General features: G+C 49.1%; 2 protein-coding genes across 27 annotated transcripts in view; both read left to right on the forward strand.

Moving 5' to 3' along the window:
• The first annotated feature begins 1,607 nt into the window (after positions 1 to 1,607).
• Positions 1,608 to 122,399, forward strand: DLG5 (discs large MAGUK scaffold protein 5). 2 transcript variants are annotated; one of them, XM_060285987.1, is made up of 33 exons: positions 1,608 to 1,977; positions 47,497 to 47,565; positions 59,894 to 60,056; positions 61,876 to 62,019; positions 62,659 to 62,842; positions 81,280 to 81,539; positions 82,771 to 83,083; positions 86,968 to 87,152; positions 88,832 to 88,957; positions 91,338 to 91,470; positions 91,936 to 92,063; positions 93,061 to 93,236; positions 93,573 to 93,676; positions 95,329 to 95,421; positions 96,793 to 97,812; positions 98,620 to 98,743; positions 99,068 to 99,212; positions 100,514 to 100,626; positions 101,267 to 101,356; positions 101,607 to 101,757; positions 103,979 to 104,056; positions 104,693 to 104,855; positions 104,974 to 105,107; positions 105,800 to 105,946; positions 107,344 to 107,527; positions 108,117 to 108,265; positions 109,169 to 109,339; positions 110,248 to 110,444; positions 116,409 to 116,552; positions 116,815 to 116,942; positions 118,240 to 118,349; positions 119,059 to 119,168; positions 120,659 to 122,399. In XM_060285987.1, exons 1-33 carry the CDS (start codon positions 1,674 to 1,676, stop codon positions 120,760 to 120,762), a joined length of 5,844 nt encoding a protein of 1,947 aa, XP_060141970.1. In that variant the 5' UTR covers positions 1,608 to 1,673; the 3' UTR covers positions 120,763 to 122,399. The 2 variants fall into 2 exon arrangements, with proteins under 2 accessions (XP_060141970.1, XP_030718570.2); XM_030862710.2 differs by lacking the exon at positions 103,979 to 104,056.
• Positions 122,400 to 224,097: 101,698 nt separating this feature from the next.
• KCNMA1 (potassium calcium-activated channel subfamily M alpha 1) overlaps positions 224,098 to 285,431 on the forward strand; it is a 741,810-nt gene continuing 680,476 nt past the window's right edge. For 10 of the 25 annotated variants that reach the window (XM_060286610.1, XM_060286611.1, XM_060286615.1 and 7 more), the window contains exon 1: positions 224,110 to 224,688. In XM_060286610.1, the coding sequence (XP_060142593.1) occupies positions 224,320 to 224,688 (369 nt within the window). In that variant the 5' untranslated portion in view covers positions 224,110 to 224,319. Of the gene's footprint in view, positions 224,689 to 285,431 lie in introns of all 25 variants that reach the window. The other 15 variants (XM_060286602.1, XM_060286603.1, XM_070043919.1 and 12 more) reach the window with 4 other exon arrangements.

The following is a 285,431-nucleotide window of genomic DNA, read 5'->3' on the forward strand; positions in this document are numbered from 1 at the left end:
CAAGAAAACTTCTTTAGCGGGGAGGACTGGAAGTTGTGGGGTGGGAGTGACAGCAGAAAAGGCACCTGTGGTCCCCAGTGTTTGTAATTGAGCATCATTCAATGGAACGCAGGCATTTGCAATGGCCTTGGGATTTCCACTCTACACTGGTGAGGTGGGGTTATTGGGAGTCATCAGCTGGGATTCCAGCTTTTAAGGACCTCCTCCTGCAGTCAGGAGGTAAGTGGTTATGTGTCCACAAAGGGCTACAATGGAAGGCAGGAGGCATTCTTGGACTTGGAGCCCAACTGTAGATCCTCACTGAGGGTCTCAGGGGAGCAAGCCCATTGATTTACCTTCTCCTGAGACTAGAATGTGGGATGACATCTAGGGAGGACAGCACTTCTCTTGCCAAAAAAATGAACTGGCTCCACTGCAGACCCCACGGCTCTCTTCCTCCTCCAGTAACACATCCCCTCCCCCTCTCCCCAACATCCAAGCCTCTTTAGACACTGGGAACCAACCCATCTAAAATGGGGGTGAGGGGAAAGATCCTGATTAATCGAGTCTCGGGATTATACTGGGACATTTTCTATATAATAGCTCCTTGGAGTGGGGAAATCTCACAGATTTGGGGGAGGTCTAAATTTGGAGATGGCCAAGTTTAGGGGACGTCCTCTCTATTGTCTCCAGGCCTGATTTTGGAGTTCTCAGATTAGAAGACCCTGGATGGGGGCGGGGCAGGGTTTTGTTTGAGAGGGTCTCCAATAGCTCGGGGTCTGGCCGTGTGCCTGGCCGAGGGGGCTGGGGGTGCGGGCTGCTTCCCGCGAGGCCCCTGACTCCGAATCCCCCACCGCCGGTTCCGCCTGGGCCTGGGAGACCCGGAGAGCCAGCGCGCGCGATGTCCCCGCCTCCGAGGCGGGCCCGGGGCGGGGAGGTGGGGACCCCTCCCCTTCGCCCATCCCCTCGGGGCCGGCCGCCCGGGCGCTTGAAAGGCCGGCCGGGGGAAGGGAGGGGAGGGGACAGAGAGGAGAGGAGAAGAGGAGAGGAGAAGAGAAGAGGGCGGAGGGACAGACCGGCGGCGGCGACGCCGGGGCGCGGGCAAGGCGGAGCCGGCGGCGGCCGCGGGGCCCCAGTGAGCCGAGCCGGGGCGAGGCGGCTCCCGAGCCGTCGGGGGGCCTGGCGAAGACGGCCGGGCCACTTTCCTTTCCGAGTTGTAATCGTGTTCGGGGGGCGGCGCCGGGGCCGGCGTTTCGGGGAGAGTTTTCTCGAGGGGCGGGCGGGGGAGCGGCGCGCGCCGAGGGGGAGGGGAGGGGGAGCATGCCCGGCTGGAGCCGGGCCTCGGGGCGCGCCCCGGCCGCCGTCCCCACCTCCGCCTCCTCCTTCTCCTCCTCCGTCTCCTCCTCCTCCTCCTCTTCCAGTCCCGCCGCCGCCGCAACTAACATGGCTGCGCTACTGAGCCCGGGAAGCGGCCGCTGCTGAGCGCCGCTCGCCGCCCGGGCCCCCAGCCCGCCCAGGCCCCGGCCCATGGCCCCCGCGGCCTTGCGGCCCCCGGCGCTCTAGGGCTGCCGCCACCGCTCGCCGCCCCGAGGCGCCCGGGGCCCGTCGCCACCCGCCTGCCTGCCCGCCCGCCTGCGCGCCCGCCGGCCTCCGGGAGTCCGGTAGCCGTCCGGCGGGGCGGGGCGGCCGCCACCATGGAGCCCCAGCGCCGGGAGCTGCTCGCCCGGTGTCAGCAGAGCCTGGCCCAGGCCATGACAGAGGTGGAGGCGGTGCTCGGGCTGCTCGAGGCCGCAGGAGCGCTGAGCCCCGGCGAGCGGCGGCAGCTGGACGAGGAGGCGGGAGGCGCTAAGGCAGAGCTGCTGCTCAAGCTGCTCCTGGCCAAGGAGCGGGACCACTTCCAGGACCTGCGGGCGGCGCTGGAGAAGACGCAGCCTCACCTGCTGCCCATTCTCTACCTGAACGGCGTCGTCGGGCCGCCGCAGCCCGCCGAGGGCGCCGGTGAGTGTGAGACCCCCACCCGGCCTCTCGGATCCGCCTTCCACGACTTCTCTCTCCGGTTCTCCGAGGGGGAAGTCGCGAGGGCCATTCATCTACCTGGCGCCTGCCGCGAGGAGAACCTTCCTTCCTTCAGCCTGCCTGGGGAGGGGCCGGTGCGCGGACCCCCACTTCACACCTCCTCCCCCAATCCCACCCTTGCTGTGAACAATGCCCCGCACTGCAGGCCTTGATCCTCCAGGTACCGCGGCAGCGGGGCCCTCCCGAGACCGCCAGGTCTAGCCGCGGGGCGATCTCGGAGGGATGTTCGTCAGTCCCTTTTCTAAGACTCTTAACCATCCACCAGTCCTTTGAGAGCCTCTGCTAGCCTTCAACCAGTGATAAGGTCTAGAAGAATAGAACCTGGGCCAGGGCCGGTACTTCTGAATTTTGGTCCCTGGCACCCCGTTTCAGGACCACTGGTGCCTTTTCACTTTTTGATTTTCTCAGCTCCCTCTGCCCAAAGCTCAGTCTGTTTGTTCGCCCAGGCTTGTGGTTGATTATGCACAATGCCTGCTAGGTTTCTTTGGAAACTGTGGGCCGGGAAAAGTTGGGGAAGTTGCATTGCACCATGGGAAAATCCTGGTAGTAGCTGCTGGGGCTCAGTTCCCTCCCTAAGGGTGCCGAGCTGCCTGAGGAGGGAAGGCTGGTGACGGCTTCCCTTGGGTGGTGGTGATGGATTTGTGAGTATTCGTAGGCTTGATGTGGCCTGGTTGGGGAGTGTGGAAAGCCAGGCTTTTAGACAAGGAAGCTGAAGAAGAAGGCATAGCACTGAGGAAGGAAGAGCCAGCATTTATTGGGCACCTACTGTTGTGGCAGGCACTCTGCTATATCACGTTCGTTTACCACTCTCTGCGCTATTATTCCTACTTTGCCAGAGAGAAAACTCCAGCTTGGAGTGGTTAAATTGCTCAAAGTATTGGGCACCAGGAGTTTTCAATTATGACCCATTGTTTTATTTAACCCATTTGGAACCAGGAAGCAACAAGTGCTGCTTTTCTATGTCTTGTCCGTGTTTTAAAAGTGAACAGAGAGGGCTGATGAACTGCCTTTAACAACTTGTAGGCCACAGGCTGATGAAACGTGTTTATTTGGCCGTTAAAAGCCTCACTTATTAAGGAGATGATTTTATAAGCTCTTCCTGGTAACAGCTCCATTGGATATTGGCCACCTTTTTTTGGTAGTGAAGGCAACTGGCATACAGAGAGACTAAGCTGCTGGCCACACAGCATATCATTTCATTGATGGCCCTTCTGTCTCCACTTTGGGTTTCTGACTCTTCAGCATTTCTGTTCCTCAAACCTATGCTGTCCCCCAGTTATGATTGTATCTGAGTTGCTGGGCAGCCCAGTCCTCTCCTGGGATGATGCAAAGAGCTGTCAGATGTGGCCTTGAGGATAAGGTCAGAGGGAAATCTCTTCGGGGTAACTTTTTTTTCTTCTTAGTTGCCTTTTTGTCTACCTAGCTCTCTGTGCTTGAAGGAGGAGGTTGATCAAGGAAGCGCAGAAGTTGAGTGCAGACTTAAGTCTTCAATGGGATGTGTTTGAATCAGCACTAGCTTTAATCTCTGGAATAGATAGATGAATTGCCATTAATTAGGGCCCTCCCTTTTCCATGCTTGGTAGAGAAGGTGGGGCCTCACAGAGCTGAAGTTCTGGAAGCTGGTCCTGACATCTAAGGAAAAGATGAAATAGGGTTTGGATTTTATCCTCAAGGGCGGGATTTCAAATCCTAGTTTTACCACAATGCAGAGCTGTGTAGGTTTTCAAGGGAAGTTAAGTTCATTTTAGTTAATACTTTAGGAAAAAATTAGGATAGCATTTGGTCTGGCAAGATGCCATGTAGAGCTTCTGGGGATGAGGGGGTGACACGGTGTGCAAGGGAACCACAGAGCGTTGGGATGTTTTAAAGGATGAATTACTGTGCGGTGGTAGCCAGCTTTTTTTCTGTTAGCCAGGGAGCCCCTTTTATGGCACAAAGCTCAGTGACTAAAAGGACTGCTCAGGTTGAAGGAATGGAAGCACCCGTTTCATCCCTGAGGAGCCGAAGTCAGGGAAACTCAGCCCTGTGTCCTGGCCTTTGCTCTCCCAGCAGGTTCCACTCCGCACACAGGTGCACACCTCTGCCTGTAAGTCAGCCTTAGTGCAAGCGTCTTGTGGGAGCCCCAGAGAGGAACCGGTTGGCTTCCCAAGGATCCGTAGTCTCAAGGGGAGACCCCTTTGTCACTGTTTCTACATCGGAGGTGCTGCCATCGCCCAGTTAGGGGCTCCTTTGATGGATTCCACATCCCATGTGGGCCCCTGGTCTAGAATGCCCGTCCCATGGCTGGCACTTGTGTGCTGTGTGAGTTTGTTGTGCTGCACGCAGATGATGTCTGGCCGCTCCCCACGTGGGGCCTGGAACTGGGAGGAAACTGGCCTAGGTGGTACGGGGCAGTAAGCAAACCAAGCTCATCTGTTCTGCTCAGGCTCAGTTAGAGCCCCAGACGTGTATAACTCGCCATGCTCAGGCCTGGGGTATGAAGGTGAGTAAGAAGACACAGAGTTGTTTTATTTTGGGGGCAGGGGGACTTCTCTACCAGAATTGATAGTACATTGCTATTGAGCCTTTCTATCTTATTGCATACTTGAATATCTCACTTAGTTCTGCGGCACCTAGTGCCTTTTCTGCGTGACGCTGGGTTCCGTTCCCGCCATCTGTGAGCTCTGAGGACAGGCCAGGAGCTGCAGGGCAGAAAGGAGCTGGAGTCCGGCGAAGTGCAGTGCTCCTGATTCCATGTTGGGGGTGGTTTTTCCTGTTACCTGGTTGGGCCCTCCCATTACAGTTTTAGGCCGTTTCCTACATTGGGGAACTCGGGAATTTTGTAGCCTTTCCTTGTCCCAGTACGTGCATCTGTAGGGAAGGAGTGAGCCCCTTTGTCCCCACTGGTGGTAGAGAGAGGAGAGAACTGTTCTCCTCTGACTGGCTCAGGTCTCTCGAGTTTCTTCCATGGTAGTACCAGGATCTTGTTTGTTCACTCGGAACCCACGAGGTCCTTTGTTTTTTCTCTTTGATTCAGTTGCTGACATCTGGGTTTTCTCACTTGCAGCTCCTCAACCGCCTGCCCCTGGAGTGAGGGGCCCCTTCCTGGCGCTGAGCCTCAGCGTCCTCATCTGTGAGATGGGGCTGGGGGTGCTGCATGGCCTGTCTCAGCCACTGGGAGGCAAAATGAGATTGGGGAGGCCTGAGGTGCCTGGTCCTGTTCTTGGTGCACGTGGGGCCGGGGTGCGTAGGATGTAATTCCAGCCTGCAGCTGCCTAGTTGGGGGAATGGGACACTCAGGAGAGTGACATTATGAGACAGATCAATTGAGTGATACAAATACAAACAGGCTTTTTCCTCCTTTTGAAGCTCTACTACATGCTTTCCGCAAATACTCTCATCCACCCCAGTGGCTCTAAGTACCATCTAAGTGTGGAGGGCTCCCCAGACCATTTTCACAACAGGCCTCTCTCGTGGAGCAGAAGTGGCAGAACATGGTGACTGCTGGTGGCACTCTCTACTGCGTGCTCAGAGCTGAGTTTCTCCTCCTCGTCCCCTCTGTGCCTCCTCTTTAGTTTCCTGGAGAGCTGGCTGACTTGGCTTCGCTACAGTTAAGAGGATGGAGACAGTAGTGTTTGCTGGAGAAGCCAAGGAAGGCTTCGAGGAGGGACTGGGGCTTGAGCTGGGTGTTGAAGGGGTACTCTGAGTGTGCAGAGGAAAAGGAGGATGTTCTGGGTGGGAGATGCAAGAACAAACTGCTAGCTGTGAGAGGAGCAGTGTGTTTTCAGGTTGCAGAAATTAGACCAGCCTGAGTGAGCAGGGCATTGGCTCTGGGTGGGTGGAGATGCAGAGGCAATCTGAAGGACCATGATGGCTAGGCGGAGCAAGGGGTTTATACACCACCTGGGGCTGAACTTGTCAGAAGTTAAAGCTGGAGGAATTTTTAAAAAAGAATAACCCCAGGCGTTTCCGGTGGGATGAGTTCAGTTGGCTGCTGATCGTCAGGTGTGGATTATCTATTATTCATTAGAGGTTACCTGGGCCTTTTGTTCTCTCCCTGCTCTCTTCAGGTACCAGCCACCTTTTCTTCATCCACTCTGTCCTTGGTGGTCATAAGTAAAATCTTCAACCATGGTGGTTTTTCTTTTGGTTCTGTTAATTGTGTTGAGAAGGAAGCAGTGGAGGAACTTGAAAGTGATGGTTGAAAAGAGGTTTCTAAGAGAAAGGCAGATTTTATTTATCCCTCTGTGTATTAGTTCAGGCACCCTTATTGCAGGTGACAGAAACTTAGCTCAAACTGTATTAGTCAGAAAAGAGAAACTTATTGTATAATATTCCAAAACTTTGGGATGAATTGGAGTAACTGGCCTTGGGATGATTGATCCTGAATGCTGCGGGCTTTTCCCGTGGGCCTGGAACATGACCTCAGGCCCCTCTTGGCTTCATCTCCACAGCCCCTGACCAGAGAATAAAGGGAGCCGTATCCAGAAAACCAGGCCGAAGAATCTCATGGGAGGATTCTGATTGGCCTGACTAGGGTCACATGTCCGTGTGAGACCCAGTCACCGTGGCTGGGGCTAAAGGACTAAGATGGGCCCAGCAGTGGACCCAACCAATAGGGTAGGGTGATTGGCAGCTCGTACCAGTACCATGTGGTTCTTTAGAATGGGGAGAAGCAGTTCTCCAAAAAAAGAAGAGCAGAAAGGATGTCGTGCAGGTAAAGCAGCAGGTGAATGTCCAGGATGTGGTCTCATCTTGGTGTGATGATGCAGTTAGCAGATGAGGTCATTGCTGGAGTGGGGTGGTTGGAGGTTGTCAGATTTCACTAGGTTTTAGACCTTGAGCAAGGCATTTAACCTTTCTGAACTTATCTCCCTCTCTACAAAATAATGAAAACAGTAACTACTTCACTCTGCTATTTGACGATGCATGGTAGGAGAAAAGGAGCATTTATTAGTGTGGTGAGTAATGCAGCCTGGAACCAGCCTTAGGACCAGAAGCCTGGGATTCTCCTGGTCTGAGGGTTATGGGAGAGCTCCTGGTGAACTGTGCTGAACAGATGTCAGGGTTGCTTTTACTGTGGCTGTGGGTCATCAAGAGTAGAATGTAGTCTCCATGAGCCAAATTCGCTGTTGTATTCCCGATGCCTAGAATAGAGCCTGCCCCAACATGGGCGTTCAGTAAATTTCTTTTGGATGGATGACTAGTCAGCTGTGTGGCGAATGAGTGGTGTGTCCCTGCGTAAGTCCAGATTCTCTTCAGAAATAAGTGCAGATTCTTAAGTGGTGACTTCACAGTGACAGAAGGCTGTGGGAGTGCAGGAAGGCTAGGGTGAGTTCCAGCGGCACACACGGATGTCCCCACCCGCAGTATGTCTGTGATGGAAGCAGGTGGTGTCTGAAGTCTCCATGGTCACCCCTCAGGTACCAGCATTGTGAGACTGGCTGCCAGGAGCCACGCGGAGCGACCACACTGCCTGTGTAGGATTGGAGAGCCCTTCACTTTTTGCACTTAGAATTTGAAAGTCAGCTTGGTGTCCTCGAAAGAGTTTTGGATGGGGATCTGCTCCTAACTGTACAACATCTTGACCTTGGATGAGCCTCTTAACTACCTGGGGCTTGTTTTTTTCCAAGTAGAAGGCTGGAAGAAGTAAAGCTGGAAGAAGTGCAGTGTTGACTGAGGACTTCCTCAGTCCTGTAGGGTTCTCAGTACTTGCAGGGTGGCCTTAGGTCCAAGGAAGCTTGGTGATGGGGTTGGAGTAGATTTCTAAGACATTTCTTCCAGGTCTCTACCATGATTACTATTTTTTAAAATGAATTAACTAATTTATTTTGGGCTGCGTTGGGTCTTCGTTGCTACGTGTGGGCTTTCTCTAGTTGCGGCGAGCGGGGGCTACTCTTCGTTGCGGTGCGCGGGCTTCTCATTGCGGTGGCTTCTCTTGTTGCGGAGCATGGGCTCTAGGCACAAGGGCTCAGTAGTTGTGGCTCGTGGGCTCTAGAGTGCAGGCTCAGTAGTTGTGGCACACGGGTTTAGTTGCTCTGCGGCACGTGGGATCTTCCCAGAGCAGGGCTCGAACCCGTGTCCCCTGCATTGGTAGGCGGATTCTTAACCACGGCGCCACCAGGGAAGTCATGATTACTATTTTTTGATTTAGTGTTAAGTGATTTTCGTACTCTGGCTTTCAATTTCCTGAAAAAGTAAGCAACGTAGGAGTGTCTTAATTTTTTGTTCCACCTTATTCCAACCACCTATACATTCTGCAGGCCATTTCGAGGGGGTTCTTTATTCATTTCCTGTCGCCTTGGGAAGATGTGAGCCACGGAAGTAGTGGGCATAAAGCAAGAGGACTGAACTCCCTATCAGTCTGTGCAGTAGGGATGCCGAACATGTTCAGCAGAGAAGAATTTTAAACGGGATTGAGTTGGGGAGATACTGCATTTTTTTTTCACCTTTTCCCTGGGGCAGATTGCATATCTCTGAGTTGTGTGTGTCTGTTGATCTTTTTGAGACAGAGCTCCACGAAAGTGCTACGGAACTATTTTAAATTAAATAGATGTTTGGAGTGTTCCATGTTGGCCGTCCAGTTCTAAACCCTTGGTGGGTAATTGTGAGGTGACTGTTGACCTTGATGTTGCTTTTTTTAATACTGTGGTAAGATATACATAGCATAACATTTACCATTTGAACCATTTTTTTCTATTTTTTTAATTGTGGTAAAATATGCATAACATTACAATTACTATTTTATTTATTTTTAAGTGTACAGTTCAGTGGTATTAAGTACATTCACACTGTTGTGCAACCATCCCTACTATCCATCTCTAGAACTTTTTCTTTTCTTTTTTTTTTTTTTTTTGGCTACGCTGGGTCTTCGTTGCTGCACTCGGGCTTTCTCTAGTTGCGGTGAGCTGGGGCTACTCTTCGTTGCAGCGCACGGGCTTCTCATTGCAGTGGCCTCTACTGTTGGGGAGCACAGACCCCAGAGCGCACGGGCTTCAGTAGTTGTGGCTCGCAGGCTCTAGAGCTCAGGCTCGGTAGTTGTGGCGCACATGGGCTTAGTTGTCCTGTAGCATGTGGGATCTTCCCGGACCAGGGATCGAACCCGTGTCCCCTGCACTGGCAGGCGGATTCTTAACCACTGGACCACCAGGGAAGTCCCTCTAGAACTTTTTCATCTTTCGAACCTGAAACTCTACCAATTAAACAATAACTCTCCATTTTCCCCTCCCCCCACCCCCTAGCAACCACCTTTCTACTTTCTGTCTCTGTGAATTTGACTGCTCTAGGTATCGCATATAAAAATGGAGTCATATAGTATTTGTTATTTTGTGACTGGCTTGTCTTCACTCGGCATAATGTCTTTATGGTTCATCCATGTTATAGCATGTGTCAAAATTTCCTTCCTTTATTTAAAAATTTTTAATTGTAGTAAAGAACACAAAATATAAAATTCACCATCTTAACCATTTTAAGTGTACAGTTCAGTAGTGCTAAGTATATTCACATTGTTGTGTAAGAGATCTCCAGAGCTTTTTCATCTTGCAAAACCAAAACTCTGTCTCCATTAAACAATAACTCCTCATTCCTCCCTCCCCCACCTCTGGGAACCACCATTCTCCTTTCTGTTTCTATGAATTTGTTTACTTTAGATGTCCCGTATAAGTGGAATCACACAGTAGTTGTCTTCTTGTGACTGACTTATTTCACGTAGGGTAATGTGCTCAAGGTTTATCCGTGTTGTGGCATGTGACAGGATTTCTTTCCTTTTTAAGGCTGAATAATATTCCAGTGTATGTATGTACCACATTTTGTTTATCCACTCATCCACCAGTGTACTTTTGGGTTCCTTTCATCTCTTGGCTATTGTGAATAAAACTGCTATGAACATTGGTGCAGAAATATCTCTTTGAGGCCCTACTTTCAGTTCTTTTGATTATATATCCAGGAGTAGAATTACGGATCATGTGGTAATCCTGTGTTTATTTTCTGAGGAATTTCCATACTGTTTGCTTTGAGTTTTAATTAAGGAAATCCCTACTGTCCACAGCACCTTGACTCAGGGGTGAGTGGCCTGGCTGGAGTCCTAGTTCAACATTTTATTGTTTTCTTCTAAAAATTGTGTATTTTTCCCCCAGACTCATTTTGGAAAGCCTTAGCACAATTCCTTTGGACCAGAAATGAAGATTTTAGTTTCAGTAGTCATCTGTGGCTCTTTTGAGGGCAGAAGTTGTTGACCATGGAATCCCAGCAGCATTCATATCTGGCAGCCAGGGGGTGTTCACACATTTTCTTCGTGTTTGCAGTAGTACTAGTATCTCCATCCCCAAAGGCCTCCAAGTATGTTAGTTATTTCCGCTTTGTAGACACTCGCTCCTTACCCCATTCAGGGTTGGTTTGGTTACATAGACTTGAATCCAGGGTTAACTGGCTATCAAGATTTTCTTTAGAAAAACCTAGATCAGCATTTCCCAAGGAAATATCTTCTAAACAGTAGTTTGGTGGGATGTCAATGGTGTTATCTGTAAAAAGGTTCTCTGGTCAAGTACATTTGAGCAGTGTTGGTTTGAGCAGGTCACACAGGCTCCTTTACTGGGAGCCTCTCAAGCACCAGTAAGCCAGTGTGCTTTGGGACTTTACTGGAGGGGTTCACTATGCAGCGTTTCCCAAACTGATTTGACCACAAAACCCTTTTTCGCTGGGCATCTTGCAACATCAGGGTTCTGAGAGGTGTGCTCTTGGGAAACTTCAGCATTAGTGCAGGGAACTGGAACATCAATGTATACCATCGTTTCTCGAATTTTCCCCCAGCTCTTTCATTCAAGGAACCAAAACGTTAAACGTTGCCATTCTTTTGAATTCTGATACCAGCTGAAATGGGCATATGTGATTCTGGGGCTGGTAGATTTTTTTGGATGTGTTGACAATTCAGATGTGTAGTGGATTCTGGGACCAGTAGATGTTTTTGGTGTGTGATCTTGCACAAGATGTTTGACCTCTCTGGGCCTCAGTTTCCCCAGTGTGGCTTAACAAGAATGAAGTCTTGTTCGTGATGGTTATTCTTTGAGATGGTTAAACCTCTTGCGGTCTTCTCTAGAGCTGGGCTTTGGTCCACAGTTGGGGTTTCCAGGGGCACCTTGGAAGGATGTATAGAGACCTGTTCAGGGGTTTGGTGACTGCGGGTCCAGGACAGGTTAGCTCTTGGACAGATCTTTTCTGAGCCCTGGGGAGTTGTTGGGCTGGAGAGCTGGAAGATGGCCTGGAGAGTGATAAGTTATTTCTGGGAAGGTAGGTGATAACAGATGGACGACCCGGGTGGCCTGAGCATCATCGCTGTGTTTTGGAGCCCGGGAGTAAGGACACAGAGAGAGAGCTGAGTGTCATGAACCCAGACTTGGGGACCCCCACAACTTTAAATCTTGGCTCTTTAATCTTAGTCTGTGTGACTGTAACAAGGCACTTAACCTCTCTGGGTTTTCTTTTTCGTTATCTATAAAAGGGCTAATATTCTCCTCCTAGGGCTTTGGTGAGGATCGAGGTGATTAATGTGAGGCGAGGGCAAGCTGTTGCTACTGCTTCTGCTCTTGGGGGTAGCCTGCCCTTGAGTAGAGAGCCAATCCCCTTCTCGTCCTTGGAATCAGGAGGTGTCACAGGATACAGAGAGATGCTCAAGGGAGAGTCGAGAGTGTGCATGGACCAGGAAGCCCACATTCCTGAGGCTGCTCAGAACACACTTTCACAGTGCTCTGGTCCTGGAGCCTGCCATTAAGGAGGGCACCACCGTGAGCTGTGAGGAGTTCCGCTCCAAAAGGACCTTGGGAGGAGTTATTTTAAAGGAAAGGAGACTTAGAGGGGCTTGGATGCTTGTTTTCAGATGGACATGGGCAGGTGATGAGACCTGATTCTTTCTGACCCCAGAGAGATGACTGGTAGAAGATACTGGGAGGTAGAATTGAGCTCAAGATAAGGAAGAGGGCTTCCCTGGTGGCGCAGGGGTTAAGAATCCGCCTGCCACTGCAGGGGACACGGGTTCGAGCCCTAGTCTGGGAAATTCCCACCTGCCGCGGAGCAGCTAAGCCCGTGCACCACCACTACTGAGCCTGCGCTCTAGAGCCCGCGAGCCACAACTACCGAAGCCCGCACGCCTAGAGCCCGTGCTCCACAACAGGAGAGGCCACCGCAGTGAGAAGCCCGCGCACCGCAAGAGTAGCCCCCGCTCAATGCAACTAGAGAAAGCCGCGTGCAGCAACAAAGTCCCTACGCAGCCAAAAATAAATAATAAATAAATATATTTAAAAAAAGATAAGGAAGAACCGTTCTCCCTTCCTCCTTGCCTTAATTTTATACTATATATTATAAAAAATTTAAACATATGCAGAGATGGAGAGGATAATATAATGAATACCCAGCTCTCCTAATAACTTCTGTTTTCTGTAATTTTTTTTTAAAATTATTTGTTTATTTTTGGCTGCGTTGGGTCTTCGTTGCTGCACGAGCTTTCTCTAGTCGTGGCAAGCGGGACCTAGTCTTCGTTGCGGTGCACGGGCTTCTCATTGCGGTGGCTTCTCGTTGCGGAGCACGGGCTCTAGGCACACAGGCTTCAGCAGTTGTGGCACGCAGGCTCAGGAGTTGTGGCTCGCGGACTGTAGAGCGCAGGCTCAGTAGTTGTGGCGCACGGGCTTAGTTGCTCTGTGGCATGTGGGATCTTCCCGGACCACGGCTCGAACCCGTGTCCCCTGCGTTAGCAGGCAGATTCTTAACCACTGTGCCACCAGGGAAGTCCCATTTTCTGTAATATTTTGAAACAAATCCCAGACAGCCTATCACTTCCTCCATAAATACTTGAGGAGGTATCTCTAAGAGATAAGGCCTTTAGAAAAAAAATATAACCGGAAGACCAGTTTTACACCCAACAATCTTTTTTTTTTGAACATCTTTATTGGAGTATAATTGCTTTACAACGTTGTGTTACTTTCTGCTGTATAACAAAGTGAATCAGCTATACATATACATATATCCCCATATCCCCTCCCTCTTGCCTCTCCCTCCCACCCTTCCTATCCCAACAACCAACAATATTAATAATTTCTTAATGTCATCTCATATCCAGTTGATACTCAGTTTTCCTTGTTGCAGAAATGCCTCTTTATAGATGGTTTGTTCAAATCAGGATTTTCATAAGGTCCACACGTTGCCTTTAGTTGATGCTGCTTTCTGAGTCTCTTTTAGAATCCCCAGCAGCCCCCGCTTCCCTGGGCCTTTTGTTTAATGTAGAACTTGTTTTAATGGTCTGTGCTATCCAGCTATGGAGTGGACTGTTGTAGGTGGTGACGTCCCTTCCCCGAGAGTCCACATAGATGGTGGGTGAGCATGGGATGGTTACGTTAGAGAATGGGTTGTGGAGTCTGATCGTAAACCCCTTTAGCCTCAGTTTTCTCACAGGGCTGTTGGGAACGATTAAATGAAATAACATATGTGAAATGTAACTGTTCTTTATGAGTTAAATTTTTTTATTTTTGCCTTTTTTTTTTTTTTTTAAGCTGTGGGATTCTTTTCATTAACCGGACTCTTACATGAAAGCCAGATATATAAGATAGACATGTGCTGTGGTGAACAGGTATGGAGGCCTGGAGCTTGCCCTTTTCCCCATGGACTCCCTGCGGTGCCTCCGCACAGTTCCCTCGGGTTCTCCAGAGTTCTGTGGAACAGGGTTTGAAAACCAGTGTGCTTGGATGCTTTTGTTTTAAGATGCTCTCCATGAAGAGGGAGGTGAAGAGCTACCCAAAGCCTCACCTTCCTTTGCCTGAGCTGAGCTGGGTTGGTGAGTCACAGCTGGACCCAGAGGCTGCTGCCAGTGGCAGCTGTGCTTCCACCAGATACTCTTGTCTTTGTCTGCTTCCTCTGTTTACCTTTGTAGGTTTCCTTTCAGGATAAACCATGCTGTCAAAAATGACAAGTGACCACAGTGCAGCTAATAAAAAAACCATTCTCTGCTACAAAAGACAGTGATTGGGAAGGAGCAGAGTGAAATCCCATCAGATGGGGTCAGGTGGGAAGTGGTTACCTTTTCTGAAAACTTCTTCTATTTTTTTTTTTTTTTAATAATATCACTGACTGGCCCTACCCCTACATTGCATAAGAGAATTGTTAGTTGTTGTTGCATAGATAAGCCCCTTCCGATATGCAGCCTGCAGGTGGGATTTGTGGAGCTGCCTGTGTGGGAAGCCAGCAGAGATGATCCCTTGTGACTCTGAGCTGCAGCCTCGGTGGCCGTCTCAAGCCAGGGTGTGTTTTTTCTACCCACAGTGTTTTTCTAGGTATGGCCTGTCTCTCCCAGGTGGCTCTCAGGCCTCTTTCTGAGTCAACTTCAGGTTACTTGTCTGGATGGTAACCGTCAGACTCCTTAAGATGGCCTGGGACTCCCAAACGAATATTCTTGTATATCATTTTGACCACTGCAAATCTGCTGTCCAAATGTGGTGAAAAATCTGTCCAGCCAATAGTGAGTGATGGGATAACAAACACATGGGAAGAAACTTAATTGTATTTTTATTTTTATTTTTTTATTTTTTTTATTTTTTTCTTAATTGTATTTTTATATTCTGATGTAAGAAGTCATACTTTAAAGAAGTATAATGACCTTTTCAGTACTCACGATAACCTCTATTCGTCTTGCTCAGGGTAACCTCTCTTTCTTCTCATCTGGCCAGAATTTTCATTTCCTGTTTATGTTTCTTAAGCAGCTTAAGATTGTCGAGTATTGGGGCTGGAAGGGATCTGAGAGACCACTTTGCCCAGACTGCTGATTTTATAAATGAGAAATAGCAGAGTCCAAAGACACAAAGGGACTCCACCAGGCTCTCATAGCATGCCTCGGTGCAGCTGGACGCAGGATCCAGGTTTCTTCCCAGGCCGGGGCTCCTTCCAAGGCATCTACACCAGCCACAGACTGGGCGGGGAGTCTCAGGAGCCTTGACTGGTTTTTCCTGATCCAGGCCTGGCTTTGCAGGCACCAGCCTTTCCAGCATGTAACAGGGCATCGCAGTTCATGGAGTTGTGCTGTAGCTCTCCTTCCTGACCATTGAGAAAAAATCTTTTATCAGACCATGCAGTTGGTATTTATGTTCCACAAATGGGCAGAGTAGGCCAAGAGAGGTTTGTCACCTTGCTCAGGGCCTCCAGCTGCTGAGAGGCTGGGCAGGCTTTGGAGTCTTGGTCAGTTTCTTTACAGAATCTGCATTTGTTCTGTATTCTGGGCCATCCTGTGAAGGTCCCCAGTGACATTTCTGTGTCCTGAGCCTTGGACACCCCTCCTCTTCTTCGTGACAGGGTTCATTCATTGAGCAGACATGTTCTGAGCACCTGTCACACAGGGGGTACTCTCTGAATGCAAACATAGGACGTGACGTCTAAATTTAGTGCTGAGTCAGAGAATGGGTGTGATGTTGGCAGGAGGTACCTCCTTGTCTCATTCTTTTTATGACACAGCAAAAACTTCTAGGACTGACTGTGTGGTTTCTTATTGCTTAGTCACGGGACAGAGTTCAAAAAGCAAAATGACGCCACTGAGCCTCTTGCCCCAGAGGAAAAAACCTTTAATAAAGATAAGAGGGTAAAGGCCCTGTGGACACTGAGCCGGCCACCCCCATGGCCAGCCTCGGTGGGAACTGGATCCAGGAAAAAGCAAGAGAATAACAAACCGAAAATGTGCTCGCTCTGGGTCCTTCTCCTGGAAAAAATATAGCTGAACCTGAAGCAGCTTAGAATTTCGGGCCCGTGTGTGAGAGTTTATTATATACGACCGTCTCCTCCGTAAGATGTTAGGGAAAAACCCGAACGAGCTTTTTGGCCAATCCAACATTAAGACTTCCCATGTGAAAATTCAGCAGAGGTGGTCACTGTCTTCTTGCATGAGATCACTCAGCCTTTAGGGTGGAGACCAGGCTGAGTCGGGTCCAAGTTTTATCTGGCCAACTGCCTGTCCGTCTGCCCATCCATCATCCATCCAGTGTGAACCTGGTCAGTGCTCCGACCAGGCGCTGCTGAGTGCTGAGCACGCAGAGGTGAGAAAGACATTAGCCTCGCTCATGAACGACGCCACAGTCCCGTACTGGGCGCCCCGACTTGGGTTTGCTCTTTTAGATGGAAGGTATATCCTATTCTTCCTCAAAGGTTTTCAGTTTTGGTTGCGCTGCCTATTCTGGAGCTTTTAGAAATGCTGGAAGGTCATCAGCTTAGCTTATAGACTTGCTTCTCCTCACCTTCCATTTTGTGGTTTATAGCAGATGACAAGTGTATTTGCAGAAATCTGTAAGATTCTCAAAAGGGTGACAAAGAAGATGACTCCTGCCCACCAGGAGTTTATTGTCTCATTGGAAAGCCCAAGCCCGAGGGAGCAGGTGTCCAGCAGAACAGGTCATGCAGCACAGAGGAGGCCATCTAAAGATCAGTGCACTGTGAGCTGGGTGAGGGTGGGCGGCTGGCAGGCTGGGTGGGCGCTGGACGGGGACAAGGAGGAAGGCAGGCCTGATGAGACAGCGTGCAGAGCAGGGGCAGGAGGCTTGGGAGAAAATCCATTCTGTGAATAGTGGGTCTTCACAGGAATTTGGGGCTTCTGTTTAGGGCATGTACTCAGCAGGCCCTGGGAAAATAGGGTGAGGCCAGCCAGCCCCCGGAAGGCACAGGGCAAGCCTGGCTGTTGGCGTCCAGTCATTCTCCCTGCATCGGTTCTCTGTGAGGCTGCTTCAGCCCGAGCCTGCCTAGAGGAATAGGCGGGGTTGGCATGGGCTAGAGGGTGGTCGGTAGAATGTGGGAGAGGGCACTGTGGCCAGAGGAGGGTGGTGTAAGGGGGTGTAGACAGACTAGCCTTCTCGGAATCCCCAGAGGTGCCTCGTTGGCTTTCTGTGAGCCCTTAGATGGATTGGAAGGCCTTCTTTTTTCTCCTAAGTTTCAAGTCTGAGAATTACAGCTGGGGTGTTTAGAAATCAGGGTCCCTGAGTCCTCCAGGGAACTTGAAGCCCATTCCCATCTGCTGGCCTTCTCTTTGGGGAGGAGAAGGGAGCAGTTGAGGAGTGAGGTGGCTGAGGAGAAATAAGTGACCATTGCCCTCTAGCTGTGTCCCCGTGGCCACCTCACGTAGCCTCACCAAGCCTTATCCTTCTCTCTGTGATGGGACCTGTGACGCCACTGCCTTCCGAGCTGGCGTGAAAGTAGGTGGATGGTGCAGGGAGATGGTGCCATGCACGTAGATCGCTGTGCACTGTGCAGATGGTAGGTGTTTTTATTGCACAGGGTACTTTGTCTGTTACTTTTGTATTTCCTCATTTGACCTCAGCAACTCTTTGGGGGTCCTTACTCCACCTTACAGTGAGGGAACAGGTGGGGAGGGGTCAGGTCACTCAGGAATCCGCTTAGTCGAGGGGTTAAGAGCCTGCGTCCGAGTCAAGAACTGGGTTCAAATCTTGGATCTGCTACTTACTGTGACCGTGGGCAAGTCACTCTCCTTCTGTGCCTTGGTTTCCTCATCTGTGAAATGAGAATAATAGTAAGACCTTGTCTTGTAAGGGTTAAAGGAGTTACTAGTTTTGCAGTGTTGAGAGCAGCCCCTGGCACCCAGGGAGCACTGCGGGAGCATCGGCTAATATTCGTATCATCATTACAATGAAGCGCCACCTTACGCTGTGCCTTCCAGGGCAGGGTGGTTGGTTTGTTCCCCGCTCTGTCCCACACTCGGTGTGGTCTACAAACCAGCGCTGGTCTGCAGACTCTGGGCTCCTGATCCGTGATGAAGTTAGCACAGAGACTGGAATCAGCGTTTAGCAATCTTTAGAGCAATTTGACCTTGCTGGGACGCATTGAACAGGTAAAGACTGCTTCAGGTGCTGTCAGATCACATGGGGCGTCACATGTGGTATGAGCTTCGCATAATAGTCCTTGGTGGTGGCGCTGTGTGATTGCACATAAAGAAGCGAAGTCGGCTGAGAGCCCATCGCTGCCCATTCCTGAGCAGTCGGCTTCCTTGGGAGGCTCCTCCACTGACCACAGCAGGCGGGATCCAGGGCATTTTGCAAGGTGGTTCGTGGTGTTTGTGCTCTAGCAGTCTGTGACAGCTCCAGGGAGTGAGGTTTCCCAGTGGAGATTTTTATTAATGAGCAATTGTTTCCATCAGCGCTACTGACGCTTACTGTGGCAGATGCCTTTCTCGCTGCTCTCCTAGGAGGCATGGTTCTGGCAGGTTTGGTAAGAATCCACAGTGAACCCTCTCCTTTCCCACCTCCTAGGCTGGCAGAAACTAGAAAGCTAGATGATGTCCGTGGACAGCGGGGTGTGGGGATGTGGGAACTCACCCCTGCTGGTGCAGTCGTCCTGGAGCCTCTGGCAGGGCAGCCGCCAAGCCCTGACCCTGCAGCCCCTCTCCTGAGTGTGAATGCCCCAGGCTCCCTCACAAGTTCCCGGAGGGAGGTGAAGGTTCACTGCAGTGCTCCGTGGGTGGCATCCATCCCTGGGAGAGCTGACAGTGCAGTGGTTCCAAGTGACTGATGAGACACACACATGGCAATGGGATGGAGCTTAAAGCATGGTGCTCCTTGAAAAAGTAAGAAGTAGAGTGAGATGGATACTGCAGCGCTGTTATGTAAATTAACAATACAAAACAATGCCCATTTTTCAAGAACACACACAAAAAGATAGACAAAACAATGGTCGCCTAAGTGCCTGGGGGAGTAGAATTGGAAGGGAAATGGGAATAAAAGGGAATAAATAAGAGAGGGAGGAAAGAAGCATCACTTTTCTGTGGGCTGCTGTCCTTGAGGGAAGGGGCTTCTGCCTGCTCCCGATGGCCGGCTTCTGGTGGTGTGGCGTCTGTGTGTCTTGGCTGAGCTAGCAACCTCAGGCAGATTGCTCACCTGCCAAAAATGGTCTTGGTGAAGAGTTGCCCATGCTGTCGTGGGGCTGTCGCAGTCACCAGCGGGGGAGGGCCAGCTGTAGTGTGTGGAACAGCTGACTCAGTAGGGATGTTTGTAATACTCATCTAGGTGATTGTGGGGGGGTGACCAGCCCTCTGTTTAAACATGGCATTGGGAACACGCGTCAGCAGTGCCTGCCAAAACCCGCATTGACATCTTGGCTGTAGTGGGCAGATACGGGTAGTCACCCTTTAAGTCAGTTGATTAGAAAAATAGCTCTGTTCTGTGTATTTATTGAACTTTTGATGTCATGTGCTGCAAGAGAGATGGGGATTTTAGCTTCAGGAAGGTAGAGTCGTGCTCAGACTAAGGAGCAACTTTTTAATTGCCAGCAACCACTGCTTTAGGAAAGGAAATGAGCTCCTGACTGCTGGAAGTATTCAAGCAGAACCTCGGGCGTGGCAGGGAAGGTGTTCCTTCTGTCACGTTCATGGTTGAACTGGATGCCACCTGCAGTCCTTCCTCCTCCAGTTGAACTGGGCTTCATGCTTTAGATCTGATGCCAGTAATTAAAACAAAATGATTCCTTGGTTTTAACATGTAATTCACCATGCTTACGGTAGAGAGTTTAAAAAATGCAGGCGATCAAAAGAATAAGTTGCAGGTGCTTTTACTAACGGGCGGTAACTACTAGGAAGCGTTTTTTAAAAGAGTGAACAAAGGAATCACTTTTTATGGGTGTACAGTATTGCCATGTCAAGATGTATGTCACCGGTTCCCCTTGATTGGAGATTTAGAAATGTCCCACTTTTCAGTATAAGTCATGTCGCTGTGAGGATCTGTGTACTTCTTCATCTCCTCGGGATAAATACCTGGAAGTGGGGCTACTGGGTCAAAGGGTATGGACGATTTTAAGGCTGGTGTTACAAATTGGCAGGCAGATGGCTTTGATTCTGAGTCACTCCTAGGTCTCTCCAGGTGTAGTTTTTGGATCCTTGTCTTCAGAATCCCCTGGGAAGCTTCTGAAAAGTGAAGACTCCCCGCCCCCTCCCTAGGTCTCCTGAAACAGAACCTGGGTGTGGGCTGGTCTCATCTGCAGTTTTACCAGCAGCCGGAAGAGCCTTCGACTCGCTGCCTGGTGCTTCCTCAGGGTCCGAGCCTGCCCAGGGAAGGGAAGCAGAGGAGCTTGTGTGTTCTGTCTCACTTGAGGGAGAGCTGTGATGTACTTGCGGGTCAGGGGGGCAGCAGAGTGGGGAGAGCGCTGTTTAGGGACCTACCTCTAGGTGCCGTTTTCCTTGTCTGTGAAGTGGGAGTCTCAGTGGTGGTTTTTTTTTAGATTTATTTTTTGGCTGTGTTGGGTCTTCGTTGCTGCGCCTGGGCTTTCTCTAGTTGTGGCGAGCGGGGGCTACTCTTCATTGTGGTGTGCGGGCCCCCCATTGCGGTGGCTTCCCCCGTTGCGGAGCACGGGCTTCTAGGCACGCAGGCTTCAGTAGTTGCAGCACGTGGGCTTCAGTAGTTGTGGCTCACGGGCTCTAGAGCGCAGCCTCAGTAGTTGTGGCACATGGGCTTAGTTGCTCCGCGGCGTGTGGGATCTTCCCGGACCAGGGATTGAACCCGTGTCCTCTGCATCGGCAGGCGGATTCTTAACCACTGCGCCACCAGGGAAGCCCCGACTCAGTGGTTTGGATGAGCTGAAAGTCTTCTGTCTATGACTACGTATGTGAGTGTTTCTCTCACTGACGTCACAAGGTGAGAAGGAACTCGCAGGGCCGGGCCGGGTCTGGGAAGGGAGCTCTGGGAAAAGTGGGTCAGGACGGAGAGCTCATCTTTCCTTCTCTTCCCCACGGCGACCCAGGGCTGATAAACTGTTGGAGCGGGGTGCTGTTGGCCGAGGCCCCCTCCAGGCCCAGGCGTCTTTCTGTCCAGGTCAGCAAGAGGCGCTGCTTCTGCCCCTGGATTGCTGCTTCCTGTGTGTAGGAGTGAGCCCTGTGTGGGGCTCCCTGCCAGTGTGGGGGCGTGGAGAAGGCCCAGATGTCCCTCCTCAGCACTGTGGCTCCCAGAAGTCACCGATGCTGCCTTTTGCCACAGCTTCACCGTTTGGATGTGCTGCTTCCTAATGGTGGAGTTGGTAGTCCCGACGAACTTGCTCAGGTGTACCCACCCGAGGAGGAGCTCTTTGCCAGGTGTAACCTCCAGGAGGCTACTCTAGGTGGGCTGTTTACCACTTGTCCCTGCAAAGGTCAGGGCTCTGACTATCCTCTGTTTCCTGGTCTGTAAGTCTAGAAGGGACATCATTCATTCACGTATTCAAGCAAACACACTGAGCTGTGGTGGTATCAAGATGAGTGATGTACGTTAGCGAGCAGACAGCAGCGCTGCTGGCTTGGGGACTGGTAAGTCATGCTCTAATGTGGGTAGAGACAAAGTGCCTGGGAAGCACGTCCAAGGAAGGGATTGGTTTTGTCTCATGGAAGGGGGAGCTGGGCTGAGGGTTGGTCTCATGGAGGAGGAAACTTGAGGGCTTTGCGGGTTGAGTAGAAGTCGTCAGGTGATGGGTAGGTAAGTTCCAGGCAGGGGGAGAGAAGCCTGGGGAAGAGCAGCGAGGCAGGAGGCGAGCGTGCTGGGTGACTGTGGGCCCTGTGGTGGCTGGATGGTGGTGTGGTCAGGGAGGGACTGGAGCAGAAGAGCAGGAGAACGAAGCAGGAGCTGGGCCATGGACCTGGCCTCCAGGTCTGCTTTTGGTGCTTCTGAGCCACGTGGCTTAGGCGAGGCTTAATGTTTTGGAACCTCGCCTTCCTCCCCTGTGAGATGCAGTAATAAGACCAGCCTTAGAGGGAGTTTTTAAGAGGTGTAATACATATAAAGTATGTAGCCGAGACCTTGGCACAGAATCGGGTACACAGCAAGCGCTGAGTACCTGATTTCCTTCTTTTCAATGCTGGGGTGAGGCTTTTTGACTTGATCCTAATAGGCCGAAGGGAGCCATGGAAGGTTGTAGAGCATGGAATTGACAAGATTATATCTGTTTGCTCAGGTGTCTGTGTGTTTTTAAGGCAGCTTTGGTGATCTGGTGGGGATACTTTTGGGGGTCTGTGGTGGTGAGGCTAGAGACTTGGGCCAAGACTAGGAGGGGTGAGGAGAATCCTCCCTGTCATGGTCTGTTTCCTGCTGCATTTCTTGTGTGCTGGCTCCACCGGGCTGCTAGGATGGCCTGCCTGAGCTCTGGGCAGAGGTTTTGGGGGAGGGGCTAGGGTTTGAAATGTGTCCCCTGAGACAGCTACCCCTAAGGGAGGCTGTAGAACTGGACACTTGCCAAGCGCAAGTCTGGCCTTGAGAAAGTGGGCTGAGTGTCAGGAGAGGGACGGAGCCTGGGCCGGGACAGAGCTTGTGGAAACAGGCCTGCTACAGCAGTGTGGTAGATGGTAGGGATTGCAGATGTTTATTGGCCACTTACAGTGTGTGCCAGGGAGCTTACATGGGTGTCTCATGGGTCATCCCAGCAACCCGAAGGTGAGGGGTTTTTATTTTCCCCATTTTACAGATGAGGGGACTGAGGCCCAGAGAGGGCAAGCTACTTGCCCAGAGTCCCAGCTGATGAGTCAGGATTTCACTTCTGGTGGTTGGGATCCAGAGGGCACACACACTGAGCTGCGGTGGGAAATGGGAGCAGCCTTTGGGGCCGCTAGATTTGTGTGGCGTTTTGGCTGCCAGTTCCTGGTGGCAGATTTCAGTTGCCCACAAGGAAGAGCACTGCGCACGGAGAGCCGGTCCGCGATGGGACGGCTGCCTTAGGAGGTGGTGCGCCCGAGGCTGGGAGGGCCTGCAGGGGTACCTGTCAGGTGCTGCCGGAGCTGGAGGAGACGTGCTGTGTGCCACCCGGCCCTGCCGGCCTTGAGACTTCTTGGCTGGTGCCCAGCGCCCCACATCTTCTCCCCTCACACCCCCGGGAGCTGCGGTTTTGAACTGGGGCTGGAGGTGCGGATGGGATTTGGATGTTCGCAGAGGCAGGCGCCGATACAGCCCCTGGCGTGGAGGCGGGGACAAGCCCACTGCGTCTCAGAGAACGTTGCTTCTGTATCCTGGGTGACTGCAGGGGCCTCAGACATCAGCCCTGGAGGTGGGCACGTAACTGCAGGCTGGTCCACGCGTCGTCAGAGTGCGCGGCGTGGAGCAGGCCGGCGCTCACTTGCTCACTTGCCTCGCTCATCTGCCCAGCATGCTGTGCTTGCCCAGGGCCACAGAATTCCTCTCGCCCAGAATTCCAGGCAGCCTGCCACAGCCAGTTGAGCTGTTCCTGAGCTGCAAATCTCTTTGCCACATCTGGGTAGAAGGAAGATCCTAGGGTTGCTGCCTCTTCCTGGCATGATGCCAGCCTGCCCAGTGACTTGGGGCCAGTGACTTCCCTTCTCAGGTCTTTGCATTTGGTGATTCTGCCCGGCACGGCAGCTTTCTCCACGTCCTCAGCTGCTGCCTCGCCCTCCTAGGCGTGCGCTGGCCTGTCGGGAGCCAGGCCTCGGTGGGGCAGGGGCCTGCGCTTCCTGGGGATCACAGGGCAAGTCCCAGCCTGAAGGGACAGACCGGGGCCAGCCTCATGACTCGTGTGCCCTCAGAAGCTGCTCCTGTGCTGGTGCCAGATGGTGTCATCCGGGGGTTGGATTAAAAGGTAACTCTGTTGGCAGGAAGAGCGGCCCTTTCCTGGCTTTAGTAAGCAGGCCGGTGGTGGGCTCTGTGCAGGTCTCCTAGCCCCCGCTCTTGGGTGCCTCTGCCTCTCCTCTCGCTCCCCTCCGGTCCTCTTTCTCCCCCTGCCGGGACAGCCCTCCTCAGATGCGCCTGCACCTCTGTCTCCCTCACTTTGTCGCCAGCCTCCCCTCTCTGGACAGGTTTCAGGATCTTAACGAGCAATTCAGCAGGGTTTGCTTTGCCTTTTCTTCCCCGTCTCTGACAACAGGTCACTCCCTGGCGTGGAAGTGTGGTGGGGCAGGGGGAGATCAGGAGACCGAGCCCAGGCCTTTGGGGAGGTCAAGTGGATGTGGGGAGTGCAGGGCCACCTTGGCCGAAGCGTGGGGGCCGGCTGTGAGCCGTGTGTCTTTTAGAACTGATGGAGGGGCCGTTCTGGTGCCTCGAGGAGACACGAGTCCTGGGAAGAAGGTGCTGTTTTGAAGCTGGCGGGGTCATGGGTGTTTTGGGGGTTGGGGGTGGCAGTCCCACACTCCTGGACCTGCGTAGGCAATCACAGGACTTTTGAGGACCTCTGGGGAACCCCAGAGGGCTGTACTATCTGTGGGTAGTGGAGATGGTGGGAGAGCCCTGCCTGAAAGTTCTACCACCATCAGCTGACCCAGAGGCAAGGGGTTCAGAATATTTTGGTAGAATATTTCTCAGACTTCGTCCCCATGTCTCCCTATCTTCGGACAGGCCCTCGTTTTGGGAATCACATACTTAAAAAAGTTCCTTCTACTGTTAAGAAATGGTACAGTAGACTTTCTCCTTTATTATTCTTTATTTGCCTAAAGTATTAGTTTATTAAGAGACAAAAAATCCTTTTAGAGTATTTTCCCCCTTGGGTAGAATTACAGCATTATATATGCACACATACAGCATCACTCACCTATTTTTAAATCAGCAGCTAAACAGCAATCATTTAGAAAAATTATTTAGGCAGTGGGATTATGAGCCATTTTATCTTTCTTCAAGCTTTTCTGTTTTAAACAAATTTCAAATGGTACTATTTTTTTTTCTGATATTCTGTTTTGTAAATGTTCAGGTATACAAAAAAGTTGAAAGATTAGTACATTAAACATTTGTGTAGTCTTCACCTAGTTTCACCACTGAGTAACAGCCTGGCATGTTTGTTTTCTTTTCATTGTCACTCCATATTTAATTCACAAGATATTTTTCCTGATTCATTTGGAAAAAGTGGTGGATATCGGAGAACTTCACCCCTCAACACTGAAGCGTGCATCACCTGTGAACCAGAACATGCCCCTACATAACTCACCATCATTATCACACCCAGGAATTCAGTGCTGATACAGTAACATTATCTAAGAGGCAGTGCATTTCAGTCTCCCTGATTGTCCTACATATACTTTTTTTTTTTTTTTTTTTGCGGTACGCGGGCCTCTCACTGTTGTGGCCTCTCCCGTTGCGGAGCACAGGCTCCGGACGCGCAGGCTCGGCGGCCATGGCTCACGGTCCCAGCCGCTCTGCAGCATGTGGGATCTTCCCGGACCGGGGCATGAACCCGTGTCCCGTGCATCAGCAGGCGGATTCTCAACCACTGAGCCACCAGGGAAGCCCCTACATATACTTCTTATAGATTTTTAAATTCTAATAGACGTGTGTTTGGTTGTTATGCTCATGCTCTTTAAAAAAAAACTTGGATTATAAGCTTGATTATCAGCGACTGTCACACCTTTGTTAGAACACATTGTTATAATATAGACGAGTGTACACACACTATGATTGATATCCCTTAGGCAATCTTGGAGTTCTTTTATCTTGGGAGGGGCTTGGGAGATCTGTTCTTTTCTCTTTACAGAATCTGTGGTCTGAACAGTTGAGAGACCTTTCCAGTGTCCCAGTGTGGAGGTCTGCATATGTGTTCTGAAGTTCTTTGGTTTATGAAATCTGACACGTCCAAGTCTGGACATTTTAAACTGTCCTGCTAAATTCTTCTAAGTACCCAGGGCTCAAATGTACCGTTGCCTGGGGTGTTGTAGATAATTCGACATAAAACAGAAAAACCAGAGGCATCTTGTACAGAGCTCAAAACCCCCCGTGGGGTCACTGGCGTCCTCAGCTCTGGGCACCCTCAGAAGGTCTGACTGCTGCAGTGGGGCTGCTGAGGACCAAAGCCCAGCCAGCGGAGAGGAAGGAGGAGAGGTGTGAGCAGTGGGAGGCGAAGGGCAGGGGGAGGTGCCGCAGGGGCCAGTGCAGTTCTGCCCCGTGGAGCCAGGCCGCTCAGCTGGCCCTGGGGTCTGTTGGCTGAGGGCCTGCCTGTACCTCCCGTGGGAAGCAGCTCTGTATTGGGAATGAGCCCTGGAATGGAGCTGGTCAGATGGGCTTTCATCCAGCTGCAGGACTGGCTCATTACTTCCCGTCCCTGAACCCCTGGCCCACTCGTGGGGTTGGAGTGAGGAACCAAGAAGAGAGGTCTGGCGAGTGCTTTGAAATTGTAGAGCAAGCAGGTGGCCCAGCCCTCAAGGTCGTCCGTCTGGGGGGTTGGCAGGCTTCTCACCACTGGGACTGTCAGATTGGCACGAGGCAGGCTGGCTCTGGGGTGGGCAAGCTCCGGATGGGGAGGGTGAAAGGAAAGGTGATGTTCCCAAGGAGGAAGGTTGCAGTGTGGGCCCACAGGGAGGGCTTCTTGGACGAGGTCAGGCTTGAGTCCTACTGGATGGGCAGGGTGGAGAACAGGCATAGCACAGGTCAGGGAGCAGAAGAGTCTGGGGCCGCTCTGGCCAGTAGGGGTTCCCTGCCCCAAAGGGGATCTCCCATAACAGACCGGCAGTGAGAGGGCTGCTACAGTTCTGCGTGTTTGGAGGAAAGTGTGACTTAGGATACTGAGTTGTTCTTCCTACCTTATCTCAAAAAAACAAAAACAAAAACTTTATTCTTTGCTGATAGTAAAGCATGTACATTCATGTAGAATATTCAGTTAATGAAGAAGAAAAAAGAAAAGCACACAAAAAATCCCAGAGGCAACCCTGTTAACATTGTGCTGGGGGAAGATGGAGCTTTTATTGTATGCCAAGTATCGTGCCAGATGTTATCTCATTTCATCCTCACAAAAACCCTGGGAGGTGGGTACTGTTATTATCGTTCTTTTATGGGTGAGGCAAGCAAGGCACAGAGAGGTTAAGGAAGGTGCCCTGAGTCACACAGAATGTGTATGAGCTCGGATTCCCAGCAGGCAGGCGGGCTCCAGAGCTCATACGGGTAACGCCTCTGGGATACTGATCGCCCTCGCAGATATCTGACGCGTCTGTATGCACACAGAGGCTAGGATTCAGCCTCTGAGTGGGAGATAGAGACCCCAGCCGCCATGCAGTTGGTACGGATAGACATGGCGGTCCTGCACATCTTCTTCCCCAGAGCTCCCTGTATGAAAGCCGCAGTCAGTGGCCTCGGGTTTAGAAACAGGTTTTGTCTACTTGCTCTGGTTACCTGAGGAATAGAGAGGTCAGCCCATCTGTGGGAGGGACCCAAGATAGCCATGTTGGGAAGAGGAGACAGTGGGGAGTGGAGGACGGGATGTCCCAGCTCAGGTCCAGGGGGGCAGGTGGGGCCTGAAACTGCCCTCCCGCTCCCTCCATCTGCCGTTAACCATGTTTCCTCCAGGGAGAATCGGAAAACTAGGTAATGGTGTCTGTAGTGACTTCTAGGCCATAGGCTATGGGTATTTTTTTGGTTATTTCTTACTTGGTCATCTGGGCTGCCTTGGACTTCTGTCCAAGGCATGCAACAGTCTACAGCTGATGCTTCCCTGTGGCATCCAGGGACTGGCTGTGGACTTAGCAGGTCACAGACAGGAGTTGCTGCCCAGCTAGATATGGGATTGGCGGGGGTTGCTGTCTGAGGGGCAGGCACTCCTGGAACCCTTTCTTGCCCCCGCCCTGGCCCGGGGCAGTTATCAGAGCCCTAGCGAGCACCTGGGTTTTCAGGGGGCACTGCAAGAGCTGGCACGGCCTCTCGGGACCTTGTTTTCCCATCCGTACAGCGGGGTTGATGGTGTCTGTTCTCGCTGGGGAGAATAAGTGTTAGGGTTAGGGGAGAATAAGTGGGCTGGTGGCTGAGGGAGATGTGGGTTATTGGGGATCTCTGTTCCACTCGTGTGTTGTATTCAGTCCCTTCTTGCTCAGATACTGGCAGGTAGGCAAGGTGAGATTTCTTTGTTCTCCAGCTGATAAGGGCAGAAACCGAGGTTCAGAGAGGGCAGCTCCTGTGGTCACGTGGCCTGCACGCCTGTGTCAGAGGCAGGGCTGAAAACAGTTCTGACCCCCAGGCCGGTATCCTAGCCTGGCAGCGTACAGCATACGGGTCTTGCCATTCTCGTGTTCCTTCACTCAGTTATGCAGCACCGACTGCATTCACTCTGAGAAAAGAGCAGGAAGGTGGCGACACAGGAAGCCAGGGCTCCAGATTCAGCTTTGTTTGCCCTGACTGTGTGGCTTCAGGATGTCTCTGTGGGTCTTTTGTTTGTTCAGCAGTTGTTTATTGAGTACGTATGGTTGCCAGGCCCTGTGAGAGATGCTGGAATTACAGAGGTGGAAGAGGTAACACCGTGGTCTCAGGGAACTTACAGTGGGGTGTGGGAGGTGGCTTGTGAACAGCTAGTGCTAATACAGTGCACAGGTGCAGTGTCCAAGTGGAGCATGGTGGGGCTCTACGAGCTCAGAGGTAGGCAGTCCTGACCCTGCTGGAGCCTCAGTTTCCTCATCTGTCAAATGGGTGTGTTGGATTACTTGATCTTTGGGCTTCCCTTGTGTCTTTTTTTTTTTTTTTAATTGAAGTATAGTTGATTTACAGTGTTGTTAGTTTCTGGTGTACAGCAGTGATTCGGTTATACATATATATATTTTTCATGTTCTTTTTCATTATAGGTTAATACAAGATACTGAATATAGTTCCCTGTGTTATATAGTAGCACCTTATTGTTTATCTGCCTTCTGTCTTTTACATTCTGTGATTCTTCATGAAAACAGTGTTATCTTGAGGGCTAAAACACACCTAGCGTCAACCGAAATTTTATGTTTAAAGTGGTCCCGGGTCAGACGGAGAGGGAGGAGTCTGTTGTGTTCTGTATCTGTCTTTTCACAAATGATTATTCGTTCTCTGATGTGTCAGATACGTTTGTATGGCCCGGGAGTGCTTTTCGCACAAGCTGGCTTGGCTTATGGCTGTGTGCCAGTGCCAGCAGGCTTCTTATGGGTCACGGGGTAGGGGGTGGATTGAGGGCACGTGTCAGATGTGCTCCTGCAGATCTGAGCCAGTACTGAGTGTGAGTCCATTAGCTTGGCGGGGGTGGGGTGGGGTGTGTCCCTTCCCTGAGGAAGTGGCTGCCATCCCTGTTCCCTAAGGCCACGTCTGGCCTGCGGGTGTGTCTGGTGTCTTCCTGAGTCTGTTGCTTGTGGGCACCACAAATACGGACTGTGAGAGCGGGGTAAAGTGGTCACCGCGGGGCCCTAGCCACCCAGCCAGGCTGCAGAAAGGGGCGGGGCTGGAGCCAGGTCTGAAGGAGGGGCAGGGAGGGGGTGGGGAAGGCTGGAGAGGGCCTGTCCACAAGTCCCCCTTTCCGGGCCTCATGGGCAAGGTTGTACAGGCAGTGAGTGGCAGAGCCGGGATGACTCGTGAATCAGTGTCCTGCATCTTAAAGCTCTGCAGGGAGTGAGCTGTTCAGCAAACCCGTGTGTCATTAAGATGCTGCATTTTAAGGACTTTTTTCATGGTGTCCTGTGGAGTGCTGTGTAGTGGGGACGGGAGGGGAGTGTGGGTGTTGGGCATGATCTGAGGTGGATTGCAGCTCCGTGCTCTGTCCTGTGTGTGAGCGTGGTGGTGGTGGGGAAGGAGGGAAGGGAGAAAGGTGAGCCCCTCACATATGGACGAATGGCCCGAGGTGGCAGACACCCCTAGACTCTCACCTCCTTTCCTCCTCCTGTGAGTCCGTGCTGTGTAACAGGCCCCACTGCGCACTGCTGCAGGGAATGCAGAGATAAATAAAAGCCTCTTCCTTGGGGAGTTCTCAGCAGGACTGGATACTTCATGTGCAGCCCAGTGCACAGTGAAAATGCAGGACCCCTGGCTCGTAAATCATTAACAGATTTAAGACGACAACAGCAGAGCATGAAGCCACGCTCAGGGCCTTGTGACTGTGCAAACCACGCACCTGTGATGGCCAGCCCTGGGCCCCAGTCTCACAGGTACAGCCAGGCCTGCTAGATGTTGGTTAGAACCATAAGGAGGTATAAGCAGGCTGATAGCAGAACAGGTAGTTTCCAGGTGGAGGGATCTGGGAAGGCTCCTTGGAGAGGTCCCACTTAAAGCTGGGCCTGGAGAGATGGCTAGGACCTTGGTACAGGTGGTGGTGATGGTGGAAGTGGGAATGTGTGGGCATAGGCAGGGAGTGATGAGCACATGGCCCATTAGCCTGGCCAGAGGCCTGCATGGTGGGGAGAGCAATGGGAGGGGGGTGCAGACAGGCTGGGCCTAGCCCTTGAGAAACACCCTTGAATGCCAGCCTCAAGGCAGGCTTTCTTCTGTAGCCAGGGATTCCTGGGAGCTTGGAGATGGTGCAGAGCTGGGCCCTGGGAAACGCTCTCGGGAGGTGGTGCTCGCTGGTTTTCCAGTAGCTCGGAATGACTCTGATGTTAAGACACTTGACATTTGTTATTCACTTAATCCTCCCGAACCATTGTGGGTGAGGAAGCGAGGTACAGAGAGGTATCATGTACCTCCTCCATAGTGGCAGGTGGCAGAGCTGGGACCCTGGAGACTCGAGGTGAGTCGGGAGGTGGAAGAAGCAGTTGAGCTGGGAGAGGTGTCCCCAGGATGGTGGCAGTAGCAAGAAGTGACTGGTGAGGGGTTGTGGAGGTAGGTCAGGTGGACGTGGGCACCTGAGTGGGTCTCATAGTCAAGAGTGTCCACCAGCCGAAGACATCTGTAGTCTTGGTGGGTGGCCATCCTGCTGCAGCTAAGTGTCAGCAGTGATGGGAGCACCCCACTCTTAAGAAGCTGCTTGCCTTTTCTATGGGTAAATCCAGCCACTTTGTACCTTTTGGTGTTTTGGCCTTAAACGGTCTCTGAGTTTTCCCTTTTTCTCATCATCACCGTTTGGCCACGTAAAGATGGTAGTCTGTTCCTCCAGACCTTGTACTGCTTCCTTCTTGCAACTCTTGGTTCTTTCCCACCTCCCTCATTTGTTGTGGTTTTCTGCCAAATACCGTGGTTCAGGTATGGTTAGAACAGCCAAGATAGATGGAACCGACTTTCAGCGTGTCTAGTGGATGCTATTGGGTTTTGGATTTTCCTGCACTTTTAAGATGTTCGTTATCTTTGGCCCCCACCCAGTGGCGGTCAGTAGTGCCCCTCCCCATCGTATGTCCACTGAACCATGTTCCCAGATTTACAAATACCTCCTTGGAGGGCTGTCTTCCTGTATCCTGTGCTCTAAGACCTCATGTGACAAGTTCTAAATTCCTTGTGACCACCTTTCTTCTCCCGCCCCCCACCCCCCGGGGTCAGAGGAAACAATGCTTAGTTTCTGTCCCTCCATTTTTCTAGAGGGACAGAAACGGAGATGAATTAGGCTGCAGCTGACCCTGCCTGACCCCTTCCTGGGTCTGCAAGCCGAATCCTACAGTCTCCCAGCCTGGTAGATGACCTGCCAGAACTTGGTAACTCAACACTACCTTGCTAATTGTCTGCTGAGGTCAGAGCAGCCCTTGTCATCACCCATCCACCAGAACCACAGTCCGCGACTGGGCCAACTGGTTGAGCCACTGTTCTGGGCACTCATGGGAAACAAGTGGCCTTTGTGGTGAGCCAGTGGACAGAGTGGCCATCAGTGTGGGGGAGGTGGCTGCACACGCAGGCTACAGGGCTGGGCGGGGCCCTGAGCTGGGAGGCCTACAACAGGCTCCAGTTCTCTTTTTTCTTTTTCTTTTTCTTTTTGCAGTACGCGGGCCTCTCACTGTTGTGGCCTCTCCCGTTGCGGAGCACAGGCTCAGCGGCCATGGCTCTCGGGCCCAGAAGCTCCGCGGCATGGGGGATCTTCCCGGACCGGGGCACGAACCCGTGTCCCCTGCATCAGCAGGCGGACTCTAAACCACTGCGCCATCAGGGAAGCCCGACTCCAGTTTTCTTGATGGTGCAGGGGGCGGAGTTGCAGGGACTGCTTCTCTCCCTTTCTGGTTGCTGTTAAAGGCAGTGTTTCCTGGTGTTTTTATCGTGCCTGTATCAAGAGCCTTCACTGATTCTTCTGCCTGGCCTAGGCCCAGGCCCAGGAGGTCATGATCCTTGAGGGGTTGTGATCCTTCTTCTTGGCTAGGTTTTCATCCTGTCTCCTTGAGATGCAAACACAGAGGGGAAACGAGACTTTGGAAGATTGAAATATTTCAATTTTGGCAATTCTTCCTCAGTTATCTTGAGGGAATCTCTCCAGCACTCCCCACCAAACACAAACCCCAAACACACATCTCAGAGGAACTTGGTCAGTATTAGGTGACTTGGTTTAATGAGGTTTAGTGCATCAAACTTGAGAGGAAGATGATTTAGTAACAGGGGCTGGAATGGTTCTTACAGATGTCCTCGCCTCAGAATTTCATCTGCTTGAAGCACACCGATGGTGTAAAGGTGGATTTGGGCACAAGCCTGTCGTTTGAGAGTATTTAAGGAGGCTCCAGTGAATGATCTCAGAATGAAAAAGCTACTGGCTCTTTAAAGTCGTTCCAGAAGAATCGTTAACTAAAACTGTGTCCAACAGCTTTGCCCATGAGTATTAGTAATACTTTTAACCCACTCATCTGATCCTATTCATATGGGAATATGGGAATTGTGCTTTCACTGTTGGCATAGGGGCCCTCCACTGCACATTTTTTTTTTTCTTTTGCATATTCTGTCATGTCATTTCCCTCTCCACGACCTTGTAGATCATCTGGAGGGAAACTGCTAACGCTGACTGGGGCATCTACGCAGGAGCTGCAGAAGGGGGGAGCGCTCTTCCCACGTGGACCCAGCCCTGTCATTTGTCTGTGATTGACAGCCAGGGGCAGAGCGAAGAGGCTCTTGCTGCATTTCACCTGCTGGTAATGCAGTTGGCTCTTCCTGCACTTTGTATGTGCTCTGTTATCTGGTGCCCCCGACAGCCCTCCCCACCCGCCTCGCTCATCTTTGATGTTGTTGCCATGGACCAAAAGCTTGGAAAATGAAAGAACAGGTTGTAGACCCAGAATGTTTGCCCCCAAGGAAAGCGCATGTTTGCACAAAATCCTGTCTGACAGTTTCCATTTAAACTAAGAAGTTGGGGGCCCAGCAGGCCCTTGGAAATATGAAAATTGGCACTTTGTTGGGCTGCACGCTGATGGTAGCTCCGTATCTGAGCTCCATCTGTCACTGGAGATTCGCATTTTTCAGATGAAGATCGCTGGCTGGCCACAGGCGACCTCGCCGCTGCTGTAAGCGTGCGTGCTGCGTGTCGCTTCGGAGCCTGCTTGTCTGCCCCTCAAGGTCTCCTCTTTGTTTTTCTGAAATGTGATGAAACGGAACATGCCTTTAAAAATAGATGTTTTCTGGAGATGGCCTGACTGGGATATTGGCCGTGGCGGTCTTATTTCTGCCCCATGAGTCCCTTATCTCATCTTGGCTGATGGGACGCTGGCAAGGGCTGCTTGCATTTTTTTTTTTTCTTTTTATTCTTAATTGTGTTTCCAAAGATATCCCTTTTGATCATTCATTTATTTGTGCACAGGCAAATGAATTCTATAGAATTCATTAACTTAACTTTTAAAGAATTTTTTTTCTGAGTATCAAAGCAGTACGCATTTAAAAAAGAAAAAGAAAGAAAAGATTCCAAAAGTATTCATGGTAGAAAGTGGAGTTCCCTTAAGTATCTGCTGGAGGCCTGAGGGTGGGGAGGAAGGCGGTGGTCTCACACAGTGGTCCTCCGGAGGGGCAGGGACACTCGGGTCATACTGGGGCTGCTGAGTGGGTGGGGGACAGGCAGAGGGAACAGGGTTCGGCTTAGAGGCAGCTCAGGGGTAGTTAAAGGTCTCAGAGGGCTCAGAGGTCGGTACATCTGGTTCCAAGTCTGGCTGAATAATCTAGGGCGAGTTCCTTCATCTTTCTGAGCTTCAGGGTCCTTGTCTGTAAATTGAGACTGGTAGCAGTACCTCTTTCCTGGAGTGCTGTGAATTTTAAGTAGGATAGCATATTCATTTGACGGTTTTCCACGGCTCTCACTGTGGATGATGTCTGTATTGGAAAGGGCTGTACAGAGCCTGGCACGGTAGCAACTGGATTAGTGTGGTAGGGCTGCCGTAACGAAGTACCACAGACTGGGGGGCTCAACTGACAGCCATCTATTGTCTCACAGTCCTGGAGGCTAGAAGTCCCTGATCAAGGTGTCGGCAGGGTTGGTTTCTCCTGAGACCTGTCTCTCTCCTTGGTTTGTAGATGGCTGTCTTCTCTGTGTGTCCTCACAGGGTCTCTGTGTGTGTGTGCCTGTCTGTGTCCAAATTGGCTCTTCTTAGAAGGATTAGGGCCCACCCTACTGACCTCGTATTAATTTATTAATTACCTCTTTGAAGACCCTTTCTCCAAATACAGTCACATGCTGAGATTCTGGGGGGTTGGGACTTCGACATGTGAATTTTGGAGAGGACACGGTTCAGCCCTTCACAGCAATTATCTCTATTATGCACGGTTCTGTAGTGATGAGGGGCCCTGAAGCTGGCCTTGGCACTGTCTTCAGCTTGCCACGTGACCTGGCTCGGCGTGTCTCCTCTGGACATCTGCAGAACATCAAGGCTGGGCGGTATAGGGGCCCCGTAAGCTCTGAGGAGTCTGGAGTGTAACTGAAAACGGGGATCCAGTACTTACTCTTCAAGCTTTAACTAAGCACGGGCCTTGTGCACGGCAGGTACAGTGATACCGGTGCCGGGGTTTCCTGTGGACGGGAGGACACTGGGCGTGTGCGCTGTCAGGGCTACCTGCAGATGGCCAGTGCTCCAGGAGCTGGTGCGCTTTGCTTTCGTTTGCTACACTCTGTGATTAGGGATGTGGATTTTATTTTTTTTTTCTCCTTGAACAAAATAGTGAACTATCTTCTCTTGTTATCAAGATCAACTTTCTCTCCTGAGGAATGCCTGTGTGTGAAAGATAGCCCGCATTTGTGCATTTGAAATACTTCTCTGATCGTCTCCCGCATTTCCCGGGGCTGAGTGGGGACAATTTGAAGACAGTGTGTGACCAGATTTTGCCTGAGATGGGGTGTGAGGGAGAGCTCTTCTTTCTGCATTTGAGGAAAGAGTGGCCGTGGGCCCGTTTTCTGAGCGGTGGAGTAGACGACTGGTTATGCACTCAAGCTTAAGGTAAGTGTGAGCACTGGATTTGCTGAAAGAATAGGTGTGAAACTGAAACATGGTGGACGGCTCTGTTGTGGGGGGTTTAGCGAGAAGGATGCTGGCGATGTTTCGTCTTTATCTGGTGGGGTAGGGTGGCTGGCAAAAGGAACACTCACTGCTTGAGTGTGTTGGTGCAGTGGGTCTGTTGCCCAAGGCCCTCCCTCGTGCTCTGGGTGTGATAGCATTTGATACCTGAGTGGATTTCTGCAGGTGAGTGCGTGCAGCTGTCCTTTCTGTAAAACACTGTAAAAGGTGCCTGTGATTTCAGGAATGGACTCTTTTTCACCGGCTTCTGAAGGTCACCTTTTCAAAATCCACAAAAGCATTGTGTAAATAAGGTTGAACCCTTCTGGTGATGTCACCTTATCCAAGAGGAAGGGTGCATAAAAGTGTCCCAGGGCTCTTCTTGGTTGGGAAAATTATCTGCTTGGGGCTGGGCCTCTGAGAGCCTCCCTGAAGGGCCAAACTCTTCTTTACACTGTCTTTCTCAGGGCCTCAGAAGAAGAATAGATGGGAAGAGATCACTGTCTTTTTATTTTTCGTGAGGGCCCTTCTGGTCCTGCCTGTTTAAAGAATGTTAGAGAAACCGGTTGGGTTTTAGAGTTAGTTCTGATCAGTAATCAGTTACAGTAAGCTTGCCAAGGGCTGGGCGCCGTGAAATAGTGCTTCTGTCGGTGGGCTGGCCCTCAGGAGCCACCCAGACCAGGAGTGATGCATGCCTCCTCGTCTTGCCCTCGGCACACATCGCTGGTCCATCCTGGGCTCCCTTCCTGGTGAGCACAGGTGTGGCCTCACACTCCTTAAACACAGCAGGCAGTTGTCACTAGACATAGCAGTCCATTCATGCTGAACCTCTTTCCTTTCCTGGTCTAATCCAAGCCCTGCAATTCTGGTGGAGAAATGACAGCCAATCAATGGCCTTACTTAATTAGCAGAGCATCACTGACTTTTGCCTTCTGTGTCCTGTTGCAGCATTTGGTGTGGCAGAACAGCCCCTCTGACCACTCTCTACCCCATTGCCTTCTAGAAGACTTAATTCTCTTATTCCTCCTGTCTCCCTGAGTGGGCTTTGTGTGTCTCTTGCTGAAATTCGTATTCCTTCTCCTGTCCTCACAGGTCGCACGTCCTAGGATTTTATCCTGTATATGCTTAGAGCAATACTTACTGCGTGGGTGCTGTTCAGGAAGTCCTAGATCTGGCCCTCCCCTTCCCCTCACCTTTTTCTTACCCATGGGCTTCACATTGCCAGTGAGCCGCTCTGGGCTTGTCACTCACATCCTCCAGGCTCTGTGGGGTGAAGTCCCAAGTGGACTGGGTTAGCCTGAACCTTGCTCCCTAGCTCCAGACTCCAGTTTCCGACCGTCAGCAGGCCACCTGCCCAGAGATATCCTTTAGCACCTTCAGCCTGAGCCTCAGCAGTGTCTCCTAATTTCTCTTCAGCAGCCTTCTTCAGTTCTGCACCTCCTTAACTGCAGTACCTTCCGCACACCCCAACCCAGCATCCTCCTCCCGTCCTCCCCACCCCTGCTGTCTCTTGTGTCACCGCTCAGCTTGCACCCCTGACCACTGGTTCAGGGGAGCCCTTGTGGGAGCATCCCAACTGTTTTCTTTACTTCCAGGTCTTCCCTCTTTCCACCTTTCCTATTCACATGCTGGAGACAGTTCCCTGAAGCTCATGCCTGCTCTCTTATTCCTGTGCTCAAAAATCCCAGGCATTTCTGAGTCCCAGGGCTCAGGAGCTGGGGCTTTACGTGATCAAAGTCGTTGTAGGATTGTGTGAAGCTCGGTGAGGTTTGGATCACTCTGAAGGCCCAAAGATTTTGGATTACTTTAATGGCAAGAGGGAGGGAGATAAAGCCCTTGCCTCTCCTCCCACTGCCCCACTGTTGGGTATTTTTTTCCCTCCCAATTGTTTTTTGTGGTAAAATAAACATAAAATTTACCATCTTAACCTTTTTTTTTTTAGTCCTGCCACATGGTTTGTGGGATCTTAGTTCCCCGACCAGGGATCGAACCCGGGATCTGGCAGTGAAAAAGCTGAGTCCTAACCACTGGACCACCAGGGAAGTCCCAGTCTTAACCATTTTGAGTATACAGTTCAGTGGTTTTAAAAACATTCATAGTGTGCTACCATCACCAGCATCCATCTCCAGAACTCTTTTCATCTTGCAAAACTGAAACTATACCCATTAAATGGTAACTCCCCATCTCCCCTCCCCACTCCAGCTTCTGGCAACCACTCTTCTACTTTCTCTCTCTAGGATTTTGTCTGCTCTAAGTACGTCATGTAAATGGAATCAAACAGTTTTTGTGTCTCTGTGACTGGCTTATTTCACTTAACATAATGTCTTCAAAATTCATCCACGTTATAGATACATGTCCAAATTTCCTACCGTTTTAAGGCTGAATAATATTTTATTGTATGTAGATATCACATTTTGCTTATCTTTTCATCTATCAGTGGACAGCTGTGTTACTTGTACATTTTAGATATTGTGAATGATGCTGCTAAGAACATGGGTATAGGATTATCTCTTTGAGACCCTCCTTTCAGTTTCTTGGGGTATATGCCCAGAAGTGGATGTATTGGATCGTATAGTAATGCTGTTTTTGATTTTTTGAGAAACTGCTGTACTAGTTTCCACGGTGGCTGTACCATTTTACATTCCCACCAGTAGTGCCCAAGGGTTCCAATTTTTCCACGTCCTCACCAACACTTAACTATTTTCTGGCTTTTTGACAGTAGCCATCCTGAGTGGTATGAGGTAGCATCTTGTGGGTTTTTTTAAATTTAATTTATTTATTTTATTTATTTTATTTTTGGCTGCATTGGGTCTTCATTGCTGTGTGTGGGCTTTCTCTAGTTGTGGAGAGCAGGGGGCTACTTTTTGTTGTGGTGCACGGGCTTCTCATTGCAGTGGCTTCTCTTGTTGTGGAGCATGGGCTCAGTAGTTGGGGCACATGGGCTCAGTAGTTGTGGCTCATGGGCTCTAGAGCACAGGCACAAGGGCTTAGTTGCTCTGTGGCATGTGGGATCTTCCCGGACCAGGGCTCGAACCCGTGTTCCCTGCATTGGCAGGCGGATTCTTAACCACTGCGCCACCAGGGAAGCCCCTTATTGTGGTTTTGATTTGTATTTCCCTAATGACTAGTGATATTGAGCATCTTTTCAGGTGCTTATTGGCTCTTTGTATCTCTTCTCTGGAGAAGCCTCTCAAGTCATGCCTATTTGTGAATCAGGTTTTTTTCCTTGTTGAGTTTTAGGAGTTCTCTATACTGATGTTAATTTCTTATCAGATACGCGATTTGCAAATATTATCTGATTCTGTGGGTTGCCTTTTTACTCTGTTGACAGTGTCTTTCCGTGCACAAATTTAACAATTTTCATGAAGTCCAGTATGTCTGTTTTTTTCTTTGGTTGCTGTGTCTCTGATGTCATATCCAAGAAGTCATTGCCAAATTCAATGTCGAAACTTTGCTCTGTATTTTCTTCTAAGAGTTCTATAGTTTTATTTTTTAAATTAATTAATTCATTCATTTTGGGCTGCGTTGGGTCTTCGTTGCTGCGCGCCGGCTTTCTCTGGTTGCGGCGCGCGGGCTTCTCATTGCGGTGGCTTCTCTTGTTGCGGAGCACAGGCTCTAGGCGCGCAGGCTTCAGTTGTTGTGGCTCGCAGGCTCTAGAGAGCAGGCTTAGTAGCTGTGGTGCACGGGCTTAGTTGCTCTGTGGCATGCGGAATCTTCCCGGACCAGGGATCGAACCTGTGTCCCCTGCATTGGCAGGCGGATTCTTAACCACTGTGCCACCAGGGAAGTCCAGTTCTGTAGTTATAGCTTTTATCTTTAAGACTTTGATTCCTTTTGAGTTAATTTTTGTATGTGGTGTTAGATAAGTGTCCAAATACATCCTTTTGCATGGGGATATCTGCTTTTCCTAGCACAATTTCTTGAAAAGACTGTTCTTTCCTCATTGGATAGTCTTAGCACCTGTCAAAAATTATTTGGCCATTATGCAAAGGTTTGTTTCTGGGCTCTCTGTTCTGTTCCTTTGGTCTTATGTCTGCCTTTAAGCCAGTACCACACTGTTTTGATTAGTGCAGCTTTGTCACCAGTCAGGAAGTATGAGTCCTCCAGCTTTATTCTTCTTTTCCAAGATTGTTTTGGCTATTTGGAGTTCCTTAGTATGTGGCCAGACGAGGGAGAGCCCAGGCCCATCCAGTTTCTGATCCCGTGCCCTTTCACTGTACAGTCACTTTGTACCTCCCACCCCTTGGCAGGGGTCTTAGTAGGTTTAAACTCGGCACGGATATTGGGGCGGGGGAGGTAAGCGGTTCTCTGTGACCTCAGAGTCCTGGGGACACAGACTGAGTTGCCTTGGTGGTGAGTAATAGTCAAGACACCACACGGACCATGTAAGGGGGCGGTGCTGCTGCTGTTGAGGGAAGAGGGGGCAGAACAGCAGCATATTGCTGATGAAGGCAAGACCTCTCCTTTGCAGTGGCCCTCTTTGGCCTTTGTGGACTGGATGTCCCCGTCCTGTCCAGCCTGGGGTGTCACGTCCTCACCTACTTTCCAGTCTGACCCCGGGGCCTTTGCACTTGCTGTTCTTCTGCCTGGAACAGTCCTCCTCCAGCACTTTGCTTCCTCCAGACTCCTTCAGGTCTCTCTTCAGATGTGGCCTACCAGAGAGACCTCCCCTGGCCCTTGTAGCACAGTAGCCACCTCTCCACCCCGCCCCACTCACCCTGCATTTTACTCGGCTGTAGTGTTCTTCACAGCACTTACTACCTGATGCATTTTGCATTTGTGTATTGGTTTATTTCTCTCCCACCTGCACTCCTCTGAGCTCCATGAGGGCAGGGACTCTGTCTTGTTCTCTGCTGCATCCCTAGTTTGTTCACTAAGCATTTGGTGGCGGAATGGGCTTTGTGTTCCCAGGGCAGACGTGCCTACCAAGGGGTGGTGTCTTGTGCAGAGCGCTGTCAACTTCATCTTTCTTGAAGGGCTGACCCATGCCCATGTTATGTGCAGGTGGCGGTGAGGGTCATGAGAGGGTTGGGTCGTGGCCTGGTGTTATCCCAGCACACAGTGAGCACTCTGGCTTGTTCTGTTTGAATCAGAGAACAAGAGACCCGGAAGAGAGGTGGGCTGGGTTGGAATTGGCCGTGGCCAGGCAGAATGGTGGAAGGGGAGGGGAGGCCTCCCTATCCTGAGTGGAAGAAAACAAAGGCATAGCAAGGCTGGATTCAGGTATTGGGCAGGGACACTCATGGTTGAGGGTCAGATAACAAGAACAAGAGCTAGCGTTTATGGAGCGCTTGTCCGTGTGCCTGGCTCGGTCCTCATTCAGTCCTCATAGCCCACCCTTCCTATTTCATAGACCAGGAAATGAGGCGCAGAAAGTGGAAGCAACTTGCTCAAGGTCACGCAGCTGTTGGTGGCAGGCCTGAGCCCGGGTGGTGTGGCCCAGAGCCTGCACTGGTACCAACACCTGTGATGGTGGAGGGCAGCACATGCTGCTTGGTCACAGTCCGTGCAGGAGGAGGTAGCCTTTTCTCCCTTTACTGAGTCGTGGAGAGGGAGTCCAGATGGAGAGCAGGAGGGAGCCGGTCTGCTGTGACTCCTGGTGCTGGTCAGAAGTTTGTTCCAGGGCACATGCGCCCACCGGGGGATGTCTGGCTGCAGGATTAATGGAAGCGTGGCTGCCTGTGCTGCGCTGTTTCTGTCCCATCTCGGTGTGTCCTCTTTGCTGCTGTGCTTGCGTCATGAGCTCTCGTGAGGGTAGCAGGGCAGTGACACTGCGGCCGGTCCCTCCTGCACTGTCATCTGTTTTGGGGGTGCCTGTCAGGTGTGGCTGTGTTCATTGATGATGAACATGCCCCCCTACATCATTGCATATTAGTAGGAGACTCTTGAAGTCTGTCCCAGTCTCCTCCCCACCCTCTAGGGCATACATGATGGCCGCCCAGCCTCCCTCCCGTGGAGCCCTACAGACCCTGCTTCGGGCTACCTCCTGGGCCTTCTAGGGCAGGTGACAACTGTCCCCCAGCCTGGCCAGGAGGCATCAGCCTCCCTGTGCATGTCAGGGGGAGGATGCTTTCCCACCCTGAGGTGGGCGTGTCAGCTGCTTGAAGCAGGCCTTTCTCGACTGACGCAGCAGGCTTCGTGGCTGCTCCATTCCAGGGCCACGGAATTTCACCCCTTGCTTCCTGAGTATCGGGGGGCTTGTCAGCTTCCAACTGTGGGTCTCAGTGTCCACAGTCTGGGGCCATGTTGTTAAAGGGGAGGAAGCTGAGGCCCTAGGGAGGGGCCTGGCTGCACTGAACCGTGATTCTGTAAGAGGGCTTCCCAGCAGCCAAAGGAGCCACCCTCCCAGCACCTCCCGAGATCCGCAGAAGCCGGGGAGGTGAGCTCAGCACATAGCACTTTCCACCCTCTTGCCTCCTTCTCATGTCTGTGGCTCACGGAGTCGAGTGCCTCTGTACCCAGCACGGTCATGGGCGTTGGGGTGGGCAGGAAGTAGCAGCATGTGTCAGGGCCATAACGCCATGGCTCACACCTCTTTCTTTCTTCCCACTTCTAGTCCCCAAGCCCCACTCAGCTCACAGCGTCGGTTGAGTGTCTCGGTGTGGGGAGGAGCACGGGGAGGGGGAAAGCCTATGCTGGGGGCTCCAGGTTGGGAGGCTCTGGGCAGGGGTGGCCCTGCTCTAATACTTCTCACTTGCACAGGTGGATGGGTTCTGCCTACATCTCCTCCAGGCTGATCTGGCTTCTTGGTGCTTGTCCAAGTCCACCATCCTCCAGGGCCAGCTCCAGGCCCCTTCCTCCGTGAAGTCCCCCCGGACTGCTAGACCTTTAGAGCTGGGCAGCAGTGTTGTGTATAGGGTTCAGGAGCACAGGCTTTGGGCTAGACTGCCTGGGTTTGTATCCTGTTCGCCCCCTTAGTGGCTCTACCATGACCTTAAGCAAGTTACTTGATTTTTCTAACCCTTAGTTTCCTCCTCTGCACAACCGGCGTAATGACAACCTCAGGGTTGGTGTGGGAATTAACTGAGACAACATATGCAGAGTCTAGTACATCCTGGCACTTAGTAGGGCTCAGTGCCTATCAGCTGCTGCTATTATTATTTCTGGTATTGTTGTTGTTAGTGCCATACGGTCTAGCAGTTTGTCATTGTGGACTATGCAGCCTCGTCATTCTGGTGGACAGCTTTCTGAAAGACAGCTTTCAATTTGGGTAACCAAAGGATTGAGGACGGCAGTGTTGGAAGGTCTGGTTTGACTGTAGGAGCAGCAGCTAACACTTTGAGCACTGGCCGTGTCAGGTGCTGTGTCAAGCCCTTTTCGTATTAACTCAGTTGATCCTCCGTGGGGTTAGTACTCCTGTTGTCCCATTTTGCAGATAAGCATATGGAGGCAGGGAGAGGCTGAGTGACTCACCCGAGGGTACACAGCTGCTAAGTGGCAGAGTTGAGAGTTGAACCCAGGCAGGCTGGCAACCTGTTAGTATTCTAGTCACTGCTGCCTCGATTTGCAGACGAGGGCCTTGGGCTCAGAGAGGGGAAGGGACGTCCACAGAGTCTCACAGCAGGTCAGTAGCCTCCTGAGCCCCTGGCTTGTCTTCTTTATACAGCTCGCACGGCTCAGCCACGTGCCAGGACCCCGATGGACACGTGTGGGTGCTAGAGTGACTGGGCACCCTCAGCCGTCCGAGGGTGGTCAGCTGTGAGCTGGAGGATGGTTCCAGGGTGGGACAGGTGGCCTGGTGGTGACTGCTCGCCCCCCCCCCCCCACTGCCCAGGCAGCACCTCCCTGCCCAGTCTCACAGCCCCCACTGCCCAGGCAGCACCTCCCTGCCCAGTCTCACAGCCCCCACTGCCCAGGCAGCACCTCCCTGCCCAGTCTCACAGCCCCCACTGCCCAGGCAGCACCTCCCTGCCCAGTCTCACAGCCCCCAGGGAAGAGTGGCTTGCTTCTCCCTCCTTCCCCGGTGCTCGCGGGAGGTGCATGTCCTCCCAGCGCCCAGAGCTGTCTCAGGGCAGCGCCACGGGCTGGAGCACAGAGAGGACTCTGCGTGCTGGCTGGAGGCTGGAACAAGCCCCTTGAGCGTCGCGGTTTCATGGGGAGGAAGTGTGAGTCACTGGGGCCTTTACAAGCCCAGGTGAATGGAGGGGTGTGTTAGGGGCCCTGCAGCCGCGGGAGGGGGCCTTGGAGGGCTGGGCGTTCTGTTATCGCCTGGGTGATTTTACTGGAAGTTCTTTGAAGTGGTCTCCATGACCCAGTGGGGCTGAGTCACCGAGTAAACACAATTAGCAGGGGGCAGCCTTTTGGGAACAACACAGACAATGCTTGTGGCCCAGGCCAGTCCCAGAGAGTCTGCCAGCTCTCTCCCAGGGCTTCTGCCATGACTTCCATGTACATGCCACCTGCTGGCTCGGGTCAGCCTTGGTACCTTGCTTTCAGTCCCTGCTGTGGGCTTGTTGGAAATGCGGAGTCTCAGGCCCCACCCTAATCTGCCTAGTCAGAACCTGCACCTTGACCGGGGCCTCAGGTTATTGCTATGGTGGAGAAGCCCCTGTATCATCACTCTGCTTCACATGGCCATGAAAACCGGGGCTCCTGCTCTGCTCTCTTTTTCTTTTTCTTTTTTTTTTTTTTTTTTAATATTTATTTATTTGGCTGCGCTGGGTCTTAGTTGCAGCGTGCGGGATCTTTTTGTTGAGGCATGCGGGACCTAGTTCCCTGACCAGGGATCGAACCCGGGCCCCTTGCATCAGGAATGTGGAGTCTTAACCACTGGACCACCAGGGAAGTGCCTCTGCCCTCATTTTCTGGAAACGTTTCCCAATCATATGACTTTCTCTGGGTCCTCTCTGGACCTCTGCACAGGCTTGTCTGAGTTTGTGGTGACGGTCCTGAGTGGCAGTGCCCTGCTGCCCTGTGGGGCTTGGGGGGAGGCAGTGGGAGCAGAGGAGGTCGGCCCTCGTTCACCCAGGCCTCTGTGTGTGTGATGTGCAGGGTGCGCATTAGGGCCCGGGTCGGGGTGCAGGTGCCTTCAGGGGAGCTCCCACATGGTCAAGGGTGAGGGGCTGTGCGGGGCAGGAGAGCGTGCGCAGTGAGATGGGACCTCTGTCAGGCTCCAGATTGGATTGTGAAATCCCAGGGGTAGATGACGACCGTCCCACCTCTCAGAAGCCATCGCTTTGAAAGGATACTGCGTGACTTCGGAGGAAAGCGACTCCTTTTGCCTTTTCCCGACAGTCCTGACCACACAGGCTTTTTAAGACAACAATAGCTGCAGAGACAAAGCATAACCAAGACAGCGTCGTCTTCGGGGCTTTTTTTCCCCCGAATGACGTCTAAGGCCCTGGGAACATCGTAGAAACTGGGCCTTGTCCAATTTTAACCGTTCCCTGGCACCGCTTCCCCCCCTGGCTCCCAGGAGCCCTGCCAGCCGACTCGGGGGAGGTGATGCCCAGAGATGCCGATAGAGATGTCACACCGCCCCCGGGTCAGGCCCAGAGCCCTGTCAGGATGTGGGGGACAGGGAAGGGGACCAGCACGTGTCAGTTGGCCAGTTGACTCCTCCCAGCCAGCGGGGAGGTGGGAGGAGAGAGAGAAGGGTGTCTGCCAAGTTTAATTAACAGTGGAAACTTGCCATGGGGGAGGAGAGAGATGATTTGAAGGGGAGGGGCGGCTTACTGGAAGATGGGGCGCTGCTGATGCCAGTAGCGAGAAAGAGGCGAGGCGTGCAGGGAGCATCCGCCAGAGTGCTGGCTGTGGTGTCGCCAGCAGGGCTGGGCTGAGCTCACATCTCAGAGGTGTGAGTGGGACAGTGTATTTGTGCCCGCTTTCAAAAACAATCCACCGACACACCAGCCGGCTAGTCTTCCTTGCCCTCACATAACAACAATGAAAAATTATTAAGAAAATGGCTGCTGAGTTTAGAACATAGGCATCGTGTTACATTCTTGTGTTTTGGAGATACCGATGGATTGGCTGAATTGCACCTGACTTTATTTCATGGATCTTTATGCAGTGCTTAATGTTCATGATACGGGAAGAGAGATGCTTTGAGAAGTTTGTGATGCTCACGGTTGAGACAAAAACACAGAGATGTGGAAGGGGCAGCAGGATGAGTAGCGTGGGTTGACCTTAAACACAGGCGATATCGCACTGAACACTGCCTGCTTGTTTCTTAGTAGGATCAAGGACTTTAAGGGCTGCACGGGGTTTTCTGGTGCCGTCTCTTTTCAGGTGATGTGCAGGTGCCACCTCTGATATCTCTGCCAGGTGTGCGTGGAGTGAATGCATATGTCGTGGGAGACCCCGCCACCCAGGTCTTCTCAGACCAAGGCAGCACTGACCCTTAGGCCCCCTTCCTGACCTGCACCCACCAGCTGTGTCTGGGCTGCTGCCGTAGGCCAGTCGAACAAGTTGCATCCCTTTGGACGGTCCTGCCCACTCCCCGAGCCTTCCTCTTCCATCCACGCCAGACACCCAGAGGTTCTTGGAAAATGTGATAATGAGGCCACTGGCCATTCCTGGCCACTGTCCCACTTCTTGCCATTACCAAAGTCCCTTTTTCTGGTTTTCTTTTTTCTCCTCTCACCTTTCATCTCTCTGCCTGTCTGGTGGGTACACCAGCTAGCTCCCCTGCATGCCGACCCTTATGCCAGGGCTGTGTGTTTCCCTCACCTCTGTGTGGTCTTCATCTTTCCCCCGACACCTTCCCCTTCCCTTCGGGGTCTCCCCTGTCCCCTGGTGCACTGCTCCCTCCCTCCCGTCCATGAGTTTCCCTCCTCCTTTCCCTCTCCCCTGCTTACCCCGTCTCTTTATCTCTTTTCTTTCTTTTTTTCCTTCTGAGGGTGTGCAGGTGTAGGGTAGCTAGTCAAGAGTTGACATCGGAGAGAGCCCCTTAAATTTGACCCCGCATTTCTGGTCCTGGAGCCCAAGGTCTCATTAGTTCTCGGCTGCTTTCTGACAGCAAAGCCCTAAGTCTCATTCAAAGGCTTTATTGCAAAAATCTCATCTCTGGCTCACTCACTCTGCCCAGTACACACACACCTTCATTGTACAGTTCTTTCGGTTCTAAGAGCAAAACATTGCCTTCTTCCCATTGTCTTGTTTTATTTGACCCACCATCTCTGCATGTTGTGCTTTTTTCGACTCCCATTCAGCCTCTGGGTTGGGGTTCGCCTGCCCTCTTAACTTTTGTGTCATCTGTAGTCTTGATAAGCAAAGCACAGCTTTGTTTCCATTAATCATGGAAAATGTCATCTTTGAAATGGGACAGGGGAAAGGACCTTGTGAGCCATCTGGTTGAACCCCTTCATGTTACAGACTGAGAAACAGAGATCCAGAAAACTGAGGCCACTGGCCAGCTACTCGCACGTGGACGAGAACTGCACTCAGAGCTGGGTTTCTTGACCCAGAGGTTTTTCCTGATGCCGGGAAGGAAACATCCTGGCTTTGAAGATATTTGAATGCAAACCAAACCGTGGTGGTTGTGTGGCTGCCACCAGGAGTTAATAACGAGTGTCAACACCTCCCCCCCCAAAACAAAACAAAACGAAACATAGGGCTTCCCTGGTGGCGCAGTGGTTAAGAATCCTCCTGCCAATGCAGGGAACACGGGTTTGATCCCTGGTCCGGGAAGATCCCACATGCCACGGAGCAACAAAGCCTGCACGCCATTACTACTGGAGACCGCTCACCTAGAGCCCGTGCTCTGCAACAAGAGAAGCCACCGCAATGAGAAGCCCACACACCATAACGAAGAGTAGCCCCCACTGGCTGCAACTAGAGAAAGCCTGCACACAGCAATGAAGACCCAACGCAGCCAAAAATAAATAAATATTTAAAAACGAAAAACAAAACATGTTACTCCCTAGCTTTGGTGACAGTGTGATTGCTTATAATTCTATCAGTAACTTTTAATAAGGGAGCAGCCACTGACTAAATTATTAAGGACTGAGCTTGAATACAGTTAGAACCTAAGAGCAGAACAGCTAGGCACAAGGAACGAAGAGTTCACAGATGTTTAACTTAGGCTCTGTTACCCTCTATATGAAAGCCAGAATCACACTGATACAAATCTGTAGGAAATCCCCAGACCCCTTGTTGCCCTGGGGCATGTTGCTCCCTTGCTGAGCCCTTCCCCAGATGTCCCGATAAGAAGCCAGCTGGCTGACTCCAAGCTCCCCTCTGCCCGTGCGTAGCTCAGTCGGAGGGGGGCCGAAGGTGAGGCGGAAGCACCAAAGACCAGGCCCTGCTGACAGCACCTCCCCTGCCCAGCCTGTGGTTGTGAGGTCTGGTACCCCAGGTGGTGCTGCTTCTCAGCCTGGCGCCGACTGAAGTCATTTGGTCTCACAGTGGTTTGGGGCATAAGATGAGAAATCCCTTTGGGGTTAGTAACAAATGGCCTCTCTTTCTGTCTCCAGGCTCCACGTACAGTGTCTTGTCCATCATGCCCTCAGACTCGGAGAGCAGCAGCTCCCTCAGCAGTGTGGGTGAGTACCACCTTCCTGGGCACCCCTCCTTCCTGGAGGACACCGGCCGCTCGGGGGTCTGGGTATGAGCTGGGGTGGCGCTGGGTGCATGGGGTGGGAGAGTTGGACCACACCTGTCAGATCATTCATGGAGTCATCTTCTGTTGGTTCCGTTCACATTTCCTCTCATCAGCACGTCCTCTTAATGGAGGAGGGCAGAACGCTGTTCCTGGTGTTAGGAGGGAGGTGCATGACACAGAGGCAGCTGTGTCACCATGTTTTCACTTTGTCAGGGCACAGCGCTTCTCAGAGAGCCCTTTGCCTCCGACCCCCAGGCCTCGTAGTACACAGTGACCACTATCCAAAAGACTGGCCCCTTTGGGGGCTGTTGTTTGTGAGCAGGACTGGCCCACTGGGAGTGTTGTCTGGGGCGCAGGAGTGGCCAGTCCATGCCGAATTCGGTGTGTCTCTGGATGTGGGTCCCAGGAGCCCATAGAGGGAGGCTGGCCCTGCTGTCACTTCACTGAAGACGTCCCAGAGGAAGGTTGTCATAGTCTCCCAGTCTTCCCGCGCCTCTGTGGCCCGTCTTGTGTCACATTCCCTCTATTTAATGCCCTAGCGTAGCTCTGTGTCCTGGTTTGACCTTGATGGATGGGTACACCTTCAGTGGTGTGGTGAGTCCTGGAGTTTTTGAGTTGGAAGGGCTCACAGAGGTCATCTGGTCCAATTCTTCCTGTTTCCTCCAGTAGACAGGTGGGGAAATGGACACTCAGAGAAGTTAAGTCTCGTGCCTGAGCTTCTAGAACCTGCCTGGGGCAGGCCTCTTATGTGTTAAGTTGACTCATACGGAACACCTCCAGAGGGCTAGAAGTGGGCTTGCGATATAGCGGTGAATAGGCAGACCTGGTCCCTGTGCTCCTGGATCTTAGGGTCTCCTGGGGAGACAGTCAGATGAGTAGATACAGTAAGTGAGGTCAGAGTGGTGAGAGGGGTACCAGTAGGGGACACTGTATTTGTTTGCTAGGGCTGCCCTAGCAAAGTGCCGTAAACTGAGTGACTTACGCAGTAGAGGTTTATTCTCTCACAGCTCTGGAGGCCAGAGTCTAGAGTCTAAGATCATTGTGCCCTGAAGGCAGCCAGGAGCGGGTCTTTTCCAGGCCTCTTCTCCTGGTTGTGTGCTGGCAACCTCTGACGTTCCTCGGCTTGTAGGTGCATCACCCCAGTCTCTGCCTTCACTTTCACATGGTGTTCTCTCTGTGTGTGTCTCCAAATTCCCTTTTTTAAACAGGACACCATTCACATTGGTTTAGGGGCCCGCCCTACTCCAGTATGACCTCATCTTAACTTGATCATCTCTAAAGACCGAATTTCCAAATAAGGTCACATTCACATTTACTGGGGATTAGGACTTCATCGTCTGTTTTGTGGGGCACAATTCAGCCCCTCGCAGGTCCCCTCGTCCCGTCTAGGGTTCAGGGAGGACTCTGATGGGACCACAGTTCACTTTGTCCTGCCTGCTTGGGTTGGTGAAACACAGGGATTGAATGATGGGGCTGCTGGGATTTTGAACACGGGGCTGGCTTTCAGGAAGTGCATGAGCCGGGCAGGCAGTCAGGATGTGTGGAACGGTAATGTGGGGTTTTGTAAAACGGAGCTGGTTGAGCTCTGAGGGCACCTACCTGTATTGGCCTCACCCTTTTCCGGCTCCATATTCCGCTTGGGAGCGAGGTACAATGATCTGATATCTGACAAACTCATTCACATTGACCCTTCAAGGCTTAAAGTGTTACCTTTCCTAGGAGCATTTGCATTTTAAAAGGAGATTCTAGAGAAAGAAAATTGTTTAAACCACAGCAAGTATTGTTAATGGTGGAATTGCAGGCCTGAGTAAGAAGGTATTTTTTTGTGCAGCTGGACCTTCGTATACTTTGGAAGAGCATCCTGTCAGTGACCCACCCTTTGGCCCTTGGGATGGAGGGGTCACCAGTGTCCCCGGATACTTGTTGGCAGGCAGGCTGCGAGCAGAGCTCTACTGTACTTCACTGTCTGGGCCCCTATCTGGGATGCTCAAAGACCTGGTTGCATCCCTTCAGGTCAAAACCTCTCCAGTTCACCGGTAGCCAAGTTTTCCTTCTCTTGCTTTTCTGTGTAGAGTTGACGTTGACCTTGGGGTGAGTAGCCCCATTTTTCTGCAGGCTGACTTGAATGTCCCCGTGGCTGTATTGGCCAGAAGGCCTTTGGCTGCAGCAGTAGGGAATACCTACTCATACTGCCTTAGATAACAGAGGAATGTGTGATCTCACATGGTAACTGTGCTGAGGGTGGGCTGAGTACATCGGGTGTGGCTTTGTGGGCCTCTGTGTGGTGTCTTCCCTTGGGCTGATGGCAGGGGTCAGCCATCACATCTAGACCTGACAGTGTCCAGGGCTACAGTGTTCGTGGTGGGAGCCTCTAGCCACACGTGGCTATTTAAATTCCAGTGAATTAACGTGAAATAAAATCTAAATCACTAGTTTCAGTAGTTACACTAGCCACATTTCAAGTGTTCTGTAGCAGGGGTTCCCAACACCCAGGCCACGGACCAGTACCAGTACCAGTCCGCGGCCTGTTAGGAACCGGGCCACACAGCAGGAGGTGAGCAGTGGGCAAGTGAAGCTTCATCTGTATTTACAGCTACTCCACATTGCTTGCATTACCGCCTGAGCTCCGTCTTCTGTCAGATCAGCGGTGGCATTAGATTCTCATAGGAGCGCGAACTCTACTGTGAACTGCGCATGTGCGGGATCCAGGTTGTGCGCTCCTTATGAGAATCTAATGCCTGATGATCTGAAATGGAGCTGAGGCGGTGATGCTAGTGCTGGGGAGCGGCTGCAAATACAGAGTATCGTTAGCAGAGAGGTTTGACTGCACAGAGACCATAATAAATCAATTGCTTGCAGACTCATATCAAAACCCTAGGGCTTCCCTGGTGGCGCAGTGGTTGAGAGTCCGCCTGCCGATGCAGCGGACACGGGTTCATGCCCCAGTCCGGGAAGATCCCACATGCCGCGGAGCGGCTGGGCCCGTGAGCCATGGCCGCTGAGCCTGCGCGTCCGGAGCCTGTGCTCCGCAGCGGGAGAGGCCACAACGGTGAGAGGCCCGCGTATCGCAAAAAAAATAAATAAATAAAAATAAAAAAATAAAACCCTATCAGTGGGTCTTCCCTGGTGGCGCAGTGGTTAAGAATCCGCCTGCCAGTGCAGGGTACAGGGGTTCGAGCCCTGGTCCGGGAAGATCCCACATGCCATGGAGCAACTAAGCCCGTGTGCCACAACTACCTAGTCTGTGCAACACAACTACTGAAGCCTGCGCACCTAGAACCCGTGCTCCGCAACAAGAGAAGAAGCCTGCGCACCACAACGAAGAGTAGCCCCCGCTTGCCGCAACTAGAGAAAGCCCACGCACAGCAACAAACACCCAACACAGCCATAAATAAATAAAGAAAACAAAAAAACCTCTCAGTGAGTGGCAAGTGAAAACAGGTTCAGGGCTCCCACTAATTCTGCATTATGGTGAGTTGTATAATTACTTCATTATATATTACAGTGTAATAATAATAGAAATAAAGTGCACAATAAATGTAATGAGCTTGAATCATCCCCGAAACCATCTCCCGCCCCCTCCCGCCACCGGTCCGTGGAAAAATTGTCCTCCACTAAGCCGGTCCCTGGTGCCAAAAAGGTTGGGGACCACGGTTCTGTAGCACCTGTGGCTAGTGGCTACCATATTGGACAGATCAGATAAAAGAACATCTCCATCATCACAAATGGTCCAGAGGATGAAGGAGGCTGTCTCCTCTCGTGTCTCCTGATGAGCAAAGAAGCCTTCTCCAGCAGGTCCTCAGCACAGTCCCCAGTCCCCTGTCACTTGTCTGTGCCCAAACCATGGCTCATGCAGTGCGGTCCCTGGACCAGCAGCACCCAGGTACTTGATAGAGATGTAGGTTTCCAGGCTCCAGAAGCTCTGAGGATGGGGCCCAGCATCCATTTTAACAGCCTTCCTGGTTGGAGGTGAGTTGACGTAACCTAGGCCCCGGCAAAAGCACTGGAATGTCTGTGGCTGGCTTGGACCAGCCCCTTGGAGTGGAATGAATGGAGGGTCGTCCATGGCCCACTGCAGCACCTCCTGGAGGAATCCCTCCTGGCTCAGCCTCACCTAATCACGGGCAGAACACTTCTTTTCCTGGCCATCTCAGGCACACCCCCCGACCGAGGGGCTGATGAGTCAGATGGAGACTGGCTGTTTCTGTTTGTTAGGTCTTTCTCCATGAACCTAAGGAAAGGCAAGGTCTTATAATAAAAACATCACCTCCACTTTCCCACTTATGTCTCCCTAACCAAGAACGTTTGGGCAAAGAACAGCAAGTTATATTTAGCATAAGAGAAAATTGGTAGGTGGAGCCTTGGGTATGGTATTTTCTCTGCAACAGCTGGTACCTGGTTGCCCCTCCCCTCTTCCCGGCTGGCATTAGGTCCTCAGGTGGTCTGCCCATTTCACCTCTTCAGCCTGACCCTCCTAACAACAGACCGACAGCCTTAAAGTTTGCTGTGTCTTTCCAGGCAATTTTCATCAGCCAAGCACGTGTGGCTTCTTTGAGGCTTGCCCCCACCCCGTGTGGCCTGTTATTTGAGTAACCTGCCTGTGGGTAGGCCCCGTGGATCTGCCCAGGGGAGGCACACTCATTTCAGGCAATCGATGTTTTTTTCCTCCCCCGTTCATCCTGATCTAATTGCTCAGGTACCTTTTTTTCCCCTCAACTTGGATAACTGGGGAAGTTTTAAGAAGAGGAGACATTCTTGGGCAGCATTTATAAAATGAGCCTTAAATTTCATGCAGATTGAAGTAACAGGAGAGCTTTCTTATTAAGGAGAGAGATCTGGTTTTGTTAGCAGAAGGATCTGGAGGGCTTCCTTCCTATCCCAGCAAAGATTCCTTGAAGGTGCAGCTTCTAGTTGATAGAGGATGGTGGGGTGAATGAGCATGGAGGCAAGGCTGCACCCTGACCCCTTGCCGTCTGACCCTTCCTTCTCTGATCCTTTTGGATCCGGGGCCTGTTTTCTCTTAGTGCATCAGATGGACGGGAGCACCTTGTCCTCTTGGAGCCCGTGCTCGGCACTCGTAGGGATCACGGGGGGCCTGGCTCCAGGCCTTACAGGCTAACCAGGTGTCTTAGTCTGTCCAGGCTGCTATCACAGAACACCACAGACTTGGCAGTTCAGAAACAACACACATTTATTTCTCACGGTTCTGGAAGCTTGGAATTCCAAGATCAAGGCAGCGTCGGTGTCTTGGGGGGCCCGCTTCCTGGTTCATAGATGGTGCCTTCCCGTTGTAACCTCACATGGCAGGAGGGGGAAGAGCTCTCTAGGGTCCCTGTTAGAAGGCCACTGATCCCATTCACGTGGGCTCCACCTTCATGACCTGATCACCTCCCAGAGGCCCCACCTCCTAATTCCACACGGGGTTGGGGGGGTAGGACCTCAACATAGGAATTTGGTGGGGTATACCAACATTCAGACCAGAGCACCAGAGAGAGAAGCGACTGGCCGTTTTGCCTTGTGTAAAACAAGGAGACAGAGGGGAAGGAGCAGCTTTTTCTAACGAGGGGTGTCCAGGAAGCTTCAGGGAGGAGGTGGCCCTCAAGTGGGGTCTTCCAGGAATGGCGCTCTGGATGTAGGAGCAGCTTGGAAGCGACAGGCCATCGTCACCTGTCTTGGTTTGGGTTTCGGCAAACTGACCCTGAGTCAAGGATTCGAGAGCAAGTAGCTTATCTGGAAGGAGATCTGGGAGCTGGGCAAGGCTGCAGCTGCTGCGCTGGAGTCTAACCTCCTTCCAGTCCAAGTCCAGGAGGAGCCCCGCTGCAGTCCTGTGCTGACCAAGTAGGGCATCCCCTGGGCATCAGTGGGCGATGCTTTTAAATGTAGTGGGTATTGGACAGCCGAAAAAACAAGGGATTGATAAGCCACTCTGGCCAGACAGTGCGACTTTGGTCCAGACCAGAGGTTCTCAAACTTTATCAGGCATCAGACTCACCTGGAGGGGAGTGCTGGCTTCTCCCCCAGGGTTCCTGATTCGGTAGGTCTGAGTGGGGCGTGACCTGTGCATTTCCAGTGAAGCTAAGGTGCTTTTGGAAGCACTGGTTCAGGACGTGGGATTGTGTCTCCCCCCGATGGCTCTGGCTCTCCTGGGCTGGAGGCGAGGATGGCTTGGTTTTGCTTGCTGCGGCCTGTGATGACCATGTTCTGCTGTTTTGCTTCTCTCCTGACAGCCAGGGCCTGGAGGAGGCCAGGAAGTTTACCTGGGCATCCCTGCTCCACCCACCTGCCCACTTTGGGCCAGTGCCCATTTTCTCCTTGGCCTCTGGTACCACGGGCCCACAGGGCTCTGAAGCAGAGCTGTGACCTCTCTAGCTGTAAATAAGACTTGGTGGGGGAGTGGCCTTCAGGGTCAGCTGGAGTGTGGTGTGACAAGGGGGCTAAGGACAAAGGGCCTTAGAGCCAAGAAGACTGCCAAGCTGCCGGGCTCTGGCTGAGCCTCAGTGGTCTACAGGAAGGCTGCACTTGCATCGGCCAGGGTGTCCGGGAGGAGGAGCCAGGACTCGTGATGGCGAAGGGGCTCTGCTCCCCTTGGCTGCAGTTTTCCTCTTACACCAAGGCCCAGAGGAGTGAGAGCTCTTTGTCCAAACTCCAGGGCCTGTGCCGGCTCTCCTGGCATCTTCCAGCACTCATTTTGGGGCCATTTTAGTCCAGTCCAAATCCCTTAACCCTGGAATCCCATCCTGAACATAAAAATGAAAAAAAAGAAAATCTTTCTTTTGTTAAGTTTTTCTTTTTATTAACTAATTTATTTATTTATCTATTTATTTATTTATGGCTGTGCTGCATGGCTTGTGGGATTTCAGTTCCTCAACCAGGGATTGAACCCAGGCCACAGCAGTGAAAGTGCTGAATCCTAACCACTGGACCACCAGGGAACTCCCCTGCCTTCTTTTCAAGTGGGTTCCAGATTTGGGAAGGGGAAGGAGTGAAGTGGGGGAGAGTGGAACTCCCCTGCCTTCTTTTCAAGTGGGTTCCAGATTTGGGAAGGGGAAGGAGTGAAGTGGGGGGAGAGTGGACAGTTTTGCATTTGAGTCCCAAAGAACAACTGCACGAAGATAGAATCTGAGGCTTCTGTGGACAACTCACTTGACGTTAGTTTTGATTTTGCTTGTTCTTGAAAAGGTTTACTATAAACACAGTGACTGGTCGGGGGTGACAAGCCACACCTCTTCGTTGGTCACACCTGTCCTGGGATGGTCACTTCAGTTTAGGGCACCACAGTGTTGTTGTTTTTTATTTTTTTTAACTTCAGAATTTTTTAAAAGTCATGTTCCGTGAGGTACGAATTACGTACAGTAACATTTATCCTTTTTGGTGTATAGTTCGATGAGTTTTGATGAGCACATTGGTTATTTAACCACTTCCACAATTAAGGTATAGAGCAAATCCTCCACCCTGAAGAATTCCCGTCTGTGACTTTCTTCCCTCCACCCACAGGCCCTGGCAACCACGGATCTGTCTTCTGCCTCTGTAGTTTTGCCTTTTCCCAAATGTCGTGTAAATGGAAACATATGGCATGTGGCCTTTTGAGTCTGGTTTCTTGCACTCAGCATAGTGCATTCGCGAGTCCCTGTTCCCCTTGCCCTCGTGTGTACCAGTAGTTTGTATGATAGTGCCTTTTTGTTGCTGAGAAGTATTCCGTTGTATGAATATAACACTGTCGTTTATCCATTCAACAGCTGCTATAAACAGTTGTGTGCTAGCTTTTGTGTGAACGTAAATTTTCATTTCTTTTGTGTAAATATCCAGGAGTGGGATTACTGGGTAGTATGGTAAGTGCATGTTTAACTTTATAAAAGACTGTCAAAGTGTTTTCTGCAGTGGCTGTATGATTTCATATTCCCACCAGTAGTGTTTGAGAATTCCAGTTTCTCTGCATCCTTGCCAGCATTTGGTGTTGTCACTTTTTTTTTACTTTAGGTCTTCTGGTAGTGATAAAGGGACTTGGCAGTTGTCTTCAAATACTTGCATGTCTGTTGTTTAGAAGAAGAATTACAGGTGTACCTTGTGGCCTTTGTTTTTTTTTTGTTGTTTTTTTTTTTTGGGCTGCGTCGGGTCTTCGTTGCTGCGCTTGGGCTTTCTCTAGTTGTAGTGAGCGGGGGCTACTCTTCGTTGCAGTGTGTGGGCTTCTCATTGCGGTGGCTTCTCATTGTGGATCACGGGCTCTAGGCACGTGGGCTTCACTAGTTGCAGCACGTGGGCTCAGTAGTTGTGGCTCGCAGGCTCAGTAGTTGTGGTGCACGGGCTTAGTTGCTCTGCGGCCTGTGGGATGTTCTGGGATCAGGGATTGAACCTGTGTCCCCTGCTTCGGCAGGCGGATTCTCAACCACTGCACCACCAGGGAAGTCCCTACCTCATGGTCTTGGGTGGGTAGATAGATCTAGGGTCAGTGGGAGAAATACAGATTTTAACTCAGTACGTAGAATAATTACCTGGGGAGAGATGAGATGGGCTCTGCTGTGGAGTAGTGAGCTCCCTCCCTGTGCAGGAGTTCAGACCATCTTGGTAGCTGTTGAGGGGATTCTGGCAACCATTTTCTTGGAAGGACTGCATCATCTTCAAAATGTTTTTCAACCCTGAGATGCAAGGGAAACTTTATTTTTAATTGAATGGGTATGGAAAGGGTTTTCTGCAACACTTGCTGTTATTTTGGAACTTCCTGGCTTAGCACATCTTGGGATTTTTCTTGAGGCCCCCTGTGGCCCTCCTCTGCCCTCTGCCCTCTGCCCTCCTTATTGTGAAAGGACAGGGGTATCCAGGCAGCAGTTTCCCTAAGTCAACCTGCTATTTCATGGATTCACAGGCCTGGACGGCCTCACTTTTTCTGAGTTTCGTGTATGCTCAAGCCTTTGGGGCAGGGGAAGGGAAACAGGAGGCCACTCCCGTCGGGAGGCCGTGCAGGGTAGTGGACGAGGCCCTGGGTCTGGAGGTGAAGCGGGATTTGCGTGGGTATCCTCCGGTTTCCCAGCTGTGCAGTTTTGCTAGACGTCAGTTTCTCACTCGGTGATCACAGCACGTATCTGGGAGGGTACTGTGGGTATTGATGAAGTGAGAACCCAGGTGCGTTTAGCACAGAACCCAGCGCGTAGGCTGTGCTCAGCAAATGACAGCGCTCACGTCCCTGTGTGTGTGATTGGCTGCCCCCAGGTCCTACCAGCTGCAGAGCCAGTGGCCTCATCCTGCTGGAGACAGACAGGGGGCGGTGGCTGTATGTGGTGACAGGTCTGATGACCCCTACTTCTGTCCTGCTGCTGCTTCTCTCTCCAGCCTCCGCAAAAGCCAAGGGCTACATCTTTCTGTTGCTTCATTTTTAAAATGGGGTGGAAATTCTTTATCTCCCTGGAGGCAGATTGCTGGGCCTGGTGGTGCTTTTCAGTTCTGAAATTGAGATCCGATGTTTCTCTGATACTTATTGAACTTGACCGCAGGTCAAGTCGTTCTCAAAGCATGGTCTGGTGTCCCTGAGGTCCTTTCATGGAGCCAGTGAGGTCAGAACTGTTTTCATAATGATCCTGAGGTGACACTTGCTTTTTGCACTCTCGTCCTCACACAGACTCGGCTGTAGAGTGGAGTTTCCTACAGGTTCCATCCACGGTGTGTGATGTTGCTCGGATGTGAGACTCTGGCTGTCTTTATTAAGCCCGATGTCAAACAGCATTACGCAGATGCAAAGCCATGCCATTCTTCTCGCTGTGTTTTCTGTTTTGCGGTAGAGAGTGTAGTTAATTTTTCATGAAAAGCCTTAATGTGAATATGTAACGGGTTTGGTTGTTTTAAAATCAGTAAATATTTTAAAATACCTTTTTAGTTTTAATTTCTCATCTGGTAGATATTGTTAGATATAACCCCTATAAGCAAAAGCTCTTTGGAGTCCTCAGTCCTTTTTAAGAGTGTAAAGAGGCCCTAAAATCAAACCATTTGAGAACTTTTAGGTTGAGGCCTCGGGCACGTGGGGTCAGGCAGAAGGCACTCCATACGCCATGGTGTCATTTACTGGCTTGGTGACCTGGACCCATTATTTAAGCTTGATAAGGTTTTGTTTGCTGATCTGTAAAATGGGGATAGCAGCAGTATCTTCCTTAAGGGGATGGAATGGGATAATGTATGAAAAGCATCTCGTAAACCGCCAGGCATGGAGTGAGTGCTACTCATGGTTGTCTTTGGGAGGCCGCAAGGCACAGCAGCAGAGAGCACGTGCTCCGAATCCGGGTGCCTGGGCTCTCGTCCAGGGCGCCACTTGCTGTCTGTGGAAGTTTAAGTTGATTCCTTAAGCTTGCTGCGCCTCAGTTTTCTCACCTGTAAAATGGAGATGATAATATTCTTACCACCTGTGGGATCGTTGGGAAGGTTAAATTAATGCCTGGGGCATCTGTGTTGTGTGCTGTTGTGTGGTTGGTTGCGACGTTTACATTGAAATCCTTCTTTTCCGGGTGCTTGTTGGGTCTGTTCATGCCACTGTCTTGGGTTTGTCAGTCCTCCACAGATCGTGTCCCCCCCACCGGGCCCCCCAGGGGCTGGTTAGATGCCGAGTTTTAGTTGTAGGCCTCTCCAGAAGGGGGTGTCAGGCACGTGTCCAGAGGAGGCCCCACATGTCAGACAGCCAGGTAAGTGAGTGCAAATCAGATGGCCGTCGTCGAACTAGAGCTCATAGAAGTGCCTTCATTTGCCAAAGAGGAAGACGTTACACAGCCGCACAGAGCTGTAACCAGCCTGTTTTCCAGAACTCCTGGGGGCAGGGGTAAGGATCCAGGGTCTTCGGGGAAGGGCGAGGGAAGGCTTCTCAGGCTGTGGACTAGAACCCATGGACGGAGGGAGATGCTCAGGGGAAATGGTGATCCTGGGCCTCACCTTAAAGAACATTTTGGCCGCAGAGGTCTGGCCTGAGCATAAGAATCCTGGCTGTTATGGAGGTGCTGGCTTTAAAATAACATGTGTTTCGAGGGGTACTGGATTCAGTGGTTGGCATACCGACATTGGATAACACTGAGCTGGGAGCTCGAGTCTCCTGCCTCAGACCATGGTCTAGCTTGTCACCCACAGTGTCGAATTCTCCATCCTCCCTGCCACTCCTGGAAGATGCAAGGCCACACCTGAGTGCCTGTCTTGGGGGACACTCGGTTTGCACAAGAAAATCAGCCAACAGCGGTCTGCTGGGGGGCAGCGGTCAGGATGACACAGAGTCAGAAGACATTCGTCTTGCCTTTTACACGTTACAGGGCTACTGGGGAGACAGATACTGTGTCCCTGGGGTGAGTCCGCCTCTGGATCACATCCATAAACTGGGATGACTTCTGTGGGTTACTCGGACCCCACTGAGGATCTCTGAGGCTTAGAGGGCTCAGGGGAGCACATGGACGGAGTTAACTATAAAAGCACCATGGATCTGTCTCTTTTTCTGGGACATTTGAGTGAGGTGCATACTTCCTAGAAGCAGATTGGGATCTCGTCAGAGGTGCTGGTGGTGGCCACTGTTCCTTGGTAATAGCATAAGGCATGCGATTCCCTTCAGGACATGTCTAGTCCTAGGGACAAGTGACGAGGGCCTGGTGTGGGCTGGGCAGTCAGAGGTCCTGGGACTTACCTGCACCCCGTCCCACTTACCTTGGCCATGGGCGGCTCTCCCTGTAGCTCCTCCAAGCTGCACACCTGGGCTGGTTGAGCAGGTGCTTTAGGCAGTCGGGCGGCGTGGAGGAGGGAACTGTGTCCAGCCCTGATCAGGGGAAGGCAGGACACGGCCCTTGGGCCCGGCTTTGGAGCTGGCTCCCTCTGTCCTCTGCCAGCTTCTCTGGGAAGCTGTAACTGTGTCTTCCTCTTCGGGCCGTGCCTTCCACCTTGCTCAGGCTGGCCTCTCTGTGCCCAGGGGTGGGTGACAGCTGGTGTTAGCAGAGCAGGCAAGGATGCAAAGATCAGGGCCAAAAACAGTTCCATCCTGGAGGTGCCAAAGCTAGGTTGGAGGGAGAGAGGGGGACCTCGCTCAGGGTCCTCAGCCAGGGCCCAGGTAGTGGATGCTGGAGCCAGACCGCCTGGGCTCTGGTCCCAGCTGTGCCTCTTACACTCTGACTTGGCGGTGTCCTCTGGGAAAGGGGGATGTAACAGGACCCACCGGTAGGGTGGTCGTGAGGAGCGAATGCAAGCTGAAAGCCCAGAACAGCGCCCGGCTGCTGGTGGGAGCCGTGTGAACACGAGTTCTCTTTGTCACCGTCCTCCTGCAGGCACCACTGGGAAGGCGCCGTCCCCACCGCCGCTGCTCACTGACCGGCAAGTGAATGAGAAAGTGGAGAACCTCTCCATTCAGCTGCGGCTGATGACCCGGGAGAGGAATGAGCTGCGGAAGCGCCTGGCCTTCGCCACCCACGGGACCACCTTCGACAAGAGGTGGCGACCGTGCCCCTCCCCCGCCGGCCCGATGGACAGGGTCACCACCCTGATGCCATGGCACCCCCTGCCCCGAGGCGTACCCTTAGCTCCTGAGAGCCCTGCTGCCTGCCCGAGTGTCCTTCCCGCCACCCGCCCGTGTAGGCCTGGATGCGGGGAGCGGGGCGGAGGCTTGTTATGCTTCCTCCAGTTCAAAATCGGAGTCTGTGGCCTGAATCACACAACTTGGGGATTGAGAAGTGTGCGTGGGTGTGTCCATCCTACACTTGGCTCCTGGCACTGGTGTGCTCTTGCTTGCATGTGTGTGCACGCGTGTGTGTGTGGACCGGCCTCACTGCCTTTCTACTGGCCTTGCCGATGGTCATTTGGTGGGTGGTCTGGGCAGCAGCTGGAGGCTCCTGGTCCCACTTGGGTGCCTCCTCGCTGGTTGGTTGGATGGCCCTGACCTTGTCACCAGCCCTTTCCTAGGCCTCTCTGCCTTCCAGCCCTGGAGACAATATGCTTCTCTCTCTGTCCCCTGTTTGCTGCTGTGTGCAGCCCCTGCCCTAATAGAGATAGTCAGTCACCCTGTTGCTGAGCCTTTGACTGGTCTGTCCGTGGGCAAGGGCACTGCTGTCTCCTGGATACCCCGGCCCACTTCATTGCTGAGTGGATCTTTATGTGGTTTGTAAACACGTTAGTTGTTTCCTGCCACGTGTTTGTTTTAGAAAGGGTTGGTCCCACCTGGCTTTTTTGTTATTTTGAAGAAAACCTTTGACCACTTCTTTTGTTGGGATTGAGAGGTAGACGCCAGGGAAGGGTTGGGGCGGTGCTGGCAGGGGTTCCGAGGGGAGCAGCAGCAGGGCTGGTTTAAGCTTTCCTTCAGGAGCATGGGGGGTGTGCGCCTCATCCTGGGGAGGATTTTTCTGGGGTGATGTCGGGGCTCCAAGCCTGCTCCTAGAGGTTGCTTTTATGAGGATGTGTCTCTCAGACAGACAGCTTGAGGGCAGGGCAAGTGAAGACAGTGTGCGAGTGTGTGCCGTCCACATCTGCTTTCATGCCACCGAGGCAGAGTAGTGGCTGCACAGAGATTGGCCCTTTACAGGGAAAGGTTTCTGATGCCTGCTCTAGGGCAGGGGTTCCCAGGCTTGAGCTCGCACCAGGGTCACCTGCAGGGCTTGTTAGAGCACAGATGGCTGGCCATTCCTCCCTCCCTCCTGCGTGTCCGATTTCGGAGGTTGGGGGCTGGCCTGAGAATTTGCATTTCTAACAAGTTCCCAGGTGACTACGGTGCTGCAGGTCTGGGGACTCCTGGTCCTGGCCACTTTTCTCAATCTTGGCTGCACGTTGGAATCCCTTGGGGAGCTGAAAAATCCCCATGTCTGAGTCCTACCCTGAGGGATGCTGACGTAATTGGTCTGGGCCTTGTCTATTCGTTATGTACCCAAGATTGAGACTCACCGCTCTCAGGAGAGGAGGAGCTTCATCCCAGGGACTGCTGGGCCCCCTGTGCGTGCAGGCCTGGCGTGTGGCCTCCGGGGGGCTCCCAGAGCACAGGAGCACCTTCCCAGCTCTCCCGGCCCACGCAGGGAGTTCAGCAATCAAGGCCCCCCGTCCTGGGGATTCGGATTCTGTTGGTCTGGCTGCGGCCAGGACACCCGGGCTTAGCAGGCACTTGTTGGGGGGCGGAGGGGGGCGTTGGTGTTGGTGGTATGCAGGAGACCAGTGTTCGGGAACTGCTGGGCTGGAGTGACCTAGGACGTGGCTTCCCAGGGAAAGACATTCTTGTCATTGTGATCCCGGGGCCAGTGTTCACTGGGCTGTTTGCCGTCTGGGCCAGGCCCTACCACAGGCTGAATCCGGACTACGAGAGGTTGAAGATCCAGTGTGTGCGGGCCATGTCAGACCTGCAGAGCCTGCAGAACCAGCACACCAACGCCCTGAAGAGGTGCGAGGAGGTGGCCAAGGAGACCGACTTCTACCAGTGAGTGGGGCCTGCCTGGCCAGGGTTCCCAGCGTACAAGGAACTGCTGCCTCTTGCCAGTCTTCAGTTGTGGACCTGGAGCCTGGGGTTCTGGTCCCATCCTGCCTCTGCCACATAGCAAGCGGTGGGCCTTAAGCACGTGCGTTTGTGGCTTTGGGCCTCAGTTTTCCATACCATCCATTGCCAGCTTCAGAAGCACGGTTGGTAGGAAAGTGGTCGAATGTGTGAGACAGTAGGCCAGGCAGATCACTGTGGACCTCTGGGTCCCTGCTGGGGCTCTACTGCCACAGGAGAGGCAGATGGGGCATGTTCCCCTTTGGTCTCCTGGTGCCCCTCTGAGGGCATTTGCCTGCCCACCTGCTGACATTTGCCAGGCCTCAGCACTTGGAGGTGCCAGGTCCATGCCAGGTAGGGGCTTATCTCCTTTCCTTGGCCTTCACATGTGTGCCATTGTGGTGTCAGGCTCTTAAAAAAATAGTTTAGGTCTTTCTGGCTTGTGGCTGACAGCAGGCTTTGGCCTGCCTCTGCACGCTGCTGACCTGTCTGGTGTGTTGGGGGTACTAGGACCTGGAGGGGGTGCTGGTGCCTCGGGTGGGAGTTGGAGGCTGGCTGGGCTCACTGTGCCGTGTGGGATTTCAGCACGCTCCACAGCCGGCTCCTGAGCGACCAGACCCAGCTGAAGGATGATGTGGACATGCTGAGGCGGGAGAACGGACAGCTGCTACGGGAACGTAACCTGCTCCAGCAGTCGTGGGAGGACATGAAGCGGCTCCACGAGGAGGACCAGAAGGAGATCGGTGACCTCCGGGCCCAGCAGCAGCAGGTAGAACCGCGCTGGGCGGTGGGGGGCGGACCAGACCCAGGTCAGGCGTTCACCCACTCACCATCCATTTACCAACCCCCCGCCCCCCCCCAACACACACCTACCATCTCATCTACCCACCCACCCACCCACCTACCCACTCAACTACCTACCTACCTACCTACCGTCTACCTGCCTACCACCCGCCATCCATCCATGCATCTCTCCCCTTATCCACCTACTCATCTGCCACCCATCCATTCCCCCACCCACTGTCCGTCTACCTGCTGACCTACGCACACCCATATTATCCACCCACCCGTGTGTCCATGTGATTACTTAGCAAGTATTTTTGGTGTCAGCCTCCTGTGAGGCATCGGGCCATCTGTGAGCAAACACTCAACCCTTGTTTTCCTGGACTCTGCAATCCAAGGGGGGATACAGATGTTAATCAAATAACCACACACATTTTGTATTGTTATGAATATCACAAGGGCTACCAAGGAGGAGGTTCTATGTGGTATGTGTGCTGTGTCACAGGAATTCGACTTAGTCTGGGAGCTTTGGGCATCTGTAGCTTCTTTCCTTTGTATGGATTGTGTGAGATTACAGATGGAAAGAAACTTGCAAATATTAAAATTCTGTGCAAATACAAGATGGTAACAGTTACCATCGTTATTTTGGGGTGAGAGTACGTCCTGCTGCCCTTGCTCCTCTCTGCGTTCGAAGTTAGTTTCTTCACTTTGCTCAGCTCCTGTTTCACATTGACAGTAGTGCATGAGGAGCAGGCCATTCAGAACACCGCTTCCTGTGAATGATGTAGGCCAGTGCCTCTTCTCTCGTAGCTTATGGTCTGGAACTGCCTGGGCTGCCCAGGGACGTGGCAGGGACTGATGATGCTCTGTGTCCACAGATGGTTGGACGTTTGGGGTTGGAAGACAGTCCCAGGCAGAGGCAGAGTGTCCTGCTAGCATTGCAGCATGGGTCCGATTAAGCAGAGCCCCTTCCCCATCAGAAACATTTATGGTTCCCCAGTTAAAGCAGGACCGTTGGGGCTTGATTGACACAAAGCCAGTATATAACAATCTGAACTCATCTGGTAATTTAGGATGACGTTGCCTTTGTTGCTTTTGTTTTCATTTACAGTTAAAATTTTTTAAATTGTGAGATTATTGCAAACTTACAGAAGAGTTGCAAATACAGTACAAAGAATTTTTCTCCTGTATCACTCAAGAATAAGTTGCCAACCTGGTGCCTCGTCACCCCTGAACATGTAAATGTGTACTTCTTGCAAACAGGGATATTCTCCTGTATAACAGTGACAGTGACACATCAGGAATTAAGGTTGACATGTACTACTGTCTAATCGTCAGACCCGGGTCAGGTTTTGTCAGTTGTCTCAATAATGTCTTTAATAGGAAAAGGATCCCATTCAGAATAACGCACTGCATTTAGTTGTCCAGTCTCTTTGGTCTCCTTCAGTCTGGAACAGTTCCTCAGGCTGTGACCTGCATGACCTTGACGTTTTGGAAGATTACAGGCTAGTTATTTTCTAGGTTGTCCCTCAACCTGGATTTGTTGGATCCCCATGGTTGGGTGAGTTTTTGCATCTTAGGCAGGAATGTCACAGAAGTGATGCTGCCTTTTTCTCATTGCATCCCGTTGATTGAGACTTGGCTGGATACGACTTATTACTAATGATGTTCACTTTGATCATTTGACTAAGGTGGTGTCTCTAGGCTTCTTCTCCAGTGTAGTGATACTTGTTTTCCCTGTATACACCCCCACACATACACACACACTCATGGTTTCCTGTTTCACTCAGTGGGTTGTATACCACTGTGGCCACGGGGAGCCCCTTCAAGCTTGCTTGTCTGTCTTTTTGACATGTCCCCTCATTCTTTGAGCACTTTCTTGATTTCTGGCACAAGAAGATGTTCCAGGTTCATTTGCTAACTTCCCTGCCCTAGTCCTGGAAATCAAACATTTCTCCTAGGAGTCCTCATTCCTTTTAGTGGAAAATGGTATTTAGAAGCATGATCTGAGTGCTGGGTGTAGTTGATGTGCTCATTGCTCCTGGGTGTAATCGCTCCAGGCCCTCTCAGTGGACAGAATAAGGAATATCTGAGTATACCGCCGCCCCCCCCAGCCCCCCCCCACCACACACACTCACTCATACCTGTTTCCATGTGTCTCTCTCCCTCTTCCTAGTATATTTATACCTTCAATATGTAATATGTATATTGGAAACCATGAGTTCACACTGACATTTCCGGTTCCAGTCCAGTACTACAATATAACAGGGTTCGTTCTTGTTTTCTTCCTTTCCATTTTTGTAACTGCATTTCCTGGTAGTGAGAAACCTGGTTCTGATTATTCTTAATCTCTTTACTTGGTCGGTCTCCCGGGAGTACCTGCCTGCCTTTCCCTCTGCCACCTCCCTCCCACGCCATCCCCGCTTCTGACCCGTTGTGGGACCCCCATGCGCCTATGCAGGGCCCCTCCTCATCCCATGCAGGCTCTGATGGCCACTCTGGGGCACCCCTTGCCCAGTGGAGCCTCCTGCCCTACTCTGCCTTACCAAATGGCTGTAAGGTTAAATAGTTCAAAACGGGGAAGGGCAGCGCTTTCTTCATGTTTTTATACTATTTTTTAAATTGCAAAATTAATATGCATTTTGTGAAAATGGTGGAGTAGAAGGATGTGCTCTCACTCCGTCTTGCGAGAACACCAGAATCACAACTAACTGCTGAACAGTCATCCACAGGAAGATACTGGAACTCACCAAAAAAGATACCCCACATCCAAAGACAAAGGAGAAGCCACAGTGAGACCGTAGGAGGGGCGCAGTCACAATAAAATCAAATCCCGTAACTGCTGGGTGGGTGACTCACAAACTGGAGAACACTTACAGCACAGAAGTCCACCCACTGGAGTGAAGGTTCTGAGCCCCACATCAGGCTTCCGAACCTGGGGGTATGGCAACGGGAGGAGGAATTCCTAGAGAATCAGACTTTGAAGGCTAGCGGGATTTGATTGCAGCAGTTTGACAGGACTGGGGGAAACAGAGACTCCGCTCTCGGAGGTCACACACAAAGTAGTGTGTGCATCGGGACCCAGGGGAAGGGGCAGTGACCCCAGGGGAGACTGAACCAGACCTACCTGCTAGTGTTGGAGGGTCTCCTGCAGAGGCGGGGGGGGGGGGGATGGCTCTGTCTCACCATGAGGACAAGGACACTGGCAGCAGAACTTCTGGGAAGTTCTCCTTGGCCTGAGCCCTCCCAGAGTCCGCCATTAGCCCCCCCAAAGAGCCCACGTAGGCGCCAGTGTTGGGTCGCCTCAGGCCAAACAACCAACAGGGAGGGAACCCAGCCCCACCCATCAGCAGTCAAGGAGATTAAAGTTTTACTGAGCTCTGTCCACTAGAGCCACACCCAGCTCTACCCACCACCAGTCCCTCCCATCAAACCTCTTAGATAGCCTCATCCACCAGAGGGAAGACAGCAGAAGCAAGAGGAGCTACAATCCTGCAGCCCGTGGAACACAAACCACATTCACAGAAAGATAGACAAGATGAAAAGGCAGAGGGCTATGTACCAGATGAAGGAACAAGATAAAACCCCAGAAAAACAACTGAATGAAGTGGAGATAGGCAAACCTTCCAGAAAAAAGAATTCAGAATAATGCTAGTGAAGATGATCCAGGACCTCGGAAAAAGAATGGAGGCAAAGATCGAGAAGATGCAAGAAATGTTTAGCAGGGCTTCCCTGGCGGCGCAGTGGTTGAGAGTCCGCCTACTGATGCACGGGACACGGGTTCATGCCCCGGTCCGGGAAGATCACACATGCCACGGAGCGGCTGGGCCCATGAGCCATGGCCGCTGAACCTGTGCGTCCGGAGCCTGTGCTCCACAACGGGACAGGCCACAGAGGTGAGAGGCCCGTGTAGGGCAAAAAAAAAAAAAAAGAAAAAAAAAAAGAAATGTTTAACAAAGGCCTAGAAGAATTAAAGAACAAACAAACAGAGATGAACAATACAATAACTGAAATGAAAACTACACTAGAAGGAATCAATAGCAGAATAATTGAGGCAGAAGAACATATAAGTGACCTGGAAGACAGAATGGTGGAATTCACTGCTGCGGAACAGAATAAAGAAAAAAGAATGAAGAGAAATGAAGACAGCCTAAGAGACCTCTGGGACAACATTAATTGCACCAACATTCGCATTATAGGGGTCCCAGCAGGAGAAGAGAGAGAGAAAGGACCCGAGAAAATATTTGAAGAGATTATAGTCGAAAACTTCCCTAACATGGGAAAGGAAATTGCCACCCAAGTCCAGGAAGCACAGAGTCCCATACAGGATAAACCCAAGGAGAAACACACCGAGACACATAGTAATCAAATTGGCAAAAGTTAAAGACAAAAATTATTGAAAGCAGCAAGGGAGAAACGGTAAATAACATACAAGGGAACTCCTATAAGGTTAACAGCTGATTTCTCAGCAGAAACTGTACAAGCCAGAAGGGAGTGGCACCATATACTTAAAGTGATGAAAGGGAAGAACCTACAACCAAGATTACTCTACCTGGCAAGGATCTCATTCAGATTCGATGGAGAAATCAAAAGCTTTACAGACAAGCAAAAGCTAAGAGAATTCAGCACCACCAGACTAGCTCTACAACAAATGCTAAAGGAACTTCTCTAAGGGGGAAACACAAGAGAAGAAAAGGACCTACGAAAACAAACCCAAAACAATTAAGAAAATGGTCATAGGAACATAACATGTCAATAATTACCTTAAACGTGAATGGATTGAATGCTCCAACCAAAAGACATAGGCTCGCTGAATGGATACAAAAACAAGACCCATATATATGCTGTCTACAAGAGACCCACTTCAGACCTAGGGACACATACAGACTGAAAGTGAGGGGATGGAAAAAGATATTCCATGCAAATGGAAATCAGAAGAAAGCTGAAGTAGCAGTACTCGTATCAGATAAAATAGACTTTAAAATAAAGACTGTTACAAGAGACAAGGAAGGACACTACAATAATGATCAAGGGATCAATCCAAGAAGAAGATATAACAATTATAAGTATATATGCACCCAACATAGGAGCACCTCAATACATAAGGCAAGAGCTAACAGCTATAAAAGAGGAAATCGACAGCAACACAGTAATAGTGGGGGACTTTTAACACCTCACATACACCAATGGACAGATCACCCAAACAGAAAATTAATAAGGAAACACAAGCTTTAAATGACACAATAGACCAGATAGATTTAATTGATATTTATAGGATATTCCATCCAAAAACAGCAGATTACACTTTCTTCTCAAGTGCCCAGGGAACATTCTCCAGGATAGATCACATCTTGGGTCACAAATCAAGCCTGAGTAAATTTAAGAAAATTGAAATCATATCAAGCATCTTTTCTGACCACAATGCTATGGGATTAGAAATGAATTACAGGGGGAAAAAACCGTAAAGAAACACAAACACATGGAGGCGAAACAATACATTACTAAATAAACAATAGATCACTGAAGAAAGCAAAGAGGAAATCAAAAAATACATAGAGACAAATGACAAAACACGACGATCCAAAACTTATGGGATGCAGCAAAAGCAGTTCTAAGAGGGAAGTTTATAGCTATACAAGCCTACCTCAAGAAACAAGAAAAATCTCAAACAATCTAAGCTTACACCTAAAGGAACTAGAGAAAGAAAAACAAACAAAACCCAAAGTTAGCAGAAGGAAAGAAATCATAAAGATCAGAGCAGAAATAAATGAAACAGAAACAAAGAAAGCAGTAGCAAAGATCAATAAAACTAAAAGCTCGTTCTGTGAGAAGGTAAACAAAATTGATAAATCATTAGCCAGACTCGTCAAGAAAAAGAGGGAGAGGACTCAAATCAATAAAATTAGAAATGAAAAAAAAGTTATAGCAGACACTGCAGAAATACAGAGCATCCTAAGAGACTACTACAAGCAACTCTATGCCAATAAAATGGACAACCTGGAAGAAATGGACAAATTCTTAGGAAGGTATAACCTTCCACGACTGAACCAGGAAGAAATAGAAAATATGAACAGACCAATCACAAGTAATGAAATTGAAACTGTGATTAAAAATCTTCCAAGAAACAAAAGTCCAGGACCAGGTGGCTTCACAGGTGAATTCTATCAAACATTCAGAGAAGAGCTAACACCCATCCTTCTCAAACTCTTCCAAAGAATTGCAGAGGAAGGAGCACTCCCAAACTCATTCTATGAGGCCACCATCACCCTGATACCAAAACAAGACAAAGATACTACAAAAAAAGAAAATTACAGACCAATATCATTGATGAATATAGATGCAAAAATCCTCAACAAACTATTAGCAAACAGAATCCTACAACACATTAAAAGGATCATACACCATGATGAAGTGGGATTTACCCCAGGGATGCAAGGATTCTTCAGTATATGCAAATCAATCAATGTGATACACCATATTAACAAACTGAAGGATAAGAACCATATGATCATCTCAATAGATGCAGAAAAAGCTTTTGACAAAATTCAACACCCATTTTATGATAAAAACTCTCCAGAAAGGGGGCACAGAGGGAACCTACCTTAACATAATAAAGGCCATATATGACAAACCCACAGCCAACGTTGTCGTCAGTGGTGAAAAACTGAAACAATTTCCTCTAAGATCAGGAACAAGAGAAGGATGTCCACTCTCGCCACTATTATTCAACATAGTTTTGGAAGTCCTAGCCATGGCACTCAGAGAAGAAGAAAAAGAAATAAAAGTGATACAAATGGGAAAAGAAGAAGTAAAACTGTTTGCAGATGACATGATACTATACATACAGAATCCTAAAGATGCTACCAGAAAACTACTACAGCTAATCAATGAATTTGGTAAAATTGCAGGATACAAAATTAATGCACAGAAATCTCTTGCATTCCTGTATACAAAATGATGAAAAATCTGTAAGCGAAATTAAGGAAACACTCCCATTTACCATTGCAACAAAAAGAATAAAATACCTAGGAATAAACCTACTTAGGCAGGTAAAAGACCTTTATGCAGAAAACTCTGAGACACTGATGGAAGAAATTAAAGATGATACCAACAGATGGAGAGATACACTGTGTTCTTGGATTGGAAGAATCAATATTGTGCAAATGACTATACTACCCAAAGCAATCTACAGATTCAGTGCAATCTCTATCAAATTACCAATGAAATTTTTGACAGAACTAGAACAAAAAATCTTAAAATTTGTATGGAGACACAAAAGACCCCGAATAGCCAAAGCAGTCTTGAGGGAAAAAAGCAGAGTGGGAGGAATCAGACTCCCTGACTTCAGACTATACTACAAAGCTACAGTAATCAAGACGGTGTGGTTCTGGCACAAAAACAGAAATACAGATCAATGAAACAGGATAGAAAGCCCACAGGTAAACCCAGGCACCTATGGTCAACTAATCTATTGACAAAGGAGGCAAAGATATACAATGGAGAAAAGGCAGCCTCTTCAGTAAGTGATGCTGGGAAAACTGGACAGCTACATGTAAAAGAATGGAATTAGAACACTCCCTAACACCATACACAGAAATAAATGCAAAATGGATTAGAGACCTAAATGTAAGACCGGGCACTATAAAAAAAAACTCTTAGAGGAAAACATAGGAAGAACACCCTTTGACATAAATCACAGCAATATCTTTTTTGATCCACCTCCTAGAGTAATGGAAATAATAACAAAAATAAACAAATGGGACCAAATGAAACTTAAAAGCTTTTGCACAGCAAAGGAAACGAAAAGACGAAAAGACACCCCTCAGAATGGGGGAAACTATTTGCAAACGAATCAATGGACAAGGGATTAATCTCCAAAATATAAACAGCTCTTGCAGCTCAATTTTAAAAAAACCAAACAACCCAATCCAAAAATGGGCAGAAGACCTAAATAGACATTTCTCCAAAGAAGACATACACATGGCCAAGAAACACATGAAAAGCTGCTCAACATCACTAATTATTAGAGAAATGCAAATCAAAACTACAATGAGGTATCACCTCACATGGATCAGAATGGCCATCATCAAAAAATCTACAAACAACAAACGCTGGAGAGGGTGTGGAGAAAAGGCAACCCTCTTGTACTGTTGGTGGGAATGTAAATTGATACAGCCCCTATGGAGAACAGTATGGAGGTTCCTTAAAAAACTAAAAGTAGAATTTCCATATGACCCAGCAATCCCACTACTGGGCATATATCTGGAGAAAACCATAATTCAAAAGGACACATGCACCCCATTGTTCATTGCAGCACTGTTTACAATAGCCAGGTCATGGAAGCAACCTAAATGCCCATCAACAGACCAATGGATAAAGAAGATATGGTACATATATACAATGGAATATTACTCAGCCATAAAAAGGAACGGAATTGGGTCATTTGTAGAGACGTGGATGGATCTAGAGACTGTCATACAGAGTGAAGTAAGTCAGAAAGAGCAAAACAAATGTCGTATATTAACGCATATATGTGGAACCTAGAAAAATGGTACAGATGAACCGGTTCATCACGGTGTTTGGCAGAAATTGAGACACAGATGTAGAGAACAAACATATGGACATCAAGGGGGGAAAGCGGCAGCAGGTGGGGGTGGTGGAATGATGAATTGGGCGATTGGGATTGACATGTATACACTGATGTGTATAAAATGGCTGACTAAGAACGTGCTGTATAAAGAAATAAATAAAATTCAAAAATTCTATAAAATTATGCATTTTGTAACACAATAAAAGAATCAAACAATAGAGACATTTAAAAAATAAAAGAATATTCGTGTAGTCTCACTCCACGGAAATAACTAACCATAGCTATGTTACTTTGAAAAGTTTGAGATTTATACCTGTACACATAGAATCCTTTATATCTTGTTAACATATTTGAGAAAATAGAATCACACCGTTCCTTTTGTTGCTAACATTGTTTTTTTGCTGAATATGTCACATCTTTCTATTTCAATACAGATTCTCCTTCCTTGTTTTTAACGGCTGCAGAGTATTGAGTTACATAGGAGCATCATCATTGATTTAACCAGTCTCCTATTGACTGACCCTTGGACTAGTTTCAGTATTTTCCCATTATAAACTATGTTCTGTTGAAAAATGTGTTTCTGTGCCTTATTTTGTTTCTCTGATATTTGTTGAAGCCTTATGTGGAGTACACAGTCCAGGCTCCGTGCAGGCCGCTAAACTGGATATACTTGGAGATAGCTGGCGTCTTGTCCAGGAGCCCTCTGAGTAGGGGGTTTGGTTGTGTGTGGGAAGTCTGGTGGTGGGCGTGGGTAGGCCTGGCCCAGCGGTGGTAACGGGAAGGTTCCTGGAAGGGGAGGTGAGTGCAGGCCAGGGCAGCAGGAGTCCAGCTGGGGCAGAAAGCCCCGCAGCACAGCAGGGGCGTCCGCAGCCCACCTGCTGCACCATCTCAGAGAAGCAACTCTCACTCCCACCTTCCTCTCCTCCGCCCTTTAACCTTCCGGCCCTGGAGGGGGCGGGGCGGGGCGGGGCGGTGCTCTGGGAGCGTTGCTTGAAGGATGAAGTGAGGCACCAAGGAGAAAGTGCTGGACCCACGTTTCTTCTGGGGGTGGTGGGAATGTTCTGCGGTTAGACAGTGGCAGTTACCGCACAGCTTTGTGGATTCACGACCTTGTGAATATTCCAAAACACATAGAATTGTGCACTTTAAAGGGTGAATTATATGGTATGTGATTTATATCTCAAAATAAAAGGCTCCAGTTACCACTTGGTCATAAAAAACCGAAAACCTGCCCTCTTGAGGCATGATGTTTTATTGCCTCCCATTCTCTGACTTCCCTCAGGACCCAAACAGCTCGTATGCGCATCCAGGCCAAGTTGATGGCCTCCTGTCCCCCGCTTCCTGTCCCCCGACAAGTGACCTGGGAAGGCTTTCTCCCCGATGCTTCCATCTCACATCACTCCTCTTCTCCTTTTCCTATAGCGCTGACCCTTGGCGGGGGGTAGTTGATTACAGTAGTCAGTGACTTTCCCCGGTTCTCTTCAGCTGGACCAGTGCCCCTTAGCAAGTGGCCTGCGGGCCACCTCAGGGCCCCCCCGCCCAGGAGAGGAGGGCCCAGTGCCTCGGGTGGGTGTGAGGGGTGAGGGGTGTGTCTGAGCTGCCAGGCCACCTGCTCTCCCCAGCCAGCGCCGTAGCATTTTCACCAGGTCTAGGACGGGTGCTGGGCTGTGAAAAGCTCAGGTCTTGGATAGGCCAACAGCCGAGAAAGCAGGGCACATGGGGGTGGCCACAGGTCTCCTCCCTGCAGGCCCTGGGGCCAAAGGTTGACCTCACTGGACAAGGCTGGTTTTGTTGCCTGGTTCCTCCCACGCCTTGTTAACTTGAAGAGGCCCTTGCAGGGGTAAATGGTGCTGTTTGACTTGCATGTTTGCTTGAGGGATTTGTGGGCTCCCAGCCTTCTACATGATTTATCTCAGAGGAAATGAGGCAGCTGTGTGGGAGGGCACCATGGGCCTGGGGCCTGGGACCTCTCCCTCTCCAGAGCAGCAGACAGGTGGTTTTTCTCATGTGTTTGCATGTGTGCGAGCATGCGTGCGTGCGTGCATGTGTGTGTGTGTGTGTGGCCAGGGGGAGCACGGTATGGCAGTTCCATCTCCAGGGGACCGCAGTCAGAATGCACCATCTGGATGCCCAAGTGTTCCGGGGCAGAGATGGCCAAGCCTTGGTCGGGGAGCAATGTAGAGGGTAGTTTTGCATCTCCTTTCTTTACAATAATGCATATTCTTTGGTTAAAAAACAACTTCAAAGACAGTGAAGTCACCCACCCCCACCTCAGCCCTGGTGTCACTTCCTGGAGGTGACTGACCTCTCTGAACCACTTGGGATATTTCCTTGTGGACATTTGCTATGTCATACTTAACACACAAAGTTTTGTTTTTATTTTCTGCCACCTGCCTTTTTTTTTTTTTTAACTGTGCAGTATATCATGGGTCTCCTTGTATTTTCTGTAAATTTGGAGCATACAACAAGATATTTCATAGTTTAGTTGTCAGTAATTTATTAACCCCATTCTGTGTGTGTTGGGAACCTTGGTAGTCTGCACTTTTTCCCGTTACAAATTACTTTTTGATGGGCACCCTTACATATGTCCTTATGTTCCTTTGTGCATGTTTCTCTGAAGTTTGTTTCTTAAAAGGTACAATTGTCAGGTTCAGAGCAGTGCTTTTCTTTTTTTAAAAAAATAGGTTCTGCCAATTTATTGGGGAAACTTAAGGCTCCAGGAAAGTTCCCTCTCCTCCTTCTGGCCTTGTCAGGTGACAAAAAGAGTAAATATACTCTTTTCTTTGGTGATTCATTTCTTTGGTGATTCATGAAAGTTAACTTCTTTTCTCAGATAACCCAAGAAAGGGGTTTCTTAGTCTTCAAAGAGCTTGGCTCTCAGAGAAGCCCAGAGTGTTTCTGACCAGTGTGGAGCAGGATATAAGGACAGCTGTGTTCTTGGCCTCCCTGAGGGGAGCAGCTCAGGCTGTGGCTGTCTTGGTGTGTGGATGGGACCAAACCCTGGGTTTGTGCCTCCCCTGCGTCACTTTCACCCCCTCCTCACAGGCCGGAGGAAAGTCATCTCTAAAGACTGCTGCCTGCATGAGCTGAGAAGTGTATCACCTTTTTCATTTTAGAATTCTGAGCCAGATTTAACTATTCTGTCTCTCAGAGTACTGTTAGCCTCAGCTGGGAAGCTGAACATTTGACTGTTAGTGTGTGTGCGCCTAACTGTCTACCAAGAACATAATCGTGTAATAGTAAAAAGGAAAAATTGTAGACTGATAGGGGAGTTTTTCAAATCCTCTGGAGTTAACTGTGACTGCGGTTTTCCCAGATTTCTTCAGAGGCTTTTGATTACATTAGCACAGGCATGATTCTCAGCCCCGCTTGTAGAGAAAAGTTGAGAAGTGTTAGGGGCCCCATGAGCCTCTGAATATCCGGGTGCTGTCGTATGGGAAAGAGACTGTTCTTGTGACTCCAGGGCTACGACGAGAGGTTAGGAGTTGAGGAAAATGGGTAGCTCATAAAAAGCGAGGCCTTCTCATGCAGAGCTTTCACCTGTGGAATGGGCAGCTGAGACAGCACAGGGTATCAGTCTGATCTCCCTAGGGTCGCCTCTCCTGATCCCGGATCCTACTGCGTTAGCAGGGCTGGGTTGGGCATCAGAAAGGATCCCAACCTTTCTGATTTTGTTTCTGGGTTTGTTCTGGGATTTTCTCTGATTGACCCTGTCTCACTGGAAAATTGTGACCCATCCTGGCAGCAGATTCACTCTGCCCTCAGTTGCCTCTGGATTGTCATACAGACCCCATCCAAGCACCTCACGGTTGGGGCATTTGGGGGCTACTTCCCAGTGAAGAGAGGCCAAACTGCAGTGTTGACTGTTGTGGACCAGTGCATGTGGGCTCTGCTGGGCCAGTGCCCAGAACAGGGTTTTTCTTTGCATTGTTTCAAGGCAGTCTTTAAAATTAGGTTTTATTTTATTAATATGTGGGGTGATATTTAATTTATATTTTATTAAATTTTTTTAAAAATTGAAGTATAACTGACATGTAACATTGTATTAGTTTCAGGTGTACTATATTACGATTTGATATTTGTATACATTGTGAAATGATCACCACAGTAAGTCCAGTTAATATACATCAACTTATATAGTTACACATTTGTTTTCTTGTGATGAGAACTAATTTGTTTCTTGTTCTTCTTTTTTCTTCTTCTTTTTTTAAATATTTATTTATTTATTTGGCTGCGCCGGGCCGGGTTTTAGTTGCGGCATGCGAGATCAAACCCAGGCCCCCCTGAACTGGGAGCATGGAGTCTTAACCCCTGGACCACCAGGGAAGTCCCAGAGCTAGTTTGTTCCTTGAATGAAGCTTGGAAGGCTGGACAACTGTGGGAGTGCATTTGGCTGTCTACTCAGGCCTGCCACCTTGTGGGAAACTCTGGGAATGGCAGCAGTGCTTTTGTTCTGTAGTAAACCACAGGGGGCTCTTTTGGAGCCTTGAGCTTCTCACCTGGCTTGGAGATGTTTAGAGAATAAAACATTTGGAGTGATTTTTAATTGGAATGTTTGAGGTACTGCCCACAAGACAGGGCAGTCTGGTCTAGAAGCTGGTTCTTTTCCAGATGTGACCCTGAAGGCAGGAGAGCTCTCCACTGGCGCTCTGTGTCCTGGGCATGTGTGGGCACGTCCTTGTGGGATGCCCTTCTCATCTCTCAGTGGTGGGCACTGTGTCAGCTGATGTCCTTGCTGTCCTCCAACCCTCATTGTCTGCACCTGGACAAATTCAGTGGTCCTCAGTTTGTACTGCACTTGGGGACCCAGTTCTCCTTTGTCTAGTAATTTATGGAAAAGAATAATGTTGTATCTCTATCTTGCAACATATACAAAAATATATTCCAGTAGTTTAAATAAATAGTTTAAAGATTTAAATGTGAAAAGTAAAACTAACACTTTTTAAGAAAACTAATGAGAGAGAGTATCCTCATGATCTCAAGGTAGGAAGGAAAGAATTTCTTAAGTAAAACAACCAAACCACAAACCGTAAAGGAAATGATTGATAGATTTTACCACATTAAAACGTGAAATTTTAGTAACAAAGGGCACTCAAGAAGATTTAAAAGCCACATACTGGGAAAAGATATTTGTAATGAATATAACTGGAAAAGGATCAGTACCTGGAATTTAGAAATAAGTTCTGCAGAAAGAAAGGAAGGGAGAGGAAGGGGGAGGGGGGAGGAAGGGGCAGGTGGGGAAGGAAGGAGGAAAGGAAAATAAAGGATATGGACAGGCAATTCATAGAAGAGAAAGTGTGTGTAGTCAGTAAACATAAGGAGAGTTGCTCTGTCTTTCTAGTAATCAGGAAAAGCAAGTTTTTAAAAAAAGAGATCTTATTTTTTGTCCGTGAGATTGGCAGTACTTAAAAAAGAAGTCTGATTGTTTCACGATAGCCAAGAGGTGGAAACATCCCAAGTATCCTTTGACGAATGAACGGATAAGCAAAATGCAGTACATATAAACAATGGAATATTTTTCATCTTTAAGAAGGAAGGAAATTCTGTCACATACTGCAGCCTGGATGAACCTTGAGGACATTATGCTAAATGAAGTCAGTCAGTCACAAAAAGATAAATACTGTAGGATTCCTTTTATATGATTCTATTTATAAATACTGTATATACCTCTAGATTAGTTGGATTCATAGAAAACAAAGTAGGAGGCTGGCTGCCAGGGGCTGGGGGAGGGGGAACAGCTAATTGTTTAGTGGGGACAGAGTTTCAGTTTTGCAAGATGAAAAAGTTCTGGAAGTTGGTTGCACAACAATGTGAATACACATAACGCTACAGAAATGTATACTTTAGAGGTTGAAGAAGGCTAAGACGGTTATGTGTATTTTATCACAAGTAAAAACTAAAAGAAGAACCTGACCGTATGAAACCTTGGTGAGGATGTGTTGATGACAGTAACTTTCAGAATTGCTGCCCACAGGTGGTGGGATATAAATTGGGATAGCCACCCTGGAGAGCAATTTGCTATCGTCCAATCAGTGGGGAAAAGTCCGTATTCTGATCCTTAGCTCTACTTCAAGGTGTCCACCCTAGAGGAGAATCTCACCGGTGTGGGAGAGGAGACATGTACAGGGTTCACAAGAGTGTCATTTATAACAGCAAAAAAAATGGAGATGAGGTAAACATCTATCCATCAGACTGAGAATGTGTGATGCAGGCATAGAGAACAGACTTGGGGCTGCTAAGGGGGAGGGGGGTGTGGGAGGGGTGGATTGGGAGTTTGGGACTAGCAGATGCAAACTATTACATATAGAATGGATAAACAACAAGGTCCTACTGTATAGCACAGGGAACTATATTCAATATCCTGTGATAAACCATAAAGGAAAACAATGTAAAAAAGAATATATATGTATGGCTGAATCACTCTGTATAGCAGAAATTAACAGAATGTTGTAAATCAACTAGACTTCAATTTAAAAAGATCTATCCACAATACAAAATAGATAACCAACAACGATCTACTGTATAGCACAGGGAACTATACTCAATATCTTATAATAACCTATAATGGGAAATAATCTAAAAAAGATATATATATATATGTAAAACTGAATCACTTTGCTGTACACCTGAAACTAACACAACATTGTAAATCAAATATATTTCAATAAAATTTTTTTAAAAATCTAAAAAAAAAAACCCATGTGATGTACTCCTACAGTGAAGCACTACCTGCACCACTGACTACACCTCAAAAGCAGCATTGACTAGAAGGAAGCACATGGAACACCATTAGGAACTTTCATGAGTACAGAAGTAGTATAGGTAGAATATTGTGCATGGTGATGGTTGACAGCAAATTTAGGAGAGCAATTCTGGAGGGGAGGAGAGGGGTACTAGATAAGAGAAGGGTGTACTGGGGGCTTTGGCTAAGCACTTGTACTATTTTATATCTTTGGAAAGCAATTTGAGACATGCGACAAGGTAGAGTCGGCCCTCTATATCCGTGGGTTCCACATCTGAGGATTCAACCAACCAGGAATTGGGGAAAAAAAAAATCCCAGAAAGTTTGAAAGAGCAAACCTTGAATTTGCCTTGCTGACAGCTATATTTACATAGAGTTTTTGTTGTGTTGGGTATTATAAGTAATCTAGAGATGATTTAATGTATAGGAGGATGTGCGTAGTTCGTATGTAAATACTACACCATGTTATATGAGGGATGTGAGCATTCATGGATTTTGGTATCCGTGGGGCGTCCTGGAACCAGTCCTTAAGATGAGAGCTAAGTGGTGGGTACTTAAAATTCTGTTACCTTATTTGCTGTGCTTTGCTGTATGTTTGGAAGATACTGCATTGTGTCTTTAAGAAGACTTTAAATGATCGAGTGAGGCTAAGTCAGTGGTTTTCTGACTATTTCTCAGCATGCAGTCCTGATCTGCAACAGTGACGCATTTTTATAAAATGGTGAAGATTTTAACCGCCCGAGGAAGCTGTGTACCTATTTTTAAAGTGAGTTTTGTAGTTTGGTGTCCTCGTAAGATTTCCTTTGAAGGAAGGAGTTTTGCTTTAAAAATAAAAAAAAGAAAAGGAAAAAGACTAAAAGCCCTGAATGAGCTGATTTCTGAGATTCCCTTTTTCCCCATTAATCTGTAGTCCTAGGAGCTAATGTCTCAGAGGAATGAACTCACTTTCCTTGCCTCTAAAAGATTCTGACATTTGAATTAGCTCTTTCCTGTTAATCGTATTTATTGAGGGCTCACCCTCCCTCCACAGGGAATATTCAGTAGTTCCAGGTTCTGGTTCTCTGGGCTGCAAAGATCTTCTGATAACTCAGGGTCCATGTTGGATGAGCCAGGTGATTCCTGGACTGTTGGACCTGGAACGGTTAAGCAAGCCTTTCTGGCTCAGTCGTGTCATGGGGTGGGGGGGCTGCGGGGGTGCTCCGGAGATATGAGCCCTCAGCCCAAGGGCTCACTCAGATCCCCTGAGGTGCTTAGCAGAAGTCAGCCGGCCCTGACCACCTCTTAACACATCTTGGATTTTGTTCTGTAGAGCAGCACCCTGGGTGAGCATTAGTACCCCCTGTAATTCAGAGTAGAAAGCTCTCTTGCTTAAACCCTCCCATGGTTCACATCTCACTCAGGATACAGTCTTTGCTGTGAGCCTTGAAACTGTGCCGACTTCTCTGGCCTTTTTATTTTATTTTTTTTAAATCTGCACTCTTAACCTTATACTTTTTTTTTTTTTTTTTTTTTCCCGGTACGCGGGCCTCTCACTGTTGTGGCCTCTCCCGTTGCGGAGCACAAGCTCCGGACGCACAGGCTCAGCGGCCATGGCTCACGGGCCCAGCCGCTCCGCGGCACGTGGGATCTTCCCGGACCGGGGCACGAACCCGTGTCCCATGCATCGGCAGGCGGACTCTCAACCACTGCACCACCAGGGAAGCCCTAACCTTATACTTTTTAAAAAGTATATATTTATTTATTAATTTGGTTGTGCCAGGTCTTAGTTGCGGCAGGCGGGCTCCTTAGTTGCGGCATGCATGTGGGATCTAATTCCCTGACCAGCGATTGAACCCGGGCCCCCTGCATTGGGAGCGCGGAGCCTTAACCACTGCCTTCTGGCCATTTTTTTGAATCCACTTCTCCTTGTTCACTGGGTTCCAGTCACTCCTCCCTGCCCTCCTGTTTGTGCCTAGGACATGGCTGGTGATTCCTGCCTCAGGGCCTTTGCACTTTCTCACTCTCTGCCTCATGTGCTCTTGGCTGCTGGTCTTCATTTGCACCCAGGCTCGGAAGTCACCTTCTTAGAAAGACCTCCTCAGGCTGTGGACTCTCTCACAAGCTACTCTGCTGCCCAGAAGTCTCTCTCCAGCTCGTTATCCTGTTTTATTTTTTATTTCCTCGACAGCCCTTATTATGCTCTCAAGTTATTTTATTTGAGAACTGATCTCTGTCTACCGATCTCGGTCTCTGTGTGTTTGTATCGGCCCATCAGGATAAGCGGTCCACAGGCCACCGTCACTGTGTCTGTTCGGCATCACCAGCATTTAGAACAGGGCTAGAAGGTATTAGGTACTTGTGTCAGGGATCCTCAGCATCGCCCTCAGGTTTGGTGATTTGCTAGAAGAACTCACAGGACGTAGCGTATAATCCTACTCACAGCTAAAATCTATTTCAGCCAAAGGGCACAAAGCAAAATCAGCAAAGGGAAGAGGTGCATGGTGTGAAGTCCAGAGGCAATCAGGTGCTAGGTTCCAAGAGTCCTCCCGCTGTGGAGTCTCACAGGACAGACTTAGTTCCCCCAGTACCGAATCGTGACAACACGTGTGAAATGTAGCCAGGGAAGCCCATGAGATGCTCTCTGCCCGGGGCTTTTACCGGGAGCTGGCCACGTAGGAACCCCCTGCTTAGCGTGCTCTGAAATTTCAGACTCCCAGAAGAAAGCAGGAGCTGAGCCGGAAGCACACTGTTCGTCCAGTCCAGGCATGGGGAGCCCTTCCTGTCACTCGGGAAAGTTTTGTATCAGTCCAGGGAACTGCTTACTGTCCACGTTCCCAGACGCCAGCTAAGGGTCAACTTGCAAGCAGGCCTTTCTAAGGATGGGCGTCTCAGGCCTGCTCTGGTGGCTCTCTCCTGTACACTACTTAAGAAACGTTTGTGAACGAATGAATCAACTCAGCGGGGCCTGTGGAATCAGACCTCAAGACCCCTGAAAGCCAGAGGGTGTGACCTCCCCTCCCTTGTCAACAATCCTTCCCCCAGACAGACGGAGGCGAGTTTGTCCTTCCTCCTGCCCTCAGACCTTTGGTAATCGTGGCTCTGTGGTCCCCAGGTGTTGAAGCACAACGGGTCATCAGAAATTCTCAACAAGCTGTATGACACGGCCATGGACAAGCTGGAGGTGGTTAAGAAGGACTATGACGCCCTGCGGAAGAGGTATAGCGAGAAAGTCGCCGTCCACAGCTCGGACCTGAGCCGCCTGGAGCAGCTAGAGGAGGAGAACCAGCGCCTTCTGAAGCAGACGGAGATGCTGACCCAGCAGAGGGACACGGCCATCCAGCTGCAGCACCAGTGCGCCCTCTCCCTGAGGAGGTAGGAGCCTGGGCCGTCAAGGAGGGGAGCGAGCGAGCTGGCCTGTCTCTTGCACTCAGAGAATGGCCAGAGGGCCGAAGCATCCTCTCTGCCGGGGGCCACTCTCCTCTGTGGGCTTGTGGTTACCTATCTGCAAGGCTCTCCGCCACTTTCTGGGGGGGTAAAAAAAAAGCAATTGAACTTTTTCAATCAAAAATTACTTACGTCCAGGAAACATTTTCCTGACACTGTCTTGGCACTTGTGCTCCTTCCTTTCTTCTTCATCTGAGCGGCTCGGGCGTGTTCTGACCGTCCTGTGTCTCAGGTCACCCCACAAGCCTCTCCCCTCTGTGTCAGTCACCCACCTGGCAGATAGGAAAGTTAATTGTCCTAGGCATTGTTCTTCTAAAGTTGCACTTTCTGTTAAGGTAGATAATCTGTAGGGATGTGACCCCTGCCCTGCAACAATGTTTCTTAAGGTACGTTCCTGCAGAATACCTGTTCTCTGGGGTGCTTATCAGGTTTATATGAAAAGCGTTCTCTGGCTTTAAAAGGGTTTGGGAATTGCCGGGTTGCACACAAACAGGTGTCTGTGCTGCAGGACTTCTCAGAACCTTTACTCCGATACTGTGCGCTAGAATCTCCCAAGAGGGAACAGAATGCAGTGTTTTTCCCAAACGTCAGTCATCAGAGAGCACACTTTTTTTAAATGGAGCTCTGTGCAGGATTGGTTTCTAAGGAACCTACACTCAGAAATGCTGCTCTAGAGCTGCAGGCTGTAATTTGCAGGGCCGCCTGCATGGCAGGTGCTTCCTGGCCTGGAAGGACCGAGCGGTGCTCTCACGCTAACCTGGAGGCGTTGGGCCAGGCACCTGTGTCTCGAGGCCTTATCCCCTGTATCTGTAAAATGAGGTGCTCAGACTCAACAATTGTTCAGGCCACTTTTGTCTTTCATAGGCTGTGATTCTAGCTTTGTTTTGTTCTTATTTTTAAAGGTAACGTAGCCTGACTGTGGAAGAAATAACACTGTTATTTCCAGTAGAGCAGAGGGCATGAAATTCTCAGTCCATCTTCCAGTATTTGTAAAAGGCTGAGAAAAATTCCCGGTCCAGGGGTCCTGGTCCTTCATCACTTTTCTCCCTTGGGGGTGTGGAGAATGACCGCGTTCAAAACTTCACGCTCGACTGTCCGGCGCGGCAGAGCTGGCTGGGCAGGTCCCCACGCCCTCGTCCTGGCTGCCTCTCTCCGCCAGGTTCGAGGCCATCCACCACGAGCTGAACAAGGCCACGGCCCAGAACAAGGACCTGCAGTGGGAGATGGAGCTGCTGCAGTCGGAGCTGACGGAGTTGAGGACCACACAGGCGAAAACCGCCAAAGAGTCAGAGAAGTACAAGGAGGAGCGGGATGCAGTGTACAGCGAGTACAAGCTCATCATGAGCGAGCGCGACCAGGTCATCTCCGAGCTGGACAAGCTGCAGACCGAGGTGGAGCTGGCCGAGTCCAAGCTCAAGAGCAGCACGTCTGAGAAGCAGGCGGCCAGCGAGGAGATGGAGGCGCTGCGACAGGTAGGAAGGTGGCGAGGGAAAGAGGGCTGTGACGCCCAGGTGTCCAGAGGAGCAGGGAGCAGCCTTCAGCCTGCTGCTGCCTGGGCTATTGGATGCCTCCTGGGTAACTGCTGAGCTCACACTCGGTGCACAGCTCTATTCGGGCTGCAGGGGACACAGGTGAGGTTCAGCTGTGGTCCTGGGTGTCCGGAGCTGACGGCTGATGTGATGGTAGATCAGTCTTTTGCTGGAAGTCAGCTCAAGGGCTTGCTCCTTAAGAAGCAAGATCCCAGGGCCACGTTCCCAAAGCCATAGGTACCTTTGGCCTTGTGAGTCCAGAAGGGCACACTCAGTGTTCCTTCACCCCAACATCTGAGGAGTCTGCTCTTTAGAGGGGTGGTCTGGGCTCCTGGGAAGCTGTTCTACTAGGTTGAGCCCAGTACTCTTCTCAAGCCTTGCTCCCTGCGGGGGGGCATGCCTCCAGGGTCAGGGGAGTGGCGCTCAGCAGCATCGGAATTGAGGCACTGAGCTTGACTCCCGAGTGATCAGTGGGGATTCTCTGCATCTTTCCTACCTGACCAGCCAGGCCTCATCAGTGACGCTGCTTACCCCCAAGACCAGGTGCGCCCTGCTGGGGCTTGGACAGGCCTGTGGACTCCCCTCTTTGAGACTGCCTTCCCATTCGGTTAGTTTGTGTGTGGCTCTGTTTCGAGCTGCTGAACTTGATCAGAGCAGACTTTCTTCCCGTCGGAATAGTTCTCTGTTCATACCTCTCCGTTCTACTTGGTGCAGGTCAGTTAGAATGAAGGCTTTAAAACTGGCCTGTGAGAAGTGAAAAGCAAGGTGTTAAAGGTCCGGCAGCTTAGTAAGGGACGGTGTGTGTGTGGATTGTTGAAGCTAGGGCCCTCTGGACCGAGCATGAGGCAGGGCTGATGCCCGAGGGGCGGCCAGGGCCTCGTGGGCCTCTCTGCGGACTGTGATGCTGCCTGATGCCCAGGCCGTGCTGGGGACTGTGTTTGGAGTGTGGACCTCCTCAGCCATGTGACCTCTTACCTCTCCTAGCTCTCTGGGCCTCAGTCTCCTTACCTACAAACTGGAAATGATGACAGCATCTGCTTCACAGTGTGGTCATGATGATCAGATGGTTTAACATTGAAAACACACTTAGGATAATATCTGCATAAAGTAGGAATGATTTGAGTCTTTATTATTAGGATTATTTTTATGCCCATCTGAACCTTACTACCCTGTTAGGATTAGGGTGCATCCTATAAGATTGTTTTCATAGGCAAAAATGGGCCAAACAGCAATAATTTCATACGAAGGGAGTGAGACTTCTCCAGACCATCAAGGTGAAAGCCATTGTGAAAAGGAATATTTTCTTTGATGCAATTTTTAAAAGACTGGAATGAAGAAATTCTTAATGAGCAAATATAATGCGTTAGGACTTGGTAATTGCCCTGGAGAAAATGTCACCTCACGTTCACATTCTGGTTTGAGAGCTTAATTGTTGGGGAAAATGTTGATACCAAATAACGAAAACAAAATGATGAAGAATAAAACATTAAAAATGCCTGAGTCGGTCAGTAAGCTAAAAAGTCGAGGACAGTGTGTTAAACCCGTAGAAGGTGGTGAGCCTGTGATAGGCCAGCAGCCCCCTGGAGGGGGCTGAGATGATGGATGCCCCCCAGGGAGCAAGGGGGGCAAAGAGCAGTTGTGCTCTTTGTAGGAATGTGGAAGCACAGAGGAGGAGGAAGACCCCCGACTGCCCCGTGGTGCCAGATCTGGTGGCCTGTGTCACCCCCCTCATGTGACATGTGTGCCTCCCGCCTGGAGCCTGGTTCCCGGGCCTCGGCAGGAGTGCCCTGGCAGCGTGTGAAGTCTGCCTGTCAGCTGAGGCAGGAGTCTTCTCTGGGCACCCATCCCAGTCAGCAGGCAAGAGAGGACAGCCCCAGCCCCCCACCCCTGCAGCTTCCAGAACTGAAACCCTCGGCTCCTTCTTTTTTTTTTTTTTTCCCCCAATTTTTTATTTCTAGAGGAAACTCTACCAACATCAAACCACCTCTGGCCAATATCATCTGCTGATATCATCAGCAAATCGTACTAATATAATTCCTGAATTCCAAGATGTACTTTCTCCGCCAATGCACACACATTTCAACATTTCTGAAACCGGTTGATACCTTCTATCTGACGGGTACATTCCATGTGGTCGCTCTTTTTCCTTTTTTTCCTCGGCTCCTTCTTGAGTTTATCTGGCTTCTGGGGCACGACCACTCCCCGCCTGGCCGGAGTAGGCCAGGCCTGTGACCTGGGCCATCCTGGCTCTGAGGTGTGGGCAGGAGGGTCTGATCTCCCCGTGGCCTGCGAGACCCCTGGGGATTGATCCCACCCCTCTCCAGCAGCCACTTCTTGGTGGTGGTGGCGGGGGGGGGAGGGGTTGGCTGAGGTGGTCCTTCAGCCAGGCTAGCTTCCTGGTCTCAGAACTGTCCTCGTTCCGCTCAGCCGGGGCGGTGGTTCTTTTTCCCTCTGACCCGTGGTGGCTTCCTACACTGTCCTCCCTTCTCTCTGTACCTCGCTCTTTATTTACCCTCTTTTCTCTGCCACTGCCCTCCCTCTCCCTGCTTCTCCAGAGTGGGTTGTGCAAAGAGGGGGCAGTCAGGGGGGCCTCTCAGGGTCTTTGCCTCACTCTGGACACCAGGTCAGCTCTGACCCCTCTCTTCCCTGCTTCCCACCTTTCCAAGTGGGCACATCTAGGGGCTTCCTTCACAAGGGCCAGTGTCCAGACTCTGACCACGGGCAGGCCAAGTCCACTGAAGGTTCGCCGGCGTCAGGAGGACGTGGTTACCGTCCGGGGCGGCTGGTCCCCCACAGGGAAGCTGTGGGGCGCTGCTGCGTGTCACGGAGGTCCTTCCAGATACCAGGTCGCTTCCCAAGACAGACCCTCTGACAGAGCCGCTGTCCCCTAGAAAGCCCAGCTTGGTCACTTGGACGGGCCGGTCTTTCTGCTGCCCCTGAATGCACTTGTATCTCCTATGCCCAGTCCTGCTTGGGGAGCTGAATTTGCTAGAAAGTGGGGGAGCTCTGTGCGAGGGAGGAAGTACTGCGAGAGGTGGAGGCTGAGCAGAGGCGCGTTCTCGTGTTGCCTGTATTTTGCTTCTTCAGGAAGCCTTTGAGCCGGACCAGGAGTTACTCTTGCAGTAGATGCTCACTTTGTCATTTGTCACATTCTTCATTTTTCTGAGGATTATAGAGGCACAGAGGGAGCTTTCTGTATGAGTGCTTCAAAGAGTTTGATTTGAAATTTTAATGGAGCGTGTAACGCTTTGGGGGGGGTCCAGGTGCAAATCCTTTAGATCTCAGCTTTTTAAAGGAACTGAAACACATAGGACTTCACCAGCAAACGTAGTGGTGTGTTTTCAGATTGAGAAATAACTCCATATGCTGGAGTGTAAAAACTGTATTGTAGACGCAGCGGGTGGGGAGCATGGTGACCAGTGCTGCACCCTTCACTGCAGTGGGGCCTCATGTCACGTTTGTCACGAGAGCTCTTTAGGGAGAGGTAGTGGGCTCTCGGCAAAACGTATACCACGTGAGTGGCAGGGCAGGGTCTGGCAGGAGCCCTCCAGGGGCATTCCACCTGGGCCCCTGGTCCTGGCTCTGTGTGGCGCTGTGAGAGTTTGGGCGGACCCTAATATAGCATCGCTAGGGGTCTGAACGTGGCTGTGGAACACGTAGTCATGGGGGGCGGGGGCCGGTGTCGGAACGGGCTCTGGCTGAGACCCTAGTGTTTCCCTCCGTCCAGCTCCCGAGAGTCCAGCCCCAGCTCCTATACCAGTTGGAGGGCACTTCTGGGCCAGAAGGCCTGGTAACCTTCCCCTCTGCCTGCCCCTCACCCCCGCCAGATCAAAGACACGGTGACAATGGACGTGGGGAGAGCCAACAAGGAGGCTGAAATCCTTCGAAAGCAGTGCAAGGCTCTGTGCCAGGAGCTGAAGGAAGCCCTCCAGGAGGCGGATGTGGCCAAGTGCCGGCGGGACTGGGCCTTCCAGGAGCGGGACAAGATCGTGGCGGAGCGGGACAGCATCCGGTATGGGGCGCCCCGGGGCCACATGGGCTCGGCTCTCCCCGTGGTGCCCTGGGTCTGTGGGAGGGTCGGAGTCATACCACTTCCTTCCAGGTAAGGTGGGCGTGACCTGGGTCGTCCCTCCTCACCCTAGGTGATGCCCCAGCCTCGCCTCATAGTGAGAGTTTTAGCATTTTCCATCATGTCTCGACTTCCCATTTCCCTTCACCCTAGAAGTCCGAGCACATGCTGTGTCCACAGCATGGACCCCCGTGAAGTGGTATGAGGCCAGGCTTTTTTCTTAGGGGGTTTCTGTTGCAACTGACATTTCAAAAATGTGTTCTTTCAGCCAGTATTCATTGGTCACCTACTGTGTGCCAGGATCTTAGGTCCCTTGAGCAAGGAGACCCTGGGAGAGAAACAACCTTTGAGGCTCCTGGGCACGTGTGATGCCCGTGAGGGGCCGGCACCGCGGGGGCTACAGGCAGCTTCGTGGGACAGGGTGGTCGGGGGGAGGGAGGTGCGTGAACAGTGAATTCGTGGGGGCATGAAGGGAACTGGGGGACGGGTAGGGAGGTCTCCCCAGAAAGCATGGCGTTCATGCTAGAACTAAAGCTCGAGTGGCACTTTTCCAGGTGGAGAAGGGGGGATGGGTGTTGCAGCCTGAGGGACCATCATGAACAAAGGTGTATGGTGAGCTCAGGGCAGAGCTGGGACTGGTTGTGGCATGAGTGGGGTGCGCACTTGGTGAGTCACAGGAGAAGCGGCTGGCAGGGCTCCTGAGGGCAGGTGGTGAGGGCCTGTGAAGGGGAGCCCTGGAGTGTAGACTTGGCCCTTGGCCTGGAATAAAGCCAGGAGAGGCCCTGCTGGTGGTGGTGGTGGTGATGATGATGATGATGATGGCGATAAGTGAGGACTTGGTCATTGAGAGTTTCTGCAAGATCCCTTGTGGTTGTTTGGAGAGACTGATGTCCACCTGGGCTGGTCAGGAGATGAAGGTTCCGGATTGGAGGAGGTTTGGGGCCATGGAGAAGTGGGGACCAGCCCTCAGGGTCCATCGAGTGGCAGGGTGCCGTTCTGCCGGTGGCACAGAGCACAGCACAGACTCTCCTGCTACCTGGTCACCTGTCCCCACCACCACTCTGAGTGACTGAGCTGATCCTGGGAGCCCAGAGGCCACACGTCTGTTACTAGAGAGCTGTTAAGCCTGCACCCCACCTGCACAGGGCTCCGGGCTGCAGAGATGCCTAGGACATGATTTCTGTCCAGGTGGGGGCTCAGTCTAGTTGTGGGGTGGAGGGCATCTCTAGAAAAGCCTGCACGTGGGTAGTGGTGCAGTGTCTGGTCGGTGCTGGGGCACAGGGGCTTGCCAGGTGGGCTGTGCGGGTGGGAGCGTGGTCGTTGACCCCAGACACACTGAGGCTGAACCTGTGGGATGAACACTGTACGTTCAGAAGCGGATGCTCGTTGCCTGGTAACCGTGGGGGTGTCTCCTCTGCCAGGTCCCCAGTGTCCTCTCTGTCCCTGTGTGGGATTGGCCTGGGTGGCCTTGCCTCCAAACTCTCAAGCGCTCCATCTGTGCATCTGGGAGTGAGGCAAGCACCTGGGGTGTTCGGGAGCATGGGCTGCAGGCCTCACTGCAAGCCGTGAGTCCTCTGTCCCCTGCCCCTCACAGTGACCTAGCCCTCTGCCCCCTCTGCCAGGACGCTCTGTGACAACCTGAGGCGGGAGCGGGACCGGGCGGTGAGCGAACTGGCTGAGGCCCTGCGCAGCCTGGATGACACTCGCAAACAGAAGAACGACGTCAGCCGGGAGCTGAAGGAGCTCAAGTACGCTGGGGTGGGCGCCTGCTGGGAGAGCTGGCGCCCGGGAGCGTGGTGTCCGCTTCCGTCAGGTCAGGGCAGCCCCATGAGCAGGGCCTGCAGTCTGTCCCTTCACTCTGCCTTACTCGGTCAGTCCGTAAAATGTGTCCGAGTGTGGCCTCTCTGTTGAGAGTTAATTAGAAATCCTTAGATCAGCACAGAGTGTGGCAGCAGACCTTTGGTGAGCGAGTCGGGGTGGGCAGGCACTGCGTGCCAAGGCTCATCGGAAGGAAGGTCCCTGCCCCGGGCGGTCCACTGGGGGACAGGTAGGCATGTGTCGTCCATTCATTCCCTCCCTCCCTCCCTCCCTCATTCATTCGGCAACTCCACAAGGATTTGCCAGGTGCCTGCTGCGTGGGGGCCAGGCCCCGGGGGAGGCACAAGCCGCCGGGTCCCTGCCCTGTGGGGCTCATAATACACGGAGACAGACCAAAGGCAGGGCCATCCGAGAGACCAGCACGCAGTCGAACAGAATGATGACAGGTTCTGATGCAGCATTTTTGAAGGCGGTTGTGACTACCGCTCAGCGGTCTGTGCTGTTTGGGGTGTCAGACAGCGTCCCCTCAGTTACAGCGCTGCTCCCAGGGGTGTTACTTCAGACTTGGTGGCCCCTAGCAGTGTACTGAAAATACAGGGATCCAAGCTGAAGAAGAGAAATCGGCAGATGCCAATTGGCAGTGCAGTCCAGAGCCAGACCGGGTAGTTGAGAAGCAGCGGCCATCCGCTTGCTCGTGAGGCTTCCTGAACCGATAGGGTGGTTGGAAGCTGGTGAGCGTGCAAGCCTCGCACACTCGGGGGACGCCTTCCGGAAGTGGGTGACAGCTTCCCCTTCTTCCCCGTTCAACAGAACCTCCTAACGTAAGGCAAAGAGCTTCATTGACTCCGTGAAAACCCAGAAGCCCTGGGGCTTGAGCACTCTAAGAAAATCCCGGGGGTTAAGCGGCAGAGGGACAGCTTCTCTCCAGGCACCCAGTTAGGGTCTGGCAGGTGGTGGAATCAAATTAAGGCAAAGCCTGGCGCCTTGGGGGCTTGAGCACGGGAGGAGGTTTTGCACGTTAATTGAGCTGGAGTTGCCTGGAACTTCTAAGAAATGTCAAGTTCCGTTTGTTTGTTCATTCAGCATGTTTGTATTTGCACCTTCTCTGAGCTAAGTTCTCTAACCAGTGGGATGCAGGGGAGGGAGTCCTTGCCGCTGCCCGGGAAGCCCCCCGTCTGCAGAAGCAACAGATGTATGTGCCTAGTGGGTGAGAGGTGAGCCGCGTGCGGTGAGCATGAAGTGCAGAGCTGCTTCTCTGTCGGGGAAGAAAGCTTGGAGAAGGACTACCCGTGGGCTGCGTGGCCTCCTAGAGCTGGCCACACATTCTTGAGCACGGTTCAGGCAAAGGTGTGGACATGGGAGCGCGTCCAGTCGAGCAGGAAACAACAGTAGTGAGGAGTGTGGCAGGAACCCACTGGGCAGTGCTGAGGAATTGGAGAGGTCATCTGGGCCCAGGTTCTAGGAAGAAGGATGTTACTGGGGCATGTTAACAGGTTTCTGAGTCTTTTTTCGTCTTCCTCACTGGGTCTTTCTGAGAACTAAAGCTTTTTATTTTGATCGAATCCGATTTGCTGATTTTTATTTTTTTACTTTTAATGGATTGTGTTATGTCTAAGAACCCTTAATCCAGTCCTAGATCTCAAAGATTTTTCTCCTATACTTGCCTTCTAGAAGTTTTTTAGTTTTATATTTAAATCTGTGATAGGTCTTGTGTTAATTTTTATATAAGGTATGGGGTTTAGGTTGAGAGTCTGTTGCCAGGATGTCCTCTTGCTCCAGCATCATTCGTTGAAGACCATCCTTCCTCTACTGAACCACTTCTGCACCTTTTGTACTTTGTGGGGCTATTCTGGGTCCTCTGCTCTGTTCCGTTGATCCATGTGTCTGTCTTCCTGGCAGTTCCACATGGTCCTGATTTCTGTAGCCGTATAATAAGTCTTGAAATCAAGTAGAATGATTCCTCCCATTTTATTCTTCATTTTCAAAATGGGTTTCGCTGTTCTAATTCCTTTGCCTTTCTGTGTATATTTTAGAATAGTCTTATCCCTGTCTACAGAAAGTCTTGCTGGCATTTCTGTAAGAATTGCATTAAACCCCTAGATAAATTAGGGGCAATTTTCTGAGACTTAAAAAAAACAAAAACAAAAAAACTATGAAAACTCACTGGTACCCAAGAAGCCTTGGGTTTATGAGGCAGCTGGTGTGAAGTATGAGGGGGGAGGGGAATGGTCCACCTCATTTCCGAGTGGACTTTGGTGGGATGCTTTGCCTCCCAGAGGGCCGTTGCCATGGCTCTCTCTTTGTTCACAGGGAGCAGATGGAATCCCAGTTGGAAAAGGAGGCCCGGTTCCGGCAGCTGATGGCCCATAGCTCCCACGACTCGGCCATTGACACAGACTCCATGGAGTGGGAAACAGAAGTCGTGGAGTTTGAAAGGGAGACGGTAAACCGCCCTTGTGTCTTCTCTTCCCAGCTCTCCTCAACGTGACGGCTTTGGATGGGGGAGGGAAAGGATGGCCCTCTTGCAGGGCCCCCAACTTCATAGCTGCTAGTTGGGAGGTCAGCTTTTTCTCCCAGGGTGTGGATGCATCCTTTCCCTGCACTTGTCCAAGCCCCATGCAGTAGCAGCTTGGTCTCCTGTGTTACCCGGCGGATGCTTGCAGTGCATGGAAAGCAGAGGCAAGAGCAGAGCGCCAGGGGGCTGAGAGAGAGAGAGAGAGAGAGTGTGTGTTTCCAGTGGTGGAAAGGGGATCACAGCCGCTCAGAGGTTTTATCTTGGGGACCACGTGTCCCGTCGGGGTGAAGGGACAGCACCCGCCTCGGAGTGAGTGTCTTGGGGGCGGGTGTAAGAGCCAAATGTTTCTCATCACTGCTGTAAAGTGAGCTGTTGCCACTCTTCTTTTGCCAGGAGGATATTGACTTGAAGGCACTTGGTTTCGATATGGCAGAGGGTGTGAATGAGCCTTGTTTGCCGGGGGACTGTGGCATATTTGTCACTAAAGTGGACAAAGGAAGCATCGCTGATGGCCGCTTACGGTGAGTGTAGTGGGCTCCAGGCTTTGGAGGGAAGGTGGCAGTTTCCCTCTGACCTAATGCAGAGGGCCTGGAGAGCCAGGTGGCGTTTAAATGAACGCATCCCAGGACCTGGGGGCCTCACAGAGGCTGTTGAGGCTTTCAGGCTTAACTGCTAACATTGTTCTTAAAGGCTGCTTGGACTCCGAATCGCCTCTGAATCTGATCTTTCTCCCATCACCAGGTGCTGCCTTTTGCTTCTCTGTGTAGTAAGGGGCTCAGGTGAAGTGTGTGAGAGTCTGGAATGTGCATTGCCTGCTCATCCCATGAAATAGTGATGATAATAATTAGCACCTACATAGTGCTTGGTATTTGCTAAGTTTAAGTACTTCATGTAATTCATTAATCTTTACAATCCCATGAGGTAGGTGCTTCTGTTGCCCCCATTTTACAAATGAGGGCACTGAGGCCCAGAGGGACTACGTCATGCCGCTAGTAAGTGGTAGAGCTAGGGTTTGAAACCAGGCTCCAACCCTTGCCAGCTTAACCACTCCACCTTCCTAGAAGAGGAAACCTTTCTCTTTTCTTTCTTTCTTTCTTTTTTTTAAAAAATAAATTTATTTATTTGTTTGTTTTTATTTTTGGCTGTGCTGGGTCTTCGTTGCTGCGCGCGGGCTTTCTCTAGTTGCCGTGAGCGGGGGCTACTCTTCGTTGCGGAGCACGGGCTCTAGGCGCGCGGGCTTCAGCAGTTGTGGCACGTGGGCTCAGTAGTTGTGGCGCACGGGCTTAGTTGCTCCGCGGCATGTGGGATCTTCCCGGACCAGGGCTCGAACCCGTGTCCCCTGCATTGGCAGGCGGATTCGTAACCACCGTGTACCAGGGAAGCCCCGAGGAAACCTTTCTGAATGTGTTTGTGGGGTACCTGCTTTCTGGTGTTCTGCTCCCCGAATGGGAGCAACAGGGGCCGGCCCCCTGGTCCCAAGGCCTCCACTGGCAGTGACCTGGCTGTCCCCCTCCTCAGGGTCAATGACTGGCTGTTGAGAATCAACGACGTGGACCTCATCAATAAGGACAAGAAGCAGGCCATGAAGGCGCTCCTCAACGGGGAGGGGGCCATCAACATGGTCGTGCGTCGGAGGAAGTCCCTGGGCGGGAAGGTGGTCACACCGCTGCACATCAACCTGAGTGGGCATAAAGGTAGGGGCTGGGGAGGTGGGCAGGGCACCCTTTTCTCGTACAGAGAGATCGCATGTGTTTTCGGGCAGAACTAGGCGTTGATGTGGTTTCAGTGCAGCCCATGTGCTTCACGCTACGGGGCCGTCTGGGTCCTGGGTCTTGCTTGTCTCTGATTGTTTGATTCGCCAGACCAGACCTGACCCGGTCCCTGGGTGGTGTGACCTGGGCGGGGTGCTGGGATGGACAGGTTGCAGTCTGCCAACATCCTTTTTAAAAGTTTATCTCGTAAAGACAAGATGAGACAACCAGAGGGCCATGCAACCGGGCAGGGGTTAACCGGGGACCTCTGGTTTGCAGACAGCGGCATCAGCCTGGAGAATGGAGTGTATGCTGCCGCCGTGGTGCCTGGAAGCCCGGCTGCCAAAGAGGGGTCCCTCGCCGTGGGAGACAGGATTGTGGCTGTAAGTCTCAGGGAACCCTTCCTCTGGTTCTAGACTCCCCATCTCCCAGTTCCCATCCTAAGGGCAACTACTTTTAACAGTTCATTGTGTTTTCTCCCCCAAACGTTCAAAACTTATATCTCCCACTTTTTTTTTCTTTTTTAAACTTAGATGTGATCATAGTATACTGTGCTGCTGCTAACCTTGCTTTCTGTTTTTAACAGCGTGCCTTGAGATTCTTCCAGATTCACATCTTTAGATCTGTCTCAGTCATTTCAGTAACTGCATGTTCCTTAGTGGCCTTTGGGCCGGTCTCCTGATGGACAGTCAGGACTTTTTTTGCCATTGTAATAGTGCTTCATGGCCACTGCTGTGTCCCGCCATGGGATAGAGTCCCGGGTGGGGGAATTGCTGGATCAGAGGGCATAAGCATTCAACACGTGATGTGATGTCCCTCCTTGTGCTTCAGAGAAGTCCCACCTGCTGTGTTTGGGGGAGCTCATTACTTCACATCTTTGCCAGTGTTTTTCAGATTTGGGGGCGAGCTGCAGTTTGAAAGCAATATGGCCAATACGAAAAACTCTTAAGATATGGGGAAGTTATAAAGAAAAACAAAACCAACCAAATTAATCTACCACCCCAAGATAATCACTCTGAATATATATATATTTTTAACTTTCAATTTTGAAATAATTATAGAAATAATTATAATTCAGTTATAATGTTAAACAATATTAAAAAGTGAAGTGGCAAAGATAGTACAGAAAGGTCCTACGTACCCATCATCCAGTTAACATCTAATGGTTACATCTTACGTAACTATGAAATCTGTTATCACATTTTAGGATAAAAAACAGGGCTGTCCACCACCACAAAGATCTCCCTCGTGTCACCCCTGTCTGTTGACCCCCGCAGTCCTAAGCATGCCCCCTCCCTGCCGTCATAAGCCCTGGCAGCTACTTTGTTCCCCAGCTCTGTAATTCTGTCGTTTGGAGGATATTGTATGAGTAGAGTCTAGTACTTGCCCGTTTGAGATGGCCTTTTCCACCTGGCTTCGTGCTGTGAGCTCCATCACGTGGTTGGATGTGCTGATGCTGTGGTCCTTCTCGAAGCCGGGTAGGACTCCATGGTATGGGTGCACCCCAGCCTCACCGTTCACCTATTGCACATACACTTTTAAAAAGCACTGGAACGTGTCTGAGAGGGGTGCGGACAGAGACTCAGGCGTGAGGGGCTGTAGGAGTCTTTGCGATGATACTTCATGTCACGTGGGTCCAGCCTCCCACATCATGATCTTGTTTTCAGTCTCCTCGCGCCCCTGGGGGGGCGTCCGTGTCTGTTTTCCTTTTTGCTCTTGAAGGAGTTCTGAGCCGTGGTCCAGCATCACGCAGCAGGAAGCGGCGGGTCCGGGATGTCCCTCTGGGACCCGTGGTGTTCTGGTCCCAGTCAGTCAAAGTCACTTCCCCAGAGTGCTTTCAAGGCTGTGTGTTTCATTTGCCTCAGAAGCCCCATAACTGGACTTTGAGGGCCTTAACTGGGGAGGGGCTTTCTCTCCTTTGCCAGCTCCAGACGGGGGCACCTTACAGAACAAGGCCCACTGTCCAGCGTGGGTCAGCAGCTAGGCAGAACCCCTATCCTGGTGGTGGGCCTGACGGGCTCTCTGTTGGCCCTAGATCAATGGCATTGCACTGGACAACAAGTCTCTGAATGAGTGTGAATCTCTGCTGCGGAGCTGCCAGGACTCCCTGACCCTCTCCCTCCTGAAGGTAAGGGCCCCCGCCCTTCACTGGCTCTGCTCTCGCCCTCTTTGGGGCAGGCAGAACCCCAGCTCCTTGTACGCAAGCCACTTCTCCACATCACTGGGATCCTTGGAAAAAAGGTCTTGATTTATAAGTGCAAGGTATGCGTGAACCCTGACTGGATCCTGGTTTCAAAACCAAAACCGAAACCAAAAACCCAGAAACAAAAAAACCTAGCTATGAAGGACATTTTGGAGGTGGGGGGTACATTTGGATCTGGACTGGATAATGAGATGATCTTAGGGAATTGTTACTTTTCCTGGGTATAATGATGGTATTGGGGTCATACAGGAGAATGGCCTTATTTGGGAGAAGTGTGTGCTAAAGCTGTTCGGGTGAAATGTCATATTTGTAACTTATTTTCGAATGATCTGCAGTATAAGTAGATACAGACAATTGGGCAAAATATTGTTGAATCTAAATGGGTTTAAGGGCGTTTATTGTACTTCTTATCAGCTTTTCTAAGAAGGTTGGAAAAAGGCTCATCTACTTCATTAAGAGATATTTTAAAAAATTATTTTAAAATTAATAGCCTTTTTGGGGAACAGATTTAGGTTTACAGAAAAGTTGAGTTAGTACAGAGAGTTCTCATATCTTCCGCTCTGTGATATCGATGAGCCAATATTAATACATTAGTATTAACTAAAGTCTGTAGTTAACGTGAGGATCCACTCTTGGGGTTGTACATTCTACGGGTTTAGACAAATGTATAATGACACGTATCCGCCGTTACAGTATCCTGCAGAGTGATTTCAGTGCCCTGAAGAGCCTCTGGGCTTCACCTGTTCATCCCTTCCTCCCCCTCAACCCCCGGCAAACGCTGATCTTTTGACTATCTCTGTAGTTTTGCCTTTTCCAGAACGTCATATAGCTGGACTCACATAGCATGCAGCCTTTTCAGATTGGCTTCTTTCACTTAGTCCTGTGCATTTAAGGTTCCTGCATGTCTTTTCATGGCTTGATAGGTTGTTTCTTTTTATCACTGAATAATATTCCATTGTCTAGGTGTACTGTAAGATGCCTTTAATAGTGAATTTTTTATATTTACATTTAATAATTTTAAAAAATAGGCAGGACACAGTGCAGGTGATTTCAGAAAATGCTCAAAGTCAAGGGAACTTTGTGTCTTTCCTGTGGGTTCCCAGTGGCCTGGCTGTGAGCAAGCGTCACCTGTTGGCGAGGTGTACATGCCTGCACGTCTGTCCATCTGTCCAACTTTGGGGTGTGTGTGGCCCATTCCTGACCATCGCTCTACCTCCAGGGGTGGTTTTTGGTGGCAGCTCCAGGTCGTGCGGTCTCACCGGCTCTCTTCCTCCCTCCTCTGCAACCCCTACTTAGGTGTTCCCTCAGAGCGCGTCGTGGAGCGGCCAGAACATCTTTGAAAACATCAAGGACTCTGATAAGATGCTGAGCTTCCGAGCCCACGGCCCGGAGGTCCAGGCTCAGAATAAACGGAATTTGATGCAGCACAACAACTCCACGCAGACGGACATCTTCTACGCCGACAGGCTGGAGGACAGGAAGGAGTCTGGCCCCCCAGGAGGCAGCAGCTCCTTCCTGCACAAGCCATTCCCCGGGGGAACCTTCCCCGGCTCCCCCCAGGCCTGTCCCAGCGCCTCCGAGCGTAGCCTGAGCCCCTTCCGCTCGGACGCCTCAGGGGAGCGTGGCTCTGGGCCGGTGGACGTGCGTAGCCGGCGGCCACTGCTGCCCTTCGAGACTGAGGTGGGCCCCTGTGGGGAGGCAGAGGCCCGCCTGGACAAGGCAGAGCCCGAGAATGCCAACAGCGGCGGGACCTGGCCCAAGGCTGTGCTCAGCTCCGCGGCAGGACCCGAGAAGCTCTCCGTTTACAAGAAGCCAAAGCAAAGAAAGTCTATCTTTGACCCAAACACTTTCAAACGCCCCCAGACGCCCCCCAAAATAGACTACCTGCTCCCAGGCCCTGGGCCTGCTTACTCCCCCCTGCCCTCCAAGAGGGTGGGACCTCTGACGCCCCCAAAACCTCCCAGGAGGGGTGACTCTATTAAGTTCCAGCACAAACTGGAAACCAGTTCTGAGTCAGAGGCCACTCTAGTGGGCAGCTCCCCATCCACCAGCCCCCCGAGCGCCCTGCCCCCCGACATGGACCCCGGGGAGCCCATGCACGCCTCGCCCCCTCGCAAGGCCAGGGTCCGCATTGCTTCCAGCTACTACCCTGAAGGGGACGGGGACTCCTCCTACCTGCCGGCCAAGAAGTCCTGTGACGAGGACCTCACCTCCCAGAAGATGGACGAGCTGGGGCAGAAGCGCCGCCGGCCAAAGTCTGCTCCCAGCTTTCGGCCCAAGCTCGCTCCAGTAGTGATCTCTGCTCAGTTCCTGGAGGTAGAGCTCAGCCCTGGAGTGGGTCAGGGGGAGGTGGAGGTGGGGCGGGCCACACAGGGACCTGCGCCCGCCCGCACTGGCATCCCCCAGCTCAGGCTTAGCCCTGGCTCCTTTGCCTCTGCTCTCAGCACCTGCCCGGGAGAAGGGGAGGGGATGGCAGGTGAGTGCCCGCAGGAAGCAGTCTCCCTTTAGGAGATTAGAAAGCAGCGTGATAGCGGTAATACGACACCAAGAGGGCAACGCTTCCTTGGGTCTGGGGTTTGATTTGCTTATTGAGCAAGAAGCTTTTGAACTTGTATTGCAATAAACCCAAGTGGCAAGGACCCACCTCAAAGGATTTAGGGAGTCAAGATAGCACGTGTGAATCTGTTAGCCGGCAGCAGGACAGGCTGGCTTGTTTTTGTGGGTGCTGTGGTCATTTCCAGAAGGGAGAGATTGCTGTGAGCAGAACAAATCCCTGCTACTTTCAGCAGACACGGAGCTTCACACGGCTGGGCAGGTTGTGTGGAGTTGCTGCATACGTGTGCCCGATGCACCCATGTGTTCCACCCTCTCTACACACAAAAGCTGTTTATTCGAAAGAACAGATTCTTGCTGTGTGGTTTTCTTCCAAAGTATTTTTGAAGGAAGTTCTTCTCTTCCAGATGTGTAAGGCAACGTGAATGAATAAACGAGTTAACGATCTCTCCCAAATGTCACGTCATGTGTCTGAGTGGGAGAAGCTAGGGCGTAAGGGATAGAAATCGCTTGCAAATGCCTGTGTGTTTCCCTGTTTCCAGCCACTGCCTCTTGCCTTTGGTTCTGCAGGAGCAGAAGAGCGTCCCGGCCAGTGGAGAGCTCTCCCCAGATCTCCAGGAGTGGTCCCCTTACTCGCCAGGGCATTCCAGCCGGCACAGCAACCCCCCCTTCTACCCCAGCAGGGCGTCTGTGGGTGAGCTGGCAGGGCAGGGCCGGGGAGGAGGGTCGATGCGGGCTCCCAGGGCCGCCCAGTCCCAGGGAGAGTGGAGACTGTCATTGCAGGGAGCTGCTGTGTGTCCTCAAAGATCTAGCCACTACTGACCTGTCTGGAGTGTTCAGTCTTCTATCAGTGACATTTTTTAGCTTTTCAGAGTGCTTTCTCCCCATAGCAACCTGGGAAATGGGAAGCACTGAAGAGGGTTCTCCTGCCTTACAGGTGGAGCAGGGCCAGAAGCTTGCATAGATCTGGGGCTGGCTGGATGCTTTGGGGCCACTGTCTCACCCTGCCCATTTGCAGGCACTGTTCCCCGCAGTATGACCCCGAGCACCACTGTGAGCTCCGTCCTGAGGAACCCCATCTACACCGTGCGCAGCCACAGGGTCGGCCCTTGCAGCTCTCCGCCTGTCCCCAGAGAGGCTGGCCCCCAGGGTTTGCATCCCAGGTATGTGAAGCCACCTGTGCTTCCCTGTACCCCAGCCATCCAAGCCCACCTGGGCATAAGGCCACTGTGTATAGAGGGGTTCCCTTGCCTAGCTGGGAAGAGGCCGGGTAGAGCAGCGCTGGGGCCCCGGGGAAAGGAAACTTTAAGGTCGCTCTCTTTATTTACCAGCGTGGAGCTTGAAAAGGTATTTGTAGGACGATGGTAGAGAAGGCAGCTGATAGCTGAGCGCTCACATGCCAGGTACTGTCCTCAGACCTTTATAAGCGTCATCTCACTTGGTCACCAGAGCCACCCTACTATTACTGTCTCTGGTTGATAGATGAGGAACTGAGCCTTAAGAAAATGAATGGATTGGCTCAAGGTCACTCATTCATTCGATTATTTGACAGGTTTTAATAGAGCACAGACTACATGCCGTGGACTGCTATAGTTCTAGAGGGCTACAGTGAAAAATTAAGTAGACAGACTTCATCTCCTGTGGCATTTGTGTTCAAGTGGCCGGGGCCGAGGTGGGGAGTGGGGAACGACCAAAAAAGAGAACAGAGTGATACCAGATGGTGCTGAATGGCCCTAAAGACCCTAAAGTGTTGACAAGCTAGGCTGTGACTTGGAAGAGGGTGGCAAGTTATATTGGGCGGTGGAGAGGGCCCCGTGCAGGGGGATGCTGCCGTGACTAGAAGGCTGAGAAGAGGCCAGTTGTACGACTTGGGGAGGAGCCTCCAGGAAGGAGGGCTGTAGGTGCTGCAGCCCGGGCATCTGAGAATGGTGCAGTGGGCTCCAGGGAGAGAGTAGGGGAGCTTGGCAAAGAGACGGTGAGTCAGGAGGAAGGCCCACGTCATAGGGCACAAACCCAGAGTTTGGGTTTTATTTTGAGTACAGTGAAGACCCCTGGAAGGCCCTAAGCAGGCAAGAGATGTAGTCTCACAGCTAGAAGAGGTCATCGTCGGGCCTGAATGCGGGCCAGCCCGACGTGGGCAACGCGGGCTCCCCGCCCTCAGCTCTCCCGTTTCCAGGGACGGGCTCCTCTAGGGAGAGCCTCGGTGCCGTCCTGCCCCTCCGTGCCCGCCCAGGAGGCAGAGCCTCTGTGCGTCCCTGCAGAAAGCCCTCTGTCCCAGTGAGCTTGGTCCTGGCCTGGCGCTTGCAGAGCCCTCTGAGCGTGGCTGCAGGCAGTCGCCGTCCTCGGCCGACTGGGAGCCGCTTCTGGGCCTCCCTGAGCTGGCAGAGGGCCTCAGGGTGGCCAGCCACTTGTTATCCTGACCTGGTCCTTCTCCCGAGCCCCTCACTTGTCTGCTTTTCGACAGTGTCCAGCACCAGGGCCGCCTGAGCCTGGATCTGAGCCCCAGGGCCTGCAGCGACTGCTCTGAGATGAGAGCCTCCCACGGGTGCAACTCCCTGCCCTCCAGCGCCCGCCTCGGTAACTGAGCCACTGGCGCCTTCTCGCCAGAGCAGGCAGCAGTCTTTCTTCATCTCTACCCGCATCCTCGTGCCCAGACCTCCTGGCGGCCCACACACACAGCCCCTCTCCCGAGGCCGGCTCCACGCTGCAGCCAGAGCCCTTTCCTGTGGCCTTCCTGCAGCTTCCCACGGTGGCCGTATAGTTGTTCTGGTGACCCCTGGCCCAGGAGCCTTGCTCCCTGACCCTGAGGTCATTCTGGGGGATGTCATGTTGCCGATCACTTACGGAAAACGCACCCCAGAGTCGAGGCTAGCAGTTGTCTCAAAGAGACTCTGGTGGAGCTGCTTCCGGCGTTGTGGACACAAGGCCGGCAGTCGCGCCTGTCGCGTGGGGTGCTGTCTCTGTTCGGGGCTGGAAGCGAGACTTGTGGGATGCTGTTCTGAAGCAGCCTAGCCCTGCACGGTTTATTCACGTACTGGGGCTAGGCCTCTGCTTTCCCTGACTGTTCCACGTTGAGACCCCCTTGGGGATAAATGGCAGGGCCCACTTTCATTCTGTCATAACCGTGTATGTTTCCTGACTGCTAGGATGGTGGTGAGGGAGTGAGGGGTGCTGTTTAATTGCAGGCCTAAAGTTTTGTCCCCTTGTGGAACCACAGGGTCTTCGAGCAACTTGCAGTTTAAGGCAGAACGCATTAAAATCCCATCAACGCCAAGATATCCGCGGTCTGTCATGGGCTCTGACAGAGGTGAGAACTTCTCAGTGGCCCTTCCCCGTGCTGACACCCTCCGTCCTCAGGGTGGGGTGTCTGGGCACCGCTCACAGTTCACTCCCGGTCTCAGCCATCAGTTATGCTGGCAGGGCCAGGACCCGGGCCCTGGCGGGAGATGCAGGGGGGAGTGTGAGGCACGAGGCACAAGGCACCCGCACGCATGGCCGTGCGTCCGGGCTGCGGGAGCGGAGGTGCAGGCCCGGCCCTCACCCACCCCTCTCGGCAGGCTCGCTGTCCCACTCGGAGTGCAGCACTCCCCCGCAGTCTCCTCTGAATGTCGAAGGCCTGTCCTCCTGTAGCCCATCCCAGACCTCAGCCGCCACATTGCCCAGGATTGCCATCAACCCCGCGGCCCTCGGGGAGCGCAGAAAGGACAGGTGAGTGGGCACAGGGGAGGATGGCGCGCTGCTGTAGCGGGCCAGCGCTCGGCCGCGCCCTCGGCCCCGGGCGTGGTGCGGTTTGGGGAGTTCCGACAGAGTTGACCTCCGGCGAGGCTGCAGGCGTTTGGGTCGCCTAGCATCCCCTGGTGTCTTGCTCCAGGACGTCACGAGGAAGTCCTGTGGACACGTGATGCAGGAGGAGGGGCGCACGTGGATGGCCAGTTGGAGGAGCAGGGTGAGCTCCTTCCACTGAGTGCCCACGGGAGGAGGGGGGCTCCAGCACGTGATGCTGGGGACGACCTGACAGTGACCGTGATGGAGTGATGCCGTTCACTGCTCCCCAGGCCCTTGCTTAAGCACGTTCCACGTAATAAGTCGTGAAGTCCTCACATAACCCTGTGATCAGCGGCATCGTCATCGGCCCCATTTTAAAGATGAGGAAACTGAGGCCAGAAAGTTGGAGTGGTCTGTCTGTGGTCACATGGTTAGTGACTGGCCTATACTAATTAGAATCAGGACTCTTTTTTTTTTGAACTTTTGACTGTACCACGCAACATGCGGGATCTTAGTTCCCCAACCAGGAATCAAACCCCTGCCCCCTGCAGTGGAAGAGTGGAGTCTTAACCACTGGACCACCAGGGAAGTCCCAGGACTCCTTCTTACCCTTTTCTTTTTGGCCCCAGAACACAGCTGTATCGCTTGCTCCCTCCCCCCGCCCCCCAAGCTTTTTATTGTGAGATAAAATACACATAGGAAGAGAGTGTGTGAAGCATACATGTACAGCTTAGCCATTTATTGGTTCATTTTGAAATGCAGGCCGATCTCAGCTGTCAGTCCAGACGTGCCTCCTCTCAGGGCTGGTCCCTTCCTGCACAAGCTCTGCACGTTCCTCATCCACCTCTGGTGTTCTTCAGAGTGGGATTTACCAGATCGTATCTATCTATTTAAAGGGTTCTGTCTAGATCCTAGTGGGAGATTGGATTAAACTTGAACTTACCTGTATCTAGTCACTTAGGATCTAGGACTAGACCTACTCTCCTCCACTTACATCCAGAAAGCTGAGGACCCTTGTAGCTGCAAGCCATGGGAGAGACGCTGCTGGGTGGGCCCATAGTTAAGAAAATCTCATTTACGATCTGAACCTGTAAGACAGCATACCTGGCAAGTGTAAACTGGAGAACAGAGCGTACCCATAACCGCCAAGGCGCCTGGGCCCCCAGGGGAGTCAGCACAGTTCGCGTGGACGTGTTCATGATGGCCTCACCTGCATCGTGCAGACAGGAGCACAAACCGGCCCTGGGGGTGTGAGGTTTTACCGAACCCCCAGCTCAGGTCACTGAGAGAACAAGACTTTCCCCCCACTGAAGGGGGCTCCTTAGAAGCAGAAGGGGCCTTATCACATGCGGTTCAGACATCCCCTTAGCTTTCTCCGCGGTGCACAGAGAACCGGTGTGTGTGTGTGAGCGAGTGTGTGCGTCAGTGTCGGTGATTCCTGCCTTCACAGCGCTTAGGTGACATAAATTTTAACGTGTGTGACCTGACTGAAGAATGGGTTACTTACTAAAAATAGTCCCTCTTTTGCTCAGTCTCAAGTTAACTATCGTTATAGAAAACTGGGAAACTAGAAAAGTAGAAAGGAAAAAAGTCACATAATCTCATCAACCCGAGATTCAGTTGCTGTTACTTCACCTTCTGAGGTGTGTGTGTATGTATATATACAGTTTAAATACATGCTTTATTTATGTTGTTTTACATACATAAACTTCCTCCTTAATGTTATGTTTTAAGCTGTTTGTAGTGTTAAGTATACTTTATGAACTTCTTTTACAAAGCAGCCTTATTGTTCTGACAAAACTCTTGTGCATATTATAAAAATTTTAAATCATTCGGGGGATTAAAAAGTAAGGATTCCCTCCCAAAGGGCCCCCCTCTGCCTGCCTGCCCTTCAGCACGTGGACCACCCCCCCACCCCCCCACCCCTCCCTGACATGTGCTCTGGAGGAGGGAGCCCTCGGGGGTGGCGCTCTGCTTGTCCCCTCCCCTGGCCTTTGGCTGCAGTCTTGTCCTGAGGAGGAGCTCGGGCAGCATGCAGCGGGGGTCCTGGCGGCTCGGGGTCACTTAACTGTCTGTCTGTCTGTCTGTCACGTTCCAGGCGTCTGTGGTTGTCTTCCTCCTCCGATCACCCCCGCTCTGCTTTCTAACCTTTTGCACCTTCCAGATGCCTCCACCACCACAGATCCCTCCTGAGACTGCCTGTGGCTGCCAGGCCCAGGTCCTCCTCCCTGAGGAGCGTGAGGTTGGCCCGACAGGAGGTCCCCACCCCAGCCCCCCCTGCGCCCCTTATCCCCCGCGGTGCGGTGGGCGGCTCCCCGGGGCCAGTGGGTGCATGGTGCCGCCTTGCTCCCAGCCTCCCCGCTCCCTTTTTAGTGCCTCCGGTTTGCAGCAGCTTAATCTCATGATCATTTTGCATCCTCCTGTGTCCTGGTAAATATAAAAACTGATATTTAATGTTGCCCCTTCTTGGGTGAATATCACCCCAGAAAGCAGTCCTTTTGCCCCAAGGGCGTCTTGAGACCCCATTGGAGGTTTGTACGTTGCACATTGTGAGGCCACTCCTCTCCTGTTAGGGAAACCTGCGTGCCTTTTCCCCACGCATATCAGTGTTTATAGTTCACACAGACCCTTCTTGGTGTCTTTGGGACTGGGTGCTTCTGTGTCCATCCGCGGGTGGGGGGTCGTGTCTGTATTGCATGGGGTTGTGTATCACCGTCGTACAAAGGTGGACTTCATCGTGTTCCCATCCAGCTGTGTCATCATAGGAGCGTCTGTGCCCCCTGGCCCTTTCTGCGTAGTGATTGCATGCCTGACCTCAGATCTTCCCCAGACCTTTCCTTTGAGCCTGAGTCCCCAAAACTGTTGGCTCTCTTCCAAGGCCCTACGTGGAGGAGCCACGCCATGTGAAGCTGCAGAAGGGCTCGGAGCCGCTGGGCATCTCCATCGTGAGCGGGGAGAAGGGCGGTGTCTACGTCTCCAAGGTGACCGGGGGGAGCATCGCTCACCAGGCCGGCCTTGAGTACGGGGACCAGTTACTTGAGGTGAGCGGGAGCTGCCGTCCTCTCCCTCCTCTCCTCTCCTCTCCTCCCTTCCTGAGTCCCCAGGCCCTCCTCCACGCCCTCCTCTGCCATCACTGAGCCCGCTCCTGGTGTCTCCTAGTTCAATGGCATAAACCTGCGGAGCGCCACGGAGCAGCAGGCCCGGCTCATCATCGGGCAGCAGTGCGACACCATCACCATCCTGGCCCAGTACAACCCACACATGCACCAGCTGAGCGGCCACTCCCGGTCCAGGTGAGGCCCTGGCCTCCTAGGGGGCATGGGGGCCGCAGGAAGAGAGACGGGTGCGGCAGGTGCGTGGCTCGCTGTGGGGAGACCTACGTGCCAGCTGCAAGTTCTGGGGATTCTGCTGCCATGAGAGAGGAGTTGACCAGCCCTGGGTTTTGGAGAAGGGACATATGGAGGGATGGTTTTCCCTCCTGAAATAGGGTGTGGAAACGGGTGGCTGGGTCCCGCGTGCAGCAGGAAGCCCCGGCATGGGTATGTGGAGCAGGCAGGAGCTGCGGCCCCGGGCGGATGCTCCCACAGAGTGGTCTGGCCCCACTCCACGAGCAGACACTGGACACCTGCCCCCGTCTGCCTCTGTGCTGTGGGTGGCAGGACAGGTGAGGAAAGGGTGAGACGTGCCCCTGCCATGCAGCGCCTGTGAAGGGAAGGGCTGAAATGCACATGCAGAGGAAAAGAGAACAGTGAATTCACGGGTCGCCAGGCTGACCCCTTTGCAGAGGATCCCCGAGTTGAGGACAGGCAGATCCTGCAGCTGGGTGACCGAGTCCAGGCTCCTGAGGCGCCTGCTCTCCTCAGGGTTCGGGTCACAGAGCTGCGTGACCTGGTCCTTGTTCACGTCCCAGACCTGGTCGCCACCAGAGATGGGGTGGCTCCGGCCGGCTGCATGCTACTCCTCACTCTTCCTGTCCTGTCCCCAGCTCCCACCTGGACCCTGTCAGTCCCCACTCCACTCTCCAGGGCAGCAGTGCCACCACCCCGGAGCATCCCTCTGTCATTGACCCACTGATGGAGCAGGACGAGGGCCCTGGCACACCCCCGGCCAAGCAGAGCACCCCCGGCTCCAGGTCAGCAGATGCATGCCACAAGCCTTCCATCCGTGCACTTGGCTGAGCGGGGTGGGTCCGGGGGGCCATTGTTGGGGCCCAAGCACATCCTCTGGGGGACGTGGGTCCCAGCGCCGCCCTGCGCTGCAGACGGCACACCGGCTTGTCAGAATTTGGGGTGGGGAGCACGCCAGTCCTTTTTTCCTCCCTCCGTCCTGCCCTCTCTCCCTTTTTTTCTCTTCGTTTTCTCACTTGACTTATTCTTAGTTCTGCCTTTTTTCTTTCTCTCCTCCTTTTCTCACTCACTTGTTTTCTGGTTCTGTCCTTAGACAGAATCCCACGGTCATCCCCCAGCCAGGCCCCGGGCTCTGGCCATCAACAGCGGTGTTGCCCCCAAGGAGCTCTAGGTTTGAGGGTGGCAGACCAGTGTCCAGGCATGTGCAGCACGGCCGGAGTGCTGGGAGGGGCGCCAGGGGCCGCAATGGAACAGTCATGAGGAGCATGGCAGGGCAGTGACAGCTAAGTCACAGCTCATCACGGGATGAGCAGGGGTTAGCCGTGCAAAGGGCGGGCGTGAAGAGATGTCCGGAGGAGGGAGCGGCATTAGTGTGGGCAGGAGCTGGCGGGGAGGTGGGGGAGGGTCACACAGGCTGGGTCCTGAGGCAGTCACTCTTCAGTCTTGGACAGAGCCCTTTCTCGGGTTCGACTTTAATGAACTGTTCACAGAAGTTTGAGGCTGGAAGCTGGGACATCTTCAGGGCTTTCCTACTTGTGACCGTTCACTGTGCCCATTATGGCTACACTTACCTGCAGCAAAATTTTCGTCACCAGCTGGCTCCCCCGCTGAGGTCCTGCTCATTCGGTTCTGTTGCTGTCCCGTCTCCTTCACTCAGTTTGTTTGCCAGCCTTTCAGTGTCCCTGTGCTGTGAGTTCCTTGAGGCAAGGGGCCCTGCTTCTTGGTTTAGTGCCATCTGGGCCATAGAAGCTGCTCAGTAAACATTTGCTGGATGAGTTGTGCCCTGGCTGGTGAGCCTGGCTCTGCAGTTCTCTGCAGAAGAATAGAGTTAGGAAAACAAGTGCAGTCCAGGTGGGCAAGACATAGCCCATGGTGTGTGATGGACAGCTGGGCTGGAAAGCAGGGGTGTTGATGTCCACTCTGTTCCCAAGTGGCTTTGTGACCCGGGGTCACGTGTTCACCTCTACCAAACCTCAGCATCCTGCCTACAAACCGGGTCACTAGAACTAGAGGCTGTGTCGGCCCGCCTCCCGGCTCCTGTGGTTCTGAGAGCTCGTGAGACCGTGGCGGGGTTGGGGGGGGGGCAGCAGAAAACGGTTAGGGCGTCACCACTGTTTCATCTTTCTCATGTCTTCCTCCCTCCCTGTGCACAATTGAAGAGCTTCATTTTCCTCCCCATAAGGATGGTGGGAGATGCCACCAAGAAGACCCCAGAACCACGAGTTGTTTTCATCAAGAAGTCCCAGCTGGAGCTTGGCGTGCACTTATGTGGTGGGAACCTGCATGGGGTGTTCGTGGCCGAGGTGGAGGACGACAGTCCTGCCAAGGGCCCCGACGGCCTAGTGCCTGGGGACCTCGTCCTTGAGGTGAGTTCTGCGCCCTCTGAGCAGCAGCCGGGCTGCTCTCCGCCCGCACGTCGGGCTTGCCGCCGTCTCAGTTGGCACAGGAGGTGGAGGAGCACAGCCTCTGCTGGCGACCGCTGTGTGTGGGTGTTGGATGCTGCCCAGACCCCTACTGGGTAGATCATGGGGAAGCGGGCAGGGGGGCCCCGGCTTGGGCACTGGTGTCCGAAGGGGAGATGCTCTTCTGTTGTCAGTGGGAGGACTCAGGACTGGTCTGATGGCGAGGGCCATCTCCCGCTCATTGGGTCTCCTGTTGGGTGGGGGAGGTGGGTCGTAGGTACTCAAAGATAGCAAGGAGCATAAGCAAGGTGAAGGGCTGTGTTTCCAATAAGCCTTACTTGCGAGGGGACTAGAACAGGGTTTCTCCTGGGAGCAGCTGTTGAGGGTAGAGCAGACACTCAACAGAGGACTCAGCCTTACCTGCGGAGGTGGGGCAGATGGATGCCCAGTGAACGGGATGCTGAGTCTCACCCTTACCCTACACCTGGCCTCTCGCGGGTGCCCAAGATGCCCAGCTTCTGCCCTCTGACCCCAGTCCTCCGTCTCTGGGTAGTACGGTAGTCTGGACGTGCGCAACAAGACAGTGGAGGAGGTCTATGTGGAGATGCTGAAGCCCAAGGACAGTGTCCGCCTGAAGGTGCAGTACCGCCCTGAGGAGTTCACCAAGGTCAAGGGCCTGCCTGGCGACAGCTTCTATATCAGGTACCAGTGGCCAGGGTTGCCGGGGACTTGGGGCTAGGGGAGGGGCTTTTGGTGAAGGCTGTTCCCTGTGAATGTCCCCATGTTTCTTGCCCCCAAAGGGTGGGGCCGTGAGCATTATTACTTGGGCCCCAAATTGGAAGCTCACGACGAGATGCTTATGACTTAGAAAAACCCTCGAAAGCTCCCAGGGCCAGATGGGCTCCCTCTTTAGGGTTTAGGGCCTGGTGGGGAAGTTTGAGACCACAGAGCCTCACTTTCCTGTGGGCTAGGCTCCTCTCCCGGTCTCCTCTGACCCAGGTCTGCAGATCCCTCTGCAGCGTGTGTGGGTGTCAAGGCATCCACGGTACCCCGAAGTACTATATGTAGTGTGTGTCTGAGGCAGGCTTCGGGCGTTTTCCGGGAGGTGCTCAGCTTTCTTCATGTCCCCTAAGATCTGAGGCCACACGAGAATGGAAAGCACTGATCGACCGTGTACCGTGAGGTGGGGTGGGGGTCCCTGTCTCTAGGGAACCCCTCCTCAGTTGAGGATGGCATGTTTCCCTTCCGGGAAGTTTCTAGTCTGTAGGAACCGTCAGCCTTGCCTCAGGGGAGGGACGCCAATGGGAAAGGCCCATCTGGAATGGAGATAATGGCCTTGGTCCTTGGCAAGAAGTCTTTTATGTGATGGGCATGAGGCAGCCCTTGTCTCCAGGGAGCCTGGTCTCAGGGGAGGAAAGGGCAGTCTCTGTCCTGTCATGTAGAGCCTGGGCTCCCCTCTTTGGGAACCACTGCTAGGCTGGGGCGAGGCTGGACCTGATCAGCCTCTGGGGTCTGGGGAAAGTTCAGAGCAGGAGAGCGGCTCTAGGAGAATGGCTGTAAAGGGCAGCCAGCGGCCTGACCTGCCCTCTCCACTGCCCGGTCCAGGGCCCTCTATGAGCGGCTGGCAGAGGTGGAGCATGAGCTGAGCTTTAAGAAAGATGACATCCTCTACGTGGATGACACCTTGCCCCAGGGCTCATTTGGGTCCTGGATGGCCTGGCAGCTGGATGAGAATGCCCAGAAGATCCAGCGCGGGCAGATCCCCAGCAAATACGTGTGAGTGTTCTCGAGTCTGGGCCTGGGGCTGGGGCGGGCGGCACCTGCGGGGATGCCCATGGGATGCGGGCTGGGGCTCATGGGGGTTTATACTGATGCTCGTATCAGCTTCTGGTCTGTACGTTTTGCCACGATTGCTTGTCCAAAAAGCAATTTTGGTCCTAGTGTAGGTCAGTGCTGTACTTAAGTCAGTGCTATACGGAAGCACAGGGGCAACTTAGGAGACAGCACTTTTTTGTTTTTAACAGGTTTGTTGAGACATGATTCACATACCATACAATTTACCCAGAGTGTACAGTTCACTGGCTTTTAGTATTTTCACAGATGTGCAACCATCACCGTAGTCGATTTGAGAACATTTTCGTCACCTCAGGAAGAAGACCCGTTAGCTGCCCCGCCTTGTCTTTCTGTCTGCCCTGCCCCCTCCTGTCAACCCTGAGCGACCACTGATCGTTCTGTCTCTGTAGACTTCCCTGTCTGGACTTTCACGTGAATGGAGTCATATAGCACGTGGTCTTTTGTGACTGGCTCCTTATCCTTGGCGTGATGTTTTTCAAGGTTTTTCCTGTGTTACAGTGTCTATCTGTGCTTCGTTCCTCTTGGTGGCAGGAGGCATAACTTGTAGCGGTCATGCGTGAAGGCTGTCTTAGCAGCTCCTTCTGACCCTCGTCTGACTCTAGGAGGTGGCCCTGTATTCTGAGAGCTTGCCCAGCACTGGTGTGTGTGTATCACCCTCACAGCAGTGGCACCATGGCGTCCTCAGTAGCGTGGGTGGTGAAGCGGCCAGGAAACCTGTAGAGAATGTGGGAGGAGCCTGGAGCCCCAGCTCTGGCTCTCCTCGCGGCTGGGCATGTGGGGAGGTGATGGTCCCTGGGCCCTCCGCAGCGCTGCTGTACTCTTGTCCACAGGATGGACCAAGAATTCTCCCGGAGGCTCAGCATGTCTGAAGTCAAGGATGACAACACCACCGCAAAGACGCTCTCGGCGGCTGCACGCAGGTCCTTCTTTCGAAGGAAACATAAGCATAAACGCAGCGGGTCCAAAGATGGGAGAGACCTCCTTGCCTTGGACACCTTTTCCAACGACTCCATTCCACTCTTTGAAGGCAAGTGGCTGGGCTGGCTTTCTCCAGCAGGCTCGCAGGATGAGGTGTGCTGTTGACCACAGGAGCCTCACCACAGTGACTTAAACAAGATAGAAGTTTGCTTTGCTTTCACACATAACTGATCCAGGGATGTGTGTCTGGGTTGGGATGGCGGTGCTACTGTCTTCAGAGTGTCTACCACCTGTAGGATGTGGCTTCCATCCTCAAGGTCTTCCCATGGTCATTGCAGCTTCTGCCATCACGTCCACGTTCAGGCAGCAGGGAGGAGGAAGGGGCACGGCAAAAGTGTGCCTCTTTAAACAGCTTACCTGGAAACCCCACCCTTGGTCTCCCACTTATTCCTCATTGGCCGCTCAGTCTGCGAGGGAGGCTGAGAAGGCAGGACTTTCACTGGTGACCTGCTGGCTTCAGTAATGCAGGTTCTGTTAGTAAGGAATAAAGGAAAGATGGGTATTGGGTGCGCAAAATGCAGTGTCTGCCCAGTGCATTGCTTCCAGTTTGTTTTGGGGTTATTACTGGCTGCTTGCTGGTGACCAAGGGCCACTGTGCAGATCTTTGGCCGTGTTTGGCCTTACTCCTGTGTGTGTCCATTCTTTTTTTCTTATTTTTTTGGCCGTGTTGGGTCTTCATTGCGGCGCACGGGCTTTCTCTAGTTGCAGCGCACGGACTTCTCACGGCGGTGGCTTCTCTTGTTGCGGAGCACAGGCTCTAGGCGTGTGGGCTTCAGTAGTTGTGGTGCGTGGGCTCAGTAGTTGTGGCTTACGGGCTCTTGAGCACAGGCTTGGTAGTTGTGGCGCACGGGCTTAGTTGCTCCGTGGCATGTGGGACCTTCCTGGTCCAGGGATCCGACCCGCGTCCCCTGCATTGGCAGGCAGATACTTAACCACGGCGCCACCAGGGAAGTCCCCTCCTGTGTCCATTCTTCCAAGATCCTCCCAGGGCCAGGTGCTGACCCAGTCCTGGAGTTGCGTATTAGGCAGCATCAGACATCCTTCGGCAGATTGCCCCGTGGAAGGGTTCATTTGTCCTGTGAAGCAGGAGCCTCCTGTGAATGCTGCTCCGAGGACCCCCGTGTGTGTCCACTGTCCCAGAAGGTGTGCCTTCCCTGCTGGCAGGGTGTGGAGGTGGCAGAGGGTCTCAGAAGGTGGGACATCTGGTTTCCTCCTCCTCTCTTTCCTTATTTAGTGTTTCAGTTAGGGCCTTAGTCACAGTGAGTTGAGTGAGTCCCACCTTTGTTCATGGCCCACAGGTCACTGTCAGTGAGGACAGGGGTTGGCAAGCCATAGCCTGTGGGTCAAGTCTGGCTGTTTTTATATGGCCTTTGAGCTAAGAGTAGGTTTTTACATTTTTAAATGTAAAATACACTCTTCACCTTTTGGCAGTAATAGTTGCTTGATTCTCCCTTCCCTTTTCTTCCGTAGACACCATCTCTTGTGTATTTGGTGTATGTCTAGTGGATGTCTTTGGAAAACAGCCATATGTCTAGTCTTCCTTTCAGTTCTTCAGTGGGTTGTTTTTTTTTTTTTTTTCTTTCATTATGTATTTTGAAGTGGTCTTTAAATTGTTATTTCTAAATTGTTATATCGTACTGTTAAATTGACTCATCATTATGTCCTTCTTTATGTCTAGAAATGTTTCTGGCCTTAAAGTCTATTTTGTTTAAGTATTATTAACACATCAGCTTTCTTTTGGTTAGTGTTTGCATAGTTTGCCTTTTTCCATCCTTTTATACTTTTCTGTAGATTTATATTTACGTGGCTCTGCAGGCAGCATGTAGGGTTTTTTCAACCCACTGTGATACTTCATCTTTTTTCATTTTATTGAGATATAAATATGTATAGAAAAGCGCACATACATCTACAGAAAAGTGTACATCCCGAGGCGTTTTCACAACTTGAACACACCTGTGACAATCTTTCTCGTTTAATCAGAGTATTTAATCACTGATTAAATCATGACTGATATATTTACCGTCTTCCAGTTTTTTTTCTGTTGTCCTGCCTGTTTTATGTTCCCTTCACTTCCTTTTCTTCCTTTTGGATTAATCAAGCATTTTTATTATTCTGTCCCCCCATTTGTTAGTTTTTAGGTAATCATTTTGTTTTACTGTGTGGTGGTGGCGGGGGGGTAGATTCCAGCAACCCTCATGATATATATCTCTGACCTACTGCTAACATGAATCATTGCTTTGACCGCTTCTCTATTAATTCTAAAACATCAGAGCACTGTGACGACTTCTTTACCTCCCCCCCACCTTTTGCATTATCATTTTCATTTTACATATATTTTAAATCCAACAGTGTTACTGATTTGCATGTCAGTTATTCACTTATATTTATCCTCTCCATTATTCTTCATTCCTTCCTGCAATTCTCTTTCCTTCTGATCTTTTGTTTCAGCTGAACACTCCCTTCAGCATTTCTTTTTTTTCCATCTTAATTGAGATATAACTGGCACATAATATTGTGCGAGTTTAAGGTGTACAGGATGATAATTTGATAGGTGTATATGTTGCAAATGGTTTACCACAATAAGGTTAGTTTAACACATCCTTTACCTCATGTAACTACCATTTTCTCGATGTTATGGTGACCTTCAGCATTTCTTGTAATGCAGGTTTGTTGGTGACAAATTCTCTATTTTTTTGTTTTTTTGGTCTATTTTCCCATCATTTTGGAGATTTTTCACTGGATATAGAATTTTAGATTGGTAGATGTTTTACTTACGCATTTTAAAGATATAATTCATTGTCTTCTGGCTTTCATTGTGTATCTGTTTCCTGGGGCTGCTGTAACAAATGTCACAAGCTTTGTGGTCAGCGCAGCATACATTTATTCTCTCACAGTTCTGGAAGCCAGAAGTCCAAAATCAGTACCACTGGGCCAAGATCAAGGTGCTGGCAGGTCCACACTCCCGTGGAGGCTCTAGGGGGGAATCCGTCAGGTCCGTTGGTCTGTAGTGTTGTTCAAATGCTGTTTCCTTATTGATCTTCTGTCTGGTTGTACTATCCATAACTGAAAGTGGGGTATTGAAGTCCCCTGCTAATACTGTGTTGGTGTCTGTTTCTCCCTTCAGTTTCATCAGTGTTCACTTCACTTATCTGGGAAGTCTGATGTTGGGTGCATATATGTTTATGATCGTTGTATCTGTCTGGAGAAGTGACCCTTTTATCATGCTATAATGTGCTTCTTTGTCTCTTGTGGCAGTTTTTGTCTTAAAATCTATTTTGTCTGATACAGCTGTGGTCACCCCTGCTCTCTTTAGGTGCCCGTTTGCATGAATTATTTTTTTTCCTATCCTTTCACTTTTAGCCTATGAATGACCTTAGAGCTTAGGTGAGTCTCTTGTAGACAGCATATAATTGGATCTTTTTTATTTATGCATTCAGCCAATCTACGTCATTTAATTGGGGCATTTAATCCATTTATATTTAAAGTAATTACTGATATGGAAGGACTTACTATTGCCATTTTGTTAGTTGTTTTCTGTATGTCTTGTTGCTTTTTTGTCTATCTTTTCCTCCTTGGCTGCTGCCTTCTGTATTTCATTGATTTTTAAAAAATTTTTATAGTGACATGTTTTGATTCCCTTCTCGTTTCCCTTTGTGTATATTTTATAGATACTTTATTTTTGGTTACCACTGCAGTTACATAAAACATCTTAAGGTTATAACAATTCATTGTAAACTGATGGTAGCTTAATTTCAATCCTGTATAAAAACTCTACTTTACATCTCTGGGATCCTGACCCCCCACCCCCTTTATGTTATGGATGATACCAATTACATCCTTTTTACATTATGTGAACATTAGCGTAGTTTTATTATTACCTTTATGCTTTTGGTTTTAATATCTATACCAGTTTTAAAAGCAGTTTTCATAACTACATTAGGTTACTTCCAGATTGTCTATTTGTCTGTGTATTTACCCTTCCCAGGGAGTTTTTTATTTTCTCTGGACCTCTGACTCTTGTTGGATTTAGTGCTTGCGAGATGCTCTGTAGCCCCCCTATGATTCTGTAACTATGAGGACTTCCGACAGAGCAGATTATTCGGGGAGGAAAAGGAATCTTCTAAATTGGTGCCCCTCAGTGTGGAATGTTAATAATCATTAGGGGAGGAGATGATTCTGTTCAAGTTAAGTTGAAGACATAGTGACTTAGTGTCCGTACACAGGGAAATGGATAAATAGGTGCAGGGCATCCATCCCGTAGGGTGTTCAGAAGGAGTTAGGGAGATCAATGTGCATCACCAGGGACGCGGTTCGGAAGCATAAGACTGAGTAGAAGAGGGAGTTGCGGAATGTTGCACGTGTCCTGTATTTTTGCATGTATCATGATACAAAAATGTATCTTGTCATTTTTGTTGAGCACGTGGACGTACATAAACATAGTTTCTAGGTGTTTTGAGCCTGTAAAAGTCAACATGTGAGAATGACACCTGGAAGAGGATGTACTTTATATCCTTATAACCAACTGTGACGGTGGTTATGAGGAAACTGTTGATGACCAGGACTGGAGAAGAGGTGTTGGAGAGGATGCCTGGCTTTATCTGTAATGTTCAAAGTTTTAAAAGAGGGGGTGTTTTTATCTCTTCCTGGAGGAAGTTCTTTGCCCTGGGACTCCACAGAGCCTTCAGTCACAAGTATGCGGGGGTCTTGGACAGTGAATGTGATCACCAAACCCTCCCCCTGCTTTAATAACGGATCACCTGGTCACCAGGTTGAGAAATGCTGTATAGGAAGCGATATAGACGTGCCTGGATAATCATCAGACCAAAAAAATGTGTGCGCTTCTGCCTGTGAGCTCGGCGTTTGTGGAGCCGAGCACCGCCCTGTGTGTTCACCTCTAAAGCTCTGCCATCTGGTCCGTCTTCCTTCATCTCCTAGTCACGGGCCTTCCGGGCCGGACCTCTCGTTGACCCTTCCTCACAAGCCCACCTCAGGCGACCCTCCCCTCAGCTCTGCCCCTCCTCATCGCCACTCCCACCCCCCGAGGGTGAGGCTTCTTGTCCCGCTGCCTGGAGCTGGCAGGCAACTCTTGTATGGTTGTCTTGTTTCTTACCTGTTGCCGTCGGTGAGCCTGGTTAGAGCATGAGCTCTGCAGTGGCAGGGACTGTGCTTTCTACTCTTTTTAAAAGTGCTTCCGAGATGCCGGCATAGCGATTGGTTCAGGGGAGGTGCCAAGAAGATATTTGCTTGCTGGTTTTTAGGAGGTCACTTCCTGCAAGGATTTTTTTATTCATTTGGTGGAAGGGGAGGTTTTTACTACGTGTATCAACTAGGATATTGGTTTGACTGCTGTAACTGAGACCAGACAACAATGGCTGAAGTGTGATAAGAAGCTTATTTCCCTGCCACATAAAAGTCTGAGCTGGTGGGGGGAATCCCTGGGAGGCAGCTCTGTTTTGGGGATCATAAGGGAGCCAGGACCCTTCTGTCCTGTGGTTCTGTCATTTCCTGAGGGTTGTTCTCATCTGCAGGATCAGAGCTGGCTCACTGCACCCGGTCCTGTCCATTTCAGCTCACGGGAAGGGGGAGAGTTTGCTCACCCCACGGGGCAGGCCTGGGTCACATGACCACGCCTACCTCAGGGGAGGTTGCCTCTCTAGAGAGCAGAGAATATATACTAGGGGTGAGGGGAGGGCGCATTGGACACACACGGAAGCATTTGAGTGGGATGAAGTGCTGCAGTGTCTTGGGTGTCCGTGGAGCAGGGACACTCTGCTGGACTCCAGGAGCGGCCGGGCCCCGGTGTGCCTGGGGTATGGGACTCTCAGTGCTACAACTGGGCAAGTCCCAGACAAACCAGGGTGAGCTGGGTAGCTGGCTCCGGATTTGTGGAGTGAAGGAGGTGGGCCTCCCTGGGGTAAAAGCAAGGTCAGGGGAGCCGTGGGTCCCCAGCCCCTCCCCTTCCTCCCTCTGCTCCCGGTGGGTGTCCGTGACACTGCTCCCCTCTCTCCCTCAGATTCGGTGAGCCTTGCCTATCAGCGGGTCCAGAAGGTGGACTGCACCTCCCTGAGGCCCGTCTTGATCCTGGGGCCTTTACTGGATGTGGTGAAAGAAATGCTCGTGAACGAGGTGCCCGGCAAGTTCTGCAGATGCCCCCTTGGTAAGGGATGCCCGTGTGCCTGCTGGGCTGTGTCTGTCCCTGTGTTTGTGTTCCTCCCCCTGTTCCCGGGCATGGATCCCAGGATGTTTCAGTGTCCCCTGGACTTGGCTCAGATCAGTGTGCAGCCTCTGGTTCTTTGTCCGGGAGCGAGGACAGCAGGGCTGGGTTCCTAAAGTCTCTTCTGCGCAGCGTTCTTCCTGGCACGTGCAGTGACGGCTCATGGTACCAGGGCATTCCTGATTCCTGTGTCTGTGCTTTGCAGAGGTGATGAAGGCCTCCCAGCAGGCCATCGAGCGGGGCGTCAAAGACTGCCTGTTTGTCGACTATAAGCGGAGGAGTGGCCACTTCGATGTGACCACAGTGGCTTCCATAAAGGAGATCACAGAAAAGGTACCTGTTGCTTCAGACCAAGGGATGGGAGCGCCTCTCTGAGTCCGGGGTTTGGACCCCAGTGCGTGTCCGGGCTCTGTACCTTTGCACATCTGCCCTGCATGTCTCTCGGACCTTCATGAGCTCGCCTGTGTCCCGTTAGTCTGAGTTAACCTACAGGGGGCTGGCCCCCGTTGCTTCTTGTGCTTCCGCTTTCGTGAGTAGGAAGCTAGTCCTGGGCAGAAGTCGCCCTGTGCGTGTGTCACCTCTCCCTCTCTGAGGGGCTCTGACGAGAGCTTTGAACTCTAGGAAAGGCCCCTCGCAGGGGTTTCTACAACAGGGTCCCAGAATGCCTCTGCTGAGCTTGTGTGCTGAGCTGATGTGCCTCATTCTAGGGACAGGGGCACGGCTTCCATCAGGGCCACGACCCTGCAAGGATAAGAGCCGTTGCCACGTGCCTTTAGGCTTGTGAACACGCTGGGGTCTGTTTGCCAGGTAGTATGAGGGGAAGTGGGGAAATCTTTTGGAAAAGCGTCCCTCACAAGCCTGAGGATGTGGGCGCTTTCTGGGCTGCATCCTTCCTGGGTGGTCAGTTTACCCCGCCAGGCTTTGGATCCCTCCTGTTACGTGAGGGAGTTGACTTCTTACAGCTGTCAGTGCAGACTGCCCAGTTAAAGTGGACGAGCCCCAGTCAGGGGTGCCCCGGGACGTCAGGAAGCCTGCCAAAGGGTGGACCCCCTCAGTGGAGCTTTCGGGGTGCCCGTGGCCTGCCTTTGGCTCGTACTCTGCCTGGAGGCTCGTACTCTGCCTGGAGGCTCAGGGGATTCATGGGATGCATTTCAGTCACAGCCATGCAAAGACCCACACTCCCCTCCCCTGCTTCAGCCCCCCGCCGAGTCTCCGCATCTTCTTTTGCCTGGACTGGCGGAAGTAAGGTTTCTGGGGCCAGGTGGGGTAGCGCTTTAGGAAGCGCTTTCCTATATCTGGGTGAAGGCAGGAAAGGGAGTTTGGAGTAGGGTCGTCCAGACCCCGCTTGGCCCTGGTTCCCAGCCTGGACCATCATCACAGCTGACGGCTTGTGGGGAGAGATTTTCCCAGATGAGGTTTCCCCTCCATGTATCATGTGTGGTCTTAACGAAAGACTGGTTTTGCTGCCTCGTTCGTTGGTAGAACCTTGTATGTTCACTTACAGGGCAAGGCAGGGCAGTGTCAGGGGAGGGGTGGGGCCCATCGGTGGCAGAGGAAGGCTGGAGTGTCCAGTGCTCCCGAGGCCCCGGCCACGCACCTGCCCAGGTGTTCACTCTCTCCCTCCCCCCAGAACCGGCACTGTCTCCTGGACGTCGCCCCCCACGCCATTGAGCGGCTGCACCACATGCACATCTACCCCATCGTCATCTTCATCCACTACAAGAGCGCCAAACACATCAAGTAGGTGACAGGCTCCTCGGGGGCTTGGCTTGGGGCCTTGCTGGGGAGGTGCTGCTGGCTCAAAGCCGTGGGGTGGGGGGCCCCTTGGCCTTGAAATAGGCATCCCATGTCGGAGCGGCCTTCCCCCTCGAGCCCCCATCTCACACTGAGCCAGGCATGTGAACCCAGCACAGCCCTCCCTCCACACCACTCTCCGTGCTTTTTGGATGCTGCCGCCGCTCCCTGAGTAGGTCCAGCTTTTCTGTCTCCCCTCCTGACTCCCAGCCCCTTTCCCCTTCTCCTGCCTCTCAGCTGGGCACTCACAACAGCACAGGAACTGGGTGGCCTGGCCTGGGTCCAGCCCTGCCAGGAGCTGCCTCGTGATGTGGATGGGGCTCTGCTCCCACTGGGCTTGAGTTTCTGTGCAGGTTGGGCTAACGGCTTGCCAAGGTCCTCTTCCACTTTGCCTTCCTGTGCTTCCGGGCTTCTGATACCTGCACTCGGGCGCCAGCTGAGGGGTCTGGTCTCTGTGTGCATACACTGGGGTTCCCACCTTGCCCCTCTCTGCCCGGAGCTCCCCGTGGAGCCTGCAGGCTGTGCTTTACCAGGGGGATCCCATGGGGGCCCTGTGGTGGTGGAGACCCCTGTTACTCTGGGCAGAGAAGCAAAGAGGTGGGAGGGCCGGGGGGGAGGTGAGAAGCTCAGCCTGGTTCCCTGGATGTCCCAACAGGGAGCAGAGAGACCCCATCTACCTGAAGGACAAGGTGACTCAGAGGCATTCCAAAGAGCAGTTTGAGACGGCTCAGAAGATTGAGCAGGAGTACAGCAGGTTCTTCACAGGTAGGTGTGCGTCAGGCCTGCAGAGGAGGAGCAGGCGGCGGGGACGGATGCAGGCTTCCCAAGGACGTCCTTCCTAGAAGTGGTAACAGCCCGCACTTCCGGGGTGCCCGGTGGATGCTGTCACAGTGAGCACTTTCATCACAGCTGGTCTGATGGCAGGCCCAGGGCAGCTTCAGGAAGTTGCAGGTCCAAAGGTAGAGTCCACTAATTCTGGCCTTGGGTCACAGTCTGGCCCTGTGTGGCGGCTGCACAGGCGCCCTGTAGCACAGCTCCAGCGTTCCCTGGGCGGGTAGCACGGCGGTGGTGGCCGTGACCATCTGTCCCCAGCGCCTTCCAGGTCAGGCCAGTTTTGCGGTGAAGTTTGAAGATAAGCTGCACCTTCACTATCTCTGGTCTTTGAAGCAAAGCAAACCAGGAGAAGCAGGGTTCCAGTTGACCAACTGCCATTTCACTTTGTGACTTTCAACCTCTTCCATGAAATCAGTCATTTGTAGGGGGCATAATAACACCGTGGCCACAGAGGGGTGGAGACAGTGATTTTAATTAACTTGTGGAGAGTGTTGTGATCTAGTTCGGTGCTTCTCATGCAACATTTGGCCTCAAAACCCAGCCTCGGTGCTTCTGTCTACGTATGCGTCATGTGTGTTTGTGTTTTAATTTCCAGTCCATTACAGACCAGTATTTCAGTCAGATACATTAACAAGTACTAGAGAAGAGAACATTAAAAACTCCAAAACTTAACAAAATAAAAGCCTTGACTTTTTGTAAGATTCAACAGATGTAAAATTACTCTGTCACATTTCCATAGCAGTTTCTAAACCCTCGCTGTCCATTTCTGTGGCAAGCAGCCAGCGCTCGGCGCTGTTCCGTGGATCCCGCAGAGAGCCCTGGTCTAGTGTCTGCCGGGCTGTGGTGCTGAAAGCCTGCAGAGCAGGCCTGAGCCAGAGCTGGAGACATTCCATCATCTTTGCTGGGAATCTTCTCTGGGCCATGGGATGCCCAGCTTCCGAGACCCAACCTTGTCACCTGTAGAATCCTGCTGCCGATCGGACCATCACAACACAGCCCAGACTGCCTTCCAGTGTGCTGGGACTCCCCATTGCATGACTAGGCAAAGCAGCCCAGAGCATCATTGCAGTGGGGCCTGGCCATTCACGTGTGTGGTCAGATCCTGTCATCCCTGTTACAGGGACCAGGGCAGCCTGGCAAAATGGGACACCAGCCTTCATTTGAGTGTAAAATTTTAACATCCTATGGAACAGTTGCCGAGAGGGATAGGTAAAAAGCCGAAGTGATTTGCACTCAACTCTTTATTTTTTCTTTTCCCATTTCTCACTGATGGAAGAGAGTGAGAGGCGGGCGTGGGGCAGGAGGGCCAGGTAGCTCAAAACAGGCAGAACGCCAGGAAGAGTAAAAGATGTGTTTATTTGCCTTCACCCTGGGGTCTTCCTCTGGGCCAATGACGTGTGTGTTTGGGGGCTCTCTTGCAGGGGTCGTCCAGGGAGGAGCCCTGTCGAGCATTTGCGCTCAGATCTTGGCAATGGTCAATCAAGAGCAGAATAAAGTCCTGTGGATCCCAGCCAGCCCTCTCTAGGACTCGGTGCTGGGGACGGCTGCAGCTTGGCCGCCGGCGTGACTGCCGGGCTCAGCTCTCTTTAGCGACTAAAGATAGACGCCTCTGTATATAAACGCGAAGGGGAAGGATCCATGAAGCAGGACTCCAGAAGCACCTCCTTTGTAGACAGAGGGCCGCAGACTCTATTCCTCTCACTCGTGCGCTGTAAGACAGAAGACTCTGTAGAGGGGCTCGACACCAACCTTTCTCGTAGCCAGCTCATCAGAGATGCTGCAAAGAGAACCTTTCAGATCACAAGTTTACAAGCCTTTTCTAAGTATTCGGTTGTTTATGTTTACTTGAACGGCTCCATGTTGTCGCTGCCCAGCCCCTGCCCTCTTCCTCACTGTCGCTTTGGTGTTGGTTTTGTGCCTGTTTTCAGCGAGAAGACTCTGGAGCCTCGCTGGGGGCCGCTTTGCTTTGGGAGGTTCTTGTCAGTGGGACCAGAGCTTTGACAGACTTCATGCTCCTTGGTGGTACCTCTCCTGGAAGGACCTGCGAGTGCGGATGCTTCGACCGTCGGCGGGCGCGGAACCAGTGCCTTTGTGGGGCAGACTCTCCGGCGGCAGTGTATTCCCCTCCTGCACAGAGGAGGGCGACTTGGGCCCGTCTCGCGGACGCGCCCCTCAGACTTCGTGTCCGGCCCTCTGCGTCCTCTTCTCGTCCACCTGCATCCATGATTCCAGCGTTCTCTCTGGCCCTCGGAGCTTCACGGGTTCACTGTGACACAGCCGGTTCCAGGCAGGGTGTTAGGCTGGGGCTGATGCATGCCACTGGGTCCTCTTTAGGTTGTGTGAACAGTGACAGCCTTTACCAGTGCAGATTTTGCAGGGTAATTCCTAAGCGCTCTGGAGTGGGGCGGGCACATCAGCTCTACTTGATATAAAAACATTCGTGTTTCAGACTTTGAGCAGAGAACCCTTACGGAAGCTTAAGAATTAGTGCAGTCACTGTCAAAACTCAAAAAAAGAGGAACCGGGATCTATCTAGTTTTGGCTCCAGCGCTTACAGCATGAGCAGTGCTCCACGGGGATGGCTTTGTTTGGGGTTTGTGTGGGTTTTTTTTTTTTTTTTTTTCCTACCGCTTCTGACGCTGGATGTTTCTGGCTGAAGGTTTGATCTGGTTCCTCCTTAAACTGTGCGTCCTCTTAATAATAGGTACTGTACGGGGCTCCGGGTAAGTGTCACTGGGGTAGGACCTCTATTTTAATACTGTTCCTAACATTTCATTTTACTAGCAAGAAATCGCTGATTTCATTTTATTCTTTGTAATTCTAGACACTAGATTATAGTTTAGCCATAGTGACGTTTTTTTAAAAAAGGGATATATTTTCTTGCACAGTTGTTCGAAAAGAGACACGTTTCAGTCCTCAGTGCTGCCCTTCGTTTCACAGGTACACGCGTTCTGGCTCAGACAACTGGGACCCCCTGCAGGCTGTCGAGGGGTCTCACTGGCGCCCTGCGGGGCTGCTGCTCTGGGCGGCGGGGGTGGGACGGTGATGGTACAGTGTGCACAGGTACTGTTCGGACAGACTGGGATTTTCTGTACTAAAACCTTCCTTTGTATCAAAAGTTAAACAGACTTTAGTACAATAAATAAAGGTCAATTTCTGTAACTTGTTGTGGTGAGGAGACCTGCATTCATTGAGTTTCCACCTTTCCCGCCTCCTGCCCTCTCTCTGTTGCTAAGTTTGAGGCCGCCTTCCTCCCCTGCGGCAGGTGGCTGGAATCGCCGCCACGTGAGGTTCTCGCCAGCTCTCACGATGGCCAGGAGCCCCTCTTAGCTGTGGCCTCAGCCCCTCTGACTCCCTCCTTCCCTCCCATGTATCCCTCTGTCCAGCAGAGCTGTGGGTAGTGCGTGCGGCCAGGCAGCTGATTTGTGCAAGATTCAGATCCTGCCCTGGGGGCTCCCATTCAGATATGCAGGTTTGGGCTGGGCCGAGAAAAGCAAAGGGGGTTTGAAGGACGCCAGTGTCCCCTCGTGTTCTCAGTCAAGTCCCTGTCTGCCAGGGGGTGAGGCCCAGACCGGGCCCCCGGGGTGAAGAAGGCCGAGCCTGGCCCAGGGGCTATAGTGCGAGACCACCCACGGCTCTCCTGGGTAGCCACTCTGGGCCTGAAAGTCTGTTCCAGGGTGGCAGGAAGGCTGGGAGAAGTGGCCAGGAGGCCCAGGTCAGAGCAGAGCCCTCCTCCTCTGCTCTGTTTGCTCGGAGGAGCTTGAGGGCAGACTCTCCTGGAAAAGCCTCAGGCCGCGCCAGAGGCTGGGCCAGCAGGGGCCGACTCGGCGCCAGTGCCTCCCTGGTCATGGCCCACGGGTGCAGCTCCACTGTGGACCCTGCAGTTCTCACCTGCTGGTCCCTCTGGCCTTGCCTGCAGCCACAGGAGTCGCCGAGCTGCGTCGGACTGTGGCCGTGGAGAGGAGGGGAGGGCCTGTGCAGCCGGCCGGGTCCCAAGCCCGCCGCTCCTCGGCCTGCGTGAAGCCAGCCATAGGGTCGCCTACATCTTCTTGACAAACTCAGCACTGACCTTGGGGGAGGAGGGCGTGCGCCACGGCCTGGATCCTGTGACCCACCCAACAAATGCTCGTTTGAGGACATGGTTTCTTTTAAAAGAGGTCCATGAGGATGCCAAAGCCACGGCAGCCCACACTTGTTGCGTTATGAGTGATTTTTATTTTCTTCTTTAGACTTTTCTGTACTTTCCAAGTTTTCTGCGGGAAACGTGGTTTTCTTTTACAATTGCAGGGTAAAACCGCTACGCCTCTTCAAACAGAGGGCAGTTAGGTCGCTGAGCTCATAGACTGCTCGTTTCTGGATGCACTGAGGCCTTGCAGGGCTGCCCCTGGGACACCGCTGAGTGGCACTGGGTTGGGCGGGTGTGCAGTTGTGTTTGTCTCTAAACCGTGCAGAGCCCAGGCAGGGGCTGGAGGTGCGCAGCCTTTGCCCCCAGTTGGTGTCTGTCGTACACAGGCTCAGATCCTTCTGGAAAGGCACAGCTGACTTTCATCTCCAGCCTTGAGGCCTTGGACAGATCTCGCCTGGGCCTCCAAAGACAGTGCAGACGAGATGACCTCTGAGGCCCCCTCCCATGCTGACACCTGAGTTATGGGCGCGGAGTGGGACTTCCCTCCTGGCCTTGCAGAGCCTGAGCAAAACCCCAGCTCTGGGAGCCTCGGCACACGTGACTTTCTGAGACTGGAGGAGTCCTTGACGCCTAATGTGCAGGAGCAGAAGCCGAAGGGGTCTGGACCGGGAGCCAAACACTGGCCCAAAGTCCTGGGCCTCTCTGGCCGGAACAAGGCTCTGAGGCTGACCAAAGTGGCTGGACAACTGGAGTTTGGGGCTGGGAAGCTGAGCTGCCGCCCCTCTCGGGGTTGACAGGGCAGAGGGCCACCCGGGTCACGGATGCCAAGGACGGACGGAGAGAAATAATGAGGAATTGCCGGGTGGGGTGCAGAGCAAGCATGATCTCACAGCTGGGAGTGTGGCTGGCATGGAGGCGACCATCTTCTTGCAGGGGATGGGGCTCCGAGGCCCGAGCCTGGACAGCCGGGCCTTCTCCCCTGCACCCTTCTGCTGCTCTTCTCCCTGTGGCTTTCCTGGACCTTATTTCAATCATGCATGCTCTTTTTTTCATGTGCTCATACCTTCCAGAATGTAGTCTCTGGCTTCTTGATGGTTTTCCCCTTCAGTTCTCCTTGCTATTATGAGTTTATATCATTTTTTTCAACCGTGAAATGTGTCATACATACGGAAGAGCATATACAGTATAAATATACGGTCTAAAGAATAATAAAATGGACAGTGCGTCCACTGTTAAGGAACACTACCACTACTGTAGAAGCCATCTTAACACCCAACAGTAGCTGAATTCTCCACCTTTTCCCCCAAAGTGAGCACTGTACTGACTTGTGGTTTAACGATTTCCTTGCTTTTTTCTATTTTCACCCCCAGTGGAGGTGTTTTGAAACAATGTCGTGTGTGGTTTTGAAAACACTGGGCCTCAAGCACACACTGAGCTGTGAGGGCACAGGGCAGCACTGCCACTGTTTGATGACATTCGCCAGACAATATAATGGGCTCTCCGGGGCAGGGCGAGCCTCCGCTTCCCTGGGAACTTTGAAGAGCCCTTTCCCCTTGGGGAAGTCAGTGAGCAGGGACTTGAATGAGTCCTGGGGCGTGTGGCCGTGCCGTGTCTGGCAGAAATATGGTCAGAGGGCGTGGACCGCTGACTGCAGTTTTCAGGCTCACCACAGCCATCCTCTGGATTTCAGCAGTAAGCCAAAGCTGAGCACGTCTGTGGGAGGAAATGCTGGTTCCTCTTGCTGATCTGGAGAGCAGGAAGGTCTCCAGCGCATGTCGATAAAAGCCTAGGAGAAACAAGACCCGGGGCCGGCATCACCTTAACGTTCTGTTCTTAGCCGAGCCCTATGAAACGAGCAGAGGCTTTGGTGCTAACAGCTCGGGACGTTTCTGTCTTGAGTCCCTGCTCCAGACCAGACTTCTTGTCCTTTTGGTCTGGTGCCAGCCCTCGTCCTGGTACCTCCTCTACTTTCCTGAGAATTTCCTGGGAGTTTGCTTGATTTCTTTCTTTGACTTTCCTCTCCTCTCTTTTGATGGATCGCCTGTTTCTTGTGCTGCTTGTGAGGAGAAAGGATTAACCCCTGATCCGAATTCTTTCTTCAGAGGAAGATGACTCCATTTACCTTCTCTTAGGAGTGTTTTCTAGAGAAGTTCTGGATTAAGAAAAAGGCAAGGTCTGTATCCACCATGGTGGATGGTCTGCTGATCGGTGCATCTGGGTTGGGAGGCCTGAGGGTCAAAGTAAACTAACAGATAAACTTGCTGTCGGGTTTCCCCCTCGTCCCCCCTCCTTTCTGGAGCTTCCGTTATTTATATGTTGCACACCCTGGACAGAGTCCCTCAATTTCTGACCTCCTATTGGCATCATTTCGTCATTTTGCTCTTTTTTGGAGGGGATTCACTCAGCTGTATCTTTCGAGCCTTTCTGTTGAGTTGTTCAGCTTTTGCTATCCGGTTTTTGATTTCCAAGAACTCTTTCTGAATGTCATTTTTTTATATCATTCTATGCTTGTTTCTTGGATATAATATCTTCTCACACCTGAAGACAGATATTTTTTCTTCTCACGTAATTCTAATTCCTCCAAGGTTTAAGGTTTTTTTATTTGCTGGTAGCTTATTTATTTATTTATTTATTTATTTTGTGGTCTGGGGGAGACCAGGACTGGGGATACCTTGTCTTGTATATTAGCGCTTTAACCTCAGGTATCAGGTAATCCTTTTGTGTCAGCTAATGATTAATCATGGGCATTTAATTTAATGGTCCAGAACAAATGGGGAGGTGTGTAGTCTGAGTTTCTCTAGAGTGGCCTGGTTGGGCTGCTCACCGGGGAATCCTAGTGATGGTCTCCTTAGGTCTGCCTTCCGATTCCCCACAGGAGTCCTTCCACTCCTGATGGGATGGGTCGGCCTGGCAGCATCCCTGAGCCCACTGGGGAAGAAGGCGGGGTGACTCTTTGCATTCAGGATTCAGTACGGCAGCATCCAGTCCCTTAGTCCTTTTCTCTTCAGTATGGTATCAGTTCTCTGATCTGTGCCTGGTGTCCCTAGTCCAGGAATCCTCTCTTACATTCTCCAGGCAAAAAAAACTCCCGGCTTCTTCAGCGTTGAGGGCAGTGCGGTAGCCCTGTAGCTTGGATTGAATCATGCCTGCCCAGATTATCCAGGGTGCTCCCTTACTCTCTTCTTTTAAATTTATTTATTTTTTGGCTGTGTTGAGTCTTCGTTGCTGTGCACACAGGCTTTCTCTAGTTGTGGTGAGCGGGGCTACTCTTCATTGCGGTGCGCAGGCTTTTCATTGCGGTGGCTTCTCTTGTTGCGGAGCACGGGCTGTAGGCACACGGGCTTCAGTAGTTGTGGCACGCGGGCTCAGTAGTTGTGGCTCGTGGGCTCTAGAGCGCAAGCTCAGTAGTTGTGGCACACAGGCTTAGTTGCTCCACGGCATGTGGGATCTTCCCGGACCAGGGCTCCAACCCATGTCCCTTGCATTGCCAGGTGGCTTCTTTTTTTTTTTTTTTAAAGAAGGTGTTGGGCGTAGAGTTTATTAATTAATTAATTAATTTTTGCTGTGTTGGGTCTTCGTTTCTGTGCGAGGGCTTTCTCTAGTTGTGGCAAGCGGGGGCCACTCTTCATCGCGGTGCACAGGCCTCTCACTGTCGCGGCCTTTCTTGCTGCGGAGCACAGGCTCCAGACGCGCAGGCTCAGTAGTTGTGGCTTACGGGCCCAGTTGCTCCGCGGCATGTGGGATCCTCCCAGGCCAGGGCTCGAACCCGTGTCCCCTGCATTGGCAGGCAGATTCTCAACCATTGCGCCACCAGGGAAGCCCCCAGGCGGATTCTTAATCACTGCGCCACCAGGGAAGCCCAGCCCTTACTCTTAATGTTGACTGATCGGGGCTTTAATCACATCTGCAAAATGCCTTCACGGTAACACACAGCTCAGTGTTTAACTGAATAACAGGACTGTGGCCTTGTCAAACTGACACACCAAAAGAACTGTCCCAGTGGGTTTACCAATAACTTACCTAACCAGTTCCCAACAAATGGGCGTTCAGATTAAGTTTACTGTTGTTGTGTTTGTGTATAGACTCACTTAACTTGATAGAAGCTTCTCTGTTGGGTTTATGGCTTACAGATAGGACATCAAGGCTTTGGGCAGGTTATAGGCGATTGCCCCAGCCCTTTCTTTTTGCCACGTTGCCTTTGGGATAAAAGCAGACTTGTGCTTAGTTTGGAGATGATCTTAGCTTCTCACAGATGCTTACCTGCTCTGAGGAAGTTAACCATCTAAGAAGCTGCTTTATGCCTACTTGTCAAAGATGGACAGAGATGCCCTGAGGACTAAGCGACTGTGGGACTAAGAAGAGGGGCTGGCCGGCCCAGATGCCCACATGCAGACTCGACTGGAGGGTTCTGTGGGGCCAGGCTGCCCCCGAGCACGTCATGGGGTGTGCATCTCAGGACACACAATGATAATGAACAGAATCAAACAAAACCTGCTTTGAGCCCAGCAACGGTGTGTGCTGGTGTTGGTTCTGCATGGAAATAAAAATGATAAATCTAAACTTGCAAGACGTTTTGCTAGAAATGACAGTGGCTATTTTTGACCAACAGCTTATTTTTATTAAGATGATCTGCTCATAATTAGAGTGAAGCTAATATATGTTTAATTTGGGCATTTTACAAGTTTACATTTTCCTTGAAGTACAGTAAGTTGTTTTTACATTTTTGTGTTTGAAATACGTTAAATACTTCTGATAACATTTTATGATTTCTAAACAACTCCCTTGTTCCTAAAAACCAGCGTATTTTTTAAAGTTAGCTTTTGTGACATCCTGTGTCATCTCTTGTTTCTGTGTGTTGCAGGGTCTAGACTAAGCGAGTGACTCTCTAGGATGCTACTGCTTGAGGTCATCTTCATTTATGGGAAGTACAATTGATTAAAACCAAAAATCTCAGAGTTGAATCTGAAAGGCGTGTGTCTGTACACGAAGGTCCTTGTTTCAGGTCACAGCCCAGGTAATTGGCCCTTAAAAATGCAGAACATGGGATGGAAGCCCATCAGAAGAGCTTCTCTGGGTCCCTCGCAGGCTGCACACTCGTTTCCCCAACAGTCCAAGGTTGAGGGCCCAGGGATTGGGGAACTCTAGACTATTGGCCTCCGTGCCAGAGCAGGGCTTCATCCTTCAGTCCTGTAATAGCAGGCTTGACCTCCTGTGGGTTATATGGGTTATATGACGCTCTTGACGCTGCTGGTATCCCCAAGAGGTCAGGCATTACTGCTTACTATCCGACGACCCAGTCAGCAAGAGGCGGAGCGACAGCCTTAGTGTCTCATGCCCGTCTCTGGGGTCCGCGCTTTTAGCCGCGGCTCGCGCCCATCTCTGGAGCTCCTTTAAGCAGCGCTCTTAATCCCCTCCCCGCGCACCAGGAAACAAAGAGGGAAGAAAAAGTCTCTTGCTTCTTCGGCAGGTCCAGACTTTTCCCCGGACTCCTTCCCAGCCAGCCGTGGCGCACTAACCCCCTGCAGCCTGTGTTCACGCGGCCAACCCCAGTCCTCTCCTTGCGCTCCGACCGAAGCCGGAGCCTCAACTCCCAGCCCCGCCCACCCCGGCGGGGCAGCAGACAAGCCTCTCAGGCTGGTGAGTGCCGGTCGGCCCTGATCCTCTGTGCTGGAATCTCTCCGCTTTGCCCTCCGCACCCCTGTTGCTGTGCTCTCCTCCGCGGCTGCGAAGCTCCCTCCTTCCGCCACCCGCAGTCTCCGCCCGCGAAGGGGCTTCCTAGTGTGTGGACACTTTTCCTCCTTCACAGCTCCCTCCCGCTGGTGCAGGTCCCGTCCCTATCCTTTTGTCTCTGTTTATTCTTTTTTCTTTTGCTCTACCCAGGTACGTGGGGAGTGTCTTGCCTTTTGGGAGGTCTGAGGTCTTCTGCCAGCGTTCAGTAGGTGTTCTGTAGGAGTTGTTCCACGTGTAGATGTATTTCTGGTGTATCTGTGGGGAAGAAGGTGATCCCCGCGTCTTACTCTTCCGCCATCTTCCCGGAAGTTCCTGTGCTCCTTTTGAGGCCAGGTGCGGGCTCCCTATCCCTTGTCAGCCTTTCCACCCCGAGACAGAAATAAGTGTAGGAGAGGTGAGATCCTTGGTAAGGGCAAGTGAGCCTCTCTGATCTCTAGGTATCCAGTCAGAAGCTCTCCTAGTTGTACGGCACAGCCATGGGCAACTAGATGGATGAAGAGCTAAGATGTCCTGAGGAAGCAGTAATAGTAGCAATGAAGGCAGTTATGTGGGCCTTATCATGTGCCAGGTACTTCCCTAAGTAGTTCATATGTATTCACCTCCAACCCTATTTGGTAGATACTATTATCCCCATTTACAGATGAGGAAACTGAGGAACACAGAAGCTGAGAAACTTGCTTAACTGACCAGTGGCAATGCCAGAGTCTGTGTTCTTAACTTCTCTTTTGGAACACCTGCCAGGCAATTGAGAAGGTGGTCATTCCCAACCCAGACCCGGGTGCCTGGGCCAGGCCCGGGAGGAGGTCCCGAGAAGTAGGTGGTTGTGCTAATCCAGCAAAGGACAAAGCTTGGCCAAGGGAAGTGGGAACCGGAGGAAACAGCAACCAAGCAGGAGCGGGAGGCTATCCTCAAACTCAGCTGGTCCTGCTCCAGAGTCATGCTTGACTGTGGGGCATGTGATCCCCCGGGGCAGTTCTCTGCTGGCTGGCTGATGCCATGGCTGGAGGCCTGAGATAGCCAGCCTTGCCAACGTCCACCTCCAACATGGAAGCAGGCCCGGCATTGGTCATTAGGGAAGGGCCAGAGAGGCTGTGACCCCATGCCCTGGTCATTGTGGCCCAATCTGCGGACAGAAGTATCTGTTCAGTTAGGACAGTGACACCAGTACTTAAAATGTCATCTCACGAGAGGACCTCAGCTTTTGAAACTTGCCAAGCTTGATGGCCTCTTCCCTCCCACTCCTCTGGCCCTCGCCCCCCGTGGACAATTACGAAGTAGAGATGATCCATTTCCAGAGTGGACACCATTGACTGTGAAAGAGGTAGGCTCCTTAAAAATCCTTTTAAGGAATTATTTTCAAGAAATTCTTTTTTTAAGAATTTAACTAGAAGGGACTGCTAGAAATATACCGTCAGTTGCCTAGTGGAGTATATGTATTTTTCAAATGTCTTATCAACAAAGCTGCAATTTTCAGGTGACCTGCTACTGCTGTGTGTAGGTAGGAGCTCAAGTTAGGACCTTTGCTTGGGGGAAAACCTCCCAAGAAGCCCCTCTTAGCTGTGTCCATGTGAGATCAGTGGCAGCCTTGCCTCTGTGTGTATAAAAGGTCTCGAACAAAACTTCCAGGCTTCCAGGGACCAGGTGCTTCAATGTGCATTCCTCTGGGGAGGCAAGTTACTTGGATTTGCCCTTAGGCTTAAGCCTCTGCAGCAGAAAGTCACTGTGAAGAAAGGCTCTCCAGGGAGATGATGTCATGATGAGGGCTCTGGCTGGCCCCAAGGACAAGCTGAGGACACGACAGAGCCGCTGAGGGTACATGGGATCTTGGTATCTGCTTGTGACCTTGGTGGAGATCTGAAGCGTCAGGAACACCATCTTATTTGTGGGCAAGAGTGTGTTACTGTTAGGGGTCAGTGGTCAGAGGCAACAGTGTATAGAAGCAGCAGAAGTCATGCAAGCTAAAAATGGCAGCTGATTCCTGATTCTCGCCCCCAGGAGGCTGGGGAAAACAGGCTGAGCAACCTCGGGATTCTTGGGCAACTTTAGGGTGGTAGTTGGAAGAGATCCTGGGCAGGCCTACTAATCTGGAAAGCAAAAGGTCAGGCGTAGGTCTACATAAAAATGCTCCAATAAAATGTACTGCCACCCTGATTTCATAGAGCAAGCCAAATGCTCACACAGAGGTAAGAGATAGGTTCCCCGAGTCCCTGGGCTATCCTCTGAAGACTTTGCACGGTTCAGCCCTACAGCAAACCCTGATGATGAATCCTAAGACTTTTTAGGGAGACATGATGCTGGGCTTCAAACATCTGAAGGACCATTAGAACCGGGCCCAAGGAGAGAAGTTCCCAGAGGGAGAGGAGATTTCTGCTCAGCGTGGGGAAGAGCTTCCCGGCCACCGCGCCTGTTTCATGGTGCAGCGCAGCGCTGAGACCCCAGGCCGGGTGATGGCTGGCCTGTGAATCAGCTAGGCCACGTGCTCCCAATACTGCCGGCCTCACCCTGGGCCCATTCCTGGCTGGGTTTTCAGGTTGCCACTCCCAACCTATACACAAAAGTAGTCTGGGGAATCACAACAGCTCCAGACCCCATTCCCCAGATGTTCCTCCATGACTCCTTTCAGGTGGAAGGACCCCATGTCCAGGATGACATGGGACCCTTCTGTCTGCTCTCTGGGCTCCCCAGTCCCCAGGGCAGGACTGCTTCCATCAAAGGAAACCCAAGATGAGGCAGACTTCAAATTCTCTCCTGCATTGACTCTTGGGAATGCATGTTTGGGTCCCTGAAGATAAACCCTGTTGGGAGAGGCTGAGAACACAGCCTAGGATGACCAGTTAGTGCCTACTTCTTAAAAATGACTTAATGAAGTCTTAATGACACTCCTTGGAAGTAAGAGAAAAGCAGCAAAGAGGATTGTTGGTATGTTTCCACCCAAGGCTACCTTCTAGAGAGAAACTCAAAGAATGACTGACACCTGCTGTCCTGGCTTCCTTAATAAGCCTGACTAAACTACTCGTATGAAATTAGTGGGAATTCTGACGTAGCTAAAGGTATGTATATTGAGTAAATCATTTGAATTTTCTCTTTTGTATGAAGCATTGAAATATTGCTGAAAACAGACATCCCTCGTAGATGCCAGAACTTACTCTTTCTTTCAAGCCAAGGGAGTTGGTGTTAAAAAGGGTTCTGCCTCTGAATCACTGTGACCTTGATAAAGTCACCCCAGTTCTTTGGGTCTCGGTTTTCCCATCTGTAAAAATAGAGTTTGGGGAAAGGGAACATGGAAGACTCCCCCTAAGTGAGCAGTCAGCCTCGTGAGGAGTCCTTGACGATGTGGAGTCTGGGGAGGAGCCCGTCGCCAAACTGATGCCGATTGCCCACCGGCTCAGGGGCTGCTCGCCCTTCGGATAGGGTGGCTGGCACTCTGTGTGATGGTAGTGATGCCTGTTGGCCTGGACTGAGATGGGTTGAGTTGGGGTCATGGAGAAAGTCGTTCGGGGTTGAGCTGGGTCTCAGAATAGGGTCTGCCTGTAGCAGCTGCACTCTGACTAGGGCTGGGCCTCCCTCCTGCATCCCCTGTGCTTGGCTCCAGAGCCTTAGAGCAGAGCTGGCACTCCGCTCTCTCCCTTCCCAAGGCCTTATTGCAGTAGGGGCGAGTCTTCCACTTCACTGGCTAATTTCCTCCTAAGGTCCAGTGGGCTGAATGAGAGTCTGATTATGACTCCTACACTTTTTCACGACTTAAGACACAATTTTGTGAAAATAAAAGCACTTCCCTGCCCAAGTTATACTGACTGGCAAAAAATTATTTCTGATCCATGATACATTTTGAATTAAACATTACCCCTCTGAACTTATAACAATATGGCCTGAGTGAGCTTCAATTTCTGATTCTTTTTGAAATTGGATTTTTTTTTTTAAATCACAGAGATAATATATGCTTACTGTGGAGCATTCAAATAACACAAAAGAGTATAGTGTGAAGAAGCAAAGTCTCCCTTTGTTTCCAGAACCTTCCAGGACGGCTAGGCCCGTGAGCCATGGCCGCTGAGCCTGCGCGTCCGGAGCCTGTGCTCCGCAACGGGAGAGGCTGCAACGGTGAGAGGCCCGCGTACTGCAAAAAAAAAAAAAAAGCTTTTATCAGAACGCCGATATAAAAATTATATGTGCCTCTGATATAGAAAAAAGGAGAAATTGTCATTTAATGGGGTTTTTGCGACATTGCCATTCCATGTCCTAAAGCGCTATGTGATATTCTTACCATCCCTCTTGATGTCTCCTCTGTACGCCCTGCTGGTTAAGTGCAGAGCCTCCAGGTCTCATTCTCTGATGGCCCGGACCCCGCTTGGAACACCTGTCCCTTCACACTGTTTCCAGAGCACCTCACCCGTTATCTCTGTGATGGCTAGTGATGGTTCAGATCTGTTTGAATTTTTTTATACCATTACTTTAATTTAAAAAAAAGCTTAGGATCCCTAGTTTATATCATAGTTGAGAATATTTAACAACACCTCATCTGTATAAAGATTCTTTTACCTAGCAACCTCAGTTGTCTGAAACAGTCAAAAAAAGGAAAAGGAAAAAAGCAGTGAAAACAGATGCCAAAAGCCCATGCAGTAAACTTCATGACACTGCATTAAAAAATCCCAAACCCTTTCAGGCAGAAGTGTGTTTGAAATAGGCCTTGACCTATGGGCATAGCATCTAGTAAAATGACAGGAAATGAGAAGAAGTATCTGGGGGTGACTATCAGAAGCTCAGCTCTCTCTGTTCCATCTCTTAGACAGCCTGTCTTCACACTGGGCTGGGTGGACCGGGTTGTTATTTATCGCCTAAATCCGCATTGCCTCTTCCATCCAGAGACCCACTCAGCCCTGGTTGATGGTGCAGATTTGGATTAGAGAATCCTTCCTTGTCATGTCCCACCCTCCCTGGTTCCTAACTGGCCCTTCCAAGTGCCAGTCATTGCTCTTATTCATTGAAGACCTGCATGTGCTGGGCACAGGGGAACAAAGGTGAATAAGACATGGTCCCTGTCCCGAGGAGCTCGCAGCCTCGTGGGGAGAGAGGCCTGCCACGCAGCTATGCGTGGATGCCTGAGTGCCGTGGTAGAGCTCTGTTGAGGATTGTTCCCATTCAGGGATTTTCTAGCTGTCCTGTTTATGCTGGATATGGGACAAGGGCGGGCCCTAGGGCCACGATGGCTCCTACAGGCAGGATCCCTGAGTGCTTCTGGGCAGAGGTTCTGTCACAAGACGAGTGATAAGCAGGAGATGGGGTGGGCAGCTCCTGGAACCAAGGGCCTGTGAGGCAGTGGGCAAGTGTTGTAGCCCATCTCTGCAGAGAGAGCCCCTCCTTGCCAGCATTATTTGAGGTGCTGGGGGCCATGGTAGTTGAAAGAATACAGAAATGGGGCAAGATGATGGATTGCTTGTCTGGGGAAAGGGATTCCTGTGAGTTGGGTGAGTTTTGGTCAAATATAATGAGCCATTAAGAATAGTAAGAACTCGAGATGAAGAGCCCAAGGGCCCATGCTTAACCCCAACAGACATTCTCTACAGAAAGATGAGATCAACTTTCTCGCTCAAAAATGTGCCCGTGCACTTTGGCAGAGATTGGCTGTGGGGTTTGGAGCACATAGCCACATGCATACCACCCCTACAAAGCAGGAAGGTAGTTTAGATGCCAGCATTTGGGGTTGACTCTTGGGTTTTTGTTTTCGTTTTTTTTTGGTTGGCAAACAATATTCTTTTTTTTTTTTGGCTGCGTTGGGTCTTCGTTGCTGCGCGCGGGCTTTCTGTAGTTGGGGCGAGCGCGGGCTACTCTTCATTGCGGTGCGTGGGCTTCTCATTGCGGTGGCTTCTCTTGTTGCGGAGCATGGGCTCTAGGCATGCGGGCTCCAGTAGTTGTGGCGTGTGGGCTCAGCAGTGGTGGCTTGCGGGTTCTAGAGCGCAGGCTCAGTAGTTGTGGAGCACGGGCTTAGTTGCTCTGCGGCATCTTCCTGGACCATGGCTTGAACCTTTGTCCCCTGCATCGGCAGGTGGGTTCTTAACCACTGCGCCACCAGGTAAGGCTGGCAAACAATATTCTAAGGACAAAGAATTGGAATGGCTGTAAGGAAAGGTTTTCTAATAGAAATGTTTGAAAATGGTGCAGGATTCCTTGAGAGGTACTGAGCTTTCTATCCCTGTAGGGATTTAGGTGTAGTCAAACAGTGGATGGGAAGAGTAGGGCAATTAATAAGTTTGAGCTTCCCCACCAAACTTAGATCTAAAATTAAAATCCTATATACAGCCTTGAGAGGATACTCTAATTTACCTACTGTTAGAAAGGATTCCTTTTCAGGATTAAGCATGGGAAGCAAACACATTGTTGAGATAATAAAGGATTCTCTACCTGACATGCAGGAGACTTCTTGTTCTAGGAGTTACTTCCTAAAATAACCAACTTGGAATATTTGTTCATCTAGTAAAGTATTATCCTTATCAAATAGTATTTATAAATAAAAAGTGCTGTGCTTGCTGTTACATAGAAAGGAATATCTGCCTTCTAGAAGCTTGTGTTTTAAAGCAAACTTTTTTGAAGACTGGAAATGTTTTCTTTTTTTTTTCAAGTTCAAATGTGTACCAGAAGGCTACTTTTGGACTTGGGCTTCTGAAAGATTGAGCACGTGGCTCAAACCCCGGTGAGGGTTCTCTCTTCTCCTTCTCCTACCTGCCTGCTTTGAACGTGGACTTACAGAGCTGGGAAACTGAAGGTTATACTGGGCTGGGGGAGCGGGTGTCACTCCACTGCTTCTGGATGGACCTTTCTGTGTTGCCTGGGTAACGCAGCATCCAGCTGACATTTTGATGGAGCACCGACTATGCCAGCCTCTCTTCCGAGTACTCAGGAGGCAAGGGCCCTGGCTTTACGATCCTGGAAGCTATCTGAGGCTGGTGATGCCAGAGGGTCCATCACCATACACAGAGTCGTGGTGGACACTCAGCCAATCCATGGCATTTTTCTCTTGAGGTTGGGGAAGAGTATCTTCAGATAAAACTTCAGTTTAGGTTGCCTAATCAGGAGATTAGGAGGAGTGCAGAAGACAACTAGATGCCTAGCTGAATGCATCTGCTTTTCTCCTCTAGGTCTGAGACATGTATCAGGAGCTGAATAGGGCCTCAACCCAGATCTAAGTCTTGGGGCAGGATATGGAGCTACTGACATTTGTATAAAAGGACCTGAGATCCAATCTGGGCAAGACCCATCGAAGAGAAGGAGAAATTGTAAGGGAAAGGGGGTTGTCTTTTGAGAGTGGAGTTCAGATATCCCTGGCAATGCCCCTGCACCCTAAAGAGTGAGTGGAATAGCATCAGCCAGCAGAGGTCTGGGTACCATCGTGAACAGCAACGTCTGTGAGACTGAAATCCATGGAGAGGGGAAGGAGAATTTAAGATGGGTAGATGGGACGTCTTCGGGCAGAGGGGGCTTTTAGCTTTCTTTTGCTTTGTACAAGAAGGTCACTTGAGGCACTCAATGAACCTTCACTGAGGGGAGTCGAGGCAACTGGCTTTGTGCTCGGGTGGAAGGAGCTAGGATACAAAGATGAACAAGGCGTAGTCTCTGCCCGAGCCCTTTGGTGAGGCAGGCATTACAAAACATGGGAAAATGGCTACACTCGAGCCCTGTGAGAGAGAAACTTGCAGAGAAAGCCTAGCAAAGCCTCACATTTAAGCTCAAACTTAAACACAGTCAAATTGGCCAGGCAGAGTGGGGATGGGCCAGTGGAACAGCTGGTACACAGATCTGTTCTCATGGAGGAGCAAGGTGCCTTGAAGAATTATGTCTAGAGAGCTGGAACCAAGGGCCCAGGAGAGAGGGGAAGAGAGGGGTAGACATAGGGACAAGATTTGGAAGTGCATTCCATAGGCTATCATTTGGAAAACTATTGCAGTTTTAAAATGAGCATGGCAGGATTAGATTTTTTTTTGGGGGGGGGTGTCTTCCCAATGGATTAGAGATGAGTTACGCTGGGTCAGAGGGAGGAACCAGTTAGGAAGCTACTGGTAAGACAAGAATAAATTGAGTGTTCCTAATGATGACACCTCGGTGATGAATCTATTTAGAAATGCAATATCTTATGGATTCGGGGTGGCTGGCAAACTTTTTCTTCCTTCCCTGTGGTTTCCTGGCAGTTCTTCCTTTCTGACCTTTTTTCTTCCCTTATTTTCTCTTAGTTTTCCCTGATACATAAGCATTAAAAACAAAGATTTTCGGGCTTCCCTGGTGGCGCAGTGGTTGGGGGTCCGCCTGCCAAGGCGGGGGGCACGGGTTCATGCCCCGGTCCGGGGGGATCCTGCGTGCCACGGGGCGGCTGGCCCCGTGGGCCGTGGCCGCTGGGCCTGTGCGTCCGGAGCCTGTGTTCTGCGGTGGGAGAGGCCACGGTGGTGAGAGGCCTGCGTACCGCAAAGGAAAGGAAAAAAAAAAAAAAAGGGGGGAAAGAAACCCCAAAAAACCAAAGAATTTTCCTCTGAGAAATCCTGCTTTCAACCCATTTAAATATATAGTGATTCTACTCTCAGAATAGTTGCTCATTATAGTCTTGATTTTGTTTGCTGCTTGAGAAGAGACTTTTAGACTTCTGTTTTCTTGTCATGTATCTTGTTTTAGTGTTGTTGAGACTTCATTTATTTATGACTAGGTCTGTAATTATAGCCTCAAAAGATTGTTGCATTTTGGAATTTGCAATTTTCTGTGGTCTGATACTTAGTTCTTGAGTCCTTTTTAACAGTATTGCGTGCATATGGTCAAAACCCAAACATTCTGAAGAACATCCAGTTCAGATATGCCTCCCTTGCTCACTCTTGGGACTCAGCCCCCAGTCCTGTCCCCTTCCCCAGAGGCCGCCATGTCTCAATGAGAACTGCTTATGTTTCCAGGGAATTCTTCAAGAGAGAGTACATGCAAGTAGCAACAAGCAGATGTGTGCCCGAATTCCTTGGTTACCTAACTGGCGTTTTTGTTTGTTTCAGTTGCTGATGTCTATCCTGCCTTCACACCTGAGTGGGCCCTCTGGGCCCCGGGCTCCAGGAGGTCAGACAAAGGCAAACTCCTTCCTGGGAGATAGGAAGTGGTGGTTGGAAGAGGTCAGGTAGACTTCCCAGCTAAAGTATGTTTGAAATAGGCCTTGACCTGTGGGCATAGCATCTAGTAAAATGACAGGAAATGAGAAGAAGTATCTGGGGGTGACTATCAGAAGCTCAGCTCTCTCTGTTCCATCTCTTAGACAGCCTGTCTTCACACTGGGCTGGGTGGACCGGGTTGTTATTTATCGCCTAAATCCGCATTGCCTCTTCCATCCAGAGACCCACTCAGCCCTGGTTGATGGTGCAGATTTGGATTAGAGAATCCTTCCTTGTCATGTCCCACCCTCCCTGGTTCCTAACTGGCCCTTCCAAGTGCCAGTCATTGCTCTTATTCATTGAAGACCTGCATGTGCTGGGCACAGGGGAACAAAGGTGAATAAGACATGGTCCCTGTCCCGAGGAGCTCGCAGCCTCGTGGGGAGAGAGGCCTGCCACGCAGCTATGCGTGGATGCCTGAGTGCCGTGGTAGAGCTCTGTTGAGGATTGTTCCCATTCAGGGATTTTCTAGCTGTCCTGTTTATGCTGGATATGGGACAAGGGCGGGCCCTAGGGCCACGATGGCTCCTACAGGCAGGATCCCTGAGTGCTTCTGGGCAGAGGTTCTGTCACAAGACGAGTGACAACCAGGAGATAGGCAGTGGGCAAGTGTTGTAGCCCATCTCTGTAGAGAGAGTCCCTCCTTGCCAGCATTATTTGAGCTGGTGGGGGCCATGGTAGTTCAAAGAAGGTAGAAATGGGGCAAGGTGGTGAATTGCTTGTCTGGGGAAAGGGATTCCTGTGAGTTGAGTGAATTTTGGTCAAAGACACCCCTTTGAGACAGGTAATTCTGCTGTGATGCCCTAGTCGGTGCGGGGGGTGGGGGGTGTCTCCCAAGGGCTCACCGGCCTTATTGGTTTGTGTCTTTTCTTCTCTTTTTAAAAGTCACTTTTGGGACCCCAAAGGACAAGGACCATCAAAAGGGGACACTGACTGTGATGACAGAAAATTACTTCCATCTGACTGAGCCAGTTTTAGAAGTTTTCACAGGGAAGCTAAAACTTCCTGGATGACAAATGAGACAAGTGAGAAGGGTTTGCTGCACCAACAGTGAGGCTGGGTGGGAGGGGTAGTGAGGGGAGGGCAGTGCAGGTAGAAAGGCCAGGAGGGCCAGGGCGTTGATGGGGTCAGGAAGGAGCCCAGCTTTAAGGATGGTGGGACAAAAGCATGTAGAAGGGAGAAGGTGGGATAATTAACGGTGACAGACAGAAATGTGGCATTTTCCCTAGGAGTCGAAGAATTTCACGGCGATGGGTGAGGGGACTTATACAATCACATTTGTGTTTCAGAAAAGCTCATGCCAGGTTAGAGCTAATGTTTGTCTATTTCAGAACTCAAAATGCTCCTTCCTGGAACTCCCTGCTTCCTCCCTTCTCTTCCTGGCCTCCATATCTGTAAACATTGTTTTGAAAGGCTACGCACAGTGTGCTGTTTGGGCTCAAGGGGCCAAGTCCAGCGGCAGGAGGAACATCACTTCAGAGACTCCACAGGAGACAAGGTATGATAATAACAGAAGAGACGGGGTCTGTGGTGCCCCTTCAAGGTTGGGGTGGCAGCCGGGCAGGCACTCTGCCATTAGCATTTGGAGTGGGAAGAGGCCTTGAACCCGAGCTGATACCGCCTAGCTGCATTTCAACTCCTTCAGGCTGTCACTTTCTAGAGGCCCTGTGCTCTGGGCTTAGCTCTCCGAGCACATAGCATCATCAGCTCAGTCATGGCAAAAACCTTCATGGAAACCACAGTGGATCAGGGTGGGAAAAGGCTGCATGGGAAAAACAGTTGGTATCATAGGGTAACTTGTAGCTGACAAGTGTGGGGAGAAAACATAAGCCAAGGGGTGGGGACCTGTGAGCCCTGAGAAGGGGTGCTGCCATCAGTGCCATGCCCATTTCGGGGTCTCGGTGGCTGTGGGTAGAGGGTTCAGAGCCTGCCCCGTCTCAGGGCTCTCTCTTCTCCTCCTCCCACATGGCTGCCTTGAACGTGGACTTGCAGAGTCGGGGATTTGTAGGTTATGCTGGGCCGGGGGAGCGGCTGTCACTCCATTGCCTCTGGACGGACCCTGCTGTGTTGTCGCCAAGGTCATACATCCTCCAGTTGGCTTTCTGATGGAGCACTGACAGTGTGCCAGGGTCTTTTCTAAGAGCTGAAGATACAAGGGCCCATGAATCAGACACGAGCCTGCCCTTGAGTTGCTGACAGCTCCCTGATGATCCCGGTGCTAGGAGGGTTCATCACCCTCACACAGAGAGTCATGGGGAGCGCTCAGCCTCTGTCGAGACCGGAATGTGCACTTCATTTAGAGATGAGCTCCCAGCAAAAACAGGCCTTTTCCAGAGCATCACTGTCATCTTCTGTAAGCTTGAGATCGCAGACAAATGTATATGTTATTTATGGAATCGCTCAGTGTAGTTTAAAATGATGCATGGGAATTAGCAGGGATTTAGTGGTTACTCTCAGGGAGGGAGGGACTAGACTAGGGGAGGGGCGCACAGTTCTTAATTCTGCTGCATAACAGGAGCAGTGGGTACCCCACAGCAGGGGCATCTTGTAGCTGAAAAAAGTGGGGGAAGGTATAAGCCAAGGGGTAGATTGTTCCTTTCAGTGTATCACCGCCTGGGCTTGAGCTCATCTTTAACAGGGCTTTATCTGTGGGATCCTTGTGAGGCCTAGCTTGTGGGTGGGTCCTGTACAGAGAGATTTCATTTGCTTCTGCCGGGTAACCTAGGGACATCATCGGCTCAGTGTCAATTTTTTGAGTTCCCCAAATATGAGGGGAGTGTGTATTTCAACTCCAAAGTCTGAGTCCTAGACCTTGGTTAAGAATTCTCTGGGGACTGTCTTCCCGTGTGAACTTTTCTAATTTCCCCTTTATCTGAGAGTAAGTATTGCTTTTAGAGAGTCCCAATTTTCTGTGTCTGTGTGAGGAGGGTCTTGGTCCCAGCACGCCCTGGCAAGGCCAGAGGCTCTGTCTCCTCTCCCTGCATGGGCACTGAAGGTCAAGCTTCCTAAAACATAGCCCTTCCTACCACATTCTCCCACCTTAGGCAGCTACATACGGCAGCTGCTCATGGTCAGCGCTCTGGAATTCTGTTCCCTTGGTGCTCCAGCCCCTGGGGGTGTTTCCCTTACCTTCTTGCAAGCTCAGCTATGCATTAAAATTAAGTTTTCTAAATTACACCCAACATTTTCTAGGTGTTTTGTTACAGAAAGCTCTTCTGGTTATCGTGTTTGCCCTCACGCCAGAATAGAAGCCTCATGGGCACCGGCATCTTACTTTAAAAAAAAAAAAAAAAGATCTGAACCATAAGAGTAAAATAGTTGGGTCTGCTAGAGTTAGGTAGGGGTGTGTGGGCATTCATACTCAGTATTTTTCAGTTTGTTAAAACATTTCCTACTCAGTAAACAAAGGGATCCTACTTCATATCGAAGGCCCCTTTCTGTTTCCAATTAGGAAGAGCTTTAAGTCTGTGAGCAAGCTTCCCCCTGCAGCAGGAACGGTAGGATTCTTTGGTGTGAGCAGTGTTTCAAGGCTCAGGACAAGAAGCTTGGCTTTGTGGATACAGGGCAATAGAAGTTACAGGCAAAGTCACCGGGACCTTAGCCCCTTATCTCTGGCTGAAGGCGTGGGAGCTGATTCAGCACGCATCACCGGGTATACATTCAACTGTCCAAGAAGTAACCAGCTCTTCTTGTCATATGGGCCATCTCTCCATCAATATGGGGTGTGACCATTTGGGGAAATGACGGCAAACCCTCATCCTACTCGCAGCTTCAGCATCAGAGTGTACCCTGGTGGCCAGGTGGGAATAAGTGGCAGAATTAATTTGATTGCTACTTCCTTCCTTCTTCTGATCCCTCCTGTCTTCACTTTATTCAGGGCAGGTAAATAAAACTCCTAAAGAGACTAAAGGCATCCAAGGAGACACAGAGTCAGGATAGTTAGATGTGGCATCTCTGGGAATACTACCATCTCTCAGGTATGTTTGGGAGGTCTGCAGGGAATCATCTTTTTTCTTAAAACTGTGAGGACACACTGCTTGACTAGCAATTAAGAGGAAAATCAAGCCCTGTTGATTTCAGATTGCCCTCTAAGTGGCTGCTTTTAAATGCATGTGTTATACACATTCCCATAAAAAGTTCAGGAAAGGGTATCATGAACAAGGGAAATTGAAACACATACTTCAGTGATAGAAGTTAAAAAAAAAACATGCAGGAGATCATTTCTATTCATTTTAAATGACTGCAAAAACAGCTCTGGTGAGCTCACTGCTAAGAAAACGTCTTCAAGGTTGAATTTGGGAGTTTCAATTCACTTAAATATCTTGGAATTGTTGCCCATTTCTCCCGGGACCTTGTTGCTCCTGTCTGCCCACCTCTGGTCCTCGTTTCCCCTTCTTCGTTTCCCATGTTTTCTTCTTGGTGAAGCCTTTCCAGACAGAGGGAGCAGCATGTGGAAAGTCAGGAGAGCTTCCCCGTGGTCTCACATCACCTTCCTAGGGGACGTCTTCTGTGTTTTAACACAGCTGCCATTGGGAAGACTGTTTCCTCCCCCTAGTGGCTGAGGTTTTGGGGTTGAAGACGATTTCCCAAATATCAGGTTGCTTTCTAGCAGATGGCAATTGGCACTTATCTCGTAGGGCCAGGTCTGCCCTCCCCCTCCTTCCATTCCACTGAAGCCAGCCCCTCAATCACTTAGGACTCAGATCCAGTCCGACCTTCTCCAGGGTCCAGGAGCATTGCCCCCAGCTGTGCCTCCTCTCATAGGGATTTCACCGTTCTGAGAAGTGGCATCGCTTTTATTGTCTGCACCACTCATTTTACTCAAGGGACCCTTGACCGGAGGACAGTTGTGGCCTCTGGGAACACTGTTCTCTTCAGACAAGTCTGCCATTTGGGGAGGAACATGAGTGGAGTGGAGGAGAAGTAAGGGGATATCCACATGACAGCGAGTCACTCGAGCAGAATACTTTCTAGAGAACAACACAGTGACAAATGTCACAGCCAGCCCCCCACCCGCACCTCCGGGTTGCTCATTTGTAGACACAACAGACCCTGCCTTACTCAACTAGTTTCACCTCTGTCTCTTCTCTCTTGAGATCCTAAATTTAATTCTTCAGAGGGAGGGAACACTTTCATCTTTTACATTCCTTTGACACCTAACACAGCGTTGGGTGTGCCAGAGGTTACCAACAATGCATCCTGAATGAATGAATGAATGAATGAGAGCTCTGTGTACCAATGAAGACCTGTATTCCTCAATTCCCAGGCATCAGGTGACCATCTCAACATCCATAGTTTTTTTTTTAATCACCTCAAATCCAGGATGTCTCAAATTCTCCTCTTCTGTTTTTCTCCTTCGAATCTGCCCTCCTTCCTGACTTTCCCAGAAGAACCCTCAATCATTTTGGAATCCTTCCTCTCTTGGTACCTAAATCACCAAAGCGCATCGAGTTGATTATTTTCTTTTGCTTCCATACAGCCACAGCCTAGGTTCAGGCTCTTATCACCCAAGCCCGGACTCTTGTAAAAAGGTTTCTGTTTCATTGCCTTGTACAATTCAACTGGGCTGATCTTCCTAAAACATTTCTTTATGCAAGTCACTCAACCACATTTAAAAAATAAAAACATTGACGGCTCCCATAACCAGCGAAATGCCATTCAGATGCCTAAGCCTGCACTCAAGGCCTCCCCAGTCTGACTAGCTGGTTCCTAGCGTCTCTCTCTCTACCTTTACTTTGCAAAAGTTCCTGTCTGGCTGCACTGGTTTGCTCACTGGCTCCCCCAGCAGGTCTCTGGCATTCTTACATCTCTTTCTTACATCTCATCCTGCCACACCGCCCTTTTTGTTGGGTCTTTCCAAAGGCTGCCCGGGTCAAGGCTCAGCAAGTTCAGGTCCCATCTCTTTAACCCCTTTAGCGCCAGCCACTTGCAAAGACCACAGGCTATTTACCCTTGAAGTTTTTGAAGCTTAACCTTCAGGACCCCACACTCCCAAGCTCTGGGCCTTATTTTATATTTGTAATCTTACGTTTTCTTAGAGAAGATCTCCCAATTTTATAAACTTCCAGCCTCCACCAAACCCACACCCATCTCTGCTCCTGACCATGGGAAACTCATTTGCTGTGTAACTGATCACAGCAAATGAGGAACTGTGGGGCTGAGTTTGCTTACAAGTGTCTTATTACAATAGGACTGGAACTTCTGGAAGCTCAGAGCTCACAGTCTCCTATTTCTTTTACTTCCCTTTGGATCAAAGCCCCAAGAGTGTGTTGACATATATTTTGTGCAAAATTTAAGAGCTCCTGGATGGAGCAGAGACATGGACGATTTTGCCCTTGGCAACAAGGGACATATTGTTGGGAAGATTAAGTACACATGATTATGAAAGGAGGAGGGAAGGTAAGTACCATAAGAGAACTACACATAGTGCACTCCCGGGCCTGGTGTTGTACCCGCAGTATCCTCACACCCCAGCAGGGCATCCTGGATATGCTGGGAGGGGGCAGATCAGCAGCCAGGCCTCAAGACTGACAGTAAGGTAGTTGGGGGAGGCTGAGCTACTTCCTGGTGCTGGGCCCACCACCCTCCAACCCTGGACCCCTCCACAGTAGCTCATGAGGTCCTGTGTCCCTGGCCTTGCCAGCCAGCTCCTTCCTGGCTTCCCCAGCAACTCGTGGTCGAGGTCAAAGTGTTTCCCAGGCTAACTTGCCAACGTGCCGGGCTTTTAGGAGAGCACTTACTGCTTTTGCTTTTGTTTCTCAATCACGTTCTGTGCCCATGCATCGATTTGGGTTTGTAAAATCAGTGAAACCAAAACACCAAATCTCTACAGTTTTCGTTGGACAGACAGAAAAAGGGGAGAGAACTTGGGGAGAGGCCCTATGTGTGTGGGGTTTTGAAGTTAAGCTTCATTAGCTTCAAGGCTGTAGCCTCTAGTCAACCTCGTTCTTCCTCCTGAGCTAAACTGTTCCTCTTTTTCCTTGATTTGAAACCCCTCACTATCATCTCTTTGAAGAGTTCCCTTTGCTACAGATGCTGAATCCCCATTTCAAGTGGAAAGAAATATAAGGAGAAGCTGTGGCTTGCTGTCTTGCTTGGGAGTCAGGAAATCAGTTTCCTTTCCTGAAAAATTGGTGCTTATGCTGCCTTCTACTAGGGAAGTGGAAGAGTCTGATGTCACCCATCAGCTCCTTTCTCTGCTTGCACTGCCAAGAAGCTCAGAGCTGCATTTTGTGCGCAGTTAGTTAACTCCAGTCCCCTGAGGCTAATTCTTTGGGATTTTACTTCTCTACTCCCTCTCTACCACCTGGCTCCCCCGGCACTGCCCCCCCCCCACTTTGTGTTAACAGGCTTTGGTTCTGTTATATTTTAATAGGTTTATATAGGTCAGTTTGAAGCTTTTGCTGAATCCTTATTTCACCATTCCCCATGCCTTTTCATATACTCCCTTTATGAGAAACCTGGGCCCACCCCCAGCTGGGGACCCATGGTGGCATAGCTTTCTTCCCTTCAGGACTGAGGAGGGTTTTCTCCTCGGCAGTGGCTTCTCGTGGTGGCTCCTTCCATGCCTGACAGCAGCTCTGAGGCCTTCTTCCGACCCAGCTTCTGTAAAACAGCTTTAGGAGGCTTTTGCGTTTGTAGGACCCATGTTAGGCCCTGGCTCCCTAAACCCTTGAAAGGACTGCCTGTTTCCCTTTCTCCCCATCTCCCAGCCTCTTTCCTGCCTTGAGGGGGAGAAGAGCACCGTGAGGGCTTCTTTGTAAGCCCTTCTTCCTTGCCTTCCTGTCTCTACTGGTGACTTGGGCCTGGGAGGCGGGGCCAGTCTCAGCAGGCCTGGTTACCCTGGCAACCTGGGTGGGGCTAAAGCCTACCAATGGTTGAGAGTTATTCAAAAACTTTCAGTTGGTCCGCACCGGTTAGAAAGGTTGCCAGGGCAGCAACTCTAACTGCATTTCACAGATGAGGGGCGTGGCTTGATCAGAGTCATTCAAGCTGGGATTAAAATGAAGAGAGTGTATCACACTATCTGCCATGATAGCTCCAGTATCACCTCCTGCTGTAAATTGGAAATGCCAGGCCTGAGTAAATCTCAGATTTGCACTTACCAGATGGCCAAACATGGCCTTATTCTGATCCAGGAGAAAAATCTAATGCCACAGTCCACTTAGGACAAGTCTTCCAAAGTGTGGACTTGAGGTTGCCTGAGTCAGAATTATCTAGAATGCTTGTTTCAAATGTCAAGTCCCAGGCCCCCTACCTACTCCTGGGGATGGGCCTGGGAAGATGAGTTTTTAAACAATCCTCCCAGGTGACTGCTGTTTTGAGGACCACAGATTTGGGGGATGATATATCTGCATATATAGATATGCAGGGATGAGCAGAAGATTATAATATTTACAGTTACTTTTTAAAGATCAATTTTATTGAGGTCTGATTTACATACAATAAAATATGACTATTTAAAATGTACAGTTTGAAGGGCTTTGACAGATGTTTCCACTTTTGTAACCAGCATCACAATCCAGGTAGAGGACTTTTCCCTCGTTCAGTCATTCCCCACCATTCACCCCCAGCCCTAGACCCACTGATCTGCTCTCCGGTCCAACGAATTAGCTTTACCCTTTCTAGAGCTTCCTATAAGTAGAATTATGCAGTGTGTCCTCTTTTGTGTCTGACTTCTTTTTTTTTTTTTTTTTTTTTTGCGGTACGCGGGCCTCTCACTGCCGTGGCCCCTCCCATTGCGGAGCACAGGCTCCGGACGCGCAGGCTCAGCAGCCATGGCTCATGGGCCCAGCCGCTCCGCGGCATGTGGGATCTTCCCAGACCAGGGCACGAACCCGCGTCCCCTGCATCGGCAGGCAGACTCTCAACCACTGCGCCACCAGGGAAGCCCGTGTCTAACTTCTTTGCTTAGCATGATGTTTTTGAGATTCATTCTTGTTGTTGAATTTGGCAATAGTTTGTTCCTTTTTATGGCTGAGTGATAGTCCATTGTTTGGATATACAAGACTCTGTTTATACATTCACTTGATTTGGTTTGGGTTGTTTCCAAATATTGGCTATTATGAATAAAGTTGTTATAACCATTCTGCAGTCCATCCAAAGTCAATTTTTGTGTATGGTATGAGGAAAGGATTGAGTTTCCCTTTTTTTCCCCTCAACTAGTAAAGGTGTATAGTTGTTCCTGCACCATTTATTGAAAACACTCTCCTTTCCCCCATTGAAAGTCAATTGACCATATTTGAATGGAGTCCATTTCTGAACTTTATGTTCTGTCAATCACATGACTTACCCTTAAGCCAATCCCCCACATTGTTTTGTATTTTTTTAAATAATTTACTTATTTTTGGCTGCGTTGGGTCTTGGTTGCTGCGCGCGTGCTTTCTCTTGTTGCGGCGAGCGGGGGCAACTCTTCGTTGTGGTGCGCGGGCTTCTCATGACGGTGGTTTCTCTTGTTGCGGAGCACGGGCTCTAGGCGCACGCGCTGGCTCAGTAGTTGTGGCACGTGGGCTCAGTTGCTCCGCAGCACGTGGGATCTTCCCGGACCAGGGCTTGAACCTGTGTTCCCTGCATTGGCAGGCGGATTCTTAACCACTGCGCCACCAGGGAAGTCCACCCCCCACCCCCACCCCCACCCCCACATTGTTGATTATGTAGCTTTATAATAAAACTTAAAATCAGGTACTGTGAGTCCTTCAAATTCTATTTTAGATTTTTTGCATTTCCATGTAAATTTTAGAGTCAGTTTATCAGTTTCTACAAAAAGGCTGCTGAGATGTTGATAGGGATTACATTGAATCTGTAGATCAATTTGGGGAAAATTGACATTTGGTAATATCAAGTCTTTTAATCCATAAATATGGTATATCTATTTATTCAAGTCTTTTTAAATTTTAGGATTGCTTTGTAGGTTTTCAATGTGCAAATCTTGCGTATATAGTTTTGGCTGTTCTTATATCATTTTCCAGTTGTTTGTTGCTGGTATTAGTATATGGAAATACTATTGATTTTTGTTTATTGACCTTGTATCCTGCGACCTTGCTAAACCCTTATTAATTCCAGTAGCTTTGTGATATTTTGAGACCAATGAAATATCTCCTTTTTTTCATACTTTTAGCATCCATTGAAAGGTTTTGCCAGCAATAATTATTACCATGGTATTTCCCAAATGATTTTCTATTTTCATTTCTTCTACATGTATAAATTGGAATTTTACTGAAAGGAAGAGCTAGCCCTTCTCCTTCATGTATTCATTATAACAGTGTGGACTCATGGATATTTATTTCATTCTATGGGTTATAATCCATTATTACTATTATATTTTGTTATTTAAAATATCCCTGACCTGACCTTTGGGTGCTCCTTTAATTTGCCTCCTGACAACTTGACATGCTCCCATCATATATGTGATTTGGATTTTTCTTTTCACTAACTGATTTTCCCCCTGGTTATGGGTAGCACTTTCTTTCTTCTTCATATGCCTAATTTTTTATTGCGTATGGCATTTTAAATCTTGTGTTTAGTAGTACTTTATTTTGTTGCATTACTTTAAAGAGTGTTTGGTTTTGTTGTAACAGGCAGTTAAGATGGTTCATATCAATCCTTTTCAAGCTTATTCTTTAAGTTTTAAAGGGCAGGTCTAGATTTTCCTGTACTGTAGGGTTATTTTAGCCACACTATTAGGACATGACACTTATGTGATTTCTACTAAATCCCCTATGTATTCAAGAAAGTTCCTCCACCTATTGTAGGAGTTAAAATGATTCCCAGCCTTGTGTGAGGTCTGAGAATTGTTTGGCTTAGAGCTCCCTGGAAAATTGTCTTTCCTTGTTAGTTGTTTTCTACCAACCTCATTGAGTTTTACCCTATGCATGCTCAGATTTGTACTCAGCCAAAGATTTAGACTCCTCTGCAGATTTTTGGAGCTCTTTCTCTGCAAAGCTCTCTCCTCTCCAGGACTCTGCCTTGCAAATTCTAACTGCTTCAGCCTCTCCATGTAGTAAAAGCTCATAATGGTCTTCATTTGCATTTCTTTGATGGCTAATGATGTCCAACATCTTTTTATGTGCTTATTTGTCATCTTTATATGTTCTTTGCTGCAACATTTCTTCATGTCTTTTGCCAATTTTCTAATGGGATTATTTGGCTTTTTTATTGTTGAACTTTGAGCATTCTTTATATATTTAGAGATGAGTCCTTTGTCAGATATGTGATTTACAAAAGTTTCTCCCAGTCTATAGCTTATCTTTTCATCCCTTTATCAAAAGTTTTTCATTTTGTTAAGTCCTGTTTATGATTTTTTTTCTTTTGTGAATTGTCATGTCTAAGGACTCTTTTTTGGTGTTATGTCTAAGAAGTCTTCACCAAGCTCCAAGTGCTGAAGATTTTCTTCTGTTTTCTTCTAGAAGTCTTATAGTCTTACATTTAAATCTATGACCCATTTTGAGTTACTTTGCACATAAGATGTGAGGTTTAGGTCAAGGTTCATTTTTTTTTTTTTCCTATGGGTGTCTTTTAGGTGCTCCAGCACCATTTGTTGAAAAGACCATCCTTCCTGCATTAGATTGCTTTGACATTGAAAAAAAGCATTTGGCTGTACTTGTATGGAGTTATTTCTGGGAGCTCTATTCTGTTCCATTGATTTTTGTGTCTGTTACTCCAACAATATCACACAGTCCTGATTACTGAGCTATGTAATCAGTCTTGAAATTGGACAGAGTTATTTCTCCCACTTTATTCATCATTTCCAAAACTGTTTTAGCCATTCTAATTCCTTGGCCTTTCCATATACATTTTAGAATAACTTGTCTATATCTGAAAAAAATCTTCCTGAGATCTGGATAGGAATTTCTCTCTATCTATCTTATCTATCTGTCTCAACACTGTGTTGAGTGTACTAATCCATGAACATGCTATGTCTATTTATTTAGAACATTCTTAATTTTTTTATCAGCATTTTCTGTTTTATATTCAGTCCTGTATGTTTGTTATATTTACACTCAAGTATTTAATTTTTTTTTTTTTTTTTTTTTTTTTGCGGTACGCGGGCCTCTCACTGTTGTGGCCTCTCCCGCTGCGGAGCACAGGCTCCGGACGCGCAGGCTCAGCGGCCATGGCTCACGGGCTCAGCCGCTCCGCGGCATGTGGGATCTTCCCGGACCGGGGCACGAACCCGTGTCCCCTGCATCGGCAGGCGGACTCTCAACCACTGCGCCACCAGGGAAGCCCTACAATTGATTTTTATAAGTTGAACTTGTATCTTACAGTCTTACTATTAGCTCTAGGAGATGGGCGTTGTTTTTTGTTGGTTTTGCTTTGGTATCTTGCCTAGGTTTTCTATGTAGATTATTATGTCATCTGCAGATGTTCTGTTTTTCACCTTTATTACAGTATAATCTCAAATTAAAATTGTATATATTTAAAGTGCATGATGTGATGATTTGACATACTTATACTTTGTGAAATGGTTACCACAATCAAGTCAACACAACCATTACCTCATATGGTTACCTTTGTTGCTGTTGTGAGAATGCTAAAAGTTTACTCTCTTAGCAGATTTTAAGTACACAACGTAGTGTTGTTAAATGTATTCACCATGCTGTACCATGCTCAGATCCCTAGAGTTTATTCATCGTATAATGGCAGGCTTGTATCCTTTGACCAGCATCTTTCCATCTGCCCCTGGTAACCACTATTCTACTCTGTTTTTATGAGTGCAACTTTTTTTTGAAGTTTTCATGTATAAGAGAAATCATATGGTATTTGTCTTTCTCTGTCTTACTTATTTCACTTAGCATAGTGCCATTGAGGTTCATCCATGTTGCCACAAATGGCAATATTTCATTCCTTTTTTATGGATGAGTAATTTTCCGTGGTATATGTTATACCACAATTTCTTTATTCACTTATCCATCGATGGACACTTAGGTTGTTTGCATGTCTTGGCTATTGTAAATAATGCTGCAAAGAACATGGGACACGTACATGTTTTCAAGTTAGTGTTTTTTTCTCTTTGGATAAATACCCAGAAGTGGAATTGCTGGATTATATGGTGGTAGTTTTGAGAAAACTTCGTACTATGTTTCATAGTGGCTGCAGCAGTTTACCTTCCCACCAACAATACTCAAGGTTCCCTTTTCTCCACATCCTCACCAACACTTATTTCATGTCTTTTTGATGATAACCATTCTGACAGGGGTGAGGTGTTATCTCATTGTGGTTTTGATTTCCCTCATGATTAATGTTGTTGAGCATCTTTTCATGTATTTGTTGGCCATCTGTGTCTTTTTTGGAAGAAAGTCTATTCGGATCTTCTGCCCATTTTAAAATCAGATTGTTTGTTTTTTACGACTGAATTGTATGAGTTCTTTATATATTTTAGATATTAGCTTCGTATCAGATATATGATTTGCAAATATCTTCTCCCATTCAGTAGGTTGCCTTTTCATTGTATTGATGGTTTCCTTTGCTGTGAAGAAGCATTTTAGCTTGATGTAGTCCTACTTGTTTATTTTTGCTTTTATTGCTCATGCTTTTGGTGTGACATCCAAAATATCATTGCCAAGACCATTGTCAAGGAGCTTTGTCCTTACGTTTTCTTCTAGGAGTTTTGTGGTTTCAGTATTATGTTTAAATCTTTAATCCATTTTGAATTAATTCTTGTGAGTAATGTAAGATAGGGGTCCAATTTTATTCTTTGGCATGTGGTTATCCAATTTTCCCAATGTCATTTATTGAAGAGCTTCTCCTTTCCCCATTGAGTATTCTTGGCTCTCTTGTCAAATATTAGTTGACTATATATGTAAGGGTTTATTTCTGAGCTCTTGATTTTGTTCCATTTGTCTTTGTATCTATTGTGATGCCAGTGCCACACTGTTTTGATTACTATAGCTTTGTAATATAGTTTGAAATTAGAAAGTGTGTTGTTCTTTTTCCTCAAGATATTTTGGTTATTTGTGGTCTTTTGTGATTCCACACAAATTTTTGGATTTTTTTCCATTTCTGTGAAAAATGCCATTGAAATTTTGTTAGGGGTTACATAAATCTATAGATGGCTTTAGGTAGTAGGGAAATTTTAACAATATTAATTCTTCTGATTAATGAACATGGGATATCTTTCCATTTGTTTGTGTCTTCAATTTCTTTCACCAAAGTCTTGTTGTTTTCAGTGTACAGATCTTTTACCTCCTTGGTTGAATTTATTCCTATCTTATTGCTTTTGATATGACTATGAATGGGATTGCTTTCTTTATTTCTTTCTCAGATATTTCATTGTTAGTGTACAGAAATGAAACTGATTTCTGTATGTTGATTTTGTATCCTGCAGCTTTACTGGATTTGTGTATTCTTTGTCTTTTTTGGTGGGGTCTTTAGGGTTTTTTATAAATAAGATCATATCACCTGCAAACAGAGACAGTTTTACCCCCTTCTTTCTGATTTGGATACATTTTATTTCTTTTTCTTGCCTAATTGTTCTGACTAGGACTTCCAGTACTATGTTGACGCGAAGTGGTGATAGTGGGCATCCTTGTCTTGTTCCTGATCTTGGAGGAAAATCTTTCAACTTTTTGCCATTGAGTGTGATGTTAGCTGTGGACTTGTGATATATGGCCTTTATTATGTTGAGGTATGTTCCTTCCATACCCAATTTGTTGAGGGTTTTTATAATGGAAGGGTATTGAATATTGTCAGATGCTTTTTCTGCATCTATTGAGATGATTTTACATATTTTATTAGTTGGTGTATCACATTTATTGATTTGCATGTGTTGAGCCATCCTTGCATCCCAGGGATAAATCCAGCTTGATCATGGCATATGATCCTTTTAATGTGCTATTGAATTTGATTTGTCAATATTTTGTTGAGAACTTTTGTACCTATATTTATCAGGGATGTTGGTCTCTAGTTTTCTTTTTTCCTTGTAGTATCCTTATATGGCTTGGTATCAGATTTCATTCTGGCTTCATAAAATGAGTTTGGGAGTGTTCCCTTCTGTTCAGTTTTCTTGGAAGAGTTTGAGAAGCATTGGCATTAATTTTTCTTCAAACGTTTGGTAGAATTTGCCAGTGAAACCATCTGGTCCTGGGCTTTTCTTTGTTGGGAGGTTTGTGATTACTGATTAGATCTTCTAACTCATTATTGGTCTGTTCATATATTCTGTTTCTTCATTATTCACCCTTAGAAGGTTGCATATTTCTGGAAAGTATTCCACCTTTCTAGGTTTTCCAATTCATTGGTATATAATTGTTCATAGTAGTCTTAGGATCATTAGTATTTCCATGGTACCAGTTGTAATGTCTCCTGTTTCATTTCTGATTTTATTTATGTGCATCTTTTCTCTCTTTTTTCTTAGTCTAGCTAAAGGTTTGTTAATTTTATCATTTCCAAAAAACAAGCAGCACCCCAGTTCTTTATTAAGAAGTTCCCCTTGGACTTCTCTGGCGCTCCAGTGGTTAAGACTCCCGTGCAGGGGGCACGGGTTCAATCCCTGGTTGGGGAACTAAGATCCTACATGCTGCAGGGCATGGCCAGAAAAAAAAGAAAGGGCTCAATAAATGTTAGCTGTTACTATTTTTTTAAAAAACAAAGTTCCGGGCTTCCCTGGTGGCGCAGTGGTTGAGAGTCTGCCTGCCGATGCAGGGGACGCGGGTTCGTGCCCCGGTCCAGGAAGATCCCACATGCCGTGGAGTAGCTAGGCCCGTGAGCCATGGCTGCTGAGCCTGCGCGTCCAGAGCCTGTGCTCCGCAACGGGAGAGGCCACAACAGTGAGAGGCCCGCGTACTGCAGAAAAAAAAAAAAAAAAATGTTCCCCTCTATTCTTAGTATTCTGAGAGTTTTTATCATGAATGAGTATTGAATTTTGTCAAATGCTTTTTCTGCACCAGTAGATCTGATCATATAGTTTTTCTTCTTTAGCCTGTCAGTATGGTGGATTGCGTTGACTTTCAAATATTGAGCCAGCTTTGTATCCCTGGAATAAACCCTATTTGGTCATGGTGTATAATTTTTTTAACATATTATTGAATTCCCTTTGTTCATATTTTGTTAAGGATTTTTGAAGGATATTGATCTTTTTTTTGGCAATGTGTTTGTTTTGTTTTGGCATCAGAATAATACTAACTTGATAAAATGAAGTTGGATCTTGAAGAATTATATGCACCCCTCTATTCATTGTAGTATTATTTACAATAGCCAAGATATGGAAACAAACTAAATGTCCATTGTTGGATGAATGGATAAAAAAAATATATTTATATATACAATGGAATATTATTCAGCTATAAAAAAGAAATCCTGCCATTTGCAACAACGTGGATCAGCCTGGAGGATGTTATGCTAAATGAAATCATCCAGACACAAAAAGACAAATATTGCATCATCTCATTTATATGTGGATTTTAAGAAAGTAGAACTAATAGAAGCAGAACGTAGAATGATAGTTGCCAGGGACTGGGGGCTTAAGGAAATGGGGAGATGTTGGTCAGACGATACAAACTTTCAGTTATGAGATGAAATAAGTTCTGAGGATCTAATGTACAGCACGGTGACCACAGTTAACAATACTCTGAAATATGCTATAAGAGTAGACCTTAAGTGTTCTTACCCACACACACACCAAAGGTAACTATGTAAGGTGATGGGTGTGTTAATTAAATTGGTTGTGGTAATCATTTCACTGTGTATGCATGTATCAAATTATCATGTTGTACACTTTGAATATATACAATTTTTATTTGTCAATTATACCTTAGTAAAGCTGGAAAAAATGAATTGGCAAGTTTTCTCATCTTCTCTTTTCTGGAAGAGATTGTGTAGAACTGGTGTTAATTCTTAAGTGTTTGGCGGAATTCAGTGGTGAAGCCATCTGTGCCTGGAAATTTGTTTTTGGGAGTTTTAAAATTATGAGTTCGAGTTCCTTAATAGTTACAGGGCTATTCAAATTATCTGTACTGTATTGGGTGACTTGTGGTAGTTTGTGCTTTTCAAGGAATTGGTCCATTTCACCTGAGTTGTCAAATTCATGTGTGTGGAGTTGTTTGTAGTATTTCCTTATTATTTTTTGATGTCTGCTGAGTCTGTAGTGATATCGTCTGTTTCATTCCTGATGTGGATAATATATGTCTTCTCTCTTTTTTTCTTTGTCAGTATTGCTAGATGTTTGTTGATTTTTATTGAGCTTTTCAAAGAGCCAGGTTTTGTGTCATTGATTTTCTATGTTTTTTGTTTTCAATTTCATTTATTTCTGCTATTATTATTATTATTTTCTTCCTTCTGCTTGCGTTTGGTTTACTTTGCTCTTCTATTTTTAGTTTCTTGTTATGGGACATTAAACTATTGATTTGAGGCTTTTCCTAAACGTAGACATTTTATTTAGTGCTGTAAATTTTTCTATCAGCACCAGTTTAGCTGCATCATACAAATTTGGGTTATATTGTATTTCCACTGTCATTCAGTCTAGTGTTCATCCTTTGGGCCAAGGGTCAGTAAACCTCAGTATAGGGACAGATAGTAAATACCTTAGGGTTTGTGGGACTATGATCTATGTCACTCCTACTCGTCTTTTTCTTTTCCTTATAACATTTAAAAAACATAAACTTATTTTTTAGAGCAGTTTTAGGCTCACAGCAAAGTTGAGAGAAGGGTACAGAGATTTCCCATATACCTCCTGCCCCCACATTATCAACATCCCTGACCAGAGTGGTACGTTTGCTACAATTGGTGGGCCTACACTGACACATCATTATCATCCAGAGTTCATAGTTTACAGGAGGGTTCAGTCTTGGCTTTGTATATTCTATGGGCTTGGACAAATGTATAATGACGTGTGTTATAGTATTAAACAGAGTAGTTTCACTGCCCTAAAAATCCCCTGTGCTCTGCCTACTCTTCACTCCCTCCCCTCAACCCTGGCAACCATGAATACTTTTATTGTCTCCATAGCATTGCTTCTTCCAGAATGTCATACAGTTAGAATCATATAGTACGTTGCCTTTTCAGATTGGCTTCTTTCACTTGGTAATTAATATATGTTTAAGATACGTCCTTGTCTTTTCGCAGCTTGATAGTCCATTTCTTTTTGGCTGAGTGACATTCAGTTTTCAGATATACCAGGCAGTTTATTTGTCCAGGTACTCAGGGGCAACTTGGTTGCTTCCAGGTTTTAGCAATTATGAATAACGTTTCTATAAACATCTGTGTGCAGGTTTTTGTGTGGACACAAGTATTCAGTTCCTTTCAGTAGGAACATAATTGCTGGATCATGTGGTAAAGTATAATTAGTTTTGTTAGGAACTGCCAAACTGTCTTCCAAGGTGTCTGTCTCATCATTCTACGTTCCCAGCAGCAGTGAATGAGAGTTCCTGTTGCTCCACATCCTCACCAATGTTTGGTGTTGTCAGTGTTCTTGATTTTGGCCATTCTAATAAGTGTATAACGTTTTAAAACTGTAAAACAATTCTTAGCTTGCACACTATACAAAAACTGGCTTGTGGAGCTATAGTTTGCCAGCCTCTGCTTTAGACCCGTTTCCCACCATTCACTTCCTGAGTATGTCTATAGCCTAGAATGCTACATGTCCTGGCTGCGCTTTTTTTTACTACTACTACTACTACTACTACTACTACTACACACACACACACACACACACACACACACACAGAGTTAATGCCTTACTTCTTCCAATTTCTCTACAGCTTTCTCTTTTTCCAGGACTCATTTCAATTCTTACCACGACTTTCATGAAATTTGTTCTGTCTGATTCATTCTACACCTGACTCTCTTTCAGAAAACTTACTGCATATAATTTTCCTAACATTATTTTATGCTCAGTGCATACTGCCATGATTTAGCACGTTACTGTTCCAGGTATCTTAATTTATTCCTGCAACTAGATTGTAGGTCCCTGGAGAGCTAAGATTTGTCCTAGCAACTGCAATGATAACAATGCTTTGTTTTAAGACAACCCTTTCTGGTTTATAAAGTGTTCTTGTGGCCTTTTTCTTTTTAGTTCATCAGGAGAACCTTAGGAAGCAGTCTGGGCAAGGACTTTTATCTCTAGTTGACAAATGAAGAAACTAAGGCTCCGACAGTTGACATTGTCCAAGGCTCATGACTGGTAAATGACAGATGTAGAGTCCAGTGTCGGCCACTTGCTGCGCCAGCACCCTGACACCCAGCAGTGGACGGGCACCCGAGTACCCTTGGCCCAGCCTGTTGAACGAATGCCTGATGCTGAGAGTCTTTGCCCATTTCCCTGGCGGTGTCATCGAGTCCCCCACATCCATACCTCTACTTCCTCCGCGCTTCCCCTGCTCTGTTTTCTGCTACTATTATTTTACAGAGAATTTGGGCTGTCACCCTCTAGGAAGAGATTCTCAAAGTAGGAACCTCGATCCTTTCATGTTTGGAAAATTTTTCTCCAGAGAAAGAGGATTCAGCCTGAAGCGTGCTCATTACTGGGAACTGTTCTTGGCTAGAAGAAGGCCACATTCCAGGGGAAGCCTTATGCCCCCGGGATGTTTTACAGCTGCCCCGAGGAGAGACCTTCCCCACTGTCACCATGTCCTCCATGGGAGCCTACAGAGGGTGGGGGGCTGGGCCTGTTGGGGTCTGGCACAGGAAACTGCCTCTTTCATAGTGTGGTCTCTGCATTAACAGAGGAGATGTTGGTGGAAAAACTAGGGATGGGGTTTTCACAGCGTCAGCAAGCAATTTGGCCAACACGGGAGTGAAGGCAGGCCTGATCACCTCTGCTCTGCAGCAAACACCCTGTACCTGTCCCCACAGTGAGCCCAAATGCCTTACACTTAGAGGAAGGTCTTCAGCTTGCGCCTGGGGTTTCAGAATGACCATTTTCCCTCTGGACGCCCTAAGCCCAGGCCTGGACCTGCCTGGAGAGGGGGCAGTGGCCTTGCTCTTTCCATGCAGGCGTGGCTCCCATAGGCTTGCCCACCTCCACCCCAACCCCGGAGCCAGAGGACAGCCTGGGCAAGATAACCGGCCCTGCTGGCCATAAGTCCAGCTCCCAAAGGTAGGACTTTAAAAGGAGAAGCTTGGGGAGTTCCCTGATGGTCCAGTGGTTAGGACTCGGCACTTTCACTGCCATGGCCCTGGATTCAGTCCCCTGTTGGGGAACTAAGATCCCACAAGCTGCGTGGCGTGGCCAAAAAAAATAAAAGGAGAAGCTTGTCTGGACTCAGGCAAGGAGGCTCCCTGGAGCACATGACAGACATACTCAGGTCCTGGGGGGCCCTTTCTTTGGGGCTCAGCTGTTATATATATATATATATATTTTTTTAATTTAATTTAATTTTTATTTTTGGCTGCATTGGGTCTTCATTGCTGCGTGTGGTCTTTCTCTAGTGGCGAGTGGGGGCTACTCTTCCTTGCGGTGCGAGGGCTTCTCCCTGCGGTGGCTTCTCTTGCTGCAGAGCACGGACTCTAGGTGCACGGGCTTCAGTAGTTGTGGCACGTGGGCTCAGTAGTTGTGGCTCACGGGCTCTAGAGCACAGGCTCAGTATTTGTGGTGCAGGGGCTTCGTTGCTCTGCGGCATGTGGGATCTTCCCGGAGCAGGGCTCGAACCCATGTCCCCTGCATTGGCAGGTGGACTCCCAACCACTGTGCCACCAGGGAAGTCCTCAGCAGTTATATTAATTCAAAGAGAACACAGCGTCCTGCCTGGAGAAACTCATTTTCCTTTAAGGTCTCTTCCTTTGTTCAATCCTCTACAATCCATTGTTTCACTCATTCGAGTCTTCCTGACTACCTCCTCCTGGAAGTCTCTGAGGGCTGAAGACTTCGGGGGGAATAAATAATAAACGACGCTACTGAGTGCTGAGTGCAGGCGACACCGTTCTAGGTGCCTACCTCGCATTAACTCAACCCTCACGACAACATCCTGAGGCAGACACTCCACTTAATCTGGATTTTCGGAGGAGCGCTGCCTGCCTACCAAAGCACGCAGTAGGGCAGGAGCCTGGAGTGGAGCTCAGGCCTGTGCTCCTGACCCCCACCTTCTACTGTGCCTCCAATTTGTACGTCAGTCGGGGAGATTAGGTGCACACAGAGAAACCAAGCCTGGCTGGGATAATCATCAAATGGATTTCTGAAGGCTAAGGGGGGCTCGTGAAATCTCTGAGAGGGTGGGCTCTGGCTGGATCTGATCCCATTTCTGCCCCTAAGCGCTCGGGAAGACAATGTTTCTCAGCCCACCTTTCAGTTAGGCCAGTGGAAGATGGCGGGAAATGATGTACAGCACTTCCAGGCCTGGTCCTAAAAGTTCTCGCCAGATCTTTGGCTTTCACTCTCCTGTGAGAGGGAGTCTGGGACAGGGAGCCACACTGTAGAAGCAGCTGGGCCCTGAGTCACCGCTGGGTCAAGTGCTGCCCCGTGAGCTGCCCAGCCTGCATGGACCTGCGTGTGATTGGGAAATAAACTCATTGCGTGAGCTGCTGAGAGGTCAGGGTTTGTTTTCTGGAATGACCTAGCCTATTCTGACCAATAAAGCTAGAAGACTAGGCTTGGGGCCTTCATACTCAGACACAATGCCCTAAATCATATTCCAAAGCTGCTGCCGTGGAGATATCAATGCTACCGCTGCCGGCGTAGATAGACTGACTTACATGACCGTCACTGGGACACCAACCAGTGGACACTGTGGATGGTGCCTCTGCTGGGCCGCGTCTGGAGAGCGGGGGCTGCCCCCCACCTGCTCGAGTAGTGGAGTCTGCACAGCCTAGATGATTATGATGTGGTAGTCCTGCCCTCAAAGGGCTAACTGTCCAGTTGGAGGAGTGAGAACTCATAAAAGGCCACTGTAACAGAAAAGGAGGTGGTGAGTCTGTGAGAGAAGAGAGATGCTGGACTCTGATTCCTGCAAAGAGAGAAGCTTTTAGGTCAGGATGAGTGACATATGTGCTCTTGGGTTTCTGGGATATTGTCTAAATCTGTGTCAAATTAAGTCACTATCTTCTGTAATTTAAGAACCTAAGGAAAAATATTGAAGATAAAAATGGGCACAGGAATTATATTTATTAACAACAGAAAGTCCCTACAACCCCAAACTCAGTGTATGTATAGATATGGATGTACGCACTTCACCCTGCTCTCTAAGTTCATCGTTAACTTCCTCCCCTTCCGGACAGCCTTATTTGGCAGAGTGAAGTGAAAGGCAACTTTATTTGTTGTTGTGACTCATTGCATTTTTTCAGGTCTTTTATTAATGAACCCAAAGTGCTACTCTTTTTCTATCAGTACTTTCATTAATGACACAATAACAACAACATCATCAGTGGCTCTACTACTATTCTTGATCGTCACTTATTGCGTTCAGTGTCTGTTAAGAGTTCTGGAAAAAAAAATTCCATGTTGTTAAAATGCTCTTTCAGACAGGTTTAATGGCTAAGACGGAGGGCTGTTAACATTGACTTCCCCACACACATTCTTGTTTTTTTGTACTCACTAATCATTCATTCTGAGGTCTATTTCCCTGGTTAATAACATAAAACATTGCATTCATTAGTAACCATTTAAAATATAATCCCTGACACAATTATCACCATATTAATTTCATACTTTTGTAATATGCTTGTGTTCCCAAATCTTCCTGGGTCCCTTGAAGGTTGCTATTCTGCAGATCTTAAGAAAGCACAGCAAAAGGTTGGAAACCAGTTTTATGGAGCCTAAATAAATTATGGTACATCTCCCAGTGGAATACTACATATTTGTAGAAAATAGTGAGGGGATGGTTCATGTTCTGATAAGGAATGATCTCCAAGATATATTAAGAAAGAGCCAAGCACAGAACAGAGTACAGAGAATGCTCCCATTTCTGGTGTAAAGGAGGTGTTAGAACATGTGTTAGCTTGCAAAAGCATGAAATACCTCTGGGTGGATGCATACAAGAATGAGGAAACATTTATTGCCTGTTGGGGCAGGGGGAACTTGTGTGGCTGAGAGGCTGGGTTGAGGGGGAGAATTTTCAAAGTATCTGCTTTATTTTTACACCCTAAATACTTCAGTGTGTATTTGCTAAGTGTGAGACCTTCTCTTACGTAACCACCATGCAATGATAAAAATCTGGAAATTTAGCATGAATGTACTATCATCCAATCCACAGTCCATATTTTCGTAATTTCAGCTGTCTCAATAATGACTTAATAGCCATTTTTTTCCCCGAGTCTAAGACTCAACTCAGGAGCATATGTTGCATTTAATGTCCTTTAATGTGTATTTTAGTTTCCTTTAATTTGGAGGGCTTCCTATGCCATTCTTTTTTGTCAACAGCGGCAGTGGTTAAGCCTCTTTAAGCAGCTTCTCAGGAATGCTGAGACATTGCCTAGATGGAGGCAAGTCGGAGCTAGAATAGCAGAGCCTGAGGGATGGCTGTCAGCTTCAGCCTAGTTTGTGGCCTAATATGTGGAACCCTTTTGAGGACTCCTTGGAATAGTGGAGTTGTTCTGGAGAGGGTGAGAATATGCTCCTGGTGCACAGGGATGGGTGAGTGGGCTTCAGTCCTCATAAATTGGGTCTAAGTGGAAATTTCACCTTGTTCTGAGGGCACAGGCTGGTGAGGCTAGGTGGCATTCAGATTACATTCTTAGGCACGTTTATAAGGGGAGGCTGTCTATACTTCTCATTAGAATATTTTTTAGGCTTTTTATTATGTGACATTTTAAACACATATAAAAGCAGAGAAAACAGCTTAATGAACCCCCACGTACGTACTCATCACCTGGCTTCGACAATTATCCTTCTTCCATTGAGCTCTCCTTCTCCTTTTTTCCCATGAAAAATTTTAAGTAACATCCCCCATACGTCTTATCTTTTTACCTTCAAATACTTCAGAATATATTTCCAACAGATAAAGGATTTTTTCAAAACAGGACATGCTACCACTTCAATATCACATCTAGTGAATTAATAATATTGTCTTAATAAAATCTAGTATCAATGCACATTCCATTTACAGTCTCTCATGAATGTCTTTTTGCAGTTGGTTTATTTGTACTGAGATCTGAATAAGAAGCCATTCTGATGTGGTCCTACAGGACAGCAGTGGAGGAAAATACTCCCACTGGGTAGAACTTCACCCAGTGCAACTGGCTCCTCATTTGCCTGAAATTAGAGGTGACCAGAAGTATGGATCTACTCTGATTCATGGGTAGTGGCTAATGGTTTGGCTGGCTGGTCAGGGACTTGGAAAGGACACAGTTAAATCATCACAGTGGGGAGGTTCTGGGGAAAAGGTGTGTGAATAGATATCTTTGAATGACCACAGAATGTGAAGGTCTGTGTCCCCATAGTCGCCTAAGAGTAATTATACAAGAGAAATACTTTGATAATCAGGTGGATAAAATCATCTGTTCTCCGGATGTTAGTTAGTTTCTTTCCCCAGCAACCTCTGTCCTTACAAAGGCCTCATGATCAAAGTGGCCAAGGCAGCAGTGATGGAGACTGTGCATAGGCTCCACAACATGCACTGTCCCCCTCCTAAAGTCTCTGTCTACAGTCACTGCTGAGAGGCCAACCCGCCAACAGCAAAGACCAACACTGAGCCCCCAACATAGCACCATTCTCCGGGAGAATCAGTGAGCAACCTCGTCCATGTAAGGGGTGGTATTTTAATCTCATTGACACAGACACCTACTTTTTTTTTTTTTTTTTTTTGCGGTACGCGGGCCTCTCACTGTTGTGGCCTCTCCCGTTGCGGAGCACAGGCTCCGGACGCGCAGGCTCAGCGGCCATGGCTCACGGGCCCAGCCGCTCCGCGGCATGTGGGATCTTCCCGGACCGGGGCACGAACCCGCGTCCCCCGCATCGGCAGGCGGACTCTCAACCACTGCGCCACCAGGGAAGCCCCAGACACCTACTTTTGATATAGATTTGCTTTTCCTGCCTGCAATATTTTTTTCCCAAACTGGTATCCATGCACTGACAAAATACCTTATTCACCAAGATGTTATTCCACCTTGCATTACTTGTGACCGAGGAACACATTTTACAGCCGATGAAGTACAGCACTGAGCTCGTGTTCATGGAAGTCACTGGTCTACCGCATCGTCTTGATTACCGTAGCTTTATAGGAAGACTTGAAAATCTAGGAAGACTTGAAAATCAGGTAGTGTAAGTCGTCCTACTTTGTTCTTCCCTTAAATAGTTTTCTGGCTATTCTAGATTCTTTGCATTTTCTTATAACTTTTAAAATAAACTTGTCAATTTCTACCCAAAAAAACCCTGCTGGGATTTGAATGGGATTATGTTGAATCTGTAGGTGAATTTTGAGCGAACCGACATCTTAACAATACTGAGTCTTCCAACCCATGCACAGGGCATAGCCCTCTATTTATTTGTCGTCTTTACTTTCTCTTAGCAATGTATTGCAGTTTTTTGGTATACAAGGTCTTGTGCACCCATTCTGTTAAATTCATTCCTAATTATTGTATGGTTTGTGATGCTACTGTGGCTTCGGGCTGGGCTTCCAGAAGGGCTATGACTTCTACTTGGACTGATGCTGGGGCTGCTTTGACTCTGGCTCCTGGCCGACTGCCGCTGTGTCCAGGCTCTTTTGCTTCCTCCATCACTTTATTGTTCGGTTCCTTAGACAAGTTTCCTCTTCTCTTACAGATATGTTACTTTCGCCATCGCCTTCAATATAGTCTGGTTCAATAGTAGTTTCATCAGTTTCTCTAGTTAAGTCGGAGGAAGGTCAAGAGGAGTGGCTTAGCTGGGGTTAGGCTGGATAGCATTCCTGCCAATTTGCCCGTTACTCTGCACATTTTCAATCTGTGTCTGGTGGGTTAAGAATATGTTTTATGTAATGTACTGCTACTTGATTCTTTGTCGTTCCTTGCTTCCAAGATGTGCTTCTCATGATCCTTATGAGGATTTTTATCTACAGATTTTGTCTCTTCACTTGAGCATTTAGTGCCATAAGTGGCTTGTGATCATAAATTTTTAAATTTTTATTTATTTTTTTTTGTTTGCGGTACGCGGGCCTCTCACTGCTGTGGCCTCTCCTGTTGCGGAGCACAGGCTCCGGACGCGCAGGCTCAGCAGCCATGGCTCACGGGCCCAGCCGCTCCACGGCATGTGGGATCTTCCTGGACCGGGGCACGAACCTGTGTCCCCTGCATCGGCAGGCGGACTCTCAACCACTGCACCACCAGGGAAGCCTGTGATCATGAATCTTTTTTTGTCTCCTGTGGGAATAGAAATACTTTTTGGGGGAATGTTCTATTCTTTTTTAGGCAACTCTTTCTCCTCCCTCAGCTTATTTTTCTGTTGACATGCAGGAGCTATAGGGTTTTGTTCTTTTTTTAATAGATTGAGAAAGTTTCCTTCTATTCCAATATTTTGCTGAGAGTGTTTTTTTAAATCATAAACAGTTGTTTAATTTTGTTAAGTTTTGTTCATGTCTCTGTTGGTATCATGATTTTTGTCTTTTATTCTGTTAATTTCTCTTTTATTCTGTTAAATTCTGTTAATTTTTCTCTTTCCTTCTGTTTTTCTCCTTTATTCTGTTATTCTGTTTTATTCTGTTAATTACACTGATTTTTTTTCAGATGTTAAGCCAACTCTGGATTCCTGGGATAAACCCCACTAAGTCACATGTAGTATCCTTGTTATATTTTGCTGGATTCAATTTGCTAATGTTTTGTTAAGGATTTATTGTCATGAGAGATATTAACCTGGAGTTTACTTTTCTTATAATAACTTTTTTTCTTATCAGGATAATGTTGGCATCATAAAATGGATGTGGGAAGTATACCCTTCACCTCTTTTATGAAAGTGATAGTGTAAGATTGGTGTTATTTCCTTAAATGTTTGATAGATTTCACCAGGGAAGCCATCTGGGCTATTTTTTTCTTTTCCTTTTTCAAAAGAATTCAATTTTTTCGTAGACATAGTATCATTTAGATGATCTCTCTTAAGTCAGTTTTTATAATTTGCCCCTTTGAAGGAATTAGGTAATTTCATTATGTTGATGAATTTGGGGGCATAAATTTGTTTATATTATTCATTTTTATCATGCTAATGTTTGTAGGACCTGTAGTTTTGATTCCTCTTTAACTTCTGATTTTGGGTTTTTCCTTGGTAAGTCTAGAGGTTTATGAATTTTATCACTTTTTTTTTTTTTTTTGCGGTACGCGGGCCTCTCACTGTTGTGGTCTCTCCCGCTGCGGAGCGCAGGCTCCGGACGTGCAGGCTCAGCAGCCGTGGCTTACGGGCCCAGCCGCTCCGCAGTATGTGGGATCCTCCCGGACCGGGGCAGAAACCCGTGTCCCCTGCATAGACAGGCGGACTCTCAACCACTGCGCCACCAGGGAAGCCCTATCACGTTTTTTAAAGACCGCTTTTGGTTTAATTGGTTTATGCTACTGATTGTGAATTTTCTATTTCATTATTCTTATTCTTGCCTTCATTTTCTACTTTATTTATTTTGGGCTTAAGCTGCTCTTTTCTTTCTACTCCCTTGCTATGGAAGCCTAGATGGTTGCTTTTAGACCTTCTTCCTTCTAAGCACGGCTTCACCTATTCTACAATTTCTTTTTCTTTTACAGTCCTACTTGTGTCTGTTCCTGGGAGGGCACTGAGGAATTTGAAAACCTGAGCAGCTGTAGCCCCCTCCATTGTGTCTCTTCATCAGATGTTTAAAAGGGTTTTGTGACCATAAAGTTTTGGACTATTTAAAACCAATTAAGTGTGGATTTTTAGGTAATTTCTTACTGAATCTACCAATTGTATCCTTCTCCATAATAAGAGCTCGAGCAGTTGACAGTGTTCTGGAGGAAGAAGCTTTGTGTTTCAGATTTTGTCTTCTCTCTCCTGCATCAGAAAAGTTGTTGCTCAAAAGGGCCTCTCATGTCAGCCTCCTTTTTCTCTTCTAGTTTTCTTCATGTGAAATAGCATAAGCTCTAGCTGTATCCAAGTTTTTCTGGTGTGCATTAAGGAAACTATCTCTTCATACTCATCAGTTTTGTTAGAGAAGTGGGCTTCTGGATTTGGTTCCAATTCAGCAGGATTAAGAAGTGGAAATATATTGAAATGAGGATAAAGGGCATTTAAAATGATATCAGAAATCCTATTTGGTGAAATAAGGGCAAATTAGTTTCTTCACCATTTCCCCCACATCCCATTTTAAAACAGGTGGCCTTTTAAAGACACATGTTTTTGTGGCAATGGGCACTTGATACATTAGCCTTCCTGGACTTTCTCAGCCGGGATACAAACCCCGCCAAGTGACCTGGGGGTGTTTCCCCTGAGTCAATTTAGCAATTAAATATGGAGAGGAGATGGATAATCTTATAGTCTACAGATGTCAGAGGCTTCCTTCTCACCCTTTCTCTCTGTATTTTCAGTTTATAAGTCTTTTTGAAAAACGTTTGGGCTTCCATTTCCAGGATATAGAAATTTGCAAGAGATCATTACTGTCTTTGTGACAATGCAAGTAATCTGGATGAACTGCAAAATCTTAGTTGTTAAAAATCCACCAGAATTTAAAATGAACTAAACTCCAGAGTGGAAAGAGCCCTTGCTGGGAGAGTGAGACATGAGACTGCTTTCGTCAAAGCGGTATGACGGATAGAAGAGCAGACCCACCATAGACAGGGGATTTTTGAATGTGCATTGAGAAACTAGCTGAACAAGCTAAAATTTCCATGAGCTGGCATGATGTATTAAAATCCCATCCCCAAACTTAGATGCTAAATGGCATCTATCTGCCAATCCTTATCTGTAGGGCTTCACTAACTGCATGACCGTGGCCTGGTGAAGGTGAAGGACAGGAAATGAGGGTGGACAGAGATTTCTTTTGGAGCACTCACCTATTGTCTCCTTCTAAGTCTTCACTGAGTACAAAACAGCAGGGACAGGAAGGAAGATAGGGGGAGAACCCCTCAAGGCACACATGCCCACCAATTCTTTACCAGTGAGCACACAGTCGAAGGTAGAAGACATGTGAAAAAGCAGGAAGATGTGACCCATAATCAAGAGGAAAGAATAGCCAATTGCAACAGAACCAGGAATGACCCAGATGTTGGAATCAGCAGACAAAACCTTTAAGTATTGTAACTGTGTTGAAGTATTTACTGGAAAAGATGGGCAAAATGAATGAAAAAATGGGAAGTTTCCACAGAGAATCTGAAGCCCTATAAAAGAATGAAATGGAAATTCTAGAACCGAAATGAAAATTTTAATTGAAGGTCTTACCAGCAGACTAGATACAGCAGAAGAAAAGATCAGAAACTTGAAGACAGGTTAATAAAATTTATCCAAACTAATGCATAAGGAGAGAAAAAGTAAATTGAATTTAAATTAAATTTTAAGTTATAGTAGAGTTTCAGAGAACAGTAGGACAACATAAAACACGATAGTATATACATATTTGGAGTCCTTCAAAGAGAGAAGAGAGAAAACGGGGCAGAGGGAATATCTGAAGGGATTGTGCTTGAGAATTTCTAAAAATTAATGAGAAATACTAATATATTAATTTGCAGATTTTAGAAGCCCATGAAAACCTAAGTAGAATAAATATAAGGAGGGACTTCCCCGGTGGCTCAGTGGTTAAGAATCTGCCTGCCAATGCTGGGGACACGGGTTTGAGCCCTGGTCCAGGAAGATCCCACATGCCGCGGAGCAACTAAGCCTGTGCACCACAAATACTGAGCCTGCGCACTAGAGCCCCCAAGCCACAGCTACTGAGTACACACGCCTATAGCCTGTGCTTCACAACAAGAGAAGCCACCGCAAGGAGAAGCCCGTGCATGGCAACGAAGAGCAGCCCCCGCTCAGCCGCAACTAGAGAAAGCCCACATGCAGCAACAAAGACCCGACGCAGCCAAAAATAAAATTAATTAATTAAAAAAAACAATAAGTATAAGGAAAACCACACCAAGGCTCATCATAGTCAAACTGCTGAAAACCAAAATTAAAGAGAATATCTTAAGTACAGAGAAATAGGACACATACATTTAAGAATACAATAATAATCATGGCTGACATCTAATAAAAAAAGCAGTAGAATCCAGAAGACATTGGAATAGCTTCTTTAAAATGCTGAAAGAAAAAAATCATTCAAAACACATACTTCAGAAATGAAAAAACAGGGCTTCCCTGGTGGCGCAGTGTTGAGAGTCTGCCTGCCGATGCAGGGGACACGGGTTCGTGCTCCGGTCCGGGAAGATCCCACATGCCGCGGAGCGGCTGGGCCCATGAGCCATGGCCACTGAGCCTGCGTGCCCGGAGCCTGTGCTCCGCAACGGGAGAGGCCACAGCAGTGAGAGTCCTGCGTACGGCAAAAAAAAAAAAAAAAAGAAAAAAAATGAAAAAACAGTTAAAGACATTTTCCCACATAAAAAAGCTGAGAGAACTTGGCTGTAGTAGACTTTTATTACAAGAAATCATGAAGTTCTCAGGCTAAAGGGAAATGATTTTTACAGGAAACACAATTTTTCCTCATTATTATAGTATGATTGGCATCTTTGCATATACTTATTTGTCTGGACTGCTGAATATTTTCCTAGGATTTATACTCTAAAGTGGAATTACTAAGGACAAAGAATATGATTAGAAATGTTATGTTACAACAACAGGAGCTACTAGTAAGCTGATCTATCTCTTTGCCAATTTTTCCTCAGTACAGTCAGGGCTAATGTCAGTCTGAACTCACTGTGAGTTATAAGTTTAAGGAAGCTTATAATTGCAAATAAAGTGTATCAGTCTTATTTCCTTTACCACTTCAGAAAAGTCTTCAACTGAGTAGGCAGGTACAGACAACACTTTAAGACAATGGTCCTCAACTCCCTTTGCACATTACCATCTCCTGTTTCATAGGAGTATTATTAATTCTTAATACATGAATGTTTTAATGTGAATTAATATGAGTTCAGTTTAATATGAATCCTCAGGGACAGTCATGGGCATCTATATATCTATATTTTAAAAAATTCTCAGCTGGGCTTCCCTGGTGGCGCAGTGGTTGAGAGTTCGCCTGCCGATGCAGGGGACGCGGGTTCGTGCCCCGGTCCGGGAAGATCCCACATGCTGCGGAGCAGCTGGGCCCGTGAGCCATGGCCGCTGAGCCTGCGTGTCCGGAGCCTGTGCTCCGCAACGGGAGAGGCCACAACAGTGAGAGGCCCGCGTACCGCAAAAAAAAAAAAAAAAAATTGTCAGCTAATTCCAATGTGTAGCCAGGCTTAAAGGACCACTGTTTTAAAATTTTAAAATGTTTGGTCAGTGTCTAGTAGCCAAATGAATTTTAACTGTTGACCTGTTAAGTACCTTTGATCTTTGCTTTCTTAGGACTTGGATTTACTTCTGATCATGGTTATACTTCAAAACTAAGGTTGACGGATAAAATATAAGATGCTCAGTTCAATTTGAATTTCAGATTAAACAGCCAATAATTTTTTAGAGAAAGTAAGTCCCTTGTATTGCAGGTGGCATGCTTATCCTAAAAATTACTGGTTGTTTATCTGAAATTCAAATTTAACTGGATATTTTGTATTTTTATTTGCTAAATCTGGCTGCGCTTATCATAGTTTTACTTCAGGATAAAACCTGATTTTCTGTGGCATTCCCCTGCTCTTATCAAGGACTGGTGTTGGGACTCTCTGTTTTCTGAAGAGGTTTGTGTTTATAATAAGTTTCAGCTTCAGATTCTCTCTGCCCAGGACAGAAAACTACATTCATCAGCCTTCTGAAATCAGTCCACAGAGAAACTTTCCACACACTCCATGAGGTCTTGGTGGCCCCTTGGCTTGGCCTAATGTCTGTGTGGGAAGCTTTTACTTGGTGGAGGAGAAGGTTCCTAATGGCCATTAGGTATGCAATCCCCTCTTTAGACATAGAGAAAGAATCTTCTAGCACTTCTGCCTGCCAGTGAACAGAACATGTGCTATGGAGTAGGCTTTTGTTCAGACAGCAGTCCCCGGAACCCGTTAGCTATGAGTAGGTAAGGGGAGCTGATGCCCATTACCCCAGGAAAAGGGTACAACAGGGCATGTTGTTTGTTTTGCTTTGTTTTTGAGTGTGTGTGTGCGTGTTTAGAAAATGCTTCTTTTCCCTCTAGTAGTAAATCGCAGAGGGGGTAGACCAAATTGTACGAGCTGCCCCGGGGTAGGCGGGAGGTGGTGGGGCTCCTGTGTGTAGGGTATTTAGACCTTAAGTTCAGTGGCTCCCTGAAACTTGAAGGTAGGGGGACCTGGTGAGGTCAAATGACACGGCCCTGCCCACAGCATTCTGGTAGGGAGGAACCCCAAGGGATCCAAAAAGAGACCAGCCAGAAAGGAAAGGGGAGTCTGGAAGCCCTGTTGGATTCAGAGGCCCCCACCCCCAGAGTGATTTGATGAATGATAGCTAAGTGCGTGGATGAGAACTACAGAAGTGAAGTCTCAGAGCCAGTAAGAGCATCATGCCACCAGCAGACCCAACCTTGTAGGATTGACTTTCAATAGCGACACCTTGTGGCGGCCTCTAGCAATGGCAGCAGAGAGCTGAGCTTTTTTCCTTGTCCACCGAGTGCCAGGAAGCAGCACCCAAGGAGTAGGATTCTTAGTGCAGGGGAGGAGGGAGGGCTCCAGAAGGAGAGCCTGGACTTCCGGTAGAGAAGGGTAGGCGGATGCTTAGGCAGTTATGGCAGGTGGTATACTGGGTCCACATCCTAGTTCTGCCTCTGTGAGGAGTTGGCCAGTTACTGCATCTCTTTCTGCCACAGTTTCTTTATCTGCAGAACGAGGATAATAGTACCTATCTCCTGAGGTTGCTGTGAGGGTTAAATGAGTTAATGCATTTAACTAATGCTAGAATAGTGCCTGGCACATAGTGAGTGCTCAGGAAATTGTGCGGGCTGATGATATTGTTGTTAGGAGAGATACAAAGAGATGAGATGAAACTGGTGCCCAGGTGAGCTGACGCCATAACAAGCTCAGAGGCAGAAGCCTTGATTCTCACTTCACAGATGATGCAGCTGACGTTCAGAGAACGAAAGTGACTTACTTGTTGAAGAGGCTGTCGCATGATTTGATGGACATGATTTGAACTCTGGTCCTCTGATCTGACCTGTGTTTCCTGAAAGCTTGAAATTACCTACCCTAAACACCAGGTCTCTGCGATTCTTCAGGCGTGATTGGAGTCAGATCCAAAGCTATTTTAATGGCAAATGAACCTGAAGCTGAAGTGAACCACACAGAAGAAAAAAAGCCCCATTTATATCACCTCTGATTTTTTTCCCCTTGATCCATTGTTTCTATTCCATCTTCAGTGCTTCTGCCTTAGTGTAACCCTCATCTCTCACCTGGACGCTGTAGTCATCTCCTAACTGGTTTTCCTCCTCCTGGCCCTTCTCCCCTCCACACATCTAGAAGGGTGGTCTTTCTAAACTGTACCCGCCTCTCGAGGCTTCCAGTGTCTGCACACCTCCTCTGAGACTGTCCAGACTGTTGAACTGTGTGCAATCAAACCCCAGTCTCCTCAGCTTCTTTTCCTGCTACTGTCGCAAGAGCAGGTTCTCTTTCTTTCTGTAACCAAAGCATTTGGACCCTTCTACAGTACCACTCACTGTGTTATATTTTCACTGTTGTTTGCGCTCAGTGGTTCCAGGAGACTGTGAATTCATTGATGGCAGAGATCATATCTTATCTGCTGGTGTCCCTCAGTGGCGGGCACGGCACCAGGTTAGGAAGTGTTGATGAACGGGACACGTCACCCTTGGGCTCATTTAGGATACAGAGGTGGCCCCTCCTTGAGTTTAGGGTCAAACGCAGCTCTTCAGTGCATCATGAGTAGTATGAAAGGGATGGGAAGAAAATAAGTGACCCTTATATACTATATTGATGTGCCAATTCTATATATTTTAAGAAACCTAAAACATTGCAGTTTGGTCTATATAAGAGCTCTCTAGTCAACAAGCAAAACAAACAAAAAATCTATCATTGCCAGAATTTACTGAGGTACTTGGTGGTGATATCAGCAACAGTTCAAGTTGGAAAGCTTAGGCAGGTCCCAAATGGCAGTGAGAAGCCAGAACCCTGGGGTACCCTGAGGGTTTCTCTGGGCATGCTGGGGTGCCCGTAGCAACCCAGCCAGTCTGCTAACCAGACTACCTGGCTTCAATCCAAGCTTAGTTGCACCGGCTGTGTGACTTTGGACAACGTCCTCAGCCTCTCTGTGACAATTTACTTGGCTATAAAATGGGGATGATAATAGCACCCCTCTTAGCGTTATTGTGAGGTGTTAATATCTACAAAGTTCTCAGAACAATGTCTGGCAAGTAGTAAGCGCTACACACATGTTAGCTCTTATTACTGCCAACCCGGGAAGCTCAGTGCTGTTTTTCTGAAAACTGGGTATCGTAAGATCAGACCTGTCCCCCGAGTAGACTAGTTCATGAGTAAATGTGCCCCCTTTTCTCGGTCTGTCCCTTGCCTCACCACCTTTGCTTCTCGTGGTGTAGCTGAGAGTGCTTTGGGTTTTAAGACAGGAGGGGACCCTGGTTGTCGCCTATCAACTGTGTGAACTTGAGCAGTTCTTTCGTCTCTTGGGGCCCAGGGTCTTCTGCTAAATGAGATGGTTGGACTCAGGTGATTGCTAAGGATTTCCAGCTTGGGATTCTTTGATGCTTCAGCTCTTCCCTCCACTGCTGCCTCAGAGCTGACCATTCATCAACCCCTTAAAGAGAGCGGGAGGGGGACCCCCCCATCTGCTGCGGCCGAGGGACCCTCAAGAGTGCCAGGCTCCACATCACACCGTAGAGATGTGATCCCAGATGCTCAGCCTGTGCGTCCTGCCTCCCAGTCTGGGTTCTGCTGGTGCAGAGGATCCAAGGGTTCCTAATGCGTTAGGTGATGATCACTCCTCAGGTGTCCAGTGTGGGATTGGGGGATCTCGTCCAGTTGCCAGCTAAGCAACATTTCAGCAAGACTAATGTTGCTTAACTGGTAACTGATGGCAGCCCGTACGGGACTGAGACTGGCCTCTTGCTTGATGTGCGCTCCTCAGATGTATAGCACAGGGCTGGGTGCACTGTAAATGTTCACTAAATATTTTTGAGTAATGGTAATAAGCCAGAGGTAGGATGTGGCTGCTGCGAAACCTAATGTCCTCTCAGGCCGCATTAATAGAAGCATGTTAAGTAGAATGAGGGAGGTGATAACCTCACTGTTGCATGCTGTAGAGACCTTATCTGTCGAGCTAAGTTTCGTTTTGATTACCCACTAAGGCTGCGTGAGAGCTGGTGCTTGCCTTTTTTGCTACTGTGTTGCCAATAAGAACATTGCACCTGTCAGATACCAGGCTTGCAATAAATCTGTTGCCGGCCGGACAGGGGGACATCTTGTTCTCCTTCAGGATTGCAAGGAGGGTTGCCGGCCTCATGAAGCGCAGCAGAAGTAATTCGTGGGTATCTAACCCACCTACACAGCAAACCCTGAGAATCTTCCCCAAATATCCGAATAATGCACATCTGTGTTTTCTCCTGCCTAGCTAACATCCATTCCCCCTTTTAGTCACAGTATCCTGACTTTATTTGGGGAATCCCATTGAGGACAATCCTGTGGGACTAGTTGATTCCGTTGAGTACAGCCTTGGTGGGACCATTTCTCAAGGAGCCCTGGGCTCCCCGTCTCAGAGTGACACACAACTCGGGCTAGGTTTTTCCAGAGCGGTGGCTCTCACAGCATGGATTCCGGGCCAGCAGCACCAGCCCTGCTTAGGAGCTTATTAGACATGCAAAATTCTGGAGTCCTACCTCAGAATCAGACACTTTGGGTGTAGAGCCCAGCAACCTGTGTTTTAGCAAGCCCTGCAGGGCGTTCTGATGTTAAAGTGGGTCTTATCGTTATCTGAGGGTTGACTCTTGATTCCACCCAAACGCTGAAATCAGTTGGCACCACGTTTTCCACCGGTGGGGAGCGGGGTGTAGGGGCTTGGGGGTGTGTGACCCTCAAGACACTGCCCAAAGGCAGAAATAGAGACCCAGATGTGGAGGACAAACGTATGGACACCAAGAAGGGAAAGCGGCGGGGGATGGTGGTGGTGGGATGAACTGGGAGATTGGGATTGACATACATACACTGATGTGGATAAAATGGATGACTAATAAGAACCTGCTGTATAAAAGATAAATTTAAAAAAAGACACTGCCCAGGGGTTTTTGCTCCTAAGATCTCTGGAACCTGTCCTGTCAGGGACCCAAGTCTTCAGATTTTCTTCAATTCTATGAGCTTCCCCATCACCAAATAAGTTCTTTAATTTCTTTCTTTTTTAACAAAAATGTGCTTCTAGTTAGCTAGAGTCAATTTCTGTTTCTTAGAATCAAAGAGCCCACTGACACTGGATGGGAAAGATTTGGTCAGATGACTCATGGGTCCCTTCCAGCCTGGCACATGCTGAATGAATGAGTCAATAAATGACGGATTGATGGAATTGAACCAGATCTCCTCTAGTCTGAGCTCCAAGAGAAAGTAAAATTAGGGCAGGGGAAAAAAAAAAAAAAAGAAGGTGAAGAGTGTGACTCGGTACAGATTCCAGCCAGAATCAGAAGTGTCTTGCCTAGACCAGGATTTTCGAAAAAGCACTGGGAAACCTGCCCCACCGAGAGCTTGTTTGTTGACTGGCCAGTGACCTTAGGAAAGTCGTGTAACCTCCCTAGGTCCCATTTTTCTCTCTTTGAAGGAGAGGATTATTCTGTGCTCTTTGCTCATCCCTCTTCTGTAGCTAAATTAAAATGCCTGTGTGACTAAGAGCAGCCTTGGGGAGGCCCACGTGGATGCTGCCTGTTGGGCTGTGAGCGATTTGACGAAGCAGCCTCCATCTTGGTAACCAGGGCCAGATGCTTCAGTGCAGACCCTGCTGACTCATGAACAGCCCTACCTTCCCGAGGGCTGGGCTGGGGTCAGCTCTGAGCCAGTACCATCTGCCTTCCCAGAAGCGCCCTGCTGGGGTGGTGCGGTGGAGTGTAGGCAGGAGGAATAGATATTTAGGGAGAGCACACAGGGGTTCTGAAGGATGGGGAGTTTTTGTAGCTGGTGTGAAAATTTATTGGAAGTGAGACTTTTCTAAGGAGAAATTGGATAAATGAGTGTCTACACATGGAATTCAGAAGGGTTGCGAAACTCACAGACATTTGGAACAGGAAGTGTTCAAAAGCGCCAGTTCACGATGTTTTCATGGCTGTTTGGGGGCCGTCTGGGGGCTGGAGAACCAACCAAAGTCAGGAACCTGACAGCACTGGGGTTTGGAAGGATGGGCTAACAGCTCTCCTATCTTTGTGCCCTTTGGTGCTCCGTCCGCCTCTCTCACCTTCTCTTTGCCTCTCTGTCATTCTTCCTGGCCTCCCAGCCTTCCGGTTTCAGCTTCTTATTTCTGCGTGCTGCCTTCTCTGCAAGAACCCATTTTGGTTGCGAATGACTGACACCCAATCATAACAACTTGGGGACCCAGAGAGGCTTTATTGGCTCTTGGAATCAAGTCCTAAATTTGAACAACCAAATCTTCCAAAGGGGAGGATGCAGCTAGACTTCAGGAATGGCTGGAACCAGGGCTTGAATCTGCTGGCAGTCTCATCGTTGCTTTTCTCTGTGTGATGGTTTCACTGTCTCTCGGCACTGACTAGCTTCTGCCATGTTGTGCATGGGAGATATGGCTGCCAGCAGGGCCCTTGGCTCCTCTTTTGCAGGTCCCACTACTGGAGAGGGGCAACTTTTACTTTCTGGATCCCAAGTTGAATTAAATAGGAAACTCAACTGACTAAAAATCATAGCTTAAAATCATGACTGTCCTAGCTCTGCCAGTGACCGCTGTGTGACCTTGCAAAATTTACTTTGCCTCTCTGAACAGCAGTTTTCTTATCTGAGGAATGGGGATGAACACAGTTCCCAGATCAGAGGCAGTTATCGCCTAGTAGTTGGGAGTAGAGAGGCTCTGGGGCCAGACTGCCCTGCTCCAATCCTAGTTTTCCTACTTAGAAGCAGTGTGACCTTGGGCTGGTCCCTCAACCTCTGGGTGCCCTAGCTTCCTCATCTCTAAATAGGGACAAAAATAGCACTTACTCGTGGGGATGTTTGAGGATTAAATGAGTTCGTGCACCTAAAGAATGTGGAGTAACGAGTGCATCTCCCAAGCCGTCAGTGCTGCCATCTGTTCCTTGCTGCCTCCCTCCCTAGCTCCTGATGACATTTTTCAGGGTCTTTCCATGGCTGCTGCTTAAGTGGAATAGACGGTGACTGGTGAGCCATCCTCTCCTCCGCTGGTTGCCACTCTACTCCTCTCTCTGCTACTCAAGAACATGAGTAAGAACCAAGATGTTCTTACAGAAATAAATTTGAATCTTCTAATTTACATTTTAAAAGTAATCATTCTTGAGCCTTGGTTCCCTACTATTTTTATTTATTTATTTTTTTGCGGTATGCGGGCCTCTCACTGTTGTGGCCTCTCCTGTTACGGAGCACAGGTTCCGGACACGCAGGCTCAGCAGCCATGGTTCACGGGCCCAGCCGCTCCGCGGTATGTGGGATCTTCCCGGACCGGGGCACGAACCCGTGTGCCCTGCATCGGCAGGCGGACTCTCAACCACTGCGCCCCCAGGGAAGCCCTCCCTATTATTAACGGATTGCTTTTAAGGATGGATTCTGAGCACTGTGTCAAGTGCTCCACATCCATTATTTAATTTAATTGTCACAACAACACAGCAAGGCAGGTGTTCTTAACCCTCTTTTACAGATTCAGAAAATGCACCTCAGAGAAGAACAGTAACTTGCTAGGGGTCACACGTCTGGCTTAACGGAGAAGCTGAGATTCAAACCTCCTTGTCCAGCTCCAAAGCCCATGTGTATGCTCAGCTCCTGTCTTAGACGCACCTTCTGCTGGAGGCTGAGCCAGGCCCTCCCATCTGCCTGTCTCTCCTCTCTACTCTGAGTCGCAGTCCTTGTTTGCACATAAGCTGATCCTCTGCTGGCTGGGGCTTCGTCTTGTTCACCTTTGCCCTCCTTTGGCCTGACAGCTTTCCCCAACTAGATGATAGACGTTGTGTGCCGTACGTTGTGCCTTCAATCTCCATCCCCCTCACATCCCTCCCAGAGGTCAGGGGGCATGGCAAGGGCTCTGAAAAAGCCCCCTGACTCTGGAGACTTGGGTGGAGGAGGCAGATGAAAAGGAGCGTGTCAGTCCCGCTCCCCTCCAGGCGATGGCGCCAGTCTGCAGGCCAGGCCTGGTCCCGGAGCCGCTGTCCCTGGCTTGGAGCGGGCAGCACAGCCCCAAGCCTCCTCAGGGCCCCCATCTGGAGAAGCACCAGTTATTGGCATTATCCGTGGGATGAGCGGCAAGGAGAGAGACCCAGGGGAACAGCAAGACAGTAGCATGGAGTGCGACCCTTCGTGAGCCCCACCCTGAAGTGCAGCGAGGGCTCAGGGCTCCTGCTTTCTTGGGGACAGCCAGGATGGCTGTGCAGCCCCAGCCCTGCCGTACTCGGGGAGCTGGGCCACTCTGGCCTGGGCGTCAGGACTTTTCTAAGCCTGAGATGCTCTGAGCACAGCCTGCACCCTGAACGCAGATAGTAAGAAACAATAACTGAGGCCTATCCCAGCCCGGGGCTGGGGATGTGCAGAGGGTGGGATGGGGGGAGGACCCTTGGACCCAGGCCCCCAATCACAAAGGGCCACAGATTAGGCTTGAGACATAACCTCCAAATCGGAGCATGTGTGCGATGAGGGAGCTCCCCTGACAGGGTACATGACAGGCCAAAACAAGTCCAGTTGTTAAATATGAACACTTACGATGGACCATCATTTTTGTAAGGCAGTTATCACATGTCTTCATGTTTGTGCATGCCAGAGGCCTCAGAATGGAAGAGGCCTGGGCCTCCACCCGCCTCTCAAAGCCCAGGGCGCTCAGTGTCCCCTCCCCCGCCTTCGTTCTGCACAGGCAAACCTGAGGCCCTGGGCCCTTGCCCGATTGGTCTTCCCTCACATGGCAGGAGGGAACTATGTAACTCCAAGGTCCCCTGTATCTCTATTTCCTTAAAAAATAAAATGCAGAACCCTTCTCAGAGATGTGGAGCTTCTGAGAGTCACCTAAGTTAGGACTACTATTCATCCATTCACTCATTCGGGAATGACTGGTCACTGCCATGTGCCAGGCCCCCTGTCAGGGGCTGAACCCGACAGATACTGCTTCAGTGAGATCTGAGGTTTAGTGGGGGAAACAGACAATTGAGAAGGCAATCGCCACACGGTATGAGAAGTGCTCCAATGGGGGAAGTACACATGGAATATCAAGGAGAGCTTCCTGGAGGAGGAGGCACCTAAGGTGAGGGGAAATTAGCCAGGCTTGAGAAGTGAGGGGTGGAGTTGGACAGAGGACTTCAGAGCCTCCTTGTTTAGCTGGGGCAAGGCCTGCCTCTTTCTCCTCCCTTCTTGGCCACTCTCATTGCAGGGACCCATGACCTGGGACGGCAGGAAGTCTGTTTCCATCTGTCCATGTCACTGCAGTGTCTTGTGCAGAAGGGTCAAGAATCTTATAAAAGCTGTCGGCCCTCTCCACAGGAAAAATATATCCCTATGAGTCCACCCCCAACTCGGCGCGCACTGCAGGGGTCCGCGGTGCACACGCTATGAAGGTAGGAGATAGTAATAGCTACCAGTAATAACAATAGCTACCAGTAATAGCGATAGCTGCTGCTTATCAACGCTTGCCATGCCAGCTTGGACTTTCCATACATGAACCATGCACGTGGGTTATATGTGTGAGCCTTTGTGAGCCATCTACATATGGAAGAGCACGTGGCTACTGAGGGGAGGGGACGAATGCTGTCATGGGCTCCCCAGACCTAGCTGAGCCCCAAAGCAACCTCAGGCCTCCTGTGCAAACCTGGACTGAGTTCATGTCCTCTCTGGTCCTCAGTGTTTGTCAGTGAGGAGGCTGGGCCAGACCACCCCTAAGGGTCCATCCAGCGAAACAGTCTGCAGAGATGCAGAGGGCAGAGAAAAAAAGGAGGAGAGCAAGGTTAGTGATGACGGGGGAAGATGGGGACCTGGTCCAAGATCTGACTCCCTAAGGGACCCAAATCCCACTAATCCTCTTCAGCAATGATTCTCAGCCCCAAGGAGAGTGTGGTCCTTAGTGGCAGTGACTCAAAATCACTGAGGGCCTTTTGCAAACGAGCACACTCTCCGCCACTCAATGGTAGGGATGCTCCTTCTTGGGGGGTCAGCCACAGGTATCACAAACAATAAAGGTGGACTCCAGCCCCAGGCTCTGTGAAATCCTGGAAGGACCCTTAAATCTAATCGAAAACCTTACTGAACACCTTGCCTGCCCAAACCTAGGTCTGGTGACCATTGTTCACTGTTTGCAATGTTATTAATATTCACAAAATGCCCCGCAATCCTCCCCACCCACAATTTCATCTTCCTTCCCTTTGCAATATTTCCCATCTCCTGCCCTTCTCCCCAACCCAAGGCAAGGAAAAATTTAACGAGCACCCACTGTGCGCCAGGCACTGTGTTAAGTGCGCATCGTCTCATTGAAGGGCTCTGTGAGGCTGTGTCATCATCATCACAGTAATCTGAGACACAGGAAGTTTAGGTAGCTGGTCTGAGGTCACACTTAAGGAGTGGCAGAGCCCAGATGCAAAGCCAGGGCTGTGAGACTCTACTGGAGAGATTTCTTTTGGTTTTTACTGTCCCTTGTGTTGATCTGACATCGCTAGTGTTCTGCTTCTGACTTAAGCTTGGTGGTGATGTCTTCCCCAGGAGACTGGACGGTCCACATTTTGTTCCTCTTGCGCTTGCCCTTCTGCCTAATAAAGCTGGGGGAGCCCAAACATCCCCAAGAGAACCACAGGCAAGTCAACTGCTTGTAGCCTCCACCTTTGGCTCAGGGCCAGCCCCTCCCAGGCACAGCAGGACTCAGACGTTGGGATGAAGGAGACTGAGAACAGTGGGTGGAAATGGACGTGTTTCTTCCTGTTGGCATCGTTCCCTGGGTGTGGGGAGGACTGAGGAGGAAAGGTAGGAGAGGAAGGAGTGTGTCCTCCGAGCATCAGACTAGCTCAGCGAGCTTGTCTGTGTCTTCTCCAGGCCCATAATGATGGCCCTGTACTGTCAGACAAGAGAGAGGCCCAGCGACACCCAGGGAGCAGGTGTTCCTGGGGCCATGGAGTCCTTACCTTCCTTTTGGGGAGCCTTCCTATCTTGATCAAGACTCGCTCTCCCTGTCTTTTAGGAAGGGAGTGATAACCCATTCACGACACAGAACAAGTGGTAGTCAATGCCTAACAGCTCGCTGCTCCCCAGGGGTGCGGAGGGGCAAGGGGGAGTTGCATTTCAACTCTAAAGTTAAGGGAATGGCCTCCACGGGTGGAATATCAAGTGTCAGTGAGTGGCTTGGGGGAGCGTTATCCTGCGGCTGAACGCTCTTGCTGCTGATGTTCTCAAAATATGTTTATTTAGGGCTTCCCTGGTGGCACAGTGGTTGAGAGTCCGCCTGCTGATGCAGGGGACGTGGGTTCGTGCCCTGGTCCGGGAAGGTCCCACATGCCGCAGAGCGGCTGGGCCCGTGAGCCATGGCTGCTGAGCCTGCGCGTCCGGAACCTGTGCTCTGCAACGGGAGAGGCCACAACAGTGAGAGGCCCGTGTACCGCAAAAAAAAAAAAAAAAAAAAAAAAGTGTGTGTGTGTGTGTGTGTGTGTTTATTTAGCTTTTAGGTTTAATTTACAAATGCCTACCTTCAGGCCCGTACTCAATGGATTCTCACCAGACTCTCCCAATCTCCTTGATCACTGACTTCTGGTATCCCTGTGCTCTGGAAACCCCTCCCTGGCTCCTCCACGGGTGTCTCCATTAGCGAGTAAGATCCCCATCCAAATCTCCATTGTTGGGGGCTTGGTTCTGGGGGCCACCCAGTCCGAGATCCCAGGCCCAACAGGGACAGAGGGGTGTGACTTGGGGAGACCACGACCACTGCCCTTTTCTGATGTCAGCCCCAAAGCCTTGGTTTCATCCTTAGTATGTTGTCTGTAGTATGGACCACACCTCCAGGTCATCAGAACACCTTCTGCTTGGCAATCCACACAGGCAGTGTGCTCCAGTGGAAAGAGCACTGAACTCAGAGTAAGGAAACCTGGGTTTGAGTCTCATCCCTGTCCACCATCTTTCTATCATGTGACCTTGAGCAAGTTCTTACACATTTTGGGCTCTCAATTTCTGCTCTTGACCCACTTTGAGAGAATCAAAGGAGATAATAAAAGTAAAAGTACTTTCAAACTGAATAGGGCTTATGTTGGCTAGGATGCTTTCACTGACCAAGTAAAAGAAAGCAAAATTCAAACTGGCTTACATAATAAAGGAGATATATTGGCTCCTATAATTGGGAAGTCCAAAGACTGGGCGGGTGTTGGCACCATGGCTTCTCTGTGCTTCTCTCAGCTCTGTCCTCCCCCTGGTGCTGGCTTCATCCCGAGGCTCGGACTGAGGTGGCTGCAGGAAGCCTTGTTCTCACTACAGCCACAGATAAAGAGATCCTTGAGGAGGGAGAAGTTTCCCCAAGTCATCCACCACCTGCCCTTGTAGATCCCAGGTCTGAATGGGGTCATGTGCCTGTCATGGTCTCTGGGGAGGCCCCCCCAGCAAGTAGCACTCCTTATCTCCATCTGAGTCATTCAAATTTTGATATATAAAACAAAAGAGTGGGACTTCCCTGGTGGCGCAGTGGTTAAGAATCCGCCTGCCAATGCAGGGGACACGGGTTCGAGCCCTGGCCCAGGAAGATCCCACATGCTGCGGAGCAGCTAAGTGCATGCGCCACAACTACTGAGCCTGCGCTTAGAGCCCGTGAGCCACAACTATTGAGCATATGTGCCACAACTACTTAAGCCCACACGCCTAGAGCCCTGCTCTGTAATGAGAAGCCAATGCAATGAGAAACCCGAGCACTGCAATGAAGAGTAGCCCCTGCTCGACATAACTAGAAAAAGCCCGCGCGCAACAATGAAGTCCCAACACAGCCATAAATAAATAAACAAATAAATAAAATAAATCATCCTTCTTAAAAAAAAAGAACAAACAAAAAAACCAAAAGAGTAAAATGCTACCTTTAGTCCTGTATTCTTGGAGGCTATAACCTAGTGTAAGAGCATAGCGGACCTGCTTCCGGAAAGCTGCTGTGCCCTTCCCTGGGATTCCCAGGTCATGGCTGAAGCTCCAGTAGCCATATTGTGGCCTTGAGGGTAGAAGCCACCTTCCAAGGATGGCAGAACAGAAGGACTGAAGGAGCCTGAGCCTCTGATCATTTCAAGGAACTGCCACACCAGCTTGAGCTGTCTGTCTCTGACTTCTTTTATGTAGAAGAATAAAACATTAGTCTATTTAAGCCACTGGGCTTAAAAAACTACGTACCCCTGGGCACATTTTTAAGTTGACATCCAGAATTTTTGATACGTTTAAATAGTTGCAAAGGATGTAATTCTGACTTATTGAAACTGTTAACATTCTAAAACTGTCACATCACTTTAAAATGTATTTAAAGACATTAAATTTCATAGTAATCTGATATCATCATCTATTTAAAAATACATGAACAAACTCTATGTATCTTACAGAATTTCTTTCTAACATTTTTTATGCTTGAAAGTCTTATAGATTACATCTTGTGTCTCTGCAATAAAATTAGACACACACACGAATTAAAATATTTTTTATTTCTTGTGATCATATATCTCCAAAGATTGAATATGTGACCTGGATTGAGCCATATTATAAATTTTTAAATTAATTAATTTATGGATGCATTGGGTCTTCATTGCTTCGCGCGGGCTTTCTCTACCTGCGGCGAGCGGGGGGCTACTCATCGTTGCGGAGCGTGGGCGTCTCATTGCGGTGGCTTCTCTTGTTGCAGAGCACGGACTCTAGGCATGCGGGCTTCAGTAGTTGTTATTACAATTTTAATGAATATACAATTGAGCAAAACAATATTAGTGGGACTTCCCTGGTGGCACAGTGGTTAAGAATCCGCCTGCCGACGCAAGGGACACGGGTTTGATCCCTGGTCTGGGAAGCTCCCACATGCTGTGGAGCAACTAAGCCCGCGCGCCACACTACTGAGCTTGCGTGCCTCAACTAGAGAGCCTGTGTGCCACAAACTGCAGAGCCCATGCGCCCTGAAGCCTGCACGCCACAACCAGAGAAAACCCGCACACCACAACTAGAGAGAAGCCCACGTGTTGCAAGAAAGATCCCGCATGCCTCAACAAAAATCCCACATGCCGCAAGTAAGACCTGATGCAGCCAAAAGTAAATAAGTTAAATAAATAAATAATAAATAAATCTTAAAAAAAAGAGGTAAGCACTAGGAAGCTTTGCTCACATAAGCAAGTAAACAGGAATGGACATATTTTATTATAAAGTTGTCATATATATAATTCTTTGAACTTTTTATGAGTTACATGCTTAAAAATCACTTGATATATCATCAAAAACCATTTTTAACATTACGTCAGCTAATAGTTTGACTAAGTCCTCAAGTTTTGTTGAAAGCGAAGAATTAGGAATCATTGATTTGCAAAGGATTTGCAACCCAATCATTAGAGTAATTCATGTTCTCAATTCCTGGGAATTATATCAAAAAGGCTATGTACCAAGACCTATCAAATGACTATAAATTACCGTCTCATTCCTTTACAGAGGGACATTTGTTTAAACTGATATTCACAAAAAGAGCTGGGAAATATCCAAACATAAATTTCAGTTTACCTTTATCATCATAATATTTTTGATGAAATGCTTTTGTCTCAGTGAAAGCTTTAAACATATTTTCATCTAAACCTTGGAAAAGGTTCATCAGATATCCTAGGTGGCAAAGCTAGTTCTCACTGCCAAACCAATTAACCAAGTCAAGTTTACTTATTTTGAAATATGACACACATTCAGAGAAGTTCACTACGTAAAACTTTATGGGTCAATAAACAGCAAACACACGTAATTATTGCTCTTTGCCATCATCCTGGAAGCCCACTTCATGCTTCTTCCGACTTACACTGCCCTTCCTTTGTCCTAGTGGATTCCACTATCCTGACTTTATGGTAACCATGCTTTTCTTTTTTATAATTTTTCCATGTACATACTCACCCTTGAACAATACAGTATTGCTTAATTCTGATTTTTTATAAATAGACCCTTACTGTATGTTTTTTAAAAATTTGTGTCTTAACATTATGTTTGAGAAATTCATGCATATAATTATATGCAATGGTGGTCTGCTACATTTTCATTTTGGTATAGTTGTCCATTGTACGAAGTTATCACAATATATTTATCCATTCTGCTGTTAATGAACATTTGAGTAATTTCCATTTGGGGATTACAAGAATCATGTTTCTATGAATAGGCATTTTGTTCCACCTAGGAATAGAATTGCTGAGTTCTAGCGTATGCCTATCTTCAATTACAGTATGTAGTGCCAACCTGTTTTCCAAAGTGGTCGCACCAGAATTATACCCCTGCTCTCATTATGAGAGTTCCTGTTGCTTCACATCCTCACCCACACTTGGATTCATCAGTTCAAGCCGTACACATTCGTACATTTTTGTATCTCTTGTATATTTGTCATTCTTTGTACTTTTGCACTTCTTGTACATTCTGTTGGGTATATAGTGATGTCGCACAGTGATTTTAATTTGCATCTCTCTGATATTGAATGGGGCTGAGCTCCTGTGAATTTCTTGTTCAAGACTCTTGCCATTTTTCTACTGGAATGTTTGTTTCTTGCCGTTTTGTAGGAGTTCTTTTTGTATTTTGGATATGATCCCATCATCAGTTGTATGTGTTGCAAAGATCTTCTCCCTCTCGGTGGTTTGCCTTTCCAACTTTTTTTTTTTTTTTTTTTTTTTTTGCGGTACGCGGCCCTCTCACTGTTGTGGCCTCTTCCATTGCGGAGCAGAGGCTCCGGACGCGCAGGCTCAGCGGCCATGGCTCACGGGCCCAGCCGCTCCGCGGCACGTGGGATCTTCCCGGACCGGGGCACGAACCTGTGTCCCCTGAATCGGCAGGCGGACTCTCAATCATTGTGCCACTAGGGAAGCCCCTTTCCAACTTTTAAATGGTTGTTTTTGGTGAAAATGTTCTTAATTTAACGGGGTCTGAATAGCGATCTTTCCCTTATTTGTTACTGCTTTTCGTGTCCCGATAAGGAAATTTTCTCCTACACTGGATCCATGAAGACAGTCTCCCATATTATCTTCTAGAAGCTTTATTGTTTTCTTTTACATTCAGGTATAGAATACACCTGGAGTTGATTTTTGTATGAGGTGTGAAGTAAGTGTTGTTTAACAACCCCCTCCTGTACAGATATCCAATATTCCAGTTTTATTTATCAAAATATTGTCCCTTTCCCACTCTTTTATAGAGCCACATTTGTTAAATTGTGTGTGTGTGTCTCTGTGTGTATGTGTGTGTGTGTGTGTGCACATTGCAAGGTATATGGATTCTCTGTTCTATTCTTTGGATCTATTTGTTCAAACCTGTGTCAAAACACTGTTTTAATTACGGTGCTTTTATAACAAATCTTGATGTTAAGTAGAGTGTGTTCCCCCAACTTCTTCTTGAACACCTTGGCTATTGTGTTAATTTAGGTTCTCCAAGAAGGTATTAAAAATTAATAAATAACTTTTATTAAGGGAAATGTTTATATGAGAGAAAATAGGGAGGGAGCTTGCTAAGGCTAGGAGAACTGTCAGACTATGACACAAGTCTGATTCCAAGTAAAGCGAAGAGAAGATTGGCAGGAATCTTTCTAGGCTACTGTGCAGTCAAAGAAAGTCTTGACCAGATTATTGGGGATTCCTAGAGCCAAAGGTGTGCCTTAGAAGGGTCCTGTGTCTCCCAAGAATAGGTCTGCTTTGGTATCCCTGAATGCATTCACTGATTGGCTGGGACAAGCCCACGAGAGGTGTGGCCTCAGCACAGACTTGGTGATGAATCTCCAAACAGTAGCTGGGGCCTTTGGTCAATTACTCTCCCTATAGTTGGAGGTCTCTAAGATACAGTCATGACTAATACAGTCTACCCTTGTGGTGGGCAGATCTACTTCTCCAGACGGGTTTAGAAAACAGCTCCTATAAGTTTCTCTATTAAGATTTGATCAAGATTACATTAAATCTGTGGATCAGTTTGGGAAGAATTATCTTTCAAATATAGGTCTCCCAATTCATGAACCTGGTATACAGCTTTGTTGATTTGCATCTTCTTATATTTATCTTCGTAGTGTTTCATCGTGTTCTGCAAGGTCTTTTAGTTTGTTAGATTAATTCCTAGATATTTGATTTTTTCCCCTATTTGTTGCCGTTATATACAAATGCAATTGATTCTTGTATATTGATCTTTTATTGAGCAACTTTGCTAACAACTCATTATTAATTCTGACCATTTATTTGCACATTATTTTGGATTTTCTCTGTATACAATCAAATAATCTGTTCCTGTTTTTTTTTATCTCTTCTCTTTTAATCATTATGCCTCTTATTTCTTCTTCTTGCCTTATTGCACTGGCTACTTCCTGTACAGTGTTGAATAGAAATGGACATATTTGTCTTGTTCCGAATCTCAAAAGGCCAACTTTCCACATTTTACTAGTAAATTACATTATGTTGTATACTTTTTGTTTACTTCCCCAGATTCATTCTCCACACTTTTCCCTCTGCATTGTGCCCTGGGAGGCAACTTACAGAGAATCAATGGTCTCCATTGCCCTTTCGCTTTAGACTGGTTGTGGCCAATCTAAAGACACTGATGTGAGATAGGGTAGGGAGGGAGGAGAACTGAATTGTGGTATTTATACCCGATACTACCTCACTTCCATGTCATGTAGATTAGGTGTGTCCTACCAAAGGCCACAGATTATATCATGTAGCCTTCTCCCTACAGCCACTTTTTCCATTTTATTTATTTATTTATTTTTGCAATACGTGGGCCTCTCACTGTTGTGGCCTCTCCCGTTGCGGAGCACAGGCTCCAGATGTGCAGGCTCAGCGGCCATGGCTCACGGGCCCAGCCGCTCCGCGGCATGTGGGATCTTTCCAGACCAGGGCACGAACCCATGTCCCCTGAATCAGCAGGCGGACTCTCAACCACTGCGCCACCAGGGAAGCCCCCACTTTTTCCATTTTATAGTAATTGCTCTTTTCTCTTCCCTCTTCAGGTCCTTTCACCCATTTACTAGCCCGGGATGATACATTATCCATTGTTAGTTTGTTTAAATTCTATGCCACCTATGTAAACAGTTACTGTATAAAACACTCTTCAGGACTTCCCTGGCGGTCCAGTGGTTAAGATTCTGTGTTTCTGCTGCAGGGTACACGGGTTCAGTCCCTGGTCGGGGAACTGAGATCCTGCATGCCTCGAGGTGTGGCCAAAAAAAAAAAAAAAAAAGGCAACTCTTCAAGTCACCCTATCCGAGGGTGCCGTTTGCTTTCTGCTGGGTGTCCAGAGCAATTGAAGTTTACTGTACATTGTTATGTAGGTTGCCTTTATCAGATAAGGGAGTTTCCTTCTATTTCTTTTTGGCTGAGGTTTTTTTTTATAATGTGTGAATCGATGTTGGATCTTCTCAAATGCTTCTTGTGAATCTATTGAGATGATAAGAAGATTTTTATCCTTTTTTTTCTTAATGTAGTATATGGCACAATATTAAATCATCTTCATATTCTTGGAATAAACTCAATGTGGTCATGGTATATTATCCTTTTTTATATACTGTTGAAATTAACTTGCTAATATTTTATTAATGAATGTTGCATTAATATAATATTCAATCTCAAGAACAAGATTTGGCCTGTAGTTTTCCTTTCTCATACTGTTTTTTGGTCAGTTTTGATATCAATATTTTATAGGCTTCATAATATGAGTTAGATTATGTTTCTTTTTTTCTAATATCTGGAGAAATGTGTAAAGATCAGTGTTATTTCTTTCTTTTTAAAAAATTTTATTTTGTTGTTGTTGTTTATTTATTTATTTATTGGCCATGCCATGCAGCTTGTGGGATCTTAGTTCCCTGATCAGGGATGGAACCTGGGCCCTCGGCAGTGAAAGCACGGAGTCGTAACCACTGGACCACCAGGGAATTCCCCAGCATTATTTCTTTTTAAATCGTTAGTTAAACTCTACGTGGAAGGCAAATGAACCAGAAAACTAAGCAGTTCAAATTTATTTGCACTTAATAACATAGCCTCAGATAAATAAGTTAAAAATTGACAAAAAGGGAAAAAATGACAAAGACATTACTGTATTTCTCTAATAGATATGGACTTTTAAAGAAAAGCATAGCTGTGAAATCATCATACCCAGCTATACTAACACTAGTTCCTTATTGTCATCTACTACCTTGTCCAATTTAAGCTAATTGTGGTTTGTCTTGGTTTTATCATCATCTGCCTGAACTTTTCACTTGGTTGTTGAACTAAGTAAGAAGGGGCTACAGTGGGTGCAAACGACCCCTAAGGCTCCATCTTAATACCAGTTGCCTAAATTGGCTAAGGTTACCCTTCACATGCTGGTCTCAGCCCCTTTTCTTGCCTCTAGACCCTTCACGTGAGTGACACTCCCCCGCAAATGACAACTCTCCTCAGACATAGTAATTCTCACCTGGGGAAGACAGGCACAGCCCAGCAGGGGTGGGGGAGGAAGAGGACCGGGGAGGATCAGCGGATCTCTCTGCTAGAGACGGGGACCTCCCTCCACCCCCGCCCCACCCCTGGGAAATCACTGCTCGACGCAGCCTTTCCCAGAGTGTGGACTGAGTGACACAGGTGGTACACAAGATGGTTCTAGATGGGACACAGGCATGGCCCTGATAATAGCGTCTCACAGCGCGAGACAGTTATTCCCCTTTCCACTCTCCTCAGTACTTCTGAACACAGTAAGAAGAAAGTCTCATTTGGTGTTTATAAGTTTTCAAAACTGCTCTAACCTTTGTTCATCTCTGTCTCTGGCAAAGAGAAAACTGGTCTTCAGCCAGGCAGTGTCTGGTTAATAATATTTAATAAATTGTTTGATTTTCTTTGTGCTTGTTTTTCCAGTTATCTCCTAAGTAGCAGCTAACACCAACTTACAAGCATTGTTGTGAATTGATCCTCACCAACAACCCTATGAGAGAGGTTCTAGGCCCCCATTTTTCAGTTACAGAAACTGCAGTTCGGAGAATTTTAGTAAATACCCAGAGAGTCACAGGGAGGAAAGGGCCGAGCTTGAATTCAATCCAGAACCCATGTTCTTAGCAGCTACTCCATACCATCTCCTTTGGGACAGTGATGCTGTTCCCTTTAAAAACTCTTCAAGTTAAAGTGAACCAATTTAAATATTAATTCTTAAGTAAAGAGTTAAAAAGTACTAGTTGAATAGGGCAAAAATTGAGACAGAAGTCCTGGGAAGATCCAAGTTTGGAAAACACCAGCTTAGCCCAGGCTCCACCATCCTGTCCCAAGGGCTACAAGTCTCTGGCTCTGGTCTGGGTCACAGCCAGGACTCAGTGCAGAGCTGGCTGGGCTGCAGGGAGAAAGCAGGGGCCCATTCTGGTCCCCATTTAAAAGCTGTTGCAGGGTAGCCCCTCCTGGATATGGGCTGACATATCCTTTTATCTCTTTTGTATTTTTCACCATGAAATTGAATAATATGATGGGATATGATGTGACATTATGTGATAATATAATACAATAACATAAACCAGGGCTTTTCCTAGCAAACCTAGCCTAACGGTGATTGTGAGACTGAATGAGTTAATACATGTCAAGCATTTAGAACAGGGCCTGGCACTACATATGTGCACTTAGAAGGATGTTTGGCGGGAGGATGGTGAAAGGAGGATGAGAATGGGCTGAGGGCTGGGGACTAGGGGCTCTCTGGGTCCCAGAGGAAGCAAATCCTTAATGAGCTCCTACCGGTGGCAGCTCCACAATTGATCTGTCTGATGTGTTTCAGGACTTGCTTGGTTTCAGGTGGTTGCACAGACCTGCAAGGGCCAGCTGGGGAAATGCCGAAACAGTCTGCCCTGGCGCCTGAAGAAGCAGCGTCTGATGGGGCTGCCACGCACCACCAGAGGCAGGATTCCACCTCCAGAGGAGTGGAACATGAATGGGTTCCTGTATCAACATTCATCAGATGCCTATCCTGTGTTGAGAGCTGCACTAAGCTGGCTGCCCAATCAAGGAGTATGTGTCGTTTCTAGAGATGGGTACCATCCGGCAGAAGTGGTCTCTTAAAGCTGGAAGAGGGACTTCCCTGGTGGCACAGTGGTTAAGAATCTGCCTGGCAATGCAGGGTTCAATCCCTGGTCCGGGAAGATCCCACATGCCACAGAGCAACTAAGCCCGTGCGCCACAACTACTAAGCCTGGGCTCTAGAGCTGCGCGCCACAACTATTGAGCCCATGAGCCACAACTACTGAGCCCGTGAGCTACAACTACTGAGCCCACGTGCCACAACTACTGAAGCCCGTGCACCTAGAGCCTGTGCTCCGCAACAAGAGAAGCCACTGCAATGAAAAGCCCACGCACCGTGACGAAGAGTAGCCCCCGCTCGCCGCAACTAAAGAAAGCCCGCGTGCAGCAACGAAGACCCAACACAACCAAAAATAAAAAGGAAATTAAAAAAAAAAAAAAAGGCAGGAAGAGATGGATTCTTCTATACCTCTGAATGAGTCAGCCTAAGACCAAGAGGACGGAATTAGGCAGGAGCCCCGGCTGCCCAGTAAGACCAGGTGCTGGGAGGTGGGATGTGTTTCCATTCACCTGCTGGGCCCTTATCTTCTGCAGAGCTCTGCAGGGTGCCCACAGACCTGCCAGTGGTTCAAGAGCAAGGCCTTGCATAGAATGAACATGGGCATGGCACTTACTAGTTATCTGACTCTGCACAAATCATTTATCCCTCTGGGCCTCAGCTTCCCCATCTGTAAAATGCAGTTTGTTATAGTACCTCCCTTCCAGGGTGGCTGTGTGGACCAAATTAGATAAGGCAGGAAGTGCCTGGCACTGAGCAGGTGATCAGTCAGTGACAGAGTCATCTGTTATCAGATCACTGCTATCAGCAGTGTCATCTCCGCTGTACTGAGGGCAGCTGGGCTCTAGAGCTTATTGGACAGGTTACCCCAGGACACAGGCTGCTAAAGGACAGAGCCCTTTTCAAGCCCCAGTGCCCCCTACACTAGGTACTATGTTCCAGGGATGAGGTGATGTCCAGCCTAGGGGTCCTCTGAACTGACCACAAAATGAGACAAAGAAGTTCAGGACCCAGAGGGTAGCCTGGGACCCCTGTATGCTCAGATAGACAAGGATTTGTTTTGTTTGTTTTATGTCACCCCTATGGACAAAAATGTGGCCAAAGCATTCATTTGGGCGTGGGCAGGGGATTAGTAAACTGATGAAGAGGGACTTTGCACCTTCGTGGCTAAAGGTAATCATATAGGTTTTAAATGAGATGTTCCTTGAATTTCCATATGTGTGTTAGATGCACAGAGGCTCAGGAAAGTCTTTTATAGGGTGAGACCTACACTGACGGTTCAGCATGAGGCTCTGGAATCGCACTGCCTGGGTTCAAATCCTGGCTCCACCACCTACGAGCCAAGCTGGGTGGCTTTCTGGCAGGCGTCAGCCTCCTCGTGTGTAAGACGGTGATGATAGCGGCGTCTGTTTCACAAGCCTCTTCAATCCAGACGAGGCTTAATTGAGGCTGTGCTGTATAATGCGCTCAGCACAGGGGCTGGCAAACAGGAGCTGCTCCATAACGATCGCTATGACCATATTTAAGACACAGAGTCTCACTTAAACTCATAAGGTATTATCTTTGCAGGCCAGATATCAACAACTCGTTCTCTCCGGTTGTGGACGTGACTGATAGCTCAGTCTGGAGCCCTGGTGTCTAAGCTCCTAGATGCCTATTACCTTCTAGAACCCAGCCCCTGCCTCTGTGTGTCTTTATATCCCCCAGTCTCTACCCCCTCCCATCCTGCCCCAGGCCCAGTGCTTAGCACAGTGGGGGTCTCCATAATGCCTGCTCTCTAGAGCAGAGTATGCCATCCATCAACTGGGGGAGGTGTCCCAGAGGACCAGCACAGTGACAATGCCTGAGTCTGGGGCCAAGGAAAATGAAGCCAAGGAGGACCCTGTCAGACACCTGGCTGTGACTTCAGCAGTGCCCTTTGCTGATTAAAAGTGGTGCTTTCAGGGAACTTACCAGGCACATCCCATAATTGATGGCATGCGAATAGCACACAGGAAGACTTAATACAGCTGACATGGGTAGGTCATTCAGTCCCTTCTGACTCAATTCTCATCTCAAAAAAATAAGAATAAAAAATACCCGCCCCTTTAAGGTTTTGTAAAGACTCTCTCTCTGTCTCTCTCTCTCTCTGTCTCTCTCTGTTTCTCTCTCTGTCTCTGTTTCTCTCTCTCTCTCTGTCTCTGTTTTTCTCTGTCTCTCTCTCTCTGTCTCTCTCTGTCTTTGTTTCTTTCTCTCTATCTCTCTCTCTCTGTCTCTCTCTGTTTCTCTCTCTGTCTCTGTCTCTCTCTGTCTCTCTCTGTTTCTCTCTCTGTCTCTGTTTCTCTCTGTCTCTGTTTTTCTCTCTCTCTCTCTGTTTCTCTCTCTCTCTGTGTCTCTCTCTGTTTCTCTGTCTCTCTCTCTGTCTCTCTGTCTCTCTCTGTCTGTCTCTCATGCGCGCACGTGTGCACACGGTTTACTAGCGATGAATTTTCCATCTTCCATCCTGACAGGCTGGTGGGAAGATAGGAGAGCCCAGAAGTCCCTTTTCCCTATGTTAATTAGATCCTGTAAAGCTCCCCTCTTGACCGCAGCCTCCAGAAAGAAGGGGTCGGCATGCTGCTTGCTGGGCGAAAGGAGATGGCTCATTAAGTATGGTGGTGATGATCCTAGTGATGTCAGGAACGTGGGAGATTCATGAGCTAAAGGTAATCCCTCTCTAAGGGCAGACACCTCAGAGGCAAATGCAGAACGCAGCTCAGGTGCTTGCTGTGAGAAAGAAGGGCCTGCTCATGACTCCATCCTCCCACTCCTGTGGGGTCTGGACAGCTCTAGCTCGGCTCTGATTCGTCAGGACTCTGCTGTCCTCTGGGCTTCTGGCCCTAGCCAAACTCCAGTTTCTAACCTTGTCATTTACAGAGCTGTGTCACAGGGACTTCCCTGGTGGCGCAGTGGATAAGACTCTGCGCTCTCAATGCAGGGGGCCCGGGTTTGATCCCTGGTCAGGGAACTAGATCCCACATGCATGCCTCAACTAAGGAGCCTGCGAGTTGCCAGGATGGAATGAAAGACTCTCTGTGTGAAACCGCGTTTACATGTTTAAAGTGTCAGAATGGACTGGAATATTGTCATTGTTAGACCAGAGTTTGTCCCCTTCAGAAAGAAGTTTGTCCTCTCGAAGTTGGGCCTTCAGCATCTCTGGCATCTTGCGGAGACTCCCGGAGCTTTTCCATCTTCCAGATCTGCCCTTACCCCCAGCTCTAAGGCTTTTCTCTCCCTCTGCGATGTGAGGGAAGTGAAACTACACCTCAGAATGGGGAGATTCAGAACTTTCTGCCCTTGGTCGTCTCGCTGCTCTGTGTGACCTTGGGTGAGTCCCTTACCCATTCTGTCCAAAAACACCTTTGTCTCTGATGTGAAGGTCGCCCTGCCCTGCCGGCCACAGGGCTGGGAGGATCTGGGAGAGCCTATGTGTCACAGAACCTGATTCAGTCACCGGATGTCAGGAGCTCTGCAGCCACAGTGACTGACGACAGCACAGACGCAGAACAATTTCCTTCACTGAGAATGTTCTGTTGGACAGCACTGCTTCCGAGTTTAATATTTGTTTACAGTTATTATTCTTTTGAGTTAAAACTTGCATACATTGAATCTTATCACTCCAGAACGTTCCCTCGTGTCCCATCCCAGTTACTCCACCCCCAACCCCAGAGGTAACTGCTGTTTTTTTTTTAAAATTAATTTTGTTTTTGGCTGCATTGGGTTTTCATTGCTGTGCGTGGGCTTTCTGTAGTTGCAGCAAGCAGGGGCTACTCTTTGTTGCGGTGCATGGACTTCTCATTGCAGTGGCTTGTCTTGTTGCGGAGCACAGGTTCTAGGCATGCAGGCTTCAGTAGTTGTGACTCGCGGGCTCTAGAGCGCAAGCTCAGTAGTTGTGGTGCATGGGCTTAGTTGCTCCGTGGCATATGGGATCTTCCTGGATCAGGGCTCGAACCCGTGTCCCCTGCATTGGCAGGCGGATTCTTAACCACTGCGCCACCAGGGATGCCCTCAATTCTCTTTTTCTTTCTAAAGTTTTTCAGTTTAATTGGATATATAATCATATCATCTGCATATCATATTATATCTGCTTCCTCCTTTCTCATATATGTGCCTCTTATTTTTCTCCTTATGTAAGTGCACTGGCTTGTACTTCTGGGACGACGTTCAACAATGATATTGTTGGCAAGAATCTGCCAACCAATAGGAGGGGGTCTTTCGTCCTCCCTTGGCTGCCATCAGACTCTCTCAGGGGAAGGGAGTTGGCAGTGGGAGGCGTCTGCGGACAGGCAGTTCTGCTGCAAAGGCCCTCCCTGACCACGCCCTACACACCAGTAACCCCACCCTCCTCAGCTCCCTAAGCCCCACCTGCTCCACCCCTCATAGCCCTGCTCGCATGGCATAGGACATATTCACTGTGTCTCTCCTCCAAGAGAATGGAGGCTCTTCCAGGGCAGAAACAGGTCCTTTGTTTTCCTCCAGCCTAGTGCCCTGCCTGTCACATAGGAAGCACATAATCTGTACGTGGAAGGCAGATAGCCTTAGGCTGTCTCCTGTAAAAAAATGTCCTTCCAAACAACCACCCCTCCCATTTTTTACAGCCCTTTCTGGTAACAAAGCCCTTTCATATACATTATCTTGCTTTAGCCTCTCACTGAAAACCCTGCCAATTTTTCCTTCTTAATTCTCTTTTTTGCAGATATGGAAAAAGAGGCTCAGAGAAGTTAAGCGACTGGCTCAAGGTTGCTCAGCCAATACATGGCAGAGCAGGATCCTGTCATAGCCTTCTGGTTCTTTCCATTGAGCTGTTCTGCTGCTTAGTTGACCGTCCCTTGGGAAGCAGCTCTGGAGATCTTCCGTCTTGATAATGAAACGTGACTTTTAAAAAAGCTGTCAGCACAGGGGGAAGAAGGGAGTGAGTGAGGGAAGTTGTGCCCCCCCGCCAGAAGTTGCTGCTGATTTTGCCCCTGCCAGCAAAGGGTAGGTTGTGTGGGTGTCTGGGAATGTGGGGTAGGGCTGGGGGTGGTGAGGCTGGTGGGTGAGAGGGGTGGCAGCCTGGGCAGTTCTCAACTCATTACCCAGATGAGCTGCCATGTCTTGGAGCCCGGAGAGCGATGCTACGTTGGCCCCTTGGGTTGGTGGTTCTATGGAGGGTAATGCAGACCTCTGGGTGCTGGCCACCAGCCCACCCTGCACACACAGTCCTGTTCTAGCCCCGCTGGGATGGCGCAGAGGAGAGAGGAAGTGCACCCAGTTCTTACTCTCAGGCGCCCATGTTCTGAAGAGAGAGAAATAACGTAGCGCCTACTATGTGCCCGGCCAGAGGCGGGCCACCTCACCTCCACCACATTTCACTTAGTCCTCGCCGCAAATCAGGAGTGAGCTGTAAGGATGTCCATGAACAGAGTCTCAGGGAGTGAGGGTTACAAGTTCCCCCCGCACACCAGTGTCAGAGCTGGAATTCCAGCCCTGGGTCTGCAGCGCCCGTGCTCTTTCGTGGCACCTTGCTGAGTTCGCTAATGCAGACAGAGAAATCCACGGTGGCAGCGCTGGGTCCCACCGGGGGACGGAATCAGGGAGGTTTGTCCGGAAGGCGAACTGGAGGAGCATGCATGGCCTTGGGGAAAGGCAGAAAGGAGGCTGCAGCAGGCTCTGAGCAGGATGGGTAAACAGTTTGGTCTGGCAGGAAAGGAGAGCTGAGAGGGATTAAGCCCAGGCTCTGTGTTAGAGGGTGATTTCTGAGTCAGCAATCCTGAAGGCCACGTTCCCTGAATGCCGACCTTGGCAAAATGGTTAATTAGCTACTTTTTCATCCCCTTCCTGGGCCCAGACTGGCTTCGGATCCCATGAGGCCTTTGTCCTGCCCCGGTGCTGACTTGGAGACAGCGCTGCTGGTGGCTTTTTCCTTCCCTGGCCTGGTACAAGGCCTCCTGGTGTCATTGACTCCCCTCTAACCGCGCAAAGTAGAGCAGCGATCCCGAGTGGTGGCCCGCCTTTGGGTGACTCGATTTCACTATCAGGATGGAAAATCTTCAGGCGTTATTATTTTCCAAAGGGCTGGCCACCTCCCGCCCCCATCTCCATTAGTGGCTCCCTAAACGCCATCCAATATCCTGGTGAAGATTGCTTTGAAACCAAATCTGGTGTCCCCCCGCCTCGCCTTAATCCCTGTAAGCCTCCTGCCCATCGCTGAGAGCTGACCCAGCACTGGCCCCCTGCGGCTAGATCCTAAAATGACTTGGCTTGGGAGGTGGGGCAGAATGAAAGTGGAGGCTCACACTTATGGGATGAACAAAGAGGGATGAAATCTGAGGCTACTGCCCTTAGGGATTTGGCTCTCCTTAAGCTGTACGGAACAAGTGATCCCCAACTATGGACGCCCTCAGCAAGCATGACGAGCACCCCGTCAAGGGTGAAACTGATACAGAAGAGTCCTGCCGAATTGGAAGATGGGGTTCTAAGCTATAAAACAAGATTGCAGGAGCCAGTTCCCCTTAAGCTTTCCTGAGGGCAAGGGCCTCATTAGCTTCCTAGCCCCTGTCCGTTTTACCCCCAACTCTTTAATCTACCCCAGAGAACTAGGACACCAGAGTAGCGCCATGGAGACCTGTCGCGTTTCTCATCAAGATTTACACACGCGTCCTCCTCTCTCTCTCTCATCCCTTCTCTTTCCCTCTGCTCACAGAAGACCATCCTCCCTGCTTCTACCCCCTGCCTGACCCATTCCTCTAGGCTAAACCCAATGTCTACTTCTCCCCTAGGTCTCCCCCAATGCACTCTCCCTTCTGTTCTCAGAACGCCAGGGACATTTGGAATATGATTTTACCCTCCTGCTCTCCTGCTGCTGCCACTCTTTTTGCTCCTTGTTCTGTGGGCACTGAGCATTTCTCTCTAACTCAATTACAAACTCCATGAGGACGTGTGTTCTCCTTCTCTGTTATCCCCCTGTGCCTACGTCAGGCTTGGCACTTGATTGAGAATTTTGAACACTTGATTGAGAATACTTGGTACACTGAATACTTGATTGAGAATTTTGGTTTCCTATCTCAAGAAATCATTCCTAGTTGCTTAAAAAAAAACAAACAAACCCAAAGAAGGCGAAATAGAAGGAATGTAATCAGGAAGCGTTTAGATATTTTTCACAAGATGTTCTAAGAGTGCCTGCCTCTGTGTACGTGTGGGCGTGCTTGCCCTCAAAGATATACGTGCGGTTCTCTGGATCCAAGGCAAAATTAGGCTCATTAAGAAGACGCTTGCTGACCACCTGCCTACGGATGCACCCTCACAGTCCTGAAACTGTCCTCGCTTGAGATGCTTTTCTTTGCATGTGTAACAAGCTCACAGTAACGACAGGGGGCTGAGGCTGGAATGCGTAATGAGCTGAGGATTAAGAAATGATGTGATAGCATCTCGCAGATTGTAATGAACGCAGGGCCTCTATTATGTCCTATCAGAGCCTAGTCTTCTTGCTGACAAGTAATTCCCCCAAATAATCACTTGTCTTTCAACATCGTGATGCGAGGACTAATTGTGAAGAACTGTCACCTAGAAAGGCTACTGGAGCAATTTAGGGGCAATTACATGGTGCCCATGGCTGCTGGGCACAATTACCTGGACTTGAATATGTGGTGAGTGAGACCAAGCAAGGGGAATGAGGCCTTGGCCAGGCATTAAGATGGCATCTTCCCAAAGCTGCTGGCTTCCTAGTGGGTTTTCTCAGAATTAACGTGATGGCCTAGAGTAGAAGAATCAGGCTCTCATCAGGAGGATTTGAAAGGACTTGAATCATTTTTTTTTTCTTAGATGATAGTAGTCTGTAGAAAAATTAGAAAATATAGATAAACAACAAAACCACTACCAACATCTTGGTTAGTGTACTCATCATCATCACTAGTACCACCACCACCATCATCTTCATTGTCATCAAAGTTGTTACCATTTTAAAAAAAAAAAAGGGCTTCCCTGGTGGCGCAGTGGTTGAGAGTCCGCCTGCCGATGCAGGGGACACAGGTTCATGCCCCGGTCCGGGAAGATCCCAAATGCCGCGGAGCGGCTAGGCCCGTGAGCCATGGCCGCTGAGCCTGCGTGTCCGGAGCCTGTGCTCCGCAACGGGAGAGGCCACAACGGTGAGAAGCCCGCGAACCGCAAAAAAAAAAAAAAAATTAAAGTTGTTACCATTTAAGAGCTTATACTCCATTCCACATACTTTGTGTGGCACCTTAAATATGCTATCTCTAGATCTAACAATAATCTTACAAGGGGGGTAGTTACAGTCCCATTTTATAGATGGGAAAACTGAGACTCACACCTGTCCCTGCTCACACAGAGCAATAGCTATTAGAGGTGAAATTTCAGTTCAGGTCTCTGTGTCTAAAATTTGTGTTGGCATGCTTGTTTTTGTCCTCATCTTTAAGGTGGGATAAGGACCGTTTCTCTTCTAAGTAGTTGTGAGAGTTGAAGAAGATGCTGAATGTGGAAGCTTTGCAAACTGTAAAGTCTTGAATAGATTCAGGGCTTCTTAGGCAGTGCCTGGCATCCATCCAGGTACCATACCCAGCTGCCGAGTAAATAAGCAATATTCACTGAATGTGTTTAATTGGGTCTCACTGAGAAGCTGAGCATGGGAAGGTCTGTGCAGTGTTCTTCTGGGTAAGGGGAAGGAAGGGAGAGGAGAAAAGCTAAGTCCATGGCATGGACATCGTGAGTTGAGAGGAAAGAGAAGGACTCAACCAACTGGAGTGGCAATTGCTGGGCAGTGGGAGTACCCTGATCATGCCTGAGTCACCCCCACGAAGTATTTATTCAACATCAAGGGACTGTGCTTACTAAGCCACTGTGGCCTCAAAACAGTTCCCTAGTTCCTCTTCCAACCAGATTCTCAACTTCTTATATAAAAATTCTAGAGCCACCGTGGGTGCTGGGGAACAGGAGGGCTGTAAGTCTGAAGTGTGGCGTGAGCACAGTTAAGGGTCTAAGTGTGAGAGAGAGACCGGAGCCAAACTGGAAGTGATGTTCTCTCTGCTTCTGTGTCTGCTTTCCTCACTGCCTCTCTCGCCTTCCTTTCATTCTGCCTCTTGACTTAGGAAGTATGTGGAATTCAAAAGCTTTTTCCCTCTTGTGTGTGTATGAGTGTTGGAATCAGGAATTGGTTCTAGTATTGAAAGGCAGAGGTAAAGAGGCCCCGATATCCTAAATGTCTACCTAGTACGCCAGCCAGGTGACCCGCCAGGCTTGGACGCTGAGCTCTGCTCCCATGTTGGAGATCCTGATGGCAACTTGAGAAATTAATTGAAGTTCTGTTAGGCAACTCTCTGCCAGGGCACCTCTCCAGCCTCCTGTGGCTTCTGCATTTGTCTTGGAAGATCACCAAACCAGGAGTGGAGTTTGACCAAAAGTAGGTGGAGTTGACTCATAAGGGCTAACTCAGGCAGTCACTACCATCCAAAACAGAAAAGAGAAGGTGGATGGGGAGAAAAATTAGGCAGAATCAATAAAGGTGGTACATTGCTGGGAAGCACTTACGGTCACAGCCTGGGGAGGGCAAGGCTGGCTCTGTGCAGCAACGCCTATCCTCCACCCGGGGCCACGGAACCAGAACTTGACCTCCACGTCCATCCACTGTGTAGGAGAATCCTCCAGGCCCCAGTGCCGAGCCACCTGGATCTGTCCCGGCATGCACAAGTAACCCAGCTGGTGATGTCATGGGGACTGTTCACACCAACCAGGTGTCTTGCAACTGGCTGCACGACCCTGTGGTTAGTGAACTGGGAGGAGCAGGGAGCCGCTGATGGCTATTCTGCTCACAGGTGTTCGGTGACACCCTTAGAGGAGACACCAGTGGCCATGAACTTTCTTGGTGCTGTGTTCTGTGTGTCAAAGAGCACTTCTGCCTTCATTCTTGAAATTGTTGCTGGGCTTAATAGAGAAGGGAGTGTTTGTGGGCATTTGCTCTAGGGAGGTTTTCAGAAGAGTGATGTGAGGAGGGAGGATAATGGATGGAGGAGGTTTTCTCCATGGGAAGGAATGAATGAAGGTTTAGGAAATTAAGCTGCTGAGTTGCAGTAGTGAACACATACTTGGATAATTTGAGCTGCAGAATCACATGGGACAAAAAAAAAAAATGTGTGTAGACATATAATCTAATTGGAGTTCAGCGCCAGGGATCTGCCAACCTGTTAACCACTGTTGATTGGTAGATCTTAATGCTGGTGCTGTGATGTGCCCACAGGTCGTGGAGGCTGCAGGGGTTTCCAGGGGAAGGAGGAAAGCTGTACTCAGTGTCTCCTCCCTGCTCTGTGGCACTTTGTTCCAATACTCTGTCCCGTCCTGCAAACAGGTTATCACAGGAGAGAGAGGTCTCTTCTGGTCAAAGTGGGACTTGGCCCCTGGAACGTGAAATTCAAAGTTATCATACCCCAGCTTAATTCTCCACCTAAAGATAGAGAGGGTGGCTCGCTAATATCCCACTTAGATGGGCTCACATGAGGTGAACCTCAGAAGTAGCACACTTAAATAACAGAATCTCCGGGGATTCGGCCGTGGAACACTATCAAGCCCTGGTCCAGGGCTGACCAGCCAAGAGTCCAGCGTTGGTACCCTCATGGGTCTCCACTCTGGAGTGAGACGTCAGGAACCATTTCTTTGAGCCTCTGACCCAGGGAGTCCCTCACTTTTCATCCTGTTCCCTCAGCCTTTGTGTCCATCAAGCTCTACCTGTTCCTCAGCTGTGTTCCATCTCTATGTTTCACGGGACAGGAACCACTCTCTCCTTGCCTCCGTTCTTCCAGTCTGTCAAAACACTTGATGAGGCTCTAGAAACCGAGTTTTATGAAGGATGTGTGCAGAATGATGGCACGTTCCAACTGGAGAAGAGGAGATGCCAGAAAGAACCATCATCACTCTCTTCAACCCACTGGTAGGTGGTGTGTATACCTGGAAGGGTAGTCAGATTTTGTGTGGCTCAAGAGGTAGAACTAAGATCCGTGGGTGGGAGCTGGAGGGGGACAGGTTCCAGGTCAGAATAAGGAAGTTAGCAGCTACAATAGATAGGAGCTGAGCCATGGTTCAAGCAGCTGCTACTGGAGGAAGCTTGTCCATGATTTACATTATCATCGTCTTCATCATCTATATCATCATCACCGTTTACTGAGCACGTACTGGGCGCCAGACCCTCTGCTAAGCACTTCACCTGCATGGTCTCAGTTAGCGTCCCTTCTATGTACTGTCACCTCCTTTTCTCTCCCTACCCCCTAACCCCTCTGGCTTGTAGTTTTGGAGAGGTTTGAAGATTGGAACAAGGAATCTGGACAAGGCTGGAGAGTCTGGGGAGAGGTTGGTCCTGGTAGGGAGGTGCTTACAGAACTGTAGGGCTTAGGAAACAAAGTATTTGCCTGTTGCAAAACTAGATTCACCCTTCTGTATCTGATAACCAGGCCTTGCCCTTAGTGGAGTGAGCAGATAAATGTGTCCTTGGCCTCAGCCTTCCCTTTCTGATCCTCTTAGCTGCACATGCCATGAGATACACCATCATCACTCCCCTTTCCAGCATCCTGCACCCCAACCTGCATGGCAAGCTGCACATAGAAATGAGTTACGCACCAGTTTATGTGTAAGTTTAAGATTATGGTTTCCTCTTCCAGGGCAGTTTTTTTCTGCCAAGCTGATTTCTCATAATACGATGAAAATCTCTGTTCCGTTATTACTGAAAGAATGTTATGGTTCTGAGAGCAAATGGGAGTATTTCAGGGGGCTTGGCAGGGGGCTTGGTTCCCTTCAAACCATGCTACATGGATAAGTGCCAGGACAGGATAAGGATGGATAGAAGGAGGAATGGGGCATTATCGTTTAATGGGTACAGAGCTTCAGTGTGTGATGATGAACGAATTCTGGAGATGGACAGTAGTGTTGGTTGCATGACATTTTGAATGTACTTAATGCCACTGAATTGTACATTTACAATGGTTAAAATGGTAAAAGTACAGAAACCCATGGAAACATGGGGTGGGTAGCTAGCAGAAGAGACAGTGAAAGTGTTCAAAGGGATTGTTTCTTTGTAAAAATCTTGTCCATTGCGGGAGGAGGTGCAAAATGGTACAGTCCTGATGGGGAGCAATTGGCAACATGGATCAGAATCACAGATGCTCGTGCCCTTTGATCTCATTGCTATTTATTCTATTTGTTCTAAGAGCGTGCCTGCTCTTGTACAAAATGACAATGGACGAGGGTCTTCACTGTAGCAGTGTCGGGAGTAATGGAAGGCTGGCCTTGGGAACAGCCCACGTGTCCACCCAGAAGGGGCTGGTTAAAGAAACTTGGATAGAGTCACACCATGGAATACAGTTTAGTTGTAGGATCTGTCCATAGTAAAGATTTATCGTAAGGTAAAAACATCAAAGAATAGAATAGTGTAAATAGAATGCTACCTTTGTGTAAGAGAAGGGAAAATATCTGAATACATGCATATTGTGTGTGCATAAAGGAACACTGGAGGGAATTCCCCAGCGGTCCAGTGGTTGGGACTGCGCTTTCACTGCCGAAGGCCCGGGTTTAAAAGACAAAACAAAACAAAACAAAAAAAGGAACACTGGAGGATACATAAGAAGCTAAAGAAAGTGGTTGCCTGAAGGAGCAGCAGTGAGGAAGGGAGTGGGCAGACAGACACAGGTGGGCACTAGACTCTCATTGTGTATTTGTATATTGTTTTGAATTTTTAATTGCATGAATAAATTACCTAGTTTTCCTAAAAAAAGGATGATTAGGAAGGCCCTTTGCAAACTCTAAAACACTCTACAGATATAAGAAGTTAATATGAGAAAATAATTATGATAATAATGCTTTAACAGCTACTATTTCTAGGTGCTGTGCTAAATACTTTATGATCTTCTTTGTTCCTTACGCAATGTTCTTCATTTTTATAGATGGGAAACTGGCCATCAGAGGAGTTAATTAGATTGTCCAAGGCCACACTTTTAGAAAGGTGCAGAGCTGGGATTTGAACCCAGATCCGTCTGCTGCCACACGTGGCTCTTGACGGTGCCATACTTCCCATCATGCCATTGCCCCATGGTAGATTTTCTTACACGAGAGCTTTCTTTATTTTCCACACTGCCAGCGCTTCTCCTGGCGTTGACAGGGCCATTTTCCAAGTAAAGCTCAACTCTTAGTAGTCTTCTTCTATGTGCCATTCTTGGAAAAACCCAACACCTTGACACTGCCAGACGGCCCCAGGCCATGTAGTCATTCTGTCTTCAGGAGGTATTTTGGGTCGCAGTTTTCCTACAGTATCCGGACGGGTGCTATGATTAGGCATAACAGTTCTTCGCGGTTGCTCCTCAGCTTCCTGAAATATCCAGCCAGGACCATGCTGGCTCCACCGCCTAGGATGGAGCCCAGAAGCAGGTTTTTATGGAACACGTCTTTAAAGCGGTTAACGATTTAGGAATGACTTAGCAATGAAGACATTATGCACACATATGCACAACAAAACCTTTTCCTGTGTTCAGACAGCCTCAGAGCCGTGCACTTAAACCTGCAAATAGGGCTGAGTGATGACATAGTCTCAGAGGAGGCCGAACAGTCAAGTGAAAATTTGGTTGTAAAAATAATTAGATCACAGGATATTTAAAAATAGGGTCCAGCGGTAGAGCGGCAGGCTGCATCCTCAAATGACTTCACGGAAGGGACCCTACGTTAAGAGTAAGTTGAGATGCAAAAGCCCTGGTGTTTGGCAGATGGAAATTCCAGGCTACATTTCCCAGGGCACATGTCTGCTGCTGGTGGGATTGCCAGAGGGAAGGAGAAACCTTTTCAAAAGATTCCATCGGGGAAGTTTGCAGCCTGCGAATCCCTGGCATGTTTCCATAAATGGACCCCAAACCACTCTTTCCCCAGCACCGTGCTTGATGACCTGTGTCTGCCACAACAGTTTATACATTTTTTAAGTTAATGGTGCTCTGTGCCCAGAGAGCGAGGCAACTGACGTGCAAGTGCTTCCCTGGAGGGGTGAGTTATGTGATGTCTTGCGGAAACTGAAGGACCAGTTTGTTTCAGGATAAATGGCCTTATTGTGTTCTCTTTTTCTTGTCTCAGCTGATTTCCCACAGCCAGACTAGCAGGTTTGGGCATAGCATTGGGGTAGGAAAAAGAAAAAGTATTGTTTTGTTTTGTTTTGTATTTGGCCACAACTGTCAGCCAAGGTATCTCAGAATATCATCTCCCCTCAGGCCATCTCGTCCACCCAGGCTCCGAGCACAGGGTAACAGTTCAAGTCTTCCTGGCTAAACCAGCGTTTCTAGACCTCTTCCTGGTAAAGTTTGTTGGTGGTGGCCTGGCTTTTCCTCTCAGTGATGGGTGTGTTGAAAGCCCATGATACTTCCTACAAAGATGTCTAGGGTGGCCCGTGCTTGGATGGGGAGAGAGAACTCTGATAAAAAAGTCCCTGAAAGTAGATAGGATACTCTGTCTGACCATCTCGGTGGGGGGTTGCATCAGAAACTTCTGAGGCGCTGGCTCCCCTGTCGCTCTCGGGCACAGCTGTGGGCTGTCAGTGAGGCCCGGAGATCTCCCCTGGTTGGTGACAGTTGGTAGTGGTCGCCCCCATTGGCCTATGCTGGGAGGAGTTTCTCTTTCCTGTAGCAACTTTCAGTAAACACCTCAGTGAGATGCTGCTTCTGGAATTTGTGGATCTTTCACAGAGTTCCCAGCCTGCTTCCTGGCAGCTCTTATTTTAAATTGAAGTATAGTTGATTTACAATATTGTGCTCGTTCCAGGGATACAGCATAGTGATTGAGTTATTTTTTTTTTCAGATTATGTTCCATTATAGGTTATTACAAGATATTGAATACAGTTCCCTGTGCTATACAGTAAATCCTTGTTGCTTATCTATTTTATGTAGAGTAGTTTGAATCTGTTAATCCCATACTCCTAATTTACCCCTTCCCCCCTCCTTTTCCCCTTTGGTGACCATAAGTTTATTTTCTATGTCTGTGAGTCTGTTTCTGTTTTGTATATAGATTCATTTGTACTATTTTGTAGATTCCACATATAAGTGATATAGTATTTGCCTTTCTCTGTCTGACTTAACTAAGCATAATATTCTATAGGTCCATCCATGTTGCTGCAAATGGCAGTATTTCATTCTTTTTTATGGATAATATTCCATATATATATATATATATATATACACACACACACCCCACATCTTCTTAAGCCAGTTGTCTGTTGATGGGCACTTAGGTTGCTTCCATGTCTTGGCTCTTGTACATAGTGCTGCTATGAATATTGGGGTGCATGTATCTTTTTGAATTAGAGTTTTTGGGTTCTTTTTCCAGATCTGTGCCCAGGAGTGGGATCTCTGGATCATCTGGTAACTCTACTTTTAGTCTGTTAAGGAACCTCCATACTGTTTTCCATAGTGGCTGCACCAATTTACATTCCCACTAACAGTGAATGAGGATTCCCTTTTCTCCACACCCTCTCCAGCATTTATTATTTGTAGACTTTGTGATGGTGGCCATTCTGACCAGTGTGAGGTGATACCTCATTGTGGTTTTGATTTGCATTTCCTGACAGCTCTTTTGAGGAAAGTGTTTCCATATTCCTAGAGTTGGGAACTCACTGTAGAGACAGTTACACCTGGAGCTTCTTTCTCCCGAAGGAAATGTTCCCGGGTTTGCAGAGGGAATTCCGCAGTCCTTGGTGATCATGTCTGATCCCAGATGGCCCTTGGGAATAGCTCCCATTCTCCTTCTTGTGTCCCACTGTGGGCTAACCAGGCAAAGCAAATCCTGTGGATAAACCGGGTGACCTGCTGCTCCCTGGGATGGGAGTACAAATCGTCTCCATCGTGGCCCCCAGGTTGCTTTCTGTTGGTACAGCAGAGTCTTGTTCAACAAACACAACTGAGGTATGAGTGCAGATGTCAAACTGGCTCCTAGAATTTATTTATACTTCCACTCTCCAGATTAGACCTCTCCCACTCTTTTCTTCTGCTGATGTGGTACAGGTCTTGTATCTCTGCTTTAGGGAAGGCAGGTCTGATGGCAGCAGCTCCCCAGATACAGGAATATTGGTTTCCCACAGGTGGCCACTCTCCTATTCACACTCCACCCTCCAAGGCAGGCTTCTCAACACTATTGGCATTGTGGACCAGATAATTCTTTGTTGTTGGAGGCTGTTCTGTGCATTGAGGTATGTTTAGCGGCTGTCCTGTGTTCTACCAACGAGGTACCAGTAACAACACCCCTCCCCACTAGATGTGACAACTACAAATGTCTCCAGACATTGCTAAATGTCCCTGGCGGCGGCTTGGGAGTGGCGTGGCGAAATCACCCTGGTGGAGAACCACAGCTCTAGTGATGCCTGCTCAGGGCTCCCAGCACAGGTCACTCCACCTGTGTGTGGGTCTTTGCTCAAGTTCCTACCAGCAGGGATGCTTCTCTCCTCCCCAGAGAAGAAGCCACCTGATCCTCTTTCCACTGAAACTTTCTCTCCCAGGAATCCTTCCCTTACCTCCCACTCCTGCCAGCGTTCACACAGGACCTCTGCACGTTTCTGTTGTAGCTTTGACTGTGTTAGAGTGGCCATTGCTTACGCATCTGTCTGAGCTCCTAGGGATCCAGGACAGGGTCCCTAGTCTAGTTTGTAGCCCCTGTGGCCAGCGGAGTACTTGGACATAGCAGGCGCTCAGCTGAGAAGGAGCCATGTAGCCGACCGCAGACTCTGGGGTGTATCCTCACTTGAGGGTTGGCACATCCTGGTCACTTAAGACGGTCACATATGAATCGGGCCCATGCTTTTGAAGCTGATTAAATAGCATGCAGTACTGTTTCTTGGGGGTAATAAAGTCCTCTTCTACTCTTGCCAAGGCAGTTCTTAACCCCCTTAATTCATGAAGTGCATTCTTCATGAATGTACTTCAGGGGACCTACAGAGCCACTGAAAGTTTTGTGTATAAGTGCAAACAGGCATTGATTTTTTTCCCCCCCTGGGGGTGGGATACCATAGTTTTCATCACTCTTCCAGATTTATCCATGAGTTAAAAACTGTTACAAAAAAAACCTGTTACAGATAATTGCTTTAGCCAAAGAACCTAGAGCTAACAGTCTAAATACCTACTACTGGCTCAGCTGAGGGCTGTGGGAGACACAGGGTCACCCTAGACTCAGACTAGCTATGAAACAATGAGAGATGGTTTCAGGGCTGAACTGCACAGTACAGATTATCAGTGCAAAGGGGTTCTAGACAGGAGGATCAATTATGATGCCAAGTTCACTGGTGTCTGTGGAAGACACTGGGAAGGTCCATATGCTGTGGGGTTGTTGGCTTTCGGGTTCTTTGTTCCAAAACTTTTAGTGACTAGGGAGAAAAGTGGTTAATTATCATTATTTGTGATGGCTTCTTTAACATCGATTCATGTATATCTAGAGAACTTGCTGTATACAAAGTTCTGTGTCTATTACTTGGAGAAAAAGTACAGCTTTTTTAGAGGAAAAAAGGCTTGGTTTCCCATTGGCTCTGCCATGTGGGAGCTTGGGGCTTTGGACAAATACTTCGCCTCTGAGTCTCAGAATTTCATTTGTAAAATGATGATAATAAAATCTAGTCTTGTAGAACCCATCCTTGTGTCAGTCCCCTTCTATCAGAGAAATGCCCCTTCCCTACATAGGTCATGAGGTTTTAATTGGGGGTCTTGATTGTAATACCCCACGTCCCAGGCTAGGTAGACACTTGACCGATGCTGTCACATCACAGTGGCCTGTCCTCCTGAGCCCACTCGTGGGCTGGGAGTGGGGCTGTGACTCAAGGGCCAGGCAGAGCCCTTCCATGGGTTTTTTTTTCCAGTAGGAGCTCCATCTCGGTCCTTACTTTCCACTTAGACTGATTTAAATTGAGGTGGTTTTCTGTAACAAAGTACCTACATTGTGAGGTTTATCAAAGAAATAGAAATAATATATATAGAATAGTTAACAAGGTGCCTGGCATCTAGATACTAAAAATATACATTTAAAAAAATAACAGGGGCTTCCCTGGTGGCGCAGTGGTTGGGAGTCCACCTGCCGATGCGGGGGACGCGGGTTCGTGCCCTGGTCTGGGAGGATCCCGCGTGCCGCAGAGTGGCTGGACCCGTGAGCCATGGTCACTGAGCCTGTGCGTCCGGAGCCTGTGCTCCGTGACGGGAGAGGCCGCGACGGCAAGAGGCCCACGTTTGAATTTGGGCTCCTAAAATGTGTTAGGTACACCCTTCTTTTGTGTCTTTGCTCACACAGTGTTCTCTGCTTGCAATGGCTGCCCCTCTTCACCCACTGAGACACTTATGTCAGTTCTACTTATTCTTATCTTAAAGTCTATTTTGCCTGATAATAAAACAGCCAGACTGCTTTCTTTTGGTTAGAATTTGTCTGCTGCAACTTCCCCCAGTCCTTTACTTTCAGCTTTTCTGGATCTTCAAATTATAGATGTGTTTCTGGGAAATAGCACATTCCTAAAGAATTTAAACCCACTCAGGTGATTGTTTCTTTTAATTGGTGGGTTGAATCTATTTACACTTACTGAAATTTCAGATCTGTTTGAATACATTCTATCATTTTCTTTGATTATTTCTGTTTATCTTACCTTATGCTGCTCCCCCCACCCCCTTTTCTGCTTTCTTTATTTGCCTTTCATCCCTCTTTGATTTGGGAGCGATCCATTCCATTTTTATTCTTTCAGTGGTTACTCCTAAAATTTTAACACGTTCACTTGACTTGACTTAATCTCCACTTGATTCATACCTCTAACCCTCTTACAGACAAATCTAAGTACCCTGATATGGTCAACCCTGCTGCACACTCCCTAACATGTTACTGGGTCTGGTATTTTGGTTCCATCTTGTTTGGTCCTGCCCAAATTGGTCGTTAATATTGCTGTGGTTGTTTTAGAAATTAGTGTGTGCAGACTGTTACCCATGTGGTAGTCAATATCTCTGCTCATCAGCGTTTCTTCTTCTTTCCTCCCTTCTGTGTTCCGTTTCTTGCCCCCCATGAAGTTCATCCTTCAGAAATTCAGGGAGAGTCTGTTGGTGACAGATGCTTTCGGTTTTCATTTGTCTAAAAACATTTTATTTCAGCCTCACGATTGAGTCACAGTGTAGTTGTGCATAGTGTTCTAGGTTGACAGTTATTTTCATTCAGTCCTTTGAAGATACTGTTCTGCTGTCCCTGGGTTCAGTTTTGCTGTTGAGAAGTCTGCCAAGTGTCATTCCTCCAGAGGTAATTTCTCTTTTCTCTCTTGTTGATTTTCATATTTTACTCTTTGACTTTGGTGAATTATGGTTTCTCTACAAAGCATCTATAGGGTTTGGTTTTTTATTTATCCTGACCAGAACTTGTGCTTCCTGAATTTATGAAGTCTTGTTTTTCATCAGTTCTCAGCCATTATCTCTTTGAATATTATCTCTCCTTATTCTCCATGATCGTTTTCTGGAACTCCCACTAGATACCATATGATAGACATTCTCCTTCTATCTGCTCTGCCCTCCAAGTCAGTGCTCTTATTTCTATCTTTTTCTTTTTGTGTACTGCATTCTGGGTGTGTTTCTCAGGTCTATTTTCATTTGCCTAATTCTTATAGTCCAACCGAGTCTAATTTGCTATTTATCCTAATCACTGAGTTTTAAAATTTCAGTGGCTATTAAATTTTTTTCCATAAATTCTTTTTGGTTCTTTTCCAAATCTGCTTGCTTTTGGTTCCATTGCATTTTTTCAGTTTTTCTATTTCCTTCTTTTATACCTTTAATAATTTTTAAAATTAATTTTTATTGGAGTATTGTTGCTTTACAATGTTGTGTTAGTTTCTGCTGTACAGCAAACTGAATCAGCTATATGTATACATATATCCGCTCGTTTTTGGATTTCCTTCCCATTTAGGTCACACCATGGAGCATAGAGTAGATTTCCCTGTGCTATACAGTAGATTCTCATTAGTTATCTATTTTATACATAGTAGTGTATATATGTCAATCCCAATCTCCCAATTCATTCCACCACCACTTCCTCCCTTGGTATCCATACATTTGTTCTCTACGTCTGTGTCTCTATTTCTGCTTTTCACGTAAGTTCATCTGTACCATTTATACCTTTAATAATTTAAAATAACTAATTTTATATTCTCTCTTATTCATTTACCAGAAGTTCTTGACAGCCCTAGCTGATCTTGCTTTCCTTTTATCTGTTGACATTTGCCTCTGATGTGATTGTTTATTCATGGGTTTTGAGATTTTGGATTGTGAATTCCTATTCAATGAAGCTTTATCTTTCGGAATCCTTCTCATTTTGAGTTGAGGATGTGTATCTTCTTTTACAAATTTTTTTATTCTGGCCAGTTAGTAAGCTTTAATGTGTATACCAGATGCCCAACAAAGTCTTGTCTTTGTTGATGATATGGACAACTTACAAAAAGATAAATAAATCTCCTTACCGCCCCCCTCCTTTTACTGGGAGCAGACCTGTTCCTCTTCCACATTCCTTCTAAGCATTTTTGCTTATGAATCTGAGATTTTCACTGTTGTTGAGACATACATTCGTGGGACAAGAGAATGTGGCTGGCTTCAGGAGAAGAGAAATGAGCAAAAGTTCTGGAAAGGGGGAAAAGAGGATGGAACAATCCTTCAGTCGCAGGAAGAGAGAAAACATTGAGCAGGAAACAGAGGAGTTAAAAAGACTACCATCATCTCTGGGTTGAGAGAGGGGAGCAAAGACAAGGGTAGTGTGCTAACACATATATATGGAATCTAAAAACAAATGGTTCTGATGAACCTAGGGGCAGGACAGGAATAAAGACGCAGACGTACAGAACGGACTTGAGGACACGGGGGAAAGGGTAAGCTGGGACAAAGTGAGAGGGTAGCATGGACATATATACACTACCAAATGTAAAATAGATAGCTAGTGGGAAGCAGCCGCATAGCACAGGGAGGTCAGCTCGGTGCTTTGTGACCACCTAGAGGGGTGGGATAGGGAATGTGGGAGAGAGACGCAAAAGGGAGGGGGTATGGGGATGTATGTATACATATAGCTGATTCACTTTGTTATACAGCAGAAACTAACACAACATTGTAAAGCAATTATACTCCAGTGAAGACGTTAAGAAAAAAAAAAGACAAGGGTAACATGGCAAGGGACCAAAGAGGGGGGCAGGTATCTCATTGTGTGGAGGATAAGAACTTGGAGAAAGTGGGAAGAGCTATATACCCATGTTTCTCCTTTTATTAATGATAGCAGAGCACAGCGAAAAGCCAAGAGTTAACCGTGTGCCAGGGACTGTGCTAAGAGCATTATCTGGGTTCTTTCCTTTGATCCTCACAGCAACTCACTGAGGAGGCACTTCTGTTCTCCCTAACACACAGATGAGGACACTGAAATTCAAGGAGCTAAAAGGCGTAACCCACACCCCACAGCCAGAGAGAGGAGCAGAGCTGAAATTTGAACCCAGCTCTGTCCAACTCCAGAGCAGGAACACGTAGGCACTTACATTTGTTCTCTACGTCGTTTTATTTATTTATTTATTAAATATTTATTAAATATTATTAAGTGCTAGCACTTGCACTGGGTTATGATTCAGAATACTTTAATATAGGTGGAGCTCCTCCAGGGAACCCACATGCGGTGGCAGGGAGAGCTGCTGCGGATGGGGAGACCCCGTTTATGGAAATTGTCAAGAGCACAAAGCACATGGCACGTGGTGGGTGCTTAATAAATATTTGCCCAATAAACAACCAGGTTTTTTTCTTTGTAGAATTGGGGAGCTGAGTCCTGGGGCAGTGGAATAGGATGTGTTAGGTTGAGATGCTTTCCTGCCCGGCTCCTCCCTTGGCTTTAAAGTCCTCTTCAGTCCCCTGGGGAGAACAGTGTCCTGGTCATTTTTCCTGGTGAGGAGGCTGGGCTGGATGGGATTTTTTTTTTTTTTTTCGGTGCGCAGGCCTCTCACTGCTGTGGCCTCTCCTGTTGCGGAGCACAGGCTCCGGACGTGCAGGCTCAGCGGCCATGGCTCACGGGACCAGCCGCTCCGCGGCATGTGGGATCTTCCCGGACCGGGGCACGAACTCGTGTCCCCTGCATCGGCAGGAGGACTCTCAACCACTGCGCCACCAGGGTAGCCCCTGGATAGGATTTTTGAGAAGCATGTCATACTGCACCTGACACGGTGATGAGAAGCTGCTACCTGGCAGTTTGGACACTCTCTCGGCTGGGTGACAGTTTCTAGATATCCATCGTGCTGAGTCCTGTGATTATCAGTCTCCATCTTGGTGACGAGAAGAGACCACATAATGAAGGGATTCCTCCCTTGTCCCCATCTCCTGCACACACAGCCCAGGCTCAGCCCCAACCAGTGCAGACCCCGAGTCCTTCGGGTTGGAATGTCCAAGCTGTAGGGTCTCCCCAGACATGTGCTTTGCAGGTAGGCCCAGCATCTCAAGTATTTATTCTTCTGGGAAAGGAGAAAACCCAGAGTGATGGGAATTAGGAGGGTGGGGGATAGCGGGAAGGTGCACTGCCAGGAATTTGCCACCGGGATTCTGTGTCTTTCCTTTAGAAGGGAAACGATTTGTTTCTTACTGCAGAAGCTTCGGAGCCCCCTTATACTACAGCTGCAAGCTGTCTGCTTTGCCAGGGAAGCGGAGCACCCAGAAGAGGGCACCAACTGGGCAACTGTGTGTCCCTTTGTCTGCCTTGTATCTCTGGTCTCCTTATTGTCCTTCCTTCCTCCCTCCCTCCCTCCCTCCCTCCCTCTTTGCGTCTTTCTCTCTCTTTGTTCCCATCTCTCTCCTTCTCCTTCCTTTAACTCTTCCTGTTGTCTCTCCCTCTCCTTCTCTGCTCTCCCAGGCCCTCTCCCATGCCTCACACTTTGCTTTCTGTGAACTTTTCCATCGCTCCATCCACCTCCGCACGCCTTCTTTCTCTCCAAAGGCACATCACGGTGCCAAGTCCTCCCTCCTCCCTCACCCTACCATGCCCTGAGAAGGTCCTGGCTTGCCTGAAGCCCCAGGGCTCAGACCACAGAGGTCCTTCAAAGCTCCCTTCTGTTTTACATTTGGTAGTGTATATATGTCCATGCCAGTGTCTCACTTTGTCACAGCTTACCCTTCCCCAGCCGCATAGCACAGGGAGATCAGCTTGGTGCTTTGTGACCACCTAGAGGGGTGGGATAGGGAGGGTGGGAGGGAGGGAGACGCAAGAGGGAAGAGATATGGGAACATATGTATATGTATAACTGATTCACTTTGTTATAAAGCAGAAACTGACACACCATTGTAAAGCAATTATACTCCAATAAAGATTTAAAAAAAAAAAACAATGGAAAAAAACCCCCAAAAGCTCCCTTCTGGGCTTCAGGCTGCATCCGGGTTCCAGGGAGAGGCCAAGGAGCTGGGCTGCCAGATGTACCTGCTGAGTTTAAAGTCCTCCACTGGGGAGCGTTTCCTGGGCTACCTTGGATGCCTGGCCCCTGCAGGGTGCCCAGAGGCCCCGATACTGTGGGGACAAACTCCCTGGGGGCCTGCTATCAGCCCAGGGGACTTCCGAGGCCCTCTGTGCTGACCCACCGCGGGGGCTCCCTTGGCAGTGGGCTCCCAATGGAGCAAAGGGCCCCATGGGGCTCAGAGACCCAGATCAGCATTTTTTTTTTTTTAACATCTTTATTGGGGTATAATTGCTTTACAATGGTCCAGATCAGCATTTTAAAGAAAGGTCAGCCAGAAGGGATTTCTGAGACCTGCTGGGAACAGAGGGGATGATGGCCCGGGAAGTTCACCAGCCCCAGGCCCCCAGCAGGCCCATCTGCTGCCCAGGTGGCATTTGAGAGGGCAGGAAAGGCACAGATAAGAACGGGGGAGAGTTGGACTCCAACTTCAGCTCACTCACTGGTGAGCAAAGATTTGGGCAGGTTATATAATATTTCCAAGCTTCACTTTCCTCCCTTTCAAAAGAGAAAGTCAGAGAAAATGATCTCTAGTAGAGTCCTTCCAGCTCTAGAGTTAGGATGGTCCCAGGAGGGGCTGAGGGCTGGTTGACCACGAGGCTGACGTTGTCCACTGACCCCAGGAAGGCTTTGGAGCAAATACCAGCTCTGTGTGTGACTCTGAATGAGGCGGGTACATAACCTATTTGAGCCTCAGTTTCTACATCTGTATAGTGAGGGTAATACCTACTTATGGGATCCTGTTAGAATTAAACCAAGAAGGAAAACACAGCATTTCTCGAAGGGTGAGCTGTGAGCCCCAGGTGGTATACAGGCTGACTTAGCTCATCCTGCATCCTGGCACTCAGTGACAAAGTCAGGCCCTGCTCAATCCTTTCTCAAACCCAGTTGTCACAGAGACAGTTGGAGTGACTGCAGCACATCGATATCACTCGCCAGTTTCTCCGTTTAGCAAAGGGAGTCCAGGCCTCAGGGTAAGGGCTGGCTGTTGACAACATCAAGTTCTGACTTGATGACATCGTTTTTATTTATTATGTCTGTTTTTACACTTTCTGTCTATTATTTATTTATTTCTATGTTTGTATTTTATCTTATTTATTTTAATTTTATTTATTATTTATTTACCTTCTGTGCATAGCAATGCTGGTTTTCCACGAAGGTAGCGTTATAGAATATCCTTTTGCTATAAATTTGAGTAAGTAAAAGCAATCAATTGGAGACAAATATTAAGTAATAGTACAGGCAGCATGATGATGTGGTAAAGGTTGTGAAGGCGATATGAAGAATTGGGGGAAATGTTTGCATTAAATCTGGGAACATGTCAAGTGCTTCCTGTGGTACCTGACCTCTTTAGTGGGTAATCATGACTATTCCTGCCCTTGAAGGAAGGGCATGTACTGCCACATGCCATTTCTCTGCCTGTCACCTCAGCTCCCAGGTAGTGCTGATGACACCGTCTCCCCAGAGGGAGCCTTCTGGGCGTTGCAGCGTGGGGATAAATCCTGTTCAGTCTTTAGACTGGTTCTGATTCAAATGGTCTCTCCCACTGAGTTGAATGGGAAGTCATTTCAATGGGCCACCAGATTATGAACCATGGAATTTCTACACTAATGATAAAGGGGTTGGAATTCCCACTTGAGCCATTGTACTTTAACCAGAACATGTATTACCTTCTGAAGTAGATGCCACTCATGCATATCAGCCAGTATGTCTCAGTATAGTGTCACCAAGACAGATCTTGGCAGGAGAGTCAGGAGCAAGTGAAATCAAAAGCTGTTAAGTCCATGACTATCCATCACCCAGGGAGTTCCCAGAATGGTTAGGACAACGTGTGCGTTACTTTGTTCAACTCACAGCTTTCAATTTTGTTACAAGGAGGGAAGAACAAAATGAGATTTACAGATAAGCAAAGGAATGTTTCTGTAAGCCTGCAATCCAGCACAGCGACCTGCAGGGAATGCAGTTAGCACAGCATCCTGGGGGTCCGCGGGGCTTTCTGAATGCAAAGACTCAGCCATGTGCCCCCGGGGTATCTGCCTCTAACAGCCTGCTCTGTCCCAGCTGCATAGTGCAAGGGATGCATACTTTTTGCGTAGTGCATACTTTCTAGAAGTATCTAAAGTATCCAAAGTTTGTGCTCATATAAGCCTATGTCAGAGGCCCCCAGGGAGGAAGAGCTGGTGGGGCACTCAGCGGGTGCCGCCAAACAGCGTCAGCACCTGGAGAAACCAGAGGTCACTGCTCTCTGTGTCTGGACTTGTAGGCACTGGCACAGCACCCTCTCTGGATTAGTAGGACAACTGGGCAGAACTCCCCTTGGTGGCAGGACTCAAGGACTCAGCTTGAAACATGGCAGCTCCTTCCATAAAGACTTGTAATGAACTTTCCTCTTGAACTCAGCCACCAGTCTTTGGAGCTGTGTTTCCTCAATGGCTTATTCTTCTGCGACTCCCAGGATATTGCTGGATTGGAATTTTGTCTTATTTTGTTTGTTTTCACAAAAATATTGCACAAGCAGAATTTCTTGGTTTCACGCAGGTAGCCTTAACTCATTAAAATACCGTGGTTTATAATTTGTCAAGCCATTAAATTATTATCTCATCTTTGGGAAGCAGGAAGCTTGGCAACTGTGGGATAGATACTAAAGTTAAAGAAGGGGTGTGACTTCAAGGGGGGGCCAGTTGTCAGTGTGAAACAAAGTGATTCTGCTCTGGATAAAGTTACGCCAAAAGCAGACACCAACAGTGTAAGTCAAAATTAGAAGTCAGTGAAACCCACAGAGACGTCTGACTTTTGACTCATCTCTCCTTATTCTCAAGAGAGTTTGTAAGTGGGAAGGGTGGCCTCAGCATTGTCCTGTTTTGCAAAAGTGGCGAGAGCTTCTAGGCAGAGGCGGGATTAAACCCCTTGATTCATCTGCACAGTCCATCCCGTTTACTTTTATATTTTTTTTATTTTCTTATTTTTTTCTTTTGGCTGCACCGCACAGCATGCGGGATCTTAGTTCCCCGACCAGGGATCAAACCCATGTCCCCTCCAGCGGAAGCACAGTCTTAACTACAGGACCGCCAGGGAAGTCCCTCCATCCCTTTTATAATGTAGTCAGTCGAGGACCTTGGAGTGCGAGGGATGAAGAGTTGAGTTCTAGACTGCCCAGATCTTGAACCAGAGCTTTCGCAAAGATCAAATTGGGGACCTTCTAAGAAAAGGATGAGAAAGTCTATTGGTCTGGGTGTCAGAAGAACCAGTGAGGAGTAGCGAGGAGGACCTCTTTCCTTTGGTGCCTTCTTTTCCCACCGTGGAAATGGGTGGATGAAGTTTTGCCCTGCCTACCTCCCAGAGGCAAGGTCCACAGTACCGATGTCCTGATGGGGTGACATTGCTCACAGAGATGAAAGGGAGGCGGGAATTTCCAGAAGTCTGATGGGATGGAAGTGGAAGACGAATTCTAAGCAGGGCATGGTCCATGAGTTGGGCCTACTTTGACTCAGCCATGGATGTATCAGTAGTTTAGGGAAATGAAGGCTACATTCTTTCAGTTTGTATCTTGGCTGGCATTGGGAACAATGACTGAGAAAGATATGGTGGGACCACAGACACTATTTTCCCCAGAACCGTTGGCTTTCACGTGTGAGAAAAGGGGAGAATTTTCTGTGGGTGCCACGTCCTGGCTCCCAAATTCTTCACTTGGAATTGGCTGATATGAGGTCCCTGATATAGGGCAAGGCTGGGAAGTAGCCCACAGGCAGGTTGGCTTGGACATGCACGCTCTGTAGAAGACAGGTGCTGGGGCTAGGAGTAAGAATGTCTGTGGAAATCTTCAGGGCATCTTTTTGACTAGCATAAATCACTGACACAGGTTTGGGACTTATTTAACAAGTTTTGGAATAACCTAAGTGTCAGCAGTACGCCATCTAATAGAATATTATTCAATTATTATTATTATACCGTACGCGGGCCTCTCACTGCCGTGGCCTCTCCCGTTGCAGAGCACAGGCTCCGGAAGCGCAGACTCAGCGGCCATGGCTCACGGGCCCAGCCGCTCTGCGGCATGTGGGATCTTCCCGGACCGGGGCACGAACCCATGTCTCCTGCATCGGCAGGCAGACTCTCAACCACTGCGCCACCAGGGAAGCCCTATTCAATTATTAAAAAAAAAGTATCTATGATATTTAATGACATGGAGGAAAATGCTTACAGTGTAATGTGAAGGGAAAATAGAATAAAAATTAGATGTTCAGTCTAACCCTAATTTTGCAAAAATACACACTCAAGAAAACACACGAAAGAAATATATAAAAATATCAATAATGGTGGGAGTTCCCTGGTGGCTCAGTGGTTAAGAATCCACCTGCCAATGCAGGGGACACAGGTTTGATCCCTGGTCCGGGAAGATCCCACATGCCTGTGCGCCACAACTACGGAGCCTGGGCTCTAGAGCCCGTGCTCTGCAACAGGAGAAGCCACCCTAATGAGAAGCCCTCGCACCGCAAGGAAGAGTAGCCCTTGCTCGCTGCAACTAGAGAAAGTCCATGAGCAGCAAGGAAGACCCAACGCAGCCAAAAATAAATAAATAAATAAATTTATAAAAAAATATTAATAATGGTTATCTGTTAATGGTGAGATTCTGGGTGACTTTTTTTTTTTAAACAACTGAAAATAATAAGTTCCTTTATTAAGAAATATACTTTGGCTGCTGTTCCAAACCAGAATATAACAGCGACAAAGTGAGAGTGTTTTCCCCTCTCACTTAATAGGGTGAACTAAACAACCGTGGGCTGACGTCCTAGCTCTTTGGCGTTTGGGGGACCAGACTCCTTCTATTTGTTGCGTGCTAAAGAGGCAATTATTCAACCTCATGAACTAAGATCACATCCATATTCCAGCCAGTGGGGAGAAGAGATGGGAAATAGAGGGAAAGTCTCTTCTTTATAACCGTGCAACCTATAGAGTGCATGTAGTATCTGCTCAGATTCCACTGGCTAAAATGTAGTCGCATGGTCCACACCCACTGCAAGGGAAACAGAAATATAGGGGTTTTTTTTCAAATTAAAGATGGGTTGATAAGGGTATAAGGTCAACAGATAAAAGGCAATTATATTTGTATATATCTACGTGATTTTTATACTCTTTTATGAAACTTTATGAGTCTGAATTATTCTTTTTTTTTTTTTTTTTTTCCGGTACGCGGGCCTCTCACTGTTGTGGCCTCTCCCGTTGCGGAGCACAGGCTCCGGAAGCGCAGGCTCAGCGGCCATGGCTCACGGGCCCAGCCGCTCCGCGGCATGTGGGATCTTCCCGGACCGGGGCACGAACCCATGTCCCCTGCATCGGCAGGCAGACTCTCAACCACTGCGCCACCAGGGAAGCCCTGAATTATTCTTATAAGTAGAAAAAGATATTTATAGTAAACAAACCCCTCAAAGCTTGCTCTCTGAGTCCCTCTCTCCATCCTGGGGACCAGTGCTCCCTTCTGGTACTCAAAGGCCCTAGAGCATGGTTTCAAGGGATGTGCTGCAATGGTCTTCTTCTTTTGTTATAAATCACAAAGAGATAAATTTCTCCAAAGGTACAGTCTCTCGTGAAAACTCGACAGATCTAAGCCTCAGTTTCCTTGCCAGTAAATTGGAGAATAGCTACTGCCCTTTCTGACACTACAAAGAGATTATAAAGACTAGGGTGAGGGAAGTGAGAGTACTATTAGCTGTTCAGAAGATAACACAGTGGTAATTTAAGGAGTGTTAGGTTACCAATAGTAGTTATAGCTTAGAAGATCTGACATCAAATCATGGTAACAACGTGAACCCTGTTAGTGCCTTTATCACAACAGTGTATATGCTAGTAGGACTGACAACTGGATAATTAATATTATTGTGGTTGTAGGTTTTTACAGCAGAGTTTTCTCTTTGGAATTTTCATATCTCAAATTTCTGTTTTAATAAGCCTCTTTTTTGAATTCACAAAATAATGTCATGTGCCAAGAAGAACCACCAGAGGGCGCTAAATCACTTACAGAGTTCACCTGGCTTCTTTAGAGCAGAATCACCCAGATTTATGTCAAGAGTATGGGAAGCAGATCCAGGCCTGAAAAAAAATGAAACTGTATACGTTAATTGTGATGTTGGGCCGACATTTAAGTAAATAAGCTTCTTTGTTCTCCTTGGCTATTACTTCAGTCTCTCTGCCTTTTTAGTTTGTGTGTTCATGCACTTTTATTTCTTTCTTTTAAATCGGTTGGGATTGTTCAGAGTAGAATAATTTAGAAATGGGAAACCCCAGTTTGCTGTGATGGCTGCCATAGGCACATGTTGACATGATAAAGAGGCTGCCCTCCTCACTGAGAAGCTTATAAATGTGACTAGAAATAAATAAGTGGCTTGTACTGTTTTCAGAACGGGGGAGGTTGGAATTTGTACTTTCGTAAAGACTTTCAGTTCTTGTGCAATGACTCTCAATTCCCAGCCTGTAGACACACCTACAAGAGGTGAAATGCACTGGGGCAATTTGTAGGTGCTTCTCTATAGCCTTCACATTCCCAAGGCCATACCAGGGGGTGGGAAGGTGGGGAGTGGGCGTGGGTGTCAGTGTTCTGAGGGCCCACCGGCCTGGAGCGGCTCTGTAGCACCCTAGAGTCTGTCCACACCCAGCTGTCTGTGGGTCCATATGGCCTGCTGTGTAACAGCTGCGGCAGAAGGCAGAGGCACTGTGCTTCCGTTCTCATCCCAACTGAGGGGCCTCATGGGGTGCAGGACAGCAGTGTGGGTCCGGGAGTGACAGTCTTGCCTGTACCCATCTCCCCCGCTACACAAACACGGGGACTGGCTTGTGTGTGTGGGTGGTCAGAAGCTCTGATCTGTGTTTGGCTGGTTATTTTTGGGTCACAGTAATTACAAAGAAGATCTGTATGTTTTTTCAACCTTACAAACAATCCTTTGAGGTGGGCAGGGCAGTTCTTATTTTAATTCCAATTTACAGATGAGAAAGCACAATGAATGAAGTGGTACCTAAGGTTCCCTTTAAGTTTGAGGCCTAAATTGGTGAGGTCAGGTGCCAGGCTTTCTGAAGTCTGTGGTTAGTAAGGAAGTAGAGGGAGAGCTGGGCCATGGCCTGATGAGGTCTATTTCTGGTGGGTGGCGGTGAATGGTGGCCACTGTCTCATTTGGTGCCCACCAGTCAGGGGGTGGTAAGGACTGGGGATTGTAGGAATAGTAGTTTCTTGACTTTGATGGTGAGGGTCTCTGAGAATCCTAAGCCTCGTTTGTTTTTTGTTTTTTTTTTTTGTGGTACACGGGCCTCTCACTGTTGTGGCCTCTCCCGTTGCGGAGCACAGGTTCCGGACGCGCAGGCTCAGCGGCCATGGCTCACGGGCCCAGCCGCTCCGCGGCATGTGGGATCTTCCCGGACCGGGGCACGAACCCGCGTCCCCTGCATGGGCAGGCGGACTCTCAACCACTGTGCCACCAGGGAAGCCCTAAGCCTCGTTTTTGTGTAACACAGAAGTTGCTACAAGCTCCAGTCAGCACAGGGACGAGTGATGAACAAAGCAGAGGAGATGATGTCTCAGGGGCCTCCCAGAACCTCTGGAAGAATGATGAGATGATGAAGGTGATGATGGAGGAGAAACACAGCTGGGGATGCTGCAGTTGGGGTGATAGAAGTCACAGCAGTCAGTGGCCTCTAGCTACTAGCCCCCGGACTGGTGTCTGAAGGGAACCCAGGCTGTGGGGAAGTCCAGGAAAGCCTGGAGGGCATTCATTGGTTTGTGGAAGCTCAATTATATGGGGGGAGGGAATCCATTCTGGGGGTTTCATATCCCACCGGGGAGGCAGTTGTATCCTTTGCTGCTCTTTTCGGGTTACAGGTGTTTTGTATTTAAATTTCAAATCTAAAATGTAAGGAAAGTCCTTAACTTTCCTGGCATAGGCTGAGGCCCAAAGGCAGCAAAGTACAGCCGTTTAGAAGGCTAATAAATCCAGGAACCACAGGGCCTCAGCCACCTTCTTGCACTTCCCCTGAGCGCTTCCGGGGCTGATCCCCCCAACCCAGTGCTGGGAAGGACCCAGGGCCTCTGCATGAATGGGGCCGATGCGGCAGGGATGTGCTCGGAGTGGTTTCTGAACGCGGAGGACCAGGCTGCGGGTACCATGTGGGTGAGAGACAATTTCACTTTCTGGAAAATATTGTCTGGAGCTCCCTTTTACATACTGCTTTTGAGGACCAAACACTTAAGCACTCTTACGTCATTCCATTTCCCCTTTGCCTTTGTCCTTGACTGTACTAATGGATGTGTGTCCTGAGCCCAGTGAATGTACTCTGAATCAGACAGGAGGAGGAAGCTTCACACATCCCCTTGGGCCTCTCTGCCCAGCTTGGCCTCCCTTGCCCCATCCTCCCCTGCAACCTAGGGCCTCCAAGGGCAAGGGGAGGGGCTGAACTGTGGCTCAGGCAGAAACAGCACAGGCCTCTACAGTGAAGGATGCTAACTTGGCCTTCACCACAGAGAGGCCTGAAAGCAACCCGAGAATTCCAATTAGGCTTAAACTAATGAGCTGGAAACTTTGGGGAAACCACTGTGGGCAATGAGGGGAGAATGTGATCATCTTCCTTTTAATTAGTGCTGGAAAAACTTGTGGTCCAGCTGGTAGCATAAGGAAGGGCAGTGTCCAGAGGGAGCAAAGGTTGAGAGTATCAGAAGGGGGATTTCCCCTGGTGGTTAGGGAGAGGCTGCTGAACAAACCCAGACACCTTCTTCACCTCTAAGTGGGGAGGACTGAAGACCCTAAATGGGGAAAGGTGGGCTTTAATGGAGCTTGGCGCTGCCCTTCTCACACGATGGAGTCTGAGGCTGAATAAAAGGGGAGTGACATTAGGGAACTCTGTTGTCTATAGGAGCTTTCACTGTCCCTGAGGTCAGGTCGGCCCTGCCCATCTTTGCCTACTCTCTTAGGCAGCCTCTGTCGCTTAATAAGGAAGAGGCAGAAAAACCACCTGCTGCTGTCAAAGGCCACAGACCACCTGCCAGGCCCCTGCATGGCCCTGCTTTCCAGAACACAGGGGGCACTGGGGCACCTAGGAAGGCGACAGGGAAGAGCTACAGGGGCTGGTAGGGGTCGAACGAGGGTGTGTATCCTGGAGAAGGGTCCTCCTCACTCCCGAAGCCCGAGGAGCTTGGGGCGTCCGGCCTGTGCAATCAACAGCTGGTCACTTCTCCCCTCCCCACTGGGGGCTCCTTTGGGAAAAATGGCCTGCCACGGGCGCCCGGCCATCCTCCTCGGGTCCCCCAGGACGCTCGGCTGGGGGCGCAGCACCTTGGAGAGGGGTGTCGGGTTCCGCGCCTGGATTTGGGGCTCTCTACCTTTCGCACTGCGGCTCAGGGGTGCGTGCCAGGCCGTCGCCAAGGGGTCTGCCGGCCCCCTGCCCAGCTCGGGGCCGAGGCGAGCCAGCGCGGCGAACCTCCTCCCCTCCCGTTCGGGCGGCCTGAGCCCGCTCCCGCTCCAGTTGCTGCAGCTGCTGTTGCTGGCGGCTGCGGGGAGCGCGGGGCGCGCGCAGGAGAGGCTCGGGCGGCGACGAGGAGGAGCCTGAGGAAGCGGGGAGGAAGATCGAGCGAAGGCCGAGGAGGCTCAGCGGTGTGGCGGCGCGGCTCGGGGATCCCGGGAACATGGGCTAGCGGCGGCGGCGGCGGCGGGCGCGGTGAACCTGCCGGGGCTCGGCGCACACCGGGGCGGCGAGCGGGAGCCGAGCGCAGCCGGGAGACGAGGGCTGGCGCGGGGGCGCCCGGGAGGGGGCTGATGAGGCATTATTAACGAGTCGCCGCCTAATAAGCCCAGAGCGGCGGGCTAGCTGCGCGGGCTGCGTGCGGGGAGGGGTCCCGGGCCGGAGCGCGGCGCAAACGCGTGGCGCACCGCGGACGGGCGGCGCGGCGCGACGCGACGCGGAGGGCAACCGGGCCGGCGAGCAGAGCCGGGGCGGGCCCGGGGGCGGACCGCAGCGCCCCCTCGTTCTCGGCGCTCTGGGCCCGCGCAGCCCGGGGTTAGCGGGGCTCGGGCCGGGGAGGGGAGCTGCCCGCGCGCTCCGTCCCCCTCCCCCCTGGGCGGGCGGGCCGGCGGCCGGGGGGAGGGCGGGCGGCGGCGGCGGCGGCCCGCTGTATATATCTCCGCGCACCCCGCCAGGTCGCGCACAGCTCCCCGAGCCCAGGCGCCTCCCCGCCCCCTCCCCGCGCTCCGCGGCGGCGGCGGCGGCAGCAGTAGCAGCAATATGGCTGTTGATGGGTGTTCGGGGTGGCGCTGGCGGCGGGAGGAGCTCCCCCGAGCCCCTGCGCCGGCTGCCCGTTGCTAGCTATGGCAAATGGTGGCGGCGACGGCGGCAGCAGCGGCGGCGGCGGCGGCGGCGGAGGCAGCACTCTTAGAATGAGTAGCAATATCCACGCGAACCTTCTCAGCCTAGACGCGTCCTCCTCCTCCTCCTCTTCCTCCTCCTCTTCTTCCTCCTCCTCTTCCTCCTCGTCCTCGGTCCACGAGCCCAAGATGGATGCGCTTATCATCCCAGTGACCATGGAGGTGCCGTGCGACAGCCGGGGCCAGCGCATGTGGTGGGCTTTCCTGGCCTCCTCCATGGTGACTTTCTTCGGGGGCCTCTTCATCATCTTGCTCTGGCGGACGCTCAAGTACCTGTGGACCGTTTGCTGCCACTGCGGGGGCAAGACGAAGGTAACGCGCGCCCCGGCGCCTCCCCCCTGCGCCAGCCCCGCCGCTTCCCCCCTGCGCCAGCCCCGCCGCTTCTCGGCGTCCCCTGCAGCCCACCTCCTCGCTTCTCACAGCGCCGTGCCTCCCTCCATCCCTGCCTGCCTTCCCCTCGCCGCCTTCCCTTCCCTCCGCTCTCCTGGCGCCCGCCTGTTGGGGCTTCGGGCGGCGCGCCGGGGGTGAGGAGTTGCCCCCAACCGGTGCGCTCCGGGACGCGGACGCCAAATCCCGTCCCCTTGTTTATTGTAGGGTTGTTTGTGGCTGCGGCTGGGGCCGGGATGGGAGGTAGGGAGAGCCGACTCGGCGGGCACCGAGCAAGCTGGGGGCCGCTCGGTGCGTGTTCCGCGCGGCTCACCTGCCCGGGCTCGGCTCCTTGTGGTGGGCGAGGGGGAGCACGTCAGCCCGCACTTTAGAAACCTGTTGGGGAGATGAGTTCGTAAAATCAGAAGGGCAGGAAAATCCTTTGAGAAAGGGAGAACATCTTTTGGACTAGGGAATCCCAGGGGAGGAACATGACCAGAGGACGTGCGGGGGACCTGGAGGGGCGAGAGAAAGTTGGGGAGATGCATCCCAGTTTTGGAGGCAACCCGCGGATGCTGCCACTTTAGGAATGTGGCGAGGTCGCAAAACTGATGTCCCCTCCCTCTCCTACTGTTGGAGCAGACCCCCACCCCCACCGCAAGTTCTTCGGCATCTGTATTCTCGCCCCCCTGCCACCGCCTTCAGGTCCCCGGAAATGCCCCCGGCAGCGTGGAGCTAGAGCGGGAGGTCCGCCCGAGAGCCCGCCGAGGCCGAGGTTTTCACGCGAGCCTCCTCCCCGACGCTTTTGAGGTGGCTGGATGTTGGCTTTAAACTATTCCTGGCGCAGAGACGCCCACCAGCACCGAGGCTCACTACACCTTATGTATGGTTGCTAGGCTGACTGCCTGGTTTGTCGCCGTCGTGTCCCTAGAGATGTCCTCTCCCCCCCCCCCCCCACTGGCTGAAGGTGAGAGGTGGCAGGCAGTTTTTCATAGAAAACTGCAGGATAAAAAAGAAAGAACTGGAAAAAAGAGTGACCAAGCTGTTTTCTGTTTGACTAATTTTTAACCTAGGGGACTAACCAGCGCCAGCATTTTCAGAGAGAGGGAAGCTCAAAGGGGGATAGGGAACAGTGCAAGGCCGTGGCACATCTCGGTGGGAATGCTCACACCTTTTCTAATAAAGTTAATCCGAGGACACCTCAAACTTCCACGGGGCACAGCAACTTGTAGCAGCCTCCTTAATTGCTACGGGGAGGGAGTAGGTAAGATGGGGGCTATGGGTGACACACAAGGGTGAAGGGAAGCTCGCTCTCTCTCTCTCTCTCCTGATCATTAATTATACATTGTGTTGGGTGCTGGAGCTCAGCTGTGTTTTGTGGTAGCACATTTGTGTTTTGGAAAATACTGGTGTGTTGGAAATAAGGGAGAAAAATAAAAGCCATCATTCGCTTCCTCTTCCTCCTACTTCTCCGGAGACCTCCAGATGTTAGTCCGTCAGTTTTCTCTGGAGTTACCTTCTTGGCCATAGCAGTTTCTCCTTACTTGTCAAGGTGCAAAACCACCCACATTCCAGAGAAGCCATTAGGTTAAGCAAAATCCTAACCCCGAGACCCCCTAGACCCAGCGCCCTGCCTAGCCCTCCTGACCAGTGCTTATTCATATAGCCTTCTTATTCACACATTCCCTCTCCTCTGCCTCCCCACCAGTCTTTAGTCTGTGAGTGTTTTTCCTTTACTGAGATTCCGTGCTACCCTTAGAGGTAGAACTTGTAGTTGCATGCATCTCAGACGTTTTCTACACTGAGTGATTTGGGGGAACTTTTTAACGATCTCCTTATCCTTCAGGAACTGGGCAGGCTAGATCATAATGAAAACTTTTTTTTCAGTGAGTCAAAATAAGTTTCAGTGTTTTTGTGATCCTGGGGTTTTATTAAACACAGCTTCTAAAGTCTTTCTACTCTAGGGGGTACATCAGTGCTACTGCATTGCTTCTGATGAAATGCTGATTGGATCGTTCACATAAAGAGTTTCTTTCTTAAATGATGACCAAGCATAACCTCTGTAAGTTTTCTCAAGAAAATACGTTTTTGGCAATGATCGTTAGAAAAAAAAACAATCCCTAGATATTAGGCTATGTTTTGTAGCTCCAAGACATGCAGAGTTGACTAAACTGGAACTTTCTACAAAGAATCATGTGGGATGAGAGATGTTTGCAGTTGGTTGGGAAGATGTGAGGCCAGTATAAAATGAGATCACGTCACTTTTGGTACCATTAGAGTCCCCTTTAAAACATGCCCAGAATCTCTTAATACTTGCCCCTTGATTTGCTCAATTAAACAGCGTGTGTAGCCATCTCATTTTGACCAGTAGTAGTTACTTAGGCCTTTTATAAGCTTTTCTTTCTACTCTTGAGGTCTGTATTTTTTACTGCAATCATTCTTTTTTTTTTTGTCTTTCATTCTTTTTGCTTTCCAAGTATTTGGTAGTCATCAAGACACTGTTCAGAAGAATGCATTTGGCTTCAGTTTGGAATCATTATTTTAGTGTTGGGTTTCTCAAGCAAACTAAGGCTGCTTTTCTTTAGTATTCTACCAGCCCTCAGATATATTCACCCTGATCCTGGTTCAGCCCCAAGATGGTTTGACCCGGAGCTAGGGTCCAGAGGAAGGCTGGTCTTTTTAGCATCTGAAATTCTAGGGGAATAAGTTTCAGCAGGAGCTCCAGCATCACAAGCATTTGGCCTCTGGGACTGCACCATCCTTTCTGAGTAAAGGAACCTGACACTGGATGTACCTCATGAGGCATCTCATCCTTAGTTCCTCTGGCCTCCGAATCTCAAATCGTGAATGACTTTACTATTCTGAAAAGAATAGTTATGTGGATTTCTTTAGGAAATAAAGAAGAAGGAGAATCCCATTTTCCCCCAGTTGGGAATTTGGGCACAGTCATTCCAGTACTATATTCTTTGCTGTACTTTTTCACATCATTTTTCTTTCTCTGTTGGGTTTCATCAGAGCCCTCTCTTTACTTGGCCGTGACGTTTCAAGGTCTAAGCCAGTCGTAGACTGTAGTGAACAAGGAGCAGCTCTGGCAGCCTGAAGAAGGTTGTGACCTTGAAGAAGTAGATTAACCTCTCTGGTCTCTTTCCTGGTGTGCAAAATGTGGGATTGAATTCTGTGAGTGCTAATGTCCCTTCCTGCTCTGGGACTCAGTGGAAGCCGGTAGAAGGAGTTGGTGATCTGTGGGTAAAGTTTCTAGCTCAGAACATGTTCTGTAACTCTCCAGCCTCGGAGTGCTTATGTGTCTTTATTCCCATCTTCTGCTCTTCCTCCAGCCCACAGTCTGCTTTTCTTTAAATGCCTGGGGAAGCTGAGGCCAGCTTCCTATGGAGCTGTGGTTTGCTGTGGGTCATAGACTCATCCTGCTCTCAGGTGGAGCTGTCCTCCCTGTAGAAGTTTGGAATTGATTAAGGTTGGTCTGCATATAATGAATTATGGAGGTTTGTCTCCACGGCTGTGTCTGAGAAAACAACACGTTTTCTCTGTTAGACTCGTGACTAATATAAACATCAGATCCCATTACGGCTTGGTAATTACCCAGGGTCTGGCCTGACGCATCATCCAATCAGGGCTGGAAACTTCAGTGCCTCAGAATTCTTGATTCCAGATTGGCCCTGGTGCCTCATCTCATCCTGGAGATAGTCTGCATCGGACGAACTACAGATGTTCCTTCGGATCACTTAGGGGGGGCCTTGGAGAAGTGCTCAGGTCCCAGGCACAGGGGAGTTCCAGGTGACCTTCCCTTGTCCTGAGAACTTTTGCTTCTTGTTCCTGGCTCCCCCTGTGGAAATGCACACTTCCGTAGAGATGCTGCAGTCAGACAGACCCGAGTGCAAATCATGGATTCCATACTTGTTAGCTGGGCATCTGTGGCTGGCAGCCCTGTTAAGCATGGTTTCTTCACATGTAAGAAAAGCTAACGATGCTTACTTTGTAGAATTCTTTTTTTTTTTTTTCAGTACGCGGGCCTCTCACTGTTGTGGCCTCTCCCATTGCGGAGCACAGGCTCCGGAAGCGCAGGCTCAGCGGCCATGGCTCATGGGCCCAGCCGCTCCGCGGCATGTGGGATCTTCCTGGACCGGGGCACGAACCCACATCCCCTGCATCGGCAGGCGGACTCAACCACTGCGCCACCAGGGAAGCCCCTGTAGAATTCTTGTAAGGAGTGACGATGCTGGGTATACAGCACCCAGGAAACGCCTGGCACTTAGCAGGCCTGTAAATGGGAGCTATCATAGCTCCACAAAGTGGCAGGTTTTAAACTTTCTCCTTGATTCCTTGAACTTTTGGCCCTGGAAGGGCACAGACTACAACAAACAGAACTTTTGAACCGAAAGGGACCTCTAGGCCCTGGAGTCGGTTGTCCTTGGGTCAGACAACCCGTTAGGGTCAGGTTGAGATGTGGGCTCATAGCTCTTGGCTGTTGCGAGGCTGGCAGGCCGGGGAGGGGCAGCCTAGGAAGGCCCCACGGCTGAGGGCTTGGCAGGATGGCTAGTGCTCTGATGGCGGGCAAGTCAGCGGATGAGCATTGCCATCGTGGGGCTCCAGGAGCTGCAGACCTAGCAGAAGTGGAAGGTTTTGTGGGCAGGTGTGGCTGTCTAATGTCCCTTGAGAAAGGATGAATTCCACCCCTGTTCTCCCCAGTCCAGAGCCCACAGACCTGTTCCCCTGACGATGGAACAGTTTCCCCGCCAGGGTGCTCTCTACTCAGACCAGCTTTACCCTGATCGCCTCCAGAGTAGTATTTCCCCAAGTGTGTTCTGTGGAGCACTTGCCCTTGCAGTTACCTTGTGAAACAAAATTGTAAGTCAGGGCATATCTGCAACCCCCACCTTGGAGAGTCACGTCATGTTCTGGGAGAAGTCCCAAGGGAGAGGAATTGGTTAAACTGCCCTTGGCCGTGCTCACTTTGAGCAACAGGGCCTAGGTGTCACGCTCGCCATGTAGCACCCAGAAGTCAGCCTGTGACCTTGGGCAAGGACGTCACCGCTTTGTGCCTCAGTCTCCTCATCTGTAAACCGGGGGTCCTCGTAGAGCTCAGCCCTTTGGGGTAGGTACTCGCAGGGACCCCACTCTATAGCATTTCCTAGGAGGATACTGGTGACTGCAAGCCACGCGCTGGCTCTATTTCCGGGTGCCCAGGGTCCTTGTCCAAACATGCATCAGGGGGAAAGCAAGAGCTGCCCTTGTGTTCGGCCTGGGGGAGAAAGGATTCCAAGGGCAAGGCTCACCGCTATCTTCTTCCCTGGATGGGGACATTCGCTGTGTGCCTGGTACAGAGAGTGCTTGCTGTGGGTATCTCTTTCTGACCAGGGCAAAAGGAGCCTGCTGCTGAAGCAGTCAGGTTGGTGTTGGATTCCAATGCCAGGACCTCCTTCCCAGTGTGGGCAACCGCGGTGTCCCAGCTCACAGTGGCAGTGACAGTGCTAGCCTGTGGATCACAGCAGCCAGCCCCACCTTCCCGGGACTTCAGAGCTGTGGAGCCCCTGCAAGGACACCTCTGTTGTTCCGGTGAGAAGGGCGGTGTTTGTGCCGTGATGCCGCAGCTCCTGGAGCCCTGCGGGGAGCATTGGTCTCCAGGAGACCTGCTTGGGGGGCAGGCAAGGTCAGCGTCCCCCAGAACCTCTGAAGTCACACAGCCTTTCTGTGCACAGCAGGGAGCAGATCGAGAGAGTGCCCTTTTTTTGAGATGCTTCTGAGTGGGTGGAACCCTGGCCCTGGGCACACGGAGAAGGAAGCTCGGGGGCCCCAGCCTGAGAGACAGGGGTGTCCCAGCACTCCGGGGAGAAGGCTCAAGGGATGTTCAGTTGGGGTATTAGATCTCTCCCTCCCATGGCCAGAGAGCATCTTAGTCCATCTACTTCTGGGGCCTCTCGCACGTTTACATGTACACGAATCACCTGGAGAGCCATTAAAATGCAGATTCTGATTCAGAAGGTCCAGGGTGGGGCCTGAGACTCTGCATTTCTGACAAGCCACAGGTGATGTCGATGCTGAGCAGACCATGCTTTGAGAAGCGAGGATCTGGTCCCAGCCTCAGTCTCCAGGCGGTCTCTCTCTGAAGACAGGGCTATTTTTAAATATGGAAATTCTCAGCTCTTCAGCAGTGGGAAGGGATGAGAAGAGGAAGGTTCCCTGTGCCAGGACAGCCAGGTGGAGAAAACTCGGCTCAGGCCTCTCCGCGTTGCTGCCGTTCAGTCTGGGTGCTCCCTGCTAAAGCTGATTGTTCGGGTGTCTGCTCCCTAGGAACCCACAGCGCTGTTGGTTTGGGGCTGGGTTGTGGTGACCAGGGCAGCGTCCTGCAGATCTGTGGGGGTGTGGTCTGTGCGTCGCCCATCAGGCTGTGGGCTCTCCCTCGTGCCGGTGGGTCACACTGCCAGGGGACTTTCCGCAGTCCCGGATGGCAACTCAGCCAAACCACCTTCTTGCAAAATTAGAGGCTCGTGGTGGAGCCAGGGCTGCACTGTGGCGATGCTCCGGGAAGTCAGCTGTTGGCTGCTGCCTCCGGGGTGTTTGAAGTCAACAGGCAGTAAAACTGCCAGCCTGATTTTCCATAGGGACCTCGGTGGGCTTTTCCAAGCGGAGGGATGTGAAAGGATTGGGCTCAAGACCTGATCACGGAGTGGGGAGAGACGTGCGGCACTGTGCTGTGCCACCCTCCAGTGGTACTTCTCGAGAATCCCAGCAGATGAAGCTGGAAGTAGCTCCTTTTCTCAACATACTGTCGGGGTTTTCACAGCTCATACCATCACGGGCTTTTTCCTGGAGATGTGCATTTTGGGTTGTTCCATCGTCAAAGGGGAGAACCTGGAATAAACATTTATCATGAGCATCGTCAGCCTAAATGAAGGACTTAGCATGATGCCCGGCACACAGTAGGTCCTCAAATACATCTTGTGGTTATTAGTGTTGTTGTTTTGGCTTTTATCACATAGGGAGTTCATCCTCTGTTCCAGGAACCAAGCTAGGTGCTAGGGATAAAAATAAGACCCAGTTTGTTTGATGGAAGGGATGGAAAAATTCAGTTATCTTCTCATGTCTGGTCTCCAAGTTGCCTGCAAACCCCCTGAGGGCAGGAACTGAGTCATGTAAATACAAGCACAGATATATGTTGGGAGGGCCCTTCCACCGTGATCTGTGGGAGGCTGCGCGGGAATGTTGTAGGTGCAAATACATTTTGCTGCTCTTTTGGGTAATTTGTTAGACGCTATGGAGAAACTCTGGGTGAAAGGGATGGATGTGCTTGAGTCATTTCTGGATTTTAATTATTCATGCCACCCCGGTCTCCCCTGACCGGTGGGTAAGAAGAATTTGTTCACGATGAGCACTTGTCCATGAGGTGGATGAGTCAGGCAGGGAGCAGAAGGACAGCTTCGAAAGAATGGCTGCTTGAAGACGGAATTTGCTTTGTTTTTGGCATTATTTGGGGCATTATGTCTAATTGCCAATTTGGAAATGTAATTGGCACTCCAGGTCCAGAAGGGGTATACTTCACGTTGTCAAGCCGAGCCTCTGAATCGTCTCCCTATAAGATCTCATCACCTGTATGACTAATGCTTCTTTACATGGCCAAAAGCGAAATTATTTAAAACATCTCATTTACTTGGTATTCTTTATGCTGTTTCATTGGCCTCCCTACCAGGTTTTCCAGGGGACGAGATCCAGTTGACGCTGGGCATTTCAAAGGTAATTAACAGAAACGCTGTGTCCCTTCCTTCGCTCTTTATCCTTTCCTTGATTTCCTTTCTTTCTTGGTGATTCCCGCCAAGTCCAGGAGCAGAGGGACTGAAGTTTGCAGGTTAGTGGACAACAAATAGAGGCTTGATCTCGCAAGCTGAGAGGCACGTGGAGTTGTGACATCATAGGGGTAGAAAGGTGCTTTGGCGTCGGGGTCCTACCTCCTCCCAGCGCCAGTGCTGGGAGCCCTCGGCCCCATCTCCAGAGGGGACTGGGGTGTTCAGGGCCTTCCGAGGCCACCATTCCATGGGGCACAAACCCGCCTAAGCATGAATGGAAAGTCTTTCTCCTTGCACTAACCCCTCTTTGCTTCTCGGCTGTTTCTAGGACACACAGAACATGTCTTGGTAGGTGATAGATTTCAAATTCTAAATCCGGCCCAGGAAGGCCCAGAGCTGGGTGGGTTTAAGTGTCAGCAATGTTCTTGAGACGTAGAACGCCCTTAACCTTTGTCGCTACCGTGCAAGCCACCTTCTTTTTCTCTCTCGTGACTGCCCGATGTCCTCCTTCCCCGGAGGCGGTGAGGTTTCTCCGTGCCCTCTTCCCCAGGGTTTACACAGCAGCCCATCCTGGCTCTTGGTTCTGGTGGTTTGTCCTGTGCAATGTGTCAGGTCTTGTCAGAAGCTGTGGGTGAGGATTTGGCCATCCCTGAGCCATTGGGTCGCCTCTTTGTCACTGGAATGTGCCCAGTGATTCCACAGTTCAGCTTCTTTCAGAATTCAGTGCTGGGCTTGGCCGAGAGCAGATGTGATTTGGGGGCAGTACCAGGGATCCAGATGTATGTAGAGTGCAGATCCTTTGTTAAGAAGCCCGCATTGGACTCTGCTTTCTAGGTGTTGGCTCTTCCCGAGAGAGAGAACAGACAGTGATCGTGAGTTTCTTTTTGGATCATTTAAATACAGCTGCTCCTAGAGTTGAAGATTATTCCTCTCCAACTGCTCATCTTATCTCTTCTCCTCTGGGCTTCTATACACTACTGCTGCCATTTCTCCTATTTTGCTGAGCAGAAAGAAACCAGAAAAGAAAGAGAACATACAAGAGGGGAGGGTGAGGGAGGGCAGGGGGGAGAGGGAGATGTTGACACAAAGAAAAGTAGAATTTCTCGTCTGGGAGCTGGAGGCTGGATAAATACGTAATTGGATGGATTTTGTTTTTAGTCCCTTCCCCTTTGTCTTAATGAATAAATCATGACAAGTGACCTCATGCCCAGGGTGTGCAGCATTAGCATTATATAAAGACCAGTGGGAAGAGCGCTTTCCCTTTTGGAAGAGTTTAGCTTTTCAAGTGAGTTCCCTCTAATGAACTGCTAGCGTGGGGCCTGTGTGGCCCTGTGGCCCAGACACCAGGGGTTATAAGGTTTCTGGGGGCTCTTCCTCTTCGTGTACGTGTTTATGCAGGAGCAGAATTCTTCTCTTTGGGAGAAATTGCCGCATGAGTTTGCTTTCCCTTTACATGACTTTGGAAAGTAGACTTTTTGTGGCTCTGGAAGGGGAAAAAGTAGATGGGCAATGAGTAGCCAATGGAGAACTCAGAGATAAGGGCCCTGAAGGCTCGGAGGAAAGATTTGGAAGATGAAAGAAAGGGTTTATCTGAGGGCCGGGGATTTTCATGACCCACATTAGCTGACCACCGCTTAATACACTGTTTCTCTTCTTTGTGCACCTGGGAGCACTTTCCTCCCAGTGCTTAGAGGAATTGCTTTAGCTACCCATAAATTACGGCCATTTCCCTCATAGGTTGTGGCAGCCACAGCTGACCAGGTGGTAAGACTCTTGAAGAGTATAGGAATGGTGTCTCGAGCTGAACCCGTAAGAGAAGTCGATACTTTGCCTGTCTTAAAAAAGAAACCGGGCTTCCCTGGTGGCGCAGTGGTTGAGAGTCCGCCTGCCGATGCAGGGGACACGGGTTCGTGCCCCGGTCCGGGAAGATCCCACATGCCGCAGAGCGGCTGGGCCCGTGAGCCATGGCCGCTGAGCCTGCGCGTCTGGAGCCTGTGCTCTGCAACGGGAGAGGCCACGACAGTAAGAGGCCCGCGTACCGCAAAAAATATATATATCTATTTGGTGCTAACTTTGTCTATAAAAAATAATAGAAATGAATAAATCAATCAAGTAAATACAAAAAAAAAAAGAAACCCATTTCTTAAGTTCGTGTGCAACCCTATTTTCCCTGTTAGATCTCTTTTTCAATTTGTGTTTTACACTTTTGTCCTTAGTCCTAAGTGTATATATATTCACTGTAGAAAATGTAGGCAAGACAGAGAGGTGTTTAAAGAAAAAAAGGACACCTCACACCCACCAGGATGGCTACTACCTCAAAACCCAGAAAGCAGCACGTGTTGACGAGGATGTGAAGGAATTGGAAGCCTGGTGCGCTGTGTGTGGGAATGCACCATGATGCAGCTACTGGGGGAAGCAGTACGGTGGTTTGTCAAAAAAATTGAACATAGAACTACCATATGACCCAGCAATTCCACGGCTGGGTACATATCCAAAAGAAGATACTTGCACATCCCTGTTCATAGCAGCATTATTCGTAATAGCCAAAAGGTGGAAGCAGCCCAAATGTCCATCGATGGATAAATGGATAAACAAATGTGGTGTTTACCTGCAGTGGAATATTATCCATTTGGAAAAAGGAAGGAAATTCCGACGTGTGCTACAACATGGATGCCCCTTGAGGACATTATGCTAGGTGAGCTAAGCCAGTCACAAAAGGACGCATACTGTGTGATCCTGCAATACTTACATGAGGCACCTAGTTGCACAGACACAGAGGTAGAAAGGTGGTTACCAGGGGCTGGTGGAGACGGGGGGCGGTTGTTTAATGGATAGAGAATTTCAGTTTTGTAAAATGAAAAGGTTCTGCACAATAATATGAGTATACTTAATACTACTGAACTGTACACTTAAAATGGTTAAGATGGTAAGTTTTATGGTACGTCTATTTTACCACAATTACTATTTTTTAAAAAGGAAAAAAAATCCCTCTAAACCCACTTCCTGGAGATGGATTTTCATTATCTTCAGACACATTCTTCACCGTGGTGCTTGTTTGATTTAGATGTACCGCAAAAAAAAAAAAAAAAAAAAAATAGTCACACCTTAAAATTACGGAAATATCAAAGATGCTGGCTTGAAAATGTTTACGTAAGAGTTGAGCATTTCTATCACAAATTCCAAGTGTGATATTCAACAGCCGTCTTTTTGTGGTTTTTACATTTTTAGACGAGAAAAACGGTGAGGTCACTTCGAAAGGTTTCAATATGCTAATCACAGTTATCAAAATTAAATAACTGATAAATGGAAATGTGAAATTAAAAGGTAGCAACTAAAGAGCAAATTTACGACCCCCTTTCTTTCCGCCTCTATGAATCCCAAGAGTGAAATTTGATTGACATGTCCCCAAAACTTCCGTACTGATTTCGATGAGGTGGCATATTTAAGAATTACAGTCTGGGGACAGGGGCCCCGTTGGAGATACAGTCACACTTGTCATTAAGAAAAAAAAAAACAACAAATAGTTTTCTGTGACTGTGCTACTACTACTTTTAAAAAAAATAAATTTATTTACTTATTTATTTATTTATTTGGCTGTGTTTGGTCTTCGTTGCTGTGCACGGGCTTTCTGTAGTTGCGGTGAGCGGGGGCTACTCTTCGTCGCGGTGCGCGGGCTTCTCATTGTGGTGGCTTCTCTTGCTGTGGAGCACGGGCTCTAGGCACGTGGGCTTCAGTAGTTGTGGCATGTGGGCTCAGTAGTTGTGGCGCACGGGCTCTAGAGAGTAGGCTCAGTAGTTGTGACATCAGTAGTTGTGGCTCACGGGCTTAGTTGCTCCGCGGCATGTGGGATCTTCCCGGACCAGGGCTCGAACCCGTGTCCCCCACGTTGGCAGGTGGATTCTTAACCACTGCGCCACCAGGGAAGTCCCTGTGCTATTACTTCTAATGACATGACCACACCACTATTGAGGTTTTAATTTTAATTTCTGGTTTGGGGGAAAGGTTGAAAAGGTCTTGGATTATAGACTAGACTATAAACAGTACACTATGATAGGTTGGCTTTGTTGAGGTTGGGAATAAAAAGAAACATCTGATTAAAGAGGAAGTCATGCAAATCCACTTACTTTCATGCTTTTCCTTAACTCACCCCAAAAGGCAACCCCAGAGCGAGAATGTTCATCACAGCCCTGTTCCACGAAGCACTCCAGCTGCCAAAATCAGAAATAAGACGACCACAGTTTCTGTGGCAAAGGAGAGGGTATCTGATGGGGTCAGTAACTTCTGAAATACCTGCCTCTCCTGTAAATCGTAAGCAGCTAGCACATCAGACCTGCTGAATAGTCTCTTAGGTTATATAACATTAATCAGATTATGCTACTGGAGCCATGTATTAAATTTCAACTTGTCACAGCTACATTACGTTAACACTTCACAGATCCACAGAGTGCCAGGTAGTTTTTGGGTGTTATTGAGCAAACTGACGATGATGGTAGGACTTGACGAGGCCCAGACAAAAAATACTTCCTTAGATTTTCTATATTGTAGTTTAATTCTTATTGGAGGGTGCAGACATCCTGCAAGTATTCCTTACCAAATGAACTAAAATTTTAAGACCGTAGTTTTTGTATCTGCAGGACCAAACAGTTGATTTATGGCCATGGACCAGATAGGACAGAGATTTTTGAAAACTCTGGGAAGCTTTTCATTTTCCAGCGACAGGCAATGCAAGCACTCTGTTCTTAATTGGTCCCTTCTTTAAGTCAGGAGCTGAAATGTCATCATGCAGATCTCTCCTGAGTTGCACGGAAACTAATAAAATCACGAAGGTTTCTATTTGTACTCTATGAACACAGACTGTAATGAAACTGAAACAGCTATCTCCAGGGATGATGCTATTTTAAATGCCAGGCAAGGCTTGACAGCAATTTTAATGGTGAAAAGAGAAGCCAGCAAGTGAGCGCTTCCGTTCTTTCTGACCTGCCCCACCAGTGACTTTTCATCCCTGCTTCTCTTTGCTTCCTGACCTCTGAAAGAATTCGCTTAAAACAGAGACCTGTAGGGCTTCCCTGGTGGCGCAGTGGTTAAGAATCTGGCTGTCAGTGCAGGGGACACAGGTTTGAGCCCTGGTCCGGGAAGATCCCACATGCCATGGAGCAACTAAGCCCGCGTTCTAGAGCCCACAAGCCACAACTACTGAGTCCGCGCACCACAACTACTGAAGCCTGCGTACCTAGAGCCCGTGCTCCACAACAAGAGGAGCCACCGCAATGAGAAGCCTGCGCACTGCAACGAAGAGTAGACCCCACTCGCCACAACTAGAGAAAGCCCATGTGCAGCAGTGAAGACCCAACGCAGCCAAAAATAAATAAGTGAAATAAATAAATTTATATAAAAAAGAGAGCTGTAATTGCTAGTACAGCCTGTGTACCACCTGTTTTATTTTATTTTATTTTTTAAAAATATTTATTCGGCTGCACTGGGTCTTAGTTGTGGCATGCAGGATCTTCTTTGCTGCGTGCAGGATCTTTAGTTGCAGCATGCGAACTCTTAGTTGCAGCATGCGGAATCTAGTTCCCTGACCAGAGATCAAACCTGGGCCCCCTGCATTGGGAGCACAGAGTCTTAGCCACTGGACCACCAGGGGAGTCCCTACCACCTGTTTTAGAAAACAGCACCTGATTCTCAAACATTCTCTCTTGGCCTTTTCTCTCCCTCTTCAGACATTGCATTGATCTCCACACTTACTGGTACTTTTGTTTTGCTAAGTCTTTCTATGTGAACTGGAGTAACTGGCTTTTTAGGGAAAAAAATTAATAAACTCTTGAAAGTAGTTACTATGCATGAAGCACTCTTTTAAAACTTCTTATGTTTATTATGGTGTTTAAACCTCACACTCCTGTGGAGTGAACACCTTTATGATGCCCAGTTTACAGATTAGAAGACTGAGGCATACATAATACTTTTTTTTTTGCATAAAAAACTTTGAGTGTTTACTGCGGTTCTTGTGGTTTCTAAGCTCTTTATATTATTTAGTCCTCACAACAACCCAGTGAAATAGGTGGTATCTTCATCCCCCCTTTACAGGACCGACGCGTGGAGAAGTTGAGTGACTTGCGCAGGGTCGCACACTAGTGAGGGAAGAGCCAGGTGTAAATCCAGGCAGGTGGGCAGTGGAGCTCACGTGTCTTAACCCCTGCACTGTTCACCTACAGTCATACGTCACACCTCCTGTAGTGGTAGGTGGGCTCTGCTCAGCTCATCCCTGCCACGGAGTGAAGGAAACTGTGAAGACATAGGACTGAGGAGAGGAGTCATTGTGTGGAGACTCAGGCAGCCATCCCTAGGTGAGATGTGAGATCCCTTGGACAAGTTCAGAGAGTTCTATACCATCCAGATAGAAACGAACCTTAAAGGTTATCTAGTCCTTTTACTCTCTCTATGCCTTGGTTTCCCTTGCTGGAAAGTAGGTTAATTCACCTTTTCTCTACCTAGTAGGCAGGTGTGCTGTGTGCAGTTGTGCAGGTTGCTCACTGCACAACTATAGGGCTGCCATGAGATTCACATCAAATAATACATGATTGCACTTTATGAACCAGGGCACATATACCATATCCCTGTGCTGGGGGGTAGGTGGAGGCACAGAATACATATTGGGGCATTTTTCTGAGTATCAGTCTTCCTAGAAGTTTTGGATAAAAACATAGTTTTAATATTAACACATATATGGAAGAAATTAGCAGAGTAGGATGCAGAATTCACGCGTATTTTAAAAACCTTGAGAGGTACGTGTGGGGCTACGGGGACACTCATATGCAGAAGAGCGCAGAGTAGTGAAATAGTTTGACACCCACCAGCAAAGGCTTATCAGTAAACTCTGAACCAAGCATCCTAATGTGGAATAGATGCCTTATTATTCCCGTGTGCTATTTGCTCATACCTCAAGCTCCAAAACTGTGTTATTAAAATAATGGAAATTCTATGAAAAGCAAATAAGTATCTCTGAATTCCCTGGTCTGCTATAAATAAAGTGCATTTTGAATGTCGGTGGGACAGAGAATTTAATCTGCACACTGAGAAGGAGGTAGTGGTAGCTTACTCAGTGGTTATGAATCTTTCCCTTAGAAAGATCGATTCCTTGCCCCTCTCCACCTCCACGGCCTGGAAATACATTATTGTATCACATTATGGATTTCTTTCTAGACCATTGGGCATTGTGGTCTTGTGCCTGCCAAACCCCATGCACAGACTATTTGGTAGCGGAGACGAATGGGTCGGTCCACAAATCTTTATTAGCGTGGCTGTCCTTTTTCCACGGACACAGGGTTGTGTAAGACATCATTCCCTCCTTGGCAACACCAGTAGCCACACTGCATTATTCCAGGGGCACCATTCACATCACAGCCATGAATGATGCCCCTGGAATTGTGCAGTGTGCAGCTCGCACGTCCATACACGTGACTTTTCTAGGCATCTGGCTGGGTGGGTATAATACACTCACACGAGAAATTGAAAATACAGTGCGAGGCCCGTAATTCTTAACGGCCAAACAAGTAAGAGAAACATCAAGAACCTGAGATTCAGGAAGGGTGGAGAACACTGAGAATTGGTCCGAGTGGGGTGGCCAGAGAGAGCCCACGGTGGGTGGGGGTGTGTGTGTGAAAGTGGACCCAGCCTGCCCATCCCTAGGCCCAGGCCCCAGGGCAGGCTGTTTCCATGACTTCTGAGCACTGTGACATAGGAGGCCTCCCTGGCCCCTATGCTTGTTCTTAGCCTGAGCCTTTGAGAAGGGTGAAAGCTCGGGTGCCAACCCGTGAGTGTTCCTAAGGTCCGTGAACAAAGAATAACAAGACCCCGAGGATTTGGAGAAGTCCTCAGTTGCTAGCTGTGCTATTTTTAGCTCCTTCCCACGGCCCCTGCTGTCCCCAGGTGTTTGTCAGCAGAGCATCCTGTGCCTGCCCAGAGAGTGGTAGTGGGAGCCCGGGCCGGCCTGCTAGGCTGCAGCAGTCCAGCCGCTGGGCCTAGTGGCCGGGCTGGATCTCGGAGGCTGGCAGGCTGCTGCTGGTGCTGGGTGAGGAGGCCTAGCCCGAGTAACCAGGGCCACAGTTCACCGCTCCTCCCCGGACCCTGGTGCGTTGGACAGACTCACGGGCCTGGTGATGGGCTGGCACGGGCGGGCGCTGCTTCTGCTCTGGAGCTGCCTGACCATGGCTGCAGGGTGCCCAGGCCTGGGCAACATGCCTGGACTGGGAAATGTGGACACGGTCTGGCCTGTTCCGCGGCTGGTCCAGACGTGGTAGAAGGCTGGTAACGACCTCACGGGTGGCCCGCTCCTTCCCTCCCAGCTCTGCGCTCTGCCTCCCACGTCCTTCAAGGCTGGCTCATGTGCTGGGAAGGTTCGCTTGCTGGGAAGCCTTCTCTGCTCACCTGAGTCAGGGCTTACCCTCTCCTCTGATACGCCCACCTTGTCCTCTCCATCGGTGTGAGCATCGTCCATCAAATGCTCTCTGTGGACAGGGCTGGTGGTTTTCCTTTTCTGAGCTCCTGTGCCTCCCCCAGGTAGTCCTGCGGAGTGGGCAGTGCCTGCTGGCTGATCAGTAGCAGTGTGGCCTTCTCTTGTCTTCAGAGCAGGCCCCCAGTGAACCGTGAGTCCTGGTGTTCATGCTCTTGGGTAGTGCTTCCTTTTGAATCCGGGCTGGCTCCGTGATTTTCTCATAATCAATAGAACGTGGCGGCAATGATCCTGCAACTTCCAAGACTAGGTCAGAAGAACCCTTGCAGCTTCCCTCTTGGCCTCTTGGAACACTGGCTTAGGAGAAGCCAGCTGCCATATAAAGAAGTCTGACTACCCTGAGAGCACCGTGTTGTGAGAAGTCCAGGTCACTTGGAGAGGCCTGGAGGATGTGCTGCCTTGTGGAGGGAGAGGGAGACTCTCCAAGGAGCACCGGACATGGTGGGACGAGTCCATCCGGAAAGTGAATTGTCCAGCCCCAGCTGACGTGAATCAGAGCTGAGCCAACCAGCGCATCCCTCCCTGAATTCCTAAAAAGCATTAACAAAATGAATGATTGTCTTAAGCCACTGCATTTTGAGGTGATTTGTTATGCAGCAGTAGATGATTAGAACAAATAACTACTATTAAAGGGGTGGTCCTCTCTCTGGGTTCCTCTTAGACTTTCTTCCCAAGCTCCCTGCACCCAGCCATATAGGACTTTCTTCACTTCATTAAACTTTTTGTTTCTATGCCCCTGGGCCTTCACACATGCCATCCACTCTAGCTGGAATTCTCTTTCCTTACCCTCTGTCTCCTGTACCACTTAGCTGACTCCTGTTTATCCAGTGATGTGCTGGTAAGCGTTTGATCTCGAGGAGGGAAGCCCCGATTTGTAGCATTCGTCAGTTCCCATGGTGTAAATACTCTCACCGTGGCTGATTTTAAGATATCACCATGATGGCACAGAACATGGAGGCAGGTGTGTTATCTACCTTATGTGGAGGCTGAAGCTCACGGAGGTTTACTTTCTTCTGTAAATCATGGGCAGGTATGGATTCTGGTCTGCTTGGCCTCATGCTCTTTCCACTCTCCTTTGTTCTCATGAAGGACCTGGAACCTACCATGAGCAAAGGTGACACCACTGCTGGGCTGTCTTGTTTCTTCTAGACTAGTGGTCCTTCCATTGCTTCTCTTGAGTTGCTGCTGGCGCTTCCTCGTGCTTTCCACACCTAACCAGTCACAGATGCTAATTTCTCTATTGGACCACATTGTGGTGTCTAGATTCTTCTGTGGTGCATGCAGCAGTCACGGAAGCAGTGAGCTAAGAGGGGCCTATGAGTCTACTTTGAGGCTTGATTAGCTGTGTGTATTAGGCTAGGCCAGCTGCTGTAATAAGCAACCCCACCTGTCGAGGACTTAATACAGAACTTTATGTATTGCTCGTATAAAGTACCATTGATAGTGTATGTGGAGGTTTGGGGGGTGGGATAGGGACTTGCTCCAAGCAGTCATTCAGGGTTGGCTCCTTATACCCGTAGACCTGCCATTTCTAGGGGGCCCTGAAGGTCTCTGCTGAATCCCCTGCATCCATCTGACAGATGCGGAATGAGAAGTAAGGATCATCAGGTATGGTTTTGTGAAAGTAGTCCTGGAAGTCATTCACATCACTTCTGCCCACACGGTCCAGTGGTCAGAACTCTCACATGGTACCTTAGCTGCAAGGCATCCTGGGGAATGTAGTGTACCCAGGAGGAGTAGGCAATGGGGCTCCAGAGTGCCACTGGGTGAGGGCTTTTGCCGTCCACAGCTGGCTCTGCCATAACTAACGATGACCAGATGACCGTGGCCCAGTGGTAACTCTGGGTGTTAATACTGAATATTAATATTCGGTGTTAGAGTGGAATATTTAGAATATAATACCGAATGTTAACACAGCGTGCTATAAGGCATCACACACGCTGTTGAACACTCTACATGCTTTATCTCACGTAATCCTCTCAAAAAGCCTGTGTTGTAGATATTATTACCATTATCCTCATTTTATAGCTGAGCAAACGCTGTGGCTTGCAGTGGGTATAGCATGTGTCCAAGGGATATCACTTAGTAAGTGGCAGGACTCCATTCAAACTCAGAATTTTCTGGCTTCAGAGTGTTAACTCTTAGCCACTTCCTCGCTGCTCTGGGGTTCCCTCAACTCTCCCCATTCTTGTCCCTTCCTTCAGCTTGTAAGCTATTCTGCTTCCTAAACACCTTCAGAAACAAAGGGACCAAGGGGCTTAAATGCCTCCTCCCTCCACATCCCAAGGAGAACAAAGAGAGAGCCGTCTTGGCTGTCACCAGGTGACATTGGCCCTTGTTCTCCACCAGGGTAAGGGGTGGTGTGAATTGACATACTCCCTATGATGTGAAAGGACTGTCCTCCCCTCAGCTGTCTTCCGCTTTGAGTATTACCTTGAGGGGCTCTTTGCCTGGAACGTCAAAGGGGGATGAACGTCAGAGGCTGGTTCCCAGGTCCTTTGCCTTCCCCCACCGTGGCGAAGTGCTTCACCCTTGGAAACTTCCCTTTAGCCCATTCCATCCAGTTCAGATGTCATGTTCTAGCAGAGTGAGTTCAGGAGTTCACTGCTGAGACAACGGGATATTGAACGTGAGTAATAACGTGAGTGATGTGGCTGCTCTTTTAAAACCCAATGGAGGGAACCCTCTTGCACTGTTGGTGGGATTGTAAATTGATACAGCCACTATGGAGAACACTATGGAGGGTCCTTAAAAAACTAAAAATAGAATGACCATATGACCCAGCAATCCCACTACTGGGCATATACCCAGAGAAAACTAGATACATGCACCCCAATATTCATTGAAGCACCATTTCCAATAGCCAGGTCATGGAAGCAACCTAAATGCCCATCGACAGACAAGTGGATAAGGAAGATGTGGTACATATATACAAGGGAATATTACTCAGCCATCAAAAGAAACGAAATTGAGTTATTTGTAGTGAGGTGGATGGACCTAGAGTCTGTCATACAGAGTGAAGTAAGTCAGAGAGAGAAAAACAGATACCATATGCTAACACATGTATATGGAATCTAAAAAAAAAAAAAAAAGGTCATGAAGAACCTAGGGGCAGGACGGGAATAAAGACGCAGACCTACTAGAGAATGGACTTGAGGAAACAGGGAGGGGGAAGAGTAAGCTGGGACAAAGTGAGAGAGTGGCATGGACATATATACACTACCAAATGTAAAATAGATAGCTAGTGGGAAGCAGCTGTATAGCACAGGGAGATCAGCTTGGTGCTTTGTGACCACCTAGAGGGGTGGGATAGGGAGGGTGGGAGGGAGGGAGACACAAGAGGGAAGAGATGTGGGGATATATATATATGTATAACTGATTCACTTTGTTGTAAAGCAGAAAGTAACACACCAGTGTAAAGCAATTAAACTCCAATAAAGATGTTAAAAAAACCCCAAAAAAACCCAGTGGACCGGAACGTACGTGTCCAAATGGACAGCATCTCTCATTCCAGTCAGCTCGATGTAGTTAGCAAGAGCATGCCCTCTGGAGCCAGACTTTGTGGGCTCAAATCATAGTTCGCTACTTGCTGACTTTTAGACCTTTTATGAATTGCCTAAACTCTCAGAGCCTCAGTTTACTCACCTGGAAAGTGGGACTAGTATTAGTAATCACTTCATGGGGTTGTTGGGAGGATAATGTGTGTTAATTACTTAGAGTAGCATCTGGTACATCACAAGTGCTAGGTAAGTGTTAGTTATTATTGTTATTTCACTTTGGTCGCCTTTGGGAGACTGACTCTCCCTAACATGGACCGTGACAGCCACCTCCTAGGTGGTCACTCTGTTTTCCAGAGGGATGGCTGGCGTGTCTGTCCCCCTGCTGGGATGTAGCCTTCCTGAAGTCTGGAACTCTATGCTGTCCATCTTTGCATCTGTGGTGCTTGAGATTGGAGATCCTATGCAAGAGTTGCCTGAAGTATTGTCCCCATGTTGAGGGCTCCAAGATGACAGGGACCTTTTTATCTCTGTTTCATTAGCAACCCACAGCAGTATCCAGCATCACAAAATTCTTCTCGAATAAACGTAGGACTGAACGAACAAATGGTTACATCCTTCCTTGGAAAATGGAGGTCTCCCCTTGGGAACAGGTTGGTGATAGCATCGGTGCGTTCTTTTGAATGTTGCTGGGGTGACATCTCTCAGCATTTGAAAGTCAATTTGATTTTAGAAAACTGTCCAAGGGAGTTTGCAGGCAAGTATAGTGATCAAGAGAGGAAGCCAGTGTGGGTAAGGTATTTCTGGTCTCTCAAATGTATAATTATGATTGCACATAAGAATCTGAAAGTTCTGGGTGGTGTGTAAATTACCTCTGTAGGCGATTTCCAAAGAAAAGTTCTGGAAATGCTTTGAGTTTTGGCAGCATTGGAGCAAATGTGTCATTGCCCCTCCCCCCTCCCCACTGCAGAGGGGCAGCACTCGTTTTTTTGTTGTTTTTTTTTTGTGGTACGCGGGCCTCTCACTGTTGTGGCCTCTCCCGTTGCGGAGCACAGGCTCCGGACGCGCAGGCTCAGCGACTATGGCTCACAGGCCCAGCCGCTCCGGGGCATGTGGGATCTTCCCACACCGGGGCACGAACCCGCGTCCCCTGCATTAGCAGGCAGATTCTTAACCACTGCGCCACCAGGGAAGCCCGCAGCACTCGTTTTGAATGTTAACCTTTGGCCTCTTTAAATTCAGGCTTGTGAACTTTATAGCCTAGCCTTGGAGTTGGACAAAGGTGGGCTTGAATCCCAGCTCTACCTTGCACTGGCTTGGTAGCTGTGGACAATTAACCTTGGCAAGCTCACTCTCTTCATCAGTACAATGTGAGTATTGAAAATACCTGCCACGTAGAGTTTTTGTGCAGGTTAAATGAGGTGATCACCTTGAGCACTTAGTGCCTCCTAGGTGCTTAATAGTTGGCTCCTGTTATGATAAGATGGAATGTTACTTTGACCCCTCTCCTCTATCCATAGCCATGGGTGGAGATGCCACTGAAGAGGAAGAGACCATTTGAGGGTGCGTGGTAGCCAGGGGCCAGCAGTGAGTACCAAATGAGGGCTGGATGAGACCGTTCCGAGGGTCCCCGGTGTTTTTGTAAGGATTTTGGTTTTGCCTCTATGTGTTCTGCCCTGCACCACCTCTTCCCTCAACCTCAGCAGATGGAGATAATAGCAGAGGGATAAAAGGGATGGAAAGTGTTGGAGGGCCCAGAAGGCGCTTCTACCAGAAGGCTGAGGGTCTGCGAAGAGGCTTTTGAGTCTGGTGGGCTCATCTGTCTTCTCTCCTGGGCAACCTTTCCATCCTGTGAATGCCCACAGGGGCCCAGTGAGCTGTGAATGGACCAGGGAACCTTTGGGGCTCTAAGGGCCAAGAAGAAGGCCCTTCTCCAGCCTCAGCCTTCCTGCCGGGGTTACTTGTTATTTGAGTTTCCCCCATTGAGGAGCATATGTTACTGCTGCACTGAGGCAGGCCAGGTGCCTGATGTAAGGTTTATATAACCTCTAGTGTTTGTCCTCAGACTTTTTCCTCCATTGGGGATTCTGTGTTCTGAGGCACCAGAAACATCTCTCTGTACACCGAGCTCCTCCAGGAAGGCTTCCGGGTCGTCTTTCTTTCCCCTCCCATGCCCTCTTATCTCAAGTGTATCCTGCCGCAGTCACTCAGTTAAGCAAATAGTTTGTTTTTCGGCAACTTGTCCTACACCGGGGTGGGCTCTGAAGAGGATCCCCCGGGGATCACTCGTGATGGTGCTTCCTTGGGGGAGCCCACAGTTGATTTGGGGCTGAGCAGGGGACGGACATGGGCGTTCTTTCTTCCGCCTCTGCAGTGAGGTGGGAAGGGTGTGGGATTTGGGCGCCGGAACATGGGCTCAGCTCTTGCCTTCCCCACTGATGGACTGTGTGGTCTTGGGCAAGTTGTCTGCTTTCCCCAAGCCTCAGCTTCCTTTGCTTGTGAGATGAAGACCACAGAGAAAGTTCTACCTAGCACTTGAGAACGAGTCAATAGATAGTGGCCACCATGTTGATTATGGGTCCAGGTGTAATGATGTCATTTATCAGAAGCAAACGTATTCAAGCCACCATGAGTCGCCTTGGACAAAGCACTGTGTTAGGTGGGGGATGGAGACCAGCCCCAGAGAATACCACACTGCTTCACTTGCCCAGCCCTCTGGCTAGATTTTAAGCTCCTAACTCTTGCCTCTGTATCCCCAGAACCAAGCACGCGGCCTGACACAAGGTGGGCACTTGGTGGAAACTGGCGAATGAATGAACGAATGGGCATTCAACGAACTCCTCCTGATGAGTTGACTAATAGTGTGCACTGGTTACATTTATATTTAGGGCACTGAGTCTCTTTCTTGTCTGTGGCTTCTTGAGCACGGAGGGTATTTCATTCCCTCTTGAAGCTGAGGTGGAACCTTTCAGGACACCTCCACCAAGAGGAGACAGGCGTTTGTCCAGGCCTGGATGGTGGCAGGGGGTGGGCGCCTGCGGTGAGCCTTCAAAGGTAGCCTCTCCCCACCCCACTTGCCCGTGGCTTGGCCCCGGGTCCTGAAGTGTCTCACGCCCGGCTTCTCCAGAAGAAAGGGTATTTTGTGTGCTCTGTGTGTGTGTCAGGCAGCGGCTTCCCTTCCACAAACAGCCTTTGCCTGTGTTTGCTAAAATGACAAACTCGTTCTTTTCTCCCCCTCCTCAACCATCTCCTTCTTTCATTCCCCACGTGAAGGGGCCTCTGTCAGGCCAGCCACCAGCTCTGGTGAGGGGAACCGAGCTCCTCGTCACACTGTGCTGAGCAGAATTACCGCAAATGGGACGGAGAAGGCAATTTTAGCTCGAATGCAAACATCCTGTCAGAGAACAGAGCAATTATCATTTTTGTTTTGGGGGGGTGGGGATGACCGCACAGAGGAGAATCAAGGCATCTGTTTATACTAATAAACCCCTAGGTGGGCACTTATGCTGCGTGAGCCAAGCCAGCCTGCAGCCTGAGCCACCTCCCCTAAGGAAGGCCCCTTGGAACCCAAACTCGGCCCAGATGCCTCCATGGGCTTCCTGATTTACTGTTACCCCCATTGGGTCTGATTTTAAGAGGTTTCTTTCTTTAATTATTTGGCTGCGTTGGGTGTTTGTTGCTGCACACAGGCTTTCTCTAGCTGTGGCGAGCGGGGGCTACTCTTCGTTGCGTTGCGCGGGCTTCCCATTGTGGTGGCTTCTCTTGTGGAGCGCGGGCTCTAGGTGTGTGGGCTTCAGTAGTTGTGGCACATGGGCTCAGTAGTTGTGGAGCACGGGCTTACTTGCTCCGCGGCATGTGGGATCTTCCCGGACCAGGGCTCAAACCCGTGTCCCCTGCATTGGCAGGCGGATTCTTTTTTTTTTTTTTTTTTTTGTGGTACGCAGGCCTCTCACTGCTGTGGCCTCTCCCGCCGCGGAGCACAGGCTCCAGATGCACAGGCTCAGCGGCCATGGCTCACGGGCCCAGCCACTCCGCGGCACGTGGGATCCTCCCCGACCGGGGCACGAACCCGTGTCCCCTGCATCGGCAGGTGGACTCCCCACCACTGTGCCACCAGGGAAGCCCGGCAGGCGGATTCTTAACCACTGTGCCACCAGGGAAGTCCCGGGTCTGATTTTAGACAAAAGCATTGTTTCCAGCCTGATTGGCTTTGAGTTCTTTAAGGAGGCACAGTGTGTATTGAAGAGAGGCACAGAGCACCCGGGGTGGGGCCGCTCAGTTCCGGTCAACCAGGGTTTATTGGGCTCCTGGGAAGTTTTAAACCCTGTTCTGTGACTAGGGGAAGGTTGGGGCAGGGGAGTTGGCATTTCTTGAGAGCTTAAAATGTGTCGTCTTCTGAGCTGGCTGCCTTGCAGCTTAGCTGGTAAAATTTTCATAGCAACACTGAAGGGCAGGTGCTGTTCAGGAGCTTAGACTCAGAGAGGTTAAGTCATCACTCCAGGGTCACACAGATGTCCCAGGAGGTGGAAGAGAGACCTTGAGAACTTCCAGCCCTAGTGTGTGGGAAAGAGTTCCAGACCGTTTGTAGTTTATTCCCACAAATAAACAGTTATTGTATGCCTCTGCCTGGTGCAGGGGATCCAGAAATGAATCAGCCCCAGCTTTGTCTTCCTGGGAGCAAACAGCCTCTAGAGGAATCTTCACTTTCATTGTTTCGTTGGGGGCCGGGAGCTGTGTCAGGGATGTGTGCGGGGCAAGGCGAGGAGGTAGGGACTCATTCTCAGTGGTGAGAGAGGAAGGCTCCTCCTCAGAATGTCATATTTGAGACATGCCTTGAAGGATGAGAAGGAATCTGCCAGTCTTTCGAGTTTCGTTTTTAAAATTGAGGTCGAAATTCACACAGGGCATGCACAGATCTTAAGTATTGAGGTGAGTGAATTTTCAGGTATGTATGTACCTGTGTAACCTCCAGTTTTTGGAGGCAAGAACGCCGCATTGCGTTCTGTGTTCAGGCAGGATGATGAGACGCCTGACCGTGAATTCCTCTGAGGAATTCAGAGGAAATGGAGCTGGATGATCCTCCACAAATCTGGTTTCCATCATAAGGGAAAGGCAGAGGAATATTCATGGATCTGGATCTCTTTCTGTATCATTTACATTTTGTTTTCTCTGGATTGGAGGCTCCCCACCTGCCCCTGGGTTCTGAAGAATAATTGTTTCACGCATCACATTCTTCCTGCATTGGGAGGAGAAGGGGAGAAGAAAAGAAATGAGGGGAAGAGAAATTGACTGGACCCCTTGAATAGTTGAGTCAGCTTTGTGCACACGTCTAAGGATGTGCTGGTCTCTGGCCACGTACATGGAATGTGTACGTTGTCTTTGGGGTTTGTGGGAACGAGGCCTGGTACTGAGCCTGATGTGCTGTTTCCTCCATACGTTCTCAGCAGGAGTGTGTTTCGATCTGGTCCATGAGTGGAACCAGAGGGAACCAACCAGGAGAAACCAGAAAGCCACCAGGACTCCCATCTCTTTCTTCCTTGAACCCTTTTAGCTTTCAATATAGAATCACTTAAATCATGTAAGGAGACAACTGTATCCCTGACTGTTTTGCAGACCTCAATCTCCTCTGTTGGGTTATGATCACATGCCTTGTTCTTTTCTCATTCTCCTCCCCCTGCTCTCCTGGTCTTGTCTGAGCACACAGTAAACCACCCCACGAGTGCTTGTCGTGTGTACTGATTTTAGTGTCTTTGGTGAAGTTGTCTGTGGTTTGCCATCACAGGGACATGGAATTGGATTATAAGGTGATAAGCTGATATCTAGTTACAAGCCAATAGTATTCATCTCTAGACATCTGGGTGAACATTGACCCTGGTGAAGAGCATAGGACAAGTTTAGAAAAAAAAATCGTAAGAGCTCACACTTTTGAGAAATTGCTATGTACCAGGCCCAGAACGAAGGAGTTTATGTAGCTGAATCAGTCACGATGCTTTTGATTGCAGGTAGCAGAAATGATGCCTTTAATTGGCTTAAACATTTAAAGGACTTCATTGGCTCAAACATTTAAAGGACTTCATTGGCTTAAACATTTAATGGACTTCATTGGCTCATATAATTAAAACGTTGGGTGACTTCATGTGAGGGTTCATCTAGAGGTTCAATGATGTCTCCAAGGACCCAGTTTCTTTCTGTCTCTCCAATCTACTTTCCTTAAAGGTGGCCTCATCTTGAGGCTGCTTTGCCTCTGGGTTCCAATATGGCTGGCACAGCTCCGGAGGGTACGTGTTATGTTCGTGCATGGCAGGAAATAGAGCACCTTTATTCCAGCATACCTTGCACAGGTCCTGAGGGTGACTCTAATCAGATAGGCTGAGGCCAGGGGGTACGGTCAGAGTCTTCAGAACATTAAAGATCCCTGAATGGAAAATAGGGTCTGCAAGGAAAGGGGAAGATGGACGTTTGGAAAGCAGTCACCCAAAGTCCCCTACACATCAGGGTCAAATATAATCTTCACAGCACTCTCTCGAGGTGGGCACAGTTACTACTCCCGTTTACAGATAGGGAAACTGAGGTACAGTGAGGCCAAGTAATTTGCCTGAGTTCACACAGCTCGTGGCTTGAGCCAGGAGTTGAGCCTGCAATTCTGACCGCTTCTGCCTCTGCCTCTGCCTCTGCCTCTGCCTTCTGACTCTGAGCCTGCAATTCTGACCGCTTCTGCCTCTGCCTCTGCCTGTGCCTCTGCCTTCTGACTCTGAGCCTGCAATTCTGACCGCTTCATGGCATTTTTCTTTTCTTTTTTTAACCGAGATAAAATTCAGCCTTCTAACGTGCACAATTTCAGTAGTTCTTAGTATATTTGCAAAGTTGTGCAACCATCACCATCATCTAATTCCAGTTTCATCACTCCGAAAGGAAGCCCTGTACCCATCAGGCCGTCACTCCCCATTGCCCCTCCTCCCAGCCTCTGGCTAATCTACTTTCTATCTCTGTGGATGGGCCTAATCTGGACTTTTCATATAAATGGAATCACATAATATGTGGCCTTCTGTGTCTGAGTCCTTTCACTTAGCCAGCAAGCTGTTTTTGACTGGAATCTGCTGTGCCTGACCTCAAGATTCTGCGTTCCCATCTTACCCATCATGAAACGGACAGTGCTGCTGGTGGGCTGGGGAAGAAAGAGGTTCTGTGCTAGAGAGAGCCAGAGAGAGGGAGAGAGGCTCCACAGATGGGTTCTCTGTTTATTTTTGGGGAGCCACCAGGCTGGGGCTCTGTGAGGGGGGTCTCTGTACCCCAGTATCTTCCAGAGGTACACAGTGAGCGATCATTCTGCTTTCTCGAGCACCCCCATACTCCAGGCACTGTTGGAAGCCCTGGGAGAACAGTAAGGAAAAGGGCTGGGGTGGGAGCAGGGGTGCGGTAGGGGTCACGTAATCAACAACCCATCAGTAAATGGATGAGATAGTTTCCAGTGGCACAACAGAGAGGACGGGGGGATGGGATCAGGGTGCTTGACAGGCTGCCTTGGTGGGTGGCCAGGGAAGGCCTTTCTGAGGAGGTGTCATTGAGCTGAGACCTGCTTGAGGATGGAGGCGGCCGGGCAGAATTCGGGGGTGGCACGTGCTCCAGGTCGGGCCCTGGTGTGGGCCCCGAGAGTGGGGACTGGGGGATTGGGGGTGGAGGTGATGCTGACTCTGCTACCTTGTTTCCGCTTTTCCCGAGTGGTACCTCCCTCCCTGGGACCTTCTTTTATCTGCATCTACTGTTCTGAAAGGGTTTGACCACTGCCTGAAGGTCATGGTGAGATTCCTCCCTGAAGGCTTTGGCATCTGTCTGGGGCTTTGTCTCTCTGTGTTTTGAGACTCAAGCCCAGACTTCCTCCTGTTTCTGACTCAGCCCCGAGGGTGCCCATCAGCTGTTGGTTTATTTATTTATTTGTGTTTTAAAGAAAAATGTGATCATTCAAAGACTTTCATGCTCTTTCTCTTTAAATGTGTTGTCGTCCAAATTCCAGGGACTGTCGGCCTAGTCTAGATGAACACCCGATGTCACGCGCCCCTGGGAGCTCTGTAGGCTAATGTCTTGAGTCCGCTCTGTTGGTAAGTGGAGACAGAGGGGAAGATGAGGGAAGATGAGGTTCCTGCCTTTAGGGAGTCTGTATAGTCGGGAGGAAGGACCTGGCACACACCGTAAAACCCATACCCCAGCAGTCCTGGGATGGCGTGTTCTGGCAGAGGTTCCGGGCAGGGGGCATCGGGAACGTGCCCACCACGGGTGGGAGTGGATTCAGGAGTGAACGAGATATCCACCATCCCTGGCTCCAGGGCCAAGTAATCCCGTTGTCAGGGCCTGATGGAACAGGTAAGCTCCCTCTTATACAGACATGTGCGTGCATGGGCTGGAAGCTGCAAGGATGGGGAGGACTTAGAGAGGCGGGTGGCAGCGTATTCCAGGCCACAGGGACCCTAGGAGGGGAGATGGAGGAGAGATGAGAAAAACCAGAAGCTCTAGGAGAGCAGGGACGGGTCTCTGTTGCTCATGGCTTGACCTCCAGTGGCTAGTATGGTGCTGAGCCTGGAGAAAGCGCCCTCCTTCCCTCCTCAGGTGGACTGGGTGTGTGTATTAGTTTCCTATCACTGCGATGACAAATGACCATACGCTTAGTGGCTTTAGACACCACAAATTATTCTCCTCCAGTTCTGGAGATCAGAAGTCTGTAATCGGTTTCACTGGCTGAAGTCAAGGCATCTGCAGGGCTGCTTCCTCCTGGAGGCTCTGAGGGGAGCATCCTTTCTTTGCCTTTTGCAGCTTCCATCAGCCTCCGGCGTTCCTTGCCCTGTGGCTCCTTCCTCCAGTTGCCAAGCGCATCACTGCGGTCTCCGTTTCCACCATCATATCTCCCACGTTCTCTTCTGTAGTCAAATCTCCTCTGCCTCCCTCTTGTCAGGACCCTTGTGAGCACACTTAGGGATCATCCAGGCTACTCCCCCCACCTCAACAGCCTTCAGTTCATCACATCTGCAGAGCCCCCTTTGCCATGTAAGAAGCCTTCTCACGTTCTGGGGATTAGGGCATGGACATGGCGGCGGGGCATGCCGACCACAGCGTGTAAAGGAATGATGTTTTTAAGGGAAGGAGAGGGTAGGGGACTCCAGGAAGCACGTGCAGCAGGGGAATATTCCCCTCTCCAGGACCCCACCCAGCTTACAGCCCAGGGACATGGGATTGCAAGGTCCTCCGAGGACCGAGCAGCACCTTGAAGACAGAGGTAAGGAGACCAGCCCTCCCCTTGCCTGCAACACTGCTTTCCGCCTCCCGGGCTGCCCCGCCTCTCCCCATTCTCACTGCTGAGTGAGACTAGGTTGCTTCTTCCGTCTCAGAAGCATCCCACTCACACCCGATTCTGACATTCAGCTCTTTGCCCGACTCCAGAATTCTTCTTCCTGTCTTGTTTCCCTTTCTATCTGATAAATCCCTGTAAGTATTTGCAAAAGGTTGCCTAAAGATCTCGCCCTGGAGGTGTCCTAAGTACAGTGTCGCATGCCCTGTCGGGTCAGGTGAGTCAGACTCCAAGCTGGCCAGGGTGATTTATTGGAGACAAACAGTCACAGGGAGGGAGAATGGGGCAAGGCCACTGCCGTGGCCGGCTGCAGGTGAGAGCGAGGGTCCTTGGGAAGGTCAGCATCCCCAAAGTTCTCATAGGGTCTTCCCCGTGGTCAGTGTGCCCAAGGCGGCACCGGGACCACCAGGATGGCTCTTTGCAAGAGTTTGTTGTCTGAACATGGTAAATCGCGGATGGCTCTGCCTGCTTTAGAAAGGGAGGGCCTCAGGTCACCAAGGGGGCCCAGTGATGGAGTGGTGCTGTCTGCTCATTTCCTCTTGACTTGGGGCCCCAGAAGAGACTCAGGAAGAAGGGAACTGCCGGAGCAGACGTGTCTTTCTTGACTCTAAGGAGGGGGTGCCATGTCAAGGGCCTTTAGGGTCTGCGCGTTCCTCTGGAGGAGGGGCTGGTACCTGACTGTCTCATCTTTTCTTTACTGACAGTGGGGGTGGGACACAGGGCAGGGTGACCCTAAAGTTAGAGCCAGTCTGGCCTTTTAGCAGTTTTAGCTGCAAAGGGATGAGGGCAGAGGAGGCCAGGGGTTCTGGGGAAGGGTGGAGGGTGGAACCTGAGGAGGAGACCCAGGCCACAGCTGTTGCGCTGTGGCTGGAAAATGATACAAGTGGACACATCTGTGGCTGTGTCCCCAGAGGTGGAGTGGCGTTGCGGGGAGTATGGATTCAGCCCTGGCCCTGCTACTGGCAGCTGCGCGACCTTGGACAAGCTGTGTATCTGTACATGTTGGTTTTCTGTAAGATGGGCCTCTCCCTCGTAGACTGTGCGCCCGTGCAGTGAGCTGATACCGGGGAAGCAGGCGGCATTTAGGAAGCACCCTAAGTATGAGCTGCTTCTGTTAACATTGTCATGTTTCTGCGGCCCCATGGCCTGCAGGCCTTTCTGGCCTCCAGAAAGGGGAGTGGGAGATGGTGCCCACCCCCTCCCCCAGCCATGGCAGAGTATGGGGAGGCTGTTCAGGCTCAGTCCCCTGAGACACTGCTGGGGGCCAGACGTTGCCCCAGAAGCCCACATGCCCCGTGTGTGTGGGGCACTTAGCAGAGGGCTGACGGGCTGCCAAGCCCCATCACCCGGCCTCTCCAGGGGCCGTCAAGGAAGAGGGACGTGGGCAAAGCCCATGTTTGGAGACAGACCTGGCTTGGAGCCCAGTGCAGTCCCTTCCTAGTTCTGTAACTTCTCTGAGCCTCAGTTTCCCCATCTGTAAGGTGGGAATCATGCCCAACTTGCGGGAGTGCTTTTAGGCTTAGGAAAGATGAGGGTGCTGTTCACGGAGTCCTTCCTGGCAGCAGGCAGGGTGCTAGCTCTTTCCTGCGTTGTCTGCTTGCCCTCCTTGCAGGAAGGCCTCCCGTGCAGCCCATGGCAGCCAGTGAGCACCCAGTGAGGGACCTCTTCTCCCAGGTGGCCTCAGAGGACCTTGCAATCCCATGTCCCTGGCAGCAGCTGGATGGGGTCCTGGGGAGGGAACATCCCTCTGTGGCTTCCTTGCTCCACATGCTGCGGTGGCTGCTGTTAGAACTGCACGTTTTTATGGCTGTTTCCTTGTGTTCAGCCTCCAGGCTGTTTTATGGGTCACTGTGTTCTTAGAGCCACACGTCAGGTGGGGCCAGTCCTCTGGGATGTCCCAGAGCCTCTATGGGCCAGTGGCATATGGTGGCCACCCCGAGCTGCCCGTGAAAGGAAGGGGCTGAGGGAGGACCAAGGCCATAAAGCCAGGACCTAGGGTATCCGGTCACCCTGAGGCCCTCAGAGAAAAGTGTTGGATTTCCGGGCACCCACCTCTGATAAGAGCCATCTGCTAATCTTTAAGAAGGGCGTGACTGCGCGGTTTGCATGCTCTGACATCAGGTAAACTCAAAGAACCTGAAGGGGAGAATTGGATAACTTTTAGAAGCTAATAAATGCCATTCCTGCCAATTGTTTTTTTGAAGAGGCTTATTTTATTTTAGTTTTTTCAATTCCTGTTTCTCTGTTCCTCACTGTCCTTGACAAGAAAGGCTTTTTGTGCATCCACTGTGGTTTTACAGGGGGCAGTTCGGTGGAGGGTTAAAGGCATGGGTTTAGGGTCAGACAAATTGTGGTTTGAACCCTGTCCTCCCTGCTCAACAACGGCTTTGACCGTCACCCGGCCTAGAGGAGCATTTACTTGGCTGTGAGCAATTACTTCCTAGGAGCCAGGAAGAGTCAATGTCCTGCCGTGTGTGGGGTAGCCCCGGACAAACAAGAATCGCCCAGCCCCCAGTGCTGGCAACTTTCTTAGAGAGACACTGTTAGCGGGTCCCCAGTAACATCTGGCGTTCATTGCACACTTTTATGTGTTGGGCACTTTTCTAAGAGCTTCAGATTAACCCTGTGAAGTAGGAAGCGTTTCATCCTCCTTTTAGAGATGGAGAACTGAGGTTCAGTACCTCGTCCAAGGTCACCCTGCTAGGAAGGGGTAGAGCTGGGATTGGAAGCCAGGCAGTCTGACGCAAGGTCTGCACTCCTGTTGCCAAGCTGTATTGCTCTGAGGCTGTTCTCTCTCCAAGAGACTGCGGTTCTGCATGAGTATCGGGCAGCCCTGGGAGTAGGGGTCTGCGGAAGAGGCAAGAGGTGGTCCTTCCTGCTGTGTAGCGGGAGAGGGTGGGTGTGACCTCAGGCCTACATACTGCCCCAGCTGTTTTCCACCTGCCCACTTTTGACTCCTTCCCCTAAGCAATGGCCAGGACCCCAGAGGGTAGGGGTGGGATGTCCAATCATTGAATGGATCTGCATCCCATCCCCCAACCCCAGCCCCACTAATATAGATGCTCAGTTGAGCATCTACATGTTTGATTCTCAAGCTCTGGACCACATCCTTGCAGTGGGACATCTGTCCCAGCCTCCTGATCAGTGGAAACGTTTTTTTCAGTCCTGGACCCTGGCTGCCCTCCTGGTGCTGTGGAAATCTATGCTGAAGTGGTGGAGAAGGGGAGGCAAGCATGATCGAAGGAAGCCCAGAGGGAGGCTGGCCCTGCAGGGAGTCCTGAGAACTCCGGCATCACAAATACCAGGGCCTGTTGCTTTATTTTTAGCAGTTTGAGGGGCCCTGAGGGTAACGGGGGGATGGGGGAATCCTATTTTTTGCTCTGTCTTGCTAATGGAACCTCTAGCAGTTTTTAATGCCTGGTTTGTTTTGCTCTGAAGTCTGTCCTGCCTCCAGCCCCACACTGTATTTTTCCTTCGACACAGCTTGAAGGAACATGAATGATGATGTCACCCTTCGGGCTTGAGGTCTCCCTTCCTAGCAGCTCCCGCTTCTCCTGGGAGGAAAGTGGCCGTCTCTCTGATTTCATGCTCTCCCCCATCCTGGGCTCCAGCAAAAGCAGCCGCTTTTCTAGCAGATGAATGAATATTCCCAGAGGTGTTTCCTGGGGCTGCTCTGAGAATGTTCCCATGCCTGCCTCGGTTGCTGAGAACCCTTGAGTCCGTGGCAGGGATGAGGGCTGTCGCTTGGCAGGAGGGGCCTGCTGAGGGCTGGACAGGTGAAGGTCAGCATGTGGGGTGCTGGTCCCACAGCTTTAGGACTGCTCGGAGTGCTCAGGAGATGGGGACCCAGTGCAACGGTAGGATGTGAAGCAGGGAAGCACTTCCTAACTTAGTACACTCATTTTTCCTCTCTCCACCATCAACATTAAAAAAAACACACACGGCTTTATTGAGACATCACTTATAGACCATAAAGTTTACCCATTTAAAATGGTTTCTAGGGCTTCCCTGGTGGCGCAGTGGTTGAGAGTCCGCCTGCCGATGCAGGGGACACGGGTTCATGCCCCGGTCCGGGAAGATCCCACGTCCCGTGGAGCGGCTGGGCCCGTGAGCCATGGCCGCTGAGCCTGCGCGTCTGGAGCCTGTGCTCCGTAACGGGAGAGGCCACAACAGTGGGAGGCCCGCCTACCGCTAAAGAAAAAAATAAAATAAAATAAAATAAAATGGTTTCTAGTATATTCACAGAGATCTGCATCCATCACCACTATCTAATTCCAGACCATTTTTATCCCCCCGCCAAAAGAAACCCCTTATCCTTGGGCAGTCACTCCCCATTCCCCCCCTTTTCCCAGCCTGGCGGCCGCTAGACCGCTCTTGGTCTCTATAATTTGCCAGTTCTGGCCATTTCATATAAATAGGATCATACAGTGTGTGACCTCTCTGATCTCCGTGTCATGCTGCAAGAGGGAGCCTCATGTCCTTTTCTCTGAGCATTTCTGTCTACAGTAGACACGAGAGTCATCAGAACCTGAAAAGTTAGTATCATAAGGACATCTTTCTCTCCTCCCCCAGGCTTTAGTGCCCTGGTGGAGATGGGAGATGCCATCAGATTTTGCTGTCATGCATTGGTGAGTTTCACGTGCCTCGCAAGTTGGAATAAATTCAGAAGGCCGTCAACCAACTGGAATGGTGAAACGTATGAAGGACGGTCCCATTCTCAATGCCCCTTAGTGTGGTATAGTTTTGGTGAGAAGCAAGGTTAGTGTCTTAGGTGGCATGGATCGTCTTGCAAACGAAGGAGCAAGGGCTGGGCATCTACTATTCATTGCTTGGAACTCAGTGCTCCCTGGATGTAAACATTAGCCTGGTCTGTGCCATCTGCTTTGGCTCTTGGTCCAAATAGCTGGCTACGTCTCTTGACCAGCTTGACTTTGGCCATGTCCTCAAAGGCCAAGAAATTGCCTTGAGGCCCACATGGTTTCTGGTCGAGGCACTGGCCAATAAAGCGGCCTTGATGCTTCCAGGGCCTGTGGGGAGGGGAGGCACCATGGTGACGACCTCTGACAATAAACATACCTTTGGAGCTAGACTCTGGCCTCCAAATGCAGGAGCTGCTTCATCCTGAGGCTGGTGGGAATGAGCTACCAATAGATACTTTGCTTCCTAGATTATATAAGAGGTGCAAATGTGTACTCCAAGGGTTTAAAGGTCCGAGTCTAAGACGATGGCATCATTTGTGTTTGATTGGCCAAACCATGGGCTGGCTGCTTCCTTATCCACGTCACCAAACAGTTACGGAGTACCTGTCACCCACTCATCCATGCCACTAACTTGGCTTTGAACATAGGTTTAATTGTTGCTGCCTTTTTTTTTTTTTTTTTTTTTTGCGGTACGTGGGCCTCTCACTGCTGTGGCCTCTCCCGTTGCGGAGCACAGGCTCCGGACGTGCAGGCTCAGCGGCCATGGCTCACGGGCCCAGCCGCTCCGCGGCATGTGGGATCTTCCCGGACCGGGGCACGAACCCGTGTCCCCTGCATCGGCAGGTGGACTCTCAACCACTGCGCCACCAGGGAAGCCCCTGTTGCTGCTTTTTGATGCAATGTTTGCGATTGTCCTTTCTTTTCACGCACAAGGCCTTGGTGGGGATGAAGATCAGGATGGTCCCTGGTGTCCCGGGATGTGAATGTGTTGGTGCAGCCGTGGGAACTTGGGCAGACCCTTCATATGTGAGCCTCAGTGAGCCTCTCTGTCAAGAGCTGTGAAGCTCAGATGTGATCATGTTTCTGAATATATTTTGGAAAGGTGGAAAGGGCTGGCCGTAAAGCCACGTGGTCAGACCTCCTGTGCATGAAGGGCCAGGATGAAGTCTCTCCTTTGCTTGGCAGAGGAGAAAATTGCCTTTGCTCAGTGGGAGGGACCTTTGACCATCTCAGTCTGGGGAGAATCATTAAGTGCCCATTAGGTGGCTGTCGCTGTGTTAGGCAGCTTAACAAGCGGTTTCATGCCCTGTAGCAGGAGGCAGAGTGGTGGCATGGAGGGGGCGTAAGGCCAGGAGCAGAGGCCCTTGTGCATACCTGGCTCTGTCACCTTGAACACGTGTGTGTGTGTGTGTGTGTATGGTAGCAACGTCTCTATGTATCCTAATACCTAAAAGGGCTCTTGTGAGGACTGAGGAGATGTGTATAAAGTGCTTGGAAATGCTCGATAAATCCTGCTCCGGCTCCTCCTTTTCCTTTTGATTACTCTCATTTCACAGGTGGGGAGACCCTGGGCCACTCTTCATCTTGTGTAACAGTATCGTGGGGGGGGCATTCCCACCTCTGCTTAAAAACCCCCGGGAGTGGGGAGCTCACTCCCCACCTGGCATCCTGTTCCAGTTGGGCACAGCTTCATGTGAACCTTGGATTATGCCGCGGTGGATGGTGAAGTGTTTACATTAAAATAATGGGCTGCTCATCTTGAGAAAATGCTATGATTGGCCCCCTTCCCACAAGTGTGGGATGATGTTTCATGACGTAGAGATGGGTTGACAGTCAACTTTGTCTTGACTTGATGTCTCCTTCATAACAGGTGAAGGCCTGGGGCATTGTAGGGACTGGTGAGCGTTTGGGATGGAGGTGGGGGAGATTAGCTTTTAGGGAGTTGTAGGGTTGAAGAGAGAAGGCGGCCATCAGGAGAGCACTGGAGCCGAGGTAGGATGACATCATCATGACTAGGGTCACAGGCTTGCACTTGACCATGAAAAATCAGCATTGGGTTGGGGTGTCCAGTGCTGTGCAGGCCTCTCTTCAAACACATTAAGGACCTATGTATAGCACAGGGAGCTATACTCAATATTTTGTAATAAGCTTTTTATAGGAAGAGAATGTGAAGAAGAATATCTATCTATCTATCTATCTATCTATCTATCTATCTATCTATCTATCTATCTATCTAACTGAATCACTGTGCTGTACACCTGAAACTAACATGGTATTGTAAATCAACTATACATCAGTTAAAGCAAAAAACAAAAAAACACATTAATGGGGAGACAACCATGTGATGATCTCTTTAATTGCTGAAAAATCATTCCAATATAATCCAGTTGACACTTCATGAGAAAACATGGCAAATTCGGCACAGAAGAGAACTTTCTTAATTTGGTGATGGATAGCTACTAGAATCTGTAGCCAATGTTATTCTTAATAGATAAACGTGGGACAAATTTCCTTCAACTTAAGAATAAGACAGGAACGCCCACTATTACCTGTTTGACGTTGGACTGTAGGTCTGAGCCAGTGCGGTAAGACAGGAGAAAGACAAGAGAGACACGAGGCATGGACAGGAGGAGATAAAAGTGTCATTATTTGCAGGTGATCTGATCATCTGGCTAGAGGAAATCCTAGACTCTGAATCTATAAATTATTAGAAGCAACAGAGTTCAGCCAGGTGGCCAAAGGTCAAGTATGAAAACACATGCCTTTCTCGTAGAGCAACGGCAAGTAACTGGAAAACAGAGTAGAGGAAGCCAGGGCTCTGTGTAGTGAGGGGTTTTGCCATTATCCACGTGGCATCCGTGGTGGCGATTGTCTCCTTACTTGTCTGTGTGCAGTGCGATAGAAGACAGATACCTTTATTTTGATTTTCACAGGGGAGGAACCTGTGGCTCTGAGAGGTTAAAGTGACCTTGCCCAAGGTCCCTCTGTGCCTAGGAGGCAGCGCTGGGACCCGGCTTCGCAGGGAGATCAGCGCTCCTTCCCCTGTGCTACTCTCCACCACCCTCTTGAGACCTCACCTTCTCTACCAGTTGGTCTCGTCCTCCGTTGCCCATCTCTAATAGAGGCAGAGCTGGGCGGGGACGACGGCCCAGAAGCGTTTATACTCGGGTTAGAATGCACTCTCTGATTTCTTTTATGAGCAACAGCTTGTCCTTCCTAATGTGCTTATGGGTGAGATGCTGGGTGGGGTTGGCTTTGAGGGTGCCTGGCCTGAGATGGGAGGATGGAGGAGAGAGGCCAGCGGTTGTTGGGCGTGCTCTGGGTTCCGTCTCTCTCCATTTTGACTTGCCTGCTTTCCACTGCTTCCTCTTAATCCGATTTACATCTTTGCTTTCTTATTTCCTTAAATGCCTCTTCAACAATTACAACAATAACATACATTCACTGCAACTGGTGGAATAATAACACAGGAGAAAAGGTAGTCCTGTTTCTTCTTTGACAGCTCTCTGCTGCCGCTTCACCCGCTGGTGGTAAAAGCCTCATACACATCCTCCCAGTCATTTCTCCTGGTGCAAACAGGTTTTCCATTCCTTCAGTGGGAATTGACAGGCGCTGTGCTAGATGCTGGGGATACTATAGTGAGCAAGAGACAAAAATCCCTGCCCTCATGGAGGTTACCGTCTAGAAGGTGGAAATATCTAATAGTGAAATGTCTAAAGTGTCAGCCAATGGTAAGTTCTGTGGAGAAAAATAAAGCTGAACCCCCCCCCCCCACCTTGTAATTTTGAATGAAGAGGTTAGGGTAGAATTTACTGAGAAGGCAAATTTTGTACAGAGACCTAAAGGACGTGTGGGAGACATGAAGATCTCTGGGGAGGAACCGTGAGGCTGAGGGTAAGTGCAAAGGCCCTGTGGCCAGATTGTGCCTGGTAACGCACTCTGTCAACTGGAGCAGAGTGTGTGACAGGAAAAGAGGTAGGAAATGAAGTCACAGGGAGAGGGGGTAGGAATTGGAGGAGGGAAGACTGTGCAGGGCCTTGTGGGGAAAAAGGGCATCTTATCACACTATTTTCCCTCACAACTTGCTTTTCTTATTTAATAATGCATCACAGACATCCCTCCAGGTCCACAGATAAAGATCTCATTTTTAGAAACAATTACCAAATATTCATGTACCATAATCGATTCAGCCATTCTCTTAAAAAATTTTTTTTACTAATTTTTATTATTTTTATTTTATCTTATCTTTTTATTGAGGTATAGTTGATTTACAATATTATATTAGGTTTAGGTATACAACATAGATTCAAAACTTTTATAACTTATACTCCATTTAAAGTTATTATAAAATATTGGCTATATTTCCTGTATTGTACAATGTATCTTTGTAGCTTATTTATTTTATCCATAGTATTTTGTTCCTCTTAATCCCCTACCCCTGTCTTGCCCCTCCCCTCTTGCCTCTCCCCACTGTCAGCCGTTCTCTCTTAATGGGCTTTCAGGTTGTTTCTTTCCCCACTAAGGCAGTGCTGTAATAAATATCTTTGTACATGTTGCCTTCCATTCTGGTGCTTTCATGCTACATGTTGGAGTGTGGGATTTCTAGGTCAGGGACACGTGTATATTTAATTTTAATAGATAGTGTTAGATTTCTCTCCAGAAAGGCTGTCACTGCTTTCTATGATAGAACTGTTCCTAAGTCTCAGATGGCTCACTTTGTACACAAGTTGCTAAATAGCTACTCTGAAAAGAGGCAATCACACCTACAAAACAAAGGACAGCCCTGGAATCCTTCTTCTGGTGGGAAGGTGTGTGGCCTTTTGGAGTGTGCTGCTGGGAATAATATCATTTGCTCCTTTGGGGAGCTTGTATTTGACGGTTGTGACGTCAGGATAGCCGAGAAGATGAAAACACAGCTGTTGCTGTGTTGTTTGCATTATGGCTAATTTTCCATATGCTGAAAATAAGCACAACAGCGAGGACAGCATGACCACAGATTCACACCTTGTCATGGGATACCGACTCCTGTTCCTGTAGCATCTTAAGGGTAAGGCTTCTTCCTAGTGTCCCATCTCGTGCGCCTGTGAATGCTGGTGCTTGCTCCTCGCCCCCATGCCCCCCAGCATTCCCAGTGGGATCTCGTAAACTTTGAAGCCGACTTCTCATCCGCTTTATAGCTGTATGTACTTGGATGATTTGTACTGTTGGACATTCAGGCCGTTTCCTGTCTGTTGCAATTCAAACAATGAATAATCTTGTGCATGAGTCTTTTGGCACATGCATGAGGATATCTGTTGGGTAGATTTCTAGAAATAGAACTGCTGAATCAAAAGGGATTTGCTGCTTGTGTGTTGATAGATATTACGAAATTGACTTCTCTCTGGAGCGGGACCGGTGTCCCCATCCAAGGGTGCTGTCGGCCACATGGGGTCTTGTCACACATTTTAATTTTGCCAAGCTGATGTGTGAGATGTATCTCATTGCCGTTTCATTTTGTATCTATTTCTCAGGAGTCAGGACAAACATTTCATCAGACGGTCAAGAGATATTTCTGTTTTATGTTTGTGAACCATCTTTCAGATCCTTTGTCCTTCTTATTTTCCTGGTGGATTCTTAGTCCCTTATCTGGCCCCTTCCAGCATGGTCTGTCCACATTATGAGGACATGTAACCCTCTGATTAGATAACCTAATCTGTCTGATTAGTTAGAGGTCGATCCACATCGTCTTTATCATCAGGAGTGAAAACCTAGGTGTTGGAGAAAAAGAGGTACGTCTCAACAACAAACTCAATCGTGGTCGCCTTTGGACAAGTGTGTGTACTGACTGTTCCTCAAATAGCTTAACCCAGACATAACAGAGAACTCTTTGACCCTGACATCCATCAGCCTGGGAACATCTTTCATGTGGTCTCATTTTTATCCTATCACAGGTTTGAGGAACTCTGAGGAAATTGGTTGTTTGTTACTATAACTATTTTCTCCATTTGCTTGAATTTACAAGTAACTTCCTTGCTGGAGTTTTTGAAGCAGGGACTCCACTGCGTCACTATGCCAGTCCAGGTGGCTTACCTGCTGTCGCCAACGACCCCCAACTTCAGTAACTTAACACAATAAAGGGCATCTTCCACCTCTATGATATTTATTATTAACACCATGTGAGTGTTCCTGATGGGGCAACCCCCCAAGTGTCCGGTCAGGGATCCAGGCTCCTTCTGTCTGTGGCTCTGCCCTTTCTAGGTCCCCAGAGGCTGCCTCTGGGTCCCCAGCTGCCAGAGGGGAAAAGAGAGAAGAGGACTGTGTGTGGGAAGGTTTCATGGGTCAGATGCTCTGCCCACACGCCACTGGCCAGAACTCAGTCTTGTGTCCTGATTAACCAGAGAGAGGCTGGGCAGTGGAGGCCAGCGTGTGCCCCAGGTGGTCAGTCCTGACCCCAGGTGCCTGGTGTGCCACGATCTCTGAGAGCCATGTGGGACTTGAAAGTTTCCAAAGTGTCTTCTCAAGTGTGATCTCGCTCCATCCTTTGACAGTTCTGTAAGGGAGAGGTAAAATGGATGTTTTTAACCCCTATTCAGAGCCGAGGAGGCCACGGCCCAGGGAGGTTGGTATCCTACACAAGGTGGGGCATTTAGGTATGGACACAGGTGCAGGGAGAGTGGGCTCAAGAACAAAGCTCTCATCTGGCTGGCCCTTTCCGACATGACACCAAGCAGTCACCTACTCTGGGAAAGCCTGAGCCAACATTTGTGCGTGGGAGAACGGGGCCGTTTGTCAAGGGGACAGTGGAGGCTGGCCCGAGCGTATCCTCTACCCTGGTGTGTGGTGAGAGGGGAAGGTGTCTCTTACCCTTTGGACGTACCAGCCAAATGGCGAGGGGTGACAGCACTGCTACTGGTAGGAAGGCTTGGCCAGGGTGGCCCACGTAGAACAGAACCACAGTAAACCTGGCACCTGCAGGGGAGCTGTCCCTCACCTTGACGTTGTCCACCGTCCCTTTCTTATCATTTGCCTGGGACAGTAGCGTGGAAATTGGGGCTCTCCTCTTCACACTCCCATTTCCTTTTATTTAATTATTTTGCAACATCCGATGCTGCAGTGAGATCAGCATGTGAGCTGTGATACCTCATCTGTTCTGTTTGGAGCAGCAGGGAAGCATATGTGGGATGATGCCGTCACCTCCCCTTTGAGTAAGGACTGTGCCTCCAAGGGTCCACTGGGTGGACTGAGCACACACTGGATGCTTTCTTCTTCAGGGTGGACGCTTGGGTTTCCTTGTAGGGTGAAGGACCTTGAACTAACCTGGTCAAAGCCTATAGGGACAGAATCATAGGTGGATGCATGGATCATTGAGGTAGCAAAGACATCACCGAGCTACAGAAAGTAGATGAGGTGTCAAGAGGCCACTGTGCAGGGCTTGGCACTGTCAGGCCTAGCTGAATGGGACTAGAAAGCCACTGAACTTGGTTTTCTCACCTGTGCAAAAGAAATAGCATCTTTCCCATCATTCTCACTGGTTCTTTTGAGGATCACATGAGATAGTGTGTATAAAAGTGCTTTGTAAATGGTAAAGCATGCTGCAGTATAAGGTATTATATTAATAGTAGCAACTGTCATTTACAACGGTTGGTGATTCATTTGGGGTCAGAGCTCTCATCATTGTTACCGTTACTGCCCCACATCGTACTTCAAAGCTGCAATTACCATGTGCAATTTCGTCTGATACTTAATGATCATGGAATGTCAGTACTAGAAAGAATCTTGGGGATTAACTCGTCCAGCCTTATCACTTTGTATGTCGTGAAACATCTGTGGAGGGGAGGGACTTGTCTGAGGTCCCTGGAGCCCGAGACTCAGACTTTCAGTGCTACAGAGTGGGCTGTTTTGCTTTTTTGGGTCAACGATACCCTGTGCTTTCTGAAGACGCTGGAAACCAGGAGCTTTGGGTGGGATATTTATCCTTAGTCATTAGGTGGAGTTGCTGCTCTGACTCATGTCTGCTTGCTCACACTGACCCCACTGGGAGCTCCACTGCTTGAGCTTCTGGGCGAATTTGGACAGTGCTCTGAGGAGAGGCTCAGATGCTGAGAGAGCTGGGCATAGGGGCCAAGAAAGAAGGGATAGGAACTGAAGTGGTTTGCCAGCAAGGAAAGGAGACCAGGGCAATTCCAGAGCAAGGCAGGCAGAGGTGCCCCAGCTCCTGCCTTCGGTCCTTATCAGACCCCACCCTCCTCGTGACTCTCTGTCTGCCCTCCCTGGGGGACACCAGCCACCGGGGCACTGGCAGGAGGCATAGCTGCAGGATGCGGAGGCCCCCTCTGGAGAGAAGACTGAGGGATGCTTTAAGTATTCAGAGGGCAGTCAGGCTTACTTTAGATAGAATGGGGACCAGTGGGAGGAGGTTCTGGCAAAGCTGACTCTGGCCTCGTATTCATTATTCATTCACCCCTTAGTTGAACCCTTTACTGTTTCCAGGTCTTGCTCCCATGTCACCTTCTAGACGAGGCCTACAGGAACCCTGCTGTTCCAGCATGTGACTTGCACCCCCATGCTTTGACCTCTCCTTCTGAACTGGATTCACCATCCAAAATGTACTGAAAAATTGCAAGTTCGTACAGAGAGCTCCCGTCTACCCTTCACCCAGTTTCCCCTGATGTTCACATCTTAAAGACCACAGAGGGAGCAAGGTTGGAAACCAAGCACTGAACGTTGGTATAATGCTACTCTCTGAATACAGACCTTCTTCGAATGTCACCAGTTTGTCCACTCACGCCCTTTTTCCTTTGCAGGGTCTGATCCAGGATCCCACTTTGCCTCTCCCTGACACATCTCCTTAGTCTCCTCTAATCTGTGACACGGCTTCATCTTTTGTGACTTTGACATTTGTGAAGAGCCCTGCTTAGTCATTTTTGTAGACTGTCCTCCAATTTGGGTTTGTCTTCTTGTGGTTAATACGTACTGGTTTTATTTACCGTTTATTGGGTCTCTCCCTGAACTGGACTGTTGGCTCCCCCAGAACAAGCATCCTGGCCTATTTGGTTCGCTGATGTACCCCAACCCCCGCTGGAGTGCCTAGCACACGTGCTGCATGCATTGATATTGGCCAAGTGAAGGATGAGGTGGTGAACTCCCCAGCTTTAGCTGAGCACCTGACCTGGAGTGAGAGAAACCCAGAGCAGCTGGGTGCTGGCAGAGCCTTGGTAGGTGGCTGGGCTGGGTGGGCCCTGAGGCCTCTTCCAACATTCAGATTCTGTGATTTTATAATCAGATTAGCTCAGGTTCATAAAATTCCACAGGTGTTAGCTGAACAGGTGCTGGCTGCGGAACACTGTGCTGGGCACCTAGGATCCAGGCTGTGAAGTGCATTTATATTCCCTGTGGTCCAAGAGCCCAGGGAAATGCATGAGAAGGACCAGTGGCCATGATGCAGACAGTTAATGGTCTAGAGTCTGGACTCTACGTGAGTGGCTCCCAAATTCCAGCCTGGTTTAGAATCATCCAGCAGACTCTGTGAAAACACAGATTGCTGGGTCTTACCTGCGGAGTTTCTAATTCGCTTGGTCTGATGTGGGGCCTGAGAACTTGCATTCCCAGCAAGTTTCCAGGTGCTGCTGATCCTGTTGGTCCAGGGACCCCACTTTGAGAGCCGCTGCTCTAGATGTTCAGAGGAGAAATGGGCCACTGCCAGCGAGCAAGGACGAGGAAGGCTTCACGGAGGAGGAGGTGAGGCTGGAGTGGGGTGGGATTTACACTGGTGAGGGTGGGGCTTTGGCCACACACAGCAATCGCATGCAAACCGTGGGTGCCTTTTGCCTACCTTTGCCCTCTTGGCCTCTGGCCTCACTGTGCCTTTGTCTGGCCTTCTCCGTACCATGAACAGTCTTGGCCAGGGGATCTGAGGCCCCAGAAGAGGAGTCTGACTAAGCCTTTGACAAGAGTTGGCCTTGGCTGGCTTGGATGGAGTCACTCTCGGGCCTGGATGCGTCCCGTATTGCACAGGATGTCTGGATGTGTTTATTTGCCTGGGCCGTGCCCGCTGCCTGCTGGCACCGTCAGAGGTGTTGCTGTTGGTCTCCGTGGCTCTATTTCTGTTTTCCTGTCTGGTACCAGCTCAGCGGGGGCAGATGAGGTGTGTGGCCACCCTTGCTTTCTTTCTGGCTCCACGTTCTTCTTAAGGCTGGCCCTTGGTCAGGTAGAACATTTCAGTCTCACTAGAGTGTCTGCTGTGGAAGCAGGTGGGTTCTTTTCGGGAGAGAGAAATTCTGAAGGAGGAAGAAAGCCTTCAGGGAGATAAATAATTAAATTATGTTTGGACTTAACACACAGTGATGATAGGAATGTTTACACGTGTGTGTGTGTGTGTGTGTGTGTGTGTGTGTGTGTGTGTGTGTGTGCGCGCCTTTAAACTTCCAGAATCATTTAGGACTTTTAATTCCTTTAAGTGACATTCAAAAAGTGGTGTTAGAGGTGAGGGGAAGCATCAACAAGCTTGGGGAGGCCATACTGCTTGTGCTGTTGGAACACCCTGGGCAGGAAGGCAGCGTGTTATCCAAATCATAGAACCGCAGTTGGGACAAGAGGGACGTCAGGGTGCTTCTGATTCAACCCCATCATTTTAACCAAGATCTTGAAAGCCTAGCTCTGCTCAGATGTCACCTCCTCAACTATCCCTGGGCAGACCAAATGGCTCTCTCTTTCTTCTGTGGACCAAGGTTGCTTTATAACAGACTTCTCTTATACGTAGTTGTGTATGGGATCAGGGATCAGCAGATTACAGCCTGCAGATCCAATCCAGCCCACTGCCTATTTTTGTAAATAAAGTTTTATGGAAACACAGTTGTGCCCATTTGTTTATGTATTGGCCATGGCTGCTTTTGCACTACAGTGGCAGAGGTGAGTAGTTGCTTCAGAGACCCGATAGCCTGCATTTTGACTGTCTTGGCCCTTTATAGAGAAAGTTTGCCAGCTCCGGCACCAGAAAGTGAGCTCCTGGAGGGCAGGAATGGAGTTTCATTTACCTTTGCATCTTCTGTTCCTCACTCATAGTAGGTGCTCAATAAATATATGTTGACTGGGCTTGAAAGGCAGTGGGTCACTTGGTCAGTGGTTGAGTGTGCAGGGCTGGAGCCAGCCCCTGGCTTCCCCAGGCTTCATCCCACTGTTGGACCACTCTGCACCCCACTTTTCTGTTTGGAGAAAGAGGATAATATTGTCTGCCTTGCTGAGTTCATTGATTTACAGTGAGGATAGAGCAGAATACTAGAAGACAATTCTAGTAAGAACTGCAGGCCTAGCTTCCAGTCTTTCTGATGATTCTAACGTAGCTCAGCACTGGATTTCTCTTTCCGAAACTCTTGCACCCCGGGCACCAACCTCTCAGTGGCTTCCTTTTGCCTACAGGCAAAAGTACACACTGAGTCTTTTGTTCATTACCCTCCTGTTTTTCTTTTTTCTTTTTTTTGCACTCTTTTTTAAAAAGTTTTATTTTATACCTGAGTACAGTTGATTAGCAATGTTGTGTTAGTTTCAGGTGTACAGCAAAGTGATTCAGTTATACATTTACATGTATCTATTCTCTTTCAAGTTTTGTTCCCGTTTAGGTTACTACAGAATATTGAGCAGAGTCCCCTGTGCTGTACAGTAGGCATTCATGACCCTTCTTATTTTGACCTTGACCTGCATGCCTCGATCTGTCACTCCTCCAGTGCCACCTGCTGCATCCAGAATTTTCTGCATATTTATTGTTCCTTTACCTGGGACCCTCCCCCCTCTCCCCTTCCTGCTTCTCTGCTCTCTGGTCTTGCAGGTCCCCCTTATGCTGACCCTGCTAGAGGCCTCTGACCTTGACCAGCATGAGTGACTCTCATTGCCACCCAGTGTAGTGTTTTTTGTTGCTGTTTTTTAATCCCTGTTGATGCTTGTTAAAAAAAAAACCAGAAGCCCAGACCCCAGACCCATGGACGTAAATCTCCAAGGGTGGGATCCAGGCTTCTTTTTTTTTAAACAAACTCCTAGTATGGTTATGATTGTGACTGAAGTTTGAGGAATGCTAAGTTAAAATAGAGTGCTTTGCAGTAGTCATCTTTTTATGGGACTCTTTGTTTTCTCTTCAAATAAACTGGAAACACCTTGACGGCAGAGCTGGGTCTTATTGTTTTTTTCAGAGTAGCACATCTATATGGAGATTAGGGCTGGGACATGGTTAGTTGGTGAGATTACCTCCTGCATCAGGCCCTGCATCTGGGAGACGCTCTGTAAATGTTTGCTTGTTGATCGAGACAAGATAGGAAAATGCCCGGGAAAGCAAAACAGTCTCTGCAAAGCAGGGCATTATCCTCAGAAGCAGACCTGATGTATACCTTCTACTCATTCTGTAGAAGATGGCCTCAGAGCCCTGGGTGCCTGGCAGCCCAGACACAGAAACTCAGCCCCCCTGAGAACGCTTACCAAGCAGAATCCCGTGAGTCTCCCTAGCTTTGTTCTCTATACTTTGATCTCCATAGGCTGATGCGAAAAGGCCCTTTTTTCCACCCCCTTTGATTTATCCCAATAACACAAAGCCATAGAAGTGCATGCTGCCGGGGAAAAGTTTGCTTGGACGTTTAAGAATGTAGAAGAGGGTTTAGCTCGTATAATGAATTTTGCTTTCCCATTTAAAATGCTCAGAGAGAAGTGCAAATGTTTCATCTCTGCTCAGCAAGTTCTACTGCCTGTTTACTCAAGCCTGCCCTCTGCGGCCTCAGAAAGGGCTTCTTGCCTTCTTCAGGGTGTGACAGCACAACCTGGGAGCTGGGTCTCCAGGCAGACACAGTGTTCACGTCTTCTTTCCAGTTATGTGGCAGGAAGGTGATATTTCAGAACAAATAATCAAACAGTGCTTTGTTTAGAATCATTGTGTGAGGTTATTTAGAACACGATGTTGCCTTCGTACTGTGAGAAGACAGTGGTTTATAGACCACCCATCAGGGTTGTAAACCTGCATCCTGGTTAGGGCTCTGTCTAACTGGAGTAGACAATTCTTAGTCTGTAGTGGAAAGAGATAAAACAATACAAACCAATTAAATAAAGACACGACTAGGACTCAACAGTGAGGGCCGATTTAGGAGAATTCTCTGTACTTCCTTAGACATGTACAACCATCTAAGCATATATGGGAACCTTGACTTTGGCAGGTAAGTTCTTTGATGGCATGTGGATAAAAACTTCTTTCTCCAGTTGTTTCATTGTCAGCATGTTTTATGTGGGGGAAAAAATGTAGGTTCTAGAACTGGCTCCCCTCCTCGCTCATGATTTTGCTCCATTAATAGTAGGTTCAATCGTTCCAATTTATTATATTAGAGGCTTATTGCTTAATTTAAAAAAATTGAATGAATTATTAGCTTTTTAATAAACAATAACATTTACTGTCTACTGATGAGGGCGCAAATCATTTAATTTATTACTGCATCCCTGTTTGTTCAAGAAACGGAGCACAAACTATTACCTATCAGAAACTGGGCTTGTTGGCTGTGCTCCTATGAAAGTGGACAGCAGGGGAGGGGTGGTCTGTGTGGGATCCAGGATATGTTTCATGTGGAGCACAAGACGAGGCTGTCAAACCTGGGACACTACAGTCTGTGTCTAAATGCTAAAATCAGTTTTTCTCTGTCGTCACCAGAACCAAGAGCACAGGTGGGTATAGGTCAGTGGAGTGACCACATGGTGCTTCATTGAAGACAGATCTGGCATGGAATCTCTCCAATGATGGCTGTGAACTGACTAGTTTCAGAGTTGCCAGTGGAGAGTGTTAACATGTCGATTTCAGATAAATGTTGCGTGAAAATTGGAGCCCTTTAGTATATAGAGGGGACAGAAAATGTGTGTTGGTAAACACATTGTTTGATCTGGACATTCAATTTCATGGTGATAGAAAGTGTGCTTGGTCAAATTGGCTTCATTCTTGACAAAAATGAGGGTCTGGAAGGCCAGTCTGGCTCACGCGCTGTGAGAAAGAGGTTTCAGAAGGGAGTTTTGGTGTGTTTTCCCCCAGAAACAGCACTGCTCTGATCATTTGATCACTGGGGACTTGGTGCTGGAGAAGGAAAGCATGAGTGAACTCAGCCTTTGTCCTCGAAGGACATGTAGTCTGATGGGACATACAGCACACCTGCAAAGAAGGTTGTAACCAACGGTGGTGAGGACCTGGGTTCTTGGATGCCAAAGACCTCTGAAGTCAGGACAGGAAAGCCATTCATCCAGAGACTCATGAAGCATGTAAGCTGACTTACGGAGGTGGCATCTGAGCCCATCCTTGATGAATATACATTTTATAAACAAACAGAGATGGAAGAGGTAAAGGGAACAGAAAAAAGTGATCATGTGCACAGCTTGTTCAATGCAGGTTAATGAGTATTTTTGGAGAGACTGTTATGTGCATAGAGCTCCATTCAAGTGAAAAGAATGAGATAAGAGCTTGGTATAAAACCAAGCAATATTCCCTGTACTTATCTTCATTTCTTACAGAAACTATTGAGAATAATAAGTGTTGTCTTTAATTGCGTTAATTTATTTGATCATGACAGCAGCCCGTTGCCATAAGAATCATAATTGTTCATAAATTTTTGAAGAGGAAGACGAGATGCTTGCAGTTAAGTGACTTGCTTAGGTTCACGCAGCTGGTGTGTCATGAAGCCAGGACTCACAGGTGCTAGCCTGACCCTGGAGCTTGTGCGCTTGGCCACGGACCCATGCACTGCCACTTCTCACCCCGAGGTACAGCGATTCACTTGTCTACCAGAGCGTGAGCCGCTTGCGGGCAGGGATGCGGTTCACTCCTCTCGGTCCCCCTGTCGTCCAGCAGACTGTTCCGCGTGGCCGCCCGCTTGGTAAATGCAGGCTGAGTGCAAACGATGTGCTATGGAGATTTTAAGGAGCACACCTCTGGGTTTATTTAGAGGCGCAGCTCAGAGAAGGTTAGGGAGGGCGCTTCTGGGTAAGAGAAGAACGCGAACAAAGGGCCAGAGTGGGTAAGTGACAGGGCAGTGCACGGAATGAAGGAGGCTGGTGTCCCCTGGGCAGGAGCATGGGGTACATATAGGGAGCTGGAGGGGTTGCTGGAGAGGTAGCTGGAGGCTGTGGTGGGCCCTAAGGACCAGGGAGTGCTGGCTTTTCTGGGAATTTCTCAGGGTCTGAAGGATGGGGTTAAATCTCCAACCTCTGAGGTGACAGCAGATGGCCAAACCCTTCCTCAACTCACTTGTTGGTGTCTCCATCAGACACAGAGGCTGGGACTGAGTGACCCACAGCCTGCATTCCAGGGAGCATTTTCTTGGTTACAGACATTTATTGAACAACCTAAATGTACCACATTCTGTGGCTAGAGAGGCAATGAGGATTGCTCACAGGCTAGTGCTCTTATCACATATATATTGGTGCTTGTTGCTGAGGGAAGACTTGGTGGGTGGTGGGGACCAAGGCTGGCCCAAGGCATTCAGGGGGCTATAAAAGAACCAGCTCGTAGACTGACAGCAATTCTCTGATCTTGAGTTGCTGACCGGTATGGTACCAAAGATCTGCTCTCTGGGTTTTTGTAACTGAGCTAATCACCTGAAGAAATCAGCCAGTTGTCACCAAGTCACGTCCTTGGTAAAGGATGATAAAGCATGACAAAAGAAAGAGGAAACAAGTTAATCATCCTATCCCATAAATCAAGCCCCTGCAATGTGTCATTTGTGAATGAGACTTTAGTTTTCAGAAATGGAAAATCCCTTTGAAATCTACACCTCCTCAGTGTCTCCTACCTGGATGTGGTCATGACTGAGGGTTGGAGACCAGGCCTTTAGGAAGTGGGGTTGGATGTGTTGGCCTTTCCTGTCGAGCCAGTGCTGAGGCTGAACTTGGAAGGTGGGTGACAAGGATGGGCTGTCTCTGGGAGAACCCCAAAGAGCAAAGAGGCAACACCCCTGTCTTCTGCCACAGGGCCAAGGAGGTTACCCCAAAACTCAGGACTCACCTTGACCCTGCTCTGCCTGTGTGGAAAGTTAAGTCGCTGATCAGAGAATGGTGGACCGGTTTCTCTCAAAGATGGTTTCTTTGTCATGAGACTGATGATTGTGTTACAGATTTCAGATCTTAGAAACTTAGAGCAGCATGGGCTCCAAGGCCAAAACTTTTATTATCATCTCTTCTTGGGATTAGAATCTCCAGGTATCAGACCGGTCCCCGGAGATCCTGCCTTCTACACTGGTGTCCCTGTGTGAGAAATGGTACCCACCCAGGCTCTGTTAAGGACCTGGATTCCAGTGCCATCTGGGTCCCCATCCATCTTCCTGTGAAACTTGGCCAGTGATATACATGAATTTCTCTCCAATTGCTCAGAATGGAGTCAGCTGTGGTCAGGCCACGATGGGGCTGAAAGGAAGAAACCCATCCCGGGAGTCCAGGGAACAGAAGCAAAGGGTCAGGACCAAGGCAGAGTGGGCAGAACTGCAAGGGCCAGGCTCTGAGTGGTCAGAGGTCAGCCAGAACAGCCCTGCTCATGAGTTTGGCACGGAGATGCCCATTAACCGTGACTGTCCTGGACCCGTGAGTGAGATTTGTAGCCAAAGGAAGGTCGGAGGCCCACAGTGCTGCTGAGTAAAGCAGGAGGGGATGGAGATGCTGGAATTCTGTCACCTCGCCAGAGTCAACTCGGCCTTGAAAATTGGCAGATGGGGCCGGTGGCCAGGCATGGGTGCCGGCGAAGCACACAGGAAGTGGGGCCTCCCCTGCTGGCCGCTTGCCCCATGCCTTGGGGCCATGCCCCTAGCTAAGCAGTCACATGTCTGTTAAATAAAGTTGGCTGAGAGGCTCATCTTAGCTAGATGGAACCAAACACCTGGGTGTCTGCCAAGACTTCAACCACTCAGGTCAAGAAGGCCCCCCAGAGGGGCGTGGCTCTGAGAGCTGCCCTCGTGGGCGTCCTGGCAGGGGCAGGTGCTTCCTTGCAGTTGGTCAAGAGAGGGCAATACTGCCTCCTTGTCTTGGGGATTCCAGATGGGAGTGATGTAGGGTGTGGCAAAGCAGAGCCTGCTTCCTGGCGTGTGTGCAGCTCCTGAATTCCAGCTTGAAGTTAATGATATTAATACTAATCACTGGCAATTGTTAGGCTCTCATTCCACGTATATTAACACGTTTACGCCTCACAACAACCCTGTGTGGTGGGCCTGGTTGTTTCTGTTTTACAGAGGAGGAAGCTGAGGAACTAGGAGGCTAAGTGACTTGCCGAGGGCACTCGGCTAGTGAGTGTCAAGGCGGGGGGACAACAGTGGAGGGTAGGGTTGGATTCAACCCCAGGCCCACTAGCTCCAGAGCCGTGCACCAGGTTCAGTGTCAGTGTCGATGACCTTGAGGATGGGCTCTGCTTTGGCCCTGGTGGGGCTGCGTTGAGGCGCGTTTGTTCTTGCTGGAGAAATTGCCAATCTTCTCAACCCATGAAAAATGTGAGAAGTGGAACCTCAGCGCCATATCCCAAGGGCATGTTTCCTGGTTTGCTGAATTTTTAAAAAGAGGTTTTACTTTCTCATTCTTGCCTGGTTACAGGAGGCGGATGAAGGCTTGTAGAACCGGTCTTTATCCTGGCTCTCTCGCACCCCTCCTAAAACTCAGATGCCCTTTGAAGTTCTCCCTTCACCTGTCTAGGGGTGTGTGCACCTGTAGTCAGAGCCAGAGAGCAGGGCTGGACTGGACAGGGCAGGTGGTCCTTCCAAGGCCGTCCTCCATGTGACCCCTGTGAAGCATTCCCAGTCACCAGCCCAAGGTCGCTATGGAATAAATGGGGATGGCCACGTGAGGAGGGATGCCTGCTCCCCACGGAAGGAGAGAGTGGTGGAAGGTGGAAATTTGGGCTCAGGGCTGACTGGCCCAGGCCACTGAGCCTTTGTTCAGACTGGGGTGTCAGATGGATCCTGGTGTCTGTGCTGGCTTTGCCTTCTAGAAGCCCGGAATCAAGTAGGTACTTCACAGATGTAATTTCTAACTATGCGTGGTTGGGCAGGCAGGTGTTAGAGTCCAATGCCCGGGGTCACTAGTGAGCCATGTGACCTGAGCCACTTGCCTGTCAGCAGGACCAGCTACATAACTTACAAGGGCCAGAGCAGGGTGAAAATGCGAGCCCCTTGTTCAAAAACTATTAAGGTGGTGACTTAAACCAAGCATGGGGCCTTTCTAGGTGCAGGGACCTGTGTGACTACACAGATGGTACTCAGTTTTCCTCCTTTGTAAAATGGGGGTAGTTGTATATCCTTCATGGGCTTGTTGTGAGGTTTATAAAAGATAATAGTGCACGCAGAGCATTGGGCCACAGGGTGAAAGGTGGGTGCGTGTCAGTGCACTTTGATAAGTGCAGTGTGAGAAATTTACAGCCTCTTTTTGAGCAAAGGACTGTGGAAGGTGAAGGGAACCTCGGTAATGACACATGAAAATTATGAGAAATTCAAATTTCAACGTCCGTAAATAAAGTTTTATTGGAACACAGCCATGCACATTCAGTTTTGTATCTTCTATGGCAGAGTTGAGTAATTGCACAGGTGGTTACAGAAAAGTTTGCTGACCCCTGAGGTGTAGGATAAAATTAGGCTTCTCGGCACAGCACCTAAGGCCTCTGTCACTGCCACCAGCCGCCAGCCTGCCTCCCCACCCCTACCTCACTTCTTTTGCCCTTTATGCTCTTAAGAACCCCCAACCCTTTCGAGGTCCCCTGCATGGGCCATTTTCACCTCTGTGCTCTGTCCCTTCTTTTCTCTCCATCTTTGCCCTTCCTTGGCTAGACGTCACTGACTCATCCCTGCAGAAATCATCTCCTTCAGGAGGCCTTCCTGACCTGCGTCACTGGTTTAGTGACACCCTGCTCTGGGACTCACTGTTTGGAAAGGAAAATATAGAGAAGGCCGAGGGCTTGGGGGTAGGGAGCTCAGCACAAGGGAAGCAGCACAGGGGGCGGAAATGACTCACCCAGTGAGCAGATGTGGGTGGGGTGGGACACACCATGCCCTTGAGGGGTGGACACATAGACTCACAGACTGTGGCTCTGTCCCCGTGGGGCTTCCATTCCAGTGGGCGAGACAATGAACGGGGACATTAACACACATGTGAGGAAGAGTTTCCAGTCCTCATTCGTGCTCTGGAAGAGGGGTAGGATTGGTGGAGGGGCGGGTGGTCTAGATGAGGAAGCCAGGAAGGCCTCCAGGAGGTGACGTCCAAGTCCTGAATGAGGCAGCGCACTGGGCAGACAGGAGCTCTGGAGGGAGGGGAAGAGGATGTCTCTTCTAATGCCATCCCTCCCCTTCTGCTCTTCAGCCCCAGGAGATGGTGAGAGGCGGGGAGTGCTTCTCTCCTCCCCAGGCCCAGAGCGTCAGCAGCCTGAGGAGTCATGCCAGGCTCCCAGGTCAGAGCCCTCCCTTGGGGGTGGGCCGCTCCTTCCATTAGACCCCTCCCCAGAGGCTCCTGGCATCAATCTGAACCCCGGGACTTAACCGGCAGCCCCTTTTTGAGATCTGGGGAACGACTCTAGGAACTTCAGCCGCAGACTCGGTGCTACTTCAAGAGGCAACACTGAAACCCAGAGAAGTTGGGTCCCTTGGTCACTGGGCTGATCAGAAGCAGAGCCAGCACCAGTATCCTGGGCTCCTGACCCTCAGAAAAAAGAGATCACTCATCTTTTGATTTTACTGGGGGGAATACCAGGAGAAATCAGTCCCCAGGGTGGAGATAGGCCAGTAGAGGCCATTGGGAAACCCTTCGGATCGACACACATTACAAGAGAGAGGCCCACTGGCCAAGACAGGCTGCTTCCTTGAAGAGAACCCTCCCGCGTGTCACCGGTGCTCTTGGCTGGAGGTGGCCCGAGGCACTGTCCGAAGCTGTTGGCCTCTCATCCCACTGGTTTAATTTAGCTCCGGTCCTGTGGAAAGCTGTGCTAATTATAGCCCACTGGCCGTGCAGGGAGCTATAAAAAGGGTGGGAAACACCTGTTTGGTTATTAGTAGGCATTTATCAAGGTACCTACAAAGGCTTCAGGCTTTGGGCTGGGCCTGGCGTGGGCACAGAAAGCACCTAGAGCCCTTGAACCTTGCTCTCAATATGTAGGGGAGTCAGAGGAAGCCAGTGTGAACAGTGCGGGCGGGGGCAGGTCTAGAGCGTGCTTTGGGCACCAGACTGTGAGAGCTCAAATCCTGGCTCTTCACAGCTGTGAGACCTTGGAGAAGTTACTCAAACTCTCTGTCCTTCCGTTTTTTTCATCTATAAAATAAAGTCTTAATAATATGTACACAATAAGGATGCTGTACCATTAAATAAGTGTATGTGTAATATATTGTACATATAGATTTATATAAGTATTTACTCCTTATAATACATAATTATTCTATTATATAATCTAATTATATAGTTATGCATAAATAATGTATGCATATATATTTAGAAAAGCCTGGTATCTTCGGTATAAGAAAATTATTTATTGTTTATTACTGTTTGAAACGGCATGCGGATAGTTATACACCACCTGCCCAGGAGTGACCATCTTGTGCGGAAACCTTGATCTTGGAAGAGTGCTGAGTCTAGGGCCCTCCCGGCTTTTGATGACAGGGTGCTGTGTGACGGTTAAGAGTCTAAGTTACATTTCAGTTCTGTTACTGTCCATTAGGCATGTTACTTCCCATCTGTAAGTCTCCATTCTTCATCAGTAAAACGGGGCACCATAATAATGAGCATTTCATGGAGTTTTGGCAGGATTAAATGAGATGATACCTGTAGAGCACTTAGCACAATGCCTAGTACACAATGTCTGTTAAACAGTGTAATTCGTTATTGTTGATTCTCCTCTTCTCTTATGACTTTGGCTATGACAGCATCTCCAGGCTAATGTATTTATGTCCCCTGGACAATGGGGCCAATACCTCAGTGGGCAGAGGGCAGCAGTCCTAAGATGCCCCAGCCTGAAGATGGGAGGCCGGGTCGTCTTCCTTTGCAGTGCTCTTATCCAGCTGTTAGCACCTCTCCTCCTGGGCCCGGGGGCACCCTCTCTTAACAATGCTGTTTGCTTCTGGTGTCTCTATCCTTGTGCCCCAGCTGGGTTCTGAGTGCCTAGCCCTGGACACAGCATGGGGTGGGAAGCATGTCCCAGCGGAGAGCTGTGTTTGTCGTGACAGAGGAAGAAGAGTTCAAGGGACGGGGACTGTTTGCTTTGTATGGAGAGAGGCAAGGGGTGGAGGTAGGGACAAGATACCTGGGAGCTCTCCTGGGAGAGGGACCCTATTCGTTTCATCCTGTGCCTCAGAGCAAGGATATCAGGTGGAAGTGTCAAGGAGGCTGAGTTCCATTACGAAAAGGGCAAGTTGCTGGGCCCTGGGCCTGCTTGAAGGAAGAGGCCTGAGTGGAGCTCCGACCCGGGATTTAGGCAAGCTAGTCAAGGCATGCAGCATGGGTCTCACCCCACACCTACCGAGCCCCCATCTGATTTTTTTTTTTAATGTACAAAAGACATTATTATATATATATATATATATATATATATATATATAGCTACACATATACATATATCCCCATATCTCCTCCCTCTTGCGTCTCCCTCCCGCCCTCCCTATCCCACCCCTCTAGGTGGTCACAAAGCACCGAGCTGATCTCCCTGTGCTCTGCGGCTACTTCCCACCAGCTATCGATTTTACATTTGGTAGTGTATATATGTCCAGGCCACTCTCTCACTTCGTCCCAGCTTCCCCTTCCCCTTCCCCGTGTCCTCAAGTCCATTCTCTATGTCTGTGTCTTTATTCCTGTCCTGCCCCTAGGTTCTTCAGAACCATTTTTTTTTTTTTTAGATTCCATATATATGTGTTAGCATATGGTATTTGTTTTTCTCTCTCTGACTTACTTCACTCTGTATGACAGACTCTAGGTCTATCCACCTCACTACAAATAACTCAATTTCATTTCTTTTTATGGCTGAGTAATATTCCATTGTATATATGTGCCACATCTTCTTTATCCATTCATCTGTCGATGGACACTTAGGTTGCTTCCATGTCCTGGCTATTGTAAATAGTGCTGCAATGAACATTGTGGTACATGACTCTTTTTGAATTATGGTTTCTCAGGTTATATGCCCAGTAGTGGGATTGCTGTGTTGTATGGTAGTTCTATTTTTAGTTTTTTAAGGAACCTCCATACTGTTCTCCATAGTGGCTGTATCCATTTACATTCCCACCAACAGTGCAGGAAGGTTCCCTTTTCTCCACATCCTCTCCAGCATTTATTGTTTGTAGATTTTTTGATAATGGCCATTCTGACCGGTGTGAGGTGATACCTCACTGTAGTTTTGATTTGCATTTCTCTGATGGTTAGTGATGTTGAGCATCTTTCATGTGTTTGTTGGCAATCTGTGTATCTTCTTTGGAGAAATGTCTGTTTAGGTCTTCTGCCCATTTTTGGATTGGGTTGTTTGTTTTTTTGATATTGAGCTGCATGAGCTGCTAGTATATTTTGGAGATTAATCCTTTGTCAGTTGCTTCATTTGCAAATATTTTCTCCCATTCTGAGGGTTGTCTTTTCATCTTGTTTATGTTTTCCTTTGCTGTGCAAAAGCTTTTCAGTGTCATTTGGTCCCATTTGTTTATTTTTGTTTTTATTTCCATTTCTCTAGGAGGTGGGTCAAAAAGGATCTTGCTGTGATTTCTGTCATAGAGTGTTCTGCCTATGTTTTCCTCTAAGAGTTTTATAGTGCCTGGCCTTACATTTAGGTCTTTAATCCATTTTGAGTTTATTTTTGTGTATGGTGTTAGGGAGTGTTCTAATTTCATTCTTTTACATGTAGCTGTCCAGTTTTTCCAGCAACACTTATTGAAGAGGCTGTCTCTTCTCCGTTGTATATCCTTGCCTCCTTTATCAAAGATAAGGTGACCATATGTGCATGGGTTTATCTCTGGGCTTTCTATCCTGTTCCATTGATCTATGTTTCTGTTTTTGTGCCAGTACCATATTGTCTTGATCACTATAGCTTTGTAGTATATTCTGAAGTCAGGGAGCCTGATTCCTCCAGGTCAGTTTTTCTTTCTCAAGATTGCTTTGGCTGTTTGGGATCTTTTGTGTTTCCATACAGGTTATGAAACTTTTTGTTCTAGTTCTGTGAAAAATGTTATTGGTAGTTTGATGGGGATTGCATTGAATCTGTAGATTGCTTTGGGTAGTATAGTCATTTTCACAATATTCATTCTTCCAATCCAAAAACATGGTATATCTCTCCATCTGTTTGTATCATCTTTAATTTCTTTCATCAGTATCTTATAGTTTTCTGCATACAGGTCTTTTGTCTCCTTAGGTAGGTTTATTCCTAGGTATTTTTTTCTTTTTGTTGCAGTGGTAAATGGGAGTGTTTCCTTAATTTCACTTTCAGATTTTTCATCCTTAGTTTATAGGAATGCAAGAGATTTCTGTGCATTAATTTTGTATCCTGCTACTCTACCAGCTTCATTGATTAGCTCTAGTAGTTTTCTGGTAGCATCTTTAGGATTCTCTATGTATAGTATCATGTCATCTGCAAACAGTGACAGTTTTACTTCTTTTCCGATTTGTATTCCTTTTATTTCTTTTTCTTCTCTGATTGCTGTGGCTAAAACTTCCAAAACTATGTTGAATAATAGTGGTGAGAGTGGGCAACCGTGTCTTGTTCCTGATCTTAGTGGAAATGGTTTTGGTTTTTCACCATTGAGAACAATGTTGGCTGTGGGTTTGTCATATATGGCCTTTATTATGTTGAGGAAAGTTCCCTCTATGCCTACTTTCTGCAGGGTTTTTATCATAAATGGGTGTTGAATTTTGTTGAAAGCTTTTTCTGCATCATATGGTTTTTATCCTTCAGTATGCTAATACGGTGTATCACATTGATTGATTTGCATATACTGAAGAATCCTTGCATTCCTGGGATAAACCCCACTTGATCATAGTGTATGATCCTTTTCATGTGCTGTTGGATTCTGTTTGCGAGTATTTTGTTGAGATTTTTGCATCTATGTTCATCAGTGATATTGGCCTGTAGTTTTCTTTTTTTGTAACATCTTTGTCTGGTTTTGGTATCAGGGTGATGGTGGCCTTGTAGGATGAGTTTGGGAGTGTTCCTCCCTCTGCTGTATTTTGGAAGAGTTTGAGAAGGATAGGTGTTAGCTCTTCTCTAAATGTTTGATAGAATTGGCCTGTGAAGCCATCTGGTCCTGGGCTTTTGTTTGTTGGAAGATTTTTTTTTTTTTTTTTTTTTTGCGGTACGTGGGCCTCTCACCGTTGTGGCCCCTCTGGTTGTGGACGCACAGGCCCAGCAACCATGGCTCACCGGTCCCGCTGCTCCGTGGCATGCGGGATCCTCCGGGACCGGGGCACGAACCTGTGTCCCCTGCATCAGCAGGCGGACTCTCAACCACTGCACCACCAGGGAAGCCCTGTTGGAAGATTTTTAATCACAGTTTCAGTTTCAGTGTTTGTGATTAGTCTATTTATGTTTTCTATTTCTTCCTCGTTCAGTCTCAGAAGATTGTGCTTTTCTAAGAATGTGTTCATTTCTTCCAGGTTGTCCATTTTATTGACATACAGTTGCTTGTAGTAATCTCTCATGATCCTTTGTATTTCTGCAGTGTCAGTTGTTACTTCTCCTTTTTCATTTCTAATTCTGTTGATTTGAGTCTTTTCCCTTTTTTTCTTGATGAGTCTGGCTAATGGTTTATCAATTTTGTTTATCTTCTCAAAGAACCAGCTTTTAGTTTTATTGATCTTTGCTATTGTTTCCTTCACTTCTGATCTGATTTTTATGATTTCTTCCCTTCTGCTAACTTTGGTTTTTTGTTGTTGTTGTTCTTTCTCTAATTGCTTTAGGTGTAAGGTTAGGTTGTTTATTTGAGATTTTTCTTGTTTGTTGAGGTAGGATTGTATTGCTGTAAACTTCCCTCTTACAACTGCTTTTGCTGCATCCCATAGCTTTTGGGTCATCATGTTTTCTTTGTCATTTGTTTCTAGGTATTTTTTGATTTCCTGCTTGATTTCTTCAGTGATCTCTTGGTTATTTAGTAGTGTATTGTTTAGCCTCTATGTGTTTGTATTTTTTACAGTGTTTTTCCTGTAATTGATACCTAGTCTCATAGCCTTGTGGTCGGAAAAGATACTTGATACGATTTCAATTTTCTTAAATTTATCAAGGCTTCATTTGTGACCCAAGATAGGATCTGTCCTGGAGAATGTTCCATGAGCACTTGAGAAGAAAGTGTATTCTGTTGTTTTTGGATGGAATGTCCTATAAATATTAGTTAAGTCCATCTTGTTTAATGCGTCATTTAAAGCTTGTGTGTCCTTATTTTTTTTCATTTTAGATGATCTGTCCATTGATGAAAGTGAGGTGTTAAAGTCCCCTACTAATATTGTGTTTCTGTCGATTTCCCCTTTTATGGCTGTTAACATTTGCCTTATGTATTGAGGTGTTCTTATGTTGGGTGCATAAATATTTATAATTGTTATATCTTCTTCTTGGATTGATCCCTTGATAACTATGTAGTATCCTTCTATGTTTCTTGTAATAGTCTTTATTTTGAAGTCTATTTTGTCTGATGTGAGAATTGCTAGTCTGGCTTTCTTTTGATTTCCATTTGCATGGAATATCTTTTTGCATCCCTTCACTTTCAGTCTGTATGTGTCCCTAGGTCTGAAGTGGGTCTCTTGTACACAGCATATATACAGGTCTTGTTTTCGTATCCATTCAGCCAGTGTATGTCTTTTGGTGGGAGCATTTAATCCATTTACATTTAAGGTAATTATCGATATATATGTTCCTATTACCATTTTCTTAATTGTTTTGGGTTTGTTATTGTAGGTCTTTTCCTTGTCTTGTGTTTCCTGCCTAGAGAAGTTCCTTTAACATTTGTTGTAAAGCTGGTTTGGTGGTGCTGAGTTTTTTAGCTTTTGCTTGTCTGTTAAGGTTTTAATTTCTCCATCAAATCTGAATGAGATCCTTGCTGGGTAGAGTAATCTTGGTTGTAGGTTTTTCCCTTTCATCACTTTAAATATGTCTTGCCACTCCCTTCTGGCTTGCAGAGTTTCTGCTGAAAGGTCAGCTGTTAACCTTATGGGGATTCCCTTGTATGTTATTTTTCCCTTGCTGCTTTTAATGTTTTTTCTTCTTATTTAATTTTTGATAGTTTGATTAATATGTGTCTTGGCATGTTTCTCCTTGGATTTAACCTGTATGGGACTCTGTGCTTCCTGGACTTGATTGACTCTTTCCTTTCCCATATTAGGGAGGTTTTCAACTATAATATCTTCAAATATTTTCTCAGTCCCTTTCTTTTTCTCTTCTTCTCGGATCCCTATAATTCAAATGTTGGTACGTTTAATGTTGTCCCAGAGGTCTCTGAGACTGTCCTCAATTCTTTCTATTCTTTTTTCTTTATTCTGCTCTGTGGTAGTTATTCCCACTCTTTTGTCTTCCAGGTCACTTATCCGTTCTTCTGCCTCAGGTTATTCTGCTATTGATTCCTTCTAGAGAATTTAAAATTTCATTTATTGTGTTGTTCATCATTGTTTGTTTGCTCTTTAGTTCTTCTAGGTCCTTGTTAAATGTTTCTTGTATTTTTCTATTCTATTTCCAAGATTTGGGGTCATCTTTACTATCATTACTCTGAATTCTTTTCCAGGTGGACTGTCTATTTCCTCTTCATTTGTTTGGTCTGGTGGGTTTTTGCCTTGCTCCTTCATCTGCTGTGTGTTTCTCTGTCTTCTCTTTTTGCTCACCTTACTGTGTTTGGGGTCTCCTTTTTGCAGGCTGCAGGTTTGTAGTTCCTGTTGTTTTTGGTGTCTGCCCCCAGTGGGTAAGGT

Source organism: Globicephala melas, chromosome 16 (genome assembly GCF_963455315.2).
Source record: "Globicephala melas chromosome 16, mGloMel1.2, whole genome shotgun sequence".
Taxonomy (NCBI): domain Eukaryota; kingdom Metazoa; phylum Chordata; class Mammalia; order Artiodactyla; family Delphinidae; genus Globicephala; species Globicephala melas.

Excerpts from the sequence above, each read along its gene's own strand:
- DLG5 (XM_060285987.1), top strand. The coding sequence starts at position 1,674 with ATGGAGCCCCAGCGCCGGGAGCTGCTCGCCCGGTGTCAGCAGAGCCTG. Across the intron at positions 87,153-88,831 it reads GCGGAGCGGGACAGCATCCG|GACGCTCTGTGACAACCTGA; the intron begins GTATGGGGCGCC and ends CCCCTCTGCCAG. Across the intron at positions 119,169-120,658 it reads GTACAGCAGGTTCTTCACAG|GGGTCGTCCAGGGAGGAGCC; the intron begins GTAGGTGTGCGT and ends GCTCTCTTGCAG.